A 234,075-nucleotide genomic window follows, 5' to 3' on the forward strand; every position below is an offset into this window, starting at 1 on the left:
CTGTCTCCCAACACAGCTTTGAGTGATTGGTTAATTAAATACAAACAACCATCACCAGAATCCAATTACCAAATCCCTTCAGGTAAGCAATCTCCCTAACACATTCCACTTGTACAAAACCAACAGGAACAGAGAAGAAAAATATAAATTATTTTCTCTTTCTTCTCTGTATGCTTCTGAGAGAGAAGATTATGTCTCTTTCTATTCAAAGAATGTGAATACCACAAACCTGGAATTGGACTGAACTGCAATGTGCACATGGAGCAGAGCTGAGCCCAGGGAGAGACCCCGTGACTGGTTGTGCATTTTGGGACCATTTGGGTTCATCTGGGCTGGGCTCTTGTGCTGCCCAAGGTGGATCCATGGAGGAGATCCTTTTAATAAATCCCTGCTTTATTCTTTCTATTGTTTATTATTTCCATTCCAGCTCAGCCTAGCCTCTAGCTCAGATAACACAAGGCACCAACCTGCTGCCTTTGTTCTCTCCCTAGGAATCCCCGAAGGGGTGAAAGATCTCCCCCCTGGAGTTGCCCTCCCCCTGGAATCCAACCTGGCCTTCATGAACGGCATCAGCTTCACCAAGGGCTGCTACATCGGCCAGGAGCTGACGGCCAGGACGCACCACGTGGGCGTGATCCGCAAGCGCCTGCTGCCCGTCACCTTCCCGGGGCCCCTCCCCGGAGCCGGCATTCCCGAGGGTGCCGAGATCCTCACCCAGGCGGGGAAGCGGGCGGGGAGGTTCCGAGCTGGAGGAGGAGAGCTGGGCATCGCCCTGCTGAGGCTGGCTCACCTGCACGAGCCGCTCTGCGTGCCCCTGGCAGGGGACAGGGTGGAGCTCAGGGCCGCCACGCCCCAGTGGTGGCCCAAAGGTGCCGCTAAGTAGGTGGGGGAGAGCTTAGGGAGAGGTCGGGTTGGGGGTTTGGGAATGCTGCTGTTCAGGGGAGGGGTCTTGGAGGATTCCTCAAACTGGGATGAACAGCGGGAAGCCAAAGCTGTGGCAGATCACTGGGTTGGATCTGCCGTGGGGAGACAAATCCAGGGAATTGCAGCTTTTCCTGAGGGTAATCCCCAATTTTTAGGGGTGCCATGAGTTGTTGGGTTGGATCTATTTAGGGGGAGCCCTGTGTGTTGGGTTGGACTCTGGATGGATCCCTCAGGCTGTGCTCTCCCAAGCAATGGGATCAGGACATTCCCTGTTCCATGCACTGATTTTTTCAGTTCAGAATAACCATTCTGAGGTATTATAATTGTTAGGTTTTTTTTTTTTTTGAGTGGAGGTCATGCTGCTCTTATTAAGATGTATTCTCAGGCTGAAGTTTTTTTGCTACAAATTTCTCCTTGCATTGAGCTTCTTCAACTTTCTGTGGGGCTGGTGTTTCTTCCCACTACTGGAATTGTGTTCAGGAAGAGGAACATCTTGTGCTTCACGTGTCAGACCTTGATTTTAACTCATCCCAGCTGGGAAAGAAAGGTCTCAAACCTCCTGTCCTGTCCCCTGTTTTGGTGCCAGTGGAGGGAGCAGGCCAGTTTCTCTGACTCCCTTCACTCAAACAATTTTTTGGGAGAGGAAGAGGATATTTTCAGTGTCACAAGTGCTGGCTTTGCTGAGGGAGGATTTTCACCATGTTCTGGTTCTTTCTGTGCCCCTCACGCTGTCCCTGCTGCCACCTTGGGGTTTTCTCCATCCACCACCCCCTGGGTTTTCAGGGCAGTCCAATGCCTTGGCATTTCTTTGCTTCATTTTTTTCTGGCTGCCAACACACCTCTGCTTCTCCAATTTTTCTTCTTGCTGCAACATACTCCTCTCTTATTCCAAAGCCAACCAGCTCTGTGCCTCCTGACCCTTTCAACCTGCAGTGATTTATAGGAACCCTTTTTATTTTTGTATTGCAATAAATCCCTGACACAGTGAGAGAGCTGCCCAGGTGAGATCCCATTTTGTCCAAAACAAAAAAAGAAAAAAAAGCCTTTGCATGAATATTTGTAACAAAACCCGTCCAAAATCACATTCTGCCTCTGTTTCAGTGTTACTGTGAAAGGAATTTGTCTGTAAAAAAATGCTTATATTGATTAAAACTCTATGGTTGCTGTAAAATGATGCTGTGGAATACCTCATTAATTATTACCTCTGATTTAAATGGGACTCATCTGAAAGAGAAGATGCCTTTTTTTGCTTGGTGTGAAGACATACAACAGAATAAATGCACTTTCAGGTTGCTTGCTGACAAGAACCATTCCTTACACTGTTGATCAGGTGTGGGATTGGTATCAGAGTCATTCTGCTGGGAAAATAAATGAATCTGGACCCTTCAGAGGCCACAAAGATGAGGCTGTGCTGCCCATCTCTGCCTGAAGCAGCTTTTCCTCTGCCTCCCATTGTGCAAAGGCTGCTCAGAATGGTTTTATTGTCCTGGGGTGAGCAGAGCCTGAACAAACACTGAATAAACTCCTCTGTTTGGGGAAGCCCTGCATCTTTCCTGCCTTGGACACACATTTCTTTTGTCTTCTTCACAGTGTTTGAAAGGCTTTTGTTGCTGCCAGCAGCTGCAGGTGACACAAGGTGACACATGAGAAGGTGGTGCTGGGGTCAAGAGGTGTTTGATGGCTTCCGGAAAATAAAAAAAATGAGGTAGAAATGGAGGGGAGTAGCCCCAATCCATGTCATCCTTATTTTTTTTTTTATTTTCCCTCCCAGCCTTTTCCACCTTTAATGATTGGAGCCAGGTGAATTTGGGGCTGGAGGGTGCAAGAGTTGATTTTGCAGGGATTTTGCCTCTCTGAGAGCCATGGAATTACTCAGGCTGGAAAAGACCTCTTGGATCATCAACTCCAATCATTAACAGCACTTCCAAATCCACCACTAATCCACGTCCCCATGTGCCACATCCACCCAGTTTTTGGCCACTTTCTGGGATGGTGACTGCACCACTTCCCTTGGCAGCCTGTTCAGGGTTTGACCTTTCCAGTGAGGAAACTGGAAGGGAGAAGGACTCTGCAGGGAGACCTGGAATGGTTGGATGGACGAGCAGAGTGCAGTAAGATGAAGTTTAATAAATCCAAGTCACACCTCGAGTGCTGTGCCCAGCTCTGGCCCCTCAGCTTGGGAAGGACCTTGGGACACTGAGCACATCCAGAGGGGACAGCGAGGCTGGAGAGGGGCTGGGAGCACAAACCCTGAGAGGAAGCCCTGAGGGAGCTGGGGGTGCTCAGCCTGGAGAAAAGGAGACTCAGGGCTGCCCTCATCACTGTGCACAGCTCCTGAAAGGTGCCTGTGCTCAGCTGGGGCTGGGCTCTTTCTGCAGCAGCACTGACACAACCAGAGCACACAGCCTCCAGCTGCACCCAGGGAAATACAGGTTGGTGTGGAAACCCAGAGCACTGGGAATATTTCTGTGTCTGCTCTGGGGTGCCCTGACCCCCAGGGGAGCACTGACTCTGACCCTCATCCATGGACAAAGTTTCCTGGACTTCAAGATAGACCAGAATCCACAAAAGTGTGAAACAGATTATAGAGAGCAGTGTAGGTGTGTCACCTGGTGAGAAATTTAGGGTTTGGGATTTTTAGTATGCTGTGGATGGAAGCAGGATGGAGGGCACAGGGTGCTGTCCTGGGTTTCTTCATGCTGCTTCTTCCTTCTTCTTCATGCGTTTGGGTGGCATTTTGTAATTGTGCAGAAAAGTCCACACTGGGGCTCTTTGGGATCAGTTACTGTGTTAAAAGGGGAAATAATCTAGGTGTCAGTTCTTAATTGGATAGTTACTCTTAAACGACCTTGGAACAAGAGACTGTAGATATTTTGTGCCTTCTAATGAAAAGCTGAACTCACAGTAGTGAGACTGTTTTACTGATAAGAAATAATAAACACCTGAGTGTGAACATGAAATACTGCCTCAAGTGCCTTCAGTCCAGACCCAGACAACCAACAACTGGGACCACCACAGGCTGGATATCAGGAAAAAGTTTTTCCAGAAAGAGTGATAAAGCTCTGGAATGGCTGCCCGGGGAGGTGGTGCAGTCCCCATCCCTGGGTGTGTTTAACAAAGCCTGGATGTGGCACTGGGTGCCAGGGTTGAGTTGAGCTGTTGGGGCTGGGTTGGACTCGATGGTCTTGAAGGTCTCTTCCAACCTGGTCACTCTGGGAATTCTGTGAAATTTTTCCTGAGCACCAACACAGAGCCCAAGGGGGGCTCTCAGGTGACCTGCTCAGATTCCAGCCTCAATCCAACAGCTGGAAAATGTGGGGCCCTTCCTGATCCCCTTTTTCTGTGGGTCCCCCCTTGCTGCCTCAGTTTCCCCTTTCTCTGCCCGAGTGATGCTTTCTGAGGGAAGAGAGTGGGGTAAACACTTGGAATAACCTGAAATCCCAGTGGGATAAGACAGGAGTCACTGGCAGAGATTGCAGTGGGGAATACCTGAAATGGTTGCTGTCAGGAAAAAGTTTTCCTCTTTTTTTTCTGCCTTTAATTTAATAAAAAAAAAATTTAGGAGCAGTGCTTGTCTTCATTTTTACATTTTTTACCTTCCCTGTCATAGTAAAATGCCAAGAAAAAAGTTGTCTTGGTGTGGTGAGGAGTCCAGAAAAAACAGCTTATACTTCAGTCTACTCTATTTTATATAAATACAAATAGAAATATATATAATACAACATATTTTTTCCTACTATATGTTCTAGATATACTTCTATATATATTCTATATATTATATATTATACCTATATAGAGAGGTGTGTATATATATTTTATATATATAATATAACATATTATATAGATATAGATAGATATTCTACTATATATATTTATATTATATAGATATATCTATATTCTATATATATTATACTATGTATTCTATAGATATATATTCTATACATCATTATATATATTCTATATCTGTACACATATATATTTTATATATCTATATATCTAGAAATATCTATAATATAACATTAAAACAATATATCTACATATATATATTCTACTGCAGGTTGCTAAAACCACTGCTATTCCCTATTAAAAACATAATTACTCACAGGGATTCCCACTGCTGCACCCAGTTTTTGGGTGGGCATCTTCACTCTGGATGACTTTAAGAATATTTCACCAATATTTGTAGCTGAAATCAATATTTTGATTGTTTTTTTTCCTGCTGCTGAGGCAGTGCTGAGCCCTTTCAGGCCTTCAGGGAGTGTCCAAAAACTGCCCAGAAAGAGCCACAAATTTGATTTTTTCCTCACAGGCTGCCCTGGTGCTGCTTTTCCAGGAGATTCATTTTCCCCAGGGTTTTCAGGGCTGGAAAAATTGGCAGCTTTCATCCCCTTTTCCCAGCAATTCCTGCTGAAACCACTCTCTGCAGGGGCATTGTGGCAAAATTACATTTTTAATGTAATTTTGAGAGGAGGGTGTAGGAGAGATCTCCTGCTACTTTTAATTATTTAATATTTCTGGGAGCACAGTTTCTGCTGGATAGAAACAAAGACAAATGCTACATTTTGGCTTTAAATCCTTTCTTCCCAATCCTTTTCCTATGTGGTATTTTGCTTTTTTAGACTGTGACCCCTTCAAGGAAAAGTCTTGGTTTTTTTTTTTTTGTTTGTTTTTTTTTTTTTTTTCTGTAACCTTGTTGTTGAGCCAGCAGAAATAATTTCTGCCTGAACTGTTTTTGTGGATTTGAGTCTGGGTTTCCTCTCTTTCCCTCCATCCATCCAGACCAAAGGAGTGTGGAATTCTGCTGTCTCCTCCCACCACTAAAATCAGAGTTTGTGCTTCAGTGCTCTGCTTCCAAAACTCTGGAAATATTTGGTTTTCCTCTCTTTTCCTTCATCCCTGCCTGAGATTTTTGATTTTTCAGGATTTTGAGGGAAAAAAAAAAAGGAAATGAATATAAAAGCTTCTTGTTTTAGTTTTAGATATTATTTTATTCTCCAGTTGTGCTGGCTTGGCAGCTGGAGGGTGTCTGGGAATGTCTCTGGAAGTTTTGGGACAAACCAGAGCAACTCAGCAAATAAAAGTTGGGTTTTTAGAACTGATCTCATTTCCTACTTATTGCTGTGTCAGAAAAGCTGCAGGGAATAAATTTAATATTTGGGGAAGGTTGTGTGCTGTGTGCTACTCACATTCTGTTTATTAGAGCAGTTTTATTCAGATTTTGGAGTTTAACTAAAATAAATGCATGTCAAAGGTAGCTTTTGTAATTGTTTTGATGGGTTTTTGTGGTTTTTATTTTTAAATTTAGTGGGAATTTAGCAGTTTCTCTTTTTTCCAGTCTCAAGATTAATAATTCCTGACTGGCGATGGACTCCACTTCCCAGCAACCCAACTAAATTGCCTTTTAACTGGGTTTTGTGCCATTTTCTTCTGAAAAATGAAGATGGATCAGTTTACTATTGCCATTGTCTCTGGATATATTTATTTGCTGAAATTACATTTGGGGTTTTTTTCCTTTTTTTTTTTTTTTTTTTGCTAGGGCTGAAGATAGATTGATGTGCAGGGACAATGAGGATTTATAATCTCAGGCAAAGAATTGTGGGAAAACCATTAATTTATTAAGGAAAAAGAAATGTTTAAAAGGTGATAAAATACAACTCTCACTGAGAAATTTGAAAAAGGGGAAAATGCAAATCAGCTTAGCATGGAAGGACGCTTTTACTTAAAATAAACTTAATTTTAAATTATTTTTAGTGCTACTTTCAGTGGGGAATGGAAGTGCCACCACCAGCAAAGCCAGATTAATTCTAATTAATTTTTTGAGATGCCAAACCCCCAGAGGTACAAGAGGTGTACAATCCTTTTACTGAGAAATAAGACGTAATTGTATATTTCTATGTCTATTAAAGCAATTAAAATTTCACTACTGGGTTGTGCTTCCTGATTACAGCTGAAAAGGCTTTGAATTATTCAAATATATAGTTTATTGCTCAATAAGTATAGTATAAATATACAACTATATATACTAATAGAGATATATGATTTTATTATATGTATATGTGTTTATTTATATTATTCAATATATATAAGTGTATAAATATAGTATGTATGCATGAATATATACTAATACAAATAGTAATACCTATGTAGTTATATTTAAAAGATATATAGTATCTATAAATGAATATATCCACTTATATATATACTTTATATTTTTATATTGATATTCTTGTTTATATACACACACTTTCACACATACATAAAGTTTTAATATATATACATATATATACACACATACTTTGATACATATACTTTTATACTTACATAATTTTATATATATTTTTAATATATATTTTTTACACACATATATACTTCAAATATATATCTACACATATACTTTTATACATATATTTATACTTATATACTTTTAGAGATGTACTTTTACATATATATAAAAATATATATAAACACTTTAAAATATATATATACACACATACTTTTATATATATGCTTTTATTTAATTTTATACATACGTACTTTTACACATATATATACTTTAAATGTACATAAATACATATACACACATACTTATATATTTATACTTACATACTTTTATAAATGTACTATCACACACACATATATATACACATATACATTTATATATAATTTTTAATATATGTAGTTTAACTATATGTACATATATACACACATACTTAAAATTATACTTTTATAATGATGTAATTTTATATAGATGTACTTTTACACATATATATCCTTAAATATATGGAAATATATATACATTTATATATATATTTAGACATATAACTTTATATATGTACTTTCACACACAAATATATATATACATTTATATATACTTTTAAATATATATACATATAACTATAGACTTTGAAAATATGGTCCTATAATGATATAATTTTATATATATGTACTTTTACACATATATCCTTTAAATATATACACACATTTATATATATATTTATGTACTTTTATATGTGTACTTTCACACACATATAAATATATACATATACATTTATATATGTACTTTTATATATTTTTGGATATATATGTACTTATATAGGTTAAATATATATACATATATGCACACACATACTTTGAGAAATACTTGTATACTTTTGTAGATATACTTTCACATATACATATACATATTTCTCTCTATATATTCATACTTATATACTTATATATATAAAATATATATTTACTTTTTGTTATACTTTATTATTATATACTTTAATGTACTTATATATAGATATATTTTTACTTTTTAATACCTACACAGACACATATACCTACATATATATACAAATATAGACATATACCTATTTCTCTCTATATATATTTATACTTATATACTTTTATATATATATAAAATATATATTTACTTTCTGTTATACTTTATTAATATATACTTTAATGTACTTATATATAGATATATTTTTACTTTTTAATACCTCCACACACACATATACATATATATAAAAATATATTTATATATATAAATATATTAAATATTCTGTATTTCTATACAACTACAGAACACCGATCCCCTGAGCACAATCCCTCGCGAGCTGGGGAGGAGGAGCCGCATTTCCAGCCTTGCTGCTTCCCCACCTGGGCAGCGTTTCCTCATTAAACGGCTCAGCTCATTATAAAACCCCGTGGGAAGGGGGAATCCCAAACCTCGGGACACCGGGGGCGGACCGCAATTCCCAAACCTCGGGACACCGGGAGCGGACTGCAATTCCCAATCCCCGGGGATACCGGGAGCGGACCGCAATTCCCAAATTCCCAAACCTCGGGAGCGGACCGCAATTCCCAATCCCCGGGGACACCGGGAAGGGACTGCAATTCCCAATCCCAAACCTCGGAACACCGGGAACGGTCTGCAATTCCCAAATCTCAGTCCTCGGGAGCGGACCGCAATTCCCAAACCTCGGAACACCGGGAACGGACTGCAATTCCCAAATTCCAGTCCTCGGGAGCGGACCGCAATTCCCAAACCTCGGGATACCGGGAACGGACCGCAATTCCCAAACCTCGGAACACCGGGAACGGACTGCAATTCCCAAATTCCAGTCCTCGGGAGCGGACCGCAATTCCCAAACCTCGGGATACCGGGAACGGACCGCAATTCCCAAACCTCGGAACACCGGGAGCGGACTGCAATTCCCAAATCCCAGTCCTCGGGAGCGGACCGCAATTCCCAATCCCCGGGGATACCGGGAGCGGACCGCAATTCCCAAATCCCAGTCCTCGGGAGCGGACCGCAATTCCCAAACCTCGGAACACCGGGAACGGACTGCAATTCCCAAATTCCAGTCCTCGGGAGCGGACCGCAATTCCCAAACCTCGGAACACCGGGAACGGACCGCAATTCCCAAACCTCGGAACACCGGGAACGGACTGCAATTCCCAAATCCCAAACCCCGGGAGTGGACCGCAATTCCCAATCCCCGGGGATAGCGGGAGCGGACCGCAATTCCCAAATCCCAGTCCTCGGGAGCGGACCGCAATTCCCAAACCTCGGAACACCGGGAACGAACTGCAATTCCCAAATTCCAGTCCTCGGGAGCGGACCGCAATTCCCAAACCTCGGAACACCGGGAACGGACTGCAATTCCCAAATTCCAGTCCTCGGGAGCGGACCGCAATTCCCAAACCTCGGGATACCGGGAACGGACCGCAATTCCCAAATCCCAAACCCCGGGAGTGGACCGCAATTCCCAATCCCCGGGGACACCGGGAGCGGACCGCAATTCCCAAATCCCAGTCCTCGGGAGCGGACCGCAATTCCCCAAATCCCAGTCCTCGGGAGCGGACCGCAATTCCCAAATCCCAGTCCTCGGGAGCGGACTGCAATTCCCAGCGTCCCCGCGCCTCCCGGCCCGCGGTGACATCAGCGCTCCCGGCCGGGCAGCGCAGCCCCGGAGGTGAGCCCGGCTGCTCCCGGGCCCTTCCCGCAGCCCCTGCGGGGACACGGCGCCATCGCCGAGCCCGCCGCCTTCCCGGGGCTCTCCCGCCGCTTTCCGCCTCGTCCCGCGGCCCCGGGAGGGTGGAGGAGACGCTTTGCCATAGCCTGGCAACGGAGCGCGGGTGGGAACCGCGGGGGAGCGCCGGGAACGGGCTCGGCTCCGGCCGCTGCTTCCCCGCTGATCTCTGCCGAGGGCAGGGAGAGCAGCCCGGGAATGGCAGGTGGGACCCGGCGGCTGCGCGGGTTGGTCCCGGTGCAAGTTGGCTCTGGATGCGGGATGAGGTTTCTGCGCCTCTGGGAGGGATGCTCGGGGTGTCCGGAGGGGACAATTCGGGCTGCCAGAAGGATAACTCGGGATGTCCGAGGGGGGATAACTAACTCGGGGTGTTCAGAGCGATGCTTGGGCTGCCCAGACGATAACTCGGGGTGTCCGGAGGGGATAACTAGCTCGGGGTGTTCAGAGGGATAACTTGGGGTGCCTAGATGGATGCTCGGGATGCTTGGGCTGCCCGAAAGATAACTTAGGATGTCCGAGGGGGGATAACTAACCCCGGGTGTTCAGAGGGATGCTTGGGCTGCCCAGAGGATAATTTGGGGTGTCTGGAGGATAATTTGGGCTGCCCGGGAAATAACAAACTCGGGATGTCCGGGGGGATAACTTGGGGTGCTGGATGGATGCTTGGGCTGCCCAGAGGATAATTTGGGGTGTCCGGGGGGATAACTAACTCGGGGTGCTCGGACAGGTAACCTGGGGTGCCCGGAGGGGATGCTCAGGCTGGCCGAAAGATAATTCGGGGTGTCTGGAGGGGATAACAAACTCGGGGTGTCCAGAGGGTTAATTTGGGGTGCCTGGAGGGATGCCCATGGTGTTCAGGGGTGCTTGGGCTGCTCAGAGCATAATTCAGGGTGTCTGGAGGGAATAACAAACTAAAGGTGTGCAGAGGGATGCTTGCGCTGCCAGTGGATAACTCATGGTGTCCAGAGGGATGCTGGTGGTTTGAACATCTGGAAAATCCCCCAGGACAGTGATTTTTGCACTGTAACATTGCCTGAGATGTTGTTGTCTAAAGAGAAGTGTGGTGAGTTGCTTTCCTGATAGTGTTCAGTGGTTTCTCAGTGCTTTCAGGAGACTCAGTTTCTCCAGGGTTTTCAGGGCTGGAAAATTTGGCAGCTGTCATCCCCCTTTCCCAGCAATTCCTGCTGAAGCCCCTCTCTGCATGGCCATTGTGGCATTTTGAGTGTTATTTTGATACCAGTGCCTGATAAAACCCAGGTTTCTCCAAGTGTCTCGTGGTGCTGAGTGTCCTAGCAGGAGACTTTAAAAGTCTTTCTCAAAGTGAATAGGAAATGTGGGAATGCTTGCTGTCATCTCTCCCCTGAGATGTGCATTAACTTCACAACCAGGTAATTAAAACGTGAAAAACTCGTCCATTTCTCTGCAGAAACAGTTTAGGTGTTTGAAGGGATGTTGTGACAGTGCTTTGTAGTCCTGAGGACACCTAATTATGATTTTAATTTCACAAAGGGAGGAGGAAGTCAAGTAGGAAAGTGGCTTATATCTAATTCGAATAGTCTAATGAAACTAAGACACAAACTTTTATATAGTATTTAGTATGTCCTGATCATTGTGCAGGTGATTAAGAAAGTTCTCCACATGTTGCACCAATTTGTAACTTCAGTAATTGTGGGCTTTCCCCATTCAGGAATGGATAATTTCAGCATTTTTGTGTGCTTTAAGATATATTTGGAAAGAGTTTGATTTAGTGGAGTTTAAACAGTACTGGATAGGTCAGAATGAATTGGGGGAAATATTTTGTAACTCCAGCTGGAATTTTATATTCCTGAACAAAAAGGTTTATTTTAGTACCAGTAATCCTGTTTTACAGCACAGGCCATTACCTGCAAATGAGGCACTTGTAGTGCCTTTGGATTATTTGACTTTAAAGTGAGTGGAAGTCCAGTAAAATCTCATTACCTGTTTGTTTAATATTCCCTTGTGTTTCCTGGGACTACCAGGAGATAATGGAGTGTGACAGGAATTGTAAGTGAAGGTGAATTACATTCCCTTATATTTGCATGGAGCAAAAAAGTGAAACTTCTAAGTAAAATAGAGTAAAACTTCTAAGTAAAATGCTTAGAAATAGTGGGACTGGATTGTTCAGAGTATTTGTGGCTTTGGACAACAGTCAGGAGTGTGTAGAGCTGTAAGATCTGTCATTAAAAACAATATTAGTAACTTTTTGAGATAGTTTGAAAGAATGGTTGAGCAGGGCTTTGTTTCTAAATGAGCTGCTGGAAAATTATTACTATTATTTTTTTTAAATAAAGCAAGAATTTCAGTCAGTGGAAAGGTTAGAAGCTTCAATATAAATGTTGCAGAAATGTTCTGTGAGTTTGGGTGGGGTTTTTTTTTGCTCAGGAAGAGGCACCTGACAAAGGGATCACTGCCTTCTTGCAAGGATGGAATTGAGGAGCTGGTTGGAACCTCTTAGCCCCAAAATCTCTCTGCCACGTAGCTTTGTCAAGCAGATAGGCCTAAATATAAAATAAGTTAAAAAAAAAGATATGTTAGAGAGAAATGTGGGTCTTCAAACTTGGCACCTGATTCTGGAGCTTGTAATGTAGGAAGAATTTCTCAGGCCTTCCCCATTCCCTCCTTGAAATCCCCTTTTTATTTACCACTAGTGCAAGAAGCATCTCTTTGTGGCTGCCACAGCCAATGAGCACAGAAAATCCATTTTTCTGAAGGAGGCTGGAGCACAGGGGCAGCACCCAGAGCTGTTTTTGAGCACCTGTGTAAATGTTGAGCTTCACTTGGACTCTTGTGGGTTGTGAATTCCAAATGCAGCACCTGCAACAGTTTGGGAATTTCCCATGATTTCAGGTAGCTCCTTTTAGAGAGATCCATGGATTGTTGTTTGGGCTTCAGGATATCCCCAAGTGCTTTGTGAAATCCACTTCTAAAGCTGCAAATAGATGGGTTGTGGCACAGAGGTAATGATTAACCAGATCAGTAATGTATGGTGAGGGGTGCCTTGACAGAAAAACAGCTGATAAAAGGTTGATGTGGTGAGATCCCATTTCTGGGAGCAAAATCCAGCTTGGACACCAGATCAGCCAAATCCTTGGTGCTGAAGGATGGGGGGATCAGCCACAGTGGGATGTGGAGTCTTGCTTCTTTTTTGCTAGGGTCAGGATTAAATGTGTGAGATGGTATTTCTTGTTGGGACTCAGATGTTTATCAGTTCTTATCTGTGTCACACTCTCACAAACCCTGAGTTCTGCAGCACTGCACTCTGACAAACTAAAAATGGAGCCCCATCTCTCTCTCTGCAAGGCCTTTGAAGGATCAACTGTTCAATTAAGAAATGACACCTCAATTATTTTTACTTTTAACTCAATAACCAACCACCCATGACTGCAATGGGGACTTTTTTATCCAATTACACAAAACCACCCAAACCTGTGGAGGAGAAGGTGAAGAAGGACCAGCCTCTGCTCTAAAACCTCCGTCTTGCTTTATCTATATTTCTATATTCTAAACCCTTAAACTCTGAGTTTCCCACCCTGTGATATCACACACTTCCATTCAAACTCCACACCCACAATCCCAGTTCTGTCATTCCATTTTGGAAGCTTCTCCACGGCCTCAGGTCCATGCAGTGTTCTCTTGGGGGTCAGTGCCTGGCAGCACAGAAAGTCTGAAATTCTCAGCACTCAGGGTTCCAGCAGTCTGACATCATCTCCTTCCTTTAGGGCAGGAGCAGCTGCTTTGTCAGGTTTGGAGGATTTATCATAACGTGACTGCTGTGAAATTGATCCCAATTTATCTTAATCATCAAAGCTGCACTGAGCCTCACTCAGTCAAAGCTTTGTGGCAGGGGAAATGAAGCCTCAGGTTTGTGCTGGGCTTTGAGTCTCTCACCTGGGACGTTGCTGTGTCCTGGGAAGTGTCACACGTGTGGCAGGGGACAGCCCCTTGTGACAGGGAGGTTGTGCTGTAACGGGTCAACGTGGAAGGATTTTGGGATCGGAGCATTTCCCCGGAGTGCTCTTGGGAACAGGGAATTGGTCAGGTTGGAAAAGACCTCTCAGGTCATGGAGTCCAGCCCTGTCCCCACGTGCCACCTTTTGAGCACTGGTGGTGATTGCACCAGTGATGGGTAATTCACTTGTGGGGAATTTTGGAAGGAATTTGAGACATATTTGATGATCTAGTTGAATAATTGTATTTGAATGCAATGATTGTATTTGATGGTGCAGTTTATTTTCCTATCTTCCATAGGCAGGAAGGGTGAGTTCAGCTCACATCTTCACTGCATGCTTCAGAAAGTCCCAAGACTTTTAATTACAAGACTTTTAAAGGAATTGTTGACCCATAAAACACTGCAAATAGGATATTTATGCCAAGGATATTTATGTTTTTGATAGATTTTAACCTTTAAGTATTTAATCTTATGGAGTCATGCTACAGTGTAAGTTTCTTAACCAATCATGTTATGACACACAAACTTACAGTATTGTATTATAAGCTCCTTGTTTACATCTGTAACTACTTATTTTTTTCTAAATCTTAAACTTTAAGACTCTAAAGTTTCCTTTACTTAGCTCAGTGTGTCTCTGCTTTAAACTCTAAATCCACATTCTCACTTCTAGCATCTAAGTTTTGGAGTCTTTTCCAAGGTCTCAGATCAAATCCTGGGTTTAATTGTAAGCTTTGGCTTACAGGCCCAAAGTTCTGAGAGTTCCCTGCAGTTCAGGTTCATGCATTTAAGTTAAAAACATAAATATCCTTGTTAGCAGTGTTCTGTTAGTCCTTAAAAAGTTAGGTAACTAAGGGTCTTGTAACCTTCTAAGCCATACAGTAAAGATGTAAACCAAACTCACCCTTCCTATCTGTGCAAAAGATAAGAAAAAGAAATCACACCATCAAAAACAATTCAAAAGTCCCATCACAAATTCTGTGGGAATTGGAAAAACAGAAACATCTAGGGGCACTGAAGGGTTTGATTTGTAGCTTTGGCAGAAGCTTGGATTGATGTAAAAATATAATACACAGATATTAAGTAGAAAAATCATAAACTTATGTTTCTGTAGTTGTAAGAAAGAATATAAATAAGTGAGAAATTGTATGGATAAGATGAAGGGTTAATATGTTTATATAGTGTAGGAGTGGGGTTGTATGGGGTGAGCTAAGAGTTTAGAAGTTATAATAGAAATGTATTTATGCATGTGAGACAAAAGCCCACTGGATAAAAGTATCCACAGTGCAGTAGAAGTGAGTAAAGGTGATAGGTCAGAAAAGCAAAATAAACCCTGTGACAACTGCCTGTTGGGTTAGAAAGTTCTCTATTTTCTTGTAACTAAGAAATTACAACTACTCTGAGCTATGGCTTGCTCCTCTCAAATCTCTGTGTCTGAAACTCATGTTTATCTGAATAAATAGTTCTTAGCCCAAAAATAGTCCCATCCCTGCATTAAAAGCAACAGCGATGATAAAATTCCTTCCAAAATTCCCCACGAGTGAATTGTCACCCCTTCCCTGGCAGGATGGATTTCCCCATCTGGCCTTGGGGTGGGGATGGCTGCACTGGAGGAGCAAATGAGGGGGAGCTAGGAAGGAGTTTTGTGTATAAATACAGCTTTGATAGACCTGGTAATTGCTGTTTTTTGGGTTTTTTATTGCTTTTAACAGGAGAAGTTGGTCCTGAGGAGCCTTGATCCCAGCCTGCACGCGATGCTGCACGCTCCAGAGCAGAGGAGCTGGGTGCTGATGCCAAGGACATGGTCCAGGTGCCTCCCCTGGGCACTGCCAGCCACAGGTGAGCCCAAAACTGAGTTTTTGCAGGCAGCAGAAGTAAAAACCTGTGTGAGGTGTTTATTTTATAGTGAATAAGCACAGTTACATAACAACCCCAGTAGCTGGAGGGAATGTTGCATCCCAGCTGGAGCAGCTGGCCCTGGTGGTGTGAGAGTCATCCTCTGGTCGTGGAAATCCAGCAGATCCTCCCAAGCTCTTCTTGTCTTGGGCAGGCTCACCACAAAGTCCTGAAGAGCAGCTGCTGGAAGTTACCATGGACCAAAATAAAAAAAAAAAACCCAAAATCTTAGTTAGTATGAAATGAGCATTTAGATGCTAGTGTTAAAATAAACAAATGGCCTGTGAGCCTGTGAATATTCTTAATTGTAATTTGGCAACAGAACCCAGGTATTGAGCAAACACCTCATAAATTTATTTAATTATTTATTATTATTTTATTTATTCACACACACACTTTAAAACTTATTTTATTTACCTTTATTCCCACACACACCTTATTCCCCATCCTTAAAATGTGCTTTTTTTAAGCTGCTTTTGACCCAGCCAAGGGGTCTGGCAGACTTGGATCCTTTCCCTCTGGGAAAGAAAAAGTTTCTTGATTCTGCGGCTGCTGAAAAGGAACCTTTTCTTTTGTTGCTGTGACAAATCTTTTTGATGATGTGAGCTCAGGATTTAGAGGGAAGTCTTCAGTAATCTGCTATTTTTATAGTTTTATCCCTAATATTAAGAGATCTCAATAACTGACCTATTTTCTCCCCTAAACTTGTGGGTTTTTGTTTTTTTTAATATCCTTCTTGCCTTTTTAAGTCTGCTGGTTCATTTCCTGGGAAACCCAGAAAAGCAATTTAGAGATTTCTTGGTTTTTGGGTTTGGTTTTTTTTTTAAATTATTTTTTTACCCAGTGGTTTCAGAGAATCCCTGGCAGTGCACCCTGAATGAGTCAGGCAGTTCCAGTGTGCTACAAATTAAGATGTCCATAGGTGGGAATTATTAAAAATATTTTAATAGATTAATAATTAATTATGATTAATATGTATAATATATATAATACTTATAATATATAATACATTATAATAAATAATAGTAAACAAATATAATAAAATAATAAAATACCAATACATATTAATATTCATATATACTATGTCATATAATATATAATATTAATATATAATTAATAATATATATTAATAAATATAAAAATAAATAATAAACAAATATAATAATATAGAATGTAATATTATTTATATTATAGATATTATATTTTATATAATATAGACTATAGATATATTAATATATACAGATTAATAATTAATTGATTAATTAATGATTAATAGTTTAAAAATCTTTTAAAAGCCCCCAAACCAGAGCTTTTTGTGCTTGTTTTATCCTGCCAAGAAACAAAACCCAAGGAATAAACAGGAAATGCTTCCCCTGCCAAGAAATGAGAGCAGAATACCCTCAGTGTGGCTGTGATAATGCTGCAGTGCTGTTGTTTGCTGTTGTTATCAGGGATGTTCTTGCAGTGCTCTGGGGCAGGGAGATCCTGCAGCTTTAGGATAACTGGCTCTAAAAAGGCTTTTGGCTAATTTGAATGCTTTTTTGGAAAATCAAGAGCTGTGTCAGGTGGGATTTCATGTCAGTGGAAGCAGTTTCTTCTGATGGTCCAATGGAGCAATATTTAGCTGTGGTTACGTTATTTTTCAGCTTATAAAATATTTTCTCAGAACTTTTAATCTGATGTGAGCCAGAAGTTCTTCTCACCTCTAAAATGGAGGGAATCCTTCCAGAAGGGTGGTGATACCCTGGAGCAGATTCCCAGAGCAGCTGTGGCTGCCCCTGGATCCCTGGAAGTGCCCAAGGCCAGCCTGGATGAGGCTTGGAGCAGCCTGGGACAGTGGACGTTGCAGGTCCATTCCCAACCCAAATCATTCTGTGTCAGTCCCCCAGATGTCCCTAACGCTGGCATAATTTAGGATTCTCCATGAAAATTCCTAAAACTTCTTCCAAGTTGCCAGAGGGGTCTCCCCTGCTCTGCCAGCAGCTCCTGGCATCTTGGAATGACAGCCACAAGTCCTGAACTTCTTCCAGGGCTGTGCTGGACAACTCTGGGAGCAAAACCCTTCCAGTGATGAGGAGCAACATGGGAGTGTCTGTCCATTCTTTTGCTTTTCTGCCAGGGTCAGGATTAAATGTGTGAGATGGTGTTTCTTGTTGGGACTCAGATGTTTATCAGTTCTTATCTCTGTCACACTCTCACAAACCCTGAGTTCTGCAGCACTGCACTCTGACAAACTAAAAATGGAGCCCCATCTCTCTCTCTGCAAGGCCTTTGAAGGATCAACTGTCCAATTAAGAAATGACACCTAAATAGTTTTCACTTTTAATCCAATAACCAACCACCCGTGGCTGCAGTGGGAACTTTTTTTATCCAATTACACAAAACCACCCAAGCCCATGGAGAAGAAGGAGGAGAAGAAGAAGAAGGAAGGTGGAGAAGGACCAGCCTCCACCCCAAAACCTCCATCTTGCTTTATCTATATTTCTATATTCTAAACCCTTAAACTCTGAGTTTCCCACCCTGTGATATCACACACTTCTATCCAAACTCCACACCCACAATCTCAGTTCTGTCATTCCATTTTGGAAGCTTCTCCACAGCCTCAGGTCAATGCAGTGTTCTCTTGGGGGTCAGTGCCTGGGAGCACAGAAAGTCTGGAATTCTCAGCAGCCAGGGTTCCAGCCAGTGCCCTGCTGTGGAATCCTGGCACAGAGAGGAATTTCACAAGGTGCAGCTCTCTTGTTTCCAGCTGCCCTTCTGGAAGCCTCTGTGTGGAAAATGTCTTGGACACATCTTTGACTGATCTTGCAGATCACAGAATCCCAGAATGGTTTGGGTAAGAAGGAACCTTAAAAATCATCTCATTCCCTACCCCTGCCATGGCAGGGACACCTTCCACTGTCCCAGGCTGCTCCAAGCCCCATCCAGCCTGGCCTTGGGCACTTCCAGGGATCCAGGGGCAGCCACAGCTGCTCTGGGAATCTGTGCCAGGGCCTCCCCACCCTGACAGGGAACAACTTTCTCTCAATGTCTGATCTAAATCTCTCCTATCTTTCATGTCACAGATACCCCAACAATATCCATGTCTAATAGCTTTGATGCTCTTTAATTTTGTTTATATTTCTACCTGAAATATTAACATTTTACTGATGAAGTTGTGCTCATGTATTTCTCCTCAAAAGGAACTTTGGAAGGGAACTTAAGTACAAAGAACTGCTTGAGTCTTTTGGAAATAGTGAATGGTTTTGGTAAATACTTTTTTGTCTGTTCCTTCACTGTTTGAATGAAAAAAATATAATCCAAAGGACCTGTCTGGGCCTTAGATGTAGTTTTTTATTATTGTTTTTAAAGGTAATTTATTAAGACCAGTGGTTTTCCCAGGATTTGCAGGGGAATAAAGTAAAAGCCCTACTGAAGACTCTGGGAGTTATAATTTGCCTTTTCCTCCTTTGAAAAAAAAAGGGCAGCATTTAATGAATTGATTTTTAATTATTTATATTTAAATAATTAAAAATAATTTTAAATTATTTGTCTTAATAATTGATTTTTAAATTTCAATTAAATTTTTAATTTTTTTAATTTAATAATTTAATAATAAAAATTAATTTTAATTTTTAATTAATTTTTAGATAGTGATTTTTTTTTTTTCCCTGCACTTGTTAGTGGTTCCTGTGTAAACCCCAGAGCAGAATTAGTGTTTGCCTGGGGGGAAGCACAGGCTCCAGTGTTCTGGAAGCACTGAGCCTTATCTAGGGTACATGAAGTCCCTCTTCTCCTGGGCTTCAGACACATTGTCCTGCACAACTCCCATCAGCAGTGATGGATGGCTCTGAAAATAAAACATAAATCCATTTGTTACAGGCCCTATTTTTAATCTGTGCACCAGTTTTTATTCTCTGGCAGGAATTTCTCTCTGTGTGCTGCTCCCTGGTAGCCCAAACAGCACCAGGGGCTGTGGGTTTGCTGCTCAGTTCTTGTGGGATTTTGGCCTGTTGAATAAATACTGCTGTTCATATGTTCCATACTGTTTATATGGGATTTTACAGGATATTTGTGTGGCCTCCACGGGGTCCTGGTGCCTCTAATTCTGTTATTTAATAGGGATTGGTTTGGGTGTGCAAAGTCAGTTTGTAGCAAGTGATAAACTCTCAGTGTAAACTTTTTATTTATTTAAAAACATTCACTGCAGGGTTGTTCTGCCCTGCTCTTGGTTGGAACACACCTGACCAGAGAATATTTTTACCAACCTGCTCACAAAAATCCCCAGGAAGGGAGATCTGAGTCTGGGACAGCTTTCAGTAGGCCAGGGATTAATTGTAAATTAATTTTAGAGAATTCCAGGTTGGAAGAGGCTTCAAATATCATCTCCTCCAGTCTTTCTTGGCATCAATAACCTCAGAACAAATAATTTATTTGTAATATTCCTTTCTGCAGCAGTATTGGGTTGCTTTTCTTTACGCCCATTTTGCTCTGTGGAGTTCCCCGATGCCCCTCCCTTCTTCACTGGAATATTTTATGTTTTTTGGGAATAACAGGGATGCTGGCTGTTGTTTTCCAGAGGGGATGTGTTTGCCTGGCACAGGAGCAGTCCCAGTCCCCTGGAGCAGGAGGGTCTGAGCTGTGAAGGTGCCACACCAACACCTAAAATGTGAAACCTGTGGAGAATTCCTAGTGCTGTGCAGTAAGTCAACTCTAATATTTCATATTCATATGAAATATTTCATATTTCAAATCTGTTTTAGACGACAGATTTGGGCTAATTTAAGGCAAGGGAGGGAACATGATTTAGACTTGATCCTTGATTACGCAGTGCTGAAAAATTAATTTATTTCAGGAAACAAAAGCAAAGCTTTGCTTTGCTGCCTTTCCTGCTCACTAGATGAACATCTAACATTAAAAAACATTTTTTTTTTCTCTGTTCCGTGCAGGTGAATAGCAGGAAGCAAACCATGGACACGCAGTTGTTCTCCCCATTCCTGGGAGCAGTCCCCAGTCCCCCCACGCCCCCGGAGCCCTCCCAGCTGTGCAGGGACTGGCTGGGATGTGCTGAGGATTTTGGATCCCAAGCTGCCTTCCAGGAGTGCCCCAAGAAAAGGTATCAGCATCCCTGCTGTGGCCTTGGGGCTTCTGGGTCACCGGGATTCTTGTGTTACAGAACAATCCTGGATGTTTTTTGGGGAGAGGTTCAGGCATCTCTGGAAACTCAGATTTTCTTTGCTCTGTGGTGGTTATTACTGAGGTTGTGAAAAAAGTGTGTGGGGGTTTCTTTTTTCCATCCTAAAGCCAAGTGATGGTGACAGAATATTGCCATTTTTTGGAGGGAATTGGGGATAGAGACTGACACAGAAGCTTCTGATGAGAAAATTCTCTTTTAATGATCATTTCTAATACCTCACTGAATTTTTTTTTGTCATTTGATTAATAAAAAAGAAAATCTGAGGTGGGGAGAAAGTGGAGTCCACTGGCTCACAAGGTGCTGAAAGGTACCAAGTTAAAGAAAATAATGGATTGCAAAAAACCTTAATTCTTTTGCTGTTTTTAGTGGGAATTGTCAGAGTGATGTTTATTTTTTAATAAAAGATCATACAGCTTTGATGTCAGCTTTGAGAGTTAATTTTAAGCAAGGAATGGCAATTTGCTAAATAAAATATACAAGTCTAATTTGCTAATTAAAATTATTGCAAGGTAGCTTTTAAACCAAAAAAAAAAAGGAATTAGAGTTAATCCATGTCTGCATCCATTCTGAGCCTGTGGATATTCAGAATTCCTTGAGGTCTCCCTGAAAAAAAAAAAAGAAAAAGAGAGGGAGAGAGAGAAAAAAGAAAAAAAACTTTGCTATTTGACCAAGACACAGGAAAGATCTGGTTATCAAATACCAGTTCAAAACATTTTCAAGAGTCTTTGCACTTCTGTGCATCCTAAATTAAATCCAGGTTCCTTAGAGAGGAGCTGAGCAGTCAGGGGTAAATCAGGGATGAATTAGAGGTGAAACTGGTGAGGTCTGAAAAGCCAGCAGGGTGTGATTCTCACTGGGATTAAAATGTGATTTTTTTAATGAGTTTGTCCCATAATTTATGGTTTCTGTTAATCAGCAAAGTCAGTGAGCAGTTTTGTGGCAGCCAGGGGGGTTTGGAAAGGTGGGACCAGGAAATCTCAGAGATCTTCAGGGACCCTGAAAGGATTCCAGGTGGGGAGGGAAGTTTATTGGAGCAAAACAATGAGGATAGGGGCAAGGAAAGCTTTATTATTAACCTGTGAGGAGGAGCCAGGAGTCATTCCAAACAACTCCATAAAAATCTAATCTTGCATCAGAAGTAAAAAGTTGGGTTTGTTTAAAAATTGTTGGAAACCTTGGGTGCTTACCAGAAATATTTAGTAAAATTTTGACCTGTCCAAAAGGAGATTAAAAAGTGGTTCAACTTAAGTATATATAATTTATATTTATATAAAATATATATATATATATTTTTTTTTTTTTTTTTTGAGGTTAACAGAATAGCTATTGAATTATTTGGCAGTAGGTAAATTAGAATGCTCCAGACTTTGAGAATATTGATCCTATTTATGCTCTAAACAAGACAGTCAGGGTTTGAAGGAATGTCCATAAAACAGTTTTTTTTTTTTTCTTGGAAAGGGGAAAATTTTTGCTGCTTGGAAAGTGTCTGGTGAAAGAAGGAAAATAATTCTACTTTATTTGGGCTCTATAATTCACAAATGCAGGAAGGGATTTCTGTAGAGGATACATTAAATTCAAAACAACTGAAAAATGCTGCTAAAATAGAGGCTGATCTTCTTTTTGACTGTTTTATTTAGGAGAAAAATGCTTTTTAAAAACTTTTACTTTGTGGTTTTATTTTTTCCAGGGCACCAATAAATCTTCCTTACTCTGGCAATGGCCCTGATGTGTTTGGGTTGGTGTCGAGCATTTTAGAGGAGCCAAGCAAGCCAGAGCCAGCTACAGATTGGTGAGTTTGTTCTGAGGGGTTTTATAAATTCTGTGCTGGTTTTTATGCCCATTGTCACACAGATATGATACACATTTTTAATTATTTCAGAGTTGAGTAATGACAGCCTTTTAAAATGTGGAAGTGTCTTTACTTCATTTGTCAGTAAAAAAAAATACTGAACTGTTAAAAATCCACATTTTTTTAAAGTTTTCCATCAGCTTTACAGCATTTGAGGAGGGGAAAAAAAAAAGATAATTAATTTTAACCAGTAGGGAGCTGGCTGAATGCAGTGGAATCTGAGACATTTAATAAATCCAAATAAACTCTGCATTTCTGAAGGTGCAGAATAAACAGTGTGGGTGATGAGATTTCACAGAGCACTTGCTCAGCTGCAGTGGGAATATTCCTCCTGTTTTTGAGGAGAGCTGTGCATGGCTGGCCAATAATGCAAAACGTGATGTGTGAATTGTTTTAAAGCAAGAAGTGTTTTAAATCCTGACGGGAGGCTGCTTTAACTCTGTTCCAGGAATTCTCTCTCAAGGTTGTTCCCCCCTGTGTGGGCGCCTGATCTGGGCAGCAACGGGGAGTTCCCAGCTCAGCCCTGGGTCCAAACCAAGGATTTTCCCAACCTGCTGGGCTCCAGCTGCCATCAGGAAGCCCTGCAGGAGCCTCCTGAGGTGGAGATGCTGCACAGAGGTTTGGGGGACCTTCAGCTCCTCGAGTCTTGGCTCTCTCATCCCAGCAGTGCCCCGAGGAACCCTGGCAATTCCTCCTTGCAGAGCAGCACCACAGCTCCCCAGGAAGGGTTTTCCTTCCCAAATTGGGGCTGGAACCAGCATTTGTGCACTTATGACCATGGGAGGGTAAATGGAGGCTTTGAAAAATGTGGGTCCAGTTTTAGCCCTTTTTCCCCTCATAACAGGGTGAAAGAAAGCCCCGGCGCCCAGAAGGAGTTTTGGAAAAGAGGAAAAGCTCAGAAAAATTACACTCAAGGACAAACTAAGTATTCCCCTGATCTTTCCAATCAGCCTGGTGGTGGTAACTCTTGGGATAAAGTACCCCAGGACAGCCACCTGTTCTCTAAGAGATATGAGAACTTCCCAGCTGATCCCAAACTGCAGCCACCTCTCCATCCATCCCTTCATTTTTTCAACCCACCCCCTAAGGAAAATACATTTTCTGAAGGAGCGGGCAGAAAAACCCAGGAAAGCCATGTGCAAAATGGCCATTGTGGCTTTACTTTTGGGGATGTTTTCAATAATAATAATAATAATGAGTGTAAAGTGAATATGGGCCCTAAGGAAAGCTCTCCTCAAGCAGCTGAATATGATTTTTCTGTGAAAAACACTGTGCAAAATGGGAATTACTCCTCGTACCAGGGGTGTGCATGGCTGGATGGGAACACCCTGGCAGCTGCATCTGAAATTCCGTATGGAAAACAAATGGCAACGAGCCCCCAGTCCTCATCAGGGGTTTCCACCATGTCTGGGGGCTCTCCCACCCACCAGCCTTTCACACAGCCCTCCTGCTACTCCCAGCTCCTTCCTGCCCTCCCTCCCAGGAAAGATGGGAGGTTACAGACCTCAAATGGCGTTCCCAGCCCCTTGGGGGTTCCTCATTTCCTCTCGGAGAGCCAGAAGCAGGTGAGATCTGTTGGAAGGTCCCAGGATGATGCTGGGATGAGCAAGGACGGGCGGCGCCGCAAATTCTCCGTTGGCTTTTCACCCGACTGGCTGGTGCAGCAGAAGGCTGCAGGTGAAGACCCTGCTGAGAAATACCACAGGTTCCCAAAGAGGCAGAGCCAGGAAAGTGGCAGTAAGGATGACAGAAGAGGTAGAAGGAATTGGATCCCTCCTTTGGGGTCTGCGGCCCCGAACCGCCAGCCTTTCACCGCGTTTCCGAAAAAGCGCGAGCAGAGCGGCGGCAGCTTGTCAGACTTCATCAATCCTTCTCTGCTTCCTTCCTTCCCACTCATGTCTGATTTTAAGCAGAATCCCAGCTGCCCTCCATTTAATCACCAACTGTTTCCATCAGCAAATACTTTCAATTTCCCTCCGCCGCCGTTTCCATTCTCGGACCTCGTTGATCTTTTCCACTGTGACGACTTCAACCCCTTGAGTCCCTTCATGAGTGAGCTGTTCCCTGGAGATATCCCTGCCCCCTGCTTTGCCTTTCCAGCCCCATTTAACAAGTTCAGAGCTCCCAGGAGCCGCAGTGGCCCCGCTAACGAGCTCCACGTCCGGCTGGAGGAGTGTTCCGAGCAGTGGAGAGCTTTGGAGAAGGAGAGGAAGAAGGTAAAACACAACTGGTGGTGATTCCTGATAAAGACTTGGTTATAAGAGAAAGTTTTATGGTGTTTCTTCTTTGGTTTGTTGGGGTTTTTGGTCTTTTTTTTTGTTTTTGTTTGGTTTTTACTGTCCATGATACAATCACAGCTTTCTCTTCTTCTGATTTTTCTTTTTTTTTTTTTTCTTGTTCTAGTAAATCTCTACCTGTAGTAAAAAAGAAAATGAAGTAACTAATCCCAGGCACCTTTGTATGTCTGTAGAGAAAACCTACAATATTTTTTTTGTTCCCAAAGGGAATTCCAGTTTATGCTCTTCTCATTATGGTCACTTTGCAGCTTCACACTCACTCCCAGAACTGTTGGCAGGGGAAGGATCACACTGATAATGAGGGTTTTGCACTTGGGAATGAAAGCTCTGTGCTCTGAAAAAGCAGAAAGAGCTTTCCCAAGAGGGGTCAACTCCCTGAATTCCATGCCAGGTCTCAGAAAATAAATTGTCCATAATCCCTGGTTCTGATTATGCACTGGGTGCTACTCCCACGTGTGAGAAGCCTCCTGGTCACTGGGTAAAGGTGTCTGAGCAAAGTAGACCTGGAAAATCCCTTTTTCTCTCCATCCTCAGCTGTGGGGCCTTGCTGATGGACTTCTGGAATAGTGAATGGAGGTGCCTGTGTTGTTCTCTCATGGACGCCTTTGAGCAAGACTCCTCTCTGCCTGTCTGGCCTTGCAGGAATGCTCTGGAAGTGAGAAAGGGATGGTTCTTGCTCCAGGGTTTGTCTCCTGTTCTCAGGCAGGATTTGGGAAAATTGTTTGCAAAGACCAAGTCATACTTTTTGTCTCCTGATTTTTTACTTCATAATGAAAGGAGGGTGGTTTATCCTCATACCTCCTACTTATTAATCAAAGGGGATTAATTGACCCCTTGCTCTGGTCCCATTCCAGTTTTATCCCAGTGAGCTGCTCTGGGTTTCTCAGGGTGGTTTGTGGTTGCAGAATAGAAACTGTTCTGAGTCCTCCAAGCCACAGCCTGGCTCCCATTCCTGCAGCCAAACCACATTCCTCAGGAGGGGATGGCTGCAAGGACAGAGAAACTGCCCCTGGGATTTTATTTAATTCTCTCTTCTTGTCTAATCACTCAGCCCTTTCAGCTCTCTGAAAACTTTGCAGCTGCTTTGGGGTCACAGCTTACCTTTCTCCTTTCATAAACCCCACTTTTCCAGGGATCTCACATTTAAAGCATTTCCACATGTTAGGAATTGTCTGCAATATTAAATGTGCATGTAGTTTAGTTACTTGCTTATTAACTGTAATTCTTAATTACCTGGTGTCATTTTATGAATCCATGACCTTTTCTCCATCCATTTTTTTTTTCTGGATGCCTTTCAGGCTCCTCAGATGATGAATACTGGTGGAGTCAGCTCTTGTAATCCATGTTAGGCCAGGGCAGGGAATAAATTAATGTGAAAGTAAAACAAAAAGGGAAGGACTTCACCACATACTTTCAGTACAAATATGCACAGTGTGGATTTAGGCTTGCCTTGAACTGCAGTGCAGCACCTGACCCCCCTCTCCTGCATCCATGGTACCCTGGAGAAGGAATGAGATAAGGAATCTACTGCTAGCTGTGTCTTTTCTACTCAAATGTAAAAATTTCCTACCCAGAAATAGGTTTGGTGCTGTTCAGTGTCTGTCTGTGTTAGACCCTGGCTAAGCCACTCTTTCTCAGTGGAAGTTTGGATGTCGTGTTAAAGATTTTCTCTGTTAAAGAAAAAGATATCTTCTGGGTTAAAGTGCTGGTATCAGTTTATGTTAAATGTGGGTTCATCCTGATGCACTTCAGAAGTGATTTATGCTGCTGCTATCACCTGGTTATTTTCAAAAATAATCATGATATGTGTAAATAATCATAATATGGGTCTTTTTTAAAATAACAATATTGGAGAGAAGCAGTGAGAGGTGTTGAGCTCTGAGGGAGAGCTGAATTAGACAAATATTCCTGCAAGGAAGCTGGAGAGGGACTTCTGACAAGGGCATGTAGTGATAGGTCAAGGAGAATGACTTCAAACCAAAAGAGGGCAGGGTTAGATTAGATTTGGGAAGAAGTTTTTGGCCATGAGGGTGGGGAGGCCCTGGCACAGGGTGCCCAGAGAAGTTGTGGGTGCCCCTGGATCCCTGGAAGTGTCCAAGGCCAGGCTGGATGGGGCTTGGAGCAACCTGGGATGGTGGAAGTTGCAGGTCCTTTCCCAGGGTGCCCCAATCCCCAAGATTGGACCGGGCTTGGAGCACCCTGGGATAGTGGAAGGTGTTCATTGCAGGGGGTGGAAATAAATGAGCTTTAAAGTCCCTTCCAGCCCAAACCACTCTGGGATCCTGTGAGGTTTGGGAATGTTTTTCTGTCAGTGCACTCAGAAGTCGGTTGCATGCTCACTCCAAATCCGCTTGAAAATTCCAAACGGCGCCAAAACCAGACTGAGGACACTGCTCTCATTTCAAGCCATCACCCTGACAAATTCTTTCCCTTTCAGGCTGAGGCTGACCTTGCAAGGCACTTCCCAGGGCAGCACAGCTCCATGCCCAGTCCCGTGCCGCGGCTCCGCGCGAATCCGTCCCGCGTGGATCGCCTGCTCGCCGACCAGGCCCGGGAGCGCGCCCGGGTACGCCTGCAGGGGCTGCAGCTCCTGGGATTTGATTGTTTGCTCATCACCCTCAGTGGGTTTGGTGGCTTTGCAGTGGTTCTCTTTGGCTGATAGTTGGAACTGGTAGTTGAGTTCACTGATATTGAGTTCACTGATGGGTGGAGCGCAGCGCCAGGGTTTGGTTGGGGTGTTGGGGTATGGGTTGGACTCTGTGATCTTAAAGTCTCTTCCAACCCAGTAATTCTGTGAACTGAAAGGGTGAACTTTGGGGTGGTATGTTGAAAAAACAGTATTTTAATTTAATGAAAATAGTTGTCTTTTAAACTATGAAAATAGTCTTTTAAATTGAAGCTAACCAGAGGTTTGCTTCTTGGAGTTACCGATAGAGAGGGAAGTCTAGGTTGGAGGGGGTGTTGTGTTTTTGATTGCTTTATTGATTTTCTTTAGGTTATGAAGTAATCTCTAGGAGTTAAGAGCCTTTTTGTTGATTATGAATACTGGTGAATTTTAGGGACTATTTCTGGGTATGATGTGATTTTTTTTTTTTTTTGTGTAATTCTTCTTTTACTAAATTTTCAAGGGTACTTAGTTTTTTCTTTGATCAAGTTTACTGATTAATTTAAATAGGGTTATCAGTTTTTTATGATAGCTTTAGAGTGGTGGGTTTTGATGTGGTCTTTATTAGAGGTCTACTTCTAGTTTTGCTCCCACTGGGACAGTACATCTTTCTTTTATATAGTTTCTGTACAATGAAGGGATGTACTGTTGCTGTTTGATCTCTGTGAGGGTGTTTACTAAATTTGGGAGAGAGGGGGGATTGTGGGAGATAGTAAAGGTAAGAAGGCTTTCAGAAAGCTGTGAAAGCAGGCCTCAGGAACAGAAAGAGCAGAGAACTTAGAGCAGAAAGTAGAAAAGTTACAATAGTACAGCAAGCAAGGACAGGAAACAATAGTTTGATTTTTCTGCCAGGTGCTCGCCCTGATAGGAAGAATGGAGAGGCTTTGTGGTGCTCCCCTGCACAGGAACATCTCCAGGACCTTGGAGCTGCACCTGGAAGCCATTCAGGTGACCCAGGCACGTCGGAAGGATGAGATTGGGAATGCTGCAAACCCCCAGAGCTGTGGGGGGCCACGCTACAGCAATGAGAAAGGTAATGCTGCCCTTTCCTGCAGCCCTCAGGGCTTTAGTTGTGAGTATATTCCACTTAAAAATGTAAATTTGCAATACCCAGAAATTCTTGTCACTTCAGCAAGGAAGTTTGTAAACAGGCTCTTGTTACTTTTTAAGACTTCACATTACTTTGAGTTCTGTTGGGGTTTCTTTTTGTTTTTCTGTTAAGATTTTAAAAAATTTGAAGTTTTTTCCTCTTGACTAGAAGACTACTGTAAAAACTCTTCAGTGACATGCTATAACCGTAAGTGGTGGTCCTGAAAGCAAAAGTGTCCTGTTTTTAAGCAGGTAGAATTATTTCCTGGTATGGCTAAACTTTCTTTTCTCTTCAGCTAATAAAATAATAAAAAAATTGACTGTGTTGTGCAGAACACTTGTCTACCTTACCTAAGTCACAAACCCACCAGGAATGACATTCCTCGCTCACTTCTTCTTCGCTCTCTTCTCCATGGGTTTGGGTGGTTTTGTGTAATTGGACAGAAAAGTCACATTGCGGATTTTGATTGATTAGCTATTGGGTTAAAAGTAAAAATAATTTAGGTGTCATTTCTTAATTAGATAGTTTAGCCTTAAAGGACCTTGTAACAAGAGATAGTTAGCCATTTTGTACCTTGTTAGTGAAAGGCTGTGAGACTGTAACATGGATGAGACGATAGTGCGCGTTTAGACTTAGATGTTTATTTTTGCTTAAGTGCCTTCAATCCTGACCTTGACAGAGGTAGAAGGGGAAACCCAAACCCGTCAATAACATTTCCAGGCTTGTGCACTGATGTGTTTGTCCTGTTGTTGCAGATGTGCTGGCCCTGGCAGCCGCCCTGCGAGCCCTGGCTGGCGCCACGCGCAGAGCTCGCACCGCGCTCTGGTGCGCGCTGCAGGCGACTCTGCCCAGATCCCCTCCAGCTGGGCCCGAAAACCAACAGCTCCTCCTGAAAGAGCTTTGTCCTTCAAGCACAAGCAGCCGGGAAAAAAGCAGCCTGGAGCAGGAAAGCAGAGGAAGTGAAAAAGATGAGGAAGCGAGGAAGATTTTGGAGTAATCGGTGATAAACGGAAAGCTGAGGATGGGCTCAGGTCCTGCCCAGCACCGCGAGAGGAGGATTTCACTGGATGCCAGGAAGGGGTTAATTAAAAAAAAGGGTTAATTAAGGTGCCTGGTCAGTACTGTGGTGTGGAGAGACACAGCTTGTGGTGGTGTTGATGCAGTTTAATGTTGCAGACGTCTGCTGCTGAGAATTTTAATGTTCAGAGGAGCTGAACAGGAGCTGAGCTTTCCTCCTGTGCTTATCCAAAGCACTGAGTCCAGCCAGGAGCAACCAGAGTCTGGTAGAACTTAATTCTCTTTCTTTTTTGTTAATGAGAATTTAGGATATTTAAAGGTACTCAATAGTCAGTCAGGGTTTGTTATATTTTCATTTTTTGCACCGTGTGTAGCTCTTTCCAGAGCCAAAGTGATCACTGAGTGGTTTGCACCCCATCACTGTGTCAGAGCAATCCACGCTGCTGTGGTGGTGTTTTTTGGGACAGGTTGTCTCTGTTTGACAGGGATAATCAGTGTCCAGTGCTGGTTGTGAGAGAGTTTTGTGTTGCCAGTTCAGTTTCCAGCAAAACCAGTGTGAGCTGAGCCTTTCCATAGAAGTGTTCACTTTGGTTTTTCCACTAAAAAAGTGGATTTTTGTAGCTTTGCAGTGTGAACTGCATGGAAATGCTCATTAGCAGGTGATAGAAAACTTGCTCAGGATTAGAAATTAGATTTATTGGTTCCTCAGTGGGTTTAAAACCAGTAACAATATAACATAGTATGCACTTATATAAAAAAACTTATTTGTTTCTAATATATGTTCATGGTACTATAATGTTTTTCAGACACATTCCATATTTATTTTAATGTCTTCATTGAATGTTTATTTTTAAAAAAATCTATTTTAGTAATATGAAGTTAAATATTTTGCCAAATCTTCCAAATAATCAGATTTAATGATTTACTCAGGAACTCTGTATATTATTATATAAATATACACGTGGTATATAGGGATTTTTTGGGAGAGGGATGTTTGCAAAATATTTACACAAAGCTAATTATGTACTAGGTTACCAAAGCTCTTTCACTGATTATTTTTTTGGTGTGGAAGGTTTAATATATTTAATTGCTGTTAATTAGTCTCCATTGTGTGGCTTAGACAATCAGAGTGTGGTTGTTCAGAGTGAAAACTAGTAAAGAATAATTAATTCAAGCTGTGATCTTAGGGCATTTAGGAATATTTTAATGCTTTAACAACTGTCTTACTGTTCCACAGTCTCCTAACATGTACTAATAATTAAGGTTCTTGAGTATCAGGATATTAATGAACAGCTTTGGAGAGCAGTTCTTGGGTTAAAAGTGAATCAAGTTGGGGATATAAACAAAATTTGAAGGACAAAAATGAAGATTTTATGTTATGTGGTGTTCAGTGTCAAATTTGACATTTTTGTGGGTAATCATAGAGCTGTTCTCATAGATATTGTACTTGCAAAATTGTTCCAAATGCAGTTGTGTAGTTCTGGATCTGTGGATTTTTCTAGAGCAGATTTTGTCTCAGTAGTGTCATCCTTAACTCTATTGGGGCTTGGAGATTTGTAGCTAAAATTTACCCAGGCCTCGTTGTAATCCACTGAGTGAAGTTTAAAAACAAAAGTAGATAGAAATCAGATAATTAGTTTAGCAAAATCATGTTTTTTCCCCTAAAGAAAGTGAATTTCACTTAAAGATGATTTCAAACCTTAGGCTAAAAAACAGGTGCCAGAGTTATTTTAGTGTATTTTCTCTGTGTACATGGAATTTATTTGCACAAAGTAATTTAAGAAGGTTCAATCTGCATTTGTGAAACTGATTGTGCTCCACAGCTTAAAAGTGGAGTTTGCAGTATTTCAGTTCCTGGGTGATTTGGGGGTTTAATTACCCAAATTAAAATTAATTTACCATCACTGTGCTGACAGGAAATCAGAATTTCAGAGTCTGGATCTTGGGGTTTTTTTTCTGTTTACACAACCAGAGTTGTTTCGTAGTGGTGAATGTTTAGGGTATAATTGGTTCTTATTGTACTGCTCATGTGTTAATTAATGATCTTAATTAGCTCATAGTTAATGTGCCTTTTAACAATCTGATTTTTCCAGAGTGTTAAACAGCTGTGTGGTCACTTCTGATCCTAATTTCAGTTTAAAAAAAATGCATTTTAAGGGGTTCCACGTGGCTGCAATCAACTCATGTTGTTAATTATGTTAATTGCACTCGGGAGCTGCTGCAGGCTGGGTTCCTGAAGGAGCTTTGAGGCTCTGGAATGTCCCCCTGGATCCTGTGCCCAGGTCAGGTGCTCCCACCCTACAAATGCTCCTGTTTCACTTGGCCTCGCTCACTTTTCTTCACAAAAACTCCAGCTCTTCAAACAAAAATAAGATTTTATTGATAATAATATTTATTTATTAATTAAGTTTAATTTTTTAGTGCCCTTTTCTTTAAATTCCTTGGTTATGGACAGCATCAGACCTAGAATGAGTTATGCCATCAATTCCTAATTTCAGAATGCTCGACTTCTGTTGTTTTATTACAAAACTTTTTGCACTTTAAGGGAAAAAAACCCCACTTTATTTTGTAAGATAACACCTGGAGTTGCAGCAGCTCTGTCAGTCAGAACATCATTTTTGCTGCCTGGTGTTTAATTTGGCAGCAAGGTGCAGATTCTGCAAGTCTTGCACTGAGTTTTGGGTGTGAATAAGCACAAGTATAATGCTTGTGGCTTTAGGGGAGTAATTGTATTCACATTTTACTGACTTCAGGGAAGCAGGATTGAAATTTTGGGTCACATTTAAGCCAAAGAGGTGGTTTTGGTTTGGAGTTAGGTTTGATGTTTAGAGAGAGGAAAAAAAAATGTCCCTTTCCCTCCTCATTTTGAGAAGCTATCAGGTAAAATTCAGTTTATTCCCTGTTTTTCCCCACCTCCATCCTTCCACTCAGCTTTTATGAGATTTATTATTTGGGGGTTTTTTCCCTGTTTTGATTTATACTTTTTAAATTTTGGGGGTGAGCTGAAGAAGGTGGCAGAATTGTAGCCAGTCCTGGTGGCAGGAACACTGGATTGCTCCAGTTTAAATAAATGGAACATATAGTTGTCCCTTTTTGAGTCAGGATTATTATCAGGGTGCTTTTTGATAGTTGTTACTCAATCTTTAATGCTTTCAAATCCCAAATTCATAGTCCAGTACAACATAGACTTAATAATTACAATTATTTCTGTATTCTGTGCAAATAACTGAAGGTTTTTGGTGATTCATCCTTATTAATTCCCAGAAAGGAGCCCAGCAGCAGGGAAGAACTCTTAATTATTTATTTTTACTTTATTTTTTGATTTTCTTTTTTTTTTTTTCTGGGCATAGGTTTTGTACCTCTGTTTTTCTGTACCCACAGGGTCCCTCTGGCAGTTAAGTTGCCCTGATGCTATTTACATAAACTAAAACTCAGAAATTGGTATTAATTTGTTATTCCCATTGGAGCAGCATGCAGGGAGGTTATTTAAGTTCATGCTGCTTGTCTTGCTGTGGCCTTTTCAGGAGTGGGTGACTTTAAGTCCCAAACTGCTGCTATTGCATTTTTATCCTTTCCAAACTGAATTTTTTTTTTTTGTTTGCTGCTGGAATTTACCACCACCACCAATATTTTTGTCTGTACCTGGGTATGTGAAATTTGGGAATGATTTGCCTTAGAATTGCTGCTCTGGATCGTGTAAGTCTCTTATGGGTATTTCTTTTGAAGGAAATCAATGTTTTAAGGTGGGGATTTGGTGAGTGAGAGGCTTTGGTGAGGGATTTCTGTTGGCAGAGAAGTGTGGGGACACCCCAGGTTTTTGCACTTTTCCAGAGCCCAACTTCCTGGCATTGTCCTTGACCTGCAGCCCCTTTTTGGGGGGGATAAAAATGAGGAAAAGAGAGCTTGAAGAAGGAAGGAGCCCAAATTCCAGTGGGGAATTCTCTTCTTTTGCCTTCCATGGTCAGGAGGGCTTGAAGGGACTTGAAGCATCAGCTCCTCTCCTGGCAGGATTTAAGCTCAGCTTTTCTAGACTTGGGAGGTGGCAAAGAGCAAGGAGAGCTGAGCACAAGGTGGGTTTGGCTGTGGCTCATGTCTGTTTTTCCTGCAGTGCCAGAATCCCCCTTGGCTCTGTGGGATATTTACTGAGTCACCATTAAGTCTCTGATTCTGCAGGAAGTTGGATTTTTGTTTTGTTGAAATACTGTAAAAATTATGCAACAAACACACCTTAAGCCTATATGTTTATTTAAAAAAAAAATTCTGGTTTTACCTGCTTTGGAAGCTGGGTATTGGAATTATTTTTCTTTTTTTTGGCCCATTCTTTGATGGAGAGCTGCAATTTTCACAAATGCTGCGTGGTGGCACAGCCCAAAGCAGTGGGCTTTGGGGATTTTGTTCTTTATATCTTTATTTCTGTGGCAGAGTATGTGCTCCTAGCTGCAAAATGAAGAGTTAAATTCTTTATGGCCACAGTCTGCTACAGATTTATTCATTTATTTTTTCCTAATGGAGTCGTAAAGTGGAAAAACTTAGAGTTATTGATTATTTAGTGTTTGTGGATTGAACAGGAGCAGGGAGCACTTCCCATCAGTCAATATGAGGGCAGTTGGCTGTGGAATATATATTTTAATTATTATTTTTGAACAACTGGGGTGCTGAAGAGCTGGGGGTGGTCCTGCTTCCACAGCTTTTAAGGGATTTCTGTCTCAATTTGGCTTTGTTGCTTTGCCTTGAGTTCAGGAGCTCATTAAACACAAGCTCAGTGGCTCACCTTGAACTTTTTATCAAAAAACTCTGGAGGGTTTTTTGATAAAAAGGATGAGCTCCCAGCCTCCTTCATAAGGATTCTTGGAATGAGCCTGGATAATTTGGATTTCTCTTAAAGCTGAGGAATGCACCTGCTGCAGGAACTGGGGGGTTTCTGGGAATTTTTGCACCTTGTTTTCTCCTGTTCTGCTTCAAGGGAAATAGAGCCTTAACCATGCTGGGACCTTGATTTATTATTCCCCGTGCAGTTTGTCCATGGCACTCACCAGCACTTTTTGGGATTTTTTTTTTATTTGATTTGTAGCACTTGAGATGTCTGGTTTTTTTATCAGTTATTTTTTTGGTAGAGAAATGCTTTGTAATTTTCTAAAATCAAAGAATAACTTTGCCAAGCAAATTTATCAGTGCTGTAGAATGGAAGATCCTTATTTTTCTTCATTAGCAATACTGTAATCAAAGGTGCAAAATAATGTGTTTAATGTACATGTTTGTGCTGTTAGAGACTGAAAATATATTGGATTAGGAGCAACTTCTAAACAAATTGAGGAACTAGAGTTATAAATCCTCTTTGCTTGTTGCCAAATGAGCTTTAAAAAGGAAAATATTTGCATATAGTGTATTTAAAAAAAAAAGCACTGGTTAGAGAGAGACTAAATCAGAGTAAAAATCATTGCCAGACAAAGATTGCTTTGTTTTTTACTGAATAAAACACAACTTGTTTATGCACAATAGTAACTTAATGAGCATAGTTTTTTCACAGAATTAGGCTGTTTCCAATATATAGATGGGAAAAATAAGTTTCCTTTTATTTTTATGACAGATATACAAAGATGAATAGTGTCTATATTTTAATATTACTGTTTGGTGTCTGAAGTGTATCATTTGCCTGTGTGTTGGTCAAACTCATTTCCTTAAAATACTCCATTTTACCCTGATAGTGAAATATTACTGAAGGACAGTTTGGTTGGGCCCAACAAAAATACGTGAAATTATGACTCAGCTTAAAAAAACCTTGTTGATAATGCAAGATTTTAATCATTCATCAATTTAGGCTTATTTAAATGTTTCTGTAAAACAACTGTGGATGTTTGAACGCTGCAAAAATCTTACTTCTACCTCTTGTGTAACATCCTTAAAATTGCCCTTCACAGATGTATCTGATGCCACAGGGTGTTGTGCACCTTAACTTGGGAATTTAATTTGCTTTTGCTTTTAGTTTATTTTATTTTTTTATTGTGGAACACCAGGATGCCTTGTTATGTCCACCTGTGCTGAACTGCTGGGGTTTGTGTCACGTGTGTGAGAGCCTTCAGAAATAGGAGAATTCTGTAATAAGTCATGGCCAGTGTAATTTTCTGGTATTTTCTGTGTGTGTGGTTTGATTCCTTTTATTTAAATAATCACCTGTGTTGTGTGGATGTCCCTAATAAATGGTGACAGCTTGTTCAGATCAACTCACACTGTTTCCCAGCTGCTGAATTTCAGTTTGGTAATTCTGCCTTGAGAAGACCTGTTCTGTGTTCATGACAGAAATTAAAATCCTTTGTGTTTTTTGTGACTGGTTTTGTTGCCTTGATTCTGGAAGAGGGGGAAGTTTGGGCAGGTGTTGAACTTGGGGCTGAGGGATCTCTTGGATCACACCAAAAATTCAGATTTGCATCAGGTAGTTGAGAATTAAGGGAAGGGTTTACTGAGGACTTCAAGGGATGTTATGGGGGAATTGGGATGAATTTAGCATTTTTCTCAAAATAAATTGACAACTGACCCAGGTCTGGTTTTGTTGGCAGAGATCTGAAGAAGCACAAGAATCGCACAGGTAACAACAGAATTTGGTTTGTCCTGTGGAGTTGAGTGTGATGTTCTAAACCTTGACTGGGAAAAGTTCCTTGCTTTAGAGTTTAAAACTTTAAAAGTATGTTTTCTTTCTTTCCTGGTGACGGGCAGAAAAAAAAAATTGATAGGATTGTTTTTCATTGATGGAGAAGTTATAAAACTTATAAAATGTTATAAAATGGTGCTTTGGATAACCTAAAGATGTAATTTTGAGGTGTTTCCATCTTCAGCTGAGCTGTACACATCAAATATCCCAAATTATCCCTTCTGAGCAGGTTCCTGCTGTTGCTGCTGACTGGACACATGCTTTATAAATGAATTTTGGAGACCCTGCCAAGAAGCCTCCTCTTTTTTCCTCCTTTTGCAGAGAGAAGGGGATTTCCAGAGCAGATCATGAGAGAAACATCCCTGCCCTGGGGGGCATCTCTGCTTTTATTTGACTGCAGCTTGGTTGCTTTGATACTCGTTCCAAAGCACCTGTGATGGAATAAATGCAGCTATTTTAGTGGGGTGTGCTGGCAGCCTGCCACTGGAGATGATTTGGAAAGCAGGCACAGGGAAATGTGTTCCTCCCAAATCAGTCTGGTCACATTCAGTGTTTTACGTTGGTTTTTAAATAATATTAATCAAAAGTGTTTTAAATCCACGTTTGTGTGATGGGCTGGGCTTTGTGGAGCTGTGAAATTCAGGAGCGCTGTTCTGATTTGAATAATAGTGCCATATAAAAAATAAAATCTGGATTTCCACAGTACCAGCTCCCTCCACTTACTGAGGAGACCTTGGATTTGGAGCTGATGAATCAGATAAATATTTAATTTAAGAGTGTTGGGTTGCAAAAGCAGGGAGTTTAAATAAATTGGGGGGAAAAAAGTTCTGCTGCTGCTTGTGGTACAGAATTCCCAGATCTTTGTGCCTTGGGTAGGCCATGACTGAAGGAGCTGTGGGGACATTCTGACTTAGAATTTATGACAACACAGATCTTTAGCTTTGCTGACAAATGTTGGTTTGGGAGATGTAGATGGGTTTCAGAGCTGTGAGAAGTCCCTTGGTTAAATCCCAGACTGGTTTGGGGTGGGAGGGATCTTAAAGCTCAGCTTGTTCCACCCCTGCCATGGCAGGGACACCTCCCACTGTCCCAGGCTGCTCCAAGCCCTGCCCAGCCTGGCCTGAAATAATCAATAATCTCATCAATAATTAGAAGATGCAGTGTCCCCTGGTGAGCTTTGAATCTCAGGCTCTGTTGCATTCCCAGTTCTTCAGTTCCTCCTCTGCTGTAAATCCACAGTTTCCTCCTGTGGGGAATGGGTTTGTAGGGAATTCTCCAAGCCTGACAGAAGGCTCACACAGTGTGTGCATCTGTGTGCAAACCTTGAGGTGAGAAATGCTGACTTGGAAATGCCATGGAATGGACAGACATTGCTGAGAGAGAAATGGAACCAGGGACAAGCTTCAAAGGATGGCCTTGCAAATAAGACTGGATCCTTTGGAGAAATAGAGCTATGACAAATACATTGTAATAAGACCCACGAGGGGTAATTTTAGCTGATTGGCTTTGAGGCATTTTCAGCATGGTGTGGCTAAAGCTGATAGGCCAAGAAACACTTATAATGTATTGTAATTAGGAAATAGTTGGCTTCTGATTGTGATGGTGTGAATGATAACATCTGCATTGTCTCACCCTTCTCATGAGACTGAAAATGGAATAAAAGTGTTTAAAACTCCTCTCAGTTGCCCCAGCTCTGGGTCAGAAAAGGGAATAACCCAGCATCCCCCTCCCAGGAGCTGTTCCTGATCTCTCTTCTTGCTGTGCTCCAGAACCTGGTGAATCACAGAGTTCCTTTTGTTCTTCAGGGGTTTCAGGGTGGCTTGTCCATTCTTGAAGCAAATAGGGAAGAACTCAAGGTCTGCTGGAGTTTAATCAATATAATTGTGCCAGTGTGACCCTGGGAGCTCGGGGATTTCCCCCAGAGCAGGAGGGACTGGAATCACTTAGATTTGAAAAATAAGACAGGTGATGAGGGATCAGAAGTTTAAACAGAAATGAGTGGGTTTAGAGGATTGGTTGAATTGGTGGGGTGTTGCTTTCATCATTCTGGAATCCATAAATCAATTTTCAACAGATGTCTGACCTTTTGTAAATGAGATTTTAATGGAAAAGATGGATTTGTTATCCTGGTAGATCCCTGGCACTGCAAAGGCTCCAGGGAATTCCATTAAAATTCAGTGTCTGGAAGAACAAACAGCTCTTTAAGAGGGATTGAACAGAGGAAGTCACATCTATGAATGGGGGAAATAAAATCTGTCTGGCTTATGTCAAGGTTTTTTATCAGGGTGCTCAAATGAATGGTGTCACCAGGAAGAAACAGACATGGAGGAGTATCTGGAATTCACACTCGGGTGGTTGTTCAGCCTTCACAAACCTTCACAGATGCTGGGGTCGGCTGTCAGTTGTCTCTGCCCCAGCACGGGAAAAGGTGGTTCTGGGCAGACTGTGCTTTTGAAGAAGGAGTCTGGACTCTTGCTTTTAGGTCTTCAGTTGAGTTTATTGTTCCTTATCTACAAAGTTTTTCTGTCTGTCCAGCCGAGGTCTGATCAGCAAGACAGCCAAGGGCACTCTCTCCCGCCCACGGGGCGGTTGTGTCTTTTATAGTGAAAGCTACTTGTTAGCAAGTGCACCTTCACCATGAACCAATCCACACATGCCAACATCATCCTGAACATGGATGCCAAGGAGAAGAAAGAAGAAGGACAGGGCACGCCCAAATCCCTCCATCTTGGGACTCCTGACCCCCATGTACAGGATTCCAAACCCCCCTGTGCAACATACAAAACACCCCTGTACAGTGCTCCAAAATTTTTCCCTTCACCCTGTGATTGCTACTTAAACTTTTGTGGCCTGTAATTCTTCATATAAGGTTGGCAATTTGCTCCATGAATTAAGATCGAATTTCCAGCTGTCTTTGGCTTCCTGCCAGGGTCTCCGAGCCCCTGCCAGGGCTTTGAGACATCCAGGGCATCCAGAGAGATGTCCTGGGTTCCGACACACAAAGTCAGTCACTCCACTCTTCTTGCAGATCATGAAATCCCAGAATGGTTTGGGTTGGAAGGGACATTAAAAATTATCCCATCCCACTCCCTGCCATGGCAGGGACACCTTCCACCATCCCAGGCAGCTCCAAGCCCTGTCCAACCTGGCCTTGGACACTTCCAGGAATCCAGGAATCCACAGCTTCTCTGAGAACCTGTGCCAGGGCCTCAGCACCCTCTGAGAATTCCTTCCCAAAATCCCATCTCAACCTGCTCCCTTCCAATCTGGAGCCATTCCCCTTTTTCTCCCAGAGCAGGTCCTTGTCCCAAGTCCCCCTCTCAGCCCTCAGCAGTGATGTTTGTGCTGTTCTTGTCTGATGGGGTCTCTGGGGTTGAGATGACCCCGAGGTGTTAGAAAGTCTCTTTTTCCCAGCCCTGTGACCCAAGAAGAAGTCAAGATTCGTCGGTTCTGCTTTTCAAGGTTGTTTATTTTCTCTTATCTGTAACTTTCTTTCCCTGACCAGCTGAGATCTGTCCTGCAGGTCTGGCTGTGGCACCGTGCCTGCCCTTGGGGTGGTGTTAACATTTTATCCTAAGAACTACGTGTGCTTTATTTACAATAATTTTCCAATACCTCTCACCTATGTCAGACAGTCTGTCTCTACTCTGAACCAATCCAAAAGTGTCACCATCCCAGCAGAAGATGGAGGACAAGAAGGAGAGGAAGGATGGGACACACACAAATTCCTCTATCTTGCCTCTTGAATCCCCATTCTAAAACCCCAAAATTCTACTTTTTTTCACCCAGTGACAAATTCACCATTATTCTACTCAAACTCTTGTGGCTTGTAAATCCTCACACAAAGCTGGTAGTTTTCTCCATGGGCTAAAATCAAAGGCACTGGTGTTTTTGACTCAGTGCCAAGGTCTCTGAGCTCCTTGCCAGGGTCTCGAGTCCTCCAGGGCAGTCAGAGGAATGTCCTGGGTTCCTACATTTGTCCCATTTTTTTTGCCGTTCTTGTCTCGTTTTTTTTTTGCTGTTTTTGACCCGTTTGTGCAGCTCTTTCTGTCCCAGGGTGGGTGCAGCTCAGCTGAAGCCACTGCTAAGCTGAGAGAACTCTTTTCCCTCTGTTCAGCAGAAGCATCATTGATCACAAGCCAAGTTACATTTTGCTTTAATCAGAATCACTTCAAAATTCAGGCTGAGTGTCCAAGTTAGATTTTAAAGACAACTTCTGGCAGCACTTGTGAAGCAAAGCTGTTCTGGGGTGTAAATGTGTGTGAGTGAAAGCTTTCCTGGGTGCTTAATCATCTTGTAAATGATTGATTTGTGCTCCACTTGAGGACATTTAAGGGCTGAATTCTGTTGTGATGTGGAAAGAAATTGCCTTTCTTGGATTATAAATCCATTGTGCAAGCACTTTGTATTTTTCAGGTGTGGATGTGCATCCTGTTGGGAGGTAATCACACTAAAGATCTGTGAGTGACACTGACTACAGTCAGTAGTTGTATAAATAATTATATAAATATCCATAATTAGATGAATGTGGCCCTTTAAGGAGAGCCCACTTGAATAAAAACCTTGGTGCTTGCTCCTTCTCTCTTTCCTGAGGGATCTTTGTCTGCCTTCCAGAGAGTAATGGAAAAAAAAAACCCAAAAAAAAATCCCACCAAAAAAGAACAATCCAAGCAAAAAAAAAAATTTAAGTTCAAATAATGGAAAAAAAATAATTTAAGGTCATTTTCATGCAATTAAAATATTTAAGATAGTTTTATTAATGTAAAAAAAAATCAAAGTCATTTTCATGCAAGTAAAGTATTAAAAATAGTTTTATTAATAAAAGCTACCTGGTTGTCAGCCTTTTATCCAATTTTTCCTTCATGTATCAAGGAATCAGTGTCAGTGTGTATCAGTCTTTAAAGCCCCTTTGATGAGAATGTCACATCTCTGACAGATTCAGCTTTTCACAGAGGCACTGCTGCTGCTTGGATTGTACTGGGATTGGTTGGATTATACTGGGATTGATCCCTCAGGGGTGCTGGAAGAATTTAGAGCTCAAACAACTCTTTTGGCTTCTCCAAGGTGAGTCACAAACAGGATGTGCACTGAGTTTGGAATTCCCTGGAAAGCAGAACTCACCCAATAACAATGTGGCCATGAAATCTTTATTTTTGGGTAAAGCAGTCACTGCCACTGCTCGTGGGGTGGGTAATGGCAAAAAGGGAAATGATTTCTTTGCTGATTCCCAGAATGGCCAAGTTGGGAGAGACTTTCAAGACCATCGAGTCCAACCCAGCCCCAACAGCTCAACTCAACCCTGGCACCCAGTGCCACATCCAGGCTTTGTTAAACACACCCAGTGATGGGGACTGCACCACCTCCCCAGGCAGCCATTCCAGAACTTTATCACTCTTTCTGTGAAAAACTTTTTCCTGATATCCAGCCTGTATTTCCCTGGGTGCAGCTGCAGGCTGTGTGCTCTGGTTGTGTCAGTGCTGCTGCAGACAGAGCCCAGCCCCAGCTGAGCACAGGCACCTTTCAGGAGCTGTGCAGAGTGAGGAGGGCAGCCCTGAGTCTCCTTTTCTCCAGGCTGAGCACCCCCAGCTCCCTCAGGGGCTCCTCATGGTGATGATGAAGGGTGAGGCAGAAAGAGTGGGATGAGCTGAGTCTCTGGGCAGTGTCTGGGATGAGGGAATGATCCTGTTTTATCCGTGCTGACACACCTTCCTTGGCTGGAACCCGGGTAGGGATGGGTGAGTGAGACCATGGAGAGCCTGTGGTTCTGCTTTAGTGCCTAAAAATGGACATTCTGTGCAGGTAACTCTCTGAAAAAGATGAAATTGCTTGAGTAAAAGGCATTTCAAAAGGGAAATCAGCCACAGGCTCCTGGTGTCCTGCTCTTGGCTGAGTGGTTTTTTAACATGGGGAAGGCTGGATGGGGCTTGGAGCAACCTGGGGTAGTGGAGGGTGGAAAGAAGGGGTGGAAAATGAGGTTTTTAGGGTCCTTTCCAACCCAAACCACTCTGGGATTCTCTGTTGGGGTTTTGTGTTTGTTGTTTTTTGTTTTGGGTTGGTTGGATGGTTGGGTTTTTTTGGGGTATTTTTTTTTTTTTGTTTTGGGTAGGTTTTTTGGGTAATTTTTTTTTTCCAGTGCTTGTTTTGCTTTTTTCTTGTTGTTGTTTTGTTTTCTTGGGGTTTTTGTTTGCTTTGTACTGTGATTGTTTATTTGTTTGGGGTTTTTTAATAGAACTATTTCTCAGGTTGTTTGGGTTCTTTCCAACCCAACCCACTCTGGGATTCTCTGTATTTTTTGTTTCGGGTGGGTTGGTTGGGTTTTTTGGATATTTTTAAATTTTTTCTGTGTTTGTTTGTTTGTTTGATTTGGGTTTTTTATGTTCTTTTTTGTTTGTTTGTGGGTTTTTGTTTGCTTTGTGCTGTGATTGTTTATTTAGTTTGTTTTTTAATGGAACTATTTCTCAGGTTGCTCAGAGCCCAATCCAACCTGGCCTTGAACCCTTTCAGGGGAGTCCATCCACATCTTCTGTGGGCAAAACCCCATTTTTATACCAAGTGTGGTGTTTTCTATGGCAATTACACTGCCCTCAGTGCAAAAGAAGTTGTAAAATGTACATTTCTACCAGCATGAAATTATTTTTTTCATCCTGTAGGAAATAAACTGGGCACTCTCTCCTGTGAGAGACCTGTAGACAATTTTGGATTGTGGTGCAGAGCTTTATTTACTGTGTTGTTATTGTAGGTTTAATGTCAAAATGGAAGGATTGGCCCAAAAGAACCACACAGATTTTGCCATATTTTTACTGAAAATTTGATTTTGACAGAGTCCCTTGAGCCACCAACCCAAAATTCAGGAAATGGCTTTTTAACCTTTCATTTAGGTTTTTTTTGGGGGGTTTTTTTGGTTTTTTTTTGTTTGTTTGGTTTTTTTTTTTTTAATTTTTATTTTTTCAGTCTAGTTCTTAATGCCAGGAAAATGCTGCTCAGGTGCAGCTTTGAGAAGCAAAGGTGGATTTGGGATCAGCAACTGCTCAGTTATTTTGAAATGGGCAAAACTCCATAATGGGATGCAGAAATGTGTTCACTCTTCCAACATCTGCAGTCATCCTGACAAAATGTTTGAGATATACAGGGTTAAATCACAGCAGGAATTTTTAAATGTAGGTATTTTATTAGCAATATAGAAAAAGGTTTAATGCTGAGAGCAGAGAAGCTCAGGAAAGCATAAAATAAAAAGGAACATTTATAAGTTTTTTTTTGAAGCCTTGGCAAGATGTGTCACTTCAGCCTTGTTTGTTCATTTTTTTTTTGTCCTGAAAGTCTAAAAAAAATGCATTTTAAGAAAAAAATAATCCAGTTAGGAGTGAAGAAAAATTAACCCAGTTCCTCTGTTTGTTTTTAAATCAATGTAATACATAATTTGCCTCTCTATATTAATTTTCTGTGTCCTCCATGACTTTCTCAATTAACATTGCCAGATATAAGTAAACTTTTTAGGGGAATGTGTTCCCTTGTAGATACATCCTTGTAGGTAGATGTGCCTTAAGGAATTTCTTGTGAGGTTTAATTCAGAATTAGGTGCTCTTCCCATCAGAATTAAATGTGGTAGGAAAAAAAAAAATCTCGTTTTCTGTAACTTATTTCTGCATGAAGTTTTTATTAACATTGATTTTTACTTAATTTTCTTTTTCTGACAATATGCTACATTGGGAGACAACACACAAGGATTTTTTAGTTGTAAAATCTAAGTAAACATACTGAGGAGAAATAAATTGTGTCAGCTTTTAAATTTTTGTGCAGTTTCAATGGGGAAAAATCAAATTAAATTCTCCCACAGAGAGAAGCAGGAATAATATTTTTTTTTTTTTTTACAAAAACATGCCTTTTTATGCAAAAAATCTCATTGTTCAGAGGATGAGATGTAACGCCTCAGGCCTTGTTATTTATTATAATTCAAATAATTTAAATTGATTTCTTGGAGAAAGCCCAAACACAGCTTGTTTTGGTGCCTGTAAACTCTGGTTAATTCTGTTTGGCATCCTTTTATTTCCAACTGAACTGCTCAGATAGGCAGGTTTGGAGCTCCATGACACAGTTTTCAAGGGCAAGGAAAGATTTTTCTGTGTTTTAAAACTGCACAAGTTTCTGTTTCAAGCACATCTTCCTGATGTTTGTTGTGGGGAGAAAACATATTTAAGAAAACTTTCAGTTTTTATTTCAAAGAGGAAGGGACTAGTGTTGTGCCTGATGACATTTTATTTGTCTTCATCCAAATTCAGGGTGTTGTTCAAGCCTTTCACTGTTCTCTCTATAGGCTGGAACTTTGATTAGCTCATCACTTTAAGATGCTCCTTTATTTTAAACCCATGACAAGCTGTAGTTCCTGAATAAGTTAATAGCTCATTGGCACTGGAGATATTTTTCGCTTCTTAATTGTTAGTGACTTGTAGGGGTAGCTCAGATAATCCAACTTATGTCAAGAGAATTAGGGCAAAAAAAGCAGGAGCAAAGGAGGCTCAGGGGGGACCTTGTGGCTCTGCACAGCTCCTGCCAGGAGGGGACAGCCGGGGGGTTTGGGCTCTGCTCCCAGGGAACAGGGACAGGAGGAGAGGGAACGGCCTCAGGCTGGGCCAAGGGAGGTTTAGTTTGAATATTGGGGAAAACTTCTTCCCTGAAATTGTTTCTAAACCCTGGCAGCGGCATTGGTGGAGTCACTTTGCGCTTCTGGTACATACATTACACTTTTTGGTACATCCTTTACCAAAAAAACTCCAAGGTGGAGGTCATAAAGTCTCTGAGGTCTTCCTCAAAGTCACCAAGATGTTAAAGGAAATGCACTGCTTGTTTAATCCCATAAAAATCCACCTGGTGCCTCTGGCAATTGCATAGAGCAGGGAAATGGAAGGTGGTGACATGGTGGGCTGGGGAACAGCAAATTTCCTTTGGTTTGCTCCAAATGGACACTGGATTATTCCAAATTAACAGCTGTGATGCCTTGTGCAGGCTGCCCTAGAACAGAGAGTAAATGGAGCTAAAGAATAAAGCAGGGATTTATTCAAAGGATCTCCTCCATGGATCCACCTTGGGCAGCACCAGAGCCCAGCCAGGGCTGCACCCAAGATGAACCCAAATGGTCCCAAAATGCACGAGCGCTGCCGGGGTCTCTCCCTGGGCTCAGCTCTGCTCCATGTGCACATTGCAGGTCAGTGTCCAATCCCAGCTGCAGCCCCTGCAGTCCCATCCTGCTTGTTTTTCTCTCTGCAGCCCACGGGGTTTGTGCTCCTGGGCTGAGATTGGGATCATTTGTCCTTGGTGCCCAGCTGGAGCAGGAATTGTTTTGTCTCCCTGCTCTGTGCAGAGAGCTCACCATGCCCTGATGTGAAGCTCAGACCCACACACTAAAGCAGCACAGAACCTGAAAATATAAAAGCTAAAACCTGAAACATCAGCTGGGGCAGACCTTGGAATCTGCTGATGTCCAGTTTGTGTGGCAGTGCCTGGTCAGAAATCAAATCCTGCTGAGTCAAAGAGAATCCTGCTGAGAGCTGTTGCTAACACACCCTGGGCACATTCCTGTGTCTTTGGGAAGCCTCTCTAAGTCCTGCAGCTAAAACTTTAATCCACCTTCAGAAGAGAGGGAAGAATGAGCACAGTGGGCACTGTGCTCGAAGAGGGGATGAGTTTTTCACAGAGCTGGCCATTGGATAATGTCCCTAAGCCAATGCACAAGGCGTTCAGGTAGCACCTTAAATCTTTTTTTCTCCTCAATCCTGTAATCTTGTTATTAATTCAGACAGAATCACAGAATAGTTTGGGCTGTGAGGGACCTTAAACCTCATCTCATTCCACCCCCTACATGGGTAAGGACACCTCCAACTATCCCAAATTGCTCCAATCCCTGTCCAGCCTGGCCTTGGACAATTCCTGGGGAATGAAACAAGATGATCTTTAAGCTCCCTTCCACCCTAAACCATTCTGGAATTCTGTGATTCTCTTCAAGCCCTGCTTTCAAAACTACCAGATAAAACTCCCTTTTGCTGCCCTGGTTGGTGGTTTTATGCCCTGAAAAGTGATTTAACAGAACCTATCACTGTGTCTTCAGAGCCTTGGGCTATGCAGCACCTTATCTGCTTTGTTTACTGCCAAAAATAAGCATATCTTGCCGTTCACTCCTGATATTTGCACAGAGCTGAAGTGGTTGTGGGGGAGCCTGCTGGGCTCTGTTGTAGCTCTTTGACCATTAGCATAAATTAGTTTTAAATTTAAAATACTGTGATTGCCAATAAGAATTGGCGTGGAGGCCAAAGAAATTGTTTTTAAAAACTAGATATTTGACTTGTAAACATAGAAATTATGGTCTTGAGCCTCTGAGATGTGATGGATTGGCAGCTCGGGTGATTTTTGCACACAGTTTGTATTCATGAGGCAAAAAGGTGGGAAAACATAAACCCCATATATAACCTATATATATACGTAACCTCATATAACATATATATGTATATACAAGGTGAAGGGGCAGAGAAACACTTAGGATTATGAATTTGCTGTTGATTTGCCATTGTAACAGCTCCTGCCTGGGAGGTTATAAATAAACCTATTATTGATTTGATGCCTTTGGGACAGAATTCCTGTCCAGTGTGCAGCACTGATAATTCAGCAGCTGCCCGTTCCCGAGTCCCCACGTCACATTCAGCACTTGGCTGTGGGATGGACCCTCGAGGAAAGGCTCTGATCCACCTTGTCCCCCACCCAAACACCCTCTCCCGATGGGGTTTTTGCCCCCTGCTGTTGCTGGGCTGTGGCAGCGAGTCCCCACAGCGCTGCCCTTTCGCCTGTGTGCTGCAGGAAATTTAATCTCCCCGGTAAATGACACCCAGAGCTATTTTGGAGCTGGGCTGTGGAGGGAAGGAGAAGCACGTCAGCGATTTGACTGGAGGAGGACAACCCAGAGGAGGGTCAGGGGGGTGGCACAGCCTAACCCTGGGCAGCAGAGCCACTGCAGGGGGACTTGGGGGGACCTTCTGCCGCGCGTCCTGCCCTCGCTGGGGTTTCTGTTTTATTTCCTGGAGGGGAAAGGGGGGGGGAACCCAAGCCAACATGGTCTCCCCATGTCCTCTGTTCCCCTTTTCCCTCTTCCCCCTCCTTTCATCTCAGTAGGAATCGGCTTTTTCTTCCTCTGCCCAGGGATTTGTCCTCCTCAGACTCAGACAAGACTCCAGGTAAGACTGAAACCTTCAGCTAAGGAGAGGTGGATTTGGGGATGCTGGTGTCCAGCAGGAAGTGGAGAAGGTCATTGGTAGATGAGGGAGGGGTGAGGTTGTTTTTGTGCCATGCCTGAGGATGTTTTTTTTTTAATTAAACATATTTGGGGATGGAGCTGAATTTGCAGGTGATAAATCCATCCTTCCTTTGCTCTGAGCCAAATGTGGATTGTTCTGCTTAATTACTTCTGAGTCTCCAGAGGAGGAAAGTGCAAAAAAATCAGGTTTAGAGCTGTAGACTCAACTTGATACACTTTGTCCCCAAATCTGAGACACCACTGGGCATGGAGAGCCTGGGAGACACATGGAGAGGTGGCAGAAAGGAATGTTTCAAAAAGCTTTATTTCCAGGGCATCATCTCAGCGCAGTTTTTCTCTTCAGCCAGGACTTTTTTCCCCTCTGAGCTCCTCTCTGGTGTCAATACAGGTTCACTCTGCAGCCCCCCACCCTCCTCCCATTTCTCCAAATGGTTCTGAGGGGAGATAGGCAGAGATGGAGCTCGACAGCTGAGGCTATTTTGGGCCCTACAGCTCAATGGGGTGGAGTGACTGTAATGACAATGACGTCCACTTGTTAAAATACAAGGGCTTAGGTCGGAGCCACGGCTGATTGTCACCAAGGGAATTCTTTGTCCATATGGGAGCTGTGATCCTGCAACTCCCTCGTGTAGGAAATCACATGGGCTAAAGCAGGAGCGTTTCTAGCTTTGCAAGTCTGGTTTTTTTTCTGGATTCAGCCACAGGTGCTTCTCTCCAGGCCTGTGTGTAAAGCAAAATGCAGTTGGGTGAAATTCTTGATGAAGTTTCTATATTTTCATCGCTCCTTTTCTGTCTTCTGGGTGGAAACCCCAGAATTTGTGTGTTTTCTGTGCATTTGTCTCCTTTATTCTCAGCCCCACAGAACAGGAGTGAGCATCACAATGTGCCCTGGTGCTTTGGCCTTTTGCTATTGTCAGAGCAGCCTTGGGAGGCTCAGAAAAATAGAAGGAAAAGTGGCTGCTTTGGAGTCCTGAGGGGCTGCTCTGTGCACTTTTAGGCCTCTGGGAGTTTCAGGGGTGGTTTTGTAGCTCCATCAAGAGTGGGATGCGAAGTGAAGTTCCCATGTTGCAGTAAAACCCAAGGAGGATGAAATTTCTTCCCTGCATGGAGTTTCTTGGAGCTGTTAGAGAGTTGATGGAAAATGGTTTCAGGCCAGGTGGTTGAAAGTGGGATGAGATATCTAAGAAAGTTTTGCCTCTGTAGAGAAGAAAGGTAAAATGTGTTTTAACCATATAAATCACTTAAGTGGCTTGAATCTGTTGTGATTTTTATGAGGTGTGTGCTGCTAAGGTGGCTGGAAGGTGTCTGACTCTCTTGCCCAGTGACGTGCACAAACCACGTGATTTGTTCTTGCTCCTTGTTGGAATTCTCTAAACATTTGAACCCTTGTTTGCTACCAATCATTGGGAACACCCAGGTTATTGATAAGGGATTAACAGGGGGAGCACGAGGGGATGCAGGTCCCTCTGAGGCACTTGGTGCATTTTATCCCTACCCTGAAGGTCAGAATTGTCTCGAGCTTCTCCTTTTCCCTGAGGCCTGCTCACCATGTTTAACACCATGTCAGCCCCTGACCTGCCAGGAGCTTTCCCTCAACATCTCCCATGGATTTTGGCTTAGGATGAAGGCTGTGGATGGGAGGGAATGCAGACAAGCCTTACTCTGAGTCCAGTTAGAAGCTCCTTGCAAAGGGCTTCGTGCGCCGCGGGTTCCCGGTGTCCGACACCCCCAGCGACGGATCCCCCACAAAAATCTCTCCCATCTGCTCATCCAGTGACCTTTGGACATGCCAAAATCGCTTCTCCCTCACTGAAGAGGAATTCAGAGTAGCCCAAGCTAAGCCCTGAGCCCAGCTCCTGAGGCACAGATACCGTTCCTGCTCCGGTGGAAGGGGATAAATCCCGCCTCCCCGGATTAGAGCTCTGAGCCCTGATTTAGGGGTGGAACGGGCAGCACTGGGTGTGCTGGTGTGCATTTCACCCCCAGAGCTCCCTGTCTGCTGGGACGGCTCTCAGGCACCCACCAGAGCCCGGCTGATGTCACCCAGCCTGCAGCTGACACCCAACACTTGTGCTATTCCAAAGTTGTCCGTTCCCTGGGAGGCCGCTGGAAGTGGGAGGGCAGCTGGGTCAGTGCTCTTTTCCCTCAGCAGGGCTTTAAACATCAAAGGAAACCCAAACTTCCCATTTAACAACTCTTTGACTTCCCTTCCCACCCACGGATTCCATTTCCTGATGTTTTTAGATGGAACAATACAAGCAGATAAGCCATGTAAACTGCAGTAATACCGGTGCTGCCTTGATTTTTATCTGGAGCTTTCATTTTCAGTGGTGTTCTTTGAAAGCTCAGGATTCAGAGACAGGAGGTTCCCTGTAAATCCTGCATTTCCTGGCAGGAAAAGGAGTGAGAGGATTAGAATTTAACATTGCAGAGGAAGTTCAGGAAACATAAACTCCAAAGACAAGAAAAATACCTCAAATCAACGTATTTTTGACAAAGAAAGGGTAAAAGAGGATTGAGGAAATGAACAAACAGGGTCGTGATGGGGCTTAATGTGGTGTTGAGAGAACTTCTGTGCTTCTGATCTGTGTTTGGATCTTGGTGATCTCTGAGGTTTATGTCCCCAAAGTCTCCAATTTTGCTACTCGTGGCCACCCTTGTCCTGGGAATGTTTTATGGGATGGATTGCATTGTGCTTTTTGCTCTTTGCCCTGAGTCCTGGTGGACAGGATTCTCTTTCTAATCCTTGAATTGAAAGGCTTGGACAGGGAATGGCTGTTCCCCCTGTCCTCTCTCACACCAAGACCTTCACCACAGGCTGCTGACAGCCTGGGGGACAGCTCACTGTGGAGGCACCTCTGCCTTCTCAGAGGCTGTGGAAGGTTTTCCAGGTGCAGATCAGCAGTGAATCCCAGGAGGCTGGGATGGAGCCAGGCTGGGAGAGCTGAGGCTGTCCAGCCTGGAGGAGAGAAGGGTCCAGGGAGAGCTCAGAGCCTCTTCCAGGGCTTAAAGGTGCTCCAGGAGAACTGGAGAGGGACTGGGGACAAGGGATGGGGTGAAAGGATAAGGGGGAATGGCTTCCCACTGCCAGAGGGCGGGGTTGGGTTGGATATTAGGAAGAAATTCTTTATTCTGAGGGTGGTGAGGTCCTGGCACAGGGTGCCCAGAGCAGCTGTGGCTGCCCCTGGATCCCTGGAACTGTCCCAGGCTGGGTTGGAGCACCCTGGGATGGTGGAAGGTGTCTCTGCCATGGCGGGGATGGAAAAGGAGGGTGGACCAAGGGTCTTTAAGGTCCCTTCCAACCCAAACCATTCTGGGATTTGGTGGCACCACTATGGGGACTCTCCACCTCCTGATGAGTTCCACTTCTGAGCACTCCAGCAGGAACTGGACAGCTCTCTGGTGGTTCCCACTGCAAGGCACTCATTCCCCTGCCCATGGGAAGCACTGGCAGGGGTGGCACAGGAGTGGGCAGGAGGCCTGGACCAGCTGCATGTTGGCTCCAGGGCAGTGATTTATTTATTTATCTGACAGCTCCGTGCAGTCCTGCCTCCTTCCCCAAACACAAACTGGGGAAAATCCGAATGAATAAAGACATAAGCAAAATTATAAGTGCTGCCAGTTTGCCTTTGGCGTGCTCAGAAATGCCCCAGATGGGAATGTGATCTCTGCTGCAAATGATTAATCACAGAGGGATTACATGGGGAAATGTGACACTGGCAAATGTCTGAGATTTATTGGAAAGGGCATTTGCATTGACTAGGTTTATTCATGCTTTGTTGCTGGTCCTGTTGCTTCCAAGGGAGCTGTCCTGGCACTTGCAGAGAGTTACTATTTTTTTTTTTAAGTTTCAGACTTACTGGGCTTTGTGAAGTTTGAATGAACATGTAAATAATTTAAATCAGAGTAATTATTGAATAAGTTAATTGACAAGTTACACAGTAGCAGTATTAAATCTTGTCCTTTCAGTACATTCACAAGTCTGTCCTCTCCTGACTCCTAAATCTATTTATCATCATAATCCAGTGTGATGTGTTTTATTCCATTTGAAATGGGATAATGTAATTTATCCCATTGAATTTAAATTTATCCCATTTCATTTAAATTTAATGTAATTTATCTTGTGCAGCCTAACTTGTTAGATGTGTTAGATACATACACAGCCTCATCCTTGCTGCAGGTTAGGATTTCATGCCTCTAACTACATTTCATGCTCTCCACGCCCATAAAACAAGTTTTCCCCCCCTCTTTTTCAGATGAGGACTAAAGATACGAGAGCTGGAGTGTCTATCTCATAATTATAAAAGCAAGCCAGCAGCAGAGCAAGGAATAAACCCTGTTTTTTCTTTCCATGTTAGAAAAATATCTAAAATAATGATGAGCACACATGGTTTTCACCGATCCCTGGGTTTTATTCTGGCCATTTATATTGGTGTAAAAAACCTTAAAGTGTGAGGGCACATGGTGAAAGCTGCTGGAGGTGTTGGTAAGAGCAGGGGATGTGGGTTTTCACCCCACACTAGGAGGTCTGTGGATCTTGTACTGGATGGGGAGGAGTTGCAAACACCAGATGAGTTTTTGGGAGCCGTGGGAGAGGGAGGCTGGACCTTGAGGCCACTTGGATGGATTTGCTGCACCAGTTCAGGAGCAAAACCAACAGGTGTGTGGTGTTTTTTGACTGTTCCTGACTGGTTTTTGACTGTTTTTTTGGCTGTTCCTGACTCTCAGAGGTACCAGGCAGCATCTGGGGTGTGTTTGGGCACAGCTTAGCAGGGAGAGAAGGATGCACTTGAGGAAGTGGGCAGCATTCCTGCTCCTGTGAGAGCCCTCACCCTGCTCCTCCAGGCCCAGAAAGGTGTCCTGGGGCCCAGCTATGGAAGCAGCACACAGGTGGGTTGAGGGGAACCCCTGGCTGCCTCCCAAGCAGCTCCTCTCGTGTCTCTGTAGCCACCTCAGTGCTCCAGGCACTTGTCCATGTTATGCCGAGCCCAGTTTGATGGAGAAGTGAAGCAACTCTATTTTTCTGCTCTTTTTGACACTACAAAGCTGGAAATAAGTCAGTGATGCATCTGTTGGACACACTAGGAACCCAGGAAGGGTGAGACGTGGCAGTGTCTTCTGAAGGTGAATCCTAGTGCTTTGATGGCACAGTGCAGCCTGAAATTCAAGATAATGGCAGGGAAATATTAGGACATTGAGCTCTGAGTCTGTATTTTGATTGTTAACTCTTAGTTAATGCAGTGAATGGTCCTGCTGGGCTCTCCAGAGTTGAGCTGAGCCTCAGCATCTCCTTCTGAGCACTGAAATGGTCCTTCCCCAAATGAGCAGGAGACTCTGATTGTCAATCAATTGACTTCAGTGGAAATTTCCACTGACTTCAGTGTACTTTGGCTCAAGCCCCAGGCTCCTATCTGCCCCTTCTAACCATTCATGCAGCTTCTCTGCTTGCAGCTGCACAAGCGTTTCTGGAAAACACATTTTAAAGCTCAGCTGAGGGCAGAGGCTGGAGGTAGTAAGAGGGTCCAGAGAAGTTGAAACTAATTCACCGATTTCTAGACTAGTTTGAGACCAAGAGAAAAAGAGATCTGTGTATTGAAGGTGGCCACTTGACAGAAAGTCAGTTGGTCATAGCACTGATGACTGCAAGTAAATAATTCTTTACCCTCTTAGCATTTACTGAAAGTAAATTTTCCCTGTTACTTTTCCCCTCCTCCCACTCAGATTTAATGCTTGAAACTTGTTTCTCTATTTTCTAAAGATCTGCGGCACAATAATGAAATTTGCTCAATACCAGGAAACAAAAGCAGCCAAAATTGAATTAACTTAGAAAGGATCGATGTCATCTAAAAGGAAAAGTCTTTGATTGCTCCTTGTCATTTTGTGTGTTCTTTGGAGTGAGACAGAGGATAGGGCAGGACATGGTGCATATTTTCTGTTAAATGTAGAAAGATTACATTTGGTTTTGCCTTAGGTCTGTGACCCAGATGAAGTTTGAAGTTTGGCTCAGCTATACTATCTGGAATTATAATAATGATCCCAAAATCACAGAATATCCTGAGCTGAAAGGGACCCACAAAGACCATTGAGTCCAGCTCCTGGCCTTGCTCAGGACAACCCCAAGAATTCCACCCTGTGCCTGAGGCAGTTTTCCAACAGTTTCCTGGGCTCTCATAACAAATACCATTTTGTATTTTTGCAACATCCCTTTTCCAGTATATGGATTTAATGGTAACTTCTATTTTCCAATCCCCAGCAGCATAAATTGAATTAAATTTGTAATCTGTTATTAATTTTCATGCACAATTTTTCATTTACCTCAGCAAGTACATTGCAAGCACACAGTTATTTGCTAGCCCATCCCTGTCTTGATATGAAGTGGGAGGTGAGACAAGAAATTGGGAAAAGAAGTGATTTTTCCCAAGGTCATGCAGCAGGTTGATCCAACCCTCAGTCCCTGATGCCATCAATGATTTGTGCATTAACAAAAATGCACTAACAGGAGCTGGAAGAGGATGGAGAAATGGTGATTTAAGAAATTAAAGCAGGGTTTTGGCCTGCTCCTATTGATTTCTGCTGGAGATGGTGAGAGCACCTGCCATTGGGTGAGAGAGTGGGTGGGTGTGTGGCCAGCAGGGAAGCCAAACCGCTACAGGATTAAGAAGGATATTTCTGTCTCACTGACTGGGTTTTATTTCCTTTCTGAGTTACAGCACCCAGAGCCCTGGTCCTTCTGCTGTGTGCAGCATTTTGAAGGTGAAAAAGCAGGGATGTGCTCACCTGGAGTAGGACCATTCCTATGGTCAGACAGGAGCTGCCAGGACAGAGGGGCCTGGCAGCATGAGGCCAAAGAGGTTAAACAGCTTGAAGAGAAATGGTGCACTCAAATCTTCATGGAAAACCTGGCCTGGGAGGTGGCATCCCTACCCATGGCAGAGGGTTGGAATGAGGTGATCTTCCAGGTCCCTTCCAACCCAAATTTTGAGATGGAGGCAGTATCCTGATGGGCAGACCCATCTCTCAGAATGTGGTGTCCAGTTTGTTCCCCGTGGCTGCAGAACCAGCCCATCTGTCTCACAGCTGTAGTGCAGGTCACTTTCTGAGTGCCACAGATGAAAGGCATCATCATGTCCCTGCTGTATGAACAGCCCAGAGAATTCTGTTTTGCCCAGAGGCTCTGTGGGGGAGCGAGCTGCCTTATGCAGCAGTTTGTTAACCTCAAATATAAGAAATCCTCAAGACCAATAATATTCCAAGGCCTTTTCACTCGTAATGGGAAGGGCATTGAAAACATGGGGGTTCCAGGTGGCAAACACCCTGACACCACAGGAGTGCAGTGATTCTTTGGCTGCATGCTCTGCCCTGCTCTGTGCTGACACTTTTCTCTGTCCCCCTGCAGGAGGGAAGCCAGGATGGATTTCAGCTCGCTCAGTGGGGTCCCACGCTTCCTGACCCGGCCCAAGGCCTTCATGGTGTCTGTGGGGAAGGATGCCACCCTGAGCTGCCAGATCATTGGAAACCCCATCCCAGTGGTGAGCTGGGAAAAGGATAAACTTCCAGTCCAGTCTGGGGGAAGGTTTAAAACCACAGAGGATGGGGATTTGTACCGGCTGACCATCTACGACCTGAGCCTGGAGGACAGCGGCCAGTACATCTGCCGGGCCAAGAACACCATCGGGGAGGCTTTTGCTGCTGTCAGCATCAAAGTGGGAGAGGAGACCACAGTCACAGAGTCAGCTCCTTACTTCATCCAGAAACCGTCCAACATCAAAGTAACCTTGGGAGAAGACGCCATGTTCAAATGCAAAGTCCAGGGCAGCCCTCCCCTCTCGGTGAACTGGGAGAAGGACGGGAGATACCTGAGGAACAAAGCGGACGCTGGACGCTTCCAGATCGAGTCCGCTGGGGAGTCCAACGCTCTCACCATCCAGTGTGCCCAGCTGGGGGACAGTGGCACCTACACCTGCCGGGCAGAGAACCTCATTGGCTCCGCCAGCGCCTCGGCCGCGCTGGTGGTGGAAACGCACGGCTCCTCCAACCCGGGCAGCGACAGCACCGGCGGCAAGACGGCCTCCTTGCTGTCCCACCTGCAGAAGAGGCGGGAGGAGATCAGGAAGATGGACACCTCCCACGGGACCCTGGACTCGGCCTCTGCCCAGCCCTACTCCGCGGTGGAGGGGCTGTCCAGCATCGGGCTCAGCCTGTCCCGGGACTACGAGCGGGCGGCGGGGCTGACCAAAGGGGCCCGCAACGCCACGTTCGGGGCGCTGACGCGCACCTGCAGCGTGACGGAGGGCAAGCACGCCAAGCTGAGCTGCTACGTGACGGGCGAGCCCAAGCCCGTGATTGTGTGGAAGAAGGACAACGAGGTCATTTCGGAAGGCCGGCGGCACGTCATCTACGAGGATGACCAGGAGAACTTTGTGCTGAAGATTCTCTTCTGCAAGCAGACGGACAACGGGCTGTACACCTGCACGGCCTCCAACCTGGCGGGGCAGACCTACAGCTCTGTGCTGGTCACTGTCAAAGGTGGGTGGCTGTGGTTCTCACCAGGGTGGACGTGCCTGCAAGGACACACCCTTGAACTGGGGTGGGAGTTTGAACAAAAACTTCTGCCTCCAAACTGCTGCAGGGGAGTGTGTTAGGTGTGAATAAAGCTCTCCTGGTGGAAAGGGCTTGTGCACTTTAATAGATGACCTGGGGACACAGTTCTTAGGAAGGGCAGTATAGAGGTGCCAGGCAGGGGTGGATGAGGCAGAACTGGCTGTGATGGCTCAGGTTTTAGCTTTTATATTTTTCAGATTCTGTGCTGCTTTAGTGTGTGGGTCTGGGCTTCATATCAGGGCATTGTGAGCTCTGTACAGAGCAGGGAGACAAAACAATTCCTGCTCCAGCTGGGCACCAAGGACAAATGATCCAAATCTCAGCCCAAGAACACAAACCCCGTGGGCTGGAGAGAGAAAAACAAGCAGGATGGGACTGCAGGGGCTGCAGCTGGAATGGGACAATTGGCTCCAATATGCTAATGAAGCAAAACTTATAAAAGTGTTAGACCCTGTGACAGGTTGTCTATTTAGTAAACGTTTTAAGTTCACCTGGAGTTGCAGCCCTGGCTGGGCTCTTGTGCTGCCCAAGGTGGATCTATTGAAGCCTGCTAATAAATCCTTACTTTATTCTTTAGCTCCATCTAGTCTCTGTTCTAGGTCAGCCTTCACAAGGCATCAGCTGGTTGAGGGGCAGCTGGGATGCACCAGATCCCTAAGGCTCCTGGCAGTCCTGGTTTCACAGTGATGTAAGGGATCCATTCCCGTGCTCTGGGTCAGTGACTGCCAATCCCCTGTCTCACCCTCCAGGCTTTAATCACATCTGGGTTTGTGCTCACCGTGGGGTTTACTCAGACGTGCCATTTGTAGTAGTAGTGGAAACCCCTCCCTACAAGATGAGCATGTCAGGCTGCCTCGGATCCCCTGGGGGACCTACTCCAACTCTAATTACAGTCCAGCTCAGTTTTCCTGTACAGTGACCCACCAGCAGCCTGGTTCTTGCCAGGCTCTTCAGCCTTTTCCCAGCTTGGGTTGCTGGATAGTCTGTGTTCCTTGAATGCTCCTAGAAAACCTCCCAGGTCCAGGATGCCTTTGCTTGCCATAGTCAGTGGTGAAGAACTTGCCTGCAGAGGGTCACTCCACACTTGTGAAGGTCAGTCCTAGTTCTTCAGGATGGCAACCAAAATGTGACACACAGTTTTTATAGAATCCCAGAATGGTTTGGATTAGAGGAGATCTTACACATCACCTCATTCCTACCTCCTGCCATGGGCAGGAACACCTTCTACCAAACCAGGTTGCTCCAAGCCCCATCCAACCTGGCTTTGAACAATCCAGGAAGCTCTAAATTTTCCATCTGCTTTCCCATTTGGCAAGGGGACAGCAGGCAGTTTGCAACCCAGGCAGCACCTTTAAATGAGCTGTCAGATACAAAAGGTTTTTCCACTTGAGTGGTAAAACTGATGATTTTTCACTGGCAGCAAAGTAAATTAGAAATATGATTAAGTAGGAATTATCAGTGTTTTATACTCATCTTTAAGGCTCTCAGGTGTTATTTGGTTTTCTGTTTTCCCTTTTTTGGAAAGTGGCTCGGTCCCTGTGCCCATCAGGGACACCTGATCCATGGAACTCACTGGCACTTGTCGCACCCCTTGCTGACCCTCCGAGGTGCTGAGTGGCGTGGGGAAGGACATTTGTCCTGTTCCATAAAGCTGTGATTACCTCATGAGCTGGGACTCAGAGGTGAAGATCAATCCTGGCCCTTGGGTGGGGGATCACTTTGAGGAGGGGTCAAGCTCATTTCCCTGCCCAACACCTTGCAAAAACCCCCCTGCTCTGCCTGTGCTTCTCCTATTGCTCTCATGGCTGCAACCTGTCCCAAAGGAGGTGGGGAAAGTAAGGGAAGCAGCCAGTCTGGGAGCAAACACCATAGGAAAGGGTTATTGATCTGTGTCTGGTGTCCAGGGCTGCCTGTGAGTCAGGAGGCTGAAGTGGAAATGTTTATGGATTGTTTATTTTTTATGCTGTACCACGTTTGGCTCCCTGGCCAGGCCAAGGCTGCCATGGAAAATCTACGTGTGCTGGTTATAATTAGGCCCTGATAAATGACTCTCCTTTGTGTCACCAGAAGTTCTTCTCAGGCCTCCCAAGACAGGTCAGAATGATGCAGCAGATGAAAAAAGCTTTTAATTCTGTTGTTTGTGTCACTGGTGATGCCATTGGTTCATCTACTATCAGGCTTAGGGAGGGGGATCATCTTGCCATGCAAACTTCTCTTTGTTCAGCCATGTAGGAATGGTTGAATTCTCCAAGCAGCCACCCCTAGAATCACAGGATCAGAATGGTTTGTGCTGGGAGGGCCCTCAAAGGGCATCTGGTTCCAACCCCCTGCTATGGGCAGGGATGCCACTCACTGGGTCAGGTTGCTCAGGGCCCTGTTCAAACTGGCCTTGAACACTTCCAGGGATGGGACATCCATAGAAAGCCTCCTATATTCTGTCAATCTATATCCTAGGGACCTAAGGACACAGGAACCCAACATTTGTGAACACTTTGCTGAGCCTGTGCCTTAAAGATCACTGAGCTGGAGGAAAAAAAAAAAATTTTTGAGCTGTTCTTAAATGAGATTTAGTGAATCAGACTTAAACAAAGAAAGGCTACAGGGCAGAAAATCACTCTCCTAAATAAGGAAAACTGAAGCTTGATTAGATTCAGAAATGTGTCTGGAACAGAGATAATATCACAATCTGAGATGTGAGCTGTAAAAGGAATTGGGGAAATTGTGCCCAGGAAGAAACCTTTAACAAATCAAGGAGTGGGGAGGATGGGAGGAACATAAATAACCAGCTTGGGTTTACTGAAGGCTTTGGAGATTTCCCTAGGCCATGTGTAAAGTTGGTGAGAACAGAATTCAGGTCTCCACCCTGGGCCAAGCCATGTTCAGTGGAGTCCCTGAATAAAGTAACCAGATACTGGATGAGAAGGTTAAAGGTTGCAAGCCAAACAGGATGGAGGTGGGAAAAACACCCTGGTGCTGAGGCCACCTTATTCTCCCTATAATCAGATGGGATTTTGGAGGGTCACTGTGATGACAGTCACGTTGGAGATCTGAAAGAGAATTGCAACTTGAGAAATGAGGAGGTAGAAAGGAAATTTGGAAAGCACAGTAACTAGGAAGATCAAAGGCTGAAGATGGTGGAAGTTTGTCAATCCACATTTAGCCAGCTCTTACTGGGAGGGTTTTCCATATTCTTACCTTTCCTGGATCTTTTTCATTAGGCAGAGGGAAAACTTGCCTCTGGAATAATAAATGTGAGAATTCCAGCAATAAGAAAGATGAATTGTAGGCAAGTGAAAGAATGAGGTTCAGAGGGCAGATGTGCCTTGATAAGGTTAAGAAAACATTGGGCTTCTTTGCAGGCTGCACCTGTTCTTAGCAAAATATGTGTTAGCAGGACTTGCTTTTTAAAAAATAACATCCTCTCATTGCCAGTTTGCTTGCTATGGACCAAACAAAAAAACCTCTGGCAGACTGGAGAAATATCTCCTCAGGATAAGCAGTAAAATGAGTCTCTGATGAAAGTTCTTGCATTTTCCAGCTTATTTCTTGAATTGTTCTTGCTCTGTGCTCCCCCAGTGTTTTGCTCTGCTGTGGCTCTCACATTTTCCCCAGTGGGCAGGTTTTGGCAGCTGTCATATTTTCTGTCTTATTTGCACCTCTCTGCCCTGGGTGTGGTGCTGGTTATGGGCCAGATGATTTGGGATGCCTCAGGAGACCTCTGGTCCTTCTGTAGTCCCCTGACCCAAATCTACCCTCTCTGCCTGACCAGACACATTCTAGTCCTTGTAAAGAGCATGGAGGTATGCTCAGGAGGAGGATGAGGAGGCTGGTGGGTTTTGGAACCACTCTGACATCTCCAGAAGCCCTGGGCTGGGTTCATCCCGGGCTTCAGTTCAGTTTATCAGCTGCTGTTGCTGCGAAGCTCCATTCAGAGGGAGATAAGACGTGTGTGCACATGTCAGCAGGACGAAAGCAGAGTTGTTTTCAGAGGTTATCTGTGACCCCAAGCTGCCAAAGATACCCTTGCACTGCCTTTCCCTGGCTGGGAGAGCAGTGCTGTTACTGCAAACCGCTCCTGAGAGTCAACCAACCCTGCTCTGCTTGAACCTTTAAGAGCTTATTCCTGGAATAGCTTTTTAATGTTTTTTTTTTTTTACACTTTAGGTACTGCTTAGTGACTGTAAAGGGAGAGGGGTTAATGATATGGCCAGCTGCTCCAAGTATGGGAATACACTTGTGTGCCTCTCAGGTGCAGCTTGTGTTTCTTTTTGGCCCTTGTGCAGCTCTGTGTGTTCCCTGTGGCAGCTCCAGCCTCCCTCCTGCCAGAGGGCTGCACCCTTCTGATCAAAGCTTGCTTGGCCTCACAGAATCCCAGAATGGTTTGGCTTGGAAGAGACCTTAAACCTTATCTCCTTCCAACCCCTGCCATGGACAACTTCCACTGTCCCAGGCTGCTCCAAGCCCTGTCCAGCCTGGCCTTGGGCACTTCCAGGGATCTAGGGGCAGCCACAGCTTCTCTGGCCACCCTGTGCCAGGGCATCTCTACCCTCAGAATAAAGAATTTTATCAAAATATCTTATTTAACCCTGAAAAAAAATCAGGAAACAAAAGGCTAATCACCATCTGGAGTGTGGGCAGAGCAGATCTGTGTAACCATATACATGGTTATCTGTGTAACCATAGCTGAAGGCTTTTCAAGGCAAGACTTTGACTTGCCTTAAAATGAGTTGTATTTAGGCATACTACTAAAAAAAAGAAAAATCCAAGTTGACATGGTTGCTGTCACCTTCCTGTTCCTGGACATATTGTGTGGGTTCTCAGTCAGGTTTTACCCTCAGGATGGCAAAGGTAGTCCATAGCATTGCTCCCTCCAGGTGTCCTGTCAAGCCTTTAGAGTCTGGTACCTTATTTAAACTGAAAGAAGGGAGCTTTATATCAGATATTAGGAGGAAATTCTTTACTGTGAGGGTGGTGAGGTGGGATGGAGTCACAAAAAACAGCTGGGAGCTGGCACAGCTATTACTGGGAGGTGAAGGTACATATCCAGGCATGATCTCTCATGAAGCATGAGCAATGTTTCAGCACTGGCTAATCCAAGGGTGTGACACAACTGTGGCACCAGTCCCATGGTCCTGACTGCTGTCTGTCCTCTTCAGTCCAGCTCTTCTTTGCCCACTTTAGGGCTGGGGTATCAGGGTGATGTCACAGCGCGGCTGTCGCTGGAATTTGACATTGTTCAGCTGATAAAATGACTTCCCTCACTGTCATGCAGCTGTTTTGTGGGTTTGATCTGTGCTTGGGTTTGGCCCTCAGCCAGAGCACTGCAGCCCCAGTGCTGGAGGAGGGCTGAAGCAGTTGGGAGACTGGGGCTCATTCTCTATTTTATTGTTGTTGGCAAAAGCTGATACAGAGCCTTTGGGGCTGGTGGGGAGAACAGAAAACTCCTCCTTTGTGCACATCTGACTGTGCAAAGCCACCTCACAGCTCTCTGTGCCCTTTCAGGTCGCTCTGCTGAGCTGATGTCTGCTGTAAGACCCTTAAAACATTGGTTCTTGCACCAGCTCACCTGCTCATTCTCACTTGGAATTTCTGCCCTGTGCTCTGTCCCAAGACCAGCTTGTCTGTTATTAAACCAATTCCAGAAGGATTCCTTTTAAGGCCTTTTACTCTAACCTGGCCTTGACCACTTCTAGGGATGGGGCAGTCACAGCTCCTCTGGGCAACGAGTGTTAGGGCCTCACCACCCTCACAGAGAAGAATTCTTCCTAAATTCCCATCTAAACCTACTCTCATCATAAATTCTTATTTCTCCCTCCTCTTTTTACCCTCTTCAGAACCCACCATACCCTTCAAGGCGAAACTGAAGGATCTTGAAGTGAGGGAGAAGGAATCTGCCACCTTCCAGTGCGAAGTGCCCGTTGCTGGGACAGAGACAGCGTGGTTCAAGGAGGAGACCAAGCTGCAGCAGAGCAAGAAGTACAACATCGAGGAGGAGGGCACCTACCGCCGGCTCACCGTCCAGAACGTCACCACGGATGATGACGCCGTTTACATCTGTGAGATGAAGGAAGGGAGCAGGACCATTGCAGAGCTCTCTGTCCAAGGTAAGAGAGATATGGCTCTCCTCGAGCCAGGTCTCATAGGTTCTTGGAGGTCTATATCACACCCAAGATAGCTCAGCTACCTTAGAAGGCATAAAATGAGCAGGATGACTGTGGTGGTGTTCGAGGGTGCCAGGGCGAGGGAAGAGAGGAGAATCTTGACTCCATGTTTCAGAAGGCTGATTTATTATATTATGATATATATTATATTAAAATGATACACTAAAACTATACTAAAATAATAGAGAGAGGATCCATCAGAAGGCTAGAAAGGATAGGAGAGGATTGATAAGAAAACTCGTGACTCAGAGTCTGACACAGCTGCATCTTTGATTGGTTATTAAGTAGAAACAACTCACATTGACAAATCACAGATGCACCTGTCAGTAAACAATTCCACATTCCAAAGCCATCAGACAGTTAATTGTCTACATGTCTTTTCTGAGGCTTCTCAGCTAGAATAGGAAAAAAGTCTTAGCAAAGGATTTTTCATAAAATATCATGGCTACAGATGACTTCTGTGGTAGTGTTGGAAACAAAAATGTTTTAATAAAAGGTAAAATAACAAAACTCTTTGCAGAGAAAAATCGAGCCAGGGCAGGAGGTCCTTGCCCCTGGTAAAACACCCCACAAAAGCGATTTGTTTCTTTGTTCTATTCTTTTTCTAGTAAATTGCCTAGGTGGGACTTTTTGGCTCCTGTACAATTGTCTATCCTTAAGTTTGAAGTGAAGTCCCCTAGGTCCTATGAGATGTCTTCTCACCTAACTGAGGAGAGAAACTTCTGGGCTTATTTCCTTTTTAAGGGGACAAAGGACATTTTTGTCACTCTGTCAACAGGGGGCACATTGCTATTGGTACAGCTCTTGGTATCTCAGATTGGCCAAAAGTGTGGGATTCACACGTGAGACTCCAGGTTTGGCCTTGTGAGAAGGATTTGCCATGTCCAAGTGGGCACTGAAGAGAAGCAGGGTCCCTTGTAGCGTGAAAATGTGGTCAGTGGGTCCCTGGGGCTCCTGCCAGGGTGTCTCTGGACACAGGGGCACACAGCAGGGACAGGCTGTGTTGCACAAGATGTCACCCAGTGGGAACCTATGCTGAAAGAAGCTTCCTCCAGCTGTGGCCTGGCCCTGTAGACTGCTCTTTGATGCCTTGGAGTGGCTACCCAAAACAGAGACTAGACAAGATTAAAAGAAGAAAAGTGGATATTTATTAAAGGCCTTCAATAGGTTCACCTTGGGCAGTCAGAAACCTCTGAGAGGGGCTACACCCAGGATGGATGATGGACATAAGTTTTTCGTGCAGCTATAAGTTTGGTCCATTTACATACCAGGGGTTAATCCTCCAATTACAGCTTCAGGTAATGAAGTAATTTACTCCAATTTTTCTTCCCACAATTCTCAAAATTCACAGAATTCCCAGAATGACCAGGTTGGAAGAGACCTTCAAGATAGAGTCCAACCCAGCCCCAGCAGCTCAACTCAGCCCTGGCACCCAGTGCCACATCCAGGCTTTGTTAAACACACCCAGGGATGGGGACTGCACCACTTCCCCGGGCAGCCATTCCAGAACTTTATCACTCTTTCTGTAAAAAAACTTTTTCCTGATGTTCAACCTATATTTCCCTTGGTGCAGCTTGAGGGGAATTCACTGCTGTTCACATCTCTCAGGACCCAAGACAGTCAGGTGCCCCTGAGTTTCAGGCCCAGAGAGAAATTGTTTTATCTGAATAAAACAGGAGAACAGCAGCTGAGAGGCTGTGGAGTTTTCGAGTTATACCCTAAAGCAGTACAGGGTCTGAAAAACAAAAAAGCTGCATCCTAAGGCATCACCTTAACATGACCCCAAGCATCACATGTGTCCCCTGGCACTGTCACACCATCTTGTCTGGTGCCCAGTGAACAGAATTGTGATTCTTGTCCAGAATTGGTGCTGACCACAGTGGAAAAGGAGTTTTGCAGCTGTGGCCAGATGTGTGGTGCAGGCTGCAGTCAACACCAGGATGGTTTAGATTGGAGAACACAGCTCCAGATCCCTGGGAGCTGGAGCTGTTCTCTGGAGTTTGGGAAGGGGACAAGGAAAGGACAAAGTGTGGATGGCCATGCCCAAGTGTCCTGAGTCTGGTGGTTCAGACTGGAGGTGTAGTTGGGTATGGTGAGGGTGTCTGTCAGTGAGTAGACACAAACCCCAGAGCTGCAGGCAGTGGAGGCTGCCACAACTACAGGATTAATCTTGTCCTGACTCATTTGAAGCCTGAGTATACTCCCAGTGAAACCAGGAGGAGTTCTTCATACATAAATTGCTACATGACAGCTGGGTGATGTGCATCCTCAAATTCCTTTTTGTACCACCAGTAAAGAGCTGGGAGTGCACAGAAGTGAATGCAGAAGGGAAAATTTAGTCCAGAGACTTGGAAAGGTTCAGGCTGACATCTTTTTGTTGCACCTTCTGTTAGGTCTGGACCAGCCCATATCTGTGTGTTTGCTCCCAGTAGGACAGCTGGTATTTTTTCACTTGTTTGTGCTATAATGGTATGTTCCATCCAAAAGAGAGTGACTGAGCCAGGTGGAGCTTTCTGGAGGGAAAGGAGGCAGAGCTTTCCTGGGGAGCCTTGTGCCTGCCCTGGGAGGGAATTGGAGGGAGCAAGGTGGGATTGGGACAATGTGAGGGCTTGGCCAGAGGTAAATTGCTGTGGGATGAGGACAGTGCTGAGGGCAGAGAGGTAAAGGGAGGATAAGCAGAGAATCAAGTCTTGAATCTTGTGGTAAAACCTGTGCCTGATCTGTTGTTTTATGAGGGAGTTCAGCATTGCTGTTCATTGAACAGCTCTGGGTGATCTGCCTGGGCAAAGCCTCTTTCACCCCTCAGGGACTGTCCTGGAGCTGGAGCCAGTCGCCGTTGGTCTTTTGGGGTGGTGTCCTTATGGTTTGGCCAATCTTTTCTGTGAATATTCACATCTTTTATCTTTGAGGTTGTCCTAGTAAGTGATGATATTCACAGTCACTTGGAAAGGACATAAATTCATTCAATGTGAATTTCTGGTCTGGCACTAAGAGGAAACCTGAAATTTTCAGTGTCTTTCTCACTAATTTAGACAACTTCTGTGTCTGCCATGTTGGTTATGTGATTTACTTTGATGGAGGTAAAATCCTAAAGGTAGAGGAGAGACCTGTCTGGCTTAAGACTGACCTACTTCAGCATAATTTTAATTTCAGTTCCCAGCATATGTGGAAAATGAAAGCTGTCAAATCTCTTCTCTTGCAAGGCTGTGTATATTTTGTGTTTACCCAGCATCTGGCTTTGCTTGGTAGACAAGAAAGCCGGTGACTGCAGTTCAAAAAAGATTTGCTTTTCTCTCTTTGAAGGCCAAAATGAGTCCTTGAAGTCATCTGCTCTGTGTGACTCAGAGCCTTGAAATTTAATTTTGGGTGTCTGCATGGTATCTATAACATTTTGATTGGGTGTGGGCTAGTCCTGTTTCAGTCTGAACAGTCCAAAGCATTTAATATCTGCCATTTACTGATTACGATTATTTTGTTATCTGAAGGGAACATCATTAAAAAACTCCCACGTAAAACTGCTGTCTTCATCAATGACACGGCCACCTTCTGCGTGGAGCTGGACAACGACTGCCAGAACGTCAGGTGGCTGAAGAACAGAGAGGAAGTGAAACCCAGCGACCGCATCTCCATCACGCGCTCTGGCAAGCAGCACACCATGACCATCCGGGAGTGCAAGGTGGAAGATGCTGGAGAGATTGCCTTCCTGGCTGATGAAAGCAGGACTTCCACCCAGTTCACTGTGACCAGTAAGCTTCTCTTTTATTTGGCCTTGGTGTTGTCTTCCCATGGCACTGTTGTTGTTTTGAGTGCCACCATGATAATTTTGGTGTCCAAAACCAGCTGAAGGTTTGATGCCTGCCACAAAAAGCCAACCTGTGAGGGTTGTGAGGTGTTTGGAGGGATCCAAACAGGACTTGCACCCCGTTCACTGTGACTAGTAAGATTCTCTTTTATTTGGCCTTAGTGTTGTGTCTTCCCATGGCACCGTTGTTGTTTTGAGTGCCGCCGTGATAATTTTGGTGTCCAAAACCAGCTGAAGGTTTGATGCCTGCCACAAAAAGCCAACCTGTGAGGGTTGTGAGGTGTTTGGAGGGATCCAAACAGAATATCTGTAGGGTCATGGAATGGATTGGGTTGGATGGGATCGCCTCATTCCACCCCACGCCTTGGACAGGGACACTTTCCATCAGACCAAGATTGTCAGGGCCTTGTCCAGCCTGGCCTTGAACACTTCCAGGGGTGGAACATCCATGGTTTCTCTGGGTAAGAGCAGTGTTGGGGAAAAAACATGACACAAACTTATCTTACTTGACAGAGCAGTAGCAGCAGGTGCAACATTGTCAAGACTGGCCCTGAAATGAAATTTTGGTGAAGTTGCCTAATTGTATTTGGTATTATTTTAATGACACTGCATTTCCCAGGCAAAGCCTGCTTTATTTAAGACATCAATACATATGATTTCTGGCTCTGTTGCAGTTCTGGATCATATATGAACAAATCAGCCACTCCAGTCACAATTTAGGAAGATTAATTCTTTTTTTCTCTCACCATTGCAATCAGTCAGTGACAAAAAGGAATCTTTTATTTAACAGATATGTAACTGCTGTGTTATATAAATCTGGTTTGGGCATTCTGAAGCCACTGAACTAAAATGAGGAGAAAATGAGGAAAGTGTCACATCCGGCTTTCTGGCAGTTTCTATGGTATTTGTAAAGCTGTAACATCCAAACAAGCACCTATGCAATGGGAACAATAAAGTTCAGTTTGATTTCAGCCACTGCTGTTTAAATTATGAAGAAAGGTTTGATTCATGGAATAGAGATTATAAGGAGCTACCTTCCCACAGGTATTGCTGAAGAAAACATTGCATTACCATTTCTGATGGCAAGGTCAAGAGATCCCATTCCAGGGCTTAGCATTCAGCTTAATGTTACCCTACTGGGACCTTTGACATCTATCTGTGACCAGCAGCTACTGACAGGCTGGTAACTGTGCACCCCAAACCACTCCTGTGTCTATTTCTGTAAGGAAGGAAAAGCGTATCGCCTTGAGATTTCCTATTTTTACACTTTGTGCATATCAGATTTACTGCCTGGAGAATCCTGTGTGCTATGTCCACATCTTTTTCAATTAGCTGGGTGAGATTGGTGGTGGCTGTTCTGATACCTTTTATAATGTACAGGCAATGTTTGTGTATTATTTGTCACTTTGCATTGTTACCATGCCCATTTTAAAGATGGGGAAACTGAGGCAGGAAGGAGATCAGTTGACCCAGAGCTCAGTTTTTAGTTTAGGCTCATCAACAGACTCCATCTACAGTCAGGAATTCTTGAGTATGGCTACTGTGTGATTGTTTCACCCACTTCCCACACCTTATTTAAGCTGGATTAATTGCTGCTGAGTGTGCTGTTCATGGGATCACAGCTGGAGTCTGGTTGACTGACTTAACCCAGACACCTTTCAGACAGCCAAAATTAAATGAAATTAATCCTGGGCCATGCCACTAGAGGTGTAACTAGAGCACATCAGGTAATTCCTCCTGACCATATAAGTGGCAGCACATAGTGAATAATCCTGATGAGACTTGAGCCTTCTCTAAAGGATTCAAGAGGAATAAAAGGGTCAAAATAAATATTCATTATGCAAATACATGTAGGAATACATTTATAGCCTCAGGTACTATAAAATAGCCACATCTCTTCAATAGTAGGTTCTCATGGTGGGGACACATCTTTGTCATTTCTTTTTGAAGTAAATTCCCCAGTCCCAGAAGCTGGTTCTGTGTAAATTGCTAAAATAAAGATCCCAAATGATGTCACTCTTGGGAGACAAAGTTACAGCTTCTGAGTGGGGGTAACATAAAATTCAGGAGCAGGACAGATACCCAGATTAAAAAAAATACCCAGATATAAGCCTGTATAACAAGCCAGGCTCTCCATGACTCTTAAAAGACTTGAACAACCTTTGCTGATGGTTTTACCCATCTTCTGAGTGAAAATAAGAAGCTGAGTGTTAGTCTGCTTTGCCCAGGAGCTGTGAAGGGCAGAAATGTGCGTCTGTATCCAGCACTGAAGATTTAAGCCTACAAAATGTTGAAGACTCTCTGATTGTGATGACAGTTTAATATTGTGTAGAAATCACATATGTTTAGCTGTGCAACACAAGTAGTGGACATCAAAGTTTGAACTTGGTCTGGAACGACAATGATTCTGTGATTTTTTGTTTAAAACAGCCTCAAAGCATCTTCCATCCATTGTCTTGCTTTTCCGTCTCACACTAATGTTTTATGGAGGTTTATTAAACAAGATGAGTTTTTAGCCCAGCGTAACTATTTTGGCTTTTCCCCTCTGATGTAACTTACTGCTCTGTTTTGTTTTGTTTCCTTCCCTTGCGCAGCTCCCAAAAAACCTCCCACCCAACCCCCAGCTGACCCTGTGGTGAAAAATAAAACAGAAACCTCAGTGACACTGGCGTGGTCCCCTCCGAGGATGGAGCGGCCCGTTCCAGTCGACGGCTACATCGTGGAGCGCAAGAAACTCACCGGCTTCACCTGGGTGAGGTGCCACGAGTCCCACGTCCCCAGCCCCGAGCTCACAGTGAGCAACCTGGCAGAAGAGGCTGACTACCAGTTCAGAGTGTCTGCTGTCAATGCCTACGGGCAGAGCCCCTTCCTGGAATTCCCTGGGAGCTTGCACCTCGGTGAGCACGAAACCGGCACAAAACGGGGTGGTTGGGAATGTGGGTGCTTTGAAAACGTTTCCTGTGACTTTGAGGATGGAGAAATAGCCCAGCAAATCCTCTTTGTCTTCCCTGCTGGTTCTCCTGCTTCGTGCCAACCACTGACCTTTGCCAAAGGGAGGAAGGAAAAGGTCCAAACCCACCCCAGTGAGGGTGGTTGGGTTTTTGTGGTGGAGCTCTGGGCGTGTTCATGTTCCAATATCCCACATCAGGCTGTGGGGGAGGCAGGGCTCCCTGATATGGACCTTAAACCCATAAATGCTTCTTCTGCACCTGCAATAAAAATAAAACTTGAGATGGCCGTAAGTGCAATTTTCACTATATAGACATGAGACAACTCTGTTGCACCTGAGAATATTTATGGGTGATCATACCATCATGAAAACCAAGTTCTATCCAGTCTGTCTTTAATCTAAAAGTTTCTAGGAGAAATCCAGGGGTTTTGGTTTATTTTTAGGGTGCCAGTGTGCCCATAGAACCATTGGGTGCAATGGGATTTCTTCTTCCTTTGAATCACTGCAACTAGAAAATATCTGTACAGATATTGAAGACCCACAGAAACTTTGATCACAGTGTGTCTTGTGATTGTGTCATCCTTGTCCTTCACTGTCTGAAGATGCCTGTATTGTCCTAGAAGATCTAGAACTGACTCGTAGGGATATCTAGAGGTCCCTCCTTCTGAAATCTAATAATAATATTGACTATTCAATAAACAGCACACTTGTAGGGGACTTAGGGGTTTCTGGCCTATGCCTTTATACATTTTAGGGATAAAAAAAACCCCAAACAATAAAATACACCTGTTTTTCTAGACCTGTAAAAACAGGACTCCAGAGGTCAGTTACCTGCAGCAGAAGGAAACAAATCCTGTAGACCAACCATGCCTTTCCTTCAGTGCATGAGAATTCTATAAAGCTGCCTTAATTAATTCTCATGTCTTGTTTACCCTGACAATTTGGTTCCTTAGAGGAGTTATTCTCCATGACAGTGCTGTTCTCAGAGGTGTGTGTTGTTCTTCCCTAGAACCCGTCCTGGCTGTGAAGAACCCCCTGACAACAGCTGAAGTTGCACCTGGAGGGGATGCCCTGTTCACTGTTGATCTGACCAAGACATGTTCTGGCACCTGGTACCTGAATGGCAAAGTCTTACAGGAAAGTGAGACCTACATCATCAACAGAACCAAAACCACTCACACCCTGCTCATAAAAAATGTCACCAGGAAAGACGACGGGGCAGAAGTGAAATTTGTTGCCAATGATGTTGAGACCAGCACCAAGATGAGAGTGAGAGGTATTTATTGTCATTGCTGTCCATCCTTCTCCCAGTCAGGGGGTGGTTGTTGGGAATTGAGGATTAAAACTGGAGCTGGAGGCTTTCCTTGGTCTGTGGGAAGCACCTGAAATTGTGTCCTGTGATTAATGTGTGTCCTGTAATGACCTCACAGCTTGGAGTGAGTTGATCTGGCCAGCTAGTGGTATCTGAACTAGATTGCTTCACATCATCTTACAAATTTCTGTCAAATTTATGTCATTCACAAACATCTGTCAGTGGATTCTGTCACCGAATCTGCCACTAATTCACCTTAAAGTTGTAATTTCAGCTCTAGCTTTTACCAGTCTCTTTGACTGTAATAATCTTTCAAAAGTAAAAGAGCATTAATTTCTAAAAAAGCTTTTCTTGTAGGTTTTTTAGTCCATGATGTGTGGGACATAAAATTAGTATGCTGGAACTTGATTTAATATCAAGGTTTCCTCTATGAAATGACTGTAACAGCTGTACCTACCACATTGCAAGGCAAAACATAATGAATTCATAATGAATCATTTATTCTGGAAGGATGTGTTTGGCTTGGAAGAAGATCTCTGCAGAAGCATGTTTAGAGTATTATTTATCAGTAGGAAAAAAGTGTTAATTTTTTTTCTCTTAGTGACTGTGGCAATAAAAACAGATCAAGTTTTCTGAATTGGGAAAGAATGCACAGTATTGACATGAGTGTTGTTAGTCTCACAAACTGTGAATTCTACAGTACTTTTCTCTAACAAGCTAAAAATGGAGCCCCATCTCTCTCTCTCTACAAAGCCTTTGTAGGATAAACTCTCCAATTAAGGAATGACACCTAAATTATTTTTACTTTTAACCCAATAACCAACCACCTGTGGCCACAATGGGGACTTTTTTATCCAATTACACAAAACCACCCAAACCCATGGAGAAGAATGTGAAGAAGAAGGACCACCCATTGCCCCAAAACATCCATCTTGCTTTATGTATATTACTATATTCTAAAAGCTTAAACTCTAAGTTTCCCACCCTGTGATATCAGCCACTTCTATTCCAACTCCACACCCACAATCCCAGTTCTGTCATTCCGTTTTGGAAGCTTCTCCATGGCCCCAGGTCAATGCAGTGTTCTCTTGGGGGTCAGTGCCTGGCAGCACAGAAAGTCTGGAATTCTCAGTGACCAGGGTTCCAACACAGTGTGAGGGCAGGAACATGATAAAACACCTTCAGAGATCTAACAGTCTACAGCACACCTGTATCAGGGATAAATTATCATGATATAACTCAAAATAACAAAGCCTCTTGTCCTGGCAGGAGCTGCAGTGAGATTCACCAACAAGACCAAAGACGTAGAAAAAGTCTCAGCTCGGCTGCGGGAGGAAGCCAAACTCCAGGCTGAGCTTTCAGACACAGAGGCCACTGTGAAGTGGATGAAAGATGGGAAGGAGCTCAAGGCCAGTGAAAAATATGAGTTCCAAACTGTGGGGAAGAGGCACATCCTGAAAATCCGCAGCACTGCTGAGGAGGACGCTGGAGCCTACGAGTGTGTCTGTGAAGGGGATAAAATGGTTTATCAGCTCTCAGTGAAAGGTGAGTGACTGCCTGGGCTGCTCTGCACTGATGATGTTCCTGCCCTAAACCAGTGGAGCCCTCAAGGACACAAAGGGAGACTCCAGAGGGAGTTTGGTAATTGCCCATTAACATCCAGCCTTGATTATGTGTCCTACAGCAGAACTGGGGAGCAAATTCAGCAGCTGGCCAGGTGGTAAGAGCTGTGCTTTCACTCCAATTGGCATCTTCATATTCCAGGGAATTTGGTGTAATTTCATGAGGATGAGTGGTGGGTAGGGAAAAGTGCTCTTGAGATGAAGAAATCCAGCCCAAGAGGCAGGACATGGCACAGGATCCTGTGTCTGTCCCACACTTGCTGTGTGACATCAGACAAGTCATTGAAGAAAGACCTCAGTTCTGATTGTACAAGATCATCTTGGCATTGTGGGACTTGGGTTTTTAATTTTTTTTTTTCTTTTTCTTTTTTTTTTTAATTTGTGGATTTTTTTTTGTTTATTTCTGTCAATACTGTGGTGGATAAGAGAAAAGACCTTTGCAGGCACACTGGATGGCTTAACCCCTTCCTGTTTACAAGGTGCTCAGATGTGTAGAAAAACAGCAAGGTGGCACTTTGTTTTGGTATTTCTTAATTAGCACTGTTTCACAGCTGCTCTATTTTTTTAGCTCTTCTTCCTTCCATGGCAGTGTCTACCTTTGCCCTGAAACCAACAGCATTAAGCCTCCTTCTTGCAAACTTTCCCATCTGTGCAGGATTTTATGAACTAGAGCAAAGCTGTCTCTGCCTTGAAGGGGACTAGGTTTTGCCTAAAATCCCCAGTCTATCCCCAGACTCTTCCTCACATGGATCAGATGTCTGCTGAGGTTCAGAGCACAAAGTCTCACTCCAAGACAGTCCAGCCTGTTGTCAGACTTTCAGTGAAAGTGAGGGAAAAACAAAAATTCTTCAACAACATTTTTCAGTGTTAGAGAATCAAGGCATCACTTTATTTCTGGCCAGGATGTGCAACAGAAATAATTTAATTCACACATTGCCCGGGTTGTGTAGAGGAAATCATGCCATCACACATGACGTTAACTAGATTTTTTCATTTACTTATACAATCAAAACCCAGAGAAATCAATTGGTTCAATGTTCATTGGTCCCAAATTCTGCAGTGTTTAGTATTTGGTTTCCTATTGGTTATTGATCCCTTTGCCTTCAATATTAATTAGGTTCTCATTTTTTGTTCTCTTATTGATCTTTTCTGAGACCAGGTGTCTCCAACCATACCAGGGGTGCTGTCTGGAGTTGATGTTCATTAATGGTTGTTACCTTTTTTTATATCTCCTGTGCTAACCCCAGTCTGTTGAGGTGTTAAACTCATCAGGCCTCAAGTGGTGATACAGTCCTGTGAAAAGAAACTTCAATTCCTTTCCCCCAGGGCAGAGGTGAACAAAAACCCCTGACTGAAGTTATATAAAAAATTTAAACTTTATATTGTTTCCAACAAGACTGGGGGGATTTCAGAACCTATTTTTTCTTTGAACTGGCAAGTTCACCCTATAAAGACATTTGAGTTCCATGTTTGTCCCACAGCTCACCCTCACCTTCCTCCCAGGCATAATCACAGCTCCTGCACAGAGTGAGTCAGAGGTGTTTCATCATCATGTTCTGCTGGCACCTCACCCTCCTTGATCTCTGTAGAAACCACAAAGCCTGAGCATGTACTGTTTGGTTTTTTTTTTTCTCATTTGACAACTTTTTCAGTCATTTCAAAGAGCAAACTTGAGAGAGCTGGAAAAAAAAAAGTGACTAAATCTATATAGAGAGGAATTTCTGTCTACAACTGGCACCTGCTCTTGATTTTGATTTTTGTTCCTCTCTTGCTCTGCCTCTTTAGCATAATTTTTCATGCTGACAGTTCTGCCCACATTTACTTGAGTTACTTGATGGATGTTTCCATGTGGTTTTCAATGTGGTGTGCCTATCAAATGAGTGATCAATGTTATTATTTTAAAATCTGCGTTGACAAGCTGTGATGTAAAGCCTGCTGCTTGCATCTTGATTCCTGGTGAATCACCTTTGGTACCTCTCATCCTTGTGGGACGAGCCTCACAAATGCTGCATCAACATTTTACCTTCCAGCATCTGCACCTTTTATCAGCCACAGGGAATCATTTGAGGAGCAGGTCAGCTGTAAATGGCACGTGGGCATCACGTGGCTGCTGAGGGGCCACTGTGTCACTGCCTGGGCCCCTGGCCCAAACCAGCCAGAAATGCACTTGCCATTTGTCACTGCAGTCCCTGCACTGCCCTGGGCTCCACTGCCAGGCACCCTCTGACACATGACCTCCCTTGATGACAAGGGACATCTGAGACATCTCCTTTGGGCTGTTCTGGTTGTATTTTTCACTGTGGTTTTCTGTGGAAGGGAAAGGGATGAATGAACTCATCTCCCTCTTCTTCTTCCCACAGCCTTGAACTTGTGGACTGAGTTTCAGTAGTGCTGGGGAAAGAATGCCTTAGCAGTTCCCTTCCCTTCCCTTCCCTTCCCTTCCCTTCCCTTCCCTTCCCTTCCCTTCCCTTCCCTTCCCTTCCCTTCCCTTCCCTTCCCTTCCCTTCCCTTCCCTTCCCTTCCCTTCCCTTCCCTTCCCTTCCCTTCCCTTCCCTTCCCTTCCCTTCCCTTCCCTTCCCTTCCCTTCCCTTCCCTTCCCTTCCCTTCCCTTCCCTTCCCTTCCCTTCCCTTCCCTTCCCTTCCCTTCCCTTCCCTTCCCTTCCCTTCCCTTCCCTTCCCTTCCCTTCCCTTCCCTTCCCTTCCCTTCCCTTCCCTTCCCTTCCCTTCCCTTCCCTTCCCTTCCCTTCCCTTCCCTTCCCTTCCCCTGTGGTTTCAGTTTGGATATTGGTGTGGATTTTTAATCTTTTGCTTTGAGGCAATTGGTGACTCAATTATTTCACTCCACATTAATATGATGCCAGATTTATTGTTTATTTTCTATGCTCCAGTTAATTTCCAGGAATAAATTTATTTTTATTTTGGTCCTATGAGGTATCCTTATAGGTTATTAATTTTATGTAATTTAATTTATCTAGGTTATATTTTAACCTCTTCTAGAGTCAATTTACTTGCCAGGTAGCTACAATATAGTGATTGAATAACCTTCCTGGCTTTACCTTCAGTTTATTTCTTTTCTCACCTCCCTTTAAAATATTATTTTAAAGCTCTGTTTCCTGGGGCTTCTTTGCCTTTACTCACCCTCTTGTGCCATCTACATGCTCTGCTTTTTGGACACAAATCAGGAATATAGTTGGAAATTTGTTTGCCTCTTCTTTGCAATCTAGTGATTAGATCCATAATTAAATAAATAGATTTTGTCTTATCATAAATGAATACCCAATGTCGATGTCAATGTACATTTTTACTGCTGTGCACAGAATTCTTTACTAGAGCTGTGTCCCTGTTTTGTTTCAGCACTTGCAAACTTTGTAAACAAAGAGAAAACTGGAGGAGTTGTCAAGGCCATTGCTGGGAAACAGGCTGAGTTTGTGTCTGAGACCTCCGAGGCCAACATCATGGTGAAGTGGTACAAAGATGGGAAGGAGATCACAGCCAGCAAGAAATTCACCATGGAAGACAAAGGAAAACTGCACAAGCTTGTGGCTTCGGCTGTGACAAAAGAAGATGAAGGAACTTACACCTGCAAAATCGGGGATGACAGCCTTACTTTTGATTTAAAAGTCTCAGGTAAGTTTGAACTGCAAGTATGGGGTCAGAGTCTGTGTGAGAAACGCAGGATTTTGTTCTTTAGACTTGTCCTACCTTACAAAATGACAGATTTTTGGGCCATAAGGTTGCATAACACTTTGAGAGATTCTGACCCTTGCTCTGAGATTCTGACCCTTGTTATGATTCTGGTGCAAACCCAGAGTATGGACAAATAAATACAATGATGCTGTGATTTAACAGAGTTAGCTCAAGCTTTTTCCAGGGCTGGAGCACAACCCAAAAACAATGCTGGCTGAACAGCTGGCAGCCACATCTGGCCTCTATTCTTTCATCTCAGCCTGTGCATCATCTTAGGACCACCTCAAACTGGGGTTCAAAGCCCTGCTCTGAGAGCCATGTGGCCTCTTTTTGACAAGTTTGATTCCTGATTTTGAGACCTAAACATCTCCTGCTATTCCCAAAGGACACTCTGATCTCAGGGATTGCTCCCCGGGTGCTGTGACTCCACCAGCCAGTGTCACGTGCCCATCACACAAAGCACGTGGTGGTCAGGCCAAACCCAGAAGAGAAATGCTTGTCACCACTGCATTCCAGCCCAGGATGGAGCCAGAGGATAAAATGACACAAGAACTCACCAGTGAAATTCAATATCCGTGAAATGGAACTGATTCGAGTTGCATGCTTGTGGTAGCTTTTCTTCTAAATGGGATTTTCTGGCTTGTGCCTGGAGCTTAATTTTTAACCTGTTCCTAAATTTAAGATTGAAACTCTCCTGAAAGCTTCTCCTGGCATGTCTGCAGTACAATGCAATTCAAGAGAAGTCACAACTGAGTGCTTGTGACCTGTAACAGAATATCCAGGTTACTGTGATGCTGTGACGAGCTAACTAAAGACTCAGCAAAGCTGATTAATTTAGGACAGCACTTGTCTGGAGGGATTGCTGCAGGATTTAGTGAGCTGGAGGGAGTGCTTCCAGTTTCCAGCTGGTGTTTGCTCAGGTATTCACTCTGCATCTCACCTCCAGTTCTCTTCTGAGAATCCAACATCATGCAATTTCTCTTGGCGTGTAATTCCCAGCCCCTGACTTTACTCATTGAAAAACTGGTCTGAAACCAGGCTCTGCCCAAACTGACCCCTCAAAAGGCACTTTGTGCAATCTGATTTATACTGTCTGATTAGAGCTGTCAAAGCTGTACTTTAGAAGTGTTCTGGTTGTGCTTTTGTCTGAGCATCGTGTACAGAGGATTGTCTGATCTTGGTATAAACTTTTTGCTGGCCATGGGCAGGTTGGGTTCATCTCACCTGTAACTCCTATCACACCAAAGAAAACTGGTGTCTGCTAAATCCTAGAATCACAGAAAAGTTTGGGTTGGGAGCTTGAAGCTCATCCAGTGCCACCCCCTGCCATGGGCAGGGACACCTTCCACTATCCCAGGCTGCTCCAAGCCCTGTCCAACACCATAAAAACTGACTAAAGTGAGAAACTAATTAGTTGGTATATATACATAATGCAAGTCAACTAGGAAAAATTAAGAAGTAGAGCCAAGAGAACATTTCCAATTCCATTTGTGCATACCTAAAATATGATACCTCTGAGGTCTCAATTATAAGTGCTTCATATTACTGGAAGTGTGTTTTTCCTGGGATTTTAGAAGCATGCTAAAATAGACATATTTTCAGAATATTTGTGTAGCAAACCCCAAAGATAAAAGAATATTATGTACCAAAAAACTCACTCTTACTATCTTGAAAATTACTGTAATATAAATGACAGCTGTAGAAATCTCTGCCATGGCAGGGACACCTTCCACCATCCCAGGGTGCTCCAAGCCCTGTCCAACATGGCCTTGGACACTTCCAGGGATCCAGGGCAGCCTCAGCTTCTCTGGAAACCTGTGCCAGGGCCTCACCACCCTCCCAGAGAAAAATTTATTCTTAATACCCCATCGAACCCTGCCCTGTGGCAGTTTGAATTTGTTATGCTATGTTTTATCCCTACAAATTTTTGGTGAGCAAGGATTGGGTTACAAGCTGGTGACAACACCTTAGCCAGGACAGCTTCCTCCTTGTTTCAGGCATCACCATAGACATTTTCCAGAGTGCTGAGAAGCTGCACACTCAGGGGATGGTCTCAGGGCAGGGGATCAGCCTGCCTTGAGGGTCATGAGACACACCAATAACCCTGAACAGCAGGATTCTGGAGGGACCATCCTCCTTGGGTCAGATAATTGTTGAAGGCTACATCAGTCCTAATGAGTCCAAATTTTAATTAAAATACTTGCCTGGCATGGCAATTGTCCTTGGGGTACTCAGTGATGGAAAGCAGCAGTTGCTGCTAAAGGAAATGCAATACTGAGCTGAGGCTGGCTCCCAGTGACAGCCCTCAGCCTGCTCTTCAGCCCAGGGCTGCCCTGGTGGAACAAAGGCTCTGAAACACCTGATGTGCCCATCAGATATTGCTCCTTGGCTTAGGGACAGGATGTGTTGAGGTTTGCTCACATTTTACACTAAGTTCTCTGTCCTCACTTGTCTGCCTTCAAAGACAGGCAATCTTTGATTTTTACCTTTGCAAAGAGTCTTAATTGATAAAAATATTGTATTGTTGCTGCCTACACAACAAATACCCTGTGTTTGCACAGTCCATATCTGTGCTGCCAGCAGGATTTGAGCTGAGCTATCCATGCAGAAACCTCTACTGAGTTGTATGAGCAGTTCTGAGTTCTCTGCTGAGAAGATCAGTTTCAACCAAAAGATATGAGATTATTGACTCCTATATTCATAGAAATATGGAATGGTTTAGGTTGGAAAGACCTTTAAAACCATCTCCTTCCACCCCCCTGCCATGGGCAGGGATGTCTTCCTCTAGACCAGGTTGCTCAGAGCTTTTTCCTAACTTGGAGAATATTTTATCAGTGAGATTATCCCATATGTGCCCTGGCCTGGAGAATCAGTCCAGTAGGATTGGTACTGTGAACAAGGAGCTGCAGGAATGGGCTCAGAAACATTATAAAAAGGCTCCTCATCGCCTCTAACTAGATTTTCTGTGACTTCCCAGGTCTTTTCAAAGCTGTTTCTGCCCTCGGACATCAACACATATCCCCCAGAGCTTGCTTGACTTCAGAATCAAGGAGTGGTAAAGGAAGTGTGAACAGCTTGAGGGCGTCTCAGTTTGATTTGAAAGATCCAGGAGGATGTAGGGCAGATGAAGGGGATTTCACTGTAATTGAGAGCAATTATCTGAAGATCAGAGGGGTTTGCACCATGTGTCAGAGAGGCATCAGCTGTGTGTGATAATGGAATTATGATCAATAACCACTGCATCCCAACTTTGTGCAGATAAACCTGCACCGAGGCACAAACCGTTTTCTCTTTCCCACTCCAGATGAAGCTGTCACTTTTGTCAACAAGCCCAAAACGACTCCAGAAGTGTCAGTCAGTCCTTCTGAGAGCCTGGAGCTGCTGTGTGAGGTGTCAGCTGCGGGCGGGGCCGTGGTGTGGAGGAAGGATCAGACTGAGGTGAAGCAGGACCAGAGGACAACAATCGTCTGCCAGGGGACACAACGCAAGCTCATCATCAAGAAGGTGACAAAGCAAGACCAAGGCAGCTACACCTGTGAGACAAAGGACGACAGAACAACATTCCAAGTCAAAGTCAGAGGTGAGGAAGTGCCAGGAATTCCAAAGGTAAAGGAGAATTCCATTTCAGTCATAGGAAAGGATGGAAATTCCTTCTGCTCTCACAATTAGCTGGTGTGTCTGCAGAAAAACTCCCATGGGAAAATAGTGTGAGGGATGGATAGCAGAGGGATGGATGAAGGGGAAGGGGAAGGTGTTTTGAAGAGCTCTGATTAGATTCCATCCCTTAAACATTGGATGGGGCTTGGAGCAACGTGGTCTAGTGGAACCTGCCCATGGCAGGTGGGTTGGACTGTGATCATCTTTAAGATCCCTTTCAACAAACCATTCCATGATTCCTTGATTAGATGGAGAACAATGGAATTGTCCCAAATAGGCAAAAAAGGAGCAATGGTTCATGGACATGAGGTTACAGGTGCTGTTCCCTTCTCTCTCATTGGAATCTTGGAAAGAGGGAGGAGGGTTCAGCAAAGAAGTTGGTGCTCCAAGTCCTACATTTAAATCTCTCCTAAAACTGTGAGTTCCTAACATTACCCCAGAATTCCCATCAAATTCCCATTCCTATTCACCTCTTAGCAAGACAGAGATGAAGGTGCTTTCTTGCACATCATGATGTTACCTGTGGGGGCAAGTGCAGTGTAAATGGGAGAAACTTCATTAAACACCAGAGACAACGACTGCAAAAAGCCGCTTGTGACTGTTGGGGTTTCCTTACAGAGACAGAAGTGTTTACAAACAAGGAGAAGGTGCAGAAAGAGGTGAAGGCTGCAGTGTCAGAAAATGCCACGCTGAGCTGCGAGGTGGCCCAGGAGAAAACGGAGGTGAAGTGGTACAAGGATGGGAAACTCATCACCTCCAGCAAGAAGTTCAAGGTGGAGTGCGAGGGCAAATCGCGTCGTCTGGTGGTGGGTCAGGTGGAGAAGAAAGATGCAGGGGAGTACACCTGTGAGGCTGCTGGCCAAAAACTCACCTTCAGGATCAATGTCACAGGTGGGAGATTGTTCATTCTCATCACAGAAAGGTCCCTTAATACCAAAAAATGTACCAGATTTTGAGATCCAGTTTCTGTGCAGCCTGAAATTTTGAGTAGGGATGGAGGTCAATCACTCATCTGCTGTCACATTGATGCTGACAGCTGGACATCTTCATCCATGGGATGAATCCCCCTCAGTTTCCTTTAGTGTTTTCTGTTTTCTCACTAGTGGAAAGATAGACAATTTTCTGTTCCATTCCAAAGATAGACAAATTTCCATTCCATGTCCTTATAAGGATAAAGGTAAGGTTGTCTCCCAGATATGTAGGAAAAATAAGTCTGGAAGAAGTAGGAAAACAGGACTCGTAGAATGAACAAGGATCCCATGGGGGTCCCAGTGGCAAATTAGATTTGGTATTTATTTATCCATTACATTATGGAATAAAGTAATTGCATTCTTGTGGAGATGGGAAGAAGCTCCAATCCTGAGGTAGGGGATAATTTTTCTCAGAAATTGCTGATGTGTTGTTCTCAGGCATGACAAAGGCCCACATCCTGCCTGAAAATTAAAAAATACCAGAGATGTGGAAGTTGTCATGTTTTTTATTTGGGTTTGATCACTTTGGATGCAGCAATTTGTGTGTGATTTTAAAGATACTTCTCCCACTCCACAGAAGCAGAGGATGCATTCATCAACAAGGACAAAGTGAAGAAAGAGGTGAAGGCTGCAGTGTCAGAAAATGCCACGCTGAGCTGCGAGGTGGCCCAGGAGAAAACGGAGGTGAAGTGGTACAAGGATGGGAAACTCATCACCTCCAGCAAGAAGTTCAAGGTGGAGTGCGAGGGCAAATCGCGTCGCCTGGTGGTGGGTCAGGTGGAGAAGAAAGATGCAGGGGAGTACACCTGTGAGGCTGCTGGCCAAAAACTCACCTTCAGGATCGATGTCACAGGTGGGAGACAGATTTTGGGTTGCATTCCGTTGGCTTTTCTTTGCCTGTGGGTGTTTCCCCCCATTTTCTCTGATGCAATATTAGAAAAGCTGTTAAAGTACTTTCTGATGCTGGTGTGAGCAGCTGTTTCAGTGAGGTTGTGTAGGACTGGGCAGATCTGGAGTTGACCTGTTCATATCCTGATGTCAGCTCCTCACCTCCCTGTATGCCTCCTTCAGCTGAGGAAGTGAACAAGATTTCTCAATATATTCAAATATACTTCTCAATATATTCAAATATATTTCTCAATAACAGGCACTGTGTTTCAAAATCTCTTCAAATTTGATCACCAGTACTGGTTTTCCCCCTCCTGTTACGGGCATTCTTCCATGACAATCACAGTTTTCCTTCCTCTTTTTTTACAAGTGGTAGGACAAGAGTGAATGGTCTTAGGTTCCACCAGAGGTTTGGGTTTGATATTAGGAAAAAAGTTCTTATCCAAAAAGGTTTTCAGGCATTGGAACAGGCTGCCCAGGGAAGTGGTGGAGTCCCCATCCCTGGATGGATTTAAAAGCTGTGTGGATGTGGCACCTGGGGACCTGGCAGTGCTGGGGGAACAGTTGGACAAAATGATCTTCCAAGTTTTCTCCAGCCTAAATGATTGTGTGATTTCTTTGGTCTCAGTATATTTTTACAAGATATGTGGTGAATTTTATCTCAGGCTCCACGCAGCCATGGACAACAGCTACATCCTGAGTGATCATTTCTGAATTTGATGTTAAGAAAGGGTTTGTTTGTTTTAATTTTTATAGCACTCCACTGTCTTTACAGCCAAATCCCTCTTTTTTAATATTAAAATTCTGGTTTCATATGCAGATATGATCAGAACAGGGAAGCAATTTTCACCTCTGTTTTTTTATAGCACCAAGCAGAGGTTTGGCATTTTATCAGCAGTGTAGAGGCACAACTGTGTTGGGAATCTATTGACCGCACTCTGTGTGGGGTACCCAGGCTGTGAGCTGGGGCATTTTGCTCTTTTTCATTATTTGTGTAGCTCATTCTTTGGCTGAGGGAGCTGCCAGTTTCAGTGTAGGGATAGGTAAGGAAGGAAGGATAATTAAGTATAGATTTGAGAGGTGTCCTCCAGAGAAAATTCAATATGGACATTGATGGACCATCATAAAAGTACAGAGTAATTTGAGTTGGAAGGGACCTTAAAGATCATCTTGTTCCCACCCCCTGGCATGGGCAGGGACACCTCCCACCATCCCAGGCTGTTCCAAGCCCCAACCAGCCTGGCCTGGAACACTTCCAGGGATCCAGGGGCAGCCACAGCTTCTCCAGGCAAAATTGTTATAAACCAAATTTATTTGCTGCTGGCACTGGTTCATACATTACTGCAGAGGTGTACTCAGAAAACAAAAATTTGGTGTTTCGCACATGAACTTCTCTCTCTGAGGGAGCTGTCTGCCTCAGAAAGGTTTCCAGCTCTCTTTCCAGCGAGGTGACCTCGTGGTGGCACGGGGTAATGTGACCCCTGCCCTGTGCCATGGCCTGCCTTAGCTACCGTTGCTGTATTGCCCATGGGAGCAGCTGTAACACGAGGTGCGAGCCCAGCACCGGCTGGAAAATGATCCAGTGTGAAAGTCAGGAGGGATTATGCGTACTCGGAGTGGTTGGCTCTTCTGCAGCAGAAATCCTTCTCTTGCTGGTTTATCCCAAAGTGCAGCGGATTGCTGGGTCTTAATTTATCCTGGTGCCATTGCACTTGGAAAGATTTTCAGGGTTCCTGCGCTCCACTGGTAGCACAAAGCTTTCCCTGTTTAAGGACAGGTTGAAGGTTAGATGCTCAGTGTTGGGTTTTGGGATGCTACTGTAGTTTTTGGGTTAAAAAAAAAAAATCAGCTGCTGCACACCTTGGGACTGAGTTGGACATGCAGAAAAATAAGTGATTCTGAAATTTCAGGATTCAGGATATGCAGTGGAAATCATGTTTTAAATCAGTGAACGTTTTGTGTCCTGAAAATGTTTTTCCTAATTTCCACTGACCAGTTTCATTTAAGGTTTGAAATGTCATGTTCACTGAATAGTTGATTAAATTTAAAACAAATTTCTAAAAGAAATTATCAACTGGTGTAAATCACTTTGGAAGCTGACTAAAAGTTTTAGTCACACTTCTATCAGTATAAAAATGGTTTATATGAAAGGTCAAGAATGTAAAGGACAAGTGAGATGAGTCTGGAATATTCCTGCTCTGCTAACCTGGCATTTTAAATACAGCCCTCATTAACACAGACTTGTTTTATAACCTATTGAATGCACTCAGCATATTCACACTCAGAGTTGTAGATGGGAGATTAAATATTAATATTTTTGCAATCAGTTTTGAATGCAAAGCTTTGTGTGTGCTCGAGCCCTTTCAGATGTCAAAATGCTGCTGGCATGTCCCTTTGAGGAGCTTTGCATCACCCAGCACAGACCATGTGCCTTCTAAATGACAACAGCATCTCCTCACACCCCTTCTGCAGCCAATATAAACAGAGGAGCTCAAATTCAGAGCCCCTAAGCTAGATTCTTGCTGGCAATGGAGAGAGACGAGGAGACTGACTTGGTGATCAAAATCCAATTTTATTGTGGGATACAAATGCTTATATACTATTTCTGGGAGACTAGTAATGTGTACTACAATGATTAGGTTAAAATCACATACACAAACTTATGCATATAACAGCATCTCTTGCTTGCAGAGTTCAATGGGATTTTCTTTTTCTAGTAAACCTGTTTGATTTAATCTTCTTGCAATCTAGGTCTAATTTTCAAAGTTCCATTTGCTTTTGCCAAGGCGTCCTGTTATCAAATCTCCTATGTTAACCAGGTCCAAAGTCCATTATCTGTCTTGTGTCCCCCAACATTCCAACAGATTCCTGCTCTGTATTGCTTCCTGCAGGAGTTCTCTCTTTCTGTGGACTGTGCAATATTCACAACAAGGCTGTGTTGTGGCCCAGGGCCACTTGTGGTGCCACTGTCAGCAGTGGAGGAACTCGACCTGAATTGATCCCTTCTCCTCACGCTCCCAGGCAGCTGCTGCTGCTCAGAGCACAGACGTGATGGAGACAGGAGAAAGTCATCCAGGAGGAGCCAAGAATGGCTCCAGGAGGCTGCAGGGGGTGACTGGGGAGAGGAAGGCAGCAGCACAGGGGATGGAAGTGGCTCAGCATCCCCGAGGCCACAGAATCACTGAGGCTGGAAAAGCCTCCCAGACCATCGAGTCCCAGCTGTGCCCAACCTTGTCCCCAGCCCAGAGCACTAAATGCCATGTCCAGATGTTCCTTGGACACCTCCAGGGATGGGGACTCCAAACCTCCCTGGGCATCCCCCTTCCAAGGCCTGAGCACCCTTTCCATGGAGAAATTCCTGCTGATGTCCAACCTGAGCCTCCCCTGGCCCAGCCTGAGGCCATACCCTCTCACCCTGTCTCTTGTTCTCTGGGAGCACAGCCTGAATTCCCCATGGCTCCCTCCTGTCAGGAGGCCAGTTTGCTGGAAAATCACATATTTTCTAGGAAATAAAAGTACACTTCAAATTTTATATGCTAGTTTTATGTGTCATGTTCGTCAAGTGCTTTTCCACATTGAGAACTGTGTCTTTGTCCTGTCTTTGGGATTGGGTTGCAAGGTATTTTCTGAGCAACACCTAATTTTGATTAAAATACCTGGTAAAATCCTCTGAATAGTGTGATAGTGGAGGTAGCAACTGTACTGTATTTAGCTCATTCCAAGTGCGGGGAGTAGAAATATCATCAAGACACAAGAGAGTTTTTTATATTCATTCATTTTAATATTAATTGTAAGAAATTTACAAATGGGGTGGTTGAACTGTTCATGAGGACAAGTTAGAGAGGGATGATAATTACATGGACTATATTTTGAGGCTACATAGTTTTATTTATTCAATAAATAGAACTGCTAAGCTGGGTAACTTACAAGAGTTTAATATTAAATTATTTATGTTGGAAAAGACCTGTCAAATCATCATGCCCAATGGTGAAACCAGCACTGCCAAGGCCAAGATCCTGCAGTGCATCTGCACCTCACACAAGTAAGAACTTCTTGACAGAAGATATTTACATATTATATATTTTCCCCATTATGTTTCCCTATTTCAGAGCCAGAAGTAGTGTTTACAAACAAGGAGAAGGTGCAGAAAGAGGTGAAGGCTGCAGTGTCAGAAAATGCCACGCTGAGCTGCGAGGTGGCCCAGGAGAAAACGGAGGTGAAGTGGTACAAGGACGGGAAACTCATCACCTCCAGCAAGAAGTTCAAGGTGGAGAGCGAGGGCAAATCGCGTCGTCTGGTGGTGGGTCAGGTGGAGAAGAAAGATGCAGGGGAGTACACCTGTGAGGCTGCTGGCCAAAAACTCACCTTCAGGATTGATGTCAAAGGTGAGAGAATGTGCTGCATCCCTGTTTTACATCCTGAAAAACTGAAGGAGGAGAAAGTTATATGGCTTGTCAAGCTCCATCTCAACAGGCAGTGACCGAGCTAGCACTTAACTGGTGTTGGTTTGCTCATGAAATTATGTTCATGCTATAAAGCTGTTTTTTTGGAAGCTGAACATGCAGTAGATTTCTGTAGCCCCAAATTCAGGTCAGGGTGAAGACCACTGGGGAATTTCCCTAGGAATCTTGGGGAGATGCACTGATAGCAAACTGAGAATGCAGTAATTACTGGAGTAATCAAAGGGTGCAGCAAATTTCAGTGCAGGCATTCTCTTGTGAAAGCTCCTTTCCAGAATATAGTTTATTATAGAGGAAACCTTTATGTTATGGCCCTTTGTCAAATGGATGGAAATGCCAGAACTGTTCTCAGAAGCAGGAAATGAGGAAACCAGCTCTTTTCACCTTGATATTCCAGACAGCTGTTAATCTTGACATCCTTCAGTTAGATCCTGATGAATTTAAAGTAAATTGAAGAGTACATACATTGGATTTATTTTTGACCATGGCATGGTGCAAATACAAGTGGGGCTGGCTAATTTTCATTCATTAGAAAAAAATAATTTGGAAATGCCACATCTTGAGAAGAGGTGGGAAATAAAGATACGGACACAGAATGGGCTCACAAAGTTTATTTTCCCAACACTATCTTTGTTTTGTTGGCAAAGTAAACTGCAGCTCTTGGGTTGACTGGGCAGATTAATGCTTGTCCTTTTACAGCTAACATAATTCTGAGAGACCTGATTCACCTTAGTGCTACTGGATTTTGGGATATGTTACTTTCTTCAGGTTTTGAAGAAAGGTTGTGGTGGAAATTAAAGCAATTTTGAGGCTGTGCCTTGGATTACCAGAGAATGACTCCTTCACTGGCACTTGATGTAATTCAAAATGTTAAAAATTCAGTAGGTGCTGGCAGCATGGAATGTGAATGGAAGATTAATTTCAGCATCACAATTGAAAAGGTGATGTGTGCATTTAGGAAGCAATCTTTGAATTTTCAAAATCTGCCTTCGTACCCTCAATTGCAGAGGCAGAAGATGCTTTCATCAAAAAAGAAACAGTGCAGAAAGAGGTGAAGGCTGCAGTGTCAGAAAATGCCACGCTGAGCTGCGAGGTGGCCCAGGAGAAAACGGAGGTGAAGTGGTACAAGGATGGGAAACTCATCACCTCCAGCAAGAAGTTCAAGGTGGAGAGCGAGGGCAAATCGCGTCGTCTGGTGGTGGGTCAGGTGGAGAAGAAAGATGCAGGGGAGTACACCTGTGAGGCTGCTGGCCAAAAACTCACCTTCAGGATTGATGTCACAGGTAGGAGAAGATTCTTTGGCCCACCTGTTTTATTTCTAGAATCGTTAGAAAAAGTAAAATTATTTTAGAATTCTTCTTTGTGTTACGCTTCAAATTTTTCGAGTACATTGTTGGCATGGCCTAGGATGGGTACAAATACAGATTTTCTTCATATATTCTTTGTAAAACATTTGAAATCCTTAAAACGGGGAGCTGAATCCCTGGAAAATTTTGGAAATTTCACATCAGGGAAAGGGCTGTAGAAAAGACGATACTGATTGTGCATCTCCTCATTCCCATCCTGGTACAATGGGAGCAAATCTGCACCACAGCTCATTCTCAGTGCAGGGTCATGGTGGAGAGCCTGCCCAATGTCCACACTCCTTGTCATTCACTTGGAAGTGCTTATTTCAGCCTGAAGGGAGTCATGGAAGTAGGGCTTGATATGTATTAAGGTCTTTAAGATGTCAAGAAAATGGAAAGTAAGGAAAGAAAGTGTCATGGAGACTCATTCCAGTTTTATTTCCCTACTGGGGCTGTAGAGAGGTAGAATAGATTCAGCTTCCCAGCTCCCTCACAGCTTCCCAATCCAATTCCAAGTTGTGTGACTGATGTGTCTCTGGAGGACAGGAGACTGTGAGATGAGCTGAGCTTTTCCCAGGGTTGCAGAACAAATAACAGGGTCGTGGATGTGTCATTGCTGGTCTAGCACCTTTCTCACTTCACAAAATGATCTAAGAAGAAGCAGAAATAGCTGCTGAGAATCAAATAAATCAATTTTATGGGACTATAATGCAGCACAGAACAGTTCCTTCCTCTGAAAATTTGATACTTTGCAATTAACCTCAAACAAGACGTGTCCTGCCTTGGCTGGGTCATGCCAGACAATGTTCTTATGAACCATAGAGAGATTACTGACGTCAAGAAACCCAAAACAGGCAAAAACCCCCCACAAGGTCCTTTGTATTTTCTTCTGATGGACTTAGATGGACTGTCATGTCAGAGGGGTTTTTTTCCAGTGTTACCTGTAAGCCACAATGAGGGGATTGAGCAACATCATATTTTGGAGAAAGTCTGGATCTCTCTCTCTCTTTCCAGAGCCAGAAGTTGTGTTTACAAACAAGGAGAAGGTGCAGAAAGAGGTGAAGGCTGCAGTGTCAGAAAATGCCACGCTGAGCTGCGAGGTGGCCCAGGAGAAAACGGAGGTGAAGTGGTACAAGGATGGGAAACTCATCACCTCCAGCAAGAAGTTCAAGGTGGAGTGCGAGGGCAAATCGCGTTGTCTGGTGGTGGGTCAGGTGGAGAAGAAAGATGCAGGGGAGTACACCTGTGAGGCTGCTGGCCAAAAACTCACCTTCAAGATTGATGTCACAGGTAGGAGAAGGTTCTTTGTGAGAATTCAGTAGAGGCCAATACAGCAATAATTGGAATAACTACTCTGCCATGACTCATTTGCAATAGTCTGGGTTTTGTTGCAGCCTGCAGGGTTCACCTGATTTTCTGTTCTTGGTTGCCTGGATTTGTGGAAATGGGAATATTTGGCTTTAGCATGGTACAAGCTCTGTCTCATTCTTAGCAGGTCTAACAGTTGCAGTTATAAATATAATAGAGATAATTGATGATCCTTTCCATTCCTGTGATCCCAAAGGGTGATTCTTGTACATTGAACTTCTTGAAAGCAAAGTGCCATTGCAGAATCCCTTCCTTGTTAGTCCTGCAATTCCATTTTATCTGATTTAGATGCTGGAAAATATGTTTTGTCATTTGCAGTATCAGCAGCAGATTGTAAACAGCAATTTTTTTTTTTTCTGTTGTGTTATTGAGATCTCAATTTTTTGAGATGTCTTACTATTCCTGCCAGGTGCTAAATGCCCCTTGGCTGTGAAATATTCCAAGAAATTGCTTTATTGTGTGTGAGATCTTAAGTAAAAGGAATTTGGAAGTTTCTAATAATATGCAGGACAGATGTTCTTTGGGAAAGTTTGAATGAAATATATTTTTACCGACTTCCAACTGTGGGGTTGATGTCAAGGCTCCTCTTGGTGCTTTCCATTCCTAGGCTCTTAATTCCCAATTTTCCAAGTGGCAGCTCCACCCCACAGAAGGGTAGAAAATGCACAGTGATGGCAATTGGTTTTGGCAAGTGGCAACCTAAATATTTTCCAAACCTCTCCACATAAATCTGTAAGATTAATCTAATTTTAACCCGTCAACAATTATTTTCTTCCTTTTCTGTGCTCAGAGCCCAAACCTGCATTTATAAATCAGGAAAAGGTCCAGAAGGAGGTGAAGGCTGTCCTGACAGAAAGTGCCACCCTCATGTGTGAGGTAGCACAGGATACAACTGAAGTGAAGTGGTACAAGGATGGAAAACTGCTTGTTTCCTCTCGGAAATTCAAAATAGAGACCTTGGGCAAGTCCCGGCGCCTGGTGGTGGAGCAGCTGGAGAAGAAGGATGCTGGGGAATACATCTGTGAGGCTGCAGGCCAGAAGATGACCTTCAAGCTGGAACCAACTGGTGAGTGCTCACTTTGTGGTGGGAAGAACCAGTCCCTGTGGCTTGGGAGGAAAACTGGATATTCCTGATACAGCAGCCTCTGTCTTCCCTGGAAAAACACCAGTGAACCACATGACACATTAATTCTTAACCTAGCAGTGTAGAAATTTGGACTTTTTTGGGGTCTGGAAATGCTACATAGCTTTTTGCTTGTCTCTTTCACACACCATATCACCTGACCTCTTTCGGTGGTGGGGAGTTGGAAGTAGACGTGGGAAGTTTGCAGAGGCGCTGTGGAGAAAAGTGGCTCAGAAAACCTGGTCTACTGCTTTTGTGTGTGCCCCAAAAAGGCCTGGTTTTGTGGACAAAGTTTGTACAAGGTAGAAAGGAGGCCAAGAAGAAGGGACTGGAATCACAGAATGGTTTGGGTTGGAAGGAATCTTAAAGATTGAGTCCCAGCCCTCCTGCTAGTGGAGCAAATAGAAAACAGGCCATAAATTCAGCCCTTTAATGTCTCTTCTTAATTTTATCTAAGATCTTAAAAAGGGAAAGGAAAATAATTATATAGGTCATTTTACTTCTAAGAAACAAGCTTTTTATGGGCAGCAGATAAAATATAAATATTTTCATTTTCTTTTCTCTGCTTGTTTTCGAAACAAAAGCTCTGGGTTTTCTGAGAGGCCATTTTCTTTCTTCCTGCTCAGGAAAAGATTATACCAGCCACAAATATTGAGCCATATTCCCTGGATTATTGCAGGTTATGGATGAGCTGGTGGTGTGAGTCTTGAAAAGAGAGCAATATAAAAGTGCTGTGACAAGAATTTGAGCAGAAGTTGTTAATTGTCCTGCTTTATTATATTTTCTAGAACCAGAGGCTAAATTTGAAAAGAAAGTTGTCCAGAAAGAGCCTCTCATTGTTCAAGAACATGAAAGCATCACACTGACAACCTCAGTCACGCCTGAAACCGCTGCAGTGAGGTGGTTCAAGGATGGCACAGAAATCAAGGCGAGCAAGAAATGTGTGATCAAAAGTGAGGGGGCATCCAGGACGCTGACAGTGAACGCAGCTGAGAGCACAGACTCTGCCCTCTACACCTGCCAGACAAAGGATGACAAGCAGGAATTCAGAGTCCAAGTGAAAGGTGAGCAGTGCCCAGGTCACGGCCCAGCCCAGCAGCTGCACTTCCCTCATGGTGGGATGGAGGTGAAATCCAAACTCTTCTGGAAACTGTTCCAACCTCAAGGCTTGTTGCACCTTCTCTGGATGTCCCACCATGGGTTGGTAAAGTTCTCCACCTTCCAAATTTCCAGATTTTGTCTTTTGCTGGTCAATTTTGAACATGGAAGCCTGTGATGGGTACTTCTGGTCTTTGCTCCCCTCATGTTTCTGTATCCTTCTGTAGAATGCCAGGGATCTGAAAATACCACATCAAAGAAATCTGCCTGGATTTTCACATTTCTGGTTAGATTTTGTCTCCCCAAATACTTAGGGCTACTATATTTATGTATTTATTTATTCCCACAGTTGGGCAGGACCAGTTTCTTAAAACAGGTTTCTTCTCTTTTCCTGCCTCACACTTTTCCCTTCTCCTGGATCCCAGAAATCCCGGTGAAGTTTGCCAAGAAGCTGGAGGCCGTGAAAGCTGAGATTGGTGGCAGCGTGTCCCTGAGCTGTGAGCTGAGCCATGCCAAAGGGAAGGTGACGTGGAGCAGGAATGGTGTGGAGATCAAGGCCAGCAAGCGTTTCCAGATCCGTGAGGAGGGGATCAAACGGATCCTGACGATAACGGGGATCCGGGCTGAGGACGAGGGAGAATATTCCTGCGAGTCCAGGGATGACAAGAGCAGCATCACCATCGTCCCCAAACGTAAGTCTCTAATGGGGACAGCGTGGAGAGATCCCTGGGTTTTGTCCTCAGCTCTTAAAACCCTGCAAATTTGAAGTTTTCCATGTGTCTGGGGTGACTCTTGTGTTGAGAACAAAATACAGAACTCCCCTCTCAGTGTCAATGGAACATCTATTTGTGAAAGATATGATTGTGAGACCTGGCTCAGGTCTCTTAATATTGACCTTCATATTGCATTTGAGGGTGGAATTAATTTTCTCAAATAAAAGATGGGATTTTTCCCTGTTTTTTTTTCTTCTCTTTGCACACAAAATTTACTCAGACACAGGAAATATGATGATCCACTATTGTGATCACTTATTGTATTTACTGAGTATTTATCACAGTATTTACTGACTATTTATTATTGTATTTACTAAGTTTCCTGTGTTTATTTGAGTACAGTAGTATGCTGTACTCAAATTGCTGCTTCCAAGAAAGTCGTGGAAGCTTTTGGCTGTTTGAAGGTGCTCATGCCATGCCTCAAGGACGTGCTCCTGAATGTTTTACTTCTATCCATCAGCTCCCAGAGTGGTGAAATTCGTCACAAGTCTCAACAGCGTGGTGTCTGAGGAAGGAAAAGAGGCTGTGTTCAAGTGCACTGTCTCCCCCAGTGACGCTGTGGTCACCTGGCTCAGGAATGGTGCCAAGATTGAAGCCAACAAGAAATATGTGATCTCTCAGAAGGACACCAACCACAGCCTCACCATCACTGACCTGACACTGGAAGATGCAGCTGAAATCACTGCCAATGCTGAGGGCGTGGAAAGCACAGCCAACCTCAGAGTCAGAGGTAAGAGAATCACAGAATCACAGAATTTCTAGCTTGGAAGAGATCTTTAAGATCATCGAGTCCAACCCATGTTCTAACACTTCAACTAGGTCATGGCACCAAGTGCCACATCCAGTCTTTTTTTAAACACATCCAGGGATGGTGACTCCACCACCTCCCTGGGCAGATGATTCCAGTATTTGACCACTCTTTCTGTGAAAAACTTCCTCTTTAAGTCTAGCCTGTTAGAGGTGGCAGTGCCCCTTTGACAGGCTGGAAATGTCACCCTGCCCACGACACAGGCTTGGAATTAGAAGGTCTTTAAGGTTCTTTCCAACCCAAGCCATTATATGATGATGTTGTTTTATGTGGCTTTCCACCTAATTAATTATGTTAGCAGCAGAGAATTTCTGCTTTAGCATCGTTAAATACGAGTGCTCAGAATGCTTTGGATTTGGAGGTATATGAGCCACTGGCTTAATTTTCTTTCAAAGCCTGATCTTCTACATTCCTACTAATATTTCCTCTCTTGCAGAGGCCTCAATCTCCTTCAAGAAGAAGCTGGAGCCCAAAACAGTTGAAGAGAGGGAGACAGTGACCTTGGAGGTAGAGCTGACCAAGCCTGCAGAGGTGAAGTGGATGAGGAACAGCCTTGTGCTGAAGCCCAGTGACAAAATAGAGATCAAAGCTGAGGGAACAAAGCACACCTTGGTGGTCAAGGACATCTCCTTTGCAGACCGGGGCTTCTACTGCTGCGAGAGCCCCGACGACAAGACCCAAGCCAAGATCAATGTGGAAAGTGAGTTCAGTGACCCTCAGTTCTATAAATACCCCAGGCAGGGTTTGGGGGTGGATTCTGGTCTCTGCATTATCACAGGGACAAAGCTGTGGGTTTGGCCACCAGTCAAATGACCAAGAGGAGGTGAAAGCTAAGCTGTGAACAGAGAATATCTGACTTGTTCCTGTTCCCTCCATCTCATCCCACCGCCTTTAAGCTGCTTGAAAGATTCTTCTCTTTCCTCTCTCACTCCTTGATATGGTCTGTGTTTGTCCTTGGTATGATTTTTTACCAAAAATCCCTCTTCAGCCACCCATTGCCCTGATTTTTCTCTGCAAACCACCTTGTTTGTATGTCTCTTTGTATTCAGTCAAGGTCTAAAAAACTACAAAAGCAAATCTTCTCCTCGACGGTAGTTTCACCCCTGGGTAAATGAATGGTGCTTCATCCATAGCCCTGTACTTCTGTCCATTTCCTACATCTTTTTTTTTTTTGTGATAATTGTCACAGGATAGTTGAAAACAGGATTTAAGTACTCAAGGACTGTCTAATTTTGTCCATAAAATCCTTGCCACCAACTGGTGCTGGGCTGGTTCTAAATAATAGGTGAGGATGGAATGATAGGAAAACAGTCTTTTGGGTGTTTGATGTCTTACAAAGTGGAAGGGAACAATATCTGTGATGCCAGGAAATAATGGACTTCAGGTGCAGTGAGAAAGATCCAGGTTATATTCTAAAAATGCTTTTTTTAAGGGTCAGATGACTGAATAGGTTGTCTGGAGATGTCTTGGAGCCCTCATCATGTTTTTGGGGTTTTTTAATTGGAAACTTAATTACTTTTAGTGGCGATACAAGTTTAAACACTAAATCCATTTTACTGGATGACAGGGCATGGATGTCTTGTCACAGGAATGGGTAATATCCACCAAACCACGGAGGCTTTGGCCACCAACCTGTGAGGTGTCAGTACTTTTTGCACCATGTAATGGGATTTTTTTTTCCTTTTACTATAGCTTTTTCCTCCCATCCTTGTTTTATCCCAATTGAAGAACTGCACAGTATTGCCATGGAATTATTTGTCTTTCTTTTACTAAAAACTGATAGACCTCAATACAAAAAGGGCCAGTGGTGTTTCCTGTGATATTTGGTTGGCCTGTTTGTCTCATGAAAGCATCCATTTGAAAAATATGTTAGCATTGTGGTCATGGACAGATTTTAGTTTTATTTCTTGTATAAGTGGTTGTTTAATTGGCACCAGCTAATTGGCAGGTGCATAAGTAATAATATATAATAATTATTATTATTATATATTATGATATAATAATATATAATATGGGGAAATAATCCATTTTGGAAGTCCTCAGGCTGTTTCACAGGTGTGAGATCTCCAACTTTTCAATCTTGTTTTCCAGTGAGGCAGATCAAGCTGGTGAAAGGCCTTCAGCCCCTGGAGGTGGCTGAGAAAGGGACTGTCACCTTCGAGGTGGAGGTGTCCCATGAGGATGTGGAGGGGACCTGGCAGAAGGATGGTGTTCGTCTGAAACCTGCACCCAACGTCAGCTTTGGTGTCCTGGGCAAGAAACACTCCCTGACTCTCTCCTCAGTGGCTCTGGAAGATGCAGGACTCATCTCCTTCAAAGCAGAGGGCATCAGCTCATCAGGGAGGCTCACTGTGAAAGGTACACGGGCACAGAAGGCTCCAGCCCTGCTTGGGGTGGATGCAGTTGTCTTCTCCTGACCTGGACAGCAAACTTAAGAGGGCAACAAATTTTCCTGGTCACTGCAAGGGATGTAAAGCAGAGGAATGTTTCCTTCTGATGCCATCAGGGTCATTATGGCATCACTGTCCACAGAAAAATGACAAAGTGGGAGGGAATGATAAAGTGCCCAAACAAATATAAATTTTATTTATCATGAAAACCTATCCATCAGTGCTTGACCCCGTTCCCCATTTGTCTGTCTTTCCCAGAACTGCCTGTGAGGATCAGCAAACCTTTGGCAGATGTCAGTGTAACTCAGAAGCTCAAGGCCACGTTCGAGTGTGAGCTGTCCAAACCCAATGCCAATGTGAAGTGGTTCAAGGTACAGCACTTAATGGATTGTGATATTTTAATTTCCGACTTCTCTGGAAGGGAATGGGAGCCTTTAATTCTACTTCCAGGGAATATGAGCCTGAGTCTTTGCAGTAAAGCTCTTAGCATTTCTCTCTTGTCCTTATGTTCATTTACTCTCCCAATTTATCACACTCAGTTTTTTATTTACTGTAATTGTATATTGGTTTGAAAGTTAAACTTTTCTTGCACAGAATGTGAGCACTGCTGTTACAGGTTTGCAGCTTTGTGGTTCACTCCACACCAAGCAGTATTCACCCAGGATTTACAGCCTTTTTGGGAAATGGGCTACAAAGGGAAGCCTCAATTTCCTTTCTCAGGGACAATCCAGTTCCCTTTCCCTCCACAGTCATTTTGGGGATCAGCACTGGCATTTCATCAACCTCCCTTGGAGCCCAACTGATACTTTCCTTGATTTGGAGTAGCAGCAGTTCTTCAGGGGGGAATTTGGGCAGGAAGGGTCATCTCATTTCCAACCTCCTGCCATGAGCAAGGACATCTGCAACCAGATCAGGTTGCTCAGAGCCCTGTTCAACCTCCTCTTGAATGTTTCCAGGGATGGGGCATCCACCACCTCTCTGGGCTACCTGTGCCAGTGTTTGACCACCCTCATTGTGAAAAGCTTCTTCCTTATTTCCAGTCTAAATTTGACCCTCTTTTAGTTTAAAACCATTTATGTCTGAACAGACTCACTGGCAACCCTGCATGGTGTTCTAAGCCTTCAAAAAAGGTGTTAGGGACCATCCAAAATTTCTGTGTGTTCTTCAGCTATTCCAGCTTCCTGAAATCTTTGCCCTGTGATGAATATTCAACACATGTTCCTTTAAACACAGTTTTCCATTCAGTCCAACCAGAAGGATGAATAAACACAGATCTGAATGTCTGTTTTGCTCACTGCAGATCTACAGGAGTTGAGGGTGATCTGCTTTGATTTTTTTCTCCTTCTAGGATGGGAAAGAGATCCGGCAAAGTAAAAACATTGGGATTATCTCCCAAGGAAATAAGAGAAGCCTCATTATTCACAAATGTGAATATGAAGACCAGGGAACTTATACATGTGAAGCAGCTGAAGACAAGACATCAGCTACTTTAAAGGTTCATGGTATGTTTGACTGAAGTAGGAAAATACATTTACTGCAGCATTTTTGGCTACACAGCAAGAAATTCTTTGTGATGTGTTTATTTTTCACAATTGCTCATTTTGGTTATGTTTCTCTTCCCAGTGGGGAAATTCTGGCAAAGCTGTCCTGTGCTTTCTCTATCCTTGCAGTATTTTTGGAAGAGGTCCTAACTCAGTTTTCCATTTCTCATAAGTTATTTCTATTCTCTGGGATCTGAATGGTGTTTCTGGATTGGCAGATCAGGAAATACTGGACAGCCTGGCCCAAAGCAGGGATTCAGTGGCTGGTGCTGATGTGGTTTGGTGGCACCATTGCCACAGGGGGACTTTGCCTGAACAGGGACTGGACAAGCTTTGGGTATGAGCTCAAGAAGTACCCTCATTTTTAGGTTGTAAATGCTAAGGAAAGGGTGATTATTTCTGCCTGTACCTCTCCTTTCTGCTCGAGGCAGTTTTTCCACCTGAGTGTTGCACTGAGCAACTGATGAAGCACCAGGTGTGTTTTGTCACCAGGGTCTGAAGCACCTGAGATAAGCTCTGAGATAAAGGCAAGATAAAGGTGTCTGTTACTCAACAGACACCTCTGCTGTGGCCTGGCAAATGTTATTTTCTAAAGGGGCATCTGAAAAACAGATCAGCTCTTCCTTAGTGAAAGACAGAGCGTGTTTCTCATTGCTTACTAGATGCTGTCCTCATGTGGCTGCTTGGGTTCTGCAGTATCTTGATGGACATCTGCCCCATGGCTCTGTGGGACTCCCCCTTTTCTGCCTGGTTTTGGGGTTGGGATGGGTTGTTGTTTGCATTTCAGCTCAGCTTCTGAGACTGATCCAAGGTGTGTTAAGGCCTGCTCTTTCAAAAAGAAAGGGCTGCAGTAGCACAGATAAATAGATCAATTCTGACAAAAGGAGTGCCAAGGTGCAGGGTTCAAGAGGACTATACTCAATTCAGGGGACTGAAAAAAGATATCTCCTATGTAAAACAGAGGAGAGCATGCAGAGAAGCATAAATGAGGCAAGTTTATAATGACCTAGGATTGTAGACTTGTGTTTAGTTTTTCTTGGCAAATTTGTTTTCATTAATATGTGTTTTTCTTTCATTAATATCTGCATGAAGTTCCAGCATCCATAAAATCCTCTTACAACAAGCTTCAGCCATAAAAAGTATTCACTGTGTTGAAGAGAGAAATTACCCAGTAAGAAAGGCTGGTCTAGAATAAAACACAATCCCCTTTTTTTCCATGTAATTATGCAGAAAGTTAACACACCATTCTCACTTATGGAGAAACCCCCAAATAAATATTTGCCTTTATGACTTTACAGCCCGAGATGTCAAGATTGTAAAACCACTGGAAGATGTGGAAGTGAATGAATACGAGAGTGCCTCTTTCATCTGTGAGATCTCACACGACGAGGTGGAAACCCAGTGGTACAAAAATGACAACAAGCTGAAGACTTCCGACAACATCAAAATGCGTCAGGATGGTAAGAGGGGAAAAAAAAAGGGAATTTTGGTCTGGAATGGTGTGGAAACCCAGGGCACCGGGAATATTTCTCTGTCTGCTCTGGGGTGCCCTGACCCCCAGGGCAGCACTGACTCTGACCCTCATTCATGGAGAAAGTTTCCTGGACTTCAAGATAGACCAGAATCCACAAAAGTGTGAAATAGATTATAGAGAGCAGTGTAGGTGTGTCACTTGGGGAGAAATTTAGGTTTTGGGATTTTTAGTATGTTGTGGATGGAAGCAGGATGGAGGTCACAGGGTGCTGTCCTGGGTTTCTTCTTCATGCTGCTTCTTCCTTCTTCTTCTTGGGTTTGGGTGGCATTTTGTAATTGGGCAGAAAAGTCCACAGTGGGGGCTCTTTGGGATCAGTTATTGGGTTAAAAGGGAAAATAATCTAGGTGTCAGTTCTTAATTGGATAGTTTAGTCTTAAAAAACCTTGGAACAAGAGATTGTAGCCATTTTGTGCCTTCTGATGAAAAGCTGAGCTCACAGTAGTGAGACTGTTTTACTGATAAGAAATAATAAACACCTGAGTCTGAACATGAAATACTGCCTCAAGTGCCTTCAATCCAGACCCAGAGAAACCAACAACTGGGACCACCACAGAATGCGGGTGGGTTGGAGGAGGGCCTGGCATGGGAGACTAGAAAAAAGGTTTTGCTCTGGGGTAGCTGAGCTGTGTCTGTTTTTGTGTCTGTCCTCAGGAAAGACATATTCCCTGACATACACACGTGTCCAGGTTGAGGATGCAGCTGAGATCAAATTCGTAGCAGAAAAGGCAGAATCTCGTGCTCAGCTGACTGTAAAAGGTAATTCTGCTGTTCATGCCAGCACTGCTTCTGCTCGCTCATGTTACAAACCAGTTCACTTCCCTCACTTTGCATGTGAAGGTTAAAAAAAGTCCTACAGTGTTCAGAGAAAGAAAAACTGCTGACTTTGCTGCCTGGTAAATATCAGCTGGGAGTTTATTTTGGCCTAATTCCAGTTAGACTTTCTCAGGAGTTTGGATTTGCACCTTTAGACATTTAAGGTCTGAGTGACATTTGAGGGACAAAAAGCTGTAGCTTGACTTTTTCTTGCATTTTCACTTTCTGCTGTATGTTATAAAAAAACCAAGCATTTTTTGGTGTGTTTAACTAAAACAATGTGATAGGAGAGAAAAGGAAGATGTTTGAATTAACGCACTGCTGAGGAGCTCAGGCAACTGGAGATCAGGCTCTGGTTGTGCCATAGCACTGCTGTGAGGTGTTGAGGAAAAACCACCTGTTACTTCTGCATTTCAACCACTCCAGTGGTAAAATACAGAGGAAAAGTTTCCCTTTAATTAACTATTACTAATTAAACTTGTTAATTAAGTGCTCAACATAGTGGGGATTCCTGTCCCCATCCAAATTACTGAACATAAAGGAAACATTGTTAATGAGAGCAATGGAGGCCGTACTAATTGCTCCATTTTCTTTGCCCTCCTAGAGCTGCCCGTAAAAATCGTGAAGCCCTTGCGGGATAAGATCGCCCTGTGGAAGCACCGGGGCGTCCTGGAGTGCCAGGTGTCCCGAGCCAATGCCAAGGTCAGGTGGTTCAAGAAGGATGTGGAAATTCGCCCTGGTAAGAAATATGAAATCGTGAGCGAGGGCGTCTATCGGAAACTCGTCATCAACGACGCCGACTACGAGGATGAGGACACGTACACCTGCGATGCCTTCGATGACAAAACCAGTGCTAATTTCTTTGTGGAAGGTAGAAAACCTCTTTGTTTCACCTCTACAATGCCCTGGGAGAGGATGGGCTGACTCACGTGTTGTTTACGTAGGAAAGGATGGGCTGACTCATTTGCTGCTTACTTTGGAAACACAATACTGCTTAAAAATGAATTTTAATTCATATTGCTTGTTCTGAAGTCTATTGGTGTTCAATCCTTTTACACACAGGAACATGATGACATATTAATATATAGTATATTCTCCTAAGGAAAATGAAGGAATTCCCATTCCAGAAACCTTTATCAAATTAATTGGATAAAGTCTGTTTTTCAGATCAATGTTGCAGCTCCTTTTATCAAGATCTGCATTCCAATGAACCTTCTTTTCCATTTTATAGCACTACATGTTTGATATCAGGATAGGAAGGTGACTTTAGAATTAGGACTAGGAATCAGGAGATATAGATTCTCTTTCTGGCCTGTGGCCAGAAACATGTGTTTTCTTTCATACAGCATAAAAAATGTTTTAAGGCCTTTTGAGTTCATAAGTGCAGAAAAGATGTCTTGAGGGTTCAGGCTGATAATGGAAAAGCTTTCATGGCTACTGAATCCCTGCTCTCTTGTTCCATGCAGAGCAAGCCATTAATATTGTAAAAGAATTGTGTGATGAGGACGTGACTGAGCCTGAAGAAGCCAATTTTGAATGTGAGACATCCATTCCATCTGTGAAACCTGCCAAGTGGTTCCTGAAGGGAGCAGCCTTGCAGGCTGGCAGAAACATCATCATGCAGCAGGAGGGCACCATCCACAGGCTGACAATAATAAAAACAAGTGTTGATATGACAGGCACCATCCAGTTCTCCATTGGCAAATCCAAATCCACAGCAAACCTGCTTGTCAGAGGTAATGTGATTTTTCAATTTATATCACATGAATCAGAACTAAGATTTTCCCTCTCACAGTACCTGGAAAGTAATTTGTCATAAATATTCTCTGTTCTGGGCTGGGTTCTTGGAAATGAGTGTGTACCTGGAAAATCTGTTTGGTTCCCAGCTGCAAGTTGTTGGGAGCAATGCTGGATGCACCAACTGAGCCAGAAAAGTCTTAGGAAGGGATCTGATTAAATGACTTTGGTGTCCCTGGTATTCAAATCTATCAAGTTAAAACTGGTTTTTGGTTTATTTTTATTCTCTTGACTTTACCAAGGAGGACAAAACAGATGAAATTTGCCAGAAGAGTTTATTTTGTCTCATTTATGAACTAGACAAGTTTGATAGCTCATTTACTTAATTCATTTTGTCGTTGACTTGATGTAGGACAAAGCCTCAAGGCTTTTTGTCTTCTGCTGTCACCATGGTAAATCTCTTCAATCACGTTCTGAAGTCCTTGTGTTGTCTTTCATTTGTTCTTACTTGAATGAAAACCTCAATTAGAGAGCAATTCAGCAAGCACCAAGCCAGACGTGGACTATGAATTTGGTGGTTAATAGACAGTATTATCTTACAAAAATCAGCTTTCCTGATAGATCGTTGTGCTGTTGTAGCTTCAAAGCACATGAGTTCTGTTAGAGACACTTGTAGCAGGACCTGAGCAGTTCACAAAAGTCATATATGAAATTAATGGGCATGAAATACAGATTAAAGCCTTCCTCTTCTTTAGATTGATCCATTCTTCCTCCCCACCCCTGCTTGGCAGATTACCACATCCAGATCACCAGGAAGCTGGAGGACAAGACCGTCCTGGAGCGACACTCGGTCATCCTGTCCTGTGACTTCAGGCCTTCCCCAAAGCACGTCAAGTGGTTCAAGGGCCAAGTGCTCATTGAGCCCTCAGAGAAGTACAAAATCAAGAGGGACCAGTACTCATCAGAGCTGAAGATCATGAAGGTGAAGCCTGAGGATGCTGGCGTGTACAAGTGCAGGGCTGGGATCGCCGAGACCGAAGCCACGCTGAGCGTTGAAGGTACGAGAGGTTTGCAGCAGCAGGGCTGGCCTGGTGCTGGTCTTTATGATTCTCTGTTTCACTCGAGGTTCCTCCTCCTGAGGAGAGGTAGATTCCCACAGTTATCTTGTAATTTTATATAAATGCAGCATCACAAGCAAACTGCTGATTCCACAGTCCTGAAATCCATCTCTTGCGGTGAAGTTGGTAATGTGTGTGGGAGGGCAACATCTGGGTAGGCACAAATTAACATTTGTCAAGGCACATCATTGTCCATTTCAAACAAGGAATTAGACCTCTGGGGCTTCCACCTAAAAATATCCTTTATGTTAAACTGCTACAGGCCTCCAGTTCTGGTGATCTTGGCTGTGGTTTTCATTTTCTGATCTCTGAGTCAGCTTCTCTATCTGCCATTGTTATACATTTGTATTTTGATACATCTGTATACATTTGTCTATCTGCTATAAATATATTTTATAGCTACTATTATATATCTGAATACAATTATTATTCATAGTGATGTTCTACCCCATCGGAGCACGGAACTGTTTTTAGCCAGTTCCTCCCCTCAGGTGACACTGCAATAAAAGATGTTCACTGTGTCACTTCTAGAAAGAGTTGGAGCTGAGCTACAGAATCATTTCCAAAAGTCCAGGGAGCAGCTCTTGGTAGCAGTTTGGCTTTGCAGAGGTTCTTCATTGAATGTGTTGTCAGACATGGAAATTAAATACTCAGAGCAGTGTGATGTCAGCATATCTGGAGGGATTGAAAAGCTTTGGGGATGTGGTTTCATGGTGACCTTGGCAGTGCTGAGAGAATGTTTGGGCTCAATCTTAGAGTCTTTTCCAACTTAAATGATTCTGTGACTCCATTCTATCCAAACAAATATACATATTAAAAAAAAACCCAAGTAATAGTTCCAAACCCTCTTCTGAACTATTTCATGCTTGAAAACAGCATTCAATGAGCAGAGAAGCTGCAAGAAGAAATCTCTGCTTAAGGACTGGGAAAGAAAAAAATCAAAATCTTCTTGCTCCCTAAACCTGAGGAACTTGCTTAAGCTCTTTGTACTTTGCCTTTGTGGCCAAAATAATTGTCTTCATCTCATCCCCTGTATCACAGTTTCCCTGGAAATGAGGGACAGTTTTGTTTAAATGTGTTTGTGCAGTGACAAGCGCACAGGGATTGGAGCTCTGTGGGATGCTTAGGGTCACTGTAACATAATTTTACAAAAAAATTACTTATTTTTAAATAAAACACAAACAAAACCTCCAAACTGATTTATATATAAAAAGAGAACTGGAGGTTCTAGACAATTTTAATTAGTCCTTTTAATAGATTTTTTTCTGTTGGAGCAAGTGCAGAACCAAGTAAGCGAAACATGGTGACCAAAGACGTGCAGGAGACCAAATCTTCTAATAAACTCCATGAAATTATTTGTGATAACAACTGATTTATGATGATGGTGGTGTGTGGAAACCCAGAACACTGGGAATAGTTCTCTGTCTGTTCTGGAATGCCCTGACCCCCAGGGGAGCACTGACTCTGACCCTCATTCATGGAGAAAGTTTCCTGGACTTCAAGACAGACCAGAATCCACAAAAATGTGAAATAGATTATAGAGAGCAGTGTAGGTGTGTCACCTGGTGAGAAATTTAGGTTTTGGGATTTTTAGTATGCTGTGGATGGAAGCAAGATGGAGAGCACAGGGTGCTGTCCTGGGTTTCTTCGTCATGCTCCTTCTTCCTTCTTCTTGGGTTTGGGTGGCATTTTGTAACTGGGCAGAAAAGTCCACATTGGGGGTCTTTGGGATCAGTTATTGGGTTAAAAGGGAAAATAATCTAGGTGTCAGTTCTTAATTGGACAGTTTAGTCTTAAAAGACCTTGGAACAAGAGATTGTAGCCATTTTGTGCCTTGCTGCTAAGGTCACAGTAGTGAGACTGTTTTACTGATAAGAAATAACAAACACCTTAGTCTGAACATGAAATACCACTTTAAGTGCCTTCAGTGCAGACCCAGAGAAACCAACAGCTCATACCTCTTGGTTTCCCTCAGCCCGCAATGTAGAGGTCCTGAAGCACCTGCAGGACGTGGAGATCGAGGAGGACAGCTCTGCTGTGTTCTCCTGCGAGCTTTCCCACGACGACGAGGACGTGGAGTGGTTCCTCAACGGCACCCTCCTCTACACCAACAACTTCAACGACATCAAGAACGTTGGCAAGTGCTACACACTGACCATGAAGCAGGTGAAGCCTGAGGATGCTGGCACGGTGACAATGAAGTCAGACAAGGTGTCAGAGACCGTGCGGCTGAAGGTGATAGGTGGGTCCAGATCACGCTCCTGAACGAAAATGAGAGATGCAAATGAGCCATTGTTTACCAAATCCATGGGGATTTGGTAAGCAGGATCCAATCCTACTCAGTAGATGTAAAACATTGAAATATGGGCCATGGGGTTGGTGAAGGGTCTGGAAGGGAAAGCCTTGAGAGGAGCAGCTGAGGTCGCTTGGTTTGTTCAGCTGGAGAGCCCTTGCTGTGGGCTTCAAAATCTTCATGTGAGGGGAAGTGGAAGGGCAGGTACTGACCTCTTCACTCTGGTGGCCAGTGGCAGGACTTGAGGAAACAGCTGGGCCTGAGTCATGGGAGGTTTATGTTGAATTTGAAAGGTTCTTCCCCCAGAGGGTGGTGGGCACCGGAAAGACTCCTCAGGGCATGATCATGGTCCCAAGGCTGCCAAAGCTCCAGGAGTGCTTGACAATGTTTTCAGGGACAGTGTGGGGTCGTTGGGATGTCTGTGCAGGGACAGGTGTTGGACTGGATGACCCTTGTGGATCCCTTCCAGCTCAGGATATTCTGTAATTCTATGGTTTTTAATGCATCAGTTCTGGGGCTGGATTCAATCAGCCATGACATGACAGTTTCCTGCTGTCCTTCATGTGTCTGAAAGCTCAGTCACACAGCTGAGTTTTTGTGGTTTAACACGTTCTTGGGCACCCTCAGCAAGTGTGCAGGTGACTACCACCTGAGAGGGGCAGGTGACATGCCTGAGGGTTGAGGTGACACCCGGAGGGACATGGACACACTCAAGAACTGAGACCATGTGAGCCTCCTGAGGTTCAACAAGGCCAGTGAAAAGTGCTGCACCTGGGTCAGGGCAGCCCCTTGTGTCAACACAATCTTGGGATGAAGGGATTTGGAGCGGGAGGAAGGATTGAGAGCAGGATGAAGGAACTGGGAGTGCTGGAGGGCGATACCGGTTTAGGTTCTGCATTGGTATCAGCAATATTGCCAAGGATTTATTAATGTCTCTAAATATTTGATAGAAACTGAAAGTGTCCCAAACACCCTGGTTGTTCTCTGTTTTGCCTCTTGACCTTCAGAGAAACCTGCTGTCTTCATGAAATCCTTGGATGATGTTTTCGGTGAGGAGCGAGGAGTGATCAAACTGGAATGTGAAGTTTCCAAAGAGAAGGTCAAACCAGTTTGGAAGAAGGATGGTGTGAAGATCGCTTCTAGCAAGAAGTATGAGGAGATACAGTCTGGGAAGACCCTGTGCCTCCTTATCCATGACCTTGAAAAGACAGATGCGGGGTTATACACCTGTGACATCGGCACTGATGTTGCCAAATCAAAGGTCAGCGTTCAGGGTAAGTGTTGCAGACAGTGGCCTCTCAAGGGGCGTTAAAAATATGGGTGGGCTTGGTCCCTTGGGCTCTCACCTGTTCCTGAACAAATCTCACATAATGCTGTGATGTCTGAACAATCCCTGTTAATTTTGGTGTAAGTTTATCTGGGGTTTCTAAGTGAAAATCAGGTGTCAGGAATGTAGTGACAATATTTTCTTCCTGAACATCCCTAAAGTGCAGAAATCCTCTCAGAAAAGCCAAAATTTATCCAAAAATATTCCAATTAACAACAAAAAATCCCCCAAGCAGCCTGTTCCATATTTTGAGCTGTTGACTCAGAGTCCATGGTAGGAACACAAAAGCAGGGCAATATCTGTTGAGGAGCCCAGCTGTTCAGCCTGTCCTCTAATCCTTGTGTCAACCTGAAGGACAAAGAATTGTTCATGGCTTCCAAACTCATAATGTTAATGAGAAAAAATTTGAATTTGCCTGGTTTGAACACCAGGAGAAACAAGTAAAAAATCTCAACTATTTCTTCTATCAGCCTGGAGGAGAACTTCACCCATTGTCCCAGAGGCTTCTTTTCTGACAGCTTTTCTCTTCTCTAATTCATTAAATCTTGAATCTTCCCCATGGAGCTGTTCTTCATTCAGTCCTTCCTAAGCAGGAAAAGAACCAGGAGATTCACATTTCTCTTTTTGTACAACTTTAAGATAATTCTGAGCCTGAAAAATCCTTCCCATGTCTCACATCTGTGAGGAATACAATGGTGTCCTGCCAATCTAGCAGATGAATCCCTCTTATGAGTTAAAAATGCCATTACTCTACTCATGTCTATCATAAAAGCATTTCTAACTTGTATTAATGTAATTTTTGTTCTCCAGAACTGAACATTGGCATCACCAAAAGGCTCAAGAACACTGAAATCCAGGAGGGAGAAGATTGCACTTTTGAGTGCATTTTGTCCCACGAAAGCATTGATGACTTCAACTGGACACTGAACGGGAGAAAAGTGGAAAGTGGGGGGAGGTTTCAAGCCTCCAATGCTGGTCGGAAATACACACTGAGTATCAAAAATGTGATTCCTGGTGACACTGGGGAGGTCATCTTCACTGCCCGTGGTCTCACCTCCAAGGCTTCCCTGGTTGTGAAAGGTAACAGGATCAGAAAACTCCTGGGTGTATTTTCATAAGGTTTGCCAGCAAACACTTGTTATGGGTCTGAGTTAACAGCAACCTTCCCTGTGAACCTTGAAGAACTGCAATTTTCCCTTAAAAACAAGTGAAATGCTGAAACTTTTGATATTTGAGAACTGACTACACTAGGTAGTGTGTATAGATGATTACAGCCCAGACTGTGCATCAGAGATAATCACCCAAGGTTCCCAGATGGTCACTGGAGAGAAGAAATTAGTAATTTTCAGACATGGTTCATAATCTGCAGTTGGTCCTTTTCCGCAGAGCCAGGAAATCCCCAAATATTTTGGGTTAGAAGGAACCTTCCATCATCTTGTTCCAACCTTGCACAGGTTGACCAGAGAGGCTGTGGCTGCCCCTGGATCCCTGGAAATGTCCAAGGCCAGGCTGGATGGGGCTTGGAGCAGCCTGGGACAGTGGAAGGTGTCCCTGCCCATGTCAGGGGGTGGAATGGGATGATTTTGAGATCCCTTCTAACCCAAAGCGTTCGGGGATTCTATGATTTGAATTGGAAAAAAACCCCAACCATACAGAAATTATTTTAATTCAAAGATTCTTTTTTTTTTTTTAAATCTCTGCAGAAAAACCTACTGAGGTTACAAAACAGCTGGAGGATAAAACATCACCAGCAGGGCAGGACATCAAGCTGAGCTGTGAGCTGTCCAAAGCTGATGTGAACATCAGGTGGTACAAGGATGGCAAAGCAATCAGGAAAAGCCAGAAATACGACCTGCAGCAAGAGGGGACACGGGCCACTCTCATCATCCGAGACTCCACAGTCAAGGACAGTGGGGAATACACCTGTGAGACTGAGACCTCCAAAACAACAGCCAGGATCACAGTGCAAGGTCAGCTGAAGGGTGCAGAGGAGCTGGCAGGTTCAGAGGTTGGGTGTAAATATCTACAACTTTAGATTTATCCTGCTGAGGGAGATGGAGAAGAAGAAATTTTTAGTTTTAAAAAAATATAATTGATTAAAAGCTTAAAAAATGAGATATGAAAAAGCACCTTTTGGATGCTGAACAATCTTATGGGCTCTGTAACCAGCCAATCAAAACTGGCAATTTGAACAATTCTATTTTGAATATGCATGATGAAAGTTTGCAAAAGGAGACCTCACCAGTCCATGGACCATGGCATTAAACTTCCCTGGAGATATTTCACCTGTTATGTCCTGTGACAGGAGGGGGACCTGATGATCTTAGAATCATTCCATCTGATGGGATGAGAGGAAATGGTCTCAAATTTTAGATTGGATGTAAGAAGAAATTTCTTCATGGAAAGTGTGGTCAGTCATTGGAAAAGGATGCCCAGGGAAGTGATGGAATCACCACTAGAGGGGGGATTTAAAAGATGTGTAGATGTGGTTATTTGGAATATGGTTTAATTAAGTTAATTGTTGGACTTGGTGATCTTCAAGTCTTTTCCAGCCTAAATGATTCTGTGATTATTTTTTTGATGATTCCATGAGTTGGAGCAAAGAGGATCCAAGATGATTCTGGATGCTCAGGATTAGTTTGGGTGACAAATCTGTCTCGGTCATTTTTAAAAATTATTTCTTTTTCCTTCCAGAAAAACCTAATTATTTTGTCAAGGAACTCTCAGACCTGAAAGTTGATGAGAGTGGAACTGCAGTTTTTGTGTGCCAGAGTGAGAGAGCTGCATCCTCTGTGGTCTGGAGGAAAGGCATTGCTGAGCTCAGGGCTGGCAGGAAATACGAGATGACACAGAAAGGACAAGTCCTCCAGCTGACCATAAAGAACCTGGAGAAAAGCGACAGTGACACTTACAGTTGTGACATTGGGGATGCCCAGTGCAGAGCCAAGCTAACTGTGCAAGGTATGGATGAGAGGAATGTAATTTACATCCCTTTTCTGCCGTGGGAAACATGCACAGGCAGAGCTGTGTCTCAGCAGGGCAGCAGAGCTGCAGATTTCTGGTTCTGTCTGTTCCTGTTTCTGGCAGGAACACATGGCCAAAAATATGGGAATGTACAGCTGGACATGCAGAGCAGTTGGAAGCAATTACACCTGGAGTATTTTGGGTGTGATTTAATGTGAGGGGAGAGATTGGTGTTCCTGTGTCAACATAAAATGGGTGTGATTCACAGTGCCTGCTGGTGGATGAGGGAAAATTATCCTGCCCTCATGCTTTTCTCCATACCCCTTCATTCTTCTTCCTAGAAATGGTTCCTAAAAGGTGGTGGAAGAATAGAATGGTCCATGGAATAATGGAATGGGTTGGGTTGGAAGGGACCTTAAAGATCATCCAGTCCCACACTCCTGCCATGGACAGGGGCCCCTTCCACTGTCCCAGGCTGCTCCAAGCCCTGTTCATCCTGGCCTTGGACACTGCCAGGGGTCCAGGGGCAGCCACAGCTTCCCAGGGCCTCCCCACCCTTACAGGGAAGAATTCCTTCCCAATATCCCACCTAACCCTGCATGATTTAAGAATAATCAGATGGAGGTACAACAGCAGTGTCCACTTGCTAATTATTGTAGTTTTTAAAGACAATGGGGTAAAGTCAGACTCCTGCTCTGATGTTTTGCTACAGCACCCTCAAGAAGCAAAGAAATGTGTTTAATCTCCATCATCATCTCATGCTGAATTCACTCTGAGGTTTTTAACATCAGTTTTTTCTGAAAAAACTTCTTTGTCATGAACATCAAAGTAAAAAATCCTGTGCTGGTTTTATGAGTAGGAGGAACATCAGAGATATATTTGTATACAGTGCTGACCTTATTTTATATATATTTATAGTGAGGTTTATCTTTGTATGTGTGTTTATATTTATATATTTATTTTTAGTTAGGGATGTATCGGTCTATACAGGGAGGTTGTCAGGGCAGATGTTTTGGGTTTTTTTAAGCAAATCCACACTCAGATATTTTCTCCATTTCCCACTGTGTTTGGGGTTGGCTGAATGCAAAGAACTCAAAGAAGGCGTGGGATCAGTGGTTCTATCCCATGGAAAGGAAGTTATTTTTGCTGTAGAAAGTCAGCCAGGTTGTCAAGTGAGAGATCATCTCTTTGTGATGTTTAGAGCCCAGTAATGCTGTCAGAGGCTCATCCTTCCAACCTTTCCAGGGATTTCATTCAGAGAAAATTTACAGCCCTGGATTTGCATTGTACTGGCTACTTGTTCTGCTTTATGTTTTCTCGTGCTTCAAAGTTGTCTTTGCCTATTTTGGTGTGTGTCCTGTATATATTATCTTCCTGTGTGTGGGTTTTGTGGTCAATATCGGGGGAATTCTGCTTCCATCTTCTCTGTCATGAACGTGTTTCTTGAAATGCTCACGTGGGAAATCTTGGGAGCTTTCCCACGTCGATTTTCACGCCAGAAACTGAAGGTTCCAGTAATTGATGTATTTATGTTCCTTTCAGGCCAGAAAGTGCTAATAACGGAAGACCTGGAGGATGTCACTGTGTTAGAAGGAGAATCTGCCATGTTCAAGTGCAGAATCTCTCCCGTAGACTATAGCAGAGTGCAGTGGTTTTTGGATAAAACCCCACTCCATACCAATGAACTTAATGAGATCCAGTCCCAGCCTGGTGGATATCACCTGCTAACGCTGAAAAAGCTCTCACTGAAGGACTCGGGGGTCATTACATTTGAAGCTGGTGATAAGAAAACCTCTGCCAGTTTGGTTGTTAAAGGTAAATCCATCATCACAACTGCAGGAAAGGAAATGATGAGCGGAAATAAATGGGGTTAATGTGGGTAGGTGGAAAAAAAGGAGCAAAAGTGCTGCAAATGTAGCACCCTCATTGTATATCTGTGCATTTTCAAGAATAACATTAATTATATAATGAAATTATGGCTGGAGAATGAACCCTTTGTAATCCTGGACAACTCTTGGAGGGTTTATTTGATTTAGATGGGAATATTATAATGCTGTGAGGGTACAGTGGATGCCTCATTCAGTTTTCCTCAAGCTGATAAAGTGATGATTCCTGAGGAGAAATAAATTAATTCAATGAAAAAAAAAAAACAAAAAAAAACCCAAACCAACCAAAAACGGCAACCAGTAAGTTTTAAATTCAATTTTCATTGTTTGAAAGGCAACATTGCATGTGTTCTCTGCTATTCATTGTTGACAATGGATTATTTTCTCTGGAGGAGTTAAACTGAGGCAAAACTGCAGTGTTTGGTAGCAAAGATAAATGAATGAAGTGAATGACAAACAGCCCAAGAATGTGGGATTGGAGAGATGTTTCCTTACTGGAAATATAAATACTTCTCATGGCCCAGATGTTAAACACACAGTCTCCACCATGTCAGATCACAACCTCATTTTTTTTCAGAATAACCACATTTATTTCAAAGACATTTTCTTTTTACAAAAGTTAAGAATTTGCCCAAATTTTGCTAAGCTGCAGAAACGCAAATGGATTTCTTTATCTTGAGGGAAAATGAAAGGTTTTATTTGCAAAAGGCTAATTATTTATATTCTTCAGCAGGAATCTTTTCTTCTCAGTTTATCCCAGATATTATTTAACAGTTAAACAACACTTTAGAGCATCACTGGCGCCTTCCTGAGGGCTTTATAGTCACAAACACCAAATTATTTGTTACTAACCCTGCCCTATAGCTTTCATACAAGTGATCCTGGATCCAAATCTCACAGATTACTTATGATCTGAGAATCCACACCTCTTCTCAACCATGTCAGATTTTTTTTATATGAATCTGGAGAAGCCCTGTGTCTCCACAAAGGAGCTGGTTGGCACTGAAGTCACTGAGGGAGAGGATGTGAGCCTTCAGTGTGAAACCTCCAGCTCAGACAGCCCTGAGAAGTGGTGCAAAGATGGGAAGAGCCTTGGGAATTCTTCCAAATGTAACGTCAGGCAGTCAGGGTTTGAAGCCAAGCTTGCCATTCACAGGGCAGAAGAAAGAGACAGTGACAGATGTGAGTGTGAGGCTGGAGCAGCCAAAAGGGATGCAGTTATCACTGTCAAGGGTATGACATTTTGGGTGATTTGGGTCCTAACACTGAGCTCAGAGTAATTAATTGGAATTAAAAACATGAAACGACACTGAAAAGGAACCTTGTGGTGAGCACTGAGGTGTTCTCATCAAGTCATCTGGAAGAGCTGCCAGAGAGGTGGCAGAATGTGAAACAGGAGAATCCTTCATCTGACCTGGCTCCAGCTCTGGGAAGCTTTAGTGCCTCTGGGAATCATGGAATTCTAGAATGGTTTAGGTTGGAAGGTACATTAGAGATCATCTCATTCCAAACCCCAAAAAGAGAGCAGCAGGAGAACACCCCAGGCTGAGAGGTAATCCCCAGGAAGGATGGATCACCTCCTGGAGCTGTCTCCAGTGATGGCCCTCCCCAGGGAGGGAGCTCACAGCCCCACATTTGTCTGTGCAATTGCTTTAGGCAGCCAGATTTATTCAGAGCAATGCACCCAAAGAGCATCACCAGGCAGGAGGTGCTCTCCTGCTTGGTAGGACATGGGGAGAGGGTTTAAAGTAAAAGAGGGTTAATTCAAGCAGATGTAAGAAAGAAGTTTTATTGCAATGAGGGTGGTAAAACACTATAGGAGTTTGCCCAGAGAGGTGGCAGATTCTCCATCCCTGGAAATATTCAAGTTCAAATTGGTTTGAGTTCTAAGCTGCCTGATCTGGTTGAAGATGTCCAGGGGCATGGCAGGGGGATGGAATAGATGAGCTTTAAAGGTCCCTTCCAACCCAAAGTTTTATGATTCTGTGATATAAAGGGCTGTTGTCTGAGCTGAGGCAAAACCAAAAAATTCTTTTCTTAGGTGAGTCTTTTAGCTCTGAGCTGGGTATGGGTTGGGTCTCATCCGGGTCAAAACCAGGCCCACCAAATATCACCTTATAACTGCTCCTGCCTCTGTGAGTTAAATCTCTCTGTGAATTAAATCACTCCCCTGGCAGGTTTGAGCAGGTCCAGGAGGATTTCACAGGCACAGGCTGTGTTCATCCAGACCAGAGGATGTCCTGTGTGCAGCTGCTGTTGCACACCTGGCATGGACTGATCAGAAGCTGTGTCTGCATCAGAGAAGTCACCATGAACAAAAAAAGCATTTTTGCTGCTGGAATGGTCAGCCTGAACCCCAGAGCACTAAGCAGGAGGACAAGCTGCTCACAGGATTTTTCTAGAGCAAAAACAACCAACCTGAGGCTGTGCAAGAAAGAGAAAACCTGGATGATGCAATGAAGAGCTGGTTGTTACAATCCCGATTTTTTGTAGCACAAGGATATTTTCCCAATATCCATTACAAAACAAAGATCTGTGTTGACTCCAGTAGGATCTGGATGAACAATTTTCTGTTAGAAAAGAACCACATTTGTAATGTTCCCACAACAGCCCCATTTTTCCCCTCACAGAGAAGGGTGTAGGATTTAAACACCCAGATTCAGGCCAAGGAGTCAAGTCATAAGGATGTCTACAAGGAATTACACTGTTAGAAAACTTTCCTTTATCTGTCAGAGTCACATCAGAACAGCAGAATGCAGAAATAGAAAATAGAAATTCAGTAGTCATGTGACACTCAGTGTCTCAAACTGGAGGTAAAAGGGGAAAAGGATAACAGGTTGTAGATTTCCAACAGCCACAGGTTTAGTGCATCACAGGTCAGCAGCTGGCTTGGATATTCTTAAGACAGCACAATTCAATAATAATTTATTATTTTCTTGTCTGAACATTTCAGTTGAGTTTATTTTTCCCCCAAAAGTGCCTTCCCTCCACTAGCTCACCTTACAGCCTTGAACCCCAGGCTGTGACAGAGCCTGCAGGGGAATCTCCACAGGGACTCTGCCACGTTCAGCTGTGCTTCCCTCTCTGTGTTTGCTCTGTGCTGGTTTTAAATCTGTGCTAATGCTGGATAAAAAAAAAAAAATACACTGTAGGGGTTTTTTATGATGAGAAATCAATACTGCTGGTCAGGACAGAAAGTGCTTTGCCATTCCTCTGTGTGCTCTGTGTTGTGTGTGAGCTGGCCTCAGTGAAGTTTTGTGTTTTTTGTGCTGGTGGTCCAGCTCTGAGCAGCCATCTGCAGCACAGTTTGTGTCATCAACTGCAGTGCAGCATCTGCCACTGATGTTAATTATGAAAACAGTAAGAGCAGCAGCATTTTCATCAGTGCAGGTAGTGGTTAAAAAGAAAATAAACAGCTGGCCTCAGGTTTTGGGGGTTTTTTTCTACTGTAAAGTGGTGGCAGCCAGATGTGAGATGTCAGCATCTGTTTACACTTTACTAATGCTTTTTCATTCCTGTGTTTTTTTGTCTCAAAAACAAAGTCTGACACTAAAAGAGAAAAGTAATTTCCATCCCCACATGTTTCTTTTAACATTTGTGTTACTCCTTTTTTCAGAAACACCAGTTCTCTTCAAGCAAGAGCTCCAAAACGAAGAAGCCAAAGAAGGGAAGCAGGTCAGGCTGACCTGTGAGCTCAGCAAACCTGGTACCCCAGTGAAGTGGATGAAGGGAGACACAGTTCTCTATGCCAGTGAGAAGTATGAATTTAAGCAGCACGGGACTGTGGCAGAGCTCATAATTCGAGATGTGAAGTCTGTAGATGCTGGGGACTACACCTGCACTGCTGGGGAGCTGAAAACCACTGCTCGGGTCAAAGTGAATGGTGGGTACAATGTGAGACATTGCCACATTAATCAGGTGCTTAATAGATCCATTAAACAAAAATCACGTAACACTTCATTAGATCTATTAAATAAAAATCATATAACACTTCCTTTTTTTTTTTTTTTTTTTGTGGCAGTGCCATCTTGAATTATACTAAATTTAAAGGTGACATTGCATCCTTGTAGGCACCTGGATGTATTCCATTATGTGATTTCATATTCTGTGTCTGGGGTTTTCAATTTGTAACTGTCCACTGGGGGAAAAAAGGGCAAATTTAGTGCAGAGGATTAATTTTCTCTGTGCTGTAGTTCCTTCCCTATCAGCTGCATTAGATATCTGTGATTAAAACTGGAGTTGGAGGTGGAGACCACTAGTACTGGAGCATAAGGGTGTGAAAACAGGAATCCAGTCCCTGGAAAATTGAAAGTGATCAAGTCATTAATAGACTCCAGACTCCCCAAAACATCCTTTCAAAGACTCTTAGGTGCCATTTCCACTCTCCACTGCCCTTAAACAAATACACTGCCTTTAGTAATGTGTGCTGGAGCAGAAAATAGGAGAAATATAGGATATGAATGGTATTTCAGAGCCTGCAGGAGCAGAGAATCATTAGCTGATGGTGCCCAGAGGAATCTGAAAAGGTCCTTTTTAAAAATAAAAGAAACCTCACATTTCTAGGAATCCACAGTGAGATGGTAACATGAGAGGGAGAGATCTATTCCTGCTCCCAGGCAGAATCACCTTGTGCCACACACCTAGTGGAGGGATAGGGCTGCTCTGCTCACTTGGAAAAAGCCTGGATTTAAGAGGTGACAGCTCTCATGGGGGGATTTGATGTAGAGCAGACCAGGAGTGCCTGTCCTAACCCATGGCTCTGTGTTCCAGCTGTGCCTGTGCTTTTCAAACAAGCCCTGGAGAACACGGCTGTGGAGGAAGGGAAATCCATCTCCTTGCGCTGTGAACTCACAAAAGCTGATGCCACCGTGGTGTGGAAGAAGGGAGAAGCCACGCTCCAGGCAAGTGCCAAATATGAAATGAAGCAGAAGGGGACAGTGGCAGAGCTGGTGATTCATAATGCAGAGCCAGAAGATGCGGGAAGATACACCTGTGACACTGGAGACCAGCAGACCACAGCCCAAGTCCAAATCCATGGTAGGAATGAGACACCTGCTTGTGACCCTTTGTTGTTGTTCTTGCCATGGTCCTGCTTACCCTGGGCACTTTCAGAGAGTGTTCAGGAGAACAAGGATCAGAACAAACAAAAGGCAGCCCTGGCTGGGTCTGTTATGTTCTTTGTTTTTTGGGATGATAACTTTATGCTAAAAATATATCAATCAAAGGTACTTGATAAAATAATTTATTTTCTTCCCTATGAAATGTGTCTTATGCTTTGGATAGAGGTGACTATCCAAGGATAGAGCTCTGTCTGGGTCCGTTATGTTCTTTGTTTTTTGGGATGATAACTTCCTGCTAAAATATATCAATCAAAGGTTCTTGATAAAATAATATATTTTCTTCCCTATGAAATGTCTCTTATGCTTTGGATAGAGGTGACTGTCCAAGCTCTAAGCCAAGAGGTAAGAAGGGTCTCAGCTACACCTTTTATGGAAGAATATTCCATTCTTCTCTCCACTTTCTCAACAAGTTTTTGTATGTCTGTGACCAACTCTGGGTAGCAGAAGGATAATTATTTTGGTATTCTAATTATTAGGAAATTAATGTTCTTTTTTTATTTGGTTCAAAACTCTTGTTTCTACTGTAAATATCAGCAGACTCCTGGAGGTGCAGGTAGGTCAGAGCTTCTTTTCTTTGTGTGCCAAGAGAATGTGAATTTGTGTTGGCTTTAAGTCCTGTGTGAGGTCACCAGGTGGTGACGATGCGCCTGAAGTAAACTGAGAATGCTTCACTCCTCAGCTGTGTCCGTGCTCTTCAAGGAAGAGCTGAAGCCCGTGGAAGCTGTGGAAGGTGGGACAGCCACCCTGAGGTGCCAGCTGGGCACAGAGGCCCCCGTGGAGTGGAGGAAGGGGCAAACTCTTCTCCGGGCCAGTAACAAGTACAAGATGAGGCAGGAGGGCACGGTGGCTGAGCTGCTGATCCACGACCTGGAGCCAAAGGATGCTGGAGACTATTCCTGTCTAGTGGGGAACCAAAAAACCACAGCAGCTTTGTCAGTGAATGGTAAAAAGGCAGAAATAACCTGTGAAACTCTGGAATGTTTTTGTCCACCTCTCTCCTCCTCCTCTCTGTACATTCCCCTCACAACAACTTCCTTCATGTCCTGCTTCCACTGCTTTCTTCCATCCACTTGCTTGTGTCACTCCTGTCCCCAATCTCCATTTTATTGTACCCCATGTTAGATGTGTGTGTGTTGTGCTGTCTTCTCACCTTCCCTCCAGTGAAGGATGTTGTCCTGCATGTGTGTTTTCCTGAATTAGCACGGAAACATAAGATTCCTCAGGATTTTCTGTTTCAGAGGGTTCATCTTGTGTAATGATGAGAATGAGTTTGTCTCTCTTTATGCATGATCTCAGCCAATCAAGATCATGGTTTTGTTGATTCCCACAGAACAATTCAATAGACAATTTCTTTTGCCACCCATGAAAAAAGACAGGATGTGCTTAAATATTGTATTTGCAGGGTGCCGCATGATAGGAAGGAATGATGAATCTGACTCTATGTTCTCAGAAGGGTAATTTACTATTTTATGATACTATATTATATTAAAGAATGCTATACTATACTATAATAAAGAATACAGAAAGGATACTTACACCAAAAAGATAATAATGAAAACTCATGGCTTTTTCCAGAGCCTCGACACAGCTTGACCCTGATTGGTCATTAAGTCAAAACAATTCACATGAAACCAATGAAACAATCTCCAACCATATTCCAAAGCAGCAAAACACAGGAGAAGCAAATGAGATAAGAATTGTTTTCCTTTTTCTCTGTGGCTTCTCAGCTTCCCAGGAGAAGAATCCTGGGCGAAGGGATTTTTTCCAGAAAATATGACTGCCACATTTCTCTTTATGCATGATCTCAGCCAATCAAGATCATGGTTTTGTTGATTCCCACAGAACAATTCAATAGATAATTTCTTTCCCCTGCCATGAAAAAAGACAGGATGTGCTTAAGGGATAAAGTGTCGGAGTAAGGCTCAGGTAGACACGCGATAAATCCCAGCTCATCCTCTGAGCGGGGTCTAGGGTGGCAATCCCTTTCCATTCTGCATCTCCCAGCCCTGCCGGTCCATTTCAAGCAAGAGCTGAGGAACGAGGAGGCCACGGAGAGCGGGACGGCGACGCTGCAGTGCGAGCTGAGCCGGCCGGGCGGCTCCGTGCAGTGGAGGAAGGACGGGAAGGCGCTGGTCCCAAACGGGAAGTACAAAACACGGCGGGAAGGGCGCTTCGTCGAGCTGGTTATCCAAGACCTCGACCTGACGGATGCTGGGAGCTACACCTGCGTGTGTGGAGAGCAGGAGAGCACAGCTGCTTTGAGAGTCAATGGTAACCCTCGTACCCACATTTCTCTTTAAACCCCAAACGTAGCAGTTTTGGCAGCATTCCTGGTCAAGCAGAGTGTGATTTCTTAGGGTTTTCATATTCTTGGCTCTGTAGTGCCAGAGAGTTGCCCTATTAGGGAATATTCCTTGTGCCTTTTTTTTTTTTTTTTTGCCTTGTGACTGCACCTATATGTTTTATATTGTTTAATTTATTTCTCTCTCCTCTAGAAGGTTTTAACCCCTTTTTCAGTTGTACCCACCTAGAAACAGAGCATTTTTGATTGAGTGCACACACTGCAGCCCGGTAACTCCAGTTAGTTTCGTTCTGGTGCTGATTCCTTCTCTGTTGGTGTTGCATCCTTCAGCATTGCCTATCCTCTTCCAAGAAGAACTGGTCAACAAGGAAGCTACAGAGGGGGAGGCAGTCACTTTGCACTGCAAACTGAGCAAATCAGCCCCAGTTGAGTGGAAAAAGGGGAATACAGTGCTCAAGCCAAGTGAAAAGTACAAAATAGAGCAGGAAGGCCCCTTTGTGGAGCTGACAATCCAGGATGTGGATTTGGCAGACGCTGGGGATTACAGCTGTGTGTGTGGAGACCGACAGACTACGGCTGCTCTGGCAGTAAATGGTAAAAAAAAATTCTCAGCGCATGTTCCAAGTCAGCCTGTGTAATTCCAAGATCTCTTCCTGTCTTACTTCTGCTTCCTCTGATCCCTGTGTACTTCCAATCCTCCTTTCTGCTGATTAATCTTCCTATCTTTTCTTCCTTCTCTCTTTTTCTCCTTTCACCTGATACCTTCTTGATGTGCCTCCATGGTGCTCTAATCCAAAGACAAGTGGAGAAGAGGTTTCCAACTCAATATAACCTCCCTAGTCCAGAACAGCTTCTTGTTTAGAAGTTTTCCCATAGGAACTGACCTAAAAGTGGGAATAATATTGATTTTTCTTGACTTAGACTGTGGTACTTGTTGCTCCTAAGAGGAACAAGTTTTCATCAATGTATGATGCTACACAAGGATAGTCTTAATAAAAAAATAGGCTTTTAATGCTCCTGCTATTCCCAGCTATTTTTTTTACCAATTTTGGCTTAATATTTCCCAAGCAAATATTTTATTTCTGCAAAAACCTGACAGCATGTTTGCAACTGCTCTGCTTTAAGGGACTCTTGTTTATAAAAATTCAGACAGTGCCATGAATCAGGCCCTTCTGTAGAACTCTCTGCTTTTCCCAAGGGAAGCAAAATGCTCTGGGTCTCATATTGAAATACAGCCTCTAATTTTATGTCTTTGATTTTATGGTGTATAAAGTAAAGGGTGGTTGATTTGTCAACTAATTTGCAGATAGTCTTGAATTTAAGGAAAGTTTTAAAGTGTGAGGACAGGAAAAAAAAATAGACTGAATTATCTTTTGAAGGGTTAACCCTTTTGAAGGGTTAGAGGCTGGAGAAAAATTGTGGAGGAACTAAATGCTGGAGGAGATCAAGAAGGTCTGGTGGCTCCAGGGAGATAAGAGAGGAATTAAGTAATGGATTCAGGCTTTCCTAGGGTTGATGCCATGTCCGTGTTTGCTCTGCAGTCCTGCCTGCTCTTTTCACCAAGGGACTCACGGACAAAGAAGCCACTGAGGGTAAAAGTGTCTCCCTGAGCTGTGAGCTGAACAAGGCTGCTGCTAACGTGGAGTGGAAGAAGAGCTTTAAGACCCTCAAGCCAAGTGACAAATACAAAATGAAGAGGGATGGTGTCGTGGCTGAGCTTATAATCCAAAATCTAGAGACGGCGGATGCTGGGAATTATTCCTGTGTGTGTGGAGACCAGCAGACCATGGCAGTGTTAACAGTTCATGGTAAAACAAACAAAACAAGGCACATCCTGAAAGTAACTACCCTGGTTTCTCTGTTCCTTTGGGCAGAACCCTGGTTACCCTCCCATCTCCTTCTTCAGCCAAACCTTTATCCACAGCTCACCAATGCCAGTGAAGTGCATCCATTGGCATCCGTGCAGCTGGAATTTGTGGCACGAGAGGGATATCGGTGTCCAAGCTCAGAGTAAGGCCACCAGGGTTGCTGCCACTCTTTTAATTAGGGGCCTTCATTTTGCTTTTCCCTTGAAAGGTCTATATTAGACTCCCTGTTGTGCTAAAGACAAAAATTGGTTGCTTCAAAGGGATTATGACTTGGGGATTTTAAGGTTTTGTAAAATTCCAAAAGGTTAGGTTATTCCATGGAATCTTATGCCCATACTCCATTCCTGAGACAACAAAGTGCTTTTATGCTTACAGCCCAGTTGTCATGGAATTCAGTTGGTGTTCTGTGTAAAACAAGCCCAGGACTTCTAAAGGACAATCATTCTCAGGGAGAACTTTGATTTTTACTGAATCTGACATCTTTGAAAGGGTATGTCAGTTCAGGTGAAAATGCTTGTTTTCCCACCATGTATTGAAATGAACAATTTCATTTCAAACTGACATTTAAAATGAAACTCCAGTGTTTCATTTTTTTTAAAATGTAAAATGTCTCTTTGTTTGCTTCAGTATGTGGAAACAGCAAACATCCTCCCATTGTGGTTTAAAATGTCATAAAATAAAACCATTTTCTTTCCAGAAATTTCAAACTGTTGTTCTTTTTGATTGAAATTTCACAGGGAAAAAAATGGTGTTTTGACCTCTATTTGTATTGATTTGTGTAAAATACCTCTATGGATTACTGCAAGCATTAAATCCTCTCTTGGTGATGACATTTCTTTCCCAACGCTGATTCATGGAGACCCATGAGAATCTCTATTCTTGTGTTGATAAATCGAGTTCAAGATAAGAGGGAAAAGGAAACTTAAACATAATTTTAGCTCTTTGGAGTGCTACATCTCACTGCTGATATTGCTGTCCTTCAGCTTTGCCTGCATTTTTCAAGGAAGGGCTGAAGAACAGGGAAGCCACAGACGGTGCTACAGCCACTCTGCACTGCGAGCTGAGCAAGGTGGGCGTCCCAGTGGAGTGGAAAAAAGGGGACAAGGCACTCAAACCAAGTGAAAAGTACAGGATGAGACAGGAAGATACAGCTGCAGAGCTGCTGATCCGAGATCTGGAGGTGGAAGACACAGGAGAATACACCTGTGTGTGTGGAGACCAGAAGACCTCGGCTGTCTTGACAGTCCACGGTAAAAAAGCCGTTCTCCGTTGGGATAGCAGTACCTCCAGGACATCCATTTCTCTCTCTCTCCCTCCCACTTGCTTTGGTGTTTTGATTCTGCAGCATTTTCCTGGTTTGCTGGTGCAGTTTCATCCCATCTCCCACTGCCTGTCAGTTTGGAAATGATGGCTTTATATCAGAGTAAAGAAAAGCTGTGAGAATTTCTCATCTCAGAGAGCAAGAGTGAGCAGACCTCCAGCATAAGATTGTCCTCAGGGGTTTTCTCAGTTTGTCTCCCTGACATCAGTGGATTTCCATGCTTAACCTGAAGGAAAGTCCTTTAAATCTGCTGAGCTCAGTCAGTGAGAGGTTTTTCCATTCAGGAAAGAGTGACCACCCTCCTCTTCTGCAGGATCATGCTATATTCTGCTGAGAAAATGGTATTTAAATAAATCCCCACCACTCAGCATTATTCTGCGGGTCCTGACCTAGGGAATAATGGGAGGATTTTGTTCCTGGCTCTGCCATGGTGAATGGTGATGAGCTCTGCTTGCCCCTGCAGAAGGAGCAGCTCATGTACAGATCCTATAGATGGAAGAACAGCTTTTATTTGAGATATCTCTTATGGATAAAAAGCTGCCAAGGACAAGGTGAAATTGAGGAGGCAAAAATGTTCTCTCAGATTTTCTGCACACTTTTTCTTCATCTTTCTCCCAGCTGGGGGAATTTCTGTTCCTCCCCTCTTTTGGCCTATCATTTTCATCCCTAGACAAGTCACTTCCATTTTATTTTAGTGGCACATCATAAGACAACTTGTTGAATGCTGCTAAAAAATCCCTGTAATCCTGATATTAGTGTCATCATATCCTTGGAAATTTTAGGTTAAAGATGCACCTGAAGCGTTATTACTGGGTTTTTTTCCTGAACCAGAAATATAAATTATGATGTTAGGAAAGGCAGGGATCTCCAGCAGTGCTGTCACCCTCGCTGGTGACTTTTAATCAGAATTCGGGTCATTAATGTTCAAGATAGATTATTTCAGAGATAAATAGGTAGAGAGGAGTATTGGAATCAGCTGTGAAGTAGTGAATATGAGCAAGTTAATGTTAGAGGCAGGTCATGATGGAAATTATCCCAGTGGGATCCTGCAGTAGTTTTCTTTTAGGGGCAGCTTTCCAGACTGATTTTTTTCCTGTAATGGTGAAGGACTGGCCACAGGTCCCAGCCCTGAGTTCCCCAAGGTCTTCTTAATGGTTTTGATGTCCTCTCTGTTTGTGTTGCACCCCATAGCTCTGCCTGCACTGTTCAAAAGAGATCTTGTCAATGTGGAAGGCACAGAAAACAGGACGGCTGTTCTGCAGTGTGAGCTGAGCAAACCCGCCCCAGTGGAGTGGAGGAGGGGGAAGGAGGTGCTCAGACCCAGTGAAAAATACAAAATGAGGCTGAAGGACACCACTGCTGAGCTGACAATCCACAGCCTGGAGGAAGGAGATGCAGGAGATTACACCTGTGTGTGTGGAGACAAGACAACCACAGCTTCCCTGACAGTGCATGGTAAAATATCTGGGTTCAAAGGAATTTTCTGCATTGTTATCTGTGATCCTCCTGTGGGATCACAATCTGCTCTTGATCCCTTCTGTTATTTTAAAATGTTGTGGCAGCTGTTCCAACCACTGGGAATATCTTCCACTGAAGGCCCTTCCTTTGGGACTGATAAACAGCAAAAAGATTCTTTTCAGTCCCTGTTCTTTCCCGTTGATGGAAGCTGGAATTGGATAATGAAAAGCTTGATGAAGTCAGAAATAGCACTTTGGAGTATTTTATTTTCACTCATTAATTTCTTTAGGGCATATCACTGAGATTTCACTTGGTTTTCTTGGATGAAGTTGAAAAGGGATGAAATTTTAACTTCAAACAACATGGTGTTCATTATAATTCTTAATCTGGTTTTGAGAAAGAGCTGTGCATAGCTCATTGAAATCTTGGGATTAGCTTTCTGTTGTTATATCTTAAAAAGCTTTAAAACTTTCCTCCCAGTACTGATATTTTAGTTTTATAGATTTCCAAATCAGTGAGAGTCGAGGGGTTGAGGCTGGTGTGGTTCTCCATGTCATGATGTGTCTCATATCATTAAAAACACCCTCTGATTTATGAATGTTTTCCAGCTGTCCAAACTCACTCTTTTATGGTTCTCAGACTTGTTATAAATCAACACTGATTTCCAAGTCATTGTGAGATGCTGAATTCTGTGAATTCTGTGAATGTGATACCTTTCAAAGCACAAGTCAGGGATGCCCCTAAAATCGTCATTTGCTCCCAGGTTCTGTACATTCTAAAACATTTTGAGGTGTTTTAATCCAGTGGAGCAGTCAAGACACAGGGTTTGCTCGATTTTTAAAGTGCTCTCTTTCACCTGTGATCTTCAGCCCTCCCTCCTCACTTTAAGAAAGAGCTGAAGAACGTGGAAGGCACAGAAGATGGCACGGCCACTTTCTGCTGTGAGCTGAGCAAGGCTGGAGCTGCCGTGGCGTGGAGGAAAGGAGACAAAACCCTGGGGACAAGTGACAAGTTCACCATGAGATGCCAGGGCACGGTGGCTGAGCTGGTGATCCATGATTTAGTCCTGGCAGATGCTGGAGATTACACGTGCTCTTGTGGAGAGCAGGAAACCACGGCTGCGCTCAAAGTGAATGGTAAAAATTAAAAAAAAAAAAATGGAAATAGGTCTTAAATTAGAGATGGTTTTCAAACAGTTTTTGGGTTTTTTTAAGAGTGTAGGGTGTCAGCTTTGAAAGTGCAGCTCTGTTTCTGATGAGTTTAGCAAAATCTGGTAGGACATGGGAATACATTCCTGGATGCTTTGGTCAGTGTCAGGCACAGGTTGGAGGTTCCTGGCAAAAACTGCAGATATTCATCCTGGTGCTAACTCATTTGTTTGATCCTTACGTTCAGCAGTAGGTGCTGAGAAATGGAAAATCACATTGTTGTGATGTTGGTTGTAAAGATGTTGCAATCATAAAGTTAAGAAGATTTTTTTCTGAGATGTTTTTGAGAGAGTTATGAGTGTTTCAGTATATTTTAGTGCTTAAGCACTGCCAGACCACCGTAGGAGTGGAATTAAAGAATAGTTTAGGTTGCAAAGAACCTTTTAAAAGTCCCTCATGGAAAAGTGAAACTGATGACTCAGACATAGGTTAATTTATTAACTTTTTTAGTAACAATTTGCATTTCCATAGAGTTTAGATGCTTTGGTTAGCCTTTATTTTCCATTCTAGCAGGCAATATCCAAAGTAGGTCTCAGTCATGCAGGTCTGAAGTTGAGACTGATGTGGTTCTTCACTTCACACCATGGACTTCACCATAAAAAACCCTGGAGGTATTCTCCAGGTTTATAAAGCCAGTCTCATGGTTCTCAGAGCAGCCATCAATCCTGATGGATTTGATTATTATTTGATTGAGGCTTTGCTTATCACTTGTGGTTGTCAGACCACACAGAATGGTTGCTGGAGCTGCTGCCATGGTCCCACATTCTGCTCCTTTTGAACCCCCCAGCCCTGCCTGTGCACTTCCAGGAGGAGATGAGGGATGCAGAAGCCACAGAAGGTGCCACAGCCACCCTGCAGTGCGAGCTGTCCAGGGCTGCCCCCGTGGAGTGGAGAAAGAAACACAAAATGCTCAAAGCCAGTGAAAAATACACCATGAGGCAGGAGGGCAGCAGGGCCCAGCTGCTGATCCATGCCCTGGAGGCCAGGGATGCTGGGGAGTACACCTGTGTGTGTGGAGAGGAGAAGACAACAGCAGCACTGACAGTGCACGGTAAAGGGCACGGAAATGGGACATTTTTGGGTGGTGGTTGTCCCTCCTCCTCTGCAGACCTCAGTACTCACACACTGCAAGTTCTTTCTCTAATCTTGCCATCATTAATTCTGGTTGTAACAGACTTCCTTCTTTTTATTGTGGTTTTTGTCTAATTCTAACCACGATTGTAGTTCCATTGATTTTACTAAATTTTTCCTTGTTAATTCTCCTTGGTCTTGTTGGTGCAGGGTTGTATTTCTTTGTAAAGTCTGAAGGATGTCACAGATTTGCTTTTTTTTTATTCTGTTTTACTCACTTTTGACTTGAACCTAGACAGATGGAGCAGCAGAAACATTCATAGCTCTTTAAAATAAAAATTTTATTTCAAGTTGCATCAGGATTTGGCAAGTAATTTAAAATAATGAAAAGAAAATTTGTTTTGGTGTAATTTTCTTTGTAACTCTGACCAAGAATAATGTTGATTTTTATTCAGGTACTACAGAATACTCAGCATTAGAGTAGGAGAATATTTCATAATCCTCAGCCAAATTAATCTGCAAACTTTCCATGGAAGAGAGGGAAACTTTATTTTCACTGTTAACACAGGACAGTCAGAAGTAGTTTCAGCCTCTTTCTCACCTGGAAGTCCAGTAAGTCTGAATTCAGGGAGCTGATTTCTTTGCTCTTCTGCCCATCTTTGCATTTTCCAACACAACAAAGATTGGTTCAGTCTTGCACTTCCAATTTAACCATGAAAAATAGAATTGAAATGAACTTGAACCCCAAGTCACCATCATTACTGCCAGAAAGTTGTTCTTCATGTCAACAAAAGTCTTTCTTGAACTGGCTTAAGTAATTACTTCTTATAGAAGCAGAGAAATATTTGTATGAAATTTAAACCAAGAAGCAATGGGACACTCCGAGCTACACATCTCAATTATGAGGATTGATTTGCATCAGGCTTGAACCTTTTGACTTGAATTTTCTCTGCAAACTGTTGTAACCCCAAATCCCTCACTGCAGATCTGCTTCTTCTTGTATTTGTGCTATTAACTGTTCCTAAATATTTTCCATCTGCCCTTGCTGAATTGAAGCCTATTTTATCACCACTACTTCATACAAATATTCTATATCCCAATCAGGTTTAAAGAAGTGTTTTTACCCCTTCTCCCTTCCCACCTTGAGATCTTCAAAATTAATGAAACTTTGCATTTCATTGTCCAAGTTGCTACAGAAAATGCTGAATAATCCTGAACTCAGACTAGTGAGAAACTCTGCTCATTCATCCTTTCATTGTGAGTGTAAACCCCAGATGAAGATCCTGTAACTGTGGCTTTCAGATTAGTACCACTTCCCTTCTGTAATTCCACCTATATTAACGTTAGAACTTCACTAAAATAATAATAATATAGAACATATAGTATGTCTTGCTGTCAAGGAAGCTTAATGTATACCAAGAAAAAATTACCCTGGTCCACTCCTTCATGAAGAGAAAAGCTCTTGGCAGATCTGAGTTTTTCAAAGAATTAAGTTGAGATGGCCATAAATCCTTGGATCCTCTCTCTGCTCTCTCTCTCTCTTTTTCTATGACAAGAATTATGAATGGGATTCAGCTTCCAGACTGAAGAGTATTCCCAAATTCCCATTTTTGTCAATGGAGATCCATCAAACTCAGACCATGGGAATCAGGGAGGCCTCCAGCTCATTTAAAGCAGGCATTTACATTTGGAGCTCTATTGGCTCCACTGACTTTACACAAGTGATTTTTCTTTCTTTGCTCTCTGGGATTTTAGAATCTTAGTTTACACAGCACAAACTAAATGTGTGTGTTTCAGTCTGAAATATATTTTTCACCTCTTAGTTTGTGTTTTTTCCATACTTGAGGAGCATAGCCACTGTTTGATTTCTTCAGTGTCTGAAATTGGTTGTGCCTGCACCTTAAGAATTCCAGGACAAATTTCATCACACCAAACTGCTTTGAGAATATATTTATTTATATGTTCTCTAATATTTTTTTTCTTTTCCAAGCCAGAATTTCTATTACATCCTCAATTAAAACTAACATTTAATAATAATGAAGAAAAAGGAATTAAACACTTCAGCTTTCCCCATGTTCACTCATCATCACTTATATTCCTGAAAGAGAGGCAGACCAACATCTCCCTTGTTTTTTCCTTCCTTTTAATCTATTTACATTAATGTCTGCACAGTTATTCTCCACATCCTTATTATCAATTATTTCTTGCTGGTCAGGGTCAGGAATTGGAGACCATCCTCTCAAGCTCTTTCTTAGCTATTTTAAATCCAAATGTCATTCCCAACCCATTCCTAAGACTTAGTGAATGTCATCCCATCCTATTGCTTCCACATATTGCCACATTTCCATCCAGTCTTACAGTCTGAATAATTCTGTTTGTTGTTCCAAAAGGGAGGAGGGGTCAGGAAGCACCTGAACTTCTGAGGGTGAGGGAATTATGGCAGATTTCTGCTGCATCATCCTTCTCTTTCCTTTTTATTCCTACCCAAACACTTTCAGGATCTCTCTCTGATTCTTCTCTTCAGTCTCATCTTAACTCTGGGCTGGGTCTGAGGGCATCCTTAAAATGTGAATTAAAATGTTATATATTTTTTTTCCTTTAGTTTTTTCCTGATCATAGTCTAACCTGTTGTATTAATCTTCTAGGCTGGGTTATACTGAGAAAGTTGCAGTTTTGACCATACATGAAGTTTCCCCATTTTTGCTCTTTATTTTTCCATACATCTCTAAACCAATCAGCAAATTCATTTAATATTTGCTGAAAGAAATGACAAGACTCTTTTTGTCTATGATACAAATCAGCATTTTCCTTCTGTGGGATGATCCTCACTGTGGGATGATCCTCAGTAAAAGGCAGGGATAGATACTGCTGGACATTGTTTATTTTGGTGGTCAAGAGCTGCTTGTCACGAGAACCTTTGCTGCTCTGTTTCTCAGCCCTTCCTGCTCTGTTCAAAGAAGAGTTAAGAGATGAGGAGGCCAAGGAGGGTGAAGCAGTGACTCTGCACTGTGAGCTGACCAAACCTGCCCCAGTGGAGTGGAAAAAGGGACACACAGCCCTCAAACCTAGTGAGAAATACAAAATGAGGCAGAAGGATGTCACTGCAGAGCTGGTGATCCACAGTCTGACCCAGAGTGATGCTGGGGACTACACCTGTGTGTGTGGGGAGCAGCAGACCACAGCTTCCTTGGCAGTACATGGTAATGACCAGCTCCATTTGGATGCCATCATTGTTGGGATTATGGTTTGAATTGTTTTTATCAACATCATCATTGTTATCTGTGCACAGTTCCTCTGAGTCTGACCATGTGTGGCATGACCAGGAGGAAGAATTTTGTGATTTAGGGGTAAAACTTTTCCCCAATTCCGTGCATAAAGTGGTTTTAGGACCTAATTCCTGAAGCAGATGTGAGGTCAAGCCTGAAGACACCTCCCCACCTGATGCCTTGAGAAGGCTGGCCTAGAATAGAGTAAATGGAGCTAAAGAATAAATTAGGGATTGATTCAAAGGATCTCCTCCATGGATCCACCTTGGGCAGCACCAGAGCCCAGCCAGGGCTGCACCCAAGATGAACCCAAATGGTCCCAAAATGCACGAGCGCTGCCGGGGTCTCTCCCTGGGCTCAGCTCTGCTCCATGTGCACATTGCAGTTCATTGTCCAATCCCAGCTGCAGCCCCTGCAGTCCCATCCTGCTTGTTTTTCTCTCTGCTGCCCACGGGGTTTGTGCTCTTGGGCTGAGATTTGGATCATTTGTCCTTGGTGCCCAGCTGGAGCAGGAATTGTTTTGTCTCCCTGCTCTGTGCAGAGCTCACCATGCCCTGATGTGAAGCTCAGACCCAGACACTAAAGCAGCACAGAATCTGAAAATAGAAAAGCTAAAAGCTGAAGTATCACACCCATGCCCTCACCTGCAGGCTGTGCTTGCTGCTCCCTTTAACCCTGCTCCCATTGCATCCTCAGTGCTGCCTGCAGGCATCCAGAAGAGCCTGAAGGACGAGGAGGTGACCGAGGGACAAGTGGCCACTCTGAGGTGTGAGCTGACCAAAGCTGCCCCCGTGGAGTGGAGGAAGGGCAGCACTTTGCTCAAAGCCAGTGACAAGTACAAAATGAGGCAGGAGGGCACGGTCAGGAAGCTGCTTATCCAGGATGTGGAATTGAAAGATGCTGGAGAGTACATGTGTGTGTGTGGAGAGCAGGAGACAACAGCGGCCTTGATAGTGCATGGTAAAAATAATATATCTGTATTGTTGTGGATTTCAGCTTGTTGATATTGGTTGTGTGTTCACCTGTGACTGAATTGTTTCTTTAAATCTGTAAACTCTCTGTGAGATTTGCTTGTATCCAGGCTGCTTTTCTCTTTCTGTCTTTTGGTTTGTCCAATGTCCCAGAATGATGAGGAAAACCCCCTGTTTCCACCCTAAATTGTTCTATGCTTCTGTACCACCCCACCCCTCCTGTCACCTGTGTGTCACGTGTCATTTTTAATGTCCTCTGTGCATTTTGTGACCTTCAGCCCTGCCAGCCCTTTTCAAAGAAGACCTGAAGGACCTGCAAGCCACGGAAAGCCAAACAGCCACTCTGCGCTGTGAGCTGAGCAAGGCTGCAGCTGTGGCGTGGAAGAAAGGGAACAAAATACTCAGGGCAAGTGAAAAATACATCATGAGGCAGGAGGGTGCCCTGGCAGAGCTGGAAATCCGTGACCTAGAGCTGCAGGATGCAGGAGATTACACCTGTGTGTGTGGGGAGCAGCAGAGCACAGCCTCTCTGACAGTGAAGGGTAAATGCAGATTATTGTCCATTTTCTGTTCCTCTGAACCACCATGGAGTGTCCAGCTGTTGTTAACTTGTGTCCAGGTCTTGGTCAGGTGTTTGTTTTTTGTCTGGCCTTGCTGAATAGGGAGCTGAGCTCAGGACTGTCTCTCCCTGCAGACACACTGCTGTGTTGTAGGTTTAAGGGAATTGCACCCAGGAAATGTTAGACCAGCTGAGATGTTCTGTCCTGTGAGAAATCCTTTGAATTGTACCTTAAATCTTGTACTTTGGCCTGTCATCTCAGCACTTCTTGTCTCACTGCTGGATTCGGTTTTCCAGATCTTTGTGATGCCCTGTGCAGGTTGACCTAGAACAGAGAATGGACAGAGCTAAAGAATAAAGCAGGGATTGATTCAAAGGATCTCCTCCATGGATCCACCTTGGGCAGCACCAGAGCCCAGCCAGGGCTGCACCCAAGATGAACCCAAATGGTCCCAAAGCTAAAACCTGAGGCAACATTTGTTGTGATAACCTCAACACCCTGATTTGGCCAGATTTGAACTTCAGCTGAGAATTCACAATGCTGAACACTTAGTTTAAATACACTTTCTACTGGCTTTCCATCTCCAGCCCTGCCAGTGCTTTTCAAGGAGGAGCTGAAGGATGAAGAAGACCAAGAAGGAGCATCAGTGACTCTGAGATGTGAATTAACCAAAGGAGCTCCTGTGCAGTGGAAAACAGGGCCAAAAGTGCTCAAAGCAAGTGACAAATATCAAATGAGACAGTCTGGCACCACTGCAGAGCTGGTCATTTGTGACCTAGAAGTAAAAGATGCTGGAGAGTACACCTGTGTGTGTGGTGACCAGAAGACAACAGCAACCTTAACAGTTCATGGTAAAAAAGAACATACTATAATTGATAAATATCTCTTGAGATAGACATAATTCTGAAATGTTGTAGTTTCTTCCCTGGGTCAGTAGTTTGTTTTTATCACTTATTGTTCCTTCATTCTATTTATTTATAACTCATTTCTTCCCAAGAAAGAGTCGCTCATGGTGAATTGTTTGGTCATTATTAATCTGTCCTTTAAAAGGAGAAAATGAGGAGTTTCGTTCTGTGCAAGTCTCCTCTTCCTGGATATTTGCTTTTCCAGCTCCAGCCCCGTAGGTCATTTCAGTCCTCCAAAACACCCAGCTTTGGGCTGTGAGGTGCCTCTTCCCCAGGAACTGGAAAAAGAGAAGTGAGGGTTGGGGCAGCAGAAAGAAGAGGGAATTCTGTCCATGGATTTTTTTTTGAAGTTTTCAGATTCTTTAAAGAAGTCAGACATGCAGAGTGAGATAAGTGTTGTCATTCCAGAGCTTAATTCCTATAGGTTGCTTTGTCTTTGAGTTATGATTTCTAAATTGAGGAGTTACAAGAATCTAAAAATCTTATTAGATGTAATGGCCCTTCAAACTTCAATTTAAAACTAGGAGTAGTTTTATTTGGATATCTGTCTGTCTGTTTTTATTAAACTGTCACAGCCCCATCTACATGATGGAGATATCATATCCCCATCATGTAGATGGGGCTGTGGTAGTTTAATACAAACAAACCAGAAACTAACAACAGCAGCCTCCAAAAAATGACATTTGTGTGGGTAAAATAGTTCTGTATCCAGCAGTTATTTGTGAGTGCTGTTAATCTGAGGTCTAGGTCTTTCTGTTTTGTTGTTTCACAGTAAATAACGAGAAAAAGCCAGGGAACTGATCCCTCAGGGTGACTGAAACCACATTACTCTCAAAGAAAGACATTTCCAGAGTTTCTGGACATGGTTATGGCTTTGAATATCTATAATAGGCAAAAAAAAAAAAAAAGGCAAAAGAGAAAATAATCTCAAAATAGAAACAAGGGTTTTAATTCTGGTTTTCTGCTGTCCCTTTGTCCGTGTTGCATCCTCCAGCTCTGCCACCACTCTTTAAGGAGGAGCTGAGGGACCAGGAAGCAGAAGAAGGTGGAGAAGTGTCCCTGCTCTGTCAGCTCTCCAAGGCTGCTCCGGTGGAGTGGCGGAAGGACCAGAGGATCCTCAAACCAAGTGGGAAATACAAAATGAGGCAGGAAGGGCTCAAGGCAGAGCTGGTGATCCATGAAATAGCTGAGGAGGATGCAGGAGACTACACCTGTGTGTGTGGAGAGCACCAGACCACAGCTGTCTTGACAGTACAGGGTAAAGCCATCCCTGACCTCCTCTCTCCTGGCTGGAAACCTCTGTCCTCTGCTCTAAGCTCTTCAATTTTCCACATCTGTCTCTTCATCCTTATTAACTGAGCTTCCATTCAGTTGAAAATGTTCCCTGCCCCTCCTCACCTGCAGGCTGTGGAAATTGGAAAATACCTGTCTGCATTTCTCTGTGCCATCCTTTTGCCTTTTCCTTTCCTTAAACACAAGCCTGCTCTCCTTTCTTCCTTCCCTTCTGCCATTTCTTTTCTACCATGTAACCCCACTGTTCTTTGGTCTTTCCTTTCCTGCATTCATTCTCTAAACCACAAATCTGTTTATTCTTTGCTATTCCTTTCTGGAATTCTCAATACCAACCATTTTAATACAGGGAATATAGAGTATTCAGAATAAGGCTCTGTTAGTTATAATTTCCTCTGCACTAAGTTATGTCCATTTTGGGTTTTGTGCCCATAATCTCTGTCCTGATGCCCAAAGATAGATTTCCATTAGGAGACTGATTTTTCTAAGGAAAGACTAAGTTCTTTCTGTAACCTCCTTCTGGTCTTCCTTTGTTAGAAGAACAATTTGCTGGACAAACGAGGCTGGTGTTTCAGCTTAACACTGCTGGAATGGGAAATTACCAAATCAGGGCTAAGCCTGTTTTCTAGCCTGGATATTTTAACTAAGTTTCGAATACTGGACACTAATTTTGACACCTGAGAGATCCAACCTTGTTAAACAGATGAGATATCCCATTATTCCACCTAGTAATAGAGGGATATATGTGAAGGTCACCACATTTATTTAAAGGCTGAAAGTTGCAATGGATACAAGAATTACATTAAATGGGAAAAACGTGTTCTGAGACAAGAACCCAGGCTGGAATTCAGCAGCTGGAAATTTCCTTTGGGGTCAAGAAGAATCTGTGAGTCCCAGCTGTGCCTCCTCAAGGATATCTCAAGGAAGAAGGAGTGAGGATGAGTAAGGAGCCATGTCAAGTCAGAGCACAGCAGGGCAGCGCTGAGTAGGAAAAGAGTGCAAAGCCATGAAGCTTGTGGAAGACACAAATACATGTGAATTGAGGAGCTCAGAGCTGGTGTTCTGCTTTTTTCTGAGGAGGAACCTGGTAGAAAGCAGGTGTAAATCTGTTGAGAACTGTGCAGCTTTGCTGTAGGAAGCCAGGGTAAATCCGAAATGATCAGGATGTCTGTTCCCACCAAGATATTTTCATTTCTCTTTCCTCTCTTTGTGGCTGATGCTTGCCCATCCTTGACAACTTTCCTCTGTCACAACCTTCACACTTTTCCCCTGTCACTTCCTCACCCCTCCCTGGACACACCCTCAGTTTGTAACACATTTTACCTGCATCCTTCAGCTGTGCCTCCGTTTTTCCAAGAAGAAATGACCAGCCAGGAAGGGGTAGAAGGTGGAACAGCCACTTTTCACTGCGAGCTGAGCAAGGCCCCTGCCCGTGTGCAGTGGAGGAAGGGCCAGCACATCCTCACCTCGGGCACCAAGTACAGCATGAGGCAGGAGGGACGTGCTGTGGAGCTGCTGGTCCATGGCCTGGACCTGAGTGACAGTGGGGACTATTCCTGTGTGTGTGGAGACCAGACCAGCACAGCTGCCTTAACAGTTCATGGTAATGTAATCCCTGGGGTGATCGTCCTCCAAACCAGCCCAAACCTCTGTGGGCTGTGCCTGTCCCTTTGTTTGCTTGGCTTTTGGTTCCTTTGGACTCTCTGTGCTTCCTCTTTTGTGGAATTGGGAAAAATGTTCCCTGATGGTGTTTGTCCCCCTTAGCTCTGCTGGTTCATCTCACTTTCCATGCCCTGATCCAGTGTCCAGGGAAGCTGGGGAATTTTTCCATCGTGTTCCACTGACCTGGACCAGGGCTTGGTGCTGCCCCATGAAACCTCTACCCCAGGACCTCACCAAGCTGCCTTTTTAGGAACATTCACCCTCTCTGTGGTAACTCTTTTACTCCTCAGTGCTGCCTCCAGAATTCAAGAGAGAGCTGAAGGACCTGGAAGCCGTGGAAAATGGCACAGCTGCTCTGCAGTGTGAGCTGACAAAACCTGCTGAGGTGGAGTGGAAGAAAGGGCAGGAGGTGCTCAAAAAGAGCAGAAAACATGAAATTAGTCAGGACGGTGCTGTTGCAAAGCTGATTATCCATGAGCTGGAGGAGGAGGATGCTGGAGTTTACACCTGTGTGTGTGGAGATCAGCAGACAACTGCCACACTGACAGTCAATGGTAAAAAGCTAAAATGGAAAAGGCTGTAATATTTTCTGAAAATCAAAATAGCCACTGTGGTTTAGCCTTGCTTAAGGAAAAGATTGTAAATCATGAGGTGTGCAGAATAGCCTGGTCTATGCAGCTCATGGAGTGGCCAGGCAGAAAATGGGAATTGCAATGCAGAACTAAGTGCATTTTTTTCTGTATTTTGCTGTCAGAATAATCAAAATCTCTCCTTCAAGTGCCTGCCTTAAGAGGGCATCTGAACCCTTAAAATTCCCTGCCTTAAGAGGGAGATGAACTCTTGCAAGTCTCTGTATTAGGAGGGAATCTGAACTCTGAAAATTCCCTGCTGATCTTCAGAACACTTCTTCAGTGATCAGGGCAGCACACTGGCTGCTTTTACAGCAGGAAAACTCTTGTTCCATTTTTAGATCATAGGTTAGATTCTATATATTTAATGGCAAGCATGACTTGAAATCCATTTCTTATTGCTCTGCAGATATTTCTATTACTTCTCTGGGGAAATATCTTCATAGTTTGATTTCAGAACATTGAGGTTTAGAGACGTCTGGGAAACAAAAACCAAACCCCTTTTGGTGCTTTCATTTTCCCTCTACTTCCTTTTTCCCAAGCCCCACCTGCAGCAGGTCCAAGTCACATTTCTATTTTGTAGCCCTACCAGCCCTTTTCAAACAAGAGCTGCAGGACGCCGAGGCAGAAGAAAGCGGCACAGTGACCCTGAGGTGTGAGCTCACCAAACCCAAGGCTCCAGTGGAGTGGAGGAGAGGGGATGTCACTCTCTACCCTGGTCTGAAATACGAGATGAGGCAGCAGGGCTGTGCTGCTGAATTGGTCATTTATGACCTGGAAGTGGAGGATTCAGGAATTTACACCTGCGACTCCGGACACCAGCGGACCACGGCTGTGCTGGCCGTGCATGGTAGGGGCAGTGGTGACCCTTGGCTCAGGAGGAGTGGAGTGAAAGGAGCTTTTCCTGGTGCTCTCTGCAGCCATTGATTTGTTTTGTTGCTGGTCCACGCCAGAATAAATGTTCTCTGTGGGCATGGCACACAGCAAAGTAGAAAGGTTCTTCTCGTGGTATCTGGTGTGATTAATGGCAGTTAAAGCAGTTGAATAGTTTGGGTTGGAAGGGACCTTAAAGATCATCCATTTCCATCCCTCTGCCAGGGCAGGGACACCTTCCACTAGACCAGGTTTTTCAGAGGCCCAACCAACCTGACTTTGAAGGTTGTCATGATGTAAAAATACACTGAACCCTCCTGCCTTGAGTGCAAGGTGTGGCTGGTTATGAAAATGGAATAAGGGATGCCTAACTGGATGTAATGCCTGCCTGGGATAGTAAAATATGCACCAATTAGGGGATAAGGGATTTCTAGGATATATGAATGTGCTGTGTTGTTACTGGAGGTTTTGAACTTCAGGTGCAAATGCTGTCTGCAGACATCTTGAATCCACACCTGTGTTCCTTCACTCCTTGTACCATCCTTAACAGAAATCTGAATTTCCCCTCCCACTTATCTCTTCACTGTGATCTCTTACCAAGTGATCAATACTAACTTGATCTTTTATACATTGATAGAAGCCTTATTTGGGGCAGAAATTCTCTGTTTAATATTGCAAACTCACAGACCTCTGTTAAGGGATAGGGATCTGTGTAAGAGGGGCCATTCCCAGTGATCTTTGCCTAAAGCATCCATAGATGGCATGGAAACTCTTCCAGAGGAAAGCCTGACTCCTTCAGACCCCAAACCAGGCCATTCTGTTGACCACTGAGACCAGATCTTTCCTAACTTTGCCTGTCCTCACCTCTTGGTTCCTTTAGTGGTTCAAGAAAGGCTCTGCCAAGACAGAGAGTTGCATAATCCCCAGGATTATGGAATCATTAGAATAAACCATACCTGAAGGTTGATGGTAGGACTGGATCCTTCTTGCACTAAAACACTCTTGAAATGTTTTCCTCTCCAATTTTCCAGCACTTCCCATCACGTTTAAGCAACCTTTACAAAATAAGGAGTTTGAGGAAGGAAGCACAGCCATGTTCTGCTGCGAGCTGTCGAAAGCCAGTGCTGCAGTGGAATGGAGGAAAGGAGGCGTGGGGCTGCAGCCCTGCCAGAAATATGAAATGAGGCAGAGGGGATGCCTGGTAGAGCTCTTGATACACAACCTCAGATTAGAAGACACAGGAGAGTACAGCTGTGACACGGGGGATCAGGAAACCAGGGCAGCTCTGAATGTGAAAGGTACGTGGTGTGAGCTGCCTCCTCAAGGAATAGGTTCCTCCCACAGGCAAAACAAGCACTTCAATAGGAATATTTTTAAGTGCATTATTCTTATTCTCTATAAATATTTTCCTTTTCATATAATATATTAGGATTTTTTTATTTTTAATAAAAATGGAAGGGGATGATGCTTTGTTCTTCCAGTGCGGTGTTTGAGTTTTGGGCTCTAACAGGAAATACTTTCAAGCTTTGTGCCTGAGAAGAAATTAAAGAAAAAGCAATAATTTAATATAGCATCTGGACATTTTGCAGGACATGTTGTTTGAATATTTAAAAAGAATATTTTCTTTCAAATACTCTTAAGAAGACATCAACAACATCCTTGACGTCTCAAGGCTGTCCATGGATTTTCAAAGTTCTTTGCTCCTGAGATCATTGTTAGATCAACTCAGGGATAAAATCCTTCAATGAATTCACCACTGGAAAGGATTTGAGTGAAGGAACAAAGGAAACAAATGTTTTGGGTGCAGATGGCTTCTTCTGATGCAGCAAGATCTCCTAGTTGTGCCAGGAAAATTAGAAAAACACGGATCCTACCTAGGAATATCACAGTGAAAAGCAGTGTATCTTGTTCTCCAAGAGTCAGCCTGTGTTAACCAGGCTTCACTAAAAGATCCTGTTGATCCTTTTCTTTTCTCTTTTAGCTCTGCCAGTTCTTTTCCAAAAGCAGCTCAAAGATGAGGAGGCAGAAGAAGGAGCTGCAGTGAAATTCCAGTGTGAGCTGACAAAGGATAACGTGGCCGTGGAGTGGAGGAAAGGCACCATGGAGCTCTTCCCGTGTGCCAAATATCAAATTAAATTAACTGGGCGCAGAGCTGAGCTTGTGATCCATAATGTAGAGCCAGAGGATGCCTCTGATTACACTTGTGACACAGGAGACCAGCAGAGCACTGCAGTCCTCAGAGTGAATGGTTAGCATTGCACCCATGGGCTGGAGGAGAGGAGGCATTGTTGGAACTGTGTAAAAGGTGTTCTTTAATCCAAAAGTTAAGATAACGAGGAAAAGAGCTGCCCAGTCATAAAGCAGAGTACAGAGAAGTGGATCTGGTGGGACAGGGTTCCTGTCTGAGCCTCTAAAACACAGAGTGCAGTGCACTGACCCCTTCCTCTGATAAGATAAAAGCAAGGAATTCTGCCTCATGGGGATTTTGAAATACTAACAAAACTTCTTTTGGCACTTTGCAATTTTGCTGGTTCACTTGAATCAATAGCAAAATCACACATCATTTAAAAAAGGCATTTTGAGGTTGCTATTTTTAATCTACCTTTGAAGATGCTGAGAATGCTGGGTTTAACCTAACCAGGAATAATATCTGTGATTGATCAGAATCACACAAGGGGTCACAGATCCAACCTCCCTGCTCAAACAGGGCCATCCCAGCACCATCTAGGAAATGTGTTTGTCTCAAAGTTGGGTGGAATTTGTGGCTTTGATCTAAGGCATAACCTTTCAAACAGTATATTTTTGCTGACTCTGACTCAAAAAGCAGCCACAGGGTCAACTACAGGGGAAAGAGCCCAGTGATTGCTTTACCTGTCTCACAGCGGTGTTTTTACTGGGAACACAGGCACTGAGATTCCTGTTTTCTCCAACTGCTCACACACCCCCCATGGATATCCCCTTCTTGCTTCCATCAGTGGCAAGCTGTTGTCTGAGCTGTTCCATGATCTACTCGAATAAATGTCCATTTGTGCATCATCTGGAAGAGCTCACTGATGATGATCTGGGTCTTAAAAAAGGAGCTGAGAAATCAGAAATTATTTTAAATCTTACGTTATTTAGCTGCTGAAAATGAGGAGTATTTCTGTGAAAGTCAAAAGATTTATACTGGTTTAAACACAAAGTGCCAGGTTTTGCTTAGTCATAACTTTTGTGCGTTGGAGTTTCTAATATGCTGAGGAGATGCATAAATGGTGTGATGTGGATGCCCTGGACTTTACATGTTATAAAAATATTTGGGGAACTTTCTGATTCTCTGGATATACACAATATAGGTCTGTTTATAGGCAAAAAATGGGTTTATTATCATATTACCACAAATGCAAAATTGTACTGCAGCACCAGAGCCTGGGTGCCTTGTGCTGACTTGTGCAGACCTGGCATTCAAGCAGAGAGATGATGTATTATTTATTTCTCATTTTACAGCCATCAAACCCCAGCTGAAGCAGCAGCTGAGGAACGAGGAGGTGGAAGTGGGAGGAACAGCCAGGCTGCGCTGCGAGGTTTCCGTCAGCAAAGCAGAAGTGGAGTGGAGGAAGGATGGAGTCCTGCTGCACTCCAGCTCCAAGTATGAAATGTGGCAGGATGGGACCCTCCGGGAGCTCCGTGTTCACCACCTGCAGCCTGGGGATGCTGGGGAATATTCCTGCAAGGCTGGAGACCAGACGAGCTCTGCCAAGCTCACCGTGAAAGGCAAGACCTGTTTATTGGAATGAGGAGATTTCTAAGATTTCACAATGTGGTTGAGTTATTTACACACACACAATGAGTTATTGTGTATTGTATTTGCAGGGAAGCCCCGTGGCAGGCAGGAATGATGAATCTGACTCCATGTTCTCAGAAGGCTAATTTATTACTTTATAATAATATACTATTTTTAAGAATACCTCAAGGATACTTACTGAATGCTAAAAAGATAATAATGAAAACTTGTGACTCTTTCCAGTCTTAACACAGCTTGGCCCTGATTGGCTAAAGAGTCAAAACAACTCACACCAGAATCCAATCAGACAATCACCTTTAGGTAAATAATCTCCAAACACATTCCACATGAGCAAAACGCAGGAGAAGCAAATGAGATAAGAATTGTTTTCCTTTTCTCTGAGGTTTCTCAGCTTCCCAGGAGAAAAATTCTGGGCGAAGGAATTTTTTCAGAGAATGTGAATGTCACAATTGTGATCAACACGGAGCACAGGAAGGGTATAATTCAAAAAATCTTATGGTCAGTGGATGCACCAAAGCAGATTGACTTGGTGGACAGGAGAGGATAAGCCAGCTGTAATCTGTGACTCATGGCTTGGAATATTTTCTTGACATCATGTGCATGGGACTGAACAGATGGTCCAGCCCCAGCTTCCAGTCACATGGCAGCTGCATCTGGCCTTAATATCACTGCAGAGCTTAGGCTGGACCACTGGTGTGGAACAAACACCCCCAGCATCTCCATGGGCTACTCCACGTCGTAGATCCCCTGCACATCACACCCAGCTGCACCATTCCTCGTGCAGACGGTGACCTCACTTGTAAGAATATCCACTGTGCTTGCTCAGAGGGAGACTGGGCTGATTTTTGAATGGTTTGACTCGATTTTATAGGTCTTTTCCAACCTTAGTGATTTTATGATTCCTTTGGTATTCCCCAGTGGGTTTGGGGTATTTTCAGCTTCTGCCTGCTGGGGGTTGTCGGTCTGATCCTTGCACAGGTGTCCTAGAAGCAGGATCCAGGCAAACTGCAGTGCAGAAGCCCTGTGCTCACACTAACTCAGCGAGTCCTGCTGGGAGGACAAAGCCAGCCAGGGCCTCAGCCAGTTTGGAGCATCAGCGTGGAGTAAATGCAAATCTGTAGAAATACAACAGAGACAGTCAGGCTTTAATGTTATCCTGTGTAAATGGATATATATATCTAAGTGTAAGTGGAACAAATTTCAAAATCCTGATTTTGGCACCAGCATTCGTGCCTTGTTCACCCAATCAAGCATAATTTAAAAAAAAAAAACAATATGCAGTGTGTCTCTCAGCAAGGACAACTGGTAAAGCTACTACAGATGACAAAAGTCATTTGTCCTGCTGCCAAGTACATTGAAAGCAGAGTTTGAAATGGGGTTTGAGAGGCTGTGCTGCCTCCACCCTTGAAGGACAGGGAAGGTATAGGTTGAATATTAAGAAAAAAATTTTCACCAAAAGAATAATAAAGCACTGGAATGCTCTTCCCAGGGAGATGGTGGAATCACCATCTCTGGATGTGTTTAAAAAAGACTGGACATGGCACTTGGTGCTGTGGTCTAGTTGAGGTGTTAGGGCATAGGTTGGGCTCGATGATCTTAGAGGTCTCTTCCAACCTCATTATTCTGTGATTCTGTGAAAAGGTGCTGAGCAACCTGGGCCTGCTTTGAGCAGGTGACTCCCAGATCATAGGTTCATTATTTGATCCATGTTTTCCCTTCCATTTCCCATTTTGCCTCCTTGCAGAGCCCGATGTGACCATCGTGAGCGGCCTCAAGGACACGGTGGTGGCCGAAGGGGACGATGTCACCTTCCAGTGCCAGGTTTCCCATGAGAACGCCAGGGACGTGGAGTGGAAGCTGCAGGACGTGGCTCTGCAGAACAATGAGATGAACGAGATCTCGGTGGAAAGGGGCAAGATCCACACCCTGACCCTGAGGAAGGTGACAGAGCAGGACATTGGCACCGTCACCTTCCGGGTGGGACCCCACACGTCGACAGCAGAGCTCACGGTGAAAGGTGAGGGCTCCCTGTGGAACTGGGGGTGCTTTGCTTATGCTGGCAGAAAAATTCCAGGCCAAAATTCACCCCCTGTGTCTTGGGGGTGCTTGTGCTTCAAAGCGTCTGTGGCTGCAACCACCAGGGATGAACAGGGGACATTTCGTCATTTTCCTGAAGCTCACTGATTCCTGGAGAAATTCCTAGCTTGGCTTCACTACTTGGATGGATAGACCTGGAATTTTCACTGTTTCAATCACCCCATTTAGAATTCTAGAATAATTTGTGTTTGGAGGGACTTTTAAAAGCCATCTGGTCCAATCCCTCCACATCTTCAACCAGATCAGGTTGCTCGGATTCCTTCCTTCCTTCCTTCCTTCCTTCCTTCCTTCCTTCCTTCCTTCCTTCCTTCCTTCCTTCCTTCCTTCCTTCCTTCCTTCCTTCCTTCCTTCCTTCCTTCCTTCCTTCCTTCCTTCCTTCCTTCCTTCCTTCCTTCCTTCCTTCCTTCCTTCCTTCCTTCCTTCCTTCCTTCCTTCCTTCCTTCCTTCCTTCCTTCCTTCCTTCCTTCCTTCCTTCCTTCCTTCCTTCCTTCCTTCCTTCCTTCCTTCCTTCCTTCCTTCCTTCCTTCCTTCCTTCCTTCCTTCCTTCCTTCCTTCCTTCCTTCCTTCCTTCCTTCCTTCCTTCCTTCCTTCCTTCCTTCCTTCCTTCCTTCCTTCCTTCCTTCCTTCCTTCCTTCCTTCCTTCCTTCCTTCCTTCCTTCCTTCCTTCCTTCCTTCCTTCCTTCCTTCCTTCCTCCCTCCCTTCCTCCCTTCCTTCCTCCCTTCCCTCCCTCCCTCCAAATCCTTCTCCTTCCCTCTTAGAAGCTTCTTTTAGCCCCTCAGTAAATAACAGAGAAGTCAGAGGATTTGTTTAATACTCAGCCATTCAGCTGTAGCTTTAACACTGCAGGAAACAAGACAAAGGGGCCTGTAAAACAAAGCAAACAATGCAAAGCAAACAAATCTTTTGCTTTGTTTGTAATTTCAGTGCCACCTCCAGTTTTAAGGAGAAACTGCAGAGCAGGGAAGTGCAGGAGGAGGACACAGCTGTCCTCTGCTGCCAGCTCTCCCAGCCCAGTGCTGAGGTGAACTGGGAAAAGTGCCCTCAGGTGACCTCCCAAGCTCCAAGTATGAAATCAGCCATGAGGACTGATAAATCAGTCCATACTTTAAATATTTATCACTTAAAACCAGAAGGCTCTGGCAAATACACATGTGATAACAGAAATGAACAAACAACAGCCACTTTGACTGTTAAAGGTGACTTGTGTTAGTTTTTTTTTTTTTTAAGATAAGAAACTTGCTCCACTCCCTTAGTTAGGCTCTGCCAAGAGGATTTTTTCTACAGTCCTTGATTTCAGATGTGCTGTGCTGCCAAAAGCAGCTGAGTGCTTTTGCTTTTGGAAGACCTGTTGTGTCTTAAGGAAAGAAAATGCAGGGACCCAAGTGTGGGAATTACTTCCACACTTTGAGACCCTGTGGCCTCTCTCTGGTCACTCAGACAACCAGGGCTGGAACTAAAATTAAGATAGGAATATTTTTGATGCTTAATCATCCTTTGAGCTGTAGTTCTGCCTGGAAAAATGGTGATCCAGGTGAATTTGTTCAAGCTTGGACACAACTCCGGCTAATGAGCAAGGCACCTAAATGCTTCTAGTGCCAAAGATCTTTAAAATAGATGTATTGTGACATATATCTGGTTTTTTTTAAATCTGATCTGATACAAGTACAATATCAAGGTGACTTTTTCTGAGACACACGATCAGGAAAAACAAAGATGAGCCAGGATATTGTTAGAACCCACCTTTTGAAATACCCCTGGGGGTTCTCCCATGAAGGGCATGCACCTGCCTGCAGTCACACTGACTCCACAACTCAAGGATACCAGAATATTGGTGCTGTAAGCAGGTCCTCTGATGGCCAATTTGTGTCTCTGTGTGTGGTGTCAGCCACTCCAGCACTCCTTGAAAAAAATTCCAGACCCAGGAAGCTGAGGAAGCCTGTGCAGTCACACTATAAACATCAATTCAGCCAACTGGCTGAAAAAGAAAAAAAACAACAACAAAATATATATATATATACATACGTGTGTGTGTATATACATATATATGTCTATCAATACTAGTAAGTGTGGAGCCACCATGTTTCTTCCAGGGAACTGGACTTGAGGAGCTAGACTTCTACATGTGGCACTTCATAAATCCACCCATCAAAACTCTACGTTGACCCACCAGTGAAGACCCATTTGCACAGAGACTGCCAGGGTTTCTTTCTCTGCTGGTCCAGTTTTCAAATAAGGAATATTACAGAAAGATGTTTCTCCATGCTCTCTCCCAAATACACAAGAACTTGGATACCAGGAGTAGGCTTTTGAGGTCTGGTTTTGGTACTCATTTGGAGGTACACGCACTGAGATGCTCAAAACTCTGTATCCATGACAATTCCTGTGCAAGAAGGAGCACAATCCTTAAGGTGCTCTGTGTATGAGCACTGTATGCAGTGTCCAGTGATTCTTCAGGAATGCAGAGCTCCTGGAAATCCAGCACTGTAGGACAATTCCCTTTTCCTGACCCAGAGCTGGGGCAACTGAGAGGTGTTTTAAACACTTTTATTCCATTTTCAGTCTCATGTGAAGGGTGAGATAGTACAGATGTTGTAATTCACACCATCTCAATCAGAACTATTTCCTAATTACAATACATCATAAAGTGTTTCTTGGCCTGTCAGCTTTAGCCACACCATGCTGAAAATGCCTTAAAGCCAATAATCTAAAATTATCCCTCATGGTCCTACTACAATGAATCTTTCCTAGTTCTATTTCTCCAAAATAGCTAATCTTACTTGCAAGGCCATCTTTTGAAAGTTTTTCCTAGCTCCATTTCTCTCTCAGCAATGTCTGTCCTATTCCATGGCATTTCTAAGTCAGCATTTCTTGTCTCTCAGTTTGCATATGGATGCACACACTGTGTGAGCCTTCTGTCAGGCCCTGAGAGTTTTCTACAAATCCATTGCCCACACAGCACCCTCTGCCATTCCTTGTTTTGCTTTCAAACTAACTTTGGAATTGAGTTTGAACCAAATTTAGGACCAGAGTTTCATCAAACACAATGCTTAGTTACGAGGTCAGCAGTGACACACGAATTTTTCCCCCTCTGATTTTTCTTGATTTAGCTTCTCCAGTCACCTTCACACAACCACTCCAGAACCAACAAGCTGAGGAAGGAGGCACTGTCACTCTGAGCTGTGAGGTCTCCAAACCCAACTCCACCGTGCAGTGGAAGAAGGCGGGGACGGTGCTGCGAGCCAGTGACAAATACAGGATGCGCCAGGAGGGGGCCGTGGCCGAGCTGACCATCCACAACCTGAGCCAAGCTGACGCTGGGGAGTACACCTGTGACACAGGGGACCAGCAAACCACGGCAGCAGTGCAGCTGAAAGGTGGGGCTTTGCATGGGGAAGGGCATGGGTACCACAGCAGGGGCACAGCACTGAGTAATTTGGCAGCTAAACCTTGTCCCATGCTTGAGGAGAACCATGGGGATCTCAGAGATGAGAGAGGTTTCACTGTGTCTGTTACCTCTCTTTGGTCACTGTTTCTGTGGTTTAATGATAATTAATTTTCACCCATGCAAATCTTCTGACTTTTTTTTCACAGCACACAGCTTATGATTGTACACATACTCAATATTTATTGTGCACGCAACACAGTATAACTTGCAAGCTTTTAATACACATGCAATCATGAATCATGCATCTGTAGCATTGTTATATAGTTATATATAGTTGCTATGTTCCTGTGTACCTATATTTGCATGAGTTTAGAATCACAGAATGGTTTGGGTTGGAAGGGATCTTCAAGGTAATTTAGTTCCAGCTCACTACCATGGGCAGGGACACCTTTCACTATCCCAGGTTGCTCCAAGCCCCATCCAGCCTGGCCTTGGACACTGCCAGGGATCCAGGGGCAGCCACAGCTTCTCTGGACAACCTGTGCCAGGGCCTCACCATCCTCACAGGGAACAATTTCTTTATCTAACATCTACGCTAACCCTGCCCTCTTTCAGTATGAAACCATTCCCCTTTTACCTGTCACTATCTACCCCTATAAAAACTCCTCTTTCCTCTTTTTTATGAGCCCTCATAAACCTTCTCTTCCAAGCTGAACACCCCCAGATTTATTATTTAGGGCCTCAAATAACAACAACATAGCACTGTCAAGAAAGAGCCTAACGACATGTTTAACCCAGGAAGCATCACTTGAAAGTAGATCTCAAACTCTGTTGCCCTTTCCATGAAGAAGCAGCAGCCACCATCGTGGAGAGGCTGAGGGACGTGGCCACGTACGAAGGAGAGGATGCGGTGTTCGAGTGCAGGCTGTCCCGGGAAACAGCTCAGGATGCCCAGTGGTTCCTGGGGGATGTTCCCCTGCAATCCAACGAAATGAATGAGATCAGAGTGCAAGGGACACGCCACAGCTTGGTCTTGAGGAAGGTGACCCTGGAAGACTGTGGGTCCGTCAGTTTCAGAGTGGGGCAGCACTCGTCAGCAGCGCAGCTGAAGGTGGAAGGTGAGCAGCCTCCCAGGAAGAGGGGTTGAGCAGGTACTGGCAGGCACTGCTTTGACTCCTAGAGAGGTGTATTTGGGATTAGGGAGCCTTGGAAATTTTGGGAGATTCTGCTAATCTAATGTAGCAGTTTAGAGAGGTACATCTGAGCCAGTCGTTCCAGTTGTTTTTATTGTACATGGAATGAAGATTAACATCCTTTGATGTTATTTAATATAATAATTACCATTAACATCCTTTGATGTTATTTAATATAATTAACATCCTTTGAAGACCATCCAACTACGCAGTTGATCACATGTCACAATCAATGCTGAAGAGTGTCAAGAATATACTCTGGACTAATTTCCTACTTATGATGCTTTTAGGTCATATTTACAAAAAAAGTCTGAAAGCTCTGGAAAACCTTTCTTTTAAGATATACAGAACGATTTTTGAAGGATGGCCAATGCCTTGTGTTGTTTGTTCCTCTTTGAGCTGGTTCCAAATGTAACTACAGACCCCCAGCTCTGCCCTGGGGTGATGCTGGGTGAGGATGCTGCAGCAGTGCTGGTCCCCTCTCCCCACAGCTGCCCCGGTCACCTTTGTGAAGGCGCTGCACAACCTGGAGCTGCAGGAGGGTGGCACTGCCCACCTGTCCTGCGAGGTGTCCAGGCCTGATGTCCCCGTGGAGTGGAAGAAGGGCACGTCTGTGATCCAGCCCAGCCACAAGTGCAGCATCCAGCAGGAGGGGAAGGTGCACACGCTGCTCATCCGCGACCTGAACCGCGCCGACTCCGGGGAGTACAGCTGCCACATGGCTGCTGGAAAGACCACGGCCAGACTGGAGGTCAAAGGTAGGGTTCCTCCGTGCCCAGCAGTGGTGAGAGGAGGGAACATCGATTTTTAGAGCTCTCTATTTCAAGAGAGACACTGATCAGTGGAGCAAGTGCAGCAGAATCCACCAAGTTTGTCAGGGAGCTGGAGCACATGAATTACATGGACAAACCCTGTTGTGATAGGACAAGGAGTAATGGTTTTAAACCAAAAGGGGGATGATTTAGATTAGGTATAAGAAAGACATTTTTTACAATGAAGATGGTGAAACCCTGGCACAGGTGGCCCAGAGAAGCTGTGGCTGCCCCTGGATCCCTGGAAGTGTCCAAGGCCAGGTTGGACTGTGTTTGGAGCAACCTGGGATAGTGGAAGGTGACCCTGGCAGTGGCAGGGTTTGGAAAAAGATGATAGTACCTTCTAACTTAAACCATTCTGGGATCTAAGTATAAGTAGAAGTGAGGGCAGCTGATTTAGATAACTGGGAAAGAGAAAGTGGAAGGGAGTCCTCACTCTTTGCCGCTTCTTAGTGGAGATCTACAGAGGAGAGAGACACAGAACTTTCTTGGACAACTCAGTAAAGAGATGACAGGCAACAAGTGCAAGCTGCAGTGAGAGAAATTCAGATTAGAACAAGTCCAACTTTTAACATGAAGGAGTGGTCAGACTTTGGAACTGAGATCCAGAGGAGTGGAGGAATCTCCATCCATGGGGTCCTCCCAAAGTCCTTTCAAACTTTAATTATTCTGTAATTGACCTCTGGCTGCAACATCTGAAGCCTTGGATTGTAACATAGGATTTATATATTCTATATATATTCTAATATAACCTACATATATTATTGTCTATGGTAATAACATTTTATATCATATATTACATATATAATTCTATTTTTTATATTATTATACTAGTCTACATATTCTATATATTCTATATTCTATTATATTCAATATAGTCTAATTTTCTGATGTGTTCTATATATTCTAACATATATTAATACATATTATATATATACACATATGTATATTTTATATTTTTATATTATTTAAATTTTTTTAAAAATATTTGTATGTTTTTTGAGTGATTTTATCCCGTTCTATGATTTTATTTCAAGGATGGAAAGCTGTCTGGCCTTCAGTAGTAATTAGTGAACTGCGAATTTTTTGTGAAAAGAAGTCTGGGATATGCGGAGAGAAATGTAACTCACATAGAAATCAAATTTTTCTTGCCGATTAACTCCTCATCCTCCTCATCCTCTGTCTAGGTTTGACTTTGGCATCCCTGGATGCTCTCCTTGGGGAAACCCAGCCAGAATTGTCCATAAACTTCACTAACAGCTCTATCCGCACCATAACAATAAAACACCCCTCCATTTTCTATTTTTGCCTCACCCGTTTTTCATTTCCTCCTTGCCCCGCCGCCCCTGCCAGGCCTGCCTGTGCTGTTCCAGCAGTGGCTGAGGAACGAGGAGGTGGAGGAAGGGCGCACGGCCGTGCTGCGCTGCGAGCTGACGCGGCCGCACGCGCGCCTGGAGTGGCGCAAAGGGGACGCGGTGCTGCAGCCCGGGGACAAGTACGAGATGCGCCAGGAGGGGACACGAGCTGAGCTCCTCATCTACGAGGCTGAGGCTCAGGATGCTGGGGAGTACACCTGTGACTCGGGGGATCAGCAGACCACGGCTTCGCTGCAGGTCAAAGGTAGGACGAGGATTGTTTGTCCGTCCTTCACAGGGGGGATCTGGGATCATCCAGGCCAGGCTGGATGGGGCTCTGAGAGACCTGGTCTAGTGGAAGGTTCCCTGCTCACGGCAGGAACTGGAACTTTAAGACCTCTTCTAACCCAAACCATTCTCTGATTTAGTTTGAAAAAGATCTCTGAGGTCACTGAGTCCAACCATTAACACAACGCTGCCAAGTCCACCACCAAACCATGTCCCCAAGTGCCACATCCACATGGAAATTTTATTGCTGAGTTGTCACTGACACTGTGAAATCAAACTGAAGTATTTCACCATGCCTAGGACAAGTCCATTTTAAATTGATCCATTGTATGTCTTAGTGCCTGAGCAGCCCATGAGCTGTGACTCTGCCTTTCTTGCTGTTTTTTTATTTTATAGTTTTATTCATTTTGTATTAAGAATTCTACTGGTTTGGATTTTACAGTTTTATTCATTTTCTACCAAGAACTCTATGGTTTGGGATTTTACAGTTTTATTCATTTTGTACTAAGAACTCTGTGGGTTTTGGATTTTACAGTTTTATTCATTTTGTGCTAAGAATGCCATGTTTTTTAGATAAGATCACACTTGCAGATTGTGGGTTTAGTCACTGTAACATATGCCTGCTCAGAGCATGTGATTTCAGAGGTTAAACACCCAAAATCTCATGTTCTCTGAGGGATCTGGGGTTTTTTAACCTAGAGAAAAGGAGGCTTGGGGGAGATGTTATCACTCTCTGCAACAACCAGCAGAAGGTTGTGGTGAGGTAAAGGTTGGTCTATTTTCACAAGTGACAAGAAATAGGATGAGAGGAAATGGCCTCAAGTTGCACCAGGGTGGGTTTAGATTTGGTATTAAGAAATAATTCTTGGCTGAAAGGGTGGCCAAGCGTTGTCACAGACTGCCCAGAGAAGCAGTGGAGTCACCATCCCGGGAGATATTTAAAAGATGTGTAGATGTGACACTTGGGTGGATGTAGCTGAGTGGTGGATTTGGCTGTGCTGGGTTAATGGCTGGACTTGATCTTGAAGGTCTTTTCCAACCTAAAGTGTTCTGACTCAGTGTTGTGACTGGTGGTGTTGTGCTGTGTGTGCTTCCACTTGGAATGGTGAGTATGGCCACGTGAACACCTTTAGAGGCCCAGAGCAGCACTGGACACCTTTACAGCATCATCAACTGATTCCATGAGTGGCCAGCAAGCAAAACCGTGGTCCAGAAAGAGGGGAGCAGCCCAGCTGCAGAAGTCACAAGCAGGTTTCCCACCTCTGAGCGCTGTCACTGATGCAGTTGCTTCTCCACCACAGTACTGCCAGTGCTGTTTAAGAAAGAGCTGAAAAACGTAGAGGCTGAAGAAGGGGGAACGGCAGTTTTGCACTGTGAGATCTCCAAGCCGGACGCTCCCGTTGAGTGGAGGAAAGGAGGGGTGGTCATTCAGCCCAGTGACAAGTACGAGGTGAAGCTGAAGGGCAGCGTGGCTGAGCTGATCATCCGTGGTGTAGAACCTGATGACTGTGGGGACTATACCTGCAGCACTGGATACGAGATCACCACAGGGTCTGTGTATGTGCAAGGTAAGGTGGTGGAACATGCTGGAAATGCTCTGGTTTTCTGCCTGGAATTCTTGCTCCAAAATCTTTGGCAGTAACTGGCCAAACAGCAGAAAGTCCATCCCTTTCTTTCCTGATTCCAGTGAAGGTATAAACACTCACCTCCAGGCTGAGGTTTGACTCATCTTTTTAAGTTAAGCTAGTTTAAAGTACTGACCATACTGTGTCTCAGAACACATGGTGGTACTGCTGAAAAACTTGGAGCAGTGGTCGTAAAAATACTGAAATTCTTGTTACAACGGATTGCAGCTTCTATCATTGTTGATAATCTTATTATTCCTTTAAAGCACCCAAGTGAACGCTTAAACCTTTTAGTACCTCCCTGCCTCACACAATTTCTGCAGATGGTTGCAACACACAGACGAGCCAGGCATGACCAGGGCAAGAAGTGTAGTTTCCTCCCAGTGAAATTATGTTTGCAGACACACACACTGCTCCTACAAGCATCTGGAGGGATGGAAGGTGGTTTCTAACCCTCTCAAAGACAATTTTAGTTCTTTTTTTCCCTTGGAAAAGCCCTACACGTTTAACTCTGCTTGGGTTAGCTCTGCAGGGAGCGAGTCGTGCGCGTTTGTTTTTGTTTTCCTTTGGCACCTTCTCTTGCTCTGTCGGCAGAAGAAGCAGCTGTGATAGTGTCTGGTTTAAGGAGCACAGACGTCTTTGTGGGCGAGTCAGCCACCTTCACCTGCGAGCTCTCGCACCCGGGCGTGAAGAACGTGCAGTGGTGGCTGGATGGGACCCCCCTCCACAACAACCTGGTGACTGAAATCTCTGAGCAGGACGGCAGGATCCACACTCTAACCCTAAATGACGTGGCGTGCCACGACTCGGGCACTGTCACCTTCAGAGCTGGGTCCCTTATATCCTCAGCTAAATTATTAGTCAAAGGTATTTCCCTGTTAGCAAGAAACACGTGGCCACCTCTGGACTTGCTCCATGTGCTGGTGCTTCTGCCTGCCAGGCTACCCTTACTAAATCCCTTCATGGTCCTCCTGTGCCCTGCAACCCTCCCACTCTGCAAGTCACCCCAGAATTCTTCTGGGTACAACCACACTGATTTTTTTTTTTTTTTCCCTCACCCTCAGGTTCTTTTGGATTTTATAGGTGAGGGAGGGTTGCAGGGTCAGGCCTGCTGCTTTCACCTGACTTCAAAGAAGAGATGAACATAAACATCTGTGGTAGCACCTGAATTTATATCCCCACTTCAGCTTTTTTTTTTTCCATAATACCACAAAATCTTGTGGGGGTGGTAATTCCCAAATCTCCCACTGTGCTGCTCCACAGCTGGGCTACTGGTGCTGAGCTCAGCATGTTCCCAGGAGAGGATTTTGGGCTGTTCCTGGAAACCAATGGGTGTGTGACATTCCAGTAACACAGAGACAAAATGTGCCTTGTTTTTAAAAGCTCATCGCTGCACTGGCAAATCTTTCTGGTCTGTTGAATAAATATTTTTCCCATTTGGTAAGGGTAGCCAAAAGCTGCAAATAACACTGAGCTCCAGACTTGATAAAGCAAGCTCCTTCCCACCCACTTCTTTTATAGCTGTGGGGAAGATCTGCTGTTTTTCAGGCAAAGTTAAGGCTTATTCCCTGCTTAGAAAATGGATATATACAGAGATATAAAGGGTTAAAATATCTTTATGCAAATCTACGCCCGTGCTATAACTGGGCCATAACAGGAATGATACACAACATGGAATTGTAATCAGTGGTTGATGTCTCCTTCTCTGCGTTATGTGTCCCTTGTACATTCAAATCTGGTTCTCTGCAGAGATTAAATATGAAATTACTTCATGCTATAGAATGATGTACTGACATCACAGTGTACAGACCCCACAAGTCCTGTGTCAGTTTGCATCCATTTTCAGAGACAGAACCTGGTTCTGGGCTCTCCAGGCAAAAAAAAAAATTCCAGTGTGCCTAGAACATAAATTAAAAATAAATGCATTGTTAGGTATTCTGCTCAGTGAATTATTGGGCTCCTGAGATATTTCCATTTCATGGAATCACAGCATAATTGATTTTGGAAGAAATGTCTGGAGGTCATCCAGTCCAACCCCACAGCTCGTGCAGCTACACACGTGTATGTGAATATTTTGTACTTCCATGAAGCCAAGATTCCTGAAGTGCAAACCTGAATCATGCTAGCAGTATTTTATAACTGGATTGGGATAACCCCAGTTACACTGTGCTCAGTAACCCTTGCTTTCATAGAAAAGTGTAACACTTTTAAAATTCCAACCATTCTTGTGTTGATAATTTTGTACAATTTATTTTGTCCACAAATTGAAGCATACATTTTTGTTTGAAATATATTTCAGTCTACCAAGCCATCCATGGCTTGCTCTTCATCAAGGAGCAAGCTGACTTGTTCCTTGTGCCTTATTCTCCTGGTTTAAAGCGTGTTGGTAATTTGATTTATTCTGTAACAAGTGAGATCTCAGCTTTCCATGCTGGGAGTCCACAACATCATTGCCCAACAATTCATTCATCCCATGACCTGGAGTGATGGTTCACAGATGATGGGGAGAGGATGGAGAAGGGTGAAGGAGCTGCTGCTGTTTTCTAGCTCCTCTGGGCACGTGAGAATTGCAGGTTCCAGGGCACTCGTTGGCTCCTCAGTCCCAAAGAGCTGCACAGGTGAACGGGGCCACCAAAGTCCTTGCCCTGGCCAACAGTGAGGGGACAGTGGGACCAGGACCTTCTCCAGTACCACAGGTGATATTTGCTGTGAGAAACACATTTCTGCATCTTATGGAAGGGGATATGGTGGTGCTTCCCAGACACCTGCTTGTTTCTTCAGTCACCAAAACATCTCCAGGATCTTCCATGGGGGCCTCCTCTCTATAACCACACATGGAAGACACTTGGAGTGGCAGAGGGAACCTTAGTGAGCGGGATCAAGCCTTGCAGAAAGTCTACAAATGGTGTTTGCAAAGCTCTCTTTGCTCCCCAGGGTCTGCCAGGGGCATCCCAAAGCCTCAGCCTGCTGCAGTAGTTTCAAGAGGAGCATTCCAGACAGAGATCCTGTTGGGTTATTCCAGCTGGCTTGTGAGCAGAGCAACTATTTGAAGAATAAGGACATGATAGAATCACAGAACGTCCTGAGCTGGAAGGGTCTTCAAGGATCATCATGTCAAGCTCCTGATGATATCCCAGCTTTCTCTGACTGTCATCTTTCTATGTCCATTTGCAGCCCTATCATATATATTTATTTCTTTAAGCTGACATAATTCTGCTAAGAATGATGTTTCAGAGAGACTTCCATTTTCAGACTGCATTGAGATTTTTCCTTTTGACCTGCATATTGCATTGTAGATGGATGATCCAGTCTGACAACTCAGGAGAGACCCTTGGCTGCTTTGGGAACTCACAGTATTTTAGGTCAGATATATCTACTGTGCCTTGCAGCTGCCTCACAAATAGAACTTGTGTTTTCAAAGTGTTTATGAGCAGTCTCATGGATCTCACCACTTTAGAGGAGCTGCATATCCAGCTGCTCTCAGCATTTTATGGGCTCTCGGTCTGAGATGTCAGTGGTTTATGATCTCTCAGTGATCTCTAGATGAAATACTGTAAAGGAAATCCTATTGTTTTTCTCCAAATAATGTGTCTGCTGCAGAGAAACACACAAAAAATCAAAACAATATTCATCTGCTCCTTTGGAGTACCCTTCTTTTGACACAGTTATCCTGGATATTTGCTCCTCACGTGATTTCTGACAGCCAAGAGCACCCCAGAACAGGAATGAGTGTCTACATTTGAGGGCTATGTTTCTTTCTGATGAGTAGTTATATTTTAGTCACACAAGGAGCTTCCACTGGGTTTGTGGTATTTTCCTATTGCTCTGTGAGGTTGTGAGTTGCAGGGAACCACTCCCTGCATCACAGTTCTGCTCCACATGTGGGAAGCAGAAGTGTTTCACATCCAGTGCTTCCCAGCCTGGAAGATCTCAGAAACACTGGGAGAAACACCAAATTGGAGAAGCAGTCCAAACTCAGGACTGTTCCAGCACAAGCCCTAATTCCTGGTGGCCCATTTCCCATGGTCATGTTCTAATGCACCCGTCTGGCTTCCATCCTGCTTGATGCTGACACAGGCACAGACTAAACTGCTAATCCCCCTGCTTGCAGCGCCACTCTGCTTGCTCCCCACGGGCTCTGTGCTTGGCAAAAACCCTCCAAGGGGTGGTTTCCATGGGGATCCACTAATGCATGTCCTTCCTGACGTGTTGGTTAACAGATCCCACCATTGAAGTGGTCAGTCCCATGCAGGACATAACTGTTGATGAAGATGGCCCAGCAGAGTTCATATGCCAATATTCTAGGCCAGTGCACGCCATCTGGAAGAAAAATGATCAGGAAATACATGCAGATGGGCAGCGAGTGATTATCGATCAGGACTGGAATGTGAGCATGCTAAAAATTAACCCCACGGTCCCAGAAGACACTGGAATCTATTCTTGTGAAGCTGAAGGCATTAAAGTGATGGCTACACTTGATGTTCAAGGTGAGGTCTTCCAGCCAGAGAGGAAGACTACCATGGGTTCCAAATAAATGAGGTAGAAAAAATCATGGCGAGGCTTTGCAATAAGGGACACATCAGAAACCTGCTCTTGGTGCTCACTCCAGTACTGAGAATGAGGATAAAAATAGCTGAGGGTAAGGTGAGCTGAATATGAAACTGCAGGGTGATTTATTTCTAATTAACACTCATTCATTGCACCACTTAGCCACTCCACCTCTTCTGCAGTGAGCTGGAGTGTGAGTGTGGTGGGAATTGTCCTGCTGAATTGTAAAATCACAGGTGTATTGTTGGTCCAAAGCAATAGTACAAATATTGTTTTGCTGTTAAAGAGCACTTTTTACATAAAACCAGTAACTAATGGATAGCATGGAATTCAATTTTATTTTGCTGACTAAAGGAGTTTGGTAATTTACCTATTTCAGTGATCCCTCAGGAATTACCTCCTCACTCAGCACTCACAGTTGTGGAGATCCTGAAGAACAGTATATACAAAAATTAACAAAAAGTTAAGATTTTACATGGAATTTTTTTTTCTACTGTGTATGGAATTCGTGGGTTTGGTTACCAAGTGAATTGGAGTGATCAGCAACAGCAGGTTCTGATTTCTGAATATTTGTGGCTATTTTGCCTTCTTGCTTAATGCAGTTGGTTGTCAGTGCAGAAGAACAGGGTGTTATTTATTAAAATGTTTTCTACATTGATAAGCACTTTCCATTGTAGGGATTAAAAAAGATTTTAATGAACATAATCTAAAAGCATCCCAGAGGAGGTAGGGTTAGCAATTGGCTGCTTTCCATAATTAGGGAAACCTAAAGCTTCCAAAATACACAGATAAACAATTTGAATTGTTCTAACAAAAATTACGCATTCTCCAAGAAGAGTCTGCAACCCCCTCATTGTTCTCCATAAGTATGAATCTTATAAAATTCAGAATATTTTTAGCATTATAGAAGCCCAGAATAGTTTGGGTTGGAAAAGACCTTAAAGGTCATTTAGTTCCAAACCCCCTGCCATGGGCAGGGACACCTTCCACTGTCCCAGGTTGCTCCAAGCCCCATCCAACCTGGCCTTGGACACTTCCAGGGATGGGGAGTCCACACACAACATCTCTGGGCACCTTGTAATTAGTAATAAGTTAATAAATATCTGGTCACTTATGGGTTTTGGGTATGTTTGTTTGTTTTTACCATTAAATAAATGCCTCAGTTTGGAGGTTTTTAACATTCTCACTAATTTTTTTTGCTGGGCATGGTTCCAAATGATCTGTAGAGATCTAAACAGGGATGTCTCGGGGTCTTGGTTTATAACACAAATCATGCTGGCCATTTTATGGCATTTGTGTAAACTGTTTTTACTCAACCGTGTGTCCCCACCCTTGTGCATGTCATTTTTCCCTGTAGCAACATGAATTATACCCACATGCACCAGCCCACATTTAATTTGGCATCAAGCTAATTGTTCCTGTCCAGGTGCCAGTTGATGCATGGCTGGAGTGTGGAGGCTTGTGCATGTTTCTGACCCCACAACTCACCACACAGCATGGGAAAATGAACCTCAGTGTCACAGAGCTTTTACAATAATTCAGAAATTTACCATTCAAAGTAATCTTGATAGAGATTTTGACTTTGTGTGTTTCCTAGAGGCAGAATTATCTCGGATAACTGTCGCTATGGTTTTGCCAGCCATAACATTCTCTTACGTTTGCTTTGCAAGAAAAGTAATGAGATTTTATCACGAGCTGTCAGTGGATTCACATCTCCCCCATCATGATGATAATTGTGCTGTCTGGGAGATCTTTGGGAAACTGTCATAGGACAAAAGGAATTTGCACTTTATCTTCCTGAGCTATGGCTTCCTATTGACTATATATGTCCATTTTTTTCATTATTTATAAAAACCAGGTTTTTGGAGAAATCTAAATGAAATACAAGAGGTTCTAGATGAAATGCTGGAGGGTTTAGAGGTTTATCATTACTTTTAAACTGTCTTTAAATCTTTTTATTGTTATACTTTGAGCACGGATTGCAATCAACAATTAAACCTACAAGCACCGTTTATCACATCCACATTTTTCCACCAGCTTTGCAGCAATGGGAATCATCCAGTGCTCTGAGGCTTGCTAATATTCAGAGATATAGGGCCAAACAATTAATACTGTTAATTGTCCTTCTTTTCTAGCCAAGAACAGCATTGTCCAGGGCTTGGAGAATGTGGAGGCTGTGGAAGGAGGGGAAGCCCTGTTCGAGTGCTACCTCTCCAAGCCTGAGACCTACAACTACAACTGGCTGATTGACGATGAACCTGCCAAAACCACAGAAAACACTGAGATGGTTTACTTTGAAAATGGACTCAGGCATATCCTGCTGCTGAAGAATTTAACTCCCCAGGACAGCTGCAGGGTGACTTTCATGTGCAGTGATGCTGTGACCTCAGCCTTCCTCACAGTGAAAGGTAACTCAGGTGCTTGGGCAGGGAAAATCTTCAATTTCTGGTTGGAAAGGGGGAAAGAAACCAGGGAAATATGATGAGTAGCGGCAAGGAAATGTTGCATTTGTTGTTTGTCTCTTATCTAAATGTTCTTCCCACACAATAAATCATAGAATCATTCAGGTTGGAAAGATCTCTGAGATCATCAAACCCAACATGAACTCAAAGAATCACAGAGTGGATTGGGTTGGAGGGAACCTTAAAGATCATCCAGTGCCACCCCCTGCCATGGCAGGGACACCTCCCACTATTTCAGGCTGCTCCAAGCCCCATCCAACCTGGCCTTTGGCATTTCCAGGGCTCCAGGGGCAGCTACAGCTTCTCTGAGTACCCTGTATCAGGGCCTCACCACACTCACAGCAAAGAATTTCTTCCTAATATCTCATGTAAACCTATTCTCTGTCCATCTGAATCCATTCCCCCTTGTCCTGTCACTCCACGCTCTTGCAAAAAGTCCCTCGCCATCTTTCTTGTTGGCTCCCTTCATGTACAAATTAGGTCATCCCAAAGCATTTTGTTTTCCCATGAAAAATAAAAATCTGAAGAAAAATGCAATTCCCTCACCCCTAAATGGATGATGCTTTACAATTTCCTTGTTTTCTTGCTCTGTAGGATGTGAGATGGTTTATAAGCAGGACCAGTTGGCACTGAATTAGCAGCAAATGATTGTCTCAGAGCTCTCATGATTCTGATGAGTTTGGTTGTGTTTATAGGCACTTCAGGGCTTCAGAGAGGGGGGTTTTATCAGCAACAACATTATCTATGTATCCTTTTACTTTATGGTATTACAGGAGACCCCAGTGGGGACCAGAAACCCTTTCTGTGTAAGAAAATAAGAGGACAAAAGCAGAGATCCGTCTCCACTTATGGATTAGATGGGGTTTGGAGCAACCTGGTCTGGTGGAAGGCATACAAGATGGGCTTTAAAGTCCAAACCAAACCATTCTGTGATTCTAAACCTTCTGTTCTGGCAATACACATAAACCTTTTAATGACCTCCTTGCTCTCCAAGGCCTGGGTGTTCAGAGATTCAGCACAAATATTCACAAAATCTCCTGGTTGTTTCTGGAACTGAGGGCTTGATCACTGATTTAATCTACAGGGTGGCGCCTGCAGTTCTTGCAGCCCCTCACGGATGTGGAAGTGTCTCTGGGGGAAAAAGCAACATTTAGCTGTGTCCTGAGTGAAGCTGTGCCAGTTAGTGAAGTGGCCTGGTACAGCAATGACACAGAGATCCAGCCAGGTGAGGACTGGGAGGTGCAAGCAGATGGAAACAAATACAAACTCATTCTGAAAAAAGCCCAACTGCGTCATTCTGGAGAGGTGACCTTTGCTTCCAGGGAGGCCATTTCATCAGCCAAGCTTTCTGTGATTGGTAAGTGTGTGTTGTTCCAGCCCATGGCCACTCAAATTCTCAAACTTTGGTATTGAGCTACAACACTGAATATCCCAATCTTTGTGCTGATCCTTTCCACTTTGCCTCACATGTACCAAAATAGTGTTGTTAGTCTGAGAAGATACTACTGGCAACTTGTTCTTTGACCAGATCCACCTCATCAGAAGAAAAATGTATCAGGCTAGTGATGGTAGAGATGCTCTCCAACTTTCTTTAGCTGCAGTCTTTTGTAAAATGTAACATAAACTCTAACAAAAATCAGTATTCTCAGAGTTCAACTTCACTCTTGGAAATGTGGACACAGGAGGGAGCTGAGCTAGAATCCATGTGGAAAAATTATCCAGAACAGCAGAGGAATCCTTGAAATCTGCTAGTCAGCTCAGGTGCAGGGCAAACAGTTTTCCAGATTAATGAGCAGCATGTTAAACCCTCAAGTGGGGACACCCATGAAGCACACACCTCCTGCTCCAGAGACACGAGAGTTAAGTAGGGAAGATGATAATTCCCTAATTCCCTCGTGGAGCAGGTTGGATGATGCCACATCAGTGTCCATTTCAGCACCCAGGATCTGGCTCCTTCCCACAGTGGGACAAGTGGGTGACCCAGCAGTGGTCACGCAGCACCATCCCAGTGATGGTTACGAGATAATTAAATGTATTTTAGCTGTAGCTGAGATGTTAAAGAGTCACTGATGGACCATCTATACTTTAAATGGCTACAGGTAATCTCTGCCTAATGATTTCTGAGTCTGAAGGGATCTCTGTTACACATTCCAGTCATTTCCACCACAATAATAATAATAAAAGGATTTAAATCAGCTTTTCTAATTTTGGGTACTTACATTTAATGAATTTCAAAATAAAAATACAATACTCTTCCTGTTGACAGATTTTTCTGTATGAAATCTGGCTGACAACAGAGAAAAGATTTTATGTTGTTCTTGTGGTGTCCAGAGTCAAAGAACTGGCTGTTGACCATATTTGCCTTTAATTCTTTGGATTGGTATGTCATGGCAGGTCACTTACATCATAAATGTTTTGAACTCAAGACTGAAGCAATTATTTCTGTCTTTTAGGCCAAAGTGTAATGTAAGCAAGGAACATTTTCCAGTGTCCTGAGTGTAGGGATTGGGATTAGATGATCTTCAAGGTCCCAACCCAAACCATTCTATGATCATGGACAGCAGGACACCAGATCATTCCCATCACATATTTATCTGTTTTTGCCTGATGCTGTGACACATACTGCAATTACACAGAAGTGGAATGACTCGTTATTAAAATATTTGAGCTACTCTTTAGTCCCATAATAACTTGATTTCAATTAAGGCCAGACCTAAAATAAACACAATCAAGGCTCAAATGTGCTTGGAATTTTCAGCTGAACTCCTTGATACTATGGGCTGTGTAGGATTATCTTTATTCTAAGCTTGGTGGGACAAAGAGGTTAATTATTTGAGATGAGAGTTGGAAAATGAATGTTTCTCATTGGCAGCATAGATCAGGGCAGACAAGGGCAAATCAGTGGAGGACAGGTACTCATGGTCATGATTTTATTATGACTTTCCACTCAACTTTACAACAAGGAGAATACTCGGTCCATTGCGCTTCTGTCCTCATGGAGAAGAAGGAGGACAGAAGTGACTTCTTCACTTTGCAGAAGGCTCTGGGGTGTTTTAGGATGAAGTGTTACTGCTCACAGCATACATCACAGGACCTCTGTTGTGCCCCCAGCCCTCCCCGAGCCACCCGAAGAGCCAGAAGTTCTAAGTCAGAGCAGCCACTCTGTCACCCTGTCCTGGCACAAGCCGCTGGGCGACGGCGGCCGGGACATCCTGGGCTACAAGGTGGAGAGGAAAATCCCAGGAGTTGGCTGGCAGTCGTGCAGAGAGGGCCTCATCCAAAACACGGAGCTCACTGTGGATGGCCTCAGCCCGGGGGAGCCCTACAGATTCCGCGTGTCGGCCGTAAATAAAGCGGGGGCCAGCGAGGCGGTGCACTTCCCCCAGATGGTGCGGTTAGGTGAGGATGGACACAGCTCCAGGGAGGACTGCAAGCGCCTGCAGACCCTACATTTTGCATGGCATGCCTGCTTCACCCATTCCAGGCATCTCCCAGTGCAATATCTTTCAGTGCTTGGCTGCCAACACAAAAGAGGAGGAAGTGCTTGGGATAAAAAGCTCGTTCTGGGCTGCCGTGAACAAAAGCTGCTGTGATTTTAGCACTGTTCTTTTATTTCCTCCACTGCATCCAGCTGTCTTGCAGCCTGCACTGCATCATCCACGTGCTGGCCCATCACCATGGGTTTCTTGCACTGCACCCATGTGTTGGGCAGTCACTATGAGTGTCTTTTCTGGTGGAGTTAGGATGGAATGAGTGAAAAAGGGCATGCTAGAATGTGTTTGGAGTAACCAAGACTGTGACCATGAGTGAGCAATGTTGTCTTCTTCACCCATCTTTTTAATGTTTTTTATGCATCTTTTTCAAGAATTCTCCCAAAGATAATGCTGAGGGACACAGTTCCTTCGCTGTCTGATGGTGAAACTTTGGAAGCTTCAGTGGGATGGGGAGTCTCTCTCAATCTTTCTTTTCTTGCAACTCTTTCTCTGGTGTCACTCATCTAAATTCCTCAAAATTAGTATAATGATAAAAAATACTCTTTTGCTTAAGGTTCAGGTACACAATGTCTTTTTTTGGTAACAATAACAGCTGCCAGTGCTGGACCTTGATGACTCTGCACATGCTGACTTTCTCAACAACAAACCCCAGGCTTTTTGGGCAGCAATCCCCTCACCCTGGTGAAACATGCAGAGAGGAAAGTAACCTTGAGGGATGTGCTGCTTTTGGGAACCCAGAACTGTCTTTTACATCCTAGTCAACATCTCTGACTTAAATATGGTTTTCTTTGAGGTATCATGGTTCCACAAACAGCATTCTGTTGGTAGACCTCCTTCCAAAGTAAAGAAAATGCAGAGAATTTTTTTGTTTAAATTATTTATGCTTTTTGATAATTTTTACTCTTCCTCAGATTGCATAAATATATATCTATATTTTTCTTTTTATTTCAAGGCAGAGATGAATGCCTCTTTGAATAATCTCTTTTCATTCTATTTATTGTTTCTTTTTGTCTCACAACTTCTTCACTTTGAAACATTTAATATCTAGAAATCTGTAGAACTTCTTTTATACTGATGATGGGTAAATGAAGACCAGCAAACACACAGGAATGTGGAAAATGCAACCACTTCTGCATGTATGTGTTTAGATGGAGCTGGTTTAAGCACTGGGAGAGCTTGGAAAGTTGTTTTGATATTATCTTTGGAAGAACACACTTTGGATGCTGCCAGTCTTTTAATTTTTTTTTTCCTTTGGTTGTCTGCAATAGGTGAAAAATCTGTAAATGATGGATGGTTTGCTTGGATATTGTATGGAGTGGAGTTCCTTAAAGCCACATGATTGTTCTTTGTGTTAATTCACTTTATTTCTGTAATTGCAGAGCCTCCAATTACCATCACCCAACCTTTGGTGGGAGGATCTGTCTCAGAAGGGGGGGTGGCTCGCCTAGAGTGCACATTATCAAGTAAAACTGAGGAGAAAGTGACTTGGTTCAAGGGAAAAGAGCAAATAAAAGCCGGAGGGAGATACGAGATCGTCTCTGATGGAACGAAGCAGATACTCATTATCCGTGGATTTAAACCTGAGGATCAGGACAGCTACACCTGCATGGCTTCTCCAGAAGTCAAATCTGTTGCCAGCCTGTGTCTTGAAGGTATGGAGTGTGCATTGCTGGGGTGTTAAATCAGGTCTGGTATGGACATCCAGGGCAATCTCCACAGCTTGACTGGAATTCATTTTCTTTTACAAGCTATGACAACAACCCACAACAAATTGTTATTTTCCTGTTTGGCATTGCCCCGTATGTTCCTGTATCCCAAATCGTTTTGAGTTGCTCAGATTAGAGTTTCTGGAGACAGATATTTAAGGCGTGGCATTATTGTCTCTATGTGAGTTTTTGGTGCCTTTTGAGATGCTTTAGGGTGTTCTGTGGATGTCCCAGACAACGTGGAGCATCTCAAAAGAGACTGGGCAACATGCAGAGGCACTTGAATGTGTTCCAGATACCTTCAGACTTAGGCACATCCAATCAAGCAAGTGTGTCCATGTGAGATGGGAGTCTCAGCTCCCAGCACAGCCACTGGAGATCAGTTCAGGACAGACAGGGAAGCCCTGTATATCTGGGAGATAGGATGAGCCTGAGTAGCTTTCCAGGCTCCACTGGCAGTCTTAACAACAAGTTCATCAACTGCAACATTAAAAAGGGCACAGATCTCTTTATTGGGTTCAAATGTGCAAGGAATAAATATTTTTTTAAAAAAGTTGTTTTGTAATGTTTTAAGTGCATGCATAAAATCACAGAATTGTTGAGGTTGGACAGACTGAAGATGGTGTGGTCCATCCTCCTCCTGAAAGCATGGTCAGCTAGGACAAGTTCACCTGGACCAGATTCAATTATATCAACTTCCCAGAGAGGGTGTGAAGTCTCCTTCTCTGGAGATATTCAAAATCCATCTGGACACTGAATAATGTGATCTAGGGGACTGTACTTGAGCAGGGAGGTTGGACTAGATGATATCCAACAGTCCCTTCCAACCTTCCCCATCCTGTGATTCTGTAAATTCCCATGTTGTCCTCAGTATGATGCTTAGTTAAATGCCACTGAGACTCCCCTCTAGAACATTTCCATGTGCTTTCTCAAAACTCACAGACATTTAACTTCTCATCTGTTTAATTTCCTGCAGTTCCCACAGTGTCGATGCTGAAGGAGATTGCCAGGGAAGCTCCCCCTGCCAGCCGGGCTGAAGAGCAGGTGGATGGACACATCCAGCCCAGCCTGCCCCCTGAAGCTGCCCAGGAGGGAGATCTTCACCTCTTGTGGGAAGCCCTGGCCAAGAAGCGCCGTATGAGCCGGGAGCCCACCTTGGACTCCATCAGCGAGGTGCCTGAGGAGGATGAGAAGCTTCAGAAGCTGAGGAAGGAGGAAGCAGAGATGTCTCACTACTACTCGGAGGAGTACTCCACGTGTGACGAGCTGGCCAGGACAGGAGAGGCAGATTTCTCTTTCACAAGCTCTGATGATGAGTCCAGAGCTGGGACTCCTTCCCTAGTTAACTACCTCAAGAAAGCTGGGAAAAAGAGCACCAGCATTACCAGCAAGGTTCAGTCCACCTCCACAGGAAAACTATGGAAGCAGTGGGAGACATCCACAGTGGAGACCACTGTGGCCACCACAGCTGCTCAGCCAGCTGAACCAGAGCTGCCAGATTTAGACGACCCCTCCATGAACAAGGCAGCTGTGAAGATCCAAGCCGCTTTCAAAGGCTACAAAGTCAGAAAAGAGATCAAGCAACAAGAGTGCCCGGTGTTTACTGAGACCTTCAAAGACTTCTCTGGAGAGCCTGGAAGCACCCTGCACCTGGAGTGTGTGGCCCACAGCAAAACCGACATGAACGTGCGCTGGCTGAAAGACGGGAAGGAGCTCTCGGATGGCCGCTACTACCACATAGACAACTACAGCGACGGCACCTGCTCCTTGATCATCGCCGGCCTGGACAGGAAGGATGCAGGTAAATACACCTGTGAGGCATCCAATAAGTTTGGCAAGGTCTCGCACAGCGCTAAGGTGGTGGTTGGCACTCAGGAAGCTCAGGTTCTTGCTAAGGAGAAGAGGAACAAGCAGAGCACCGACAGCGAGACGGAGAGCTCGTCCGGCAGCGAGCTGGACGACGCTTTCCGAAAAGCAGGAAGGAGACTCCACAGACTCTTCAGGGCCAAGATCTCCACGGAGATCTCGGATGTGGAGGAAGAGCTCTTTGTCAGCGCAGATGAAGGGGACATAGACGTGGTTGACCACCAGACGTACCGTGAGGATGACCAGTACATCTACATCAAGTTTGAAATCATGTCTGAGGCCAAAACAGCCGCCACGCGGTTCAGAGAGATGTTTGGTGCTCTGGGAATTCCAGTGGAGATCGACATCTTGGAACAAGGCCCGAAAAAAATCGAATTGCGCATTGGGAAGGCATCACCTCCCACCTTTGGGAAGTTTCCACCTCCGGTAGCGAGACCTCCACCACCTTTGCTGACTTCTGACACAGGTAGGGGAAGCAAATCTTGCCTATTCCTTGGAATACACAGTGGGAATAGGTCACAATATAATTTGTAACTCTTGAGCAAGTTTGGTTTTTTTGGTTTTTTAATTAGTTGCAGGTATTTTTGTGAAAGCTTTGCACTTTTAGAAAAAATAATGACTTTTTAAATTCTTTGTCATTTTGAGGGAGAGGAGGCAAACTGGTGAGGGGGTTACAATGTATTGGCTTATCTATGAAGCCCCTTTTCATGGTAGAAACGTCAGCTACTACAACATGACCATAAATACTATGATTATGGTACTTAAATTAATTATGCAGGGTTTAGAATGGTTCTGAGGGAGACAAGACATTTTGACAAGGATAGGAGCAGGGATAATATATAGTTGGCAGCTGTAGTATTGGTATCAGCTGTGCTGATGGAGTATCTTCATAGTGCTAGGGAGTTTCTTGACTCTTTTCTAGAGAAAATATATTACTCTGCAATTAAAAAACTGGAAACCAGAAGTCTGGGCAGCAGGGACCTAAAATATATCTTTAACTAAAACCAAACTTTTCTTTCTTCTCTCCAACCACCCCACCTTTAGCCCCCATGTTCATGACCGAGCTCCAAAACCAAGAGGTCCAGGATGGGTACCCAGTGAGCTTCGACTGCATTGTCATTGGCAAACCCCTGCCCACGGTTCGCTGGTTCAAGGATGGCAAAGCTATTGAGGAAAACGATCATTACATGATTAATGAGGACCAGGAAGGGTGTCACCAGCTGATCATCACTGCTGTGGTGCCCACGGACATGGGCGTCTACCGCTGCCTCGCTGAGAACAACATGGGGGTGGCTTCAACCAAGGCTGAGCTTCGTGTGGACTGTAAGTCTCAAAATCACAGTAGAAAAACCAATTAAAGGAGTTCTGCTGAGACCTGATTAATTTTTTTTTCCTCAAGGAAAGCACCATTTGATGCTGTTGAGTCAGGGACAGAAAGAAAGACTCTAGTCTTCAGGCGGATTAGGAGGTTAACTCTAATGAAAATAATGAGTCTTTTATAATGTGACTTGCTAAGGTGATACTTGATTTGTTTCAAAGTAGAAACATCTCACACTATTGGTGACTATGAATAGCACACTGTGAAGAACCATAACTATAAACAATGGTTACAGAAAGAGAGATAAAATTGTTTTAATTCTTTCTTCTAAGATTCTCAGGCTCAGCCTGGGAGAAATTATCTCTGTTCTTTCTTCGACTGAACTGAGAATCTCCATACTATTTACATTTTAAAGGAAGGTGTTTTGGCCAGAAAACTTTCACTTGCAAACTTCTTGGGTTTAGCTGGGTTTTGCTAACTCCAAGGCAAGGTTCAGAGCAAAGCTTTTGGGGTGAACAGAGGGGCATTTCATAATCCAGGGACGTGTGGGATCCTACCACAGTACAATATAAAATCCACCTGCCAGTCACTCAAATTAGTAAGGGAGCTAAAATCAGTAAGAACTATTTAAGCAAGAAAAATATTTTCAAAGCTCAGATGATTCAAGACCGATCTTCTTCCATTTAATAGTGACCAGCACAGACTATGAGACAGCAGCAGATGCAACAGAGACATCATCTTATTACAGTGCCAAGGAATATATTTCAAGGTAAAATATGGAACTGTGGCTCTAACCTCTGACTCGGTGAGATCATTCTGTGTATTTATGCCAGGGTTGGGTTTGCTGTGTTGAGCAGGGCAGGTTAATGCCATAAAGGAGCATCCAGCCCAGCTGAGATGCAATAACTGCAACAGCTGCACATTTATCATGGGCAGAATTGCTCTGGAGCCTTCAGGCAAGCTGGGGTATTTCCTCAAGGAATCATTCTGTTACTTTTAATGTCAGATGGTGCTGAGTCTGTCCTCAGGATGCCAAAACCCACAGACTGAATTTACCTAAAACAGGTTATTCTGATGCCAAACTCTTACCTGGAGTCCTGATTTTCTTCTTTCTAATCCCAATTGCTGCTTAGCCGAGAACAGGAGGAATCCACCACTGAGGAGGAGCAGCTGCCCCAGATCTTTGATGAGCTTCATGATATTCACGTGGCACCTGGAGCATCGCTGGCTAAATTTCACCTGAAGGTGAAAGGTGAGTCGATCCCATGGTATTGTCAGTTTTCCAGGTCTGATATCAGGTTGAAGTGCTGGACAAGGTTTTCCAAGGTGTTCTTCTACAGCTGTGACCTCAGGCTGAGCACCTTGCACTATTTCTGCACAAACCAGCTGGGGAATGTGTTCATGCTGCTGAACAGGAACTGTTGGAGCGGACTCAGGCAGATTAAGCCTCATTTTTTGTCCATATATCCAAGCATAATGTGTTTCTGAAAACTGAATTCTGGATTTCTCTGAGCACAGGAGCATTAGAAATAATAAACTTGACATTATTTGTTATCATTATTAATAGCTATCATTAGATACTACATATATATTTATATAACATAAACAACTAGATCTAGTGTAACATATTTATATTAATCATAATTATGTAATAATATTAATAAAAATGAAGTCACTCTCCTTTATTCTCTTCAATAAATTAAGCAGTCATGGACTTGCCTCCCTCCATTAAGGGTTTGCTCGTACAATGTAAAAACTGCAAAAATGTCCCTCTGGTGTTGACTCTGGTAGGGAGAGGTAGGGATTTTCCTGTTTTCTCCTGTTGCTGTCTATAAAAATCATGAGAATGCATTTGGCTTCAACATTTCTCCTTGTGAACCTTTCAAATCAGACTTAAGTGTTGATTTTTTCAACCTCCAAGGCATTTGCACATGCAGACAATATGAGGAATGCCAGAAACTCAGGAGACAGGAAATAATTTTGACTGATAAATCTTATTTAATGCCTTTTTAAGCATTCCTAATTGGTTAAACCCTTGAAACAGGAGCCCTGTTAAACCCTTGAAACAGCAGAGGGCCCGGCAGTTTGGAGATGCTCCCAAATCAGCGTTGCCAATGAATTTTGTTCTCCGTGTCTGTAACTGCTCCTCACAGGGTACCCTCAGCCTCGTCTCTATTGGTTCAAAAATGGGCAGCCCCTGAAGGCCTCAGACCGTATCCTCAAGACTGACAGGCAGGAATTCCACTCCCTGGAAATCCGCGACGTCACCAAAGCAGACGCCGGCCAGTACTTGATTTTTGTCATCAACTCTGCTGGCTCTGCATATTCCTCGGCCAGGCTGGTAGTCAAAGGTGGGTGTTCCTCTGTTTTGGGCTGTTCCAGAGGTTCTTGCCATGTTGCATAGTTATTTTTTACTGAGGACACCTCTTAAGGTAACTCAGTTGAGATGGGGAAGTCTGTAAGTAAAAGATGATGTGCACTACTCTTGGTTCCTAATTTATTCACCTATAAATTTACTGTTTAAGAAGATGATGATGCCACTTCTCTGTGGTCTGACTGTTGTCTCATAAACAGGTATTTTATTTTTGCGCATCCTCATTAACCTTAAAAGTTCATTTCATTAAAACTTAGGGGCTCTTACAAATCACACCAATATTTCTGTGTAATATCTCCACTGGAGTCACTTTGGGAGCTTTTTCCTGCAACTCCTGGATTAACACTTATTTATAGTTGTCGTGTTCTTTTTTTCTCCTTGTGTTTCAGATCCTTATGAGAAAGAAGAGCCATCCAAAACAGGTGAGAGAAGCCACAGCAGGTGAGAACAGAAGCCCCAGGAATTTTTCAGTCTAAACTCACCATGCTTCTTCAATAATATTATTTCCAGATTCCCATGAGCAGCTGATACCGCCAAGATTCCTTGAAAGATTTACAAACAAGAAGGTGAAAAAGGGTGCAAGCATCACATTATCTGTCAAAGTTGAAGGTAAGTGAGCAGATACCTCATCTTTCTGAATAACACTTGAAATGTGTAATTTCACAACACATTCTTCTCTCTCTGCCCCCAAGTCATTTTAACCTTATATCCTATATCTGAAGTCTGGGATTCTACTCACAACTTACATTTCTTACACGGACACTTCACAGTGGTTTTTTTTTTTACCTCCATTTTTTTTTTTCACCTCCATTTTTCTGTATGTAAAAATGTGGATGATGACACTTTGCAGTATGATGGATGTTGACCATGCATTGTATGGTGATTGACAATTTTGGTTTTATGGAAAGATATTATGTATTTATGAGCATGCTGTAAAATGGTTTATCCTCCTTTATTGCATATTATGCCTGTTATTGTTGGGAAAGTATCAGAAAATGGATCAAACCAGCATTTTTTCACAGCAAGGCTCATCATTTTAAGGGAGGAACACAAACAGGAAGATTAAAGCTTATTGCACCAATTTCCCTTTAGGACATCCACCACCAACAGTCACTTGGATGAAAGAAGAGTCTCGGGAAGACATCCTGTGGATCAAACCCGACACTCCTGGGTACAAACTGGCCAGCTCCAACATGCACCACAGCCTGATCCTGCTGGATGTCAAGAAGAAGTACAGTGGAGCTTACACCTGCATTGCCACCAACAAGGCTGGCCAGTCCATCTGCACGGCCAACCTGGAAGTTGCAGATGGTAAATCTTTGCCCCAACACAAACAATTTCCCTATATTTCCCTTTTATGCAGTGTCTAAGGGGAAAAAAACTCCAAAAAACCAAGTGTGACTGTTAAACAAATTATCCAATCACACCCAAAAAAAAAAAAGAAAAAAAAAAATTTCTCAAGAGCAGCCATGATTTTGCTTCTCTTGCAAATGGTTGCACTCTTTACTTCTATAATATTTAGGATTTCTGACTCTGTCTTCTATTAACAGCAGCATATTTTCTGTATAAACAAAAGGCAAGTCTCAAGAGCAACCAAATTAAGTACAAATTTAAAAAAAATGACATGCAATGTAAAGTAACTGGAAAAAGTCACCTTTTGAAAAACTATTTTGAATGCTTCACTCTGCTGAGGTATTTTGTATTAGAGTTATTTGATTTTTGTAGGGTTTTCTAAGGCCTTTTTTCACACAATAAGATGGGGGAAAATCAAATATATACTGGGAATTGGGGCAGAGCTGTGAAGGATACCATTTTTCTGTTCCTGTCTTGTATCCCACATTTTTATTGTACCAAGAGCTGCAGGAGCATAACTTGAGCAGTGTGGGGAAATGGGGCAATTACATATTTTCCATGGACAGGGAGAGGAGGGAGAAACCATTGCCATCCCAGGACTGGGAATATATATCCCAGGTCAGGAGCTGCTGCAGTGCTCCACATCTAGAAAATGTGCCTGCACTAAATAGCTAAAAAAGGACATTCTGTGCCTTCTGTCCTCTAATGACAAACCCCAATCTTGCAGTGAAAGAGGCTGAAGTCCTGACCCAGGAGCGTGTGATGGTGTCAGAAGCCATCATGACCACACTGGGGTAAGATGGAAGTGTGGGAGAAGGGGGATGTGTTCCTCATTTAGCTCTCCTTACTGCCCATTTTATTGTGACTTTTAACTCTGCTTTATTCTCTTTTTCAGAACTATTCAGTCCTCTGAAGGTAAGAGAAGCTGTTTTCTCTCTCTTCTTCCTGTCCTCCATATCTACAGCTGAGACTGTCAATGTATTTCATGTATCCATTCATTTTTGTCCACTTTTCTTGAAATTGTCTGAAAAGTTGGAACCTTTCAGGACTGCTCACTGTTCAAGGGTGAATTATTTGGATGAACTTGAAAGCAAGCACAGTTTTAAAAACAGGAGAAGGGAAGAAAATTAAACCTTCCTTCCACAGAAACTTTTATTACTCAAAAAGAGATGAATTTTCAATGACACTGCCAGCTTAATAACAAATTCTCTTTTTTTTTTTGTCCAGGAGACCTTGAAGCTGGCAGAGAAGGTGTGCCCAAAAGTCCTATTTCATTAGCTGATGTTGGCTCAGAAGAGTTCTTCCAGAAACTCACCTCACGTATCTCAGAAATGGTATCTGCAAAAATAACTCAGGGTAAGGAATCTGAAAAACACAGTTTAATTATGGTAGGAAAAAAAACAAAACCAAACTCCATCTCTTTTTTTAAGTGTTGCTTAATTATAAGTGAGATTTACACAGTAGGTTTTGAGACAGTTTTTCTATATAAGCAAATGAACATTTCTCAGTGCTTAGGGGTAAGAAATTTAAGTAGAAATCCATCTAACCTGCACATTTCCATCTAGAATGTTGAACTAGAAAAAAAGCTATTACAGTAAATTGTAAAAATATAAGTGTACTTTGCCTATCTTAGGTATTTTGAGTTCCTCAGACATTCATCATTTCGAAATCAGAAAGAATCCTGTTTCTGTACTTCCCACATCTTCAAGTTTTAGCTCACAGTGGAATTTTAAAATCAAATTGAGGCTGAAAACTCTGTGCACAGCCGTGCAGTAATCCAGTGATTTGTTGAATTGGATGAAAAATTCTGGTTTGTGTCTGCCCTGATCATCTTGTAGAAAAAGTTTAACTTGGAGCAAAAATAGAGGCATTAACTCTTCAACAAGCATTCTTGCAGTGCAGTGGCAATACATGCAGTAGGCCTGCAGCACCATGTGTTAAAACATCCAAATTATTAATTTAATCCTAAATATCAATAGGAAATCACACTAAATATTACTGTGAATGCTCTTCCTAGAAAGAAGAAAAATTATGATAGATTTGGTTGATGTTTACATTGGGGATATTATTAAATACTTTGCTGTTGCTCTGCTCTTCAGCTAAACTTCGAGTACCAGGTGCAGAAAGTGATGATGAGTCAAGAACTCCCTCTGCATCTCCTCGCCATGGACGATCCAGACCTTCATCCATTGCTCAGGAATCCTCCTCTGAATCCGAAGATGGAGATTCCAGAGGGGAGGTATGACATCTCTATGGGCAAGTTGGACACAAGGAGAAAACTAAACTTAGAATGACCAACCTACCGTGGTGTAGGGATCTCCATCCTCTTTTGTGATGTGATTCAATTTTGTAGGTATATTTAGCAGTTAAATGTTGTGTCTGTGATACACAGCTCAGAGAATCAAATTCTGATGCTCACCCTGTGATCCTGAACAAGTGGTTCAAGTCAACATGATCAAAACATACCCGTGACTTGGCAGCTCTTTCTTTCACAGCTGAACTTCAGGAAGTCAGAACTTGATTTTCTGTGGCCTTGGATAGAGCTGGCCAGAGGAATCTTGGTGGGAAGTTCTTCATGAGGGAAATAGGAGCACAAAGTGACTGTAATTTTGTGCCTGCAGATCTTTGATGTCTACATGGTCACTGCTGACTACGTGCCCGCGGCGCCAGACAAGGAGACCATCACCCTGAAGGAAGGACAATATGTGGAAGTCCTGGATTCAGCTCATCCTCTGAAATGGCTGGTCAGGACTAAACCCACGAAATCGAGTCCCTCTCGACAGGGTTGGGTGTCTCCAGCTTATCTGGACAAGAAATTAAAGGTGACTGATCATGTTTGGGTATTTCTCATTTAAAATTTCTTGTTCCTGTTTCAGTTTAGAGCCGTCCCTTTTGCAAGGAGTGATGGCAGAGGAGGTTGTTGAAGGGGTCTGGAACAAAGTTGTACTTTTTCATGTTTTTATTAGACAACATTTCTGGTGTGTGCAGGGGTTTCTGGGTTTGAAAGACCTAAAAACTCTCCAGTACAAAAGAAATTTCACACTGGTTAGTAATTGTTGGACTAAACAGGACTGTGAACGCATGAGAGATATTCCTTAGTATGTATAGATAAAAGCACTGTCCACTTCCAAGAATTATTTTAATTTTTCTTTCCTAATATTGTAGTTGTCACCAGAATGGGGAGCAACAGAAATTCCAGAATTTCCTGGAGAGTTTGTTTCCGAAGATGAATACAAAAGGAAGCTAAGGTGAGCTCATGTCATTTGGTATTTGCACCTTTGAATTTTCCTGCCTTTTGAGCCACTTGTATTTTGTGATTGATTTCAGCTTTGGAAAATTCCAGGCAATCAAGGTCACAGAATCCTAGAATGGATTGGGTTGGAAGGGACCTTAAACACCATCTCACGTCAACAAGTCCTGCGGGAAGGGATATCTTCCACTGGCCCCATCCATCCATCCATCCATCCATCCATCCATCCATCCATCCATCCATCCATCCATCCATCCATCGCCTTAAGAGGCTGACCTGGAACAGAGGCTAGATAGATTTAAATGAATAAAATAGGTATTTATTAAAAGGCCTTCAAAGGATACACCTTGGGCAGTGCAAGAGCCTGACTGTGGCTTTACCTAAGATGGATGCCAGGTCACGAGTTTTCACACTTTTATAAGATTTGGTACATTTCCATATTGGGGTTAATTGTCCAATTACAGCTTCAGGTTAGGCAGTCCCATCCTCCCAGATTGCTCTCCTCAATTCTCCATTGTTTACACTTTTTGGGCCCAAAGCTGCAATGGTGTCCTTGGTTCTGGGGCTGGAAAAGGATTGTTTTGTCTGACTGAACCGTGAGGAGAACCTGCTAACACTTTATATGAAGTTCAGAGTTCTGTACACCAATGCAGTACAGAATCTGGAAAATATGAAAGCTAAACCTCAAGGCATCACATGCATCCATCCATCCCCAGAGGGGATCTTTCTACCCCGGGAGTTGTTTCCTTTCATCATAAATCCCCACTTCACAGTCTAAAAGCCTTATAAGGACAATTGTGATGATTTTTCTGTGATTTCTTTCTGCCTCTCTGTCTCCCCTTCAGTGTTCTCATTCAGGAGCTGTTGATCTCAGAGGAAGATTACATTCAGGATTTACAGTTCCTCCAGACTCATCACCTTAGGTACACTGAGACCTGTCCCAGTGTGCCAGGAGCTGTTGCCAGTCAGAAATCCACCATCTTCAGGAACATTGATGACATTGGTCGCTTCCATTCCAGGTGGGCATTCCCAAGTGCCTTCATTGAAGACCAAAGAGTGGCATTATTATTATTATTATTATTATTATTATTATTATTATTATTATTATTATTATTATTATTATTACTATTATTTTATTATCATCATCACTATTATAATAAATATTATAATTATTATTGTTATCATTATTATAATTATCATTATTATTATTATTACTACTACTACTGTTATGATTACTTATATTATTATTATTATTACTACTTTTCTTACTATTATTCCTGATGTGGAGCACTGGCACTGCTGAGGTGCAAGGGAATTGATGTTCCTTTCAGGAGGGTAAATGACGGCATGGCTTAAATCATACCACAGGGTCAGGACTTCCATAATCCCATTCAGAACTACAAGGCTTCCTGTGTACAGCTCATTTCCTACTCTTTCAAGTGAATTTAACTGAGAAACAGTGAATTATGTTAAAAAAGCAGCAAGATCTTACAGGCACTCCAGTGGTGTCTTTATAGAGATATTAATTCAGGTAAAACTGATGTCAGCATCCATGAATTTCACAAAACCTTCCACTATCCCAGGATGCTCCAAGAGCTGTCCAACCTGGCCTTGGACACTTCCAGGGAGCCAGGGGCAGCCACAGCTGCTTTGGGAAACCTGTGCCAGGGCCTCACCACTGTCACAAGGAAGAATTTCTTCATAATAACCCATCTAATCCTGCCCTCTGTCAGTATAAAGCCATTCCCCCTTGTCCTGTCCTCCTGCCCATTGTCCAAAGCCCTGGCTGAGAGGAATGGCATTGTGCTGGGTGAAGAGGCAGTGAGCAGTTTAATCCTCATGTGGCAACATCTCTTATTTCCCCCCATCATTTCTTCCTTGGTTGAAAAGACAGGTGTCTGTAAGAAAGGCAGGAGCCTCCCTTGAAATGGAAAATGCAAACCCTCTCCCTCTGATTTATTATAATTTTTGAAATTAAGGGGCTCTCAGGCAAAGATATGGAAATCGGAAGAACAGTTCTTTAATAGGAAAATTAAAAATACAAATGCAATAGTACAAAAAAGAAAACAAACCACTGCCAGAGTCAGAGCAGGAGCTGAGCCCTGTGGGTCAGGGTGGTGGCACAGTCCCATCCCATGGGGGCTCAGCCCTCCTGCAGTGCCAGCTGTGCTTCTGCTGGAGCAGGGATCCTGCACAAGGCTGCACTTTTCCTCTGCAGCTCCAGGGCTGCTGGAGATGGGCCTGCTCTTCCTCTGGCAATGCAGGGCAGGAGAAAGCTGCTCCTCTGGGAATGCAGTGGGCAAAGGCTGCTGTGCTGTTCCAGGCTCATATTGTATCCAGGTAGGAATGCTTGGCTCCTGCCCTGGGCGGAGCATCTCCCCATGGGATGCTGGAATTTGATCAGCCCTGCAGGGACACTCAGTGGCCATGGACAGCAGAGATCTCCTGGAGGGAGGACTGGCTGTGGGAGAGAGAAAGAAAACTGCCCCATGAACAGAGAGAACTGCCCCAGCTCTGACAGATGGCAAATAAAATACCCCCAAACCACATCTTACACCCCAGGACAATTTCCCTTCACCTGTGCTCACCTGACATCTCCCGATTCCCAGCCTGGCTGCTGGGGCTGTGTGTTTAGCCTCACTCCAGCCCCTTCTCCTGAGATGCCCTGTGCTCCTGTGCCCACAGTGTGTTCCTGCGGAGCCTGCAGGGCTGTGACACCGACGACGACGTGGCCATGTGCTTCATCAAGCACGAAGCAGAGTTTAACAGGTACATCCAGTACCTGGTGGGAAGGGTCCAGGCAGAGTCAATTGTTGTCAGCAAAGCTGTCCAGGATTTCTACAAGGTAAGGCAGGAGCCAAAGCACCTGTGGGAAATTCATCCTGTAACGCACTGCATCAAGAAATGTCATTATTAATCATAAATGTGAACCTCAGAAGTATGTGTAGTATCTTTTGCTAAATATAATAGCAAAAATTTATTGACTTAAAATTAATTAAACTTTAAAAATTATCAGAACTAATGATTTTTAGTTAACTTTCTAGCTTTTTATGGTTAGTATGTCCAATATGGAACATATTTACATATACTTATGCATTTATTAATATAAAAATTATACAGACATGAACATGGCTGTGTTTATGTAATTGTAATTAAGGGACATTTTAAAGGTCACCATATTATTAGACCAAGAGAACCACATAAATCATAAATATAGATAAGCAAATCTTGTTTCTCTGTTCCAGCTACTCAGGATTTTTTTCTGCTGCTCTTTATAACAGCCTTTCCTTGTTATCCCATGTATTTTTTCAGAGATACACAGATGAATTTTTAACTAATGAAGATCCCTCACAGCCACTTATCCCACCACTGCAGCACTACCTGGAAAAACCCATAAACAGGATCCAGCAGTACCAGACAATAATTAAGGTAAAGAGATGTGTTTACAGGTTTATGTTCTGCTCTGTGCAGCTTGTGCAGAAAAAGATTTTATTTTTATTTCTTTTTTTCTTGACTTCCTTCTGATAAAACTACAATTGAAAACTGCTTGAGTAAATAAGAGATTAATCATCACCAGTGGTGGTGCTCTCCAAATAGTTTTGTAAATGTAAATCCAGGTGGAGGTTCACAGAATCCAACCCCATCAAGTTCAGTGAGCTTTATCTTTAAATATATGAAAAAATGTAATATAATATAATATAATATAATATAATATAATATAATATAATATAATATAATATAATATAATATAATATAATATAATATAATATAATATAATATAATATAATATAATATAATATAATACTACATATTATATTGGATGACAGGTATAAATTTGCTTCAAACTCAGCAACATTTGTTACAAAAATAAGTAGTTTTCAGGTCTAACATAATGACTTACCACTCCTTTTCCTTATGTTTTATACTGATATTACAGTAAGATGAAATTCTTATTTTCTGAAAAGCTTTGCCCCATTCTACCATCCTGAAATATTTTGTCTTTCAGGACTGCATTTGTCCCACTGTCTTAGACCATAAGCAAACATTTCAGAGTAGCATTTTAGACAGTATTTTCATGGGAAGTAGCACTAGGATACTCAGGAAGAAAATAACCATGGCAAAATATTTATGTATTCTGGTGTTGTATAAAGGAGCAATTTGGATATTTTGAAGAACTTTCTACTTTTGAACACAGTCTTGCACACAAACAGCAACATTTTTAAGGGTCTTTTGGAGGAGCAAAGGCATTTTTCATGCCTTCATTGCTGAAAGAGTGGAACAGGAACGAATGTGGGAAGAACAGGGAAAATGCCATTTCACTTTTTTTCCAACCTCTCTTTTTATTAATCTAATGCTGACTCAACACATGAATTCCTTGTTCTCTGCTGTTGTGAGGATATGCAGAAGAGAAATGCAACGGGTACATTTAGGATCACTTTGGAATTTTTGGTTTTGAACCACCAAAGCATAGCTGGTGTTTGTTTCAACTTTATCTTTGCTTGTCATCAACTGATATAAGGAAAAGCCAGACTGCTATTGTATTTGTGAGGTTCCCAGATGAAGGAAGGAATGATGAATCTGACTCCATGTTCTTAGAAGGCTAATTCATTATTTTAAAATACTATATTATATTAAAGAATACAGAAAGGATACAGACAGAAGGCTAAAAAGATAATAGTAAAACTGGTGACTCTTTCCAGAGTCTCGACACAGCTTGACCTTGATTGGCCAATGAGTCAAAACAATTCACATGAAACCAATGAAACAACCACCTGTGGGTAAACAATCTCCAACCCCATTCCAAAGCAGCAAAACACAGGAGAAGCTAATCAGATAATTATTGTTTTCCTTTTTCTCTGAGGCTTCTCAGCTTCCCAGGAGAAGAATCCTGGGTGAAAGGATTTTTCCAGAAAATACAACTGTGACAGACTGGTTAGTCTTTAATACTGCTGAGTAGATAGGAAAGAAAAGACTTTGTTATCTAAGCAGTTTGTGGGATAAAATTTGCTGAGATGAAAGAGACAGAGCAGGTGTTGAGAAAATCTTTGGCTCTGAAGGAACTACTTATTTTTTCTCTGATTATCCACTAATTTTTTCTTCACTCACCTACAGGAATTAATCCGAAACAAGGCCAGAAACAGCCAGAACTGCACTTTGCTGGAGCAGGCCTATGCCATTGTGTCTGCCCTCACCCGGAGAGCAGAGAACAACCTCCACGTCTCACTCATTGAGAATTATCCAGGGACCTTGGAGAGCCTTGGGGAGCCCATCCGCCAGGTAACTGGAATTTCCCAGTCACTGCTGGTTCCATGTGTGCCTTCCACAGTTTCTAAGGAGCCTGAATTCTTAGAAGAAAATTATTTAGGAATTATATTATATTGGATTAGCTTATTATTAGAGATATTATACTGTATTATAGTGTTATTAGATATATTAAATTATTAAATTATTATATATAATTGCTATGTTAATTATTATACCTCACTACTATATTAATATATTACTATATTATTACTATATTAATATTGCAATAATATAATAGATATTGTATATTGGTTATTATAATTGCTATATAATTAAAAATAAATATTATTAAATATATACATTGAAAAAGGTATTATTAAATTATTAATATATAATTAATTATTATGTTATTATATCTCATTATTAAGTTAACATGTTACTATATTATTACTATATTAATATTGTAATGATATTACTGTATAATTATACATTGGTTATTATAATTGTTATTTAATTAATTATTATATATTATTAAGTTATATATTATATTTATATATAGAATCTATATTATATATATTACATTACATTCTATTAAATTATATTATATTGTAGAATTATATCTGAAAGAGATTATTTGCTTATTTAACTTATTGTTGTCCAGAAATTGGTGTTCTGACTCCACTGAGGTTTGAAACACCAGAGCATGGATGCTTATGGAATAATTCACACATAATGCAGTTATTTGCCTTTTTTAACATGCTCATCAAACAGGAATAAAATTGTTCTGGGCTCCTACATGATCTAGAAGGGTTTTTACTCATTATTGGGAAAACACGGGGCAGCTCCTGAAGTTACAGGCATCAACAGAGCCCTGTGCTCCCCCAGGTTTATCCCATGGACCAGGTGTGTGGCTTTTTAGGTGCCCCAGCTATTAGGACACTTTAGTCCAGGACCTCCAACATGCTCACTCAAATTCCTGTTTCTTTATAGATTTACTGTGTTCTACCAGGCAAGTAATTTATTCTGTCTGCATCCAGTGTTTTCCATGGGAATCACAGTGTATTGCTGAGTGGAGTTGTAAGGCTAAATTACAGTGACACTGTGGTGGGCATTCATTTCTCCACATTTAGGCATCCAAAAATTGTCCAGTCACACCCCTTGAGTGTTTACTTCTCCCTAGAGATGCCAGGGGATATCCATGTCACTAATTGAGCTGTCTTTGTCTGAAACTGTGTAAAATTAATGTCCTGCTCTGGTGAAGGTGACCAAATCATATAAAGTGTCTGTACAACACACAAAATACAATCTTCCTTTAATATTTCCAAGGCTGTTTCTACCTGAAAAGAGCTGTCTATTTTTCTGGCACCAAATAATACCATTTAAATGTCAATGTAATGATAACCACTGGCTGTGTCTAATGAGTCACCTTTAGCATTAGAAACCATCTGCTGGGCTTTAATAAACCAGAGAAACATCAGGGGATGATGCAACAGGAAACATTTGTCATCTGGGCTCTGAAAAATGATGGTGAGACATAACTGTGGTAATTATTCCAGACGTATCACTATGTGCTCTTCCTTCTTTTTCCTCTCAGGGCCACTTCATTGTGTGGGAAGGAGCTCCAGGAGCTCGAATGGCGTGGAAAGGACACAAAAGACATGTTTTCCTCTTCAAAAATTATATTGTGATCTGCAAACCAAAGCGAGACACAAAGACTGACACCTACAGCTACATCTTCAAGAACATCATGAAGGTCTGATCACTTTATCCTCACATAAAGCATTTCTCTGTCAATTAGACCTTCACTTTTATATCCAGCTTGAACATTCTTCTAATCTTTCTGAGCTATTCCTTTGCTTCAAAAACTATTTGAAGCACAAGTAGAATCTACATTTATCCCAAAATATCTATTTTAAACATGTCAGAAACCATCAGGGTGGACTTTTACCATGCAGCATGGAGATTACAAGTACAAGCATTTATTTATTTCTGTTACGTCATCTAATTAATAGCATAAATATATTATATTGATATGGATTTTGCTGCCTATAGGTTTTTCTTGCATTTGTAAATCTCTGGTTTTGGCAGTTTGTAATGTTGGGAGTAAATTAGAGGGAATCTTATTTGCTGAATTCAGTCAGGTTTTCTCTGCTGGTTATGTCCTTTTTTGACAACAATTCCTGTTCAGAAATGGAAAAATTCAGAGGATTTGACCCACTCATCTTCAGACATTCAGGGTTAAAACAGCCAGAAATTGAGGAAAGCATTTTCACAAGGCAGGAGATGCTTGACTCCAATAAAAAACAGCCAGCCAACCAGAAAACCCACGGATTTCTTGACCAAGTCCAGCCAGGACTTATTGAAAGTCCTTGTCAATATTCATAGGCAGATACTCTTTTCCAAGAAAAATAAAATGGAAACATATCTATGCTTTGTCCAGAGATTGCCTATTCCCTATTTTTTTCCATGTTGCCTGGGCCCAGCCCTTCAGGGCCAGTGTGTTCCACCCCTGGGATAACTTTTAAAGCTGGACATTGTTTTCCTGAAAAACTAACCCCAGGAAAATGTCACTTTGGTAACCAGAAAGTCAAATATAGCAGGGAAAATAACTCTCAAAGTAGCTCTGATTGCTCTTCATCCAAAGCCACGTTGCCTTACTGACGCAATCCGAAAAATCTTTGAAGTAAGCGCAGATTACCCCTTTTTGCTGTTGGGAATTCCTTAAAAACAGAGGATTTTTGGTGACTTTCTTGCCCCTTCTGTCACTCAGCTGAACAACATAGATGTGAATGACCTGGTGGAAGGGGATGACCGGGCCTTTGAGATCTGGCACGAGCGCGAGGACTTGGTGCGCAAGTACCTGCTGCAGGCGCGGACCGTGAACATCAAGAACTCCTGGGTGAAGGAGATCTTGGGCATCCAGCAGAGGATCAGTGAGCCCATCTGGAGTAAGTGTGGCACCAGACAACCCAAACCTCACCAGTTTTCTTCTTGGATGGTCTCTTTGGTTTGATGCCTTGTGAAGGCTGACCTAGAACAGAGTTCTAGAACAGAGACTGGACAGAGCTAAAGAATAAAGCAGGGATTTATTCAAAGGCTTCAATGGATCCACCTTGGGCAGCACAAGAGCCCAGCCAGGGCTGCACCCAAGATGAACCCAAATGGTCCCAAAATGCACGAGCGCTGCCGGGGTCTCTCCCTGGGCTCAGCTCTGCTCCATGTGCACATTGCAGTTCAGTGTCCAATCCCAGCTGCAGCCCCTGCAGTCCCATCCTGCTTGTTTTTCTCTCTCCAGCCCACGTTGTTTGTGCTCTTGGGCTGAGATTTGGATCATTTGTCCTTGGTGCCCAGCTGGAGCAGGAATTGTTTTGTCTCCCTGCTCTGTGCAGAGAGCTCACCATCCCTTGATATGAAGCTCAGAACAACACACTAAAGCAGCACAGAACCTGAAAAATATAAAAGCTGAAACCTGAGGTTTTAAGTTCAGGTTTAAGGTTTTAGGTTTAAGGTTCAGGAAATTATGAAAGAGAGAGAGAAGCTGTTTATGGTCATTAAATGTGGGAGCAGGTCCAGGGAGGGGATTCTGCCCCTCTGCTCTGCTCTTGTGGGATCCCACCTGCAGTGCTCTGTCTAGCTGTGGGGTCTCCAAAATAAAATGGATGTGGAGCTGCTGCAGTGAGTCCAGAAGAAGCCTAGAAGATAATCTGAGGGTTGAAACACCTCTCCTGGAGGAAAGGCAGGGAGAGTTGGTGTTGTGCCCTGATCCAGACTCCTACACACCCCAGTACAAAAGACCCTGTGACTTCGCTGGGTTCCAGACTCTTTACTTGACTCCTGACTTACACTGTTCTATCTTTGCACCTGGGTTTGCTTTGGAATTTGGCTGGTCATTAATGTTTCATCAGTCTCAGTGTCATTTGAGATTCCACCAATTTTCAATCCACAAAATCTATCAGTAGGGGTATCAGATCTTTTTATTTTCCAGGCATCAGCTACAAATGGTGTCCACTATAGTGTAAGGATATATTTGGCATCTTAAAATGCCAGAACAGCATTGGATTTAGTCTATATACACTGCAAACAAGTCTGGGCACTTCATTTTGTGCCTTTAGTAAAGTGTTTTAGTGATGAAGACTATCAGAATAATTTCGTATGGTTTCATATGAGAGCAATGGGTTAAAAGAAATGTCACTTAATAAAGGAACAGGTTGCCCAAAGTTGTGGCTGCCCCTGGATGCCTGGAAGTGTCCAAGGCCAGGCTGGATGGGGCTCAGAGCAGCCTGGGAGAGTGGAAGGTGTCCCTGCCCATGGCAGGGGTGGGATGGGATGATCTTTAAGGTCTCTTGCAACCCAAACCACTCTATAATTCTATGACTCAATGAAAGCATAGATTTCATTGTAAGGACACCAGCAGAATGCTAGCTTGGATATCCAGGCTGCATTTTATTTGAGGAATTGCCTTAATGGTGACAGATGCGTGTTTCCTGAATAATGGATGTGCTTATTAAAATCATGGTCTAAAATAATTCCAGATCAGCAACAAATTCCGTTTTTTCATATGGTCTAACTTTATAGCCAACAACAGACATGTTACAGACTGAATTTGGTCTCAGACAAGCAAGGAGAGCATGTCACCCATTAAGTCTTGAGTTGCTAAAATTTCCTGTTCAGTTTTTTCCATTCTGAACCTCACAGGTTTGCAAAAATTATTCTTATCTCACTTAGCAGCAGCCATGCCATGGACAGAGCCCCTTCCTCCAGACTAACACGCTCCCTCTGATATTTCAGTCCCTCCAGACTTTGAGGAAGAACTGGCAGACTGCACAGCTGAGCTGGGAGAGACTGTCAAGCTGGCCTGCAAGGTGACAGGAGCTCCCAAGCCATCCATCAGCTGGTACAAAGGTACGAGCAGCAGGGCAAGAAATGCACCCTCCAAACGTGCTCCCTGTCCTTATTGCTGTGATAATTGGGCAGTGGGTTGATGCCTTAAGGAGCTGGAGCAGAGGCCAGACAGAGTTTAGGGGAATAAAGTGGATATTTATTGAGGTTCCTTCAAAGGCCACACCCTGGCAGTGCCTGGGTGGCTCCAGGATGGAAGCCAAAGAGGGCTTGGTCACAAGGTCTCACAGTTTTATAAGTTTTAGTCCATTTGCATATAGGAGTTAACCTTCCAATTAATGGCTTTAAATTATGAAGTTTCATCCTCCTTGCTTGCTTGCCCACCCTCCTCTTTTCACATTATTTAAGCTTTGGGCCTGAAGTTTGAAGAGATTGTCCTTGAGTCTGCGGCTAGAATAGGATTGTTTTGTCTTCACCACCCTATGAAAAGATCCCAGTAACAGTTAATATAAAGATAAAAGCTGCACACCAACACAGAACAGAAAAACTGAAAAACCAAGGTATCAGGATTTTCCAACAACTGATCCCCTAGAGATACTCAAGCCTAGAGATCATGTTTTTGGGTGCTTTGGGTGTGCTCCTTTGGCTGGAAAAGCAGAATTATGACTGCACAGAATGTACTCTGGGATAATTTCACTTTTAAATGAGGAGTGGTGATGTATGAGGTCCTCCAACAGTAGTTTCCCTGGATGATGTTTCATAGAGAGCTGGATGAAGAGCTGATTCCTCAACTACCAACACCAGCTGCAATAATACAACTCTCAGCCCTCTCAGGATGAAAAGCTGGATGAAATTCCTAACGGGAAACACTTAGTAAGGTATTTTAAAAGAAATAATTTCCCTTTCAGATGGAAAGCCTGTGGAGGTGGATCCCCACCACATTATAATAGAAGATCCTGATGGCTCCTGCACGCTGATCTTGGACAACCTGACAGGGGCTGACACAGGACAGTACATGTGCTTTGCTTCCAGTCCTGCTGGGAATGCCAGCACCTTGGGAAAGATCCTTGTTCAAGGTAAACTCCTGCACAGATGCAGTATTTTAATGGGGTCTGCTATGAAATAAACTTGTACCAGCCACGGTGTGAGCAGCAGGAGCTGGACAGTGACTGTCCCCTGTGCTGGCTTGGTGTCAGTTTTGAGATTGCCATGACCAGAAGGACATTGAGGGGCTGGAGTGTGCCCAGGGGAGGGAAGGGAGCTGGGGAAGAGGCTGGAGGACAAAGAATGGAGCTGGGAAGGGGCTCAGCCTGGAGAAAAGGAGGCTCAGGGGGGCTCTTGTGGCTCTGCACAACTCCTGACAGGAGGGGACAGCCGGGGGGATCGGGCTCTGCTCCAGGGAACAGAGACAGGAGAGGGAACGGCCTCGGGCTGGACCAGGGGAGGTTTAGATCGGAGATTAGGGAAAATTTCCTCACCAAAAATGTTGTCAACCACCAGAACAAACTCCTCAAGGAACTGGTGGAGTCACCATCCCTGGAAGAGCTCAGAAAACATTTAGATGTGGCACCTGGGGAGGTGGTTTACTGTTGGCCTCAGCAGTGTTAATGGTTGGACTCCATGACCCCAGAGGCCTTTTTCAACCTAAATCATTCTATGTTTCTATGATGTTACAAATATTAAGACATTCTAGAGGTTCTATGCAACATATAGTGAATAATATTTAAAAATAAAAAATATATACAGGTGCAGGTAACTGTTTATAGGTCAAAAAATTTGGTCTTTAGTATCCTTTAGACCCAGTGAGAATTACCTGGTCAGGGATATGCCCTTCCTATCTGTTCATGTTTCCAGCTACCAGTCACATTGACCTTTGCTTTTTGCAGTGCCCCCACGGTTTGTGAACAAGGTCAGAAATGCTTATCTTGTTGAGGGTGAAGATGTCCAGTTCACCTGCACTGTGGAAGGAGCACCCAGGCCTCAGATCAGGTCAGTCCTACAGCTCACATGGGGACAAACCCTGGTTTCACATTTTTCATAGTCAGAAAAGTTATTTTATGACCCTTTCTTTACTGTGTCTTCCATCTTAACCCCATCCCACTGCTGGCTCTTCATGATCCAGACATTCCTGAGATTCTCAGCAGTTAATTCTAGCTAGAATTTGTAAAGAAATACCTGCAGATAGACCCTGTCCAATCTAAAGCCCTGGAAAGCATTTTATCATTGTTTATCCTCCCTGCCTTGGACCTGACTTGATTTTATTCAGACAAAAAGCTCAGCAAATCCTGTCTTGTCATCATTTAAAGCCCTTTTCCAGCACTGAGTGAGGAGATCTCTTGGGAAGAACCTCATAAACCTGTGCAGGTTCATACCCAGGTGTGATCTACCCACCTGCAGCCCTCCCTGCCAGGATCCAAATGTTCATCTAAGGATCAGCTCCAGAGTTTTTTGATGGATGGATCAGTGATCCTGGGGAGCTCTTGATGCACAATTTTTCCTGGCTTACACTCCATGTTTTCCCACTCAGGTGGTACAAGGATGGGGTGCTGCTGAAGGACACCAGTAAATACCAGACTTTCAGTGAGCCACGGAGCGGCATCGCAGTCCTGGTGGTCAAGAACCCTTCCAATGAAGATATGGGGCACTATGAATGTGAGGTAAGTTTGGAGAGATTTAAATATCTGTCATCTGAAATTGTACAGGCAGGAGAATTCATTTTACTGGCAGAGACCCATGGCTGAGTCATTGCTCATAAGAATAATTTAGTCAGGCTGAACTAGGTCTGGATTGTGGATGTCCAAAAGCTTCAGAATATTCTGATCTGACAGTTTGTTGGTACAAGTAAGAATTGATGGAACTTGTTCTGGAGCTTAAACTCAGATCCAGATCTCTAGGGGAAAGTCTTCTTACAAAATCTAGGACCATTCTGATGTGATATTTTGTTTCTGGATTGTCTTTAAATTACAACTAAGAAACCCTCCAGAGCCAAAATAAAGAAATTAAGTCTAAGTAGAAGGATAAAGCACTGAAATTCCTGTTTTGTTTAACAAGAATATGTGAAAGTAGCTGATAAATTTTTGAACATGTAAGATATTTTTTGAAAATTAGTCATAGTCTATGCATTCATTGTAATAAAACATGAGAAGTTTTGAGGGCTTGGCAGTAAAAGAAATTGGTGTTGGTTTAGGAAATTGGCGTGATTCAGCTACCAGAAATATTTAGGAGGTTTGATATACTTTAAATAATTCTTCTGGAATTTTAACAAAACCAAATTACCTTGCATTTGCCATTGACCAAGATCCTAATGTCCAGTATTCCTTTCATTGAGTAAAACTCTGTAATTATTGGATGATAAGCAAAAAAAATTAATTCTTTTTAATGGCCACCTAAGTGTGTGTACAGCAGGACTCTGGGCCTGTTGAGAGAGACAGTTAGCCCAGGCTGCAGAGCAAACACCCAGTAATTAAGTAAATAACTTTGCAGATGTGCTGTAACTTGTCTGTTTGAATAATTTTTGGTAGAAGACCACAAACTCCATTGAGCAGCAAAATGTCTCTTCAAACTCCAGCAGCTTGGCAGTGTTCTCACACCTTCACCCATTTCTGGCAGAATTGAATTTCCAAGGGTAGCACAGGCAGGGTTTTTAAAATACATTAAAATACATTAAAAACACGACAAAAAATACATTAAAAACACGACGACAAAAAAAACATCCAGTGTTTCATTTGGCACTGCACCGTTCTCTCCAGCTGATGAACAGATTAGGGTCTGCCAAGAGTGGAGCAGAGCTTTACCACCACAGCGCCGCAGCCCTGACCCAGGAGAGGAGAGGAGACCAAGCCATCACCATTGAAGGTATGACCCTTGCCCAGCTCCGTACGTACGCCACCCAGTTGCCCCAAAAACAACAAGATTCCAGTATTTTTTTGCCATCTTACCCATGTTGGTTGTTGGTGTCCATGTATCTGTACGTCTTCTGGAGATGTGCATGGGCAGAGGGCAGCTCGGCTCTGTGCCCATCACCATCTGTTGATTTCCAAGCCTGGCAAATCAACTTCATATAATGTGAATGCATTATATGGAAAAGGAGGAGCAAATGAAGGGTTTGTCACGCCACCACTAGTGCAAAAAGAAATGTTGTATATTGTTGGAATACTTGGAAATGTGTGTCAGCCTGGCAGGAATGTTACAGAGACCACTGAGTAAAGGTGGAGGTGTTTTGGGATTGTTCCTGAAATACCACTGAAGGACATGGGGAATGACTGGGAAAGCAGAACTCACAGCAGTGTGGCCTGAGCAATGATTAGTTCATCCATTATTTAGGACTGTCCAGGGATAGCCACAGAATCTGTTCCTTTTTTTTCTGTCAGTTTCACCTGGATTGGTAGGGTGACAAGAATTGATTTTACACACATCCAAAAACGCATCTTTCTTCACAACTTTTAGTCATTACTGCCTAACGTTCCAGGGATTACTGCTTATCCCAGGGATTTCCACATGGAGTGTGTTAGTGCTTGCTGCAAACCCACCACAGCCCAGTTTAAATCCATGGCCACATCTCCCTAAGGAGCATTTCCTGGCACAGGGAATTGGTTCTTTGCACATCTTATTAATGTCCTTGTGTGGCTGAGTGTGAACCAGCCAGTCCTGTCTCTCTTGGACAGCTCAGGAGGTGATACAGCCAAGGGACCACCTTTGATAGGTAAGGGACAGATCTGGAGGGCAAGAGACAGGACTGGGATAGGCACAGGCCTTTCCATGCCAGAAAACCTTGGTTTCACAGGCTTCTCCCAGATGTGGTTGGTGGAGCATGTTCAACAAAAGCCAGAGTTTTGCCAACAGCTCTAGGACCTTCTTTCCTCTGTTTGGTGTTCCCACACTGTCTTGTGATACTAACAGGAGTTCCAGTGCGTGTTTGAAAGGGCATAATTGACATTATCAACATTCATTAAGAGGCAACATTCTGACACATGAAGCTGCTGGGCAAAAAGTGCTGGACTCTGAAAAAATATTCAGTGATAAATGATCCTCTACTCATATTTTTTCATAATTTTCTACGTCCTCTGCTGTTGGCCCTGTTTGAGACAGTACCCTGGTCTGGCTGGACCTTTGGGCCAGCCCTCTGTAGACACAAATGTTGTGATATTACATTAAGAGGATTCATCCACAATAAATTATTAAGGTTAGCATCCTGATCTATGAACTTTCTTGGCTTCATTTTAAACATGATTTCCTTTTAGTTCTTTCCCAGAGTCCCATCAAAAAGCATTACAGGGAGGATGGTGTAAGTGTAGAAACACTAGAATTTTTTCAGCTATATAAACCTTCAAGTATTTGAATTCTTTGTCTTTTCTATACCCCAAATAAAGAAAAATAAGTTGTGTGCAGGATGTAGAGGAACACAAATAAATCTCTGTCAGGGTGTTGTATCTTGATGAAGTTCACTTCAGGCAGATGTTATAAAAGCATACAAGTGTTGTATAAAATGTTAGGAACATTTTCAGCTCTGAGGGTTGCAAATGTGTATGTTCAGCCCCAAATTTCTCATCTGCTGTTATTCCTGTAATCATAAACAAACAAAAAAAAATGTGAGCTTGGTTACAGAAATATAAGTGGAGTTTGCCTGGAAGCTTCAGAAATGTCATGAAATAAATTTGTTCTGTGATGTGCAATTGCTTGAACTTGGTAATAAGGAAGAAAATAGATCCCTGAGTCATCTCCAGGGTGAAACAGAGGGAGAGCTGCTTCAGGCCAGTGGAGAAAAATAGGCTCATCTGTGGAGCAAGAGGATTGTTGTGTGCAGAATGGCACCAGGGATGAATTTGGCATAATGCACTTGACTGAGGAGGGAACTCGTTGCTTTCTTGACAATCAGTAACCAGGCTTGATCTGCCTGGGGAAAAATCAGGTTCATCTGGCAAAGCCCTGGAGCACAGGTGGATCTCATGAAGGCTCTTTCCATCCTCACAATCCTTCCTGTTTGTGAAACTGGGATGACTTGTAGCTTCACCAAGAGGACAACATTCCTGCTGCCACAACAGGAAATAGATCCCGTGTCTGCTTCCTGGCTCACTGCACCCTGGGTCTGAGTTTTACCTGATTTATCTCTGTTCCTGTGAAATGACCATTGTCTGGGTCTCAGGAGGCACCCAAGGGGCAACTATTTTAGTTTTTGTTCTCCTGCCTTTCTGTACTGTTTATTCTGCTGAACCAAAGCCATGGTTTGGATACCGTTAGTCCAGTGGTTTATGAGGCCCTGACCTGCAGCTGGTGATGGTCCACAGCCCAAGACCGTGGGTATCAAAACCAAAATTCTTTGGTTTAAATTCACATTATGGGAGTTTGCAGGTCCCTTGGATGGACCAAATCCAAAAAGGATGGAAACCACTGGACTAAGGGATCCCTTGTGAGCTGAGATCTGCCTTCAGCCACACCTGGTCGCTGCACTGAAGTCAATGGAGGGTTGCTTAAAAAATCCTCTTTCTATGAAGAATTCTAGACCCTTTTTAAAAAAGTGTAGCTGAAAGAAGATCCTTCTCTTTGACTTCCAGTTGACTGTGTCTGCTTTGCACCTTGCTGCTTAACCTGCACACGGCACACCTGGGCTGATGTGCTCTGGCATGTTCTGGTGTGATTTATCCATCCAGGCTCACTAACTTGATTATTTGTCAAGAAAAGCAAAGCCCAGGGCCTTGGAAAGGTGTTGCATTTCCATATGGATAGGCAGGTTAGGACCTAGAATGAGAAAATACAAGGAGAAGAGTCAGGTACAGGAGTGGCAACAAAGCCAAAAATAAAAATTCCCAAAGCAGCTACAGCCAAGCAACAATAATTTCTTCACAATTTGCCTTAGATTTCATGCAGAGCCTTGGACAGGTTTTTCAGTTGCCTCGTGGCAGCCACCTTGTTAAAAATCACCCAAAATTTAAATTCTTAGAAGGGAGATTTAAAACAGAGCAGCATCAGCTCTCTCAGTGTTACTGAAGGAATAGGGCACAGGAGTTTGCCCCTTGTGGGATGTTCCCTGATTAGGGTGATGATTAGGGTATTTACCTCGTTATTTTTATTCTCTTATACCCATGGTTAGTCTCATTTTTGGCCAGGCCACAGGGTTTTCAGTGCAAATTCAGGAGAGCCCCATCTGCCTTTGCTGCCCTGTCAGTCAGTGCAGGAGTGGAGCTTTTTGGTTGTTTGGGCTTGGGGGTTTTGGTGGGGTATTTTTGAGAGAGATTCAATTTATATAATTTTAAAAACTCTTATATTGAGGAGTTGAGCCACCGCACTGTAGGGATTTCAGAGCCTGTGGATGTGACACTTGGGACAGGGTTTAAGGTGGCAGTGCTGGCTTGGCAGTTGGATTCAGTGATCTCAAGGGTCTTTTCCAAACTCAGGGACTGCATGAATTGCTCATTTTAGGATTAGTTTTAGCACTTCTTGTCAGGTTTTGCAGATTAGCCTTAAAGTGTAGCAGAAGGAGGTGGAAACAGAGCAGTGCTCCTCTGGTTCATGGAGCAGCAAAAATAGGTTTAAGCTTGTGAGTGCAGAAAAGAGACTTAAAAAATGTAATAAAGGCCACAAATAACCATCCATCCATCCATCCATCCATCCATCCATCCATCCATCCATCCATCCATCCATCCATCCATCCATCCATCCAGAGCAAGGAGAACTCACTCATCCTCAGTGTTCCATCACCTGTAAGCCAATGTTTTAATCTATTAACCAAAGAGATGTCTGGTCCTATAAAAGCACGGGCTGTCCCTAATGCTTACAGCTTTTAACCTGCTTATCAGGGGCTCCTGCTTTGCAAAGCTGTTTGCCTAAAATGCTCTTGAAAAGTTGAAATGATAAATCTGGTGCTAAAAATGGATGCAGAATATTTTCCTCTCGGGGAAAAACAACAGGAAAAAAAACCCAAAAAATTAAAAATAAAACAAAACAAAACAAAGAAAATCAAAAAGAAAGAAAAGAAACCCAAATTCTCTCATCCTACTTTCATGTGGTTCTATCCTTCAATATAGGATTGCTCAAATCCTCCCTCACACCTTGGACAGCACATATACAATTAATTAAATGCCATTTTCAGCTTTCTCATCCCAGGCCTGATGAACTTTTGAATATTGAATCTCTTTGACATCCACTACAAATAGAAATGTCACAGTTGATGTCATTTGGGAGGACTTCAAGAACAGACATTAACAGAGCAAACATTAAAGAGACTTTTTCTCACAGACATTGTGAGATTTCATTAAATTTATTCAACTATTTAGTTTATATTACTTAATTCTCATCTAAATACATTGTTGCTAAAATAATTGTAGAAAACACCTACTATCAGGTGTATAATCCAATTAATGAAAACATTTCCATCAGAACTTCAGTATTTTTCCTCATACACTCAGTGCATATGGATTGATCTCATAATATTATTTAATGAGATTTCTAAAAGCTATTTGAAAATTGCAGAATAGTGATTTTAAAATTCAGTGAAAATCTCTAACCTGAGTGTGATAAATTGTTAGAGCACTCAGTTCATCTGCCTTCACTGTATTATTATAATTCCACAATTTAAAACAAGGTTTGAGGTATTTAAAAAAATATTAATTAAGGATAGGTAAATGAGATTATTGTAATTCTGTCCAGGAAGAAATATTTGAAAATAATTTTGTTCTTTACATACCCAGTTAGTTTAAATTCAAATCTCCAAACAGATTTTGTTTAAACTCACCCAGTTCTGCAGTAACTTCTTTGAATCTCTGGGAAATTATTCCAGATTTTTACAGGCATAAACAAGACAAGGCTCTGCAAAAGAAACATGAGCTCTAGGTCAGAAATTAACATCAATATCTGCACAAAATTCTTTTTCATTATGGTCAAATTTGTGGTTTTACCTGAGGCAGGGAAAAGCCCTTGGAAGTGAAGTAGAAAGAAAATTAGGTTAAAGTATTCCATTTAATATTGTAAATGTATTTTTAATTTTCAGTCAATGCAGGTTTGGGGGCACCATTGACAATATCAGCACTAATCACCAGCTATTCAACAAATAATGCAGACACTCCAAATTCCCTGGGCAAGAACTGTTTGTGATTTTATAGATATTTTTAAGAAGCAGTTCACTTAAACTGCACTGATTGAAAATTACCAGAGCTTATTTATTATAGGCTGGCTGGAAAATTGAAAACCAATTGCTGGAGATTAAATTATGGGGTTTTTTTAGATATTTGGCTAGTTTATTAAATGAAAACTGGGGCTTGCTGATAGTTTTTTTTCTAGATCTCCAATAGGTTCAGCAGTTCAGAGTGTGCTCAAAGCTGTATTGTTCAAAGAGTACCCTTAATTTTATTCCAGTGGAGAGGATGGGAAACCTGCTGAAAGTTAGTTCAGTTAGTTCTTCAAACAGTATCTTTCTACTTTTTAAAAATGTCAGTTTTAAGGAATATTTGCAACACCATGAAATCATAACTTTTGATCTTGATATGCATCAACAGCTTCCAGTTGGGTATGGGAGAAGGGTCAGGAAAAATTGCAAAATAGAGCAGAAAAAAAAAAGAGATGGAGCAGACACAGGGCTCTCTTAGGACTTGGGGTTTGGTTTTTTTTAGTGCTTATTTTCTCTACTGATGATAATGATATTAGTTTTTATATTTATCGGTTGGATTTTGCATCCAGTCCACAAAAGTCTGGCCACAATCCAGTGTTTGGGGAACTCTTTTTTTCTAGGAAGTGCAATCACAGTTTAAAGAATTTCAGCTCTCCATGATTTTCCAGGTTGAGGCATTTTCAAGTTTCTGACACCATCACTACCTCATTATAGGATAAAGAAAAATTAAATAAGGACCTTGTTTTCTAGCTTTGGCCTACCAAACAAAAATGGTAGAATAAACAGGTTTTGCCAAATCGTTCTCCACAAAATATTTAATTTCAAAGCTAAATGTTCAGAGAGCATTCTGGATTCTCATTCCTGGTCAGAAACACTAAAGATGATGCTGGAAATAACCACAGAAAGCATGGATGGGATGGCACAGTTGGTTATTTTTCACTCCAGTTTATGTTGATGAACTGAGCAAAGATAATTTAATCATTTCAGCTTTTGCCTTTCTTTAACCCCATGCTGTTCATACTGTTCTCTTTGTAGTCACTGAACAAGAGACTAAAGTGCCCAAGAAAACCATCATCATGTAAGTGCTGATTTTTTTTTTTTTTGTAACATTTGTGGGTTTTTTTGCCTTGCTGCCTCTGCATGATCCAGTAACAAGCTTGTGTTCATTGGCTGTGCAAGTGTGTTCATCCCCAGCCCACCAGATCCCACGGAATTCTGTGCCATGTCAAGTGACCACCTCAAAAAAATCCTTTTGTCCTTTTCCAGAAATAGCAGCACTGGTGTTAGACACAGCCTGGGACAGTTATTTTATTATATTACACAAAAAAAAAATATTCCTCCTAATGCTGGTAGAGTTTCACAAGAGCTTGGGAAGGTAAAGTCTGACTTTCAAGCGTTGAATGAAAAAAAAACAAACTGAAAACTTTCTACCTGAAAATACCTACCAACTTAACAAATATCTCAGAGCTTAGAGTGATTTCTTCTGGCTTTATTTTAAATTTTCCAGGAAAGCCAATTATGGTGAAGCAGAAGGAAGAAGAATATTTTTATCCCCTTGTATCTCTGTATTTCTAATATAAATAATTGTCCTGATGACTTGGTCTTTTTAGATACTTTGAGCCTGGTTTATACTGGATGCCTATAAAATACAAGGATTAATTACTGCAAAAAGCAGTATTTTCTCAGTCTTACACAGCCTAGAAGCCAAGCAGCCATTAAAATCTTAATTTATCTTCTTAAGTAGCATAGAGAAATACATAATAAAATTGTTTCATGTGCTGGAAGGGGGACCCTGACCTGGGACAGGATTTCAGAGCAGCTCCAAGCCACTCCAACCATGTCCTGAGGGTAGGAAGGAGCTATACAATGGATATTTTGGGGAAATGCCTTCCCTCAATAGCTGTACTATTCTAAAATCAGCCCTTGACTTGGACATGAGGCTTAAGTGGATGTATTTTATTTTTGTTAGACATAAAATTGCAACTGAAGGACAGTTAAGAGTTGCTTACCTTTTATCCCTTTTATTGTTTTCTGTGAGGATTATTCCTTTAGACCCATGCACTTGGCCCTTTTGGAGGAAGTGGCTTATAAATTGTGTCCCTTCTCAGAAGGTGCTTAGATAAGCTCAGTTAAATTTCCAACCATCAGATCTTTTTCACCCTGCAAAAAACAGAAAATAAAGTGTTTTTACCTGTACTGCCTCAAGGACCGGGATTCAGACTGAGGCAACTGAAGAGAGTTATTTTTTTTTTATATCACATTTGGGAATATTGTGAGAAAGTTGTGAGCAGGAGGGAATCTCAGAGCCAGTCCACATCTAAAACTTGGTAAATCTCATATAACCACATCTCTGTGCCTGTATCTGGAGCAGCAGCATTACTACTGGTGGATTAAATAATATTCGTTAATACAAAATGCCATCAGTTAAGCTGATTTCTAAATTTCTGAGATCTCAGTTCCATAGGCTGTTGTTCAGGACAGCTCTAGGAGGGATCCCTAAATCAAGAGCTGCAGCCTCAAAGGAGTTTGGTAAATTGAGGAGTGGGATCTCAGGCAGAAATTCCCCTCCTTTTGTGGTCATGAACTTTAAATAAGAGTGGACCTCAACTGAAATTGGGATAGTGATGGGGGAAAGTTTGGGAGTAATTCTGTAAGGGCAAATTCCAACTCTTAATCTGTAGGAAGCTGATGAACAAAGCAGCTTTAAAACTACTGGCAGAAAATAATAGATAATTGAGAGATGGGATTGAACCATGTCCATATATGCAAATCCCAGACTCCAAAAAACCCATTTTAACTTTGCAGCATAGATCATGGTCTGCTGCAAGCACCCAAGGATTCATTCCCATCTAAATGATTTAATTCAGTGTAATTCAGAAAGGCACCATGGCCAGTAGGAAGGCTCTGCACAGACCTTAAAGGTCTATGGAAAAACTGCAGAAAACTTAGAGAAAAGAGTAAATCAGTGGAAATGAGCAGTAGAAGAGAGGGTGCCCTGCAAGGAAATAAATCTCCCTGTAGCTGACTCAGTCCTGGACTCCACCATGTCCTCAAAGGGAGAGATTGATGGTGGAAACAAACCTGATCTCCAGAGAAGAAGGAAATACAAGTTTGCAAAAATAAGTCCAGAAGATGAGAAAGGCTGCAATAAAGCCAAGAAGATTAATATTCCATGATGAATTTAAACAGGTTCTCCATTCTCAAGGGCAAAAGTCAGAGCAGAAATGTCTGAAGAGCAGAGGGGGTGACCTTCAGCTCCATGTGGCTGTGACTGGAGAATAGTGAGGAGGAAGAGAGGAATTAAAAACCTGCTGTCTCTATTCTTAATTTCAGTTCAGGCCACTGTTTGATCCTTTAGTTAATTCTTTGTTTTTAACTCCATTCCTTGGAGGTAGGGACAGAATCTCATGACAGAAACAAAATGAGTTTTCCTGTGATTTCCACTGGAGCAGATGGGGAGCATTGACTTGCCAGGAAAACACTGGCAGAAATATATTTACCTGAAATAAAGGTAGAAACACCACAGGAAAACTTGCAGGAAAAACTGCATGCATATATTAAGTATATAAATTAAAAGCACTGGAGCCTGGGTTTAGGCCTTGGGCTAGAAGGGACTTTTAAAGACAATCTAGTCCAACCCCTTGCTGTGAGCAGGGACAATTTCACCTTGATCAGGCTGCTCAGAGCCTTGTCCATCCTGATTTGAATGTTTCCAGGGATGAGGCATCTACCACCAGCTCAACTTCAGTCAAAAAAACTAAAGTAAAGCCAGCAGAAATATGCTGAGAAATCATAATTGGGCATCCCAATTTGGCTTGCTATTCCTGTGTCTGTTGAAGGCAGTAGGATCAGGCCGTGTCTGCACCAATGGTGTTGTGAAGAGTAAAAAAAATTCATTTTGTCGTAGATGACTTGTGCAGGAGATGTTCTAACTTTCTTTTCCTGGTCATCTCCACATTTTAAGGGTTAATCCCTTTCAGTGTAACTGTTCTGCATGTGGAAATGCAGATCTCTGGTCTCAAAAGAGGCTGTAATTAAAAAAAAACAAACAAAAAAACCAAAACAAACAAGAGAGAGATATGTTATATTAATTAAATATTATTAAGAAGACACCAACACTACTGCAATAAAGGGCATGTAACCATTGAGGTGGAAGGAATTAGGATTTTAGCCAAGGATACTCAGGAAAAGGTTAAAGTTGTTAAGTGTTTAAAATTTTGGGGGGGTTTAAAGTAGCAGAGTAGATGATCAACACAAGCACATGAAATACAGCAGCACCCAGCAGAGCATCTCAGCTGGACGTGCTCATTGTGTGCTCACACCTGAGGAGGTTCATGGAGCTGGGATTTTCCCTGGGGAATAAAAAGGGCACAGGATCAGGGGTTTTCCCTGGGGAAAAGGTCAATGGATATGGGATTTTCCCTGGGGAAAAGGGCACTGGATCAGGGTTTTGCCTGGATCAGGAAGTGGAGACGGGCATGTGGGTGTGTGCTCTGCGTGTGTGTCCCTCCCAAAATGACCGCTTCCCAAAAGCTGGAATGCTCACCCCAACTAACCCCACGCGGCGCCTCGGCCGACCGCGGCATGTGCTGGTGGAGTGTGGCTCCCCAAAAAGTCTCGTCTTCCTGCCAACTCCACCCTTTCTGCCACCAGAGAGGAGACCATAACCACGGTGGTGAAGAGCCCGAGACAAAGGGGAAGGGTTTCTCCTGCACGTTCTCCTTCAGGTCATTCTCCTTCCCGCTCCCCACGGGCGGAGCCGGCTCCGGAGCCGGTTTATGTCTCCAAGATCAGGCAGCCTGTCCACAGACACGACCAGGAGGCAGCACCCAAGTCTGCTGCTGTTCCCAGGCTGTATGTCACAGAACACGAGGACATGCAAGGGGCAGCGGCGAGAGACGTCGTTGTGGAGAGCACAGTGGAAGAGAAAAAGCCCAAGTGGGTCGAAGTGGAAGAAATAATTGAATTCAAGGTGAAAAAATCACCAAAGCCCACAAGGAAAAGAGGTTCTTCCCCAGCAAAACAAGAAAAAGATGACTCAGGGGTGTTAACATTCACTTTTCCCAGCTCAAGGCCGAAGCGCTCCCCAGAGGATGATCCAAACACAAACAACTCCAACAATAAATTGGTGGAACAGTCAAAGTCTCTGCCGAACGAGGGGCTCTCTGAAGGTGACATCCAGCCTCTGGTGTATACGACTGAGCAGGAAGGACCTCAAGTCAGCAGCGAAGAGAGAAACTCCCCGTGTGGGTCCGAACAATTAGGAAGTGATTCATTTATGGATTATGGGACTGAAGGAAAGAGCTGCCCTCAGGAGCCACGTGCTGACTGCAGGTCAGGAGCCACCTCCCCTCTTCTTGCCTGCGGGGGAGAGCCTTTGGTCTTCAGTTTTGGGACAGCTGCTGGAGACCAACATGAAGTTCTGTTCTCCCCGGTGAGTCCAGAGGATAAGGAAGGGCTCGATGAAGTGGATGTGTCTTGGCCTGTTGGAGAGGAGGTACCTGAAGTAATACAGGACATCCTTCCCGAAGAGGACAACGTCATAGTGGACGAGCCAGAGGAGCTACACACCGACGACATCAGCACCCGGGACCGCAAGATTTTAACCCACAACGGCAAACTCTTAACTCTGGAGGACCTGGAGGATTACGTCCCTCAAGAAGGCGAGACCTACAGGTGTGAGGATCAGAAGCCCACGGCGGAGAAGCCCTGCGAGATCTCCGTGCTGCAGACGGAGATCAACGAGCCGACCATCGGCAAGCCGGTGCTGCTGAGCCTGGTCAGGCCCGTGGTGCCCGAGCCCAGGCAGAGGTTCTTCAGCCAGTACGAGGAGCACGTCCCCGGGGCCGTGTTCGTGGCAGCCTCTCGGGTGGCTGGCATGCCGTCCTCGGGCCCTTCCAACATCTCCTTCCGCGTGAGCGACGCCCGCGCGGCTCCTCCCGGCCCCTCCTTCTCCGTCAAGCCCTCCTTCTGCACCGAGGTCCAGCGCTCCGCGGACAGCGGGCAGCCCAGCTTTAAAACTGAAGTTTCCACCAGAACCCTCAGCTACGGGACTGTTGGCGAGCCTGTCACCTTGCACATCAGCACAGAAGACCTCTCCCAGAGCTGAGCAGACGCAAGCATGGTTTTTAACGCCAAAGAAAGCAGCTTTATGTAAAATAAAATAAAATATCAGAATTGTTGTAGGCGAGGGGAATTGGTGGCAAAGATTACAAGGGAATACCTTAGAGGGAAATGTATTTAAATATGATGTGTCAAGCTTTTCCAGTCTTAAAGGGAACAGTCTGTCAGAACAGTTTGTAACTTTAAAAGCTTTGATCTAGGTGAACATGTATCATTCCATAGTGGAGCAGTGATGGGAGGTTTAGGAAAAGCCTGATTCTTCTACCTATGACAGAAATATAGATGAAGAAGTGTGTTTTTTTGTCCACGAACTTAATGATTTTTTCATGTGCCAGTTTTTGGTGTGGCAAGGAGGTGAAAGTATCAAAGCTTTTCAGCATTCTTCAGCAGCCCAGGACAGGGGTGTCTCCTGTCACCATGTGGGCCCAAAGGTCATGAAGCTTCACTGTGCTTTGACCCTGCTCTACACTTGTGACACCAATTAGCTCTACCAAAATTTCTTCATAAACCTTTCAAGATGCACAGTCTGGTTGGATATTTTTAACCTTCTGCCATATAATGAGATATATAGTAGATATTACATATACCAGAGATTCAAAGGGCTGCTCAGGCATATTTTTTGGTTGAAATCCCAGTTTGACTCTAGTCAGTGGAGAGAGTTCCGCTGTCGTGAGGAAGCAAGAGTTTTGTTGTTCTCTTCTGCTTTAAGTGAAAATTACTATCTTTTCTAAATGACTGATATTTTCAAATCCACTTCCTAGTTGTCTGATAATGTAGGTTTCATTATTCTGCATTCTAGTGGGGTGGATTTATAAGCCATATCTTTTGAAATATTAGTCAATTAACATGTACAGAAAGATTAATGCGCTACACAAAATAATTTCTGCATCTGCAATCAAACATTAACAAGTACAAAGAACTACAAATGTGGTCTTCAAAGGACCACAAATGTAGTCTTTGCCAATAAATATGACTGGATGAGTATTTGTTCTCCTGAATATGCCAGTGGTGAAACATTCCTGCTAACAGATTGATCCATGATGTCCCCTATAAGTGTGTGTGATACGAGGAATTTACCACTGAGCTATAGCAAAGTAGCAGGAGCACAAAGACAGATTAAAAAAAAAAAAAAGAGAGAGAGAAAACAGAGCTTTAACATAAATATTCAGTTGAAACATAGATCTGTTCCAAATGTATTGGGCTGCCAGCTGCAATTGCATCATATTACTGTACCCAGGAAGGTTGAGATGCCTCGGAGAGGGACTGACTGTGGGGTTCCTCTGGAGCTTTCCAGCAGGAATGAGGTGCTGAGGTGCACTGAGCACAGCCCATCCCTGTTGGCTTCACCAAAAACAGATGTAGCCCAGACCTCCAACGAGCTGCTCTGAAAAGAGATGAGCTCCCAGGCCCAAATCTTGGTCCCAGATGGAGCTCATTGATCTCAGCAGGACCCTGCACTGGCCCTCTCTGCTGACAGAGATGTGGGGTGAAAAGTCCTCACATCCTGTCCCAGCTGAGCTCTGTAGAAGTGTTCATTTGTGGTTTAGGGAAGCCAGAAATGCTCAGGCACAGCTGAATTTCTAAGCAGCGTAGGGAGAGAGGGTGGAGTGAGTTTCTGCCTTGGTAAGGAATGGATGATGTTGGCTCAGTGTTTCCCAGCCAGGTGATATTGAGGAGCTTGTTCTGGAGGCAATATTCCTGCCAACAGGGAATGAATTCACAAAAGGTGCTTGTAGAAAAGTTGTTTTCCTTCTGCAGCTGCACCTTGTGCTGACTAAAATGAACATATTGATTTCACAGCCTTTCACTTTCAACATCCACTCTGGATGTCGTGTGCACTACCTTCATGATATAGGATGCTTTTCCAGTGGTGAAGGAAATCAAGCTTCCTTTATGGTACTATCCCATTTTTTATAACATCTCCTTGGTTTATACTGTTTCTTTTATAATGAAGAATAAGATAGATATATATATTAGTGCTTTTTTCATATATTGCACTGTACGTTGGAAAGTAACAGGCACACAACAGGGAAATGCTTTCAAAGCTAAAAATATTTATTTTATTTTGATCCTGATTCTGATCACAGTTATTCCAGTATCAATCTTGAATAATTCCACAGAAGGAAGTGGATTTTATTCAGATTTATGAAGATACTGCTGAGAAAAGATTTTGCCCTGTGATTGTCTTCCAAGAATGTAATATTCAAACAAAAGATAATGAAGATGTGTAAAGGAACGTGGAGGTTTCCTCCTGGTGTGGTCAACAATCAGGTTTTTCTAAAGAATCTCTAAGGTTGCACTTCAGATGGTCATAAAAGAAATAATTATATTTTGATTCATTAGCTCAAAGCAATTAACATCTGTTTACATTTTCTTTTGATATTTAAGCAAAAGAGAATCAATTGAAGGGAATTTTTAAAATCCTGTGCAGGGCTCTGTTCAAAAAGTGAAAGGTTTATGAGACGTTCATTACAAATACTTTCAAAATATTTTCCTAGAGGTTAAAAATTATGCTTGTAAGTGATTAAACTGTGTAGATAACTAATGAGATGTGTGGGGATTTATTTCCTGTAGATGAAAAGGTACAGCTGTATGAAAGATTTTAATACAGTGAATGTTTTACTGAAATTCCTCAAGGTAAATGGGTATTAATAAAGTGGAAACTTCAGTTTGCTTGAGATACAAAAAAGAAAAAACACACACAAAAAAAAGCCAAGTGCAAGATATACTGTTAGATGCTGGGTTTAAATCAATAAATGTCTTGCATCAGCTGTCACTGGACTTTTTGGGTTTCTGTGTTCTTTGTTACAGCATTTGATATTCCATCAGCTCATCCTCTTCTCCCGCTGACTTCAGCAGGAACACGATTGCAGTCCAAGAATATTAATGCAGTTGGGCTCTGGCTCCTTTTTATGGACAATTTCAGGAGTGTTGAAGTGAAGTTTTAGGGATATTTCCAGCTCAGGAATCTTAAATGATTCACATCCTCTTGGGTCCTTTTCTGAGACCGAACTGGAGCTTCAAAAGATGTGTCAGTCTTGAGTTCCTGGGGATGGAGTGAAATTGTGGGGTCAAAAGGCTCAAGGCTGAGATTTTAGAGCTGGGAAAGAGGTTGTCCATCACAGGGTGTCATCACTGTGGTGTTTGTTAGGTCTGTGTATCTTGGGGAATAATAAAGTTCCTCAGCCTGAATCAGTGTCCAAAAGAAGGATGTGGTGCCATGTCCCCTACGCAGGGAGGGAAATGGTGGTGTTGGAGCATGGGAGAGAGCAGTGATTATATATAACCTCTAGATCTACATCTATACACCTGTGAGTATATTTCCTAATTGAGCATTTCATGCCTTTCCAATCATTTCACTCATTGGCAGCTGCCCAGTTCACAGGACAGCACCAGTTAGCAGAAATCACAGCAGGAACACCAGAAAATCCAGGTATTTCTCTAGGAAAAGATTGAATGTCTCCCAGCCAGCCCAGTGCTGATGAACACTGATGGGCAGTCTGCGACATCATCTGAGCAAATCTTGCTTTTTTCCATCAACAGATTCAGGAAATAAATATTTAGTCACCATCACGATCATTGAAAACAAAAATCAAGTGAGAGATCTTCATCCATACATAGCCTTCAACTTTGTTTTCTCAGGTCCATAATGGGAATTAACTTTCTTGAGGCCAGGGAAGGAGCAGAATCAAAACCCCTATGGGGCATGCTCATTAATGTCAATGACATTAAACAAGTCAGAGCTGTTTATTCCAAATGCTTTTTTTTTTTCTCAAACCATGTGATGATTTGAGTTCTCTCTCTTGATTGGTGAGCAATGACATCACCAATGATCATGAAACTGATCATTGTCTTAACCTGACCTGCATTTTCTCTGTCTTCATGATTACCTGGGGGCTTCCCTAGGTACATCCATTCTTTTGTTGTGCCTTTTCAGGATTTGTGGGAGGTTTATCACGCAGGAGATTGGGTGAGATGAGCTCCTGCAGTCTGTGTTCCCATCCCATCCTTCTACATCCCAACCCATCAGAAATATTCAGATGTTTTGTGAAGCAGGACAAACACATCACCCTAGAGCAAGGAGTGGCTTTTCTGCCAGACTTTGATGAAAAAGAACATCCCTCCCTTCATTCCCCTGCCTTTTTCCAGAGTCACTGACAGCCGATTCCTGTTCACTCCTTTTCCTTCCCCAGGAGATAACATCTTCCTTCATGTAGCCTCGGTATCAGTGCAATGGGTTAATTTAATTTGTCTTATCCAGTGGTTGGTTCTTCCCCCAGAGGGTGCTGGGCACTGCCCAGGGAATGGGCACAGCCCCAGAGCTGCCAGAGCTCCAGGAGAGTTTGGGTAACACTCCCAGGAACAGGATGGGATTGTTGGGATGACGGTGCAGGGCTGGGAGCTGGACTGGATGATCCTTGTGGATCCCTTCCCATTGAGGATATTCTGTGATTCTCTGATTACAAAAGGTATTTTTGACAGACCAACTAATGTTGGGTTGAGCTGGGAGATGGATCCTTTGTTCCACTGTCTGGGAACAGCCAGGTGTATTGTATTTGCAGGGTTTCTAGATGAAGGAAGGAATGATGAATCTGACTCCATGTTCTCAGAAGGCTAATTTATTGTTTTATGATCTATATTATATTAAAGAATACTATACTAAACTATACTAAAGAATACAGAAAGGATACTTACAGAAGGCTAAAAAGATAATAATGAAAACTCATGACTCCTTCCAGGGCCTCAACACAGCTTGGCCCTGATTGGCCATTGAGTTAAAACAATTCCCATGAAACCAATGAAACAATCACCTGTTGGTAAACAATGTCCAACCACATTCCAAAGCAGCAAAACACAGGAGAAGCAAATCAGATAATTGTTTTCGTTTTTCTCTGAGGCTTCTCCGCTTCCCAGGAGAAAAATCCTGGGTGAAGGGATTTTTCCAGAAAATATGACAGGTGTTCACATAGGTGGCACAGTGTCCTCAGCATGCTGAGATACAACTTTCCAAAGCATTTCATGCCAGCCTTCTTATTTTAACTCTCAGCTACACTCTCTCTTGCTGGAATAAGCATTTCTCCATCAACTCTCCTCTCTTGGAGGGGGAAATGATATGGTTGCAGATATTCCCATGGGTTGGATGGTGCTGCTGCTTTCTTTTTCGGGCCCCAAGAGAGAAAAGCTGTTGTTCTTGTCTGTAGGAATGACTTGCCCCCAGTCAGAGGCGGAGACTTCCGTGCAGGCCTCGCTGCAGCGCGCTGATCAGGAGATCAAGACAGCCCTGAGAAAGCTGCTGGACTCGGCGTCGCTGCTGGTGACCCTTCCCCCGGGCACACGAGCAGGGGCTGGCCTTGGCCTTGGTCCTCCTGGCCCTGCTCCTTCATTGCCCTCAGGGGCAGCGGCCGGGCGCCCTGTGCTAGTTCATGAAGCCAGCACCCAAACCCAGACTGCTGCAGGCCATGGTAGGTTTGGCGTGAGGGTGGGAGATGTGCCCCGGGAGCTGAGAGACAGATAAATATTCAGCATGCCAGTAATGGTGGTTTTAACCTCAGTTTTATGTGTTGTCGTGTTTTGAGCAGTTGATTAAGAGAGGGAATTCAGACCGTGGAGGGTGGGTTGGGGTTAGGTTGGGTCTAAGTTTGGGGCAGATCTTTCTGAAAGTAGGAAGTGTTTGAAAACCTGGAGTTTGGTTCATCACCTGCCCAAAATTAAGGAATGGGGTGTTTTTTTTCCACCTTTGGGATTTTCCCCTGGTCTTGCTTCAAGTACTTTTGGGGGAGAAGGTGGGGTGAGATCCCTACTTTACATTCAGAGAATCATTTGGGTTTTGATTTGGTGGGGTGGGTAAAGGTGGTTGCTTTGTTTTATTGTTTGCTGTAAACAAGCTGAAAATGTCTTTAATATCCTGGACCAACTGTCAGGGACTCTGTAGGGGGTTGGGTGCCTCAGGTTCACCTGCATTTCACTGACCTTGGAGCTTGGACAGACTCCTTGCAGCTTCTGTGTGACTAAAACCAATCATGTATGTGGCTGTGTCTTGCCAGGAGAACAATTCCTTTGTCTTTCTGTTGTTTTTAAAAAATCATGGATGAGCGACAACCCTTCCACTCTTCCTCTGCTTCTGCCATAACAACTTGTCTAAGCTGTCTCTGTGTCAAGTCAGAATAACTGTTCTCAACCACTGTTAACTCAAAGGACAATGCCAAGTCACCTTCAGCTCTCAAACTCCAGATAATTCCTTAAAAAAAATACATATTCTTACTCAAAACTCAGCAAGAATAAAAGCTGTTCATGAAATGAGACTCAAAATAACAGCACATAAAAAAATGTCAGGGCTTTAAAACCTTTTTTCCTTTCTAGTCACAAATCATCTTTGGAAATAATCCTCTGGTGGAGTGGGATGACTCAAAAATCCTAAGTAAAATGTCACCTAGCAGATTATTTCCTCAGTCACAGCTAAAGAGAAAATACAATAATGATATGGTTTGGCAGGTCTTTCATCTGTGCAAAACTAAGCATGTTATGGGAATTATTTTAATCAGATGGAGACTTGACACCTCTCTCTATGATCACATGCCTTGAATAAAAAGGAGGCAAATATTTCAATAGTGCTGGTGATAGAAAAGCACAATCCCACAACCTAGGATCTCTGATCCAGTAATTCCTTGAATTACTGTGTTTTCCACCACAATTGAGGTGTTTTATGTGATTTCTAGAAACAGCTGCTCTTTTCCAAAACCAGCCAGCACCAAACACCCCTAGAGAGCTCCCTAAAATATTTCTACCTGCTGGGTAGAAGACTCCTTTGGATTTAACCTTTTCTCCTTAAATGAAAAGGGAGATGATGCACCTTATCCTATGGTGTAATTCCAATGGTCAATACCAAAAGACAATCAAGTACTTTTGGTATGTGAGATCAAACCAGGTTTTGAATCTATAGCTGATAAAATAATTAATAATAAAAGAAGAAAAACAACTGAAATGGCCATCAAGCTGCACCATCTTTTGGTTTCATCAAGCCCCACGTGCCAGACCTTGTTCTGGTGTAACTCAGAGCTGCACAAGGACATTTTCCAGTGGAGGTGCAGCAATGCTGATGCTAAAACATCACCAGGTCCTCTGTAAGACTCCATATTACCTCCAAATCAATCATACTGATACTGGTCTCTTTCTCCTGACAGAACCAGAGCACACAGCCTCCAGCTGCACCCAGGGAAATACAGGCTGGATATCAGGAAAAAGTTTTTCACAGAAAGAGTGATAAAGTTCTGGAATGGCTGCCTGGGGAGGTGGTGCAGTCCCCATCCCTGGGTGTGTTTAACAAAGCCTGGATGTGGCACTGGGTGCCAGGGTTGAGTTGAGGTGTTTGGGCTGGGTTGGACTCAATGATCTTGAAGGTCTCTTCCAACCTGGTCATTCTGGGAATTCTGTGAATATCCTCAGCCAGGACCTGCTCTGACCACCAGCTCACATGGATGTGAGCTCACTCATGTCCCTGGTGCTCTCTGTGATCACAGCAGTGAGTCAGGAACTATTCTAATACAAAGCTGAATTGAAGAATTCCTGTGGACAAAGCTAACACTGGGTTATTCCCTGGAATGCATTTCAGGGGTGGACTTGGCAGTGCTGGGTTGATGGCTGGCCTTGCTTTTAAAGGTGTTTTTCAACCTGGATGATTCTGTGATTCCATTACTTCCTCACAGCCATGAGGCAGAACTCAAACATGGTTAAATTACCTCCTACAAAGGCTGTGTGAACCCACACTATCCTTCCAGCTGGCCTGTATTTCCCTGTCCCTACCAGCTGCCTTTCCCACCTTTGTCTGTGTGTATTTCCTGACAGAACAGTCAGTTTAGCCCAGTCAGCCAAGTGCCACCACTCTGGTGCTGTCCAACCCCTTTGCTTCGTGTGCTCTTTGCAGAAGTGCCAAATTCTCCTCTAACCTTCAGTGGCTGCACCCAGCTGAGGTCAGGTGGGCTCAGGTCTGGCATGAGGCACACCAGAGATGGCTCCAGAGGTTGGCTCTGGGTTTTGGCTGTGGTCTCATGGGTGTCGTGTCTAATTTGCCCAATTTCTGCTGCCAGCCAAAGCTCAGAGGGAGGTTCCAGATGAAGAAACAGGGGTGCCAAAGCCCATCCCTGCTCCTTCCCGGGAAGAGGAGGCTGCTGGAGGGGAAAGAGCTCAGGAACGCACTGTTCCCATCGACAGGTAAATACCCACCTCCACATATCCAGGATATCCATGTGGATTTCTGGCTTTGGTGCAAGAAAAGCAAGTCCTCTGTGGTGGACCCAAACAGTTTCTTGTAGGTTTGTCATTATTTTCAGAATCCTGAGGACAGTGCTTTGTCAAAGAAGGGCAAAAAAACATTGGAGAGAAATTAATCCCTCCCCCCAAACCAAAATTCTTCCTGTATTAATTTCAAGCAAATAACTCTTTGTCTGCTGGTTAAACAGATCAATGTCAGGGTGTAATCCTGCACCTCTTGTATGTGGCTATGCCATGATCTTTTCTCTTGGGTTTCTTGAAAGACCATCCCCAGATGCAGGGGCAGGAGGCTGGTACAGGAGAGAAGGAGATGTGGTCTGGGACGTGCACAGTGAAGTTTACATTGAGACCACAGAAAGAACTCGTGTGTACAAGACTGAGGAGAAGACTCCAACAAGTAAGACCAAACCCTGTTTCCCTTTCCCAGTCCCATGATTCTCACTGTCTTCTCTTTTGGTAGCAACTCCTGACTGTTTGGTTTTTTTTAATATTCCAAATTTTTGGAATTTTCCAAATTTTTGAGTGGTAACTGTATATTAAACAAGAAGTAATAGGTAAGTGTGAAGACAAGAAGCCTAAAAGTAATGTCAGCATGAAGAACCCCAAATGTATTGCTGTTGTACCTCTTGATTTTACTTTAAACTACTGTTACATCCTAAATGGCCCGTCCTATAAATCCCATTGGGTAACCCCAACTCTGTCGGCACGCTGGGAAAGAAGTTTCAGTTTCATTTGCATGCAGCAAATGCTCTCTTCTCACCAGGTCCTCCCTACATGCAAGTGACAATAGAGGACGTGCAGGTGAACTCTGGAGAACGTGCCAAATTCCAGGCAGTCATTGAAGGAACCCCTCAGCCCACAGTTTTGTGGTTCAAGGTGAGTGCAGACTCTTCTCTGGCTGAGAGTGAGGACTGTAGTGCACAATTCCACAGGGAATTTTGTCTGCTATTTCCTCCCACACCTCACACTGACTCTGGATTGTGTCTGCAGAGTTTATGGAACCAGCTGTTCCCACTGAACCACCCCCTGTGCATCCCACCCTGTGTTGTCACCATGTCACCCTGCAGACAGGGAAACCAAAATGTCATTTCTTTCCCCCAGGGCACTTCACTACTGACAGACAGCGACAGGGTCCATCAGGGCAGGGAAGGAACAACGTATTTCTTAGTTGTGGACAATGCTGCCCTGGAAGATGGTGGTGTTTATACCTGTGTTGCCAAAAATGCAGGAGGAGAGGTTTTGTGCAAAGCAGAGCTCATCGTACGTGAAGGTAATGCCACCCTGTCACCTGTGAGGGCAATGCCACCCTCTCAGCTGCAGGAGTTGCCTCCACTGCCATGGCAGTGTGTAATTTGCTGCTGTCATCTTCTGGTACCTGTATGGAATCTGTTCTGTGCTCCTGTGGAACATTTATATATGGCCAGTATGGCAGAATCCAGGATAAAATCAAATCACAAAATCCCAAAATGGTTTGTGTTGGAAATAACCTTAAAGATGCTCTAATTCCAACCCCCTGCCATGGGCAGGGACACCTTCTACTATCCCAAGTTCCTCCAAACTCCATCCAACTTGAACACTTCCAGGGATGGGGCAGCCACTTCTCTGGCAACCCCAACATTCATTTTGACACATTCTTCTTATCAAGCAATTCCACTTAATTCTCCTTATACGTTTAGAAGACCCCTCTAATTTTTCCTGCCTTAAATTATCCTTTGTTGTAATTATAATTGTTGTAATTGTAATAACTTTGCACACTATTAGCAAGGCATTGTTGTCTGAATATTTACCCTTTTGTTTTCCTTCATTTCCAAAGCTAAGAAAGACCAAGAAGGAAAGAAAGTGGCCACCAGGAGAAAGCTCCATTCCCATTATGAGGTTAAGCAGGAGATTGGAAGGTAAATGAGTTTTCCAACTCTACGGCATCACTTCCAGGGAATATCTCATTGCCCATCTGAGATTTTGAGGCAGAGGTGGGTCCTGGAAAGTTGGAAATAAAGGCAGAAGTGGGATGTCACTCCAAGGTGTTCTGTGGCAGCTCCAACCAGAGAAAACATCCTAAGGCTCACAGATTAGTGCCTGGATGTGGTTTCTTGGCAACAGGAGCATCCCAAGCCCATCAGGTCTGTGCAAGCGATGCAGGAGCACCAGCAGGAGCCTGCATCAACTGCAACAGCTTTTCCCTTGATGGGAACACGTTGCTTTCCTTTGGAGACAGCCAGGAGAGGGCAACAGCACCTCACACACAGCAAAATGAGCTTCTCCTGCTGGAGAACTGAAGCAGCAGGGAGCTGTCAAAGCCCAGGGTGGGGGAAATCTCTGCCCAGGTCTGATCTGTCCTTTGATTCCTGCACAGGGGCTGCTTCAGCTTCGTGAAACGGGTGGTGCACAAAGGGACCAGGGTGTCCTGTGCTGCCAAATTCATCCCTCTGAGGAGCAAAACCAAGTCTCGAGCTCATCAAGAGAGGGATATTCTCGCCTGTCTGTCCCACGACAGAATAACCAGGCTCCTGGATGAGTTTGAAACACGAAAAACGCTGATTTTGATTCTGGAGTTGTATCCTTTTCTGTGCAGTTGTCTGAAGAGGCTGGGAAGTACTGGGTAGAGTTCATTTATTAAATATCTAAGTAATTAATAATCTTTGTTTTTTCCTGAGAGAAAAGGAACACACAATTCTCTGCACTGCAGGACAGCACAGCTCTGTGTAAGGTTCCACTGCAATCCTCAGTTCCTGCTGGGTGAGAAAAATCAGACTTGTATATACAAGTGTGAATGAATCATTAAGCACCAAAATTATTTCCTGACACATCGGGAAGTTATGAGCTCTGTTTCTGTGAGATCCAGTCTAGGTGAGCATGAGGGAAATGCAGAACAGGAACCCCAAAATCAACAGGCAGATTCTAGCAGAAGTGACCCCAGGTTTAGACCAGCCCAGTCTGCTGCAGCAGAGACTTTCATGATGACCCCATAGCCTGAGATCCCCTCATGAATTCTGCTGGATGGAGGAGATTCCAGAGTCAAAACAAGCTTTTTCATGTGGTTCTGTTGTCCCTTAATGCCACTGCCAGATGCTCCAATGAAGAGCTCCTGGACCGTTTATTCAAGAAGAGCGTGGTCACTGAAGCTGAGGTGATTTCTCATTTGAAAGCACAGAGTTGGTTCTTTCTACATTTTCCTTTTGGAATATGACAAATATCTCTGAACCAGTGATAATCTGTCAAAGCAGAATCATCCTTTACAATGTGTTCCTGGCAACTTTCATTGCTAGTTGGGTTTCTTTGGGGAATAAATACAAACAGGCAGGGGAGTTGACCACCAGGATTGCATTCAGCCTAAAAAAAATATTATATTTGCTCTCTTGTCATAATTTCATTGCTATCTGTCATCTGGAGCTCCTATCTCCACTTAATACCACTTTATCCCCCTATAACTGTATTCTATCTACTCCCTTTCTGTCTTTAAAAGAAAAGCTGAAATTATGGTTTCTAAGGGATTTTTTTACATCTTTGGTGCTAAAAGTTCAAAATGTTTCACACATCCCATCTAGTAGCTAGGCATCCAATATTTATTGGTAAAATCAATTATTTTTATTAGAAATTCTCAGAGGGAAAAATAATATAATGGTTTGGACTGGGAGAAGGATGTTTAAAGATCAAATATTGGTGAAATCAGGGACTCTCCTATTTACTCTGTTTTATAATTATTTATTTATTAATTGTTTAATTATGGACTCAATTCTCAGGTCAAACTGTACATCAAGCAAATTTTGGAAGGAATCAAATATCTTCACGACAACAACATCCTTCATTTGGACATCAAGGTAATGAGCAATGACGTGTTGGCCTGTGATTGGGTGTTCTCTGAATTATTCTTATAACTGAAAAATACACCCTGCTCTCAAGAAAAATTCCCCCTTTTACTTTCTTTCTCATTCAACAGCCACTGAACATCCTCATGGTTTATCCTGAGAGGGAAGACCTGAAGATCTGTGACTTTGGGTTTGCCCAGAGGATCACGCCCGTGCAGCCTCAGTACAGCAAATACGGCTCTCCAGAGTTTGTTGCCCCAGAAATTGTTTCCCAGTCACCAGTGTCAAAAGCAACTGATATCTGGTAATCTCTCATTTTCCCAAAAAGCTTTTCCAGGCCCTCAATGGCCTGAATTTCCATTAGCTGTTAATTAGTAAATGGAGCAGTGATAATAACACAGGAAACCGAAAGCGAACACTGACAATCCAAAAGCCATCAAGGCTCTTTAAAGCTCCTTCTGTCTAATTTTTTTTCAGCCATAATTGAACTCTGACTGCTAATTAATGCAAAGGAGCATATTGGAGGAGATGATCTCTATTCCAGGCAGTAACTAGAGGGAATGATCCTAAAGGGCTTTCTAGAAAAGGAAAAAAAATTTAAAAAAAAAGTATTTTGAGATCTTTCCTCTATCTGTGCTTTGAAAATGAAGGATTGCTTGAGAACAATTAAAAAGTATTGAAGGGGGAAAATTAATGGAAAAAAACAATAGCTTTTGAGATTTATTATTCTTGAAAGGTGAGGAGAAGCTGGCCTTGCTGTTTCAGGGTGTCTAGTGGCAGGAAGAGGGGCTTGAGAAGGATGGAAAAATAGTGACAAGAATGACATTTGTGTTCCCTCTCTCCTCAGGGCTGTTGGAGTCATCACGTATTTAAGGTAAATAAATCTTGGAAACACTCCCCCAATAACCCTTTGTCCATCAGAGCCCTCCAGCACTTTCAGTTGAGGGATTTGAGTGGAGCATTCAGTCCTTCCATGATAAGGACAATTTATTTTGTGGTTTCCTCATTTCCTGGTTGCTCCTCACAAACATTGCAAGTTCCAGGCACACAGAGCCCCTTAAGTATTTAAAAACCCCATGTAAACATTTGTGCTTCTATCATTTGAACAGAAAACAGAAACCTAAAACCTGTCTCCTTTCTTTTTGTGGTGTTCAATAAATAAGCCTCACGTGCAAGTCTCCATTTGCTGGAGAGAACGACAGGAAAACTCTCCTAAATATCCAGAATGGGGAAATTTCATGGACCATTCCTGATGTTGTTCACTTGAGTGAAGATGCAAAGGACTTCATGAAAGGGATCCTGCAGCAGCACCCCAAGTGAGTGCCCTCCTGTGCCTCCCTCTGTGCAGAGCTCTTGGTGTCTCAGCAGGCACATCCCAGCTCATCATTTGGCTTGAAAAGTAGAAAGCTGAGTGAGATGTGCTGCATTTTTCCCTAATTCTTACTCATTATTCCCCATTACCCAACCCACAGCTCAGATATTTGCCAAATTGGCCTCTCTGGTCTGGTGATGTCTTTGCTCCCTGCCTCCTCCAGGCTGAGGAATTTCTGGAATGACACAGATGAGTGGGAAGAGCATAGATTGGTACAGAGGGAATTAAATAGCATTGACCACATTCATTAAGCAACTTCAAGTACAGAAGTTGGCTTGAAGGCATATTTACAGGCATTTGATTTTAATTTCATTCCTACTCTTTCTGCCTGCTGCCCAAGCTCTGTTTTCACTCTGGCCACCTAAAGAAGTAAAGTCACTCTCAGAGCTGCTCTGGACACCCTTGAGCTCTGCAAAGAGCCATGAGCTCTTCCCAAGCATCTGTGGGGACTGTCAGACTGAAAAAGGAGGATATTTTCCTCTCAGGGGAAGGAAACCTTGAGCTGGAAGCTGCTGTGTGTCTTTTTGGCTTCTCTGCTCCAAATCAGCATCCCAAGGACACAGCCCTGAGTGTACGTGGGTGTCTGCATGCAGCAGCACCTGCAGGAAGATCAGTGATTGCTGTTGGAGGGGTTTTCCTACTCAAATGTCAATCTGTTCTCTTACCAGATCCAGGCCGAGTGCTTTGGACTGTCTTTCCCACAAATGGTTCATGGTAAGTTTGTCCTGGTCCTTTATTGGTCAGTTTTCTTTAATATCCAATTTAAACCTCCCTGGTGCAACCTGGGGCCATTCCCTTTTGTTCTATCACGTCAGTACAGAAAGGAAACCTGGCCTTGCAGACCAAAGTTTATATTCCAAAGCCTTAAATCACTAAGGAAAACAGTTAAAAATTAACAACAGCAAAATAGATTTAATGACAGGTATCAAACAGGGCTTGGTTTAATCACAGAAAAGCTGATTTTGTCTGCAATTTAACTAGGAACTGCAGCATTTGGTCTACTGTAACTTTCCTAAATTAAACAATTGGGTAAAGAGAGAATTCTAAAAAAAAAAAAAAATCACAGAAACGCCTCAAGAAATGAAATCAGGATTTTTTAACAAATGGTTTTCCTCTCTTTCCACCTGGCAGCACAACGTCCCTCTTGAGGCAGCTCATTTCATTAACACCAAACAGCTCAAATTCATTGTGGCTCGGAGCAAGTGGCAGGTGAGTTGCCCCTAATCTGTGTTGATTCTGTTACATCTATTTTTAATAGCTGAATAATTTAATATTATAACTGATAATTTAATATCTGAATCTTTGAAAATCTTTTGGGCTAGGACAGTGAGCTCAGCAGAGATCTGAGCATGGCTGGAAATTGGGAAAAAGCCCAGGAGAGATGGATGTGTCAGGAATTAATTATCTGGGCTTTTACTGCCTGGAAACCCATGCAGGAGGCTGTAAGACACAAGGCTGTGCCTAAATTAGGTGCCCTCAGCTGCCTTTGCAATCGGAGCTGAATTACAGACAGGTGCCAAGAAAATGCCTCTTTTCCTGAAGTTCTCTCCAATAATTAGATTGATTGCCTTCTGAACATGCCAGTTTCTCTCTGCTGGCTGGAAGGAGAGGCCCAGCTTCACCTGAGATGCCCTACATGGCAGAATTTAGAGCAGAGGAATCCCATCTCCTACACTTGGTAGGTCTTCTGCTGGCCTCAGTCACTGTAGGTTGTATTGCAGTCAAAGGATTTAAAGCCATTTACTCCAGTGAGTCTGATGTTTTCCATCAAAAACTCCTTTCCATCTGTTTTGAGTGGCCAGATTGACTTTGGAAATCTCAAACAGAGTCCTGTTTCCTCTCCAGTCACCAAAGCAAGTGTGTTCCCTGAAGTCATGTCATGAAGAGGAAGATTTGGAGAGAAAATGGGGCCTGAATTGGTGACACGTGCAGAGAGTGGCAGTGTCTAATTATGGGTGTGGTATTTAGGGGTGCAGGAGTTCTTTTTGGTGTGTTTACTTTCCGTACTCTGACCACGTTCCCATCTCCTTGTGCTGTGTCTTGTTTCCTTCTCAGCGCTCCCTGATGTGCTACAAATCCATCCTGGTGATGAGGTCCATCCCAGAAATCCTGGAAAGGACCCACGACAACAGCTCCCTGGCCATCTCCCGACACCTCATTGAGGAAAGCACTTCCTCCAGCACCAGTGGCTCCTCTTCAGACAATGAGAACTCGAATTTCCCCCAAAAGAGGCACTTTGGCTCCACCCCAGAACTGCACTTGCCCGTGTTTGATGCCCCGAGCTATCCCGAGCCTCTGAAACGTGCGAGTGAACGGGAGCACTCCAAAAGCTCCATCCCTCCAGTAAAACCCATGAGGAGGAAATATGCTTCCATGAAGGGTGAGGTGGGGCAAAAATCACCCACAGAAAGCAAAGAGTTCATGACAAGTGTCTTACAGGAGAAAGAGGAGAGGCTCCTTCCCAGCCTTCGGGGAGAGCCATCCCAAAAAAGTGGCACTGCTGAGCCTTCATCCCTGAGGGCTTCCACAGAAAGCACATCTCTTGTGCATCAGAAAGAAAAGCCAGACACACCTCTATCTGAAAAGGACAGAGGTGAAGAGGCAGGGGAAGGGGCAGAGAAGCCATCTGCCTGTGTTCCCAGGCAGAGTGTCATCAAAAGCACCTTCTACAGCCAAGCGACGGAGCTGCCTGCGCGGCCGCCGTCGTCACCAGGCAGGGAGTTCAGAAGGCACCTGGACAGAGCCAGGAGGACTTTCCGGAAGGCTGGGTATTCAAAGGTGCCCCTCAGCGGCCTCCGTGAACCCCTCCTTGAGCAGTTTGAACTGGAAGAAGAAGAAGAAGAAGGAGATGATCGCAGAGAAAGTCTGCTGGGTTCCTTGACCAAGTCCGCGTCGTTTGACACTGCCAGGAAGCCCCCACACCCTGCCATTGCTGGTGCCAGCCGCAGCCGCTCCCTGGATGACTACAGGCTGAGAGCCTCCAGATCCCTCAGGGAACAAGATATCTTGGAGGAGGACTGTGATGTGTTGTCCCAGGAGAGCTGCCCTGAAGGCAGTGATCACTGCGACGTTTCCGCAGGGCCTGGCAAGGGATGTTCTGCGGGCACAGCAGAGCAGGGGGATGTCAGGAGAGCCAGCAAGGATTGCTCAGGAGAGAAACCCTCTCCCTCCACACACTGTGAGGGGAATGGGTGCCCACCTGCTGTTATACAACACGTAGAGGGACTTCCAGTGTCACCTCACAGGAGTGAGAATAGGAAGCGTTTGCTGAAGAAGTCAAAAGCCACCGAGATTGAGGAGGACGTTGAATGTTTGGAAGGCAAAAGCCCCATTGCAGCTGCCCAGTGCTCAGATGTAGCAGCACCATCAGCTCCAAAACATGAGAGCACAGAGGGTAAATCTGCCCCTGGCTGTGCCTCTGACTCTGCTTTGCAGGAGGGCAAAGAGTCCATTTCAACCCTCACACAGTCAGAGGCCACCCCAAAGTCATCTTCCCCAAGTAAGGGAGGGGTGTGTCTGCCCCAGGAGCCTGCTCCCACCGACACCCACCCAGACCTGACAGGTGGAAGCTTGCTTGTCAAAAGGACAGCCCCAGCCCCACCTTGGAAAGACAAAAGGCAGAAACATTCAGATGAAAAGACTTCTGCTCATGGCACTGCTGAATCTGAGCTCATGGAGCATGAAAGCTCTGCTGCTCCAACAGAACAAACAGAAACTGATTCATTTCCAGTATGTAAAGACAAAAGTGAGGAAATTCCTGGGAAAAGTCTTCCAGCAGCTACTGTCACGCTGGGCAAACAGCCAGGTACCCTCACAGCTGGTGAAGGTGCTCCTCAGAAACTGAAGACCCATAAAGATGTGAGATCTGCTGTCCTGGAAGATGCAGAAGCAGCTGTTGTAGGAATCACTCCACCATCAGCCCACAGTGATGAAAGCCAAGCACACAAGAAGGCTCCTGTTCACCTAGACACAGCATCAGCTGACCTGAAGGGAGAGCAGCTTGCTGTTCCCAAAATTCCACCACCAGGATCAGTGCCAGCTCTGGTCTCTGATGGAGCACAGCAGGCTCTCAGCAAGGAGAAACGTGCTGCTCTGAGTAAAAGCTCAGCTGTCACAGGGGTTGTTTCCAGTTTGGCCCATGAAGGAGCTGAACCCCAGAAGGCTCCTGAAGGCCATGGCTCAGAGCCTGCTGCTCTGGAGAGCAGACACCCAGCCAGGGCTGCGTCCTCCCCAAGCACTGTCCTCCCTCAGGTCTGGGAGGGTGAAAATCAACAACATCCAGAGGAGTCAGTTCACAGGGAGATGAGATCTGTTGTGACAGCAAGTGCAAGCCGAGCAGCTGGACAAGCTGGGGCTGCTCCTCTCCCCAAGGCTGGACATGGGGTGCTCGAGCAGCACAGGGCTGGGATTTCAGATGGTCTGGAGAGGGCCAGTTCAGGTGCATTAACTGCTTCACAACCAGAAGTTGCTCCAGCTGCAGCCTATGAACTGGCATATGAGGAATATCCAGAGGGTTATGGTGAGGGTGGAGGCATTGCCTTGGAAAGTGGAAGATGTGATGCTGGAAAAGCTGCCCCACCAGTGCTCCACAGGGATCATCATGGTCAGGAGCTGTCACACCACAGATCTTCTTTTTACAGTGACGAGGAGTCTGCTGTGCTGGAGGGCTTGGTGGATGAGATGGTTTCCCTCTCTGAGGAGATGAATGTTTGGGCAGAGTCAGTTTCTGGAGAGAAGGGAAGCAAGAGGCACATTTCTCCTCACAGAGAGATGTTCTACAAAGACAGCCAAGCACACGTGGACACCTCCTTCCCTTCTGTCCAACAGGGTGGAAGAGGAGAAGTCACTGAGCAGGATGACCTTGCAGAACCCTACCTTGCTGTGAGTGAGGAGCCAGGAGACCTGGAAGAGCAGGGAGCACAGACAGTTCCTCATGAATGTGAGCACCTGGAGGACTTGGCATTTGAGACCTCCCCTTCCAGCCCAGAGAGCGTTTCCTCCACAGAGAGCTTGGACACTGCAAGAAGACCCATCCACGTGCCAGTGATCAAGGACACTGGCAAACACCCAGAAGTTTCTTTGGTGAAAATCAAAGACCTGTCAGATGAAACACCCAGTCTTGGCAGCGGCCCCCAAAAATTTGACATCTCGGAAGTGGAGCCTGCCTATTTGAATTTCTCGGATTTGTACGACATTGTCTATTTCCCATTTGAGTTTCTGAGCTATAAGAAGCCTTCACCCAAACCAGTTCCTAGACGGTTTATGTTCCTTGGTGAAAGGGCAAGGTCCCCTCCTGCAGGACATCTCCATAAGGATAAAAGACTGTGCACCAGGGAACAGGAAGACAAGAACAGGAAGAACCGTTTGGAAATATCCGAGGATTCAAAGGCAGCTAACTTATTAGCCATGGGGAAAGGGGCAGAGAGCCACAAAGAAATGTATAGCTCCCAAAAGGACTCCAGTGGGAAGCAGAAAAGCTCCTTCCACACCAAGCCTGGACTCTTTAAGCCGTATTCAAGGTCTCATTCAGTGGAGCAGTCGGTGGAGCAGAGTCTGAAGAAGAAAGTAAAAGCTTCTGTTGCCCACATTTCAAGAATCCTAAAAGGAAAGACTTCTCCTGAGCCAGAGGAAGGTAATTATTTCCCTCTGTTCCTTCACAGATTTGCTGCCATAACTGGGCTGTGCTACAGCTGCCCTTTTCTTTTTCCCCAGCATGTTTGAAGCTGTGGTTAGACTGGAATTGCAAATCTGGCCGTGGCAGGTTCTGAATCCAGCAGCCTCCCCCATCAGGTCTCTGTTACTGGATGGCTTCAGTGCAGAGCCAGCTGGGTTAATCCACTGATGGAAGGGGCTCAAATTCCCTGCTTGAGGTTGCACAGAAGCAGACCAGGGCTGGGTGATGCTTTCCTTGCTGCAGTTGTCATCTGACCGTGGCAAATCTCTCAGGTTAAAGTGACTGGGAGAAGCTGAAGTCACCCTGGTTACTGGACATGGGGATCTGTCCTTACTTCTCTGTCACCCTTGGATATTCTTCCAGGACACTGTTCTGTTTGCAGCAGCTGTCACAGACTTCCCTGTTAATCAAAGGCTGGTTAATAAGGGAACCTGTGACTATTTATGTGTGAAGGCAGAGCTGTCACTGCAAATAGGTGCCATGGGGAGAAGGATGGCCTTGAATGACTTCTCATCCTTTCTCACAGCAGAGTTTGGTGAGCTGGGAAGTGAGGCAGCAGAAAAGGAGCTGTTAATAGGGGCTGAAGGATCTCTGAAGAGGAAATCAGCACTCCCTTCATTCAAGCTACCAAGCCTCATCCCAAAGGAGAAAGGTATTGCTGTGGCAGGAGTCATTGGTTTGTTTTACCCTCAGAGGGTGATTCAGGAAATAATTGCTTTATCCATGACAAGTTTCCCCTTGGCTTCATCAGAAGCATTTTCATGTTACTATCCCAGCATTCAGCAGAGCCCAAACACTGGGAAGGGCAGTGTGGGAGGATGGCAGCCCCTGGCTACTGTGGAGAAAACCCCTGGAGAAACACAGAAGAAAACCTGAGTTACCCCTTTCCCATGGAGATGGGAGCAGATATGATGCTCCGTAGGGTTTTTTCCTCTTGTATATCCATCTTTCATGTCTCCTTCTCTCTTCTTGTGTTGTCTTGATCACAGAATCATTTAGTTGGCAAAGGCCTCTAAGTTTACTGAGTGCAACCATTACCCCAGGACTGCCAAGGCCAGCACTAAACCATGTCCCCAAGTGCCACACATTTGTTAAATCCCTCCGGGGATGGTGACTCCCTGGGCATCCTCCTCCATTCCTTGACAACACTTTCCATGAAGATATTTTCCCTAATATCCAAACTAAACCTCCCTTGGGGCAACTGGAGGCCATTTCCTCTTGTCCTGTTTCATCCCCTCGTCCTTGAAATTCCATAAATCAGTTTTGCTCCCACGTTTAGGTTCAGCCTGAGGAAAACCCTTGCTGTGACAGGGTCTCCCTCTGCTCTGGGCTGTTCTGCTGCTTTAGCTGTACCAGGGCTGGGCAGTACAGATATTCCCCATGGATTTTCCAAGATCCATCTGGTCTGTCACACTACCCCCACGGGTGAACAGGGTTCCTTCACCTGTGAGCTCTGTGCCCGGGGGATTCTCCAAATGGCGCTCAAAGGAACGGCACACCACGAACCAGAAAGCTCCTTGACCCCATTAAAAATACTTTCTGATGTCCTGCAGGGGTTTGTCTCCCACAAACCTCTCCAGGCCACCCTGAATGCCCACTTTCCCTCCTCTCTGCAGCCCCGTCGTTCGTCGAGGAGCTCGCGGACCAGGCTGCGGCCGCCGGACAGTGCGCGACGCTCTCGTGCCGCACGGCAGCTCACTCCTCCCTGCACGTCAGCTGGTTCAGAGGTGACACTGCCACCCCCCAGAGAGTGCCTGACCCCCTGCAGCACCTTTAAACACCTTGGTATCAGTTTGCAGGGTACTTATCTCTCCCGTCTCCTGCTTTCCAGATGGGATAGCTGTGCAGAGCAGCAGCCGGATCCTCATCTCGTCCACGCTCAAACACTTCCAGCTCTTAACGATCCTCTCTGTTAATGAAGAGGATTTTGGTATTTACACCTGTGTGGCCACAAACTCTCTGGGCTCAGCATCCACCTCTTGTGTCATAAGAAAAGCAGGTGAGAGAAGGAGTAGCTACAGAAATAGGTATTTAGAGTAATTTTGTCCCCAAAAATGTAACCTATCATTACCTCTGAGGTGAGATTTCTCCACATAGGTGCAGAGGAAGATTTCTTCCTTGCTGTGGTCCACAGCCTGTGCAGGGTTCATTCCCTCTTCTCTTCACTCTTTATTTTCTTTCCTGGATTAAGAGCCACTCCAAGACAAAATCTTAGTACTGAGTTTAAATTAGGGATGGTATGTCACCGTTGAGCAGAAATGACACAAATTCACTTGAAGACTGGTTTGCAGAAGGGAAGTTTAATAGGAAAATCCTCTCTTTTATAGACAGATTCGACACATTCTACTTGATTGGCTAATTAACAAAAACATCTTTCTCACAAACAGTCCTTGAGAAGAACAGAAAAACGGAGTAGGAAAACACCACCTGCAGGTTGTTGATACCAACAAGTTATCATAATTTCTCTACAACTCCCTAAAAAGTCTCACAAGTCCACTGTGAGAAAACAAAGCCCATTTTCTCACTTTCTGACCAGGCTGTTGCATCCACAATGGTAAAATTGCTATTCTACTAGCTGTGTCTATATATATGTATACATAAAAAACACATACATGTTTTATATATTTATATAAATAATATCTGCAGCTGAGACATGCTGGGTGTAGAGTTTTGTATCACAGCAATGCTGCTGTTAACACTCATGGGGTTTGTGCCTCCTCTCCACAGAGGTTCCCCCCAGCCCTCCACCCCCTGACATCGTGGAGGTCTACAAGGATGGAGTGCAGGTGGTTTGGAAACCTGTGGAAACCAACACCCCTGTCCACTACACTGTCCAGTGCAAGACTGAAGGTAAAGTGCTGTCCTTATGCTTTGCAAGGAACATCTTGGTTTGTATGATCTCTTCACCAGCTAGAAATGTTATTGTTATTCAGAAACAGCCTGATTTAACTCCCCAGTTTAGAGTTAGGAATGGGATTCATACAGCTATCATTTAACCAGTTAAAAGTTAGGAGATGTGCTGGTTAAATCAATCTGGAATTTGCATATTCATACTAAGGCTTTGCTAAAGTGAGTCAGACTAGGCTGTGTGGAAGCTACAACCAAAAAGTGAGCAGCTACTGGAGAAAATGCCTGGTCTGACATGCAGCTCTAAATTATCTGACAAAATTAGACACCAATGAAACAACATCATCCCCGGCTCAGGTTTTCTGTACAGTCTTGGAGAAAGATGATTTCTCAAACAGGGAATTTATCCACTGCTCAACTGCTGTGCTTTTCTTTTTTTTTTTTTTCCATTGACTGTGGAGGAAGCTTAGGGCAAAGAGCCAGGACAAGATAACCAAAGTTTGACAAAACTGCATCACCCCTTTGATATTTTCTTTTGAGGCTTGGTCCAGAGGCTGGTGAAATTCAGTGGATCATTAATCATGGAATGGTTTGGGTTGGAAGGCTTAAAAACCATCTAATTCCAGCCCTCCTGCCATGGGCTGGGACACTTCCACTGTCCCAGGCTGCTCCAAGCCCCAATTTCCAACCTGGCCTTGGGCACTTGCAGGGATCCAGGGACAGCCACAGCTTCTCTGGGCACCTGTGCCAGGGCCTCAATACCCTCTGAATAATAAATCCTTCCTGATTTATTAATCTCATCTAAGTCTCTCACAATTTAAAGCCCTTCCCACTCATCCTGTCACTATCTGCCCTTGTCAAAAGTGGATGTTTTCCTGCTTAGTTACAAAAAGCTTTGTATCAAATCCCCAAGGCTGTTCTGTCTCTCTGGGGATGGATTTGCTGTTGTTATTATGAGTGTGGTGTCTGATAGCAATTCCTGCTGCAGCCACACAAACACAGCCTGGATTCTGCTGCTCCACGTTCCTTCATTTAATTCTCCAAACAAACAAACACACAAACCCTCCCTTCTGGATTAGCATGGGCAGCAGTTTTCTGCCCTTTCCCTCTGGATCTGGTGTGAGTCACTTGCCCTCCAACACCACTTGCTTTATCATTATTCATTTTGACACAACTGCAGGAGAGATTCTGGGGAGGGTACAAACACAAGTTCTTCCAATTAGGAAGGAAATTGGGGAACAGCATCTACAATTTTCCACTGTGCTCTGTGTATTTGGAAGGAGCTTGCAAAATCCTGCTCTCCTGAGCACAGGAGGATTAAGACAATCAGGAATAAATTCCTTGTTTTATCCATTATTTGAAAATAGGCTTTTTTATGCTACTTCTGCACATATTTTTCTCTAAGCTGTATCTGCTCCTTCTTGCACAAACAGCCCCCAGCTCAACCATTACCCTGTAAAATCATTGATACTTTTGTTTTGGGTGGGGAATTTCTGCTTATCCAATGGTTTGAGGCTCTTTGCCAGATTTTATCTGAATGGAAGGATGGGTTTCATCTCAGGCAGTTGCAGGGAGTTGGGTTCAGCCTTGAGCACAGCAGCAAAACGGGGCACAGCACCATGTGGGAGGAAGGCTGATAAAATGTTTGCAGGGAATTTTCTCCTTCCTAACTTAGTCCCATGAATAATGAGTCCAGAATGCATTTAGAATTCCAGTTCCATGAGAAATCATCTGAGTTTCATAAAAGCTGAGTAAAACCCCCATGTTTCAAACACTGTGTTTGAACTAAAAACAGACACTGGGATGGTGTTAGTGGATGGTTCTGTCCAGGAATCCTGCACCTCATGGTCTCAACTGGATTCAAAACAGGGCCAACAGGAAAAAAATAACGATTTGTCTTTGGTTTGGAGTTCTTGATGTATATTTCCAGTAGAGCTTGGTGGCATGAGTTAGATAAAGAGAAAAAATACAGGAAAATGTCACCACTCCTCTGGAACAATATTGGCACAACTTGGAATTATCAGATATGAACCAGCTGATTTTAGAGAAGAATGACAAAGGTACAGCCCCAAAGCTGGCCATGGTCAGTTGGTTTCTCCACATTCCCAGCACATAAATAAAGCTGGTGGGGAAAAAAAAAACCAATCAGGAAAAAAAACAGCAAAAACCCCCACAACAAAACCCCAAATCTCAAAAAACCTCCAAGCCATTGTGACCACCTTAAAATGAGTCCTGATCTCTTCTCTCTCTGCCCTTGGTTCAGATGGGGAATGGGCAACTCTTGCTTCTGACATCACTGACTGCTGCTACTATGCCAGAAATCTCCCCCAGGGCTTCGTCTACAGCTTCAGGACAGCCTGCAGCAGCAGGGCAGGGATGGGCCCCTACAGCCACCCCTCTGCCAAAGTGACAATCACTGCCAAGGATCAGACGGGTAAGACCAAACTCCAAGAAATCTTTGGGTTTTTCCTGCATCAAACCCGCTGCATCTTTTTAGTTGTGGGCCCAGAAGTCAAGAGCAAGTGAATCAAGGCCAATTCCACTTGGCTCAGGGTTGTTGGGGGCTTTTGCATCTAAAATTAAATTATTTTCTAATTATTTTCTGGTTCTGGACACAGAGGAATAGGTATAAACATATTAAATATCCCAATAAGATAACAACATCATGTAAATATAAAAAATGTGTAACTATATTAAACTAAACTTTAACATTAACAAAAGTTTAATATTATAAAATATAATTATTATAAAAATAATATATAGTATTTATTGAAATAATATATGTTATATTTAATAATAAAATAAAAACCTGGGAGCTGTAGATTACCTGTCGAAGACACAGTTTCGATTTGAGATTAGGAGGAAACAAGTCTTGTACAATAAATGTTTTACTATAGGCATTTATCTACTGATACAGATTTTGCACTGGTGAAAACTCTGTACTTGCTTATATTGCAGACTAAATCCTAAATTCAGTAGTTAACTTGTCTATTCTGGAGTCTTCCATTGGGAATTATTGTCCTTCTGTGGTGAATTTTCCAGCTGTATTTTGTCTCTGAAGTATAGAGATCTTGATTTACTCTTTCTGTCACCTGTTTGGCTATTTTGGACTGCACACATGTTTTTAAAATTAAGAGATTCATGGCCCCACAGCAAACACATCCTCATAGCAAAGGAAATGTCCTTTCTGCAAAGAAACAGAAGGATGGTCTAGCTGGAATTTCCTCCCAATGGAGAGGGTTGCTCTGTAAAAATCGGTTCACAGAGATATTTTTAACTCACCCCAAGTCCTCTGCTTTCCTTTTTCTCAGGATTTTTTATCATATCTCAGCTTTCCCAAGCAGATGCTTTAAAGGGATGCTTTAGTATTTCACAGGGTGCTTGGACACAACCAAACACCAGAAGCAGAGCAGCAAGTTCCAGCTGCTGCTCTGAATTGTCCAACCACAATTTTTCTAATTGTTTCTAATTAGAGTTTCTAATTTCTTTTCAGTTTTTACCATATCCTGAGGATTTGCTGTGTGAGAAAATAAAAAACAGTGGCTAAGATGTTTGACACCATAGCACACGACATGGAATCCATCTCATTCTGTCTGCAGTGTCTATATCAGGGAATTTTGGGGTGGGCAGAGCAGAATCTGCTGCATTCCAATAGCAGTGGGGGCCACAGCTGGAACACCTGGGGAAAGCTCTGCTTGTCATTGTTCACAGATGGCAGGGGAGACTCTGAGAGGCTCCAGTTTGCACACAGAGCTGTGTTCCCATGTAAAGCCTGTCCCTTTCTCCCTGCAGAGCCTCGTGCTGCCACGCAGGAGTTCCCATCAGCTGCCCCTGAGGAAGAGAGTGAAGTGATCTCACCTCCTGAGCCCTTCCCAACCTACCAGACCTATGCCTTCCAAACCGAGATCAAAAGGTAGAGAACCCAGCTGAGCTCTTAACGACCCAGGGGGAAATCCCACGTGTGATGGAGCAGCTCTCCTGCAAAGAAAGGCTGAGAAAATTGGGGTTCTTCAGCCTGGAGAAGAGAAACTTCAGGGTGACCTCCCTGCACCTTCCAGTACCTGAAGGGAGCCTACAGGAAAGATGGAGAGGGACTTTCTGTAAGGGGATTTAGGGACAGGACAAGGGGATGGCTTCAAAGTGAAAGAGAGTAAGTTTAGATTAGATATTAGGAAAAAACTGGTCCCTGTGAGGGTGGGGAGGCTCTGGCACAGGCTGTCCAGGGAAGCTGTGGCTGCCCCTGGATCCCTGGAAGTGCTCAAGGCCAGGTTGTTTTACCACCCTTACTGTAAAAAATAACTTCTTCCTCATATCTGGTGTAAAATAACCCTTTTTTAGTTTAATACCACCCCTCCTTGTCCTGCCACAACAAATGTGCTGGGCAGGGGGGCAGCCACTGGATTAATCATTAAATGAGCCCAGGGCTAACAAAGTTTCTTGTCCTTGCTGCACCAACCTTTGCAGACACCACTGCAGTCAGGGTGCTGGGGTTCAACTTTCTTTCTCTGTCTTTAAACTGTACAGTTTCAAGACACAGAAGGATGTGCAAACTGTGAGAGTAGATGCAATAACTCCCCACCAGGAGGGAGCTCTTGCCTGGAAGAGAGACAGTGATTTCTGTTGCCAACAGGGGTAGTTCTCTTACTCTCTCTCTCTCCAGAGGAGTTAAGCTCTCACTCCTGTAATTTCAAGTGACTTGACAGTTTAAAGACACAGGAGGACATGCAAACTGTGACAGTAGGTGCAATAACTCCCCACCAGGCACAGATGAAAAACACAGCATGGGATCCTGGAGGTTTTAAAGAACAGGAGAGAAGCTTAACGTGCCTTTGTGTTCCTTTGCACCAGGGGAAGATTCAGCATCGTCCGGCAGTGCCGGGAGAAGGTGAGCGGCAAGACTTTGGCCGCTAAAATCATCCCGTACTGGCAGGAGGACAAGCAGGCTGTGCTGCTGGAGTACCAGGTGCTGAGGAAGCTCCACCACACCAACATAGCCCAGCTGAAGGGTGCCTACGTCAGCCCCCGGCACCTGGTGCTGATCCAGGAGATGTGTGTGGGGCCAGAGCTGCTCCACTCCTTGGCCTTGCGGTAAGAACACGAGGGAAAAGCTTTCCAGTCAGGGCTGCTGCTGGGAGGAGGTTGTGTTTGTGGGGTGCCCCGTGTGAGGAAGGAATGATGAGTCTGACTCCATGTTCTCACAGGGCTAATTTATCATTTTATGATACTATATTATATTAAAGAATACTATATAAACTATACTAAAGAATACAGAAAGGATGCGGACAGAAGGCTAAAAAGATGATAATGAAAACTCGTGACTCTCTCCAGAGTCCTGACACAGCTTGGCACTTGTTGGCCAATGAGTGAAAACACTCACAGAAGAAAGTAATGAAACAACCACCTGTTGGTAAACAATCTCCAAACACATTCCAAAGGAGCAAAACACAAGAGAAGCAAATGAGATAAAATTGTTTTCCTTTTCTCTGAGGCTTCTCAGCTTCTTAGGAGAAAAATCCTAGGCAAAGAGATTTTTTCAAAAAGAAAGAATGTGACAGGCAAAGACACCTGTTGCTTTCTCCTGACAAACTGGATCATCCCTTTCCATCTCTTCCAGTGTGCTGTCATTGCACACAGGATTTGTAAAGTGTTTGTTCTGCATCTTCTTGTGAGATAAAAAATTACTTGAGTTTTCTACAGCAGGACAACTCAGGGCCACACACCTGAGATGCTGGACACAGTGGTTGATATGAAACTCTATTGATGCCTTGTGAAGGCTGACCTAGAACAAAGACTGGACAGAGCTAAAGAATAAAGCAGGGATTTATTCAAAGGATCTCTCCATGGATCCACCTTGGGCAGCACCAGAGCCCAGCCAGGGCTGCACCCAAGATGAACCCAAATGGTCCCAAAATGCACGAGCGCTGCCGGGGTCTCTCCCTGGGCTCAGCTCTGCTCCATGTGCACATTGCAGTTCAGTGTCCAATCCCAGCTGCAGCCCCTGCAGTCCCATCCTGCTTGTTTTTCTCTCTCCAGCCCACGGGGTTTGTGCTCTTGGGCTGAGATTTGGATCATTTTTCCTTGGTGCCCAGCTGGAGCAGGAATTGTTTTGTCTCCCTGCTCTGTGCAGAGCTCACCATCCCCTGATGTGAAGCTCAGACCCACACACTAAAGCAGCACAGAATCTTAAAATATAAAAGCTGAAACCTGAGGCATCACTTTCTCCCATCATGTGATACATGAATGGTTTCCTTACACCAACATCTGTTAACCCCAACACCATGACATGGAGGGTTAGGAAGATTCATTGTTTCTCACAGTGGCATAAAATGGATCTGCTGAAATCCTGTGATTAAAAAAGAGGGCATTGTGGGCATCAAATCTGCTTTCTCTCTTTCAGCTCTACACCATCCTGTTGTTGTATCTGTAAACCCGACTCACAGGATGGACCAGCCTCTCCACACAGAGCTGATTTACTAAAGTTGTTTCTTCTTGACTCTCAAGGGTCTGATGGGATCAGACACCCAGGGGAGAGTGATAGTGGGTGTAGAAAGGCATTTTTGGGCATGCAGAGAAGACAGCTGTGTTTTCTATCCCCCTTCTCTCACCAGGACATCGTACTCAGAGGTGGAGGTCCGAGACTACCTGTGGCAGATCCTCAGTGCCACCGAGTACCTCCATGCACACAACATCCTGCACCTGGACCTCAGGTCTGAGAACATGATCATCACCGAGCCCAACCTGCTGAAGCTCCTGGATTTTGGCAACGCACAGTTCTACACACCAGACAAATTTATTACCATGGACAAATGCTCGGACTATGTGGAGACCATGGGTGAGTAGAGCTCAGTCACAGCGACTTGGGGCTTATCTGCAATTTCTGATAAACAGAAAGACACAAACATTGATCAAAGCAGCAGGTGGTCCCAGCAGGAAAAGCCTTCCAGGTGCTGCTCTCCAGTGCCAGTGTGAGTTTGTGGGAGCAGTGGGTGGTGACAGCTGTCCCACTGCAGACCACAGGGGACAGAGCTCACAGCAGTGCCACTCTGGCTGGCACCCATGTGTCCATTTATCCAGGGACAAAGCATTGCTGCCATCTGCCAGAGGCTCTCATGGTTTCACTGCAATCAGCAATCATGTGGAAGCTCCTCAACCAGCTCCCTGTCCTGGGAGCTGCCTCTTCCCTCTTGGGAAGGCAGCAAAGCATAAAAGTATCCACTGCCTTTGTGCTGCTCTCAGTGTGTTGGAGAGGAACTTGCCTCACACAAGTTTACTTTTCCAGCTCCTGAACTGCTGACAGAGCAAGGAGCCCTTCCCCAGACTGATATTTGGTCCGTTGGAATCACAGCCTTCATCATGTGAGTCCATTGATTGCTCCCAGTGCTGTTACTGGCTTTAAAATCACAGTTTCAGATTTTAAATTACAGCCTATATCATGTGGGTCAGTTGATTGCTCCCTGGGCTGTTACTGGCTTTAAAATCACAGTTTCAGAGAGTTAATCTCAGCTGTGCCCCTCCTTTGGCAATGCCATGGAAAGATGGAGGATGGAGGGGATGGATAGGCAACCTGTGCCAGGGCCTCAGTGTCCTCATAGGGAAGAATTTCTTCCCAATATATAATCTAAAGTTCTTGTCTTTAATTTAAAGCTGTTCATCCTTGTCCTGCCACTACAAGCCCTTATCCAAAGTCCATCTTGGAGGCTCTCTTGGAGCCCCTTTAGGCACTGGAATGGGCTCTAAGGTCTCCCTGAAGCCTTGTCCAGGATGAACAATCCCAATCCTCTCAGTTTTTCCCCAAAGGAGAGGTGTCCCATCCCTCTGCTAACCTCGGTGGCCTCCCCTGGACTCGCTCCAACAGCTCCACACTCTCCTTATGCTGGGAGCTCCAGAGCTGGAGGCAGTTTCATGTTTTCAATTCTCTTCTCCTGGGGCAGGCTGAGTGCCAACTACCCCATCAGCTCGGATGTGCCCTGTGAATTCCTGAGGACAGCCAGGAAGGGGAAGCTGAAGCTGACGCGGTGCTACGCGGGTCTCTCCGGGGGAGCAGTGTCCTTCCTCCAGAGCACCCTGTGTGCAAACCCCTGGTAAGAGGCTGGCTGTCCCCCCAGCAGCACAGCTGGGGCACAGCCTGGGTGTTTCCCCTTCTCTCCATTTGCAAGGAGCCTCCCCAGGCAGCAGGGATCCCCGACTGACCCCTCACCTTTGTCTGTCCTAGGGGAAGGCCCTCAGCCTCTGAGTGCCTGCAGAGCCCGTGGCTCCAGGAGACAGGTCTGGACAACAGGCAGCAGGCACTGGTCACCTTCCCCACCAACAAACTGAGGAATTTCCTCATGGAACGGGAGAAGAAGAGGGGCCTGCTGTGCTCCAAGTATGGCCTCATGATTGCACAGTGACGTGGATGTGGTGACAGATGGGAATCACCTCCCTGTGCCCTCCTGCACCGAGTGTTTGGTACCAAACCCTCCTGCCACGCTGCTCTCTGCCCGACCCCACTGTGTTTTGTCCGTGTGTCCTGCCTGCCACGGGCTGTTTCTGTGTATGTGTGACTTGTGGGGACACTGGACAGTGAAGGCAGCAAACCCAACACTGACCTTGTAACGTGCAGATTTTGTACCACTAAGAGACTTTGCCACTTTGAAGCTGAGCTGCTCTTCCCTGGGGAGCAGGGACACATCCACTGGAGATGTGGCAGCAGTGTCCCTGGCAAAGGCTGAGTGTTTTATTTCTTTTTAAAAACCCTGAAATGTCACGTTTCTCTTTGACCTTCAAACCCTGCTTTCCTCTGCAAAGGATGGTGTTGGCTGTGTCATTGCTTTGTACTCATAACTTCAGTGTTCCTTTGAGTTTCTCTGCAGTGATTGATGTATCCCTCAATTTCCCATATGAGCAGCAGTAAGAGGCTTTCTCAGAGCTGTGTCTGGCTGTGTTTAGATGAAGGTGAACAAGAAAACAGTTCCTGATACATTACAGTTCAATACTAAAAGTGAGGCTGTTTATCCAGGGATGCTCTTTCCCAACAGGTTTAACCCATATTGTTCCAAACCTGAAAGATGGAGCATCATGACTCCTTTTCCTGCTGAGCATGCAGAGCAGAAATTGTGACTGAGAGCAGAGGAGCTTTCCCTGTGCTGTGGAGAGCAGGCACCAACTCAATAGATTGTAAAATTTGGAATGCTGAAGTGATACTGTCTGCACTGTGTGCTAGAGGAGAGAAACCCAAGGGCTTAGGGCCAGACTCCATGCTCAGTTCTCTGGGAGGAGAGCAGAGTTACACGAGACAGACACTGCAATGAGGGCTGCCCCCCCAGGAAACCTTTCAGGACTCTGGATCCCATCCAATTTAACTTCTCTCACAAATCCAGTCAGGTTTTTGTTGGCCAGGCTGGTTCTTTGATCTTGCTGGTGCACTTTGGGATGGAAAGGTCAGTGCCAGGGAAAAACCTATCTAAACATAAAAAACATAATTATAGATTAACTCATTTGGAGCTTTCATGCTCTTGCATATATGAATTATTTTCTCTTTTGCTTCTCACAATTGCATGCATTTGAGCATGTCTGAGCTCTTTTATAGACTCAACACTGGTAAAATAAACCATTCTGATGAGCAAATCAAGCCAGATTTTTCTGCTGAATCATTGTCATTACTTTTACATCCCTTCCCCAATCCCAATCCACATTTGTGCAGCACATGTCCCTCATCCCTCAGCTCTGACCTGGGCTCTTTGTGATAACCTGTATACACTGCCTATTAGCTGGGAACCACTTCCATGCAAGACACCCATGTGAAAAATCCTTTTCCTAGAGCTTTGGAAGGAGGACATCAGCTGGTCAGGATGTGATGATGATTCTGAGCTGCCCAGCTAACCCAAAGCATTCCTGGGCATGATTTGGAGCTTACACTGACCAGAATGTGAGAAGGGCTTCAGAGGAGTGAACTCATGGATGACAAAAAATAGGTGAGAGCTGTAGCTGGAGCATGGAAGGAGTGAAAAGGTGCTGGAATTGCTAATGGAAATATCAGCGGTTGCAGTCAAGCCTTACAGGTAGTTTCTATTTTCCTTGGTTCTGCCACTGCTTGATAGTTTCTGCCTGAACTTCCACCACCACCATGAGGTCAGGGCTAATGACCAATGTGGCAGGCTGGGATAGTTTGCCCTTAACATGCAGTTACATCACCCTGGCCTTTGCAGGACAAAGCAGAATCTGGATCTGACGTTTGGACACATGTGAAAATGTTTGAGTTTCATTCCTCGATCACAAATAATCTCCAGAGTTCGAGGTTAGTGTCAGCATTAAAATCAATCCATGCAGGAGAGGCTTGGGTTTAACTTCTGAAAGGAAGTGGTGAGAGTCCTAATTGTTGAAGGGAAATAAAGCAAAGCAGAGCTTGTAGAGCAAAGTTTTATCCTGCACTGATCTAGCAGATAAAAAATATGTTTGAGGGCTATAAGATCACAGTGGCTGTAGCCCATAAGGGATTGAAGTTGCTCTCTTTGGAGGCCTCATAAGATACAAGAAGGGAATAACAAACAAGGCAAAATTTCCCCAAGGAAATTCTTACATCTTTGGAGAAGATATTTGCTGCTCTCTGACCTTTCAGGGGTTCACCACAAGCTAATGCCATCCTGCTAATGATACTTCATGTGGAAAATAAATTATCAGGTACAGGTTGTGACCAGACAAGTTTATGGACCAATCAGTTACCTATTTGCACCCAACCAGCCCATTTCTTCCCCTTACATCTCAATTTTCCTCCCCAAAGACCTAAATCCCTCCTTTATTTCCCTTCGGTACCTCCCTCAAACACTCTATTATATAAAGTCCCGTGCAATCCCAAAATGCTCTCCTCCTACATAGCATAGGCACCTCCCCTGCCTTGACACAATCCCCCTTATCCCAGGTGGTGATCCAGAGAGCTGTTCCTGATGACATATCTCCATGGGAGTCATGCTGGGTCCATGGGACTGATGCTCTGCTGGGGCAGCCCTGGGAGGAATCTGGACAAAATCCTGTTCCTTGGAAGCCCTGAATTTGAGTTCCCACCTGGCCATCCAACCCTGCACTCCTCCTGGCTTTCAGTGGGCTGATGTCCCCTGGGATGGGGCTGGGAGTAGCCTGGCAGGGCACATTTTGTCTCTCTGTGCAGATTAACCTCTATCCCATAACCAACGCAGCAGCAGCACACGAGGAGGAGGCAACAACAAAAGCCACGACAAACATTAAGCAAACAAGATCATATCAGTGCTGACACTGCACAGATCTGATAACCACGGGATCAGACAATTTGTCCCACAGGTGACACCAGAACAAACACCACCACAGGGCTCCCCAGGTTAGAAGCACGGCCGGTATCTGAACCGAATGTCACGGACGGGCTGCATCGTCCCAAATCCCCAGCGGCTGATGTCTATGGCTGGGATCTCCTCCTCTTCATGGACCAGCTCCAGCTCAAAGTGACTCAGCATCAAGAACACAAACAATTTCATTTCTGCAGTAGCAAAGAAGCGCCCAGGACAGGTGGAAACTCCTGCTCCCCAAGGCATGCTGACAAATTTAAGCTTCTTCCCGTTTCTGTAGAAATCTTTCCTGGTGCCGTCTGGGTTTACAAAACGGTCGTACTTAAATTTGTCAGGCTCCTCGTGGATTTCTGGGTTCATCTGCACAGAGATGTGTGGGAACAGAGCCACCCTGTCCCCCCTGCGGAGGGTGTACTCTGTCCCACTGCTTGTCCTCAGGGAGGTGTCCTCGAGGACAGCTCTGACCAGCATTGGGGCTGCCACCAGCCTCAGGGTCTCCTCCAGAGCACTGTCCAGCAGAGGAGTCTGGTTCAGCATGTCCCTAGTGACAGTAACTGGGGGGCTCCCTGCCTTTACTTCCTGCCCATTCTCCCTCAAGACTTTATCCACCTCATCTCTCACAGCCTTCAGAGCCTCTGGGTGCTTCAGCAGATACAAGAGGAGCCAGAAGGCAGTGGGGCCCGTGTTGCCTTGGGATGCCCAGAGGAGCATGAACATGAAACGCTCCCGCATGTACTCGGGGACACCGTTTTCTGCCAGAAGTTTCTCCTGATCACTTATCCAGCCACTGATATTGTCCTTCTGCCAGACCTTCCTCACAGACAGCATGTTCCAGAAGTGTCTCTTCAGCCGCTCAGCCTCTCTTTTGTCCTTGGGAGGCAGCAGAGCAAAGGCCAGGCGAGGGAAGAGGCGGTCGTACTTACGAAACTCCTGGAAGAGCTGGTTGGAGTGGAGGCGATCCTGCTCTTCTGCTTTTTCCTTGTTCCCTGCCCCTCGGGGTGGCTCGGTGCCATACAGAGCCAGATACCCAGCTCTGAAGACAATGTTGTAGCAGTAGTGGAAGAGGTTTTCCTCCTGCCACACTCTCTTCTCTCCTGAGCTCAGGTCGAAAAGCAGCAGCTTCCGAAAGCTCTCCATGGTGGCTTGTGTGAGGACAGTGAGGCCATCTCCCATCAGGTGCTTTGTGCTTGATGTATGAACTATGTTATGAGTGGCTTCAATGGGCTTGTAGCCAAAAACCTGCACCACCAGCTGAGTTGCACTAGTCCTGAAGTCCAGTTTGGATCGCGATTCCTTCACAATGGTGCCAAAGGAGAAGGGATCCATCACAAAGGTGAAGTAATAGCCACCGATCAGCACCGTGAAAACATCCCCGTGTTTGCTCTGCATCCTTTTGAGAAACTCTGAGCTGTTCTTTCTGAATTCCAGCAGATAGCCCAGCCAGGGAATGGTTCCTTTGTCCAGGGGCGGCTCATTGGGTCTCTGTCTCCGGAACACACCCAGGACATAGAGCCCACCGAGCAGTGATGACACCACGGTACAGAGGAGAACCACCCAGAGCACCATGAGAGCTCTGCGCCCGTCCAGGAGCTGGGATTAGAGGCAGGCTGGGCTGGGAATGTGGATTTTATCCCCACCCAGCAGCTGGCAGGCAGATGCAGAGCTGACAGCCTCTGTCCTCATTGGCTGTGAGTGTTTGCCTTGCCCCTGCAGAGTGCTCTGCTCTGGGGTGAACTTGTCCCTGGATGAACAGAGATTTTTAAGGTGGAAGGCATGTTGGAATCCTGTTGGAGTATCCATGCTGCGTTAGGGGGACGGGTTTTGGCATGAGGCAAATTCCCTTCTCTAGGTTGTATGGAGCCTGGATTTTGTAAGGAAAATGTTCAGAGAATCCCACTCTGTGATTTCTGCCTTTAAGACCAGGCTATGGACACCCACTGAAAAAATGAAACCAAGAGTATATTTTGGAAATGCTACTGGAAATGAGCACAGGACTGAGGGAAGGGGGTCACAGCTGAGCTGATTTGGTCTCAAAAGCCAAGAGAAGGAACAGTCTCTGACATTTTGGTGTTCTCCACAGCACATGGTGTCCCAGCAGTGCTGGGACAATGCTTTGCCACTGAACAGTGCAAGTGCTACTGCTCTGAGTGCAAAGCAAAGCAGCTGAGCTGCCCCACGAGTGAGGAGAGCTTGAGCCACTGCATTTGCTTGGCACCAGAGGAGCCCAAAGTTTCCAGATGCTCCACCCAGCCCCCGGCTGGGGAGCAGTGCCCACAGGGACCACAGCTCTTCTGCTTTACCCACTTTTCCTTCTGCTTCTCAAACTCCCATTACCTCAATCCTCAATTCAGATTGGGTTTGGGGTCAATGTCAGGGACCCCTTGTCCCACCTGGCACTGCTCCTCTGGGTGCTGCCACCCTGATCTACCCAGACTGCCACCACAGCCTGCCCCAGCCACTCGTGCAGGATGGAGAGTGACATTAACTCCCCTCTATTCCTCACCTTTGCTCTTCTCTAGAGCATCCCATAATGTTTTCCACAGTCCCAAGAGCCTTCCTCTGTCTGGGATCACAATCTTCATCTTTTTAGCTTCCCAGCTGCTGTCCCTTTCCACGTTCCCTACAGTGACCTGACCCGAGGAGTGAAGGCCACACCATAGCATCAGCTAAATATTTATTCTGGCTTTGTTTTTTTAAGGAAAGCTCCCAACCTTAAAATTTTGGAAAAACACTGTAGCAATGTTGGGAAGAAAAATAACAGCAGTGGTCAAATCAAAGCCCTTCTCATTCCTGTAACCTTATGTAATAATAAAATAAATGTGATGAGTGCTTTCTCTTAAATTAATAATTTTATTTGTACAACTCCAGGCAACTTCCAGACTTAATAGGTTTTCAGGATGGAAAGGGACCATTTAAGGTTCAGGAGCATTTGGGGTGAATAATGCCTTTAAATAAAAGTCAGCAAACTCAGAACCCTGAACTTAAAGCTGCACTGGGTAATAAGCATTGACCATTGGCTCTCTGTGCTCTTCTGTTCAGGACATGCTCTCACTCTGTTGTGTTTCAAAGCCAATATTTATGTTACAGGTGGTACCCATGGATCTTTTTTATCTTGTCAAACTGGATCTTGGAAGGCAAATACCTTCAGCACTGTTCTGCTGAGCCCCCTTTTTATCTCCTTCTTACTGATTGTTACTGGTCTGGACTTTGTTCTGCTCAAACTGTCTCAAATCAGCTGATGATCAAACTGATCTCTAACCAAGGCTCTGCCCCCTGGAGAGCCACAGTTCCCTGCTCAGCAGGTCCGTGTGGCACAGCTCATCATGACAGAGAACAGCTCAGCTTAAAGGTGTCCAGTCCTTCCTGCTGTATCTCCTGGTAGAAAACAAGATTATCCCGTTTAAATCATCTGGCAGATGGTAAGAGCCAGGAGAAGCCAGGCCATCCCTGTCACTGTCATATTTGCTGGATAAATCTCCTTGCCCAGGATTCATCTCCTGGGAAGCTGAGAAGCCTCAGAGAAAAATGAAAACAATAATTATCTGATTTGCTTCTCCTGTGTTTTGCAGCTTTGAAATGTAGTTTGGGCATTCTTTAACCAACAGGTGCATGTTTTATTAGTTTAATGTGAATTGTTTTTACTTAATAATCAATTACCATCCAGCTGTATCAGGGCTCTGGAGAAAGTCACAAACTTTTCATTAGTATCCTTTAGCCTTCTGTCTGTATCCTTTCTGTATTCTTTAGTACAGTTTAGTATAGTTTTAGTATTACAATCCTTAATATAATATAAAATCATAAAATAATAACTTAGCCTTCTAAGAACATGGAGTCAGATTCCTTCATTTCCTCGCCTTCATCAGGAGACTCAGAAAATAGAACACATTCCCTGGCAGTCTTTCTGGACTGATGAATGAGCTTGGAATTCCCTCCATGGAAAGCCCGTGCCAGGGAGGAGGAGAATCTCTCCTCAAGTTTTAGTTTGCATTTTTTAAGGCACAACATTGAGAAATCTGATCC

At 43.8% G+C, this 234,075-nt stretch overlaps 3 protein-coding genes and 1 long non-coding RNA gene across 6 annotated transcripts in view; 2 read left to right on the plus strand and 2 right to left on the minus strand.

The window, feature by feature from the left end:
• IBA57 (iron-sulfur cluster assembly factor IBA57) overlaps positions 1–2,095 on the plus strand; it is a 4,663-nt gene extending 2,568 nt beyond the window's left edge. For both annotated transcript variants that reach the window (XM_064416333.1, XM_064416264.1), the window contains exon 3: positions 492–2,095. In XM_064416333.1, the coding sequence (XP_064272403.1) occupies positions 492–879 (388 nt within the window). In that variant the 3' untranslated portion in view covers positions 880–2,095. The remainder of the gene's footprint in view (positions 1–491) is intronic.
• Positions 2,096–28,701: 26,606 nt separating this feature from the next.
• On the plus strand, positions 28,702–227,532 carry OBSCN (obscurin, cytoskeletal calmodulin and titin-interacting RhoGEF). The gene is made up of 117 exons (XM_064416433.1): positions 28,702–28,830; positions 55,243–56,372; positions 62,282–62,551; positions 66,094–66,354; positions 69,005–69,307; positions 70,370–70,636; positions 71,942–72,217; positions 75,649–75,921; positions 79,286–79,561; positions 80,257–80,529; positions 81,187–81,462; positions 85,607–85,882; positions 86,965–87,240; positions 88,318–88,593; positions 89,462–89,737; positions 90,583–90,858; positions 91,318–91,584; positions 92,126–92,395; positions 92,910–93,173; positions 94,565–94,831; positions 95,122–95,234; positions 96,212–96,365; positions 97,703–97,864; positions 98,590–98,694; positions 99,356–99,622; positions 100,218–100,487; positions 101,280–101,546; positions 103,582–103,848; positions 104,907–105,173; positions 106,037–106,306; positions 106,930–107,196; positions 107,921–108,187; positions 109,733–110,005; positions 113,693–113,959; positions 114,847–115,113; positions 115,876–116,139; positions 117,201–117,467; positions 117,829–118,092; positions 119,040–119,306; positions 120,350–120,616; positions 121,879–122,142; positions 123,015–123,281; positions 124,141–124,404; positions 127,361–127,624; positions 128,387–128,650; positions 128,940–129,203; positions 129,809–130,072; positions 131,121–131,384; positions 132,753–133,019; positions 133,369–133,632; positions 134,291–134,557; positions 135,612–135,878; positions 136,562–136,828; positions 138,064–138,330; positions 140,106–140,378; positions 143,567–143,833; positions 144,693–144,962; positions 145,529–145,795; positions 147,203–147,469; positions 148,794–149,060; positions 149,712–149,984; positions 153,338–153,604; positions 155,801–156,073; positions 157,212–157,484; positions 159,239–159,526; positions 161,001–161,273; positions 162,304–163,659; positions 164,238–164,516; positions 165,202–165,280; positions 165,645–165,763; positions 166,665–166,862; positions 167,275–167,307; positions 167,396–167,494; positions 167,978–168,196; positions 168,966–169,032; positions 169,134–169,153; positions 169,466–169,594; positions 170,338–170,477; positions 170,860–171,060; positions 171,404–171,486; positions 172,334–172,507; positions 174,174–174,333; positions 174,801–174,917; positions 176,601–176,765; positions 178,327–178,485; positions 179,503–179,680; positions 181,521–181,634; positions 182,480–182,647; positions 183,458–183,560; positions 184,099–184,228; positions 185,321–185,426; positions 201,996–202,256; positions 204,879–205,002; positions 205,326–205,459; positions 205,826–205,938; positions 206,164–206,332; positions 206,876–206,957; positions 207,416–207,616; positions 208,129–208,189; positions 208,803–208,880; positions 209,000–209,172; positions 209,716–209,742; positions 210,032–210,184; positions 210,909–210,954; positions 211,372–211,449; positions 212,296–215,872; positions 216,441–216,566; positions 217,531–217,641; positions 217,746–217,913; positions 218,642–218,764; positions 221,025–221,195; positions 222,554–222,674; positions 223,610–223,849; positions 225,370–225,593; positions 226,041–226,116; positions 226,693–226,842; positions 226,974–227,532. Exons 2-117 carry the CDS (start codon positions 55,256–55,258, stop codon positions 227,149–227,151), a joined length of 29,385 nt encoding a protein of 9,794 aa, XP_064272503.1. The 5' UTR covers positions 28,702–28,830; positions 55,243–55,255; the 3' UTR covers positions 227,152–227,532.
• LOC135299034 (uncharacterized) lies at positions 186,876–205,231 on the minus strand. 2 transcript variants are annotated; one of them, XR_010361098.1, is made up of 4 exons: positions 205,015–205,231; positions 192,681–192,831; positions 190,300–190,373; positions 186,876–188,306 (listed from the first exon to the last, which is right to left on the minus strand). It is a non-coding gene; the product is annotated as an uncharacterized LOC135299034 (long non-coding RNA). The 2 variants fall into 2 exon arrangements; XR_010361074.1 differs by lacking the exon at positions 205,015–205,231 and adding an exon at positions 202,765–204,290.
• Positions 227,533–230,091: 2,559 nt separating the features above from the next.
• Positions 230,092–231,621, minus strand: LOC135298869 (7-alpha-hydroxycholest-4-en-3-one 12-alpha-hydroxylase). Its single transcript, XM_064417005.1, has one exon. It carries the CDS (start codon positions 231,619–231,621, stop codon positions 230,092–230,094), a length of 1,530 nt encoding a protein of 509 aa, XP_064273075.1.
• Between the last annotated feature and the right edge of the window lie 2,454 nt (positions 231,622–234,075).

The sequence above is a fragment of the Passer domesticus genome, chromosome 1 (genome assembly GCF_036417665.1).
Source record: "Passer domesticus isolate bPasDom1 chromosome 1, bPasDom1.hap1, whole genome shotgun sequence".
Lineage (NCBI taxonomy): Eukaryota > Metazoa > Chordata > Aves > Passeriformes > Passeridae > Passer > Passer domesticus.

Coding starts and splice junctions, on each gene's coding strand:
- OBSCN (XM_064416433.1), top strand. CDS start 55,256: ATGGATTTCAGCTCGCTCAGTGGGGTCCCACGCTTCCTGACCCGGCCC. Junction 143,834..144,692: donor GGCAGCAGTGCAGCTGAAAG/GTGGGGCTTTGC, acceptor CTTTCCATGAAG/AAGCAGCAGCCACCATCGTG. Junction 144,963..145,528: donor AGCGCAGCTGAAGGTGGAAG/GTGAGCAGCCTC, acceptor CTCTCCCCACAG/CTGCCCCGGTCACCTTTGTG.
- LOC135298869 (XM_064417005.1), bottom strand. CDS start 231,621: ATGGTGCTCTGGGTGGTTCTCCTCTGTACCGTGGTGTCATCACTGCTC.